The following is a 288358-nucleotide window of genomic DNA, read 5'->3' as shown; positions in this document are numbered from 1 at the left end:
CGCCCGGCTCTGCCGTGGCCTCCTGTCTGCTGCAGCCCGTGCCTGGGGGCACCAAGCCAGGTGGGTGCTGGGGCTCGCTGGGGCTGCAAGCTGGGGCTCTGCGATTGGCACCAGCCAGCCCCAGGATGCCCCCGGGGGCGACAGGAGCCCCGGGCACCGGGATCCTGCTCCAGGGCCCGTGGCACAGGCAGCCAGAGGCCGCTCAGCTCGCAGCAGCAAGTGCTGCTGCAGGGCAGGGACAGCTTTGGGCTGTCTGCAAGAGAGGTCCCAGCCCGGGGACACCGGCAGCATTTCTCAACCTCGCTGCTCTCCAGCTTCGCCCCTGCCTGCTGGGGGGTCCTTTGCTCTGCTCTCTGCTGCCAGCACCTACAGCTCTCCCTCTTCTCTCTCTCTGCTGGAGCCAGGTTCTTCTGCCTGCAGCCGGATGGGGGTGCCAGCAGAGCAGCAGGAAGCTCCGCAGCCCAGCCAGGCCTTTCCCAGAGCCACAGGACAGGTATGGACAGACCCGGACACCTGCTTTGTGCCCACACCTCTCACCGGCTCCTTCTGTGCTCGCACAGGCCTTCCTGGAGGCATCCCACACCAGCATGGCATCATCTCCCTTTGCTTGGTCCCTGCAGGCTCCGAGCGCTCTGGATGATGTGCTGCAGGCGATGCTGGTTGATTCGCACACCTCCAGCATCCGGGAGCTGCAGAATGCACTGCAGGTCTGCCTGCAGTACAGGGACTGCGCTTCCCATGGCTCTGTCTCTCACGCTGAAGGAACGGGACCCCTCCAAACTGAGCACCCCACACATTCCACTCCACCCTCGCCAGACCTGGCAACACAGAGCACGCTGCAGCACAGCGGCCAGCTCCCTCAGAGAGGCTTCTGCACCATGCCCCTCTTTCTGACCGCTCCCTGTCTCTTGGGTACGGGCACAGGCCAGCCCCCCTCCTCACAGGGCTTTGGTGCGGTGGCAAAGGGCTGCTCACCGCCCCTCCTCAGCAACAGCCTCTGCTCCTCCCAAACCTTGCCCTGGCACCAAAGCACTGTGAGGAGTTGCACCCTCCTCTGCTCTGCTCTCGAGGACCAGGGCATCAGCTGGGGGGCTGCGGATGCTCTGCACTACCTCTACAGATTGCTCGGCAGCGAGAGAGGAAGACGAAGTGCCATGGCTTGGGGCCCTCCGGGCACAGACAGGTGCCCAAGCAAAGCGCTGCGCTACCTTGCCACTCTCCTCAGCTCCAGGAAGCAGCAAGAAACCCTTCCAGGCTGCAGCACGGCAGCAGCTGTGCTGCATTCGCCCCAGGGCCCAGGCAGCCCAGCACCTCCGGGGCATGGGGGAAGCCTGACCCATGTAGCTCTCCCCTCTCAGGGCTCTGGTCCTACTGCAGATGGGAAAATGCCATTGAACTTACCGCCTGGTCTGGATCCCGGGAAGCAACTTCCCCTCTCCAACTTTGACAGCGCTTAGATCCTCCCAGCGAACTCTGCTGCTCCCCATATACTATTGACCTGCTCTGGTGCTGCCAGCCATGCGTTGCTCCCCACCCCTTTCTGGCTCCCATCTCATCATTTCTAGCATGACTGTCCTTGCCGGGAAAAAGCTGCTCCTTCTAACCAGTCCCATCCTCTCTTGCTTCTGCTCCCTCAGTGCTTTTCAGCATCCCACCACGCACCACTCTGAAAGGGTCTTTTTCCAGGGAGAGGCCTCTGCTCTCAGCGGTCGGACTGCCTGATCACAAATTTCTGTGGGCTGAAGGCATAACTGTAGTAACCTGTGGCAGCCTGTGTGTTCCTAATGTTCACTGAAAGGTATATTCCATGATTGCCTCCCTTTTCTCCTTGCTGCATCACTGCACAAAACTAACCCATTTTAACGGAACTACATACTATTTCCTAACCACGTCTCAACGGTGTCCGCTGCAAATATCCTGAGTTTGAAACTCAATGCATTATTCTAGCTAACTGGCCTGCAAACTCGCCTCTACTCACAGCCTGAGCCGGAGTCTGCCCATCTTCCACACCCCATTCCGGGCTAAAGGTGACAGAAAGCAAATTTTGCCTCTAGGGACACTTGGAACTCCCCGTTGCCTGGCGTTTAGGTCTTTCTGAAGGAAGAGAACAGACCATCTATACAGCAGCTAACAGGAGTAATAGCGGTGCCATGCAGCAGCCTGGTCTGTGAGCCATTGATTACGCGTAGAGATTATTCACGAGAAGATTCATGAGAGATTCAGCCTGGAAGTTCAAAGCGGGCTTGCAGAACTAATGCTCAGTACCCTTAATATACGTGGTGTCCGTATGCAGCCTCACATTGCTTTAGTCTTTCTCTACTGTGAGGTCCTTTCTTTTAAATTCTGACAGGACTCTGTGCAGGCCTCCTCCAGAGCTGTTCTCTGTTCTGATTGCATAACCCAAAAGAAAGAAGAAAGAGCAGCTTGTGTGCAGATTTCCCCTCCATACAGTTGTCCATAAAGAGTAAATTTCATTTTTAGATTAAAAAAGATGGTCTCAAAGGGAAACTGCAGCAAATATAAACCTCTACACCTCTGAGCACTTTTCTCATTAGGCAGTTCGCATATTCATTTTGGAGCAGTTGCTGCACTGGCAGTTTCCCCTCCCTAATCCAGAATTCTGTCTTCCTTATTAATTCTGTATCTCATCTTCCTTAGAGCTACACCAGTTATGTTTGCTCACAACTAGCTAGAGAGCGGGTTAGTAATCTGTGTTGATGTGCTTGTAATGGGCAAATGTAGCCGTGACGCTGACATCCTAGCCATCGCACGAGCAATGTGGCACCCAAGGACGGTGTGCTCTATGGAAAAGAGAATGTGCCACATCCTGAGCTGTATGTTGTAGCCTCTGCCTCCTCACAACTACCGAGTTGCTGAGCAGCTGTTCTGCAAGAACACACTGAGTAGCTACTTCAAATGGGAGTCCATTCACTGGCTGGTGTTACTACTGTTTAGCCATCCTGATCACCCAACCTGATCTGGTATAGAGAAACTCGGAGAGGGATAGGATCAGCATGGAATCAGCTGCAAGAGCCATCTTGCGCTGGGAAATGACATGGTCAGAACCAAAGGGGTAAATTCAGCTGTATGTTGAATTTTGATTCATAAAGTTTGGTCACTTCTGGATAAGGAAGGGAAGTGAGGACTCTGACTGGTGTTATGCGGAAACGAGCATGTCTACGGCATGCCGCTGTCCAGCATAATTCAGCTAAAGAACTCTGCTTTCCTCCAGGGCTGCTGATGCCTCAGGCACTTCAAACGTCCACGGATCTGATGGGACAGAGGAGAAGTGGAGTTCAAGCTGCAGAAAGCTGCTAACCAGCCCAAATACGAGAATTTCACTGGCTAGAAGAGGCAAAGTAAGCCACTCGTTTGTGGCCAGCTCAGGATTTGGGCTCCTAGAGTACAGGAGAGAAGTGAAGCGGCTGATGACAGCCTGCTCGGGTTTATTAGCCAAGAGAGTATGGCAGACTATTGCCAAGAATTCCCTGACAGTAAGGATGTTAATTTACTAGCTTGCTCGGATTTCTCTGGTGTCAGGAGCTTGGCAAATATGAGTGGAGGTAAATTGCTTGGCGTAACGAGACATCTACACAGTCACACACACTAGCCATTAGCACATCTAACCTCAATGATGGGCTGGCCTGGGAGGTCATGGTGCTATTGCTCTTGAGCTACCAAAGCGCAGGACCTTCTGCGGTGAGAGGCCTGGTGCTGGACAAAACCCAGTTAATTAGATACTCCTGCTCCTGGAGGGTCACAGTCTCCACAGTGGCAGGCTCCTGCAGTCTAGCTTGGCTTTGCTCTGCCCCACTCTCCACCTCCACATCTCATTCCTAGCTGCGAGAGTTCTGCTAGCCCAGGCCCTTTGTTTCCTGGGAAGGAAAATCCCGTTTTCTGGCCAGCGATTTGTGCCACAGGTGTTGGGGTAGGGTAGAGAAGGGGGCAGGGTAGGTAGCCACAGGAGGAAAGCACTTTGGGCTGGGAGTTTAATGGGTCCAGAGGACGGAAGCAGGTACTAGCCTCCCTCTTGCTGAAGCAAGGCTTAGCACTATCTCTATCTTGCACCAAAGCCACAGAGTAAACATCTTGAGATAAGGGACAAACAACTGTCTCTGCGAGAGAGGGAGGCGAAAGACAGCTCCTGAGAATCCCTCCCCAGAAGCTCCTGTAACACAGAGTCAGCTTAAATCCTCAGCTTGGACCATGGAACCGCCACCATAGCCCAGTGCTTACACGAATTTCAAGGCCACCCTCATGCTAACGCTTTGGCCAGGGTCACAGATCTCCACAGAATAAATCTTCCCCTAGACCTCTCGTGAGGTCCCAGGCACAGGCCTGGGAAGCTGGTACCCAGGTGCAGAAGAACGGGTCCGTGGCAGCAATCAGGCACCCACAACCCGTGCGGTGGAAATACCGACAGATTGATTGAATGCTACCTGGCGTCGGAAATGATATGTTGTGATTGCTAATCGTTGCCGCACGCCGAGACAGCTGTTGACGTACAACGCGCAGGGGCAATGGTGGTACAGGCATTAACCTTGTGGTTTGCAGTACTCCCCTGAGCAGTAACTACTCAGTCAGAGGAAGGGTCACACTTCAGAAATCATGACGTTCAGGTGTAACATGGGTCTTCCATCCAAGCCACAGGCCAGCAGCTCGCTGGAGCACGTGAGCATATTGTTGAAGGTGGAACCAAACACACGTAGGAAAGCAAGCTCTCCGCAATAACCCTGAGGCACCGTGTGACACTCAGCAACAGCCTCCTGGAACGACCGCAAGGGACCAATTGCAACTCACGCCCTGCCCGTTCCACACCCAGAGGATCCACTCATCATTCAACCCGAAGGAAGCTCTAAGCCCCTCACACTCTCTTGAGGCACCATGCTCCAAGCAGGCATTACCTCTTCCATCAGCCTCACACGACTCAGACTACGGCTGTGTTAGGGCAGAGGTTGTCCGAGGGACGATCGGTAAAGAGCTCTGCCACTTGGCTTGCAGTCTACACCGGGACAGCCTGGATTCCTGCCGTGGGCACAGGTGAAAGGAGCGGCAGGGGCAGACGGAGGCTTGGTCATGGCTTTTTCACACTGCGACACACACCCAGAGGTGCAGTGCTTATGCCAAAACTGCGTCCCCGAACGGGAGGCTGGAGCGGGTGAGGTTGCTTCTGGTCTGCCCCACCGAGGTGGCAGGAGGTTGCTCATGGGGGGCTGCCGCACAAAGTGCTGCTTGGCTGCGGTGGCCGGCAGAGGCTGCCCAGCAGCAGCAAGGCGGCGCTACCCGGAGGGCACCTGCCTGGGCGGCAGCAGGGCCCTTGTCCCCGCTCTTTGTGACAGCCGCAGAACTGCCGGGTGCCAGGGCGGCCGCAGCCCCGCCATGCCCAGCAGCACGGGGACGACACAGCGTGGCAGTGTGCGGAGCTGCAGCAGGAGCAGTTGCGGCTCGTCCGCGGCTTTTCCGGCAGCCGCAGGCCCTCGGCAGGGCCCAGGGCTTTCCCCGCAAGATCCCCTCACGGCAGCAGCAAGAGCGATGGTGCTGGGGCTTGGCAGCTCCGCAGGACCCTCGGCGGCCCCGCAGCAGCAGCAGCAGCATAGAGGTCCCCGGCAGAGCAGCTCTCTGCCGGAGTCCCACGAGGTTTGCACACCTGCGCTGCACCAGGCAGGTGAGTGAGCCGGCGCTGCGGGGCACCCCAGTTCGGGGGGTGCTGAGCCCGCCCGGCTCTGCCGTGGCCTCCTGTCTGCTGCAGCCCGTGCCTGGGGGCACCAAGCCAGGTGGGTGCTGGGGCTCGCTGGGGCTGCAAGCTGGGGCTCTGCGATTGGCACCAGCCAGCCCCAGGATGCCCCCGGGGGCGACAGGAGCCCCGGGCACCGGGATCCTGCTCCAGGGCCCGTGGCACAGGCAGCCAGAGGCCGCTCAGCTCGCAGCAGCAAGTGCTGCTGCAGGGCAGGGACAGCTTTGGGCTGTCTGCAAGAGAGGTCCCAGCCCGGGGACACCGGCAGCATTTCTCAACCTCGCTGCTCTCCAGCTTCGCCCCTGCCTGCTGGGGGGTCCTTTGCTCTGCTCTCTGCTGCCAGCACCTACAGCTCTCCCTCTTCTCTCTCTCTGCTGGAGCCAGGTTCTTCTGCCTGCAGCCGGATGGGGGTGCCAGCAGAGCAGCAGGAAGCTCCGCAGCCCAGCCAGGCCTTTCCCAGAGCCACAGGACAGGTATGGACAGACCCGGACACCTGCTTTGTGCCCACACCTCTCACCGGCTCCTTCTGTGCTCGCACAGGCCTTCCTGGAGGCATCCCACACCAGCATGGCATCATCTCCCTTTGCTTGGTCCCTGCAGGCTCCGAGCGCTCTGGATGATGTGCTGCAGGCGATGCTGGTTGATTCGCACACCTCCAGCATCCGGGAGCTGCAGAATGCACTGCAGGTCTGCCTGCAGTACAGGGACTGCGCTTCCCATGGCTCTGTCTCTCACGCTGAAGGAACGGGACCCCTCCAAACTGAGCACCCCACACATTCCACTCCACCCTCGCCAGACCTGGCAACACAGAGCACGCTGCAGCACAGCGGCCAGCTCCCTCAGAGAGGCTTCTGCACCATGCCCCTCTTTCTGACCGCTCCCTGTCTCTTGGGTACGGGCACAGGCCAGCCCCCCTCCTCACAGGGCTTTGGTGCGGTGGCAAAGGGCTGCTCACCGCCCCTCCTCAGCAACAGCCTCTGCTCCTCCCAAACCTTGCCCTGGCACCAAAGCACTGTGAGGAGTTGCACCCTCCTCTGCTCTGCTCTCGAGGACCAGGGCATCAGCTGGGGGGCTGCGGATGCTCTGCACTACCTCTACAGATTGCTCGGCAGCGAGAGAGGAAGACGAAGTGCCATGGCTTGGGGCCCTCCGGGCACAGACAGGTGCCCAAGCAAAGCGCTGCGCTACCTTGCCACTCTCCTCAGCTCCAGGAAGCAGCAAGAAACCCTTCCAGGCTGCAGCACGGCAGCAGCTGTGCTGCATTCGCCCCAGGGCCCAGGCAGCCCAGCACCTCCAGGGCATGGGGGAAGCCTGACCCATGTAGCTCTCCCCTCTCAGGGCTTTGGTCCTACTGCAGATGGGAAAATGCCATTGAACTTACCGCCTGGTCTGGATCCCGGGAAGCAACTTCCCCTCTCCAACTTTGACAGCGCTTAGATCCTCCCAGCGAACTCTGCTGCTCCCCATATACTATTGACCTGCTCTGGTGCTGCCAGCCATGCGTTGCTCCCCACCCCTTTCTGGCTCCCATCTCATCATTTCTAGCATGACTGTCCTTGCCGGGAAAAAGCTGCTCCTTCTAACCAGTCCCATCCTCTCTTGCTTCTGCTCCCTCAGTGCTTTTCAGCATCCCACCACGCACCACTCTGAAAGGGTCTTTTTCCAGGGAGGGGCCTCTGCTCTCAGCGGTCGGACTGCCTGATCACAAATTTCTGTGGGCTGAAGGCATAACTGTAGTAACCTGTGGCAGCCTGTGTTTAGGTCTTTCTGAAGGGAGAGAACAGACCATCTATACAGCAGCTAACAGGAGTAATAGCGGTGCCATGCAGCAGCCTGGTCTGTGAGCCATTGATTACGCGTAGAGATTATTCATGAGAAGATTCATGAGAGATTCAGCCTGGAAGTTCAAAGCGGGCTTGCAGAACTAATGCTCAGTACCCTTAATATACGTGGTGTCCGTATGCAGCCTCACATTGCTTTAGTCTTTCTCTACTGTGAGGTCCTTTCTTTTAAATTCTGACAGGACTCTGTGCAGGCCTCCTCCAGAGCTGTTCTCTGTTCTGATTGCATAACCCAAAAGAAAGAAGAAAGAGCAGCTTGTGTGCAGATTTCCCCTCCATACAGTTGTCCATAAAGAGTAAATTTCATTTTTAGATTAAAAAAGATGGTCTCAAAGGGAAACTGCAGCAAATATAAACCTCTACACCTCTGAGCACTTTTCTCATTAGGCAGTTCGCATATTCATTTTGGAGCAGTTGCTGCACTGGCAGTTTCCCCTCCCTAATCCAGAATTCTGTCTTCCTTATTAATTCTGTATCTCATCTTCCTTAGAGCTACACCAGTTATGTTTGCTCACAACTAGCTAGAGAGCGGGTTAGTAATCTGTGTTGATGTGCTTGTAATGGGCAAATGTAGCCGTGACGCTGACATCCTAGCCATCGCATGAGCAATGTGGCACCCAAGGACGGTGTGCTCTATGGAAAAGAGAATGTGCCACATCCTGAGCTGTATGTTGTAGCCTCTGCCTCCTCACAACTACCGAGTTGTTGAGCAGCTGTTCTGCAAGGACACACTGAGTAGCTACTTCAAATGGGAGTCCATTCACTGGCTGGTGTTACTACTGTTTAGCCATCCTGATCACCCAACCTGATCTGGTATAGAGAAACTCGGAGAGGGATAGGATCAGCATGGAATCAGCTGCAAGAGCCATCTTGCGCTGGGAAATGACATGGTCAGAACCAAAGGGGTAAATTCAGCTGTATGTTGAATTTTGATTCATAAAGTTTGGTCACTTCTGGATAAGGAAGGGAAGTGAGGACTCTGACTGGTGTTATGCGGAAACGAGCATGTCTACGGCATGCCGCTGTCCAGCATAATTCAGCTAAAGAACTCTGCTTTCCTCCAGGGCTGCTGATGCCTCAGGCACTTCAAACGTCCACGGATCTGATGGGACAGAGGAGAAGTGGAGTTCAAGCTGCAGAAAGCTGCTAACCAGCCCAAATACGAGAATTTCACTGGCTAGAAGAGGCAAAGTAAGCCACTCGTTTGTGGCCAGCTCAGGATTTGGGCTCCTAGAGTACAGGAGAGAAGTGAAGCGGCTGATGACAGCCTGCTCGGGTTTATTAGCCAAGAGAGTATGGCAGACTATTGCCAAGAATTCCCTGACAGTAAGGATGTTAATTTACTAGCTTGCTCGGATTTCTCTGGTGTCAGGAGCTTGGCAAATATGAGTGGAGGTAAATTGCTTGGCGTAACGAGACATCTACACAGTCACACACACTAGCCATTAGCACATCTAACCTCAATGATGGGCTGGCCTGGGAGGTCATGGTGCTATTGCTCTTGAGCTACCAAAGCGCAGGACCTTCTGCGGTGAGAGGCCTGGTGCTGGACAAAACCCAGTTAATTAGATACTCCTGCTCCTGGAGGGTCACAGTCTCCACAGTGGCAGGCTCCTGCAGTCTAGCTTGGCTTTGCTCTGCCCCACTCTCCACCTCCACATCTCATTCCTAGCTGCGAGAGTTCTGCTAGCCCAGGCCCTTTGTTTCCTGGGAAGGAAAATCCCGTTTTCTGGCCAGCGATTTGTGCCACAGGTGTTGGGGTAGGGTAGAGAAGGGGGCAGGGTAGGTAGCCACAGGAGGAAAGCACTTTGGGCTGGGAGTTTAATGGGTCCAGAGGACGGAAGCAAGGCTTAGCACTATCTCTATCTTGCACCAAAGCCACAGAGTAAACATCTTGAGATAAGGGACAAACAACTGTCTCTGCGAGAGAGGGAGGCGAAAGACAGCTCCTGAGAATCCCTCCCCAGAAGCTCCTGTAACACAGAGTCAGCTTAAATCCTCAGCTTGGACCATGGAACCGCCACCATAGCCCAGTGCTTACACGAATTTCAAGGCCACCCTCATGCTAACGCTTTGGCCAGGGTCACAGATCTCCACAGAATAAATCTTCCCCTAGACCTCTCGTGAGGTCCCAGGCACAGGCCTGGGAAGCTGGTACCCAGGTGCAGAAGAACGGGTCCGTGGCAGCAATCAGGCACCCACAACCCGTGCGGTGGAAATACCGACAGATTGATTGAATGCTACCTGGCGTCGGAAATGATATGTTGTGATTGCTAATCGTTGCCGCACGCCGAGACAGCTGTTGACGTACAACGCGCAGGGGCAATGGTGGTACAGGCATTAACCTTGTGGTTTGCAGTACTCCCCTGAGCAGTAACTACTCAGTCAGAGGAAGGGTCACACTTCAGAAATCATGACGTTCAGGTGTAACATGGGTCTTCCATCCAAGCCACAGGCCAGCAGCTCGCTGGAGCACGTGAGCATATTGTTGAAGGTGGAACCAAACACACGTAGGAAAGCAAGCTCTCCGCAATAACCCTGAGGCACCGTGTGACACTCAGCAACAGCCTCCTGGAACGACCGCAAGGGACCAATTGCAACTCACGCCCTGCCCGTTCCACACCCAGAGGATCCACTCATCATTCAACCCGAAGGAAGCTCTAAGCCCCTCACACTCTCTTGAGGCACCATGCTCCAAGCAGGCATTACCTCTTCCATCAGCCTCACACGACTCAGACTACGGCTGTGTTAGGGCAGAGGTTGTCCGAGGGACGATCGGTAAAGAGCTCTGCCACTTGGCTTGCAGTCTACACCGGGACAGCCTGGATTCCTGCCGTGGGCACAGGTGAAAGGAGCGGCAGGGGCAGACGGAGGCTTGGTCATGGCTTTTTCACACTGCGACACACACCCAGAGGTGCAGTGCTTATGCCAAAACTGCGTCCCCGAACGGGAGGCTGGAGCGGGTGAGGTTGCTTCTGGTCTGCCCCACCGAGGTGGCAGGAGGTTGCTCATGGGGGGCTGCCGCACAAAGTGCTGCTTGGCTGCGGTGGCCGGCAGAGGCTGCCCAGCAGCAGCAAGGCGGCGCTACCCGGAGGGCACCTGCCTGGGCGGCAGCAGGGCCCTTGTCCCCGCTCTTTGTGACAGCCGCAGAACTGCCGGGTGCCAGGGCGGCCGCAGCCCCGCCATGCCCAGCAGCACGGGGACGACACAGCGTGGCAGTGTGCGGAGCTGCAGCAGGAGCAGTTGCGGCTCGTCCGCGGCTTTTCCGGCAGCCGCAGGCCCTCGGCAGGGCCCAGGGCTTTCCCCGCAAGATCCCCTCACGGCAGCAGCAAGAGCGATGGTGCTGGGGCTTGGCAGCTCCGCAGGACCCTCGGCGGCCCCGCAGCAGCAGCAGCAGCATAGAGGTCCCCGGCAGAGCAGCTCTCTGCCGGAGTCCCACGAGGTTTGCACACCTGCGCTGCACCAGGCAGGTGAGTGAGCCGGCGCTGCGGGGCACCCCAGTTCGGGGGGTGCTGAGCCCGCCCGGCTCTGCCGTGGCCTCCTGTCTGCTGCAGCCCGTGCCTGGGGGCACCAAGCCAGGTGGGTGCTGGGGCTCGCTGGGGCTGCAAGCTGGGGCTCTGCGATTGGCACCAGCCAGCCCCAGGATGCCCCCGGGGGCGACAGGAGCCCCGGGCACCGGGATCCTGCTCCAGGGCCCGTGGCACAGGCAGCCAGAGGCCGCTCAGCTCGCAGCAGCAAGTGCTGCTGCAGGGCAGGGACAGCTTTGGGCTGTCTGCAAGAGAGGTCCCAGCCCGGGGACACCGGCAGCATTTCTCAACCTCGCTGCTCTCCAGCTTCGCCCCTGCCTGCTGGGGGGTCCTTTGCTCTGCTCTCTGCTGCCAGCACCTACAGCTCTCCCTCTTCTCTCTCTCTGCTGGAGCCAGGTTCTTCTGCCTGCAGCCGGATGGGGGTGCCAGCAGAGCAGCAGGAAGCTCCGCAGCCCAGCCAGGCCTTTCCCAGAGCCACAGGACAGGTATGGACAGACCCGGACACCTGCTTTGTGCCCACACCTCTCACCGGCTCCTTCTGTGCTCGCACAGGCCTTCCTGGAGGCATCCCACACCAGCATGGCATCATCTCCCTTTGCTTGGTCCCTGCAGGCTCCGAGCGCTCTGGATGATGTGCTGCAGGCGATGCTGGTTGATTCGCACACCTCCAGCATCCGGGAGCTGCAGAATGCACTGCAGGTCTGCCTGCAGTACAGGGACTGCGCTTCCCATGGCTCTGTCTCTCACGCTGAAGGAACGGGACCCCTCCAAACTGAGCACCCCACACATTCCACTCCACCCTCGCCAGACCTGGCAACACAGAGCACGCTGCAGCACAGCGGCCAGCTCCCTCAGAGAGGCTTCTGCACCATGCCCCTCTTTCTGACCGCTCCCTGTCTCTTGGGTACGGGCACAGGCCAGCCCCCCTCCTCACAGGGCTTTGGTGCGGTGGCAAAGGGCTGCTCACCGCCCCTCCTCAGCAACAGCCTCTGCTCCTCCCAAACCTTGCCCTGGCACCAAAGCACTGTGAGGAGTTGCACCCTCCTCTGCTCTGCTCTCGAGGACCAGGGCATCAGCTGGGGGGCTGCGGATGCTCTGCACTACCTCTACAGATTGCTCGGCAGCGAGAGAGGAAGACGAAGTGCCATGGCTTGGGGCCCTCCGGGCACAGACAGGTGCCCAAGCAAAGCGCTGCGCTACCTTGCCACTCTCCTCAGCTCCAGGAAGCAGCAAGAAACCCTTCCAGGCTGCAGCACGGCAGCAGCTGTGCTGCATTCGCCCCAGGGCCCAGGCAGCCCAGCACCTCCGGGGCATGGGGGAAGCCTGACCCATGTAGCTCTCCCCTCTCAGGGCTTTGGTCCTACTGCAGATGGGAAAATGCCATTGAACTTACCGCCTGGTCTGGATCCCGGGAAGCAACTTCCCCTCTCCAACTTTGACAGCGCTTAGATCCTCCCAGCGAACTCTGCTGCTCCCCATATACTATTGACCTGCTCTGGTGCTGCCAGCCATGCGTTGCTCCCCACCCCTTTCTGGCTCCCATCTCATCATTTCTAGCATGACTGTCCTTGCCGGGAAAAAGCTGCTCCTTCTAACCAGTCCCATCCTCTCTTGCTTCTGCTCCCTCAGTGCTTTTCAGCATCCCACCACGCACCACTCTGAAAGGGTCTTTTTCCAGGGAGGGGCCTCTGCTCTCAGCGGTCGGACTGCCTGATCACAAATTTCTGTGGGCTGAAGGCATAACTGTAGTAACCTGTGGCAGCCTGTGTTTAGGTCTTTCTGAAGGGAGAGAACAGACCATCTATACAGCAGCTAACAGGAGTAATAGCGGTGCCATGCAGCAGCCTGGTCTGTGAGCCATTGATTACGCGTAGAGATTATTCATGAGAAGATTCATGAGAGATTCAGCCTGGAAGTTCAAAGCGGGCTTGCAGAACTAATGCTCAGTACCCTTAATATACGTGGTGTCCGTATGCAGCCTCACATTGCTTTAGTCTTTCTCTACTGTGAGGTCCTTTCTTTTAAATTCTGACAGGACTCTGTGCAGGCCTCCTCCAGAGCTGTTCTCTGTTCTGATTGCATAACCCAAAAGAAAGAAGAAAGAGCAGCTTGTGTGCAGATTTCCCCTCCATACAGTTGTCCATAAAGAGTAAATTTCATTTTTAGATTAAAAAAGATGGTCTCAAAGGGAAACTGCAGCAAATATAAACCTCTACACCTCTGAGCACTTTTCTCATTAGGCAGTTCGCATATTCATTTTGGAGCAGTTGCTGCACTGGCAGTTTCCCCTCCCTAATCCAGAATTCTGTCTTCCTTATTAATTCTGTATCTCATCTTCCTTAGAGCTACACCAGTTATGTTTGCTCACAACTAGCTAGAGAGCGGGTTAGTAATCTGTGTTGATGTGCTTGTAATGGGCAAATGTAGCCGTGACGCTGACATCCTAGCCATCGCATGAGCAATGTGGCACCCAAGGACGGTGTGCTCTATGGAAAAGAGAATGTGCCACATCCTGAGCTGTATGTTGTAGCCTCTGCCTCCTCACAACTACCGAGTTGTTGAGCAGCTGTTCTGCAAGGACACACTGAGTAGCTACTTCAAATGGGAGTCCATTCACTGGCTGGTGTTACTACTGTTTAGCCATCCTGATCACCCAACCTGATCTGGTATAGAGAAACTCGGAGAGGGATAGGATCAGCATGGAATCAGCTGCAAGAGCCATCTTGCGCTGGGAAATGACATGGTCAGAACCAAAGGGGTAAATTCAGCTGTATGTTGAATTTTGATTCATAAAGTTTGGTCACTTCTGGATAAGGAAGGGAAGTGAGGACTCTGACTGGTGTTATGCGGAAACGAGCATGTCTACGGCATGCCGCTGTCCAGCATAATTCAGCTAAAGAACTCTGCTTTCCTCCAGGGCTGCTGATGCCTCAGGCACTTCAAACGTCCACGGATCTGATGGGACAGAGGAGAAGTGGAGTTCAAGCTGCAGAAAGCTGCTAACCAGCCCAAATACGAGAATTTCACTGGCTAGAAGAGGCAAAGTAAGCCACTCGTTTGTGGCCAGCTCAGGATTTGGGCTCCTAGAGTACAGGAGAGAAGTGAAGCGGCTGATGACAGCCTGCTCGGGTTTATTAGCCAAGAGAGTATGGCAGACTATTGCCAAGAATTCCCTGACAGTAAGGATGTTAATTTACTAGCTTGCTCGGATTTCTCTGGTGTCAGGAGCTTGGCAAATATGAGTGGAGGTAAATTGCTTGGCGTAACGAGACATCTACACAGTCACACACACTAGCCATTAGCACATCTAACCTCAATGATGGGCTGGCCTGGGAGGTCATGGTGCTATTGCTCTTGAGCTACCAAAGCGCAGGACCTTCTGCGGTGAGAGGCCTGGTGCTGGACAAAACCCAGTTAATTAGATACTCCTGCTCCTGGAGGGTCACAGTCTCCACAGTGGCAGGCTCCTGCAGTCTAGCTTGGCTTTGCTCTGCCCCACTCTCCACCTCCACATCTCATTCCTAGCTGCGAGAGTTCTGCTAGCCCAGGCCCTTTGTTTCCTGGGAAGGAAAATCCCGTTTTCTGGCCAGCGATTTGTGCCACAGGTGTTGGGGTAGGGTAGAGAAGGGGGCAGGGTAGGTAGCCACAGGAGGAAAGCACTTTGGGCTGGGAGTTTAATGGGTCCAGAGGACGGAAGCAAGGCTTAGCACTATCTCTATCTTGCACCAAAGCCACAGAGTAAACATCTTGAGATAAGGGACAAACAACTGTCTCTGCGAGAGAGGGAGGCGAAAGACAGCTCCTGAGAATCCCTCCCCAGAAGCTCCTGTAACACAGAGTCAGCTTAAATCCTCAGCTTGGACCATGGAACCGCCACCATAGCCCAGTGCTTACACGAATTTCAAGGCCACCCTCATGCTAACGCTTTGGCCAGGGTCACAGATCTCCACAGAATAAATCTTCCCCTAGACCTCTCGTGAGGTCCCAGGCACAGGCCTGGGAAGCTGGTACCCAGGTGCAGAAGAACGGGTCCGTGGCAGCAATCAGGCACCCACAACCCGTGCGGTGGAAATACCGACAGATTGATTGAATGCTACCTGGCGTCGGAAATGATATGTTGTGATTGCTAATCGTTGCCGCACGCCGAGACAGCTGTTGACGTACAACGCGCAGGGGCAATGGTGGTACAGGCATTAACCTTGTGGTTTGCAGTACTCCCCTGAGCAGTAACTACTCAGTCAGAGGAAGGGTCACACTTCAGAAATCATGACGTTCAGGTGTAACATGGGTCTTCCATCCAAGCCACAGGCCAGCAGCTCGCTGGAGCACGTGAGCATATTGTTGAAGGTGGAACCAAACACACGTAGGAAAGCAAGCTCTCCGCAATAACCCTGAGGCACCGTGTGACACTCAGCAACAGCCTCCTGGAACGACCGCAAGGGACCAATTGCAACTCACGCCCTGCCCGTTCCACACCCAGAGGATCCACTCATCATTCAACCCGAAGGAAGCTCTAAGCCCCTCACACTCTCTTGAGGCACCATGCTCCAAGCAGGCATTACCTCTTCCATCAGCCTCACACGACTCAGACTACGGCTGTGTTAGGGCAGAGGTTGTCCGAGGGACGATCGGTAAAGAGCTCTGCCACTTGGCTTGCAGTCTACACCGGGACAGCCTGGATTCCTGCCGTGGGCACAGGTGAAAGGAGCGGCAGGGGCAGACGGAGGCTTGGTCATGGCTTTTTCACACTGCGACACACACCCAGAGGTGCAGTGCTTATGCCAAAACTGCGTCCCCGAACGGGAGGCTGGAGCGGGTGAGGTTGCTTCTGGTCTGCCCCACCGAGGTGGCAGGAGGTTGCTCATGGGGGGCTGCCGCACAAAGTGCTGCTTGGCTGCGGTGGCCGGCAGAGGCTGCCCAGCAGCAGCAAGGCGGCGCTACCCGGAGGGCACCTGCCTGGGCGGCAGCAGGGCCCTTGTCCCCGCTCTTTGTGACAGCCGCAGAACTGCCGGGTGCCAGGGCGGCCGCAGCCCCGCCATGCCCAGCAGCACGGGGACGACACAGCGTGGCAGTGTGCGGAGCTGCAGCAGGAGCAGTTGCGGCTCGTCCGCGGCTTTTCCGGCAGCCGCAGGCCCTCGGCAGGGCCCAGGGCTTTCCCCGCAAGATCCCCTCACGGCAGCAGCAAGAGCGATGGTGCTGGGGCTTGGCAGCTCCGCAGGACCCTCGGCGGCCCCGCAGCAGCAGCAGCAGCATAGAGGTCCCCGGCAGAGCAGCTCTCTGCCGGAGTCCCACGAGGTTTGCACACCTGCGCTGCACCAGGCAGGTGAGTGAGCCGGCGCTGCGGGGCACCCCAGTTCGGGGGGTGCTGAGCCCGCCCGGCTCTGCCGTGGCCTCCTGTCTGCTGCAGCCCGTGCCTGGGGGCACCAAGCCAGGTGGGTGCTGGGGCTCGCTGGGGCTGCAAGCTGGGGCTCTGCGATTGGCACCAGCCAGCCCCAGGATGCCCCCGGGGGCGACAGGAGCCCCGGGCACCGGGATCCTGCTCCAGGGCCCGCGGCACAGGCAGCCAGAGGCCGCTCAGCTCGCAGCAGCAAGTGCTGCTGCAGGGCAGGGACAGCTTTGGGCTGTCTGCAAGAGAGGTCCCAGCCCGGGGACACCGGCAGCATTTCTCAACCTCGCTGCTCTCCAGCTTCGCCCCTGCCTGCTGGGGGGTCCTTTGCTCTGCTCTCTGCTGCCAGCACCTACAGCTCTCCCTCTTCTCTCTCTCTGCTGGAGCCAGGTTCTTCTGCCTGCAGCCGGATGGGGGTGCCAGCAGAGCAGCAGGAAGCTCCGCAGCCCAGCCAGGCCTTTCCCAGAGCCACAGGACAGGTATGGACAGACCCGGACACCTGCTTTGTGCCCACACCTCTCACCGGCTCCTTCTGTGCTCGCACAGGCCTTCCTGGAGGCATCCCACACCAGCATGGCATCATCTCCCTTTGCTTGGTCCCTGCAGGCTCCGAGCGCTCTGGATGATGTGCTGCAGGCGATGCTGGTTGATTCGCACACCTCCAGCATCCGGGAGCTGCAGAATGCACTGCAGGTCTGCCTGCAGTACAGGGACTGCGCTTCCCATGGCTCTGTCTCTCACGCTGAAGGAACGGGACCCCTCCAAACTGAGCACCCCACACATTCCACTCCACCCTCGCCAGACCTGGCAACACAGAGCACGCTGCAGCACAGCGGCCAGCTCCCTCAGAGAGGCTTCTGCACCATGCCCCTCTTTCTGACCGCTCCCTGTCTCTTGGGTACGGGCACAGGCCAGCCCCCCTCCTCACAAGGCTTTGGTGCGGTGGCAAAGGGCTGCTCACCGCCCCTCCTCAGCAACAGCCTCTGCTCCTCCCAAACCTTGCCCTGGCACCAAAGCACTGTGAGGAGTTGCACCCTCCTCTGCTCTGCTCTCGAGGACCAGGGCATCAGCTGGGGGGCTGCGGATGCTCTGCACTACCTCTACAGATTGCTCGGCAGCGAGAGAGGAAGACGAAGTGCCATGGCTTGGGGCCCTCCGGGCACAGACAGGTGCCCAAGCAAAGCGCTGCGCTACCTTGCCACTCTCCTCAGCTCCAGGAAGCAGCAAGAAACCCTTCCAGGCTGCAGCACGGCAGCAGCTGTGCTGCATTCGCCCCAGGGCCCAGGCAGCCCAGCACCTCCGGGGCATGGGGGAAGCCTGACCCATGTAGCTCTCCCCTCTCAGGGCTCTGGTCCTACTGCAGATGGGAAAATGCCATTGAACTTACCGCCTGGTCTGGATCCCGGGAAGCAACTTCCCCTCTCCAACTTTGACAGCGCTTAGATCCTCCCAGCGAACTCTGCTGCTCCCCATATACTATTGACCTGCTCTGGTGCTGCCAGCCATGCGTTGCTCCCCACCCCTTTCTGGCTCCCATCTCATCATTTCTAGCATGACTGTCCTTGCCGGGAAAAAGCTGCTCCTTCTAACCAGTCCCATCCTCTCTTGCTTCTGCTCCCTCAGTGCTTTTCAGCATCCCACCACGCACCACTCTGAAAGGGTCTTTTTCCAGGGAGAGGCCTCTGCTCTCAGCGGTCGGACTGCCTGATCACAAATTTCTGTGGGCTGAAGGCATAACTGTAGTAACCTGTGGCAGCCTGTGTGTTCCTAATGTTCACTGAAAGGTATATTCCATGATTGCCTCCCTTTTCTCCTTGCTGCATCACTGCACAAAACTAACCCATTTTAACGGAACTACATACTATTTCCTAACCACGTCTCAACGGTGTCCGCTGCAAATATCCTGAGTTTGAAACTCAATGCATTATTCTAGCTAACTGGCCTGCAAACTCGCCTCTACTCACAGCCTGAGCCGGAGTCTGCCCATCTTCCACACCCCATTCCGGGCTAAAGGTGACAGAAAGCAAATTTTGCCTCTAGGGACACTTGGAACTCCCCAGTGCCTGGCGTTTAGGTCTTTCTGAAGGAAGAGAACAGACCATCTATACAGCAGCTAACAGGAGTAATAGCGGTGCCATGCAGCAGCCTGGTCTGTGAGCCATTGATTACGCGTAGAGATTATTCACGAGAAGATTCATGAGAGATTCAGCCTGGAAGTTCAAAGCGGGCTTGCAGAACTAATGCTCAGTACCCTTAATATACGTGGTGTCCGTATGCAGCCTCACATTGCTTTAGTCTTTCTCTACTGTGAGGTCCTTTCTTTTAAATTCTGACAGGACTCTGTGCAGGCCTCCTCCAGAGCTGTTCTCTGTTCTGATTGCATAACCCAAAAGAAAGAAGAAAGAGCAGCTTGTGTGCAGATTTCCCCTCCATACAGTTGTCCATAAAGAGTAAATTTCATTTTTAGATTAAAAAAGATGGTCTCAAAGGGAAACTGCAGCAAATATAAACCTCTACACCTCTGAGCACTTTTCTCATTAGGCAGTTCGCATATTCATTTTGGAGCAGTTGCTGCACTGGCAGTTTCCCCTCCCTAATCCAGAATTCTGTCTTCCTTATTAATTCTGTATCTCATCTTCCTTAGAGCTACACCAGTTATGTTTGCTCACAACTAGCTAGAGAGCGGGTTAGTAATCTGTGTTGATGTGCTTGTAATGGGCAAATGTAGCCGTGACGCTGACATCCTAGCCATCGCACGAGCAATGTGGCACCCAAGGACGGTGTGCTCTATGGAAAAGAGAATGTGCCACATCCTGAGCTGTATGTTGTAGCCTCTGCCTCCTCACAACTACCGAGTTGCTGAGCAGCTGTTCTGCAAGGACACACTGAGTAGCTACTTCAAATGGGAGTCCATTCACTGGCTGGTGTTACTACTGTTTAGCCATCCTGATCACCCAACCTGATCTGGTATAGAGAAACACAGAGAGGGATAGGATCAGCACGGAATCAGCTGCAAGAGCCATCTTGCGCTGGAAAATGACATGGTCAGAACCAAAGGGGTAAATTCAGCTGTATGTTGAATTTTGATTCATAAAGTTTGGTCACTTCTGGATAAGGAAGGGAAGTGAGAACTCTGACTGGTGTTTTGCGGAAACGAGCATGTCTACGGCATGCCACTGTCCAGCATAATTCAGCTAAAGAACTCTGCTTTCCTCCAGGGCTGCTGATGCCTCAGGCACTTCAAACGTCCACGGATCTGATGGGACAGAGGAGAAGTGGAGTTCAAGCTGCAGAAAGCTGCTAACCAGCCCAAATACGAGAATTTCACTGGCTAGAAGAGGCAAAGTAAGCCACTCGTTTGTGGCCAGCTCAGGATTTGGGCTCCTAGAGTACAGGAGAGAAGTGAAGCGGCTGATGACAGCCTGCTCGGGTTTATTAGCCAAGAGAGAACGGCAGACTATTGCCAAGAATTCCCTGACAGTAAGGATGTTAATTTACTAGCTTGCTCGGATTTCTCTGGTGTCAGGAGCTTGGCAAATATGAGTGGAGGTAAATTGCTTGGCGTAACGAGACATCTACACAGTCACACACACTAGCCATTAGCACATCTAACCTCAATGATGGGCTGGCCTGGGAGGTCATGGTGCTATTGCTCTTGAGCTACCAAAGCGCAGGACCTTCTGCGGTGAGAGGCCTGGTGCTGGACAAAACCCAGTTAATTAGATACTCCTGCTCCTGGAGGGTCACAGTCTCCACAGTGGCAGGCTCCTGCAGTCTAGCTTGGCTTTGCTCTGCCCCACTCTCCACCTCCACATCTCATTCCTAGCTGCGAGAGTTCTGCTAGCCCAGGCCCTTTGTTTCCTGGGAAGGAAAATCCCGTTTTCTGGCCAGCGATTTGTGCCACAGGTGTTGGGGTAGGGTAGAGAAGGGGGCAGGGTAGGTAGCCACAGGAGGAAAGCACTTTGGGCTGGGAGTTTAATGGGTCCAGAGGACGGAAGCAGGTACTAGCCTCCCTCTTGCTGAAGCAAGGCTTAGCACTATCTCTATCTTGCACCAAAGCCACAGAGTAAACATCTTGAGATAAGGGACAAACAACTGTCTCTGCGAGAGAGGGAGGCGAAAGACAGCTCCTGAGAATCCCTCCCCAGAAGCTCCTGTAACACAGAGTCAGCTTAAATCCTCAGCTTGGACCATGGAACCGCCACCATAGCCCAGTGCTTACACGAATTTCAAGGCCACCCTCATGCTAACGCTTTGGCCAGGGTCACAGATCTCCACAGAATAAATCTTCCCCTAGACCTCTCGTGAGGTCCCAGGCACAGGCCTGGGAAGCTGGTACCCAGGTGCAGAAGAACGGGTCCGTGGCAGCAATCAGGCACCCACAACCCGTGCGGTGGAAATACCGACAGATTGATTGAATGCTACCTGGCGTCGGAAATGATATGTTGTGATTGCTAATCGTTGCCGCACGCCGAGACAGCTGTTGACGTACAACGCGCAGGGGCAATGGTGGTACAGGCATTAACCTTGTGGTTTGCAGTACTCCCCTGAGCAGTAACTACTCAGTCAGAGGAAGGGTCACACTTCAGAAATCATGACGTTCAGGTGTAACATGGGTCTTCCATCCAAGCCACAGGCCAGCAGCTCGCTGGAGCACGTGAGCATATTGTTGAAGGTGGAACCAAACACACGTAGGAAAGCAAGCTCTCCGCAATAACCCTGAGGCACCGTGTGACACTCAGCAACAGCCTCCTGGAACGACCGCAAGGGACCAATTGCAACTCACGCCCTGCCCGTTCCACACCCAGAGGATCCACTCATCATTCAACCCGAAGGAAGCTCTAAGCCCCTCACACTCTCTTGAGGCACCATGCTCCAAGCAGGCATTACCTCTTCCATCAGCCTCACACGACTCAGACTACGGCTGTGTTAGGGCAGAGGTTGTCCGAGGGACGATCGGTAAAGAGCTCTGCCACTTGGCTTGCAGTCTACACCGGGACAGCCTGGATTCCTGCCGTGGGCACAGGTGAAAGGAGCGGCAGGGGCAGACGGAGGCTTGGTCATGGCTTTTTCACACTGCGACACACACCCAGAGGTGCAGTGCTTATGCCAAAACTGCGTCCCCGAACGGGAGGCTGGAGCGGGTGAGGTTGCTTCTGGTCTGCCCCACCGAGGTGGCAGGAGGTTGCTCATGGGGGGCTGCCGCACAAAGTGCTGCTTGGCTGCGGTGGCCGGCGGAGGCTGCCCAGCAGCAGCAAGGCGGCGCTACCCGGAGGGCACCTGCCTGGGCGGCAGCAGGGCCCTTGTCCCCGCTCTTTGTGACAGCCGCAGAACTGCCGGGTGCCAGGGCGGCCGCAGCCCCGCCATGCCCAGCAGCACGGGGACGACACAGCGTGGCAGTGTGCGGAGCTGCAGCAGGAGCAGTTGCGGCTCGTCCGCGGCTTTTCCGGCAGCCGCAGGCCCTCGGCAGGGCCCAGGGCTTTCCCCGCAAGATCCCCTCACGGCAGCAGCAAGAGCGATGGTGCTGGGGCTTGGCAGCTCCGCAGGACCCTCGGCGGCCCCGCAGCAGCAGCAGCAGCATAGAGGTCCCCGGCAGAGCAGCTCTCTGCCGGAGCCCCACGAGGTTTGCACACCTGCGCTGCACCAGGCAGGTGAGTGAGCCGGCGCTGCGGGGCACCCCAGTTCGGGGGGTGCTGAGCCCGCCCGGCTCTGCCGTGGCCTCCTGTCTGCTGCAGCCCGTGCCTGGGGGCACCAAGCCAGGTGGGTGCTGGGGCTCGCTGGGGCTGCAAGCTGGGGCTCTGCGATTGGCACCAGCCAGCCCCAGGATGCCCCCGGGGGCGACAGGAGCCCCGGGCACCGGGATCCTGCTCCAGGGCCCGTGGCACAGGCAGCCAGAGGCCGCTCAGCTCGCAGCAGCAAGTGCTGCTGCAGGGCAGGGACAGCTTTGGGCTGTCTGCAAGAGAGGTCCCAGCCCGGGGACACCGGCAGCATTTCTCAACCTCGCTGCTCTCCAGCTTCGCCCCTGCCTGCTGGGGGGTCCTTTGCTCTGCTCTCTGCTGCCAGCACCTACAGCTCTCCCTCTTCTCTCTCTCTGCTGGAGCCAGGTTCTTCTGCCTGCAGCCGGATGGGGGTGCCAGCAGAGCAGCAGGAAGCTCCGCAGCCCAGCCAGGCCTTTCCCAGAGCCACAGGACAGGTATGGACAGACCCGGACACCTGCTTTGTGCCCACACCTCTCACCGGCTCCTTCTGTGCTCGCACAGGCCTTCCTGGAGGCATCCCACACCAGCATGGCATCATCTCCCTTTGCTTGGTCCCTGCAGGCTCCGAGTGCTCTGGATGATGTGCTGCAGGCGATGCTGGTTGATTCGCACACCTCCAGCATCCGGGAGCTGCAGAATGCACTGCAGGTCTGCCTGCAGTACAGGGACTGCGCTTCCCATGGCTCTGTCTCTCACGCTGAAGGAACGGGACCCCTCCAAACTGAGCACCCCACACATTCCACTCCACCCTCGCCAGACCTGGCAACACAGAGCACGCTGCAGCACAGCGGCCAGCTCCCTCAGAGAGGCTTCTGCACCATGCCCCTCTTTCTGACCGCTCCCTGTCTCTTGGGTACGGGCACAGGCCAGCCCCCCTCCTCACAAGGCTTTGGTGCGGTGGCAAAGGGCTGCTCACCGCCCCTCCTCAGCAACAGCCTCTGCTCCTCCCAAACCTTGCCCTGGCACCAAAGCACTGTGAGGAGTTGCACCCTCCTCTGCTCTGCTCTCGAGGACCAGGGCATCAGCTGGGGGGCTGCGGATGCTCTGCACTACCTCTACAGATTGCTCGGCAGCGAGAGAGGAAGACGAAGTGCCATGGCTTGGGGCCCTCCGGGCACAGACAGGTGCCCAAGCAAAGCGCTGCGCTACCTTGCCACTCTCCTCAGCTCCAGGAAGCAGCAAGAAACCCTTCCAGGCTGCAGCACGGCAGCAGCTGTGCTGCATTCGCCCCAGGGCCCAGGCAGCCCAGCACCTCCGGGGCATGGGGGAAGCCTGACCCATGTAGCTCTCCCCTCTCAGGGCTCTGGTCCTACTGCAGATGGGAAAATGCCATTGAACTTACCGCCTGGTCTGGATCCCGGGAAGCAACTTCCCCTCTCCAACTTTGACAGCGCTTAGATCCTCCCAGCGAACTCTGCTGCTCCCCATATACTATTGACCTGCTCTGGTGCTGCCAGCCATGCGTTGCTCCCCACCCCTTTCTGGCTCCCATCTCATCATTTCTAGCATGACTGTCCTTGCCGGGAAAAAGCTGCTCCTTCTAACCAGTCCCATCCTCTCTTGCTTCTGCTCCCTCAGTGCTTTTCAGCATCCCACCACGCACCACTCTGAAAGGGTCTTTTTCCAGGGAGAGGCCTCTGCTCTCAGCGGTCGGACTGCCTGATCACAAATTTCTGTGGGCTGAAGGCATAACTGTAGTAACCTGTGGCAGCCTGTGTGTTCCTAATGTTCACTGAAAGGTATATTCCATGATTGCCTCCCTTTTCTCCTTGCTGCATCACTGCACAAAACTAACCCATTTTAACGGAACTACATACTATTTCCTAACCACGTCTCAACGGTGTCCGCTGCAAATATCCTGAGTTTGAAACTCAATGCATTATTCTAGCTAACTGGCCTGCAAACTCGCCTCTACTCACAGCCTGAGCCGGAGTCTGCCCATCTTCCACACCCCATTCCGGGCTAAAGGTGACAGAAAGCAAATTTTGCCTCTAGGGACACTTGGAACTCCCCAGTGCCTGGCGTTTAGGTCTTTCTGAAGGAAGAGAACAGACCATCTATACAGCAGCTAACAGGAGTAATAGCGGTGCCATGCAGCAGCCTGGTCTGTGAGCCATTGATTACGCGTAGAGATTATTCACGAGAAGATTCATGAGAGATTCAGCCTGGAAGTTCAAAGCGGGCTTGCAGAACTAATGCTCAGTACCCTTAATATACGTGGTGTCCGTATGCAGCCTCACATTGCTTTAGTCTTTCTCTACTGTGAGGTCCTTTCTTTTAAATTCTGACAGGACTCTGTGCAGGCCTCCTCCAGAGCTGTTCTCTGTTCTGATTGCATAACCCAAAAGAAAGAAGAAAGAGCAGCTTGTGTGCAGATTTCCCCTCCATACAGTTGTCCATAAAGAGTAAATTTCATTTTTAGATTAAAAAAGATGGTCTCAAAGGGAAACTGCAGCAAATATAAACCTCTACACCTCTGAGCACTTTTCTCATTAGGCAGTTCGCATATTCATTTTGGAGCAGTTGCTGCACTGGCAGTTTCCCCTCCCTAATCCAGAATTCTGTCTTCCTTATTAATTCTGTATCTCATCTTCCTTAGAGCTACACCAGTTATGTTTGCTCACAACTAGCTAGAGAGCGGGTTAGTAATCTGTGTTGATGTGCTTGTAATGGGCAAATGTAGCCGTGACGCTGACATCCTAGCCATCGCACGAGCAATGTGGCACCCAAGGACGGTGTGCTCTATGGAAAAGAGAATGTGCCACATCCTGAGCTGTATGTTGTAGCCTCTGCCTCCTCACAACTACCGAGTTGCTGAGCAGCTGTTCTGCAAGAACACACTGAGTAGCTACTTCAAATGGGAGTCCATTCACTGGCTGGTGTTACTACTGTTTAGCCATCCTGATCACCCAACCTGATCTGGTATAGAGAAACTCGGAGAGGGATAGGATCAGCATGGAATCAGCTGCAAGAGCCATCTTGCGCTGGGAAATGACATGGTCAGAACCAAAGGGGTAAATTCAGCTGTATGTTGAATTTTGATTCATAAAGTTTGGTCACTTCTGGATAAGGAAGGGAAGTGAGGACTCTGACTGGTGTTATGCGGAAACGAGCATGTCTACGGCATGCCGCTGTCCAGCATAATTCAGCTAAAGAACTCTGCTTTCCTCCAGGGCTGCTGATGCCTCAGGCACTTCAAACGTCCACGGATCTGATGGGACAGAGGAGAAGTGGAGTTCAAGCTGCAGAAAGCTGCTAACCAGCCCAAATACGAGAATTTCACTGGCTAGAAGAGGCAAAGTAAGCCACTCGTTTGTGGCCAGCTCAGGATTTGGGCTCCTAGAGTACAGGAGAGAAGTGAAGCGGCTGATGACAGCCTGCTCGGGTTTATTAGCCAAGAGAGTATGGCAGACTATTGCCAAGAATTCCCTGACAGTAAGGATGTTAATTTACTAGCTTGCTCGGATTTCTCTGGTGTCAGGAGCTTGGCAAATATGAGTGGAGGTAAATTGCTTGGCGTAACGAGACATCTACACAGTCACACACACTAGCCATTAGCACATCTAACCTCAATGATGGGCTGGCCTGGGAGGTCATGGTGCTATTGCTCTTGAGCTACCAAAGCGCAGGACCTTCTGCGGTGAGAGGCCTGGTGCTGGACAAAACCCAGTTAATTAGATACTCCTGCTCCTGGAGGGTCACAGTCTCCACAGTGGCAGGCTCCTGCAGTCTAGCTTGGCTTTGCTCTGCCCCACTCTCCACCTCCACATCTCATTCCTAGCTGCGAGAGTTCTGCTAGCCCAGGCCCTTTGTTTCCTGGGAAGGAAAATCCCGTTTTCTGGCCAGCGATTTGTGCCACAGGTGTTGGGGTAGGGTAGAGAAGGGGGCAGGGTAGGTAGCCACAGGAGGAAAGCACTTTGGGCTGGGAGTTTAATGGGTCCAGAGGACGGAAGCAGGTACTAGCCTCCCTCTTGCTGAAGCAAGGCTTAGCACTATCTCTATCTTGCACCAAAGCCACAGAGTAAACATCTTGAGATAAGGGACAAACAACTGTCTCTGCGAGAGAGGGAGGCGAAAGACAGCTCCTGAGAATCCCTCCCCAGAAGCTCCTGTAACACAGAGTCAGCTTAAATCCTCAGCTTGGACCATGGAACCGCCACCATAGCCCAGTGCTTACACGAATTTCAAGGCCACCCTCATGCTAACGCTTTGGCCAGGGTCACAGATCTCCACAGAATAAATCTTCCCCTAGACCTCTCGTGAGGTCCCAGGCACAGGCCTGGGAAGCTGGTACCCAGGTGCAGAAGAACGGGTCCGTGGCAGCAATCAGGCACCCACAACCCGTGCGGTGGAAATACCGACAGATTGATTGAATGCTACCTGGCGTCGGAAATGATATGTTGTGATTGCTAATCGTTGCCGCACGCCGAGACAGCTGTTGACGTACAACGCGCAGGGGCAATGGTGGTACAGGCATTAACCTTGTGGTTTGCAGTACTCCCCTGAGCAGTAACTACTCAGTCAGAGGAAGGGTCACACTTCAGAAATCATGACGTTCAGGTGTAACATGGGTCTTCCATCCAAGCCACAGGCCAGCAGCTCGCTGGAGCACGTGAGCATATTGTTGAAGGTGGAACCAAACACACGTAGGAAAGCAAGCTCTCCGCAATAACCCTGAGGCACCGTGTGACACTCAGCAACAGCCTCCTGGAACGACCGCAAGGGACCAATTGCAACTCACGCCCTGCCCGTTCCACACCCAGAGGATCCACTCATCATTCAACCCGAAGGAAGCTCTAAGCCCCTCACACTCTCTTGAGGCACCATGCTCCAAGCAGGCATTACCTCTTCCATCAGCCTCACACGACTCAGACTACGGCTGTGTTAGGGCAGAGGTTGTCCGAGGGACGATCGGTAAAGAGCTCTGCCACTTGGCTTGCAGTCTACACCGGGACAGCCTGGATTCCTGCCGTGGGCACAGGTGAAAGGAGCGGCAGGGGCAGACGGAGGCTTGGTCATGGCTTTTTCACACTGCGACACACACCCAGAGGTGCAGTGCTTATGCCAAAACTGCGTCCCCGAACGGGAGGCTGGAGCGGGTGAGGTTGCTTCTGGTCTGCCCCACCGAGGTGGCAGGAGGTTGCTCATGGGGGGCTGCCGCACAAAGTGCTGCTTGGCTGCGGTGGCCGGCAGAGGCTGCCCAGCAGCAGCAAGGCGGCGCTACCCGGAGGGCACCTGCCTGGGCGGCAGCAGGGCCCTTGTCCCCGCTCTTTGTGACAGCCGCAGAACTGCCGGGTGCCAGGGCGGCCGCAGCCCCGCCATGCCCAGCAGCACGGGGACGACACAGCGTGGCAGTGTGCGGAGCTGCAGCAGGAGCAGTTGCGGCTCGTCCGCGGCTTTTCCGGCAGCCGCAGGCCCTCGGCAGGGCCCAGGGCTTTCCCCGCAAGATCCCCTCACGGCAGCAGCAAGAGCGATGGTGCTGGGGCTTGGCAGCTCCGCAGGACCCTCGGCGGCCCCGCAGCAGCAGCAGCAGCATAGAGGTCCCCGGCAGAGCAGCTCTCTGCCGGAGTCCCACGAGGTTTGCACACCTGCGCTGCACCAGGCAGGTGAGTGAGCCGGCGCTGCGGGGCACCCCAGTTCGGGGGGTGCTGAGCCCGCCCGGCTCTGCCGTGGCCTCCTGTCTGCTGCAGCCCGTGCCTGGGGGCACCAAGCCAGGTGGGTGCTGGGGCTCGCTGGGGCTGCAAGCTGGGGCTCTGCGATTGGCACCAGCCAGCCCCAGGATGCCCCCGGGGGCGACAGGAGCCCCGGGCACCGGGATCCTGCTCCAGGGCCCGTGGCACAGGCAGCCAGAGGCCGCTCAGCTCGCAGCAGCAAGTGCTGCTGCAGGGCAGGGACAGCTTTGGGCTGTCTGCAAGAGAGGTCCCAGCCCGGGGACACCGGCAGCATTTCTCAACCTCGCTGCTCTCCAGCTTCGCCCCTGCCTGCTGGGGGGTCCTTTGCTCTGCTCTCTGCTGCCAGCACCTACAGCTCTCCCTCTTCTCTCTCTCTGCTGGAGCCAGGTTCTTCTGCCTGCAGCCGGATGGGGGTGCCAGCAGAGCAGCAGGAAGCTCCGCAGCCCAGCCAGGCCTTTCCCAGAGCCACAGGACAGGTATGGACAGACCCGGACACCTGCTTTGTGCCCACACCTCTCACCGGCTCCTTCTGTGCTCGCACAGGCCTTCCTGGAGGCATCCCACACCAGCATGGCATCATCTCCCTTTGCTTGGTCCCTGCAGGCTCCGAGCGCTCTGGATGATGTGCTGCAGGCGATGCTGGTTGATTCGCACACCTCCAGCATCCGGGAGCTGCAGAATGCACTGCAGGTCTGCCTGCAGTACAGGGACTGCGCTTCCCATGGCTCTGTCTCTCACGCTGAAGGAACGGGACCCCTCCAAACTGAGCACCCCACACATTCCACTCCACCCTCGCCAGACCTGGCAACACAGAGCACGCTGCAGCACAGCGGCCAGCTCCCTCAGAGAGGCTTCTGCACCATGCCCCTCTTTCTGACCGCTCCCTGTCTCTTGGGTACGGGCACAGGCCAGCCCCCCTCCTCACAGGGCTTTGGTGCGGTGGCAAAGGGCTGCTCACCGCCCCTCCTCAGCAACAGCCTCTGCTCCTCCCAAACCTTGCCCTGGCACCAAAGCACTGTGAGGAGTTGCACCCTCCTCTGCTCTGCTCTCGAGGACCAGGGCATCAGCTGGGGGGCTGCGGATGCTCTGCACTACCTCTACAGATTGCTCGGCAGCGAGAGAGGAAGACGAAGTGCCATGGCTTGGGGCCCTCCGGGCACAGACAGGTGCCCAAGCAAAGCGCTGCGCTACCTTGCCACTCTCCTCAGCTCCAGGAAGCAGCAAGAAACCCTTCCAGGCTGCAGCACGGCAGCAGCTGTGCTGCATTCGCCCCAGGGCCCAGGCAGCCCAGCACCTCCGGGGCATGGGGGAAGCCTGACCCATGTAGCTCTCCCCTCTCAGGGCTTTGGTCCTACTGCAGATGGGAAAATGCCATTGAACTTACCGCCTGGTCTGGATCCCGGGAAGCAACTTCCCCTCTCCAACTTTGACAGCGCTTAGATCCTCCCAGCGAACTCTGCTGCTCCCCATATACTATTGACCTGCTCTGGTGCTGCCAGCCATGCGTTGCTCCCCACCCCTTTCTGGCTCCCATCTCATCATTTCTAGCATGACTGTCCTTGCCGGGAAAAAGCTGCTCCTTCTAACCAGTCCCATCCTCTCTTGCTTCTGCTCCCTCAGTGCTTTTCAGCATCCCACCACGCACCACTCTGAAAGGGTCTTTTTCCAGGGAGGGGCCTCTGCTCTCAGCGGTCGGACTGCCTGATCACAAATTTCTGTGGGCTGAAGGCATAACTGTAGTAACCTGTGGCAGCCTGTGTTTAGGTCTTTCTGAAGGGAGAGAACAGACCATCTATACAGCAGCTAACAGGAGTAATAGCGGTGCCATGCAGCAGCCTGGTCTGTGAGCCATTGATTACGCGTAGAGATTATTCATGAGAAGATTCATGAGAGATTCAGCCTGGAAGTTCAAAGCGGGCTTGCAGAACTAATGCTCAGTACCCTTAATATACGTGGTGTCCGTATGCAGCCTCACATTGCTTTAGTCTTTCTCTACTGTGAGGTCCTTTCTTTTAAATTCTGACAGGACTCTGTGCAGGCCTCCTCCAGAGCTGTTCTCTGTTCTGATTGCATAACCCAAAAGAAAGAAGAAAGAGCAGCTTGTGTGCAGATTTCCCCTCCATACAGTTGTCCATAAAGAGTAAATTTCATTTTTAGATTAAAAAAGATGGTCTCAAAGGGAAACTGCAGCAAATATAAACCTCTACACCTCTGAGCACTTTTCTCATTAGGCAGTTCGCATATTCATTTTGGAGCAGTTGCTGCACTGGCAGTTTCCCCTCCCTAATCCAGAATTCTGTCTTCCTTATTAATTCTGTATCTCATCTTCCTTAGAGCTACACCAGTTATGTTTGCTCACAACTAGCTAGAGAGCGGGTTAGTAATCTGTGTTGATGTGCTTGTAATGGGCAAATGTAGCCGTGACGCTGACATCCTAGCCATCGCATGAGCAATGTGGCACCCAAGGACGGTGTGCTCTATGGAAAAGAGAATGTGCCACATCCTGAGCTGTATGTTGTAGCCTCTGCCTCCTCACAACTACCGAGTTGTTGAGCAGCTGTTCTGCAAGGACACACTGAGTAGCTACTTCAAATGGGAGTCCATTCACTGGCTGGTGTTACTACTGTTTAGCCATCCTGATCACCCAACCTGATCTGGTATAGAGAAACTCGGAGAGGGATAGGATCAGCATGGAATCAGCTGCAAGAGCCATCTTGCGCTGGGAAATGACATGGTCAGAACCAAAGGGGTAAATTCAGCTGTATGTTGAATTTTGATTCATAAAGTTTGGTCACTTCTGGATAAGGAAGGGAAGTGAGGACTCTGACTGGTGTTATGCGGAAACGAGCATGTCTACGGCATGCCGCTGTCCAGCATAATTCAGCTAAAGAACTCTGCTTTCCTCCAGGGCTGCTGATGCCTCAGGCACTTCAAACGTCCACGGATCTGATGGGACAGAGGAGAAGTGGAGTTCAAGCTGCAGAAAGCTGCTAACCAGCCCAAATACGAGAATTTCACTGGCTAGAAGAGGCAAAGTAAGCCACTCGTTTGTGGCCAGCTCAGGATTTGGGCTCCTAGAGTACAGGAGAGAAGTGAAGCGGCTGATGACAGCCTGCTCGGGTTTATTAGCCAAGAGAGTATGGCAGACTATTGCCAAGAATTCCCTGACAGTAAGGATGTTAATTTACTAGCTTGCTCGGATTTCTCTGGTGTCAGGAGCTTGGCAAATATGAGTGGAGGTAAATTGCTTGGCGTAACGAGACATCTACACAGTCACACACACTAGCCATTAGCACATCTAACCTCAATGATGGGCTGGCCTGGGAGGTCATGGTGCTATTGCTCTTGAGCTACCAAAGCGCAGGACCTTCTGCGGTGAGAGGCCTGGTGCTGGACAAAACCCAGTTAATTAGATACTCCTGCTCCTGGAGGGTCACAGTCTCCACAGTGGCAGGCTCCTGCAGTCTAGCTTGGCTTTGCTCTGCCCCACTCTCCACCTCCACATCTCATTCCTAGCTGCGAGAGTTCTGCTAGCCCAGGCCCTTTGTTTCCTGGGAAGGAAAATCCCGTTTTCTGGCCAGCGATTTGTGCCACAGGTGTTGGGGTAGGGTAGAGAAGGGGGCAGGGTAGGTAGCCACAGGAGGAAAGCACTTTGGGCTGGGAGTTTAATGGGTCCAGAGGACGGAAGCAAGGCTTAGCACTATCTCTATCTTGCACCAAAGCCACAGAGTAAACATCTTGAGATAAGGGACAAACAACTGTCTCTGCGAGAGAGGGAGGCGAAAGACAGCTCCTGAGAATCCCTCCCCAGAAGCTCCTGTAACACAGAGTCAGCTTAAATCCTCAGCTTGGACCATGGAACCGCCACCATAGCCCAGTGCTTACACGAATTTCAAGGCCACCCTCATGCTAACGCTTTGGCCAGGGTCACAGATCTCCACAGAATAAATCTTCCCCTAGACCTCTCGTGAGGTCCCAGGCACAGGCCTGGGAAGCTGGTACCCAGGTGCAGAAGAACGGGTCCGTGGCAGCAATCAGGCACCCACAACCCGTGCGGTGGAAATACCGACAGATTGATTGAATGCTACCTGGCGTCGGAAATGATATGTTGTGATTGCTAATCGTTGCCGCACGCCGAGACAGCTGTTGACGTACAACGCGCAGGGGCAATGGTGGTACAGGCATTAACCTTGTGGTTTGCAGTACTCCCCTGAGCAGTAACTACTCAGTCAGAGGAAGGGTCACACTTCAGAAATCATGACGTTCAGGTGTAACATGGGTCTTCCATCCAAGCCACAGGCCAGCAGCTCGCTGGAGCACGTGAGCATATTGTTGAAGGTGGAACCAAACACACGTAGGAAAGCAAGCTCTCCGCAATAACCCTGAGGCACCGTGTGACACTCAGCAACAGCCTCCTGGAACGACCGCAAGGGACCAATTGCAACTCACGCCCTGCCCGTTCCACACCCAGAGGATCCACTCATCATTCAACCCGAAGGAAGCTCTAAGCCCCTCACACTCTCTTGAGGCACCATGCTCCAAGCAGGCATTACCTCTTCCATCAGCCTCACACGACTCAGACTACGGCTGTGTTAGGGCAGAGGTTGTCCGAGGGACGATCGGTAAAGAGCTCTGCCACTTGGCTTGCAGTCTACACCGGGACAGCCTGGATTCCTGCCGTGGGCACAGGTGAAAGGAGCGGCAGGGGCAGACGGAGGCTTGGTCATGGCTTTTTCACACTGCGACACACACCCAGAGGTGCAGTGCTTATGCCAAAACTGCGTCCCCGAACGGGAGGCTGGAGCGGGTGAGGTTGCTTCTGGTCTGCCCCACCGAGGTGGCAGGAGGTTGCTCATGGGGGGCTGCCGCACAAAGTGCTGCTTGGCTGCGGTGGCCGGCAGAGGCTGCCCAGCAGCAGCAAGGCGGCGCTACCCGGAGGGCACCTGCCTGGGCGGCAGCAGGGCCCTTGTCCCCGCTCTTTGTGACAGCCGCAGAACTGCCGGGTGCCAGGGCGGCCGCAGCCCCGCCATGCCCAGCAGCACGGGGACGACACAGCGTGGCAGTGTGCGGAGCTGCAGCAGGAGCAGTTGCGGCTCGTCCGCGGCTTTTCCGGCAGCCGCAGGCCCTCGGCAGGGCCCAGGGCTTTCCCCGCAAGATCCCCTCACGGCAGCAGCAAGAGCGATGGTGCTGGGGCTTGGCAGCTCCGCAGGACCCTCGGCGGCCCCGCAGCAGCAGCAGCAGCATAGAGGTCCCCGGCAGAGCAGCTCTCTGCCGGAGTCCCACGAGGTTTGCACACCTGCGCTGCACCAGGCAGGTGAGTGAGCCGGCGCTGCGGGGCACCCCAGTTCGGGGGGTGCTGAGCCCGCCCGGCTCTGCCGTGGCCTCCTGTCTGCTGCAGCCCGTGCCTGGGGGCACCAAGCCAGGTGGGTGCTGGGGCTCGCTGGGGCTGCAAGCTGGGGCTCTGCGATTGGCACCAGCCAGCCCCAGGATGCCCCCGGGGGCGACAGGAGCCCCGGGCACCGGGATCCTGCTCCAGGGCCCGCGGCACAGGCAGCCAGAGGCCGCTCAGCTCGCAGCAGCAAGTGCTGCTGCAGGGCAGGGACAGCTTTGGGCTGTCTGCAAGAGAGGTCCCAGCCCGGGGACACCGGCAGCATTTCTCAACCTCGCTGCTCTCCAGCTTCGCCCCTGCCTGCTGGGGGGTCCTTTGCTCTGCTCTCTGCTGCCAGCACCTACAGCTCTCCCTCTTCTCTCTCTCTGCTGGAGCCAGGTTCTTCTGCCTGCAGCCGGATGGGGGTGCCAGCAGAGCAGCAGGAAGCTCCGCAGCCCAGCCAGGCCTTTCCCAGAGCCACAGGACAGGTATGGACAGACCCGGACACCTGCTTTGTGCCCACACCTCTCACCGGCTCCTTCTGTGCTCGCACAGGCCTTCCTGGAGGCATCCCACACCAGCATGGCATCATCTCCCTTTGCTTGGTCCCTGCAGGCTCCGAGCGCTCTGGATGATGTGCTGCAGGCGATGCTGGTTGATTCGCACACCTCCAGCATCCGGGAGCTGCAGAATGCACTGCAGGTCTGCCTGCAGTACAGGGACTGCGCTTCCCATGGCTCTGTCTCTCACGCTGAAGGAACGGGACCCCTCCAAACTGAGCACCCCACACATTCCACTCCACCCTCGCCAGACCTGGCAACACAGAGCACGCTGCAGCACAGCGGCCAGCTCCCTCAGAGAGGCTTCTGCACCATGCCCCTCTTTCTGACCGCTCCCTGTCTCTTGGGTACGGGCACAGGCCAGCCCCCCTCCTCACAAGGCTTTGGTGCGGTGGCAAAGGGCTGCTCACCGCCCCTCCTCAGCAACAGCCTCTGCTCCTCCCAAACCTTGCCCTGGCACCAAAGCACTGTGAGGAGTTGCACCCTCCTCTGCTCTGCTCTCGAGGACCAGGGCATCAGCTGGGGGGCTGCGGATGCTCTGCACTACCTCTACAGATTGCTCGGCAGCGAGAGAGGAAGACGAAGTGCCATGGCTTGGGGCCCTCCGGGCACAGACAGGTGCCCAAGCAAAGCGCTGCGCTACCTTGCCACTCTCCTCAGCTCCAGGAAGCAGCAAGAAACCCTTCCAGGCTGCAGCACGGCAGCAGCTGTGCTGCATTCGCCCCAGGGCCCAGGCAGCCCAGCACCTCCGGGGCATGGGGGAAGCCTGACCCATGTAGCTCTCCCCTCTCAGGGCTTTGGTCCTACTGCAGATGGGAAAATGCCATTGAACTTACCGCCTGGTCTGGATCCCGGGAAGCAACTTCCCCTCTCCAACTTTGACAGCGCTTAGATCCTCCCAGCGAACTCTGCTGCTCCCCATATACTATTGACCTGCTCTGGTGCTGCCAGCCATGCGTTGCTCCCCACCCCTTTCTGGCTCCCATCTCATCATTTCTAGCATGACTGTCCTTGCCGGGAAAAAGCTGCTCCTTCTAACCAGTCCCATCCTCTCTTGCTTCTGCTCCCTCAGTGCTTTTCAGCATCCCACCACGCACCACTCTGAAAGGGTCTTTTTCCAGGGAGGGGCCTCTGCTCTCAGCGGTCGGACTGCCTGATCACAAATTTCTGTGGGCTGAAGGCATAACTGTAGTAACCTGTGGCAGCCTGTGTTTAGGTCTTTCTGAAGGGAGAGAACAGACCATCTATACAGCAGCTAACAGGAGTAATAGCGGTGCCATGCAGCAGCCTGGTCTGTGAGCCATTGATTACGCGTAGAGATTATTCATGAGAAGATTCATGAGAGATTCAGCCTGGAAGTTCAAAGCGGGCTTGCAGAACTAATGCTCAGTACCCTTAATATACGTGGTGTCCGTATGCAGCCTCACATTGCTTTAGTCTTTCTCTACTGTGAGGTCCTTTCTTTTAAATTCTGACAGGACTCTGTGCAGGCCTCCTCCAGAGCTGTTCTCTGTTCTGATTGCATAACCCAAAAGAAAGAAGAAAGAGCAGCTTGTGTGCAGATTTCCCCTCCATACAGTTGTCCATAAAGAGTAAATTTCATTTTTAGATTAAAAAAGATGGTCTCAAAGGGAAACTGCAGCAAATATAAACCTCTACACCTCTGAGCACTTTTCTCATTAGGCAGTTCGCATATTCATTTTGGAGCAGTTGCTGCACTGGCAGTTTCCCCTCCCTAATCCAGAATTCTGTCTTCCTTATTAATTCTGTATCTCATCTTCCTTAGAGCTACACCAGTTATGTTTGCTCACAACTAGCTAGAGAGCGGGTTAGTAATCTGTGTTGATGTGCTTGTAATGGGCAAATGTAGCCGTGACGCTGACATCCTAGCCATCGCACGAGCAATGTGGCACCCAAGGACGGTGTGCTCTATGGAAAAGAGAATGTGCCACATCCTGAGCTGTATGTTGTAGCCTCTGCCTCCTCACAACTACCGAGTTGTTGAGCAGCTGTTCTGCAAGGACACACTGAGTAGCTACTTCAAATGGGAGTCCATTCACTGGCTGGTGTTACTACTGTTTAGCCATCCTGATCACCCAACCTGATCTGGTATAGAGAAACTCGGAGAGGGATAGGATCAGCACGGAATCAGCTGCAAGAGCCATCTTGCGCTGGGAAATGACATGGTCAGAACCAAAGGGGTAAATTCAGCTGTATGTTGAATTTTGATTCATAAAGTTTGGTCACTTCTGGATAAGGAAGGGAAGTGAGGACTCTGACTGGTGTTTTGCGGAAACGAGCATGTCTACGGCATGCCGCTGTCCAGCATAATTCAGCTAAAGAACTCTGCTTTCCTCCAGGGCTGCTGATGCCTCAGGCACTTCAAACGTCCACGGATCTGATGGGACAGAGGAGAAGTGGAGTTCAAGCTGCAGAAAGCTGCTAACCAGCCCAAATACGAGAATTTCACTGGCTAGAAGAGGCAAAGTAAGCCACTCGTTTGTGGCCAGCTCAGGATTTGGGCTCCTAGAGTACAGGAGAGAAGTGAAGCGGCTGATGACAGCCTGCTCGGGTTTATTAGCCAAGAGAGTATGGCAGACTATTGCCAAGAATTCCCTGACAGTAAGGATGTTAATTTACTAGCTTGCTCGGATTTCTCTGGTGTCAGGAGCTTGGCAAATATGAGTGGAGGTAAATTGCTTGGCGTAACGAGACATCTACACAGTCACACACACTAGCCATTAGCACATCTAACCTCAATGATGGGCTGGCCTGGGAGGTCATGGTGCTATTGCTCTTGAGCTACCAAAGCGCAGGACCTTCTGCGGTGAGAGGCCTGGTGCTGGACAAAACCCAGTTAATTAGATACTCCTGCTCCTGGAGGGTCACAGTCTCCACAGTGGCAGGCTCCTGCAGTCTAGCTTGGCTTTGCTCTGCCCCACTCTCCACCTCCACATCTCATTCCTAGCTGCGAGAGTTCTGCTAGCCCAGGCCCTTTGTTTCCTGGGAAGGAAAATCCCGTTTTCTGGCCAGCGATTTGTGCCACAGGTGTTGGGGTAGGGTAGAGAAGGGGGCAGGGTAGGTAGCCACAGGAGGAAAGCACTTTGGGCTGGGAGTTTAATGGGTCCAGAGGACGGAAGCAGGTACTAGCCTCCCTCTTGCTGAAGCAAGGCTTAGCACTATCTCTATCTTGCACCAAAGCCACAGAGTAAACATCTTGAGATAAGGGACAAACAACTGTCTCTGCGAGAGAGGGAGGCGAAAGACAGCTCCTGAGAATCCCTCCCCAGAAGCTCCTGTAACACAGAGTCAGCTTCACAGAGTAAATACCAGCAGCAGTTAAGGTATACCGAAGATGTACCATAGATGCAGTACAAAATCCACAGGATGCACACGCTCTACAACCAGCATCTTTGCATTAGAGGTTTCTATTCTGATAGCTGGATCAGGCATTGGAAGCCAGCACTTCCAACTAGCTTTGCAGAAGCTTTTTCTTCTTTTGTAAAGAAGTTTGCGTTCTTTTAGCCAGCAAATATGTTTTGTGATACGGAGATCACTATGTACTCCTTGCTTTCTGCAAGGCTTCAAGGCACCCACTTTAGAGCAGGTCAAAAGCTCGTTAGTAGTCATTGCTTCTGCATGGCTCTCCACAGGCAAGTGTGTGTGTTATATTTAATGAAATGCAGAGTGACCCGTCTGCAGCACAGAGCTTTCAATATTCCTGTGGACTGATGCTTGAGGTCAATGAGGCCGGGAAGGGAAAAAGCTGCACAGTATCTCCTGCTTTTCTAGAGGTACAGTGGTGCTCCTCTAGGGAGACGAGAAGCACAAGGTCTCCACCAGCCATCTCCTTGTATTCTGCCTGTGGCAACTAGTTCAGAGTATCCTGTATTTTAAACCTGTAGTACTTACTTTGGGGTATCCTTCACTGTGTTGAAGATTTTGCGGCTTGAGAGATCTCCACTCTGGAAAGCAGGCATCTGTTGTATCTTTCCTAAAGACGCTCTGTTTCCTCCATCCCGATTTCCAAGCAGCCCTCCAACAAATCCAGGCTAGAAAAGAGGCTAGAGACTTTCAGCTTGCAGAGGGGAGCAGAACAGATGCCATCAGACTGCTTGGCTCCTTTACCAAGTAACAAAACTAGTACAGATAAGAACTTTCAGGGAAGTTCTGGAACTTTTCATTGTGTGTTCGAAAACCGGCATGGATTCAAAAACCAAACGAATAAATTCAGAGAAGAAAACCCTGCCAAGGGCTCTCTAAAGCAGCGATGCTACCTCTGAAGCTGCAAATCCCTGAAGGCTGTGTATGTTTGAGAAGTATTATGTACTCCTCTTTTCCAGTCAGGCAAAATTGCTCCCCAAAAGGGACAGGCTGCTGGGCTACCAAGATCTTTGCTTTGTGAAGAGCTCTCCAAAGTCTCTTGGCTCTTGAAAACAAAAAAGAAAAAAAAGAAGAAAAAAAAACCACGGAATTTTCTGAATCTAGACTGTGCAGTGAAGTATGTCGAAAAGGCTGGCACAGACAACATATCCCACCTTCTCTGTATTATCTGCTATTTGAACACACTGTGTTTCTGACTTGCTGTACGAAAGGAGCAATCTGCATCTGGTGAACTCATTTTCATGTGCAAGCAGGTGCATTTTCATGCCAGCTTATTTGAGCAAGTTAATTCTTGTTAAGGCTCAAAGGTTGTACTCAAAATGATACTATGCATGACTACTTTCATATTCACAAATCAAAGACTTCTGGCACTGAAGATACTGGCAGGAACCCAAAAGGGTACATGCTCTTCCCTACCTACTTTGCCAGGACCTCATACCTTACTTTCCTGATGTAGGCTATCCCTTCCCTCACATGCTTTCTTGCTTTACTCTGAGTCATCCACTGATCAGCAGGGTTAATGAGAACATACTATCTAAACTGTCTTGAGGCATGGCATGACTTAATGTATTGGACATTGTACTGACTGTATGATGTGACCCCTAGGCTGTGAAAAATCGGTAGAGTGATTCAAGCAGGCACCGGGCCTGCCTAAGCTAGTCTTGGGATCATCCTTCTACAGGCAGGTGTGCCTGAATATGTTATCTGAGTTTGAGCATGCTCCAAATATCTTGATTAATTGTTTAACCGTCTGCTACTACTGGAGCACCAAATGCTTGCCTTTTCTGGACAGAGAGATCCACATTATTATGATAGCAGACCCTCTGCAGTCCAACACTCCATGTTCTTCTTAGAGAGCAAGATTCACAGAGAAACTGAACCCATCACTTCACCGTCAGCTGTACCTTCCCACGAAAAGCCACACTATACTTAAGCCAATTGAGTCCTGCTTCCAGGTCTCTTTCTTTCTGTCCCTGCTGAAACATCTTCCATGATCTTCCACCTCATCTGAGAAGATGTGGTAGTCTACCTATGCAGGAGCATCTGGAGAAGCAGCCAGTGAAACACAGTGTGGGCCTCTTGCATTTTGTCTTTTCTGTTGCAGCTCAGTCTGTCACTGCGGTTTGAGCTGGAGAGGACAGTGGGGATTGGGGAAAAGTGAGTTCACTGAGATTTCACTAAAAGTTGCTTGTGTTAATTTACAAGCCATCTACTCGGCAGTGCAAAGCAGAGCAGAGCCACTTAATGAAATTCACATTTTTGGAGAGGAAGAGTGATTTCTTTATGCAGAAAGGAAGTGCTGCATAAAGTCAGCTGCATACAGACTACAGTATATGAGCAGTGTCTCTCAAAGGGTGATGCTGTGCTAAATGGGATGATCAAGAGTGTGATAGTGCAGTGTTGAGGAAAGCTGCAGTGCATCCTCCACAACACCCACTCATTATGACTGTTTATCTGTCTTTGCAACAAGAGTACCACTGGGTATATTGACTGAAAGGAGGAGGCGGCGTGCCAGCGTGAGGAAGAGGAGGAGGTATTTGGCCTGAAATGCAGGCATAGCCTCATCCTAATCTGACCCACCAACCTGTGTGTGGTCACCTTCAGGTGAGTCTTGAGGTCACAACAGCAGGCCATGGCATAGCAGGGCACTGTTCCTACTGTCCGGGCTCTGTGGGCTTGCTGGGGCTTGGTTCAGGTGGTGCAAAGGCCCCGCTTTGTTTTGCAGCCACGGTGAGTTGTTGAAGGAGAGCACAGGAACGCTGGACAAGGCAAAGACGCGTGCCTTCCCAGGAGGGAAGGGAAGCAAGCTCACTTGCAGGAGGGGCAGAGCTTACACAGTAGGCCAGGCTCTTCTCCCAGGTCTCAAGGAACCCCCCCACCCTCTGCCAAGCTCCGCTGGCTCCCTGGGAGGCGCTGCTCCTGGAAGAGAGCTTCCCTTGTAAACCCCTCACGCTGCAGCCCCCTTCACACAGCCCCTCGCCTGGGGGCTTACCCTTGGCAACTCTCTGCTCTTTTCCCTGCCTAACCACTCCAAGGGCTTTTACTTCCCTGCAGGGAGGCCAGGAGGGAAGAGCAGAGGACAGAAAGAGAATTGGGTCCTCTCCAAGGAGAGTAGAAGCCAGAACTTTGGGCGAGCCGCTGGGCTGCCCCCCAGGCCTTAGCCCCGTCCCTGGAGTGTGCCCACATTGGGAGAGCTGTTCTTGGGGCCCATGTGTGTCCAAAGGACGAGGAGCAGCCAGGTGCGAGGCTCTTTCTCCTGTTTGCAGGTCGCAGGAGCTGAAGGAGGTGTGGCTCAGCCTGATCCTCAGGTAATGCCCCGCTGGGGAATTCAGCCTGCAGAGTCAAGGCTGCAAGTGGAGGAGAGCTCTGTGGGGAGCTGCCCACAGCAATGCCGCCGTGGAGGTGGGGGAAGGGAGAGCCACTGTGCAGTGCAGCTCCTGGGCAGAGCCCTGTGAGTTGCTCAGCCTTGTGTTTGCAAAAGAACACTGGGGCTGTGGACCGGTCATCACAGCTCCTTGCTTGCATGGATTGGATCCCGAGCTGCCACTTTCTCTTTCTGGCTGGAAGAGGCCCAGTGGAAGAGCACTGCGGAAGGTCTCCTGCATCAGGGTCGTGTGGGAGTGCTGGGCTGGCTGCAGGGGAGAGATTAGAGAGGTCTGCATGTGACGGAGCTCTTCCTTTGTCCCTGCCCTGTGCCCAGGCAAAGCTGAGGAGCCCAGGAGACTGTGGTCACCCAACTGCCCTTGAGTGAGGGGGCTGCAATTCCCACAAGGAAGGAGGTGTGCTCGAATCCGGAGGCGCGGATTGCATTCCCGTTCAGGCTGCTGCACAGAGCAATGTGACTGAGGATGCTCTGTGATAGCATGGGGCACATATCCAGTGGTACCTTCATTGCTAGGCAGAGCTGCCACTGCAGCTGAGCTGCCTCTGCAAAGGGAGGTCATACATGGCCCCACTTCATCAGCTTCAACTGTGCAGGAGCACTGGTGGCTGTTGCACTCTCAGCCTCTTCCCTAGTTGCCTTTCACCATCTCTTCCTAGCTTTGTCTTTGGTTGAGCTGCTGCTGGCTGCCCCTCCTTTTGGCTGCCCTTTGTTTCCTGAGCTGCAGGTCCCGTTTTCACACTTCTGCTCCCATTCTGCTCAAGCGCAAAATGGGTGCAGGTGAAGCCTCTGCAGTTGAAGTGCCTGTGCAGCTTGCAGGTGACCGTGTCACCCCCTGCGAGGGAGCTGAGCGCACAGAAGCAGCTGTTGTTGCAGTCTCTGGCACACCAGCAGGAGAAGAGGCAATTCCTGCCTTGGACTCACCAGGCCAAGCGCAGGCTAAGGAAGTTTCTGGTGAGGCAGCTCAAGGCAGCAGTGCAAAGAAGAGCGAATCGCCAAGGAGCATGGCTGAAGAAGAGCCAGTGGGAGCAAAAGAAGAACTTGTAGCATCCCCAGAAGAGGGCAAGTGCCGAGGGAAGAAACGGAAGGGGAGCAGTTGGTGGAAAGAGCCCAAGGCGGAGGTGACGCTGGCGCACCAGAAGCTGTGAGCAGTGATGAATGTTCCTCACAGCTGTGCAGCAAGGGTTTTTACCTGTGCCAGCGGAAGGCCCTGGCTCAGACTCCGCTTGAGCTGGAAGTGGCGAGGCACCAAGAGTGCCTGTGCCAGTGCTAACTGCTGCCCTCGAAGATCCTGTCACAATCGAAACCGTGGCAGTCACTGATTCGGCAGCTGAAATATCAGAGCCCTCAGCAGCCGGGCATGGGCAAATGGCTCCTGAAGAAGTCCCAGTTGCTGCAACTGTTTATTGGGTCCTGTAATAAAAGGACCCTCTCCTCTCAATGCGCTCAAAGGAGCAGAGGGGGCAGTGACAGCAGGGGACAGAGAATCACCTCCCAGGGGAAAGGAGCACCCTCGTCCCCTCCCATCTTCTCATTAAACTCCATTCCTGACCATTTTCTGGCGTGAGGAGACTCTCTCTTCTCTGTGCATGTGTTTGCTGTGGTGTATGTGCCAGTGATGGGAGTGTCAGCAGGGCCCAGAGGGGCCTGTGTGTCTGCGGCCCTGCCCCTGGGGCATGTGAAGGTCTGTTTGTCAGTGTGCGATGGCTGGCAAATATCAAGGCGGACTGGGCAGCGAGTAGAAGAGGCTTGGAGATGGCATCGAGGTGGCTGTGAGCGTGGGCCGCAGCCTGGAGAGAGCGTGGGTCTGGCAGCCGGCTCCGGAGGGAGCAGGGCATCCAGGGCAAGTGTGTGTCAACGTGTGCGGCCAGCCGTGCGTGTATGTCTTGTATATGTGTGGGGGTGTTTTGTGTGTGGATTGGGAAAAGGTGCCAATGCAAAAGCATGCAAGGGGTTGAAGGAGGAAAGGTTGATTTGCAGATAGCAAGCAGCATTACTCTTTGGGGACTGGAAGGCACACAGATACCTTTTTTTGGAGGCTGTCACTTACACAGAATATAACTAACTTGTGGGGTTCATTGCAGCAGATACTGCTTCTTTTCAAGAAGCAGGGAAATGTAGAGTGTTTGGAAGAAGCTAAATGGATACATGTGAGTGTTAACTGCCTGGAATTACAACATCAGTTACCTATTAAAACATTTCTTGTATCGTTCTCTGAAGTGACTGGGTCTTGGCACTGCTGGAGACAAAGCTGTAGCCAATATAGTGCCATCGAGCTTTTCTGCGGTAAATTCCCATCCTGCATTCTCGCAGCTGGGCAGTACTGCAGTGCTATATTTTAAAGATTAATAATGGGATTTTGTGTGGTGAAAGCATCGCTAACTAACAAAGTGGAGAATAAATGATTTTATACATAAATTACTTATTTTTTTCCATTTAGACTACCCTATGCTATTTTGAGTCTAACGATAGCACAGTCCAAAGATGCATCAGAACTTGTACCCAGTCATTTTGACTTACTTCCGATTATTTCTTTTTTTGTGACTGCAGTAATCTCAGTGTGTTTGCAGACCTTACCTGTGGAGAGATATATTTTTTTCTAAAACTATCTTTCCATTTAATAAAAGCTTGTGTTTCCTTTTCAAGTCCAGCACACTTTGTGAGGCAAAGGAGGTAGTACTCTCCCTTACATGGCTCTGTAAGGCAGAGTGCAGCCTTAGGGGATGTGTGTTTGACCAGCCAAAATTCCCATGAGTGTATTCATAAAAGCCCCTTCCAATCCAGAAGCTGAACTAGCCGGAAAGAAGTGCACAACATTCTCCTTTGGTTGCTTGTTTTGGGGGGAAGAAGGTAGCACTGCACTCCAGTTTGTATTTTCCCTTTGAACACTTTATCTTGCTATTTTTGTTATCCTTTTGGACCTGTGCCTAAGAGATGGGGAAATAGCTTCATGTGCATCCTTTTCATTTTCTTTGCACGCAATCTGGCATCTGGGCATTTTGCATCCATGGAACTGGATTTGTGATTTAAAACGTCATGTAGAAGCCAAAAGGCAAACTGAAGTGTGCAAGGAAACGATGAAATACAGTACCTCCTAACAATGAGACTGGGCCTTTGGCAGAGTATCTCTCAGCAGGTATTCTTGGGCTTAGTACAGGCGTGCCATGGGCTGTTTCCCCTCCTGCTCTTGAGGTTTGACATCAAAACAGCAGCAATGTCTGCAATGCGGTATCACCACAGGGAAGTGTCATGTTACCTCTTCCCAGGGAGGTGAGAGGGGCAGTGTTTTGTTGGAGGCAGTGCTGAGGGAGTCCACCTTCATCAGTAATTTCCTCAGCACCAACTGTAGACAGGATCTTTTGCCTACTGGTCACTGGTCCTGATTTGTGTCCTTCCTCAGGATATGTGACTAGAACTGTAGTTGAAACATGACAGTATGCCAAACCACCAATTTCATCCTACTGAGGAACTCTTTTCCTCATATATACTCTCTAGCTTGTGTTGTAGCACTTTTCACATAGTTCCAGGATTCTATTTATTTTCTTACCCACCTTCCTAGTTCTTCAGTCAGCTACTCTTTTTCTTGCCTTAAAACAGTCCTCCAAGTCCAGCACTTACCTTAAATTTAAGAGACGTTGTTAGCTTTAAGATTCAAGCTAATACACTGCTGTGATACCGAATTGCCTTTCGTGATTAAAGATTTAATGACTTTCATCGTTTTGTCTCTGTAAATGTGAGGAACTTTTTGCTTTGTGTGAACACAGGCTGGTGCTTTACTTCAGTGACATATGCAATGTGGACCAGGTCTTAAGATAAGCTCCCTGAGCATTGCTGGAGGAGGGAGTTCTAGGAACTACCGTACCAAGCTTAGATTTACTAACACAGAGCAGTGAAATCGGTGAATGCGATCGGCAGGTACTTCTGCAGGTTTGCATTTTCTCTAGGAACTCAAGCTTTAAGCAGCAAAAATTGTTCTCTACACGGTGTTCAAGTCTTCTGACCAACACATTCATTCAGATCGTGAAAGAATCTTAATGAATGATGGGAAGACAACTAATGCATAACTCTAATGGGGCACTAAAGCTAGTAAAATCCTGCAATAGCCTAAGCGGTGCACACTGGGCTAGTGACCGCGTGAGAAGATTGCTCTGGCGTGCATAGAGGACAACAGTTCCTTGGGGAACGGTACTCTGTAGCAGCATTACCACGTCTCTGTTAACATTAGCCTCTCAGGTCTTTGTTCTGGTGTGTCCCAGTTCCTTGTGTCTTCTTTCCAGCGAAGGCCAGCCTTCTCTCAGACAGAGCAAGCTAAATAAAGATCCAAGGACTCAAGCTGCTTCCTTCCAAAAATCACTGGAGAGCACTTAATACTTCAACTTTCGCTTTTTCTACCTGTTTGTCAGCTTTCTTACATTTTTGGGGAGTGAGGTCTCAGAGCTGACCTTATCCTTACAATTTTCTCTTCCACCCCAAGAAAGATGTTTTGAAGAGTAGCTTTTCCACCTCTTTTATGCCTCTGGAAAAGAAAACTTTGCACCTAGGATCTCTGAAAACCTATCAGCACAAGCTGGTTTTTCATTCTCTCTGCAGAAAAGCAGAAACAGAGGGCAGGAGGTACCTGCCAAGCACTGTGAGTTAGGATAGACCATCTATAAAATCAAAGTATGCTCCTGTCCTATACTGTGTTTTAGGTTCTTTAAGAAGGAGGTAGCACAGGGGGACTCAATATAAACAAGTCATTGGTGATGATGTTTTTGTTCTCCAGCAAAAACAAGGAGAATAAAGACTAGGATGGGGGGAAAGAGAGGTTTTTGACTGAAGTTGAGCCTGGGAAAGGAGGAGGAAAGATGTTTCTTCCCCAAGTATTTTATTGCTTGTCTTTTTTAATCAATACCTAAATCAGTAATCAAAAGGTTGTGTTTATTGGCAATATGCTAAATTCATAAAGCTGCTGTTTATGTGCCATGAAACAAGGAGTAGGTAAAACGATACTCTGCAATGTCTGTATGAAGGCAGTCTGACTGAAAGTGCAGTGAGGGATTCCAGGTCTCACTTCTCATAACTACAAATAATGCTAAAGATTTGAGATCTGACTTTTTTTCTCTCATATGCAGAGCCATAGAGATACATTTTGTTGATAGTGGAGCTGGATTAAAAAAAATGGTGGCTCATTGTTTAATTAGTATAGCTATGGATGGTGATTACAGTTTGGTACAATCTTCTTTTCCTTAGTCTTGCACTTATATACGTGTTTGTAGCATGCTGTGCGTGCCGCAGTTGGCCGTGTCTCATCCTTCCCTTCAGATGTCTGCACAGTCAGCCCTGTATCAACGACCTACATTGAACCTTGTGCCTAACACTTGGAAGGAGGATGTGATACTCATTTAGGAATCCTAAACGTATTCAAGGTTTCTTTTGGAAACTCCTGTGGAAGGGAGGAAGTCCTTTAATTTCTGTCCAGACGGTGTCTTTCATTTTCAATGCCTCCTTTAGGCATTTCAACTGGTAGATGCTGCATCTTACTAGGTACTTTTGCCCCTTTCCACATCAGCAAAACCTACATCTCAATGGCACACAAAGAGGCAGTACTAGAATTTCATTTGTCTCCCCTGCAGAAGAGCAAGTGGGAGAGTGCACTACTATGCTCAGCAAACTTCTTCGTCCACAAATTCTTTCCACGTGACAAATGTTATCCCAGAAAGGAAGGCTCATGAGCCTTGAGTATAAGGATTCTGTCTTTTCCATTGGTTATTTAGCAGGCAAGGGAAAGGAGGACAAATTGCTTGCTGCACACACTTTGAAAAGGACTGGAAGAACCAGCTGCACTTGGTGGGTTCCCATACCTCTATCTGCAACTCTCAGCCAAGGATGAAATGGTTGAATTAAGGAACAGGAATGAGGTTTGACCATTAGTGAGAAATAAGTGAGCTTTTGCAGCAGTGTTAAACCATTCTAATCTTGACTGGCTAAAGATAATAAGCATTTTCAGGTCTGTAAAGAGGTGCAGTGGCTTTGGTAGTGCTTTTCCAGTGAAGTTGGAAAACTCTTTCGTTCTTTTCCCCCATGTTGTTGTGGCTATTACACACTGCATTTCCATTGCCCGGGAAGTTTTTAAAATGTAAAGATTTTCTTTCCTCTTTCAAATGGTCAACTATGGGAAGAAAAATAAAGTTTACAATTGCCCAGGACCTCAATAACAAAGTATCAAGAGAAGCAACATTCGCTTAAGAGGAGGATGCAGAGCTACTCTATTAGCCTGCTGCTATGAGAACTGATCCAGACAGTCAAGAGATACTGTTTCTAAAGAAGAAGCTGAGCAGTTTCAGTTCCTGTAGTGTTTGGGATCAGTGATAGCATTAGTTTTAGGGTGACTTCAGGAGAAAGTAGAGATATCAGAGTACTCCTAGCTAGGATTTTGCTCCTCAGAGTTTCACAGCATCTCTACACTTCACCTTAGGCAGTCACACTTGGCCTGAGTTCTCGGTGCACCCCAAACTGGCCTGCTCAGGTCCATGATGGACAGCGTCATTCAGCCCAAAGCACTGACAGCTGGGCAGTAGCCAACTCCTTGATCAGTGCAAGTTTCTGAAGCCAGCAATGACCAGATCTATGAGTTACCAAGGACCTGATTAGCTTGACCACCTAGGGAAAATCTGTCCCACTCAACAGTTACACATTGGGTTCTGAGGCAGTGTTCCTGTTTGCTCATGTATCTCTTGGTTGTATTTGTGTATTAGGCTCTGCCTCTACCTCCCCTTTCTTCTTTTGGTAACACTGCTTCATTATCCCTGTTTCCAGACTCTTTTCCTTATTTCTAGAATCATCTTCTAAATAGCCAGCCCTAGACACACGCCAATATTTTTCACGCTCTTGAGTTATAGAATCACAGAATCACAAAATGATGGTAGCTGGAAGGGACCTCTGGAGATCTAATCCGATCCTTCTGCTCAGAGTCCCTAGAGTACATTGCTGAGGGTTCTGTACAGATGATCTCCAGCTTTTGTTGTTGTTCTTTGCCTGCCTTCGTGACTTTTTTGAAGATCTTCTTGACTGTTTTTTGCTTCCTGATTTCACTGCTGGTTTGGCTTTAGATGCAGGTTTTGTGCTACTTGACAGTTGCATGCTCCGAGGGCCACAGTGAATGGTTCATTGTGTTAAGACCTCTGATCTGCTGCAAGTTGCAAGGAACTTGTCTGTGATGACTGTGTGTTGTAGGTAGTTGCTTTTGCAGATTGTGGACCAAGATCACACCACCTAGATCCTAGATCGATATCAAGAGCAAAACATGGCATTCACTTTTAGTTTTTGCCTGGAGAGCTGTGGCTAGCCCAAATCTTCTGACCCGTTTGTATGAGTCCCTCCACAGATTTGACTTTTGCATCCTGGATAGATTAGGCAAAGAGATAATATCTTTCTAGTAAGTTTTGAAGCTCATTCCCTCTGCTACAGAATGTGTTAGCATAAGAGCCTGTGCTCTAAAGCACATTTTGACACCCTGTAATGGTAAGAGTTTATGCTGCTATTAACAAGTTTTGCTCCTGTTGAGCTGTATAAATCAAATTAACAGCGAGTGGGCAAGGATATGCTGTTTCAGTTTTTCCTTCACAGTACAATCAAAGAGGAGGCTAAACACTAAAGACAGGCAAGTCCTGGGGAAACTGGAGGAGAGAAGTGGAGCAAGCAATCTTGGTTTCCTGCGTAGAAACCTGGCATTCCCTTGGTAACCTGAATGCACAAGTTTCATCAAAGACTTCTGAGTGTTGTGCTCAAGTAAAAGCTTGGCAGTGTTCCTGCTGCAGAGAGAGACATCCATTGAAAAAAAGACCTGCTATTGCACAGTTTTGAGGGTGTAGGATGCAAAAACCTGAGCCATAAGAAATCAAAGGGGTGTTAGTGGGTTGAGTTAGAATCATAGAATCACAGAATCGGTAAGGTTGGAAGGGACCTCTGGAGATCATTGAGTCCAACCCTCCTCCTCAAGCAGCGTCACCTAGAGCATGTTAGACAAGGTTGCATCCAGGTGGGCTTTGAATATCTCCAGAGAAGGAGACTCCACAACCTCTCTGGGCAACCTCCTCCAGTGCTCCGTCATTCTCACAGAGAAGAAATTCCCCCTCATGTTCAGGCATAAATTCCTGTGCTTCAGTTTCTGCCCATTGCCTCTTGTCCTGTCACACGGGACAACGGAAAATAGTTCGTCTCTGTCCCCTTGACACCCTTCAGGTACTTATACACATTGATAAGCTCCCTGCCTCAGTCTTCTCCAGGCTGAAGAGGCCCAGCTCTTAGAGCCGTTCTTCATAGGGCAGATGCTCCAGCCCTCTGATCATCTTCGTATGCTGGACTCTCTCTAGTAGCTCCAGGTCTGTCTTGTACGGGCGGGGGGGGGGACACAGGACTGGACGTAGTACTTGAGATGAGGCCTTCCCAGGGCTGAGGAGAAGGGCAGGATCACCTCCCTTGACCTGCTGGCAACACTCTTCCCAGTGCATCCCAGCATACCGTTGGCCTTCCTGGCCACAAGAGCACCTTGCTGGCTCATGGTCAACTTGTCATCCACCAGCACTTTGGTTCTGCTCTCCAGCAGGTCAGCCACCAGCTTGTCCTGGTGCATGGGATTATTTCTCCCTGGGTGCAGGACTCGGCACTTGCCCTTGTTGAACCTCAGGAGGTTCCTCTCTGTCCAGCTCTCCAGCCTCTCCAGGACTCTCTGGAAACACAGAGGAAAACTAGTAACCATTACTAGAGTTAACCTGGTAAAGGACCTGCATTTTAATGACCTACAAAACTATTCATGAGATGCATTTTGAGGCAACTATTCTCTGAAAAGTGATTAAACCACTCATCCAAGACCACAATGGTACAGGATTTGTCTCAAAAGGCACATCTGTATATGAGTTAACGTCTGAAACTTTTGCTTCTATAAAGCAAAAGGTGTAAAGCAAAAGATATTATTAGACATTATATATTAGATTATATATTAGATATTAGATATTCACAAACACATTGGAATAAGGAACGGGACTGAGCCTCATCTCCCTCTCCTTGGCTGCCTTATTGCCATTTTCATAGCTTTGGTGTGTTTTTCAGGATTCAAAGTGGACCTGCTGCATTCATTCAAACCAATTAATTGTTCTAACAGATTGCCTATTCGCTGAGGGTCTGCTGCCCAGAGAGGCTCCTTATTGGTTATTATGTGGCACCTTCAGACGGCTGGAGAAAATCAAACTTGGCTGAGAAGGAAAGAGAGAGGTAGAGAGCATAGCCACCAGTGGCAAATGTGAGTAAAGGATGAAGTATTTTGTTTGAATTAATAACAGAATAAAAGGTCTTAAAGAGAGATCAGTATCACAGAATCACAGAATCATGGAATGGGTGAGGTTGGAAGGGACCTCTGGAGATCACCTAGTTCACCCCCCCCCCCCCCCCCCCCGCTCAAGCAGGATCACCTAGAGCATGTTAGACGGGATTGCATGCACGTGGCTTTTGAATCTCTCCAAAGAAGGAGACTCCACAACCTCTCTGGGCAACCTCTTCCAGTGCTCCGGTATTTAATTTCAGTGAAACAGCTGAAAAGAGTTACAGATTACTTTTTTTTTTTTTTTTTTCCCAAATGGAAACTCTGAAATGTAAGTGATTTTCTTTCTTCTAATTTCTATATGAATAGACAGCCTGAAATTAAGCCTGTCATAGATTATATACACAATGTAAATATACGTGTCTCTCTTCATTTTCTGTGTATGAATGCCAAATCTAAACATTGCATAACTAATCTGCATCTAATTCCAACAAGCTGTAGTTAAAGTTGAAAGACAGTTTGGATCACTTATATAAACTAACATATTTGAAAATAAGATCTGATATCTATTTTGGATATCTCTAAGTAATAGCAATTTGTTATTGTGCTAGTTCAGGAAAAATCTGTGGCGTTTCAGTTGCCACAAACTGATGTTACAAATTTGTTATCATGGCATTCTAACATACTTTAGAATCAAATTATGAATAAACTGTCTCAACATGATCTAATCTCTGAAGCACAAATTTAGCTGGTAGTAAGGAAAGAAAGTATTTTCTCTGTAATGTTTTAAAGTATTAACAGGCCCAGACTAGGGTGAGAGAGATAGGGAAAACATGCTCTATATAATTTCTGCCTGTCCTTACAGCTCCACAGGACTTTATCTTGGTGGTTACCAATCTCATCATCATGCCTTTTTTATTGGCAGACAGCCCTACAGGTCAAAACCAGTCTGTTCAGCACAGCAATTTTCTTTCCTTGCTCTTCTGAAATGTTGCAGCAGCAGCTTAATTAGTCAAATTACATTCTAGAGCTAGCATCAAGTCAATCCCACCACTGGAGTCATGAAGTAGGTATTGACGCATAGTAACTGTTGCTGTGCATTTTTCTGATGTACGAAAATCTCTGAAAAGTGATTAAACCACTCAGGTTTAAACCCATTAGGTTAAACTCAGGATTAAACCAGTTCAGGTTAGAAATCCATTAGGTTAAACTCAGGATTAAACCAGCTCAGGTCAGAATTGATATAGATTCCAGTGCTGGGCTGCGAGACTCTGCTAGGAAGCAAGCATTGCTTCTCCAAAGCCGGTAGGCTTCTAAGAGATGTTAATAGCTCAGCAATATCTGGAAGTATCCAGTATCCAGGAACAGGTGCTCCATCAATTCCTAGGGATCAGGGTGAGGCTGAGGAACCTGTAGTTCACAAGACCCTCTTTCTTAAAGATGCAGATGACATCTGATTTCTTCCAGGCTTCAGAAACCTTTCCTGCTCACCACAACCTTTCAAAGGTAAGAGACAGTGGCCTCACAATGACATCAGCCAGCTCCATATAAATTCATGGGTGCATCCCATCAGGTCTAATATACTTGTATAAGTCTGATTTACTTAAATGTTTGCTATCTTGATGCTTCTCTCTTGATCCTTCTCTCACTGGTCTCAGGTTTGGGATTCCTGAGGGCCAGCCTTGCTGCTCTTTTACTTGTGGAAGCCCTTCTTGTTGCCCTTTATGGCCCTCACCAGGTGGAATTTTTTGGCTTTCTTAACATTGTCCCTTCAAGCTTGGAACGTGTCTTTATATTCCTGCTAGATGATTGGACCCTGCTTCCACCTCTTGCATGCCTCACATATGCTGCCTCGCCTGAGTTTAGTCCGGAGCATCTTGTTCATCTACGCAGTTCCTTGACCACCTGCATTACACGTGTGCTCTAGAAACCTCCCAGGTTGCTTGTGCCCTGCTGTCTTGCCCCCCAGCATATCTCGGGGAGGTTCAAGTCCCCTGTAATGACCAGGATCAATAAACGTGAAGCTTCTTCCAGCTGTCTGAAGAGGACTTCATCTACTCCTTCTCTCTGATCAGGTAGTCTGTAGCAGACATCTACCACAACGTCACCCATGCTGGTCTCTCTTCTAATCCTAACTGATTAGCTCTCACCCGGCTCCTTCATCATCCCTAGGCCGAGCTCTATGCACTCCCACTGCTTTCTCACATCAATGACAGCTGCTTATCCTCACCTTCCCTGACTGTCCTTCCTAAAGAGCTTCTACCTATCCACTGCAGACTGTCAGTTATGTGAGCTCTCCCACCACATCTCTGGGATCCCCAGGGAGATCGTAATAGCCCTGCAAGTGCACACAGACCTCTAATTCCTCCTATGTGGTCCTCAGGCTGCATAGATTAGTATCAGGCACTGCAGAGGGCACCCTGACTATAACGCAAGGAGGATAAGCAATACTCTTACAGCAAGAGTGCACTGTTGAGCCCTGGGGTAAAAATTTGGTGATGATCATCCAAAGGTCCTTGTTACCTCTTCACTTTCATCTTCTCCCACCAACATCTTCCAACATGTTGGTTTAGGCGACTTTTTCCCATAGGGACCATTTTACCAAATGTCCACTTCTGCTACCTTGAGTAACACTTGAGTTCAAAATCATGTTTGTAGTCTAAACTTCCTGGCAGCTCCTGGTATTGCCTTATGTTCATTAACCAGTCAATCACTTCTAGACTGCCTTGCACGTGACCCCGAATACTTACTGCAGTCATGTTTTGCTTATTTAGAAGTCTCCTATTGCATTTAAATGCCTTTAAACTTATTTCTGCACTCCCTGTAAGGATGAGCAGAGAATTATGGGGAAAAAAAAAAAAGGCCTCCTCGGTTTTACTCTTCTCACATATAGGAAGAGATATGTTTATCCTTTGAAGAGAATGTACTTCAGATTGAGGCTGAAACTCTGTGCCTCCAGAGAGAAATGCACTTGTCTCCAGAGCTAAAAGAAACATGTCCTCTCTTACCTGAAAAAGTGTTTAAGTTCTCATGTTGGAATGGAAGTCTTAAAAGTTAGTGACTGTTACCCTGAAACCAGACTTTGTCTAGGAAGGGCAAGGGCTAATCATATGGCTCTGTGATCATGGTTCACTTTATAGAGCTATGAAATACCCAAAAGTGCAGATTTTGGTCTGCATGTGCCTCATCTGACCTGCCTTTACTGCCCTTCTTTGAATTACTCTTCTGTCAACCTTCTAAAGGAGCCCTGCCGTTCTTGCTTGTGCTGCCATGTAAGATGGACACCAGCAGTATCATAGCTAGTGAGAGCCTTGATTCAGCTAGTGTTTCTAAATTACAGACTTAGATTTTTGTTATTCCTTAACTATATTGTTTTCATCCTTCAGTTTTGCTCCTTACTTATGTTCCGCAACATGCTTTTTAACTTTTTTTCACATATTTACTCATTTACCTTTTAGTAATTATCTTGTGTAACCGTTTTGTGCAGCAGGGTGCCCAACAGGATACCATCGATATCCTAGTGACAGGAGGCCTCAGGAGTGGGAAGGATTTTGGCTCGTGCTGCAGCTAAGAGGATGTGAGGATGTGAGTGGGGAAGGCCTGTTATAGTCACCATGAGGCAAATGAGTAGAGGTTATTGAATGGCATCCCAAGCAAGAGCAGAGCAAGTTCAGCCTTTGGAGCGCATTGGGAAGTGGAAAAATGTCTGTTTAACCTTGAACACACCTGTCCATATCTAAGAAGCTAGGTGAATGGCCTTGATTGCCTCAGAAGCTCTGGGAAGAGCCACATGGGGAGAAGAGGTGGAATTTCCATTTTTACACTCAACCATCAGGCCCCAAGAGGTTTTGGGTTTGCCTACAGGCCACACACAGCTATGAAAAGGAGAGTGGGTGTGGATGATTATTCCCTGCTCCTCTGAGAGGGCAGAAGTGATCTGTTTTGGAGCTTGTAGGTTTACAGGACAGTGCATCAGATTAACAGCATAGGTCATAGACGATAGTGGAGGTGCTCCTCAGGGTACAAGGACTAGGGGAAGTTTACTTCAGAGCCACTGGTCACCATACGATTCCTTAAGTATCATGGGAAGTTTGGTGTCTAAGTAAGATCATGCGGAGGATGTTGGAGTCCCCCAAGACTGCAGTTCCTCCAACTGTGTGTCCCTTAGGGAAGTCACAGGTGACTGTAGCTATGGAGAGGGTGAGGGAGATCCCACAAATCCACAGACCACAGCATAGCTAAAAGGAAGTGGTCCCTGGCAATGAAACTTGTTAATAACAGAAATATGACTGTCAGTATCGATGGGGCAGCGTAGCTGTAACTAGTCATTAAGGGTGACATCTATTTCCGGATCCAAAGATCACATCAGGTGGACGCTCCATGCCACAGCATAGAGATCAGTGCCCCGGGGCCAGTAATTGTACATCCAAAAGATCTGAATAACATGGGAGGAGGTAAGGGGCTGGAGGTTTTCTGCCCTCTGAGTTCCCCCTTTGAAGGAGCAGTGAGAGGAGCACCTGGGCCCTCATCTGTGGCCAAGGAGTGTGTGGCATGTAGGGAGTTGGTTGGCAAGAGCCAAGACCACTGCCACTGGGACCTGGTGACTTGCCTGTGACCCTGGGCTAAGCACACTTTCCAAGCTTCTAAGTGTTTTGTTTGAGAGCTCTTGCCCCTGGGTTTGGAGGGCTTTTTGCCTCTGGGACAGTAGCCAGAGCATGATTCTTTACTAGCCTGGCCATGCTTAGCTACATGTCTACAGGAGATGTCCAGCGAATAGCTAGTAAGCAGAGGTTTGCAATAACATCTGTCACAGCACTGTGTTTAGTTTTAAGCGCAGCGTGGATCCTTAAGCCTGCAGGGAGGCAAGCTAGGGGTTGGCCACTTTCAGGCAGTGCTCAGTAGCCTTGAGATGACAAGCTATGGAGCATAAATAAGGCAACATCCCTTTCCTCTTCTTGTCTTTCTGGTTTTCCCCAATCCAGGCAGCTAAGGAAAGAGAAGAGGCAGTCCCTGCAGCCAAGGAGTCTGAGCTCGGTGGGTGGCATAATCCTCCAGCAGTTATCACTGGGTCAGGGCTAGTCATGGTGTTCTGTATCGTGTCCTGCTCCTGACACCGAAAAAAAAAATGCACAGAAAGATTTAACTGCCATGTTGACTTGGGATGTGATAGCAGACATGACACCATGACTATCAGTTGAAGGCTAACTAGTTTACTGTGAAACTACCAAACAACAAGAAAGGCAGACAAATAATATGGTGATTCCAGCGAAACCTACAGCTGGCCCAGCCATCCCACAATGGTGAGGTCAGGTTAATATCTAGGCGCACAAGCCTTACAAGACCACGGCTATGAGGAAAGCTTGCAGGAACCAGTGTGAGGTTTCTTTGGGTGAACATCCCTGATCAGGCAAGGGGCTTGGGAATTTCCAGTTTCCGTAGCTGGCTCAGTCCCTTCTATTCGGGGAATTGTCAGAGCGCTCTCTGGACTCAGCAGCTCATTATCACCTTGTGAAGCACCTCCTTGGAGGTGCTTTTCCCTCCTGGGGCTGTGAAATTATCTGTGCCTGTGGCCCTTTGTCCCATGTCGTTATCAGCAGCATGCATGTTCTGGTGGGGTCCTTATCTGCGTGATGAGGGCATGAGGCAAAATGAGCCTAGAGCTTCACTGCACAGACTAAGATTGTATCCCCTGGCCCTTGACTCCAAAGTGGTTAAAGTTTGGCTGCAAACCTGTGTTTGTGATCACACCTTAATTTTGAGACCCTCTCTCACCAAAAGGTAAAGCTCTTTCCATCCCCTCGTGAAATTTCAAGTTACACGTTTCTCGTGTAACTCGAGTAATCACAAACACTGCTTTTAAAAACATAATTGTCCATGTGTCATACCAGCCGCATGGGAGTTTGAGATTGCGTCAGTCTGACACAGTCAGTGAGTTTATATTTAATTTTGGTCTGCATTTAAGGCTTACCATGAAGGAGTACTTCTCTGAGCTGATTCAGCAGAAATGGATGATATGTTGTCCATGGAGGCTGTGAAGGGTCAAGGTTTTGATGTGGAGCTGTCAGCGTGTGAGACGCTCCATAGATGTGATGCGGTTGTCGCAGCCTGTGCACTGCTTTCTGCAGCTCTAGAAACTGAAGAATTAGAAACTCCCATCAGAAGGTGACAGCAGGATGGACAAGGTATCCTCTGTTGTTTGGGCAAGCATCGGAGTGTATTAGAAAAAAGGCTGAAATACAGAACAGGAATCAGGATGCTATTCTACCTAGGGGAATCAGGAAATTTTTTGTGCATTGACTCTCAGAAACAGTATTTTGTGTCTTTTAATAATTTCTCCCTTCAGTTTCTTTTGTTGGGTGGAAGCAAGCAAATTCACTGTATGCGCATGCAGCCTTTTGCAGCTATTATCAATTTTTGCCAAGTGTGAGGCAAAATTAAGCAACCTTATTTATTATAAGCAACCTTCCTTTATTACCCCAAAGTCCTCTTTGCGTTGATTATTTATGCTGAGTTTGGTTACTGTTAAGAAGCACACAAAACAGTAACCCTGAGGCCTATGGTGGTGCCTGCCTTCAGTTCACGGAGGGCTCAAAGATGCCATGAAGGGATCTGAATCCATGGGCATGGCCCATGATCAGAAAACTTACCCTTTTGGTCTTCTGCACTTGCAGAAAGCCACCACGCAGCCTAGAAGTAATAAGGAAAAGACGAGAGTTATAGAGGACACAGCAAGCGTGACCTTTACTTTAAAATCGTCCTGACTGGTTTCTCGAGCTGCTTTCCTCTGAAGCAAATCAGCCTTGCCTGACACGGCAACAGTAAAGCACACCGCAGCGGCTGTATTCAAATAGGTAGCGTCTTAAAGATGCAGGCAGAAAAGGATTACACCTATGCAATTTGCCATTCCAGATTAGCACCTCCCAAGAAAAGGGCTCATTTTGCCAAAAGAGGAATTCATTTGTGTGCCCATAGATTAACTCAAAGGAAGCCTCTTCCAGCCTTTCTCTGCCTGATCTGTATCTATCGTAAGGGTTGTTCTCACAGAACTTGAGCAGGCTTCAAGGACTCCATTTGCAGTTCTGTTAGAACACGTTGTTTTCCCTAGGAGAGCGAAGGTGGTGGTCCTGTGTGTCCTTGGAAATATCAGTGTTATGCATTCCAAGTTTACTGTGTGTAAAACCCCCCCAGCTTGCTGTAATGTATTCTTCATTGGTGTTTCTTGGAAAAAGTACTTCACTTGGATGAAAACCAGTGTGGAGGAAATCAGGAATCTGATCATGTGTTCTTGTTGGATGAGCTGCATATTTCATTATGCAGTGCAAGAAGTCCACCTCTTTCTCCACCGGCTGTTTGAAACTCATTTTTTCCTGTCAGCAGAGACAAATGGTAATGTGTTAGTGACTATAATGAGGCAGCGTCAAAAGCCTTGCTGAAGTCAAGGGAGACAACATCCACTGCTCTTGCCTCGTTTCCCCAGCCAGTCGTTCCATGATAGAAGGCTCTCGGGTTGATTAAGCAGGATTTCCCCTTGCTAAATCTATGCTGACTACTTCTGATCACCCTCCTTTCCTCCACATGCTTGGAGATGACATTCAGAATGAGCCATTGAATCACTTTTCCAAGGATGGACGGGAGGTGGACTGGCCTGAGTTTCCTGGGTCCTCCTTCTTGCCTTTCTTGAAGACTAGAGCGACACTGGATCTCCTCCAGTTCTCCAGCACCTCTCCAGTTCTCCACAACCTTTCAAAGATGGTGGAGAATGGTCTAGGAAAAAAAATCCATCAGCTCTGTCAGCATTTGTGGGTGTATCCCGTTGTTACCAAAAACCAGAAAATAAAGCTCCTTAACACCAGTGAGGCATTTAGAAGCAGGCATTCCTTTTATAGGCAGCAGGGATGTGGGGGATCCTTCCACCTAATACTCCCCCCAGGACCAAGACTCATTGAGCTTCTATCTGATACCCTCCATACATATTCATTACAATTAAGTTGGGTATTTTTTACCTTTACTTTTCTGGGAATTCACTTATATGTTTGCATTTTATTACGTGTGCACATTGAGTCCATGAGGGGCTGTCTTTTGGGTCTCTGGTGGCTGGTAGGTGTCATACCAGGAATGCCAGGATGACCTTTAGTAGGATTCTTGGCTGGAACTTCCATGTAAGTCTCGACTTGGCTCTTCCTCTTGTTTGTCATGCTTATCAGTTTTACAGTTGGGGTCAAACTGGTCTCTCCTGTTCTGATAGCGAAACCCCTAGCTGTGCACCAGTTACATGCTATCTGAGAAACTTCAAGGCCTTGTTATCTATAACACCATCATGACCTGTAGCCATCAAGTTTGCCTAAAAGATCTCTAACCCGATCCTCCACATCACAGTAGGAGCTCTGTAAAATGCCCACATAGATGTGTCATCAGAGTGGCAGAGGTGAGATGATGAGATCCATGACAAAGCTGATCACAGCCCAGTGGTAGCCACTGAAACTGAGGAAGCTCGAGCTTAAATCCTCAGCTTGGACCATGGAACCGCCACCATAGCCCAGTGCTTACATGAATTTCAAGGCCACCCTCATGCTAACGCTTTGGCCAGGGTTACAGATCCCCTAGTCCTCTCGTGAGGCATTGCACAGGCCTGGGAAGCTGGTACCCAGGTGCAGAAGAATGGGTCCGTGGCAGCAATCAGGCACCCACAACCTGTGCTGTGGAAATACTGACAGATTGATTGAATGCTACCTGGCGTCAGAAATGATATGTTGTGATTGCTAATCGTTGCCGCACGCCGAGACAGCTGTTGACGTACAACGCGCAGGGGCAATGGTGGTACAGGCATTAACCTTGTGGTTTGCAGTACTCCCCTGAGCAGTAACTACTCAGTCAGAGGAAGGGTCACACTTCAGAAATCATGACGTTCAGGTGTAACATGGGTCTTCCATCCAAGCCACAGGCCAGCAGCTCGCTGGAGCACGTGAGCATATTGTTGAAGGTGGAACCAAACACACGTAGGAAAGCAAGCTCTCCGCAATAACCCTGAGGCACCGTGTGACACTCAGCAACAGCCTCCTGGAACGACCGCAAGGGACCAATTGCAAGTCTCATACAACTCACGCCCTGCCCGTTCCACACCCAGAGGATCCACTCATCATTCAACCCGAAGGAAGCTCTAAGCCCCTCACACACTCTTGAGGCACCATGCTCCAAGCAGGCATTACCTCTTCCATCAGCCTCACACGACTCAGACTACGGCTGTGTTAGGGCAGAGGTTGTCCGAGGGATGATCGGTAAAGAGCTCTGCTACTTGGCTTGCAGTCTACACCGGGACAGCCTGGATTCCTGCCGTGGGCACAGGTGAAAGGAGCGGCAGGGGCAGACGGAGGCTTGGTCATGGCTTTTTCACACTGCGACACACACCCAGAGGTGCAGTGCTTATGCCAAAACTGCGTCCCAGAACAGGGGGCTGGAGCGGGTGAGGTGGCTTCTGGTCTGCCCCACCGAGGTGGCAGGAGGTTGCTCATGGGGGGCTGCCGCACAAAGTGCTGCTTGGCTGCGGTGGCCGGCGGAGGCTGCTCAGCAGCAGCAAGGCTGCACTACCCCAATAAATCTTCCCTAAGAAGGAGATAGCACAGGGGGACTCAATATAAACAAGTCATCGGTGATGATGTTTTTGTTCTCCAGCAAAATCAAGGAGAATAAAGACTAGGATGGGGGGGAAAGAGAGGTTTTTGACTGAAGTTGAGCCTGGGAAAGGAGGAGGAAGGATGAGGCAGGAGTAGCGCTCAGGTGAGGCAGTTGGGGCCAGAGGCTGCTCGCAGCCGTGATCAATGGGCTACGCTTCTTCGCCAAGGAGCTAAGAAGGATGTTTCTTCCCCAAGTATTTTATTGCTTGTCTTTTTTCCTCAATACCTAAATCAGTAATCAAAAGGTTGTGTTTGTTGGCAATATGCTAAATTCATAAAGCTGCTGTTTATGTGCCATGAAACAAGGAGTAGGTAAAACGATACTCCGCCGGGAAAAAGCTGCTCCTTCTAACCAGTCTCATCCTCTCTTGCTTCTGCTCCCTCAGTGTTTTTCAGCATCCCACCATGCACCACTCTGAAAGGGTCTTTTTCCAGCCATTGCTGCCCTCCAGTCGTGCAAGAGGTCCACGGCCCCGCAACACACACACATCTCACACACACTGCAGGGATATTTTAGCTTTGGGACTGCAGGCAGAGCTCTATCTAGGTCCTTCCAGTTTCCCAGGCTGTGAGCACTGGGGGACCTGCATGTAAGGCGGGTGTCCTTTCAGCCACTTCCATCCCTCCTGAGCTCTCACTTTCATCACCCTCCACCCTGGGCTTTGCAGCCTTGTCCAGCCCTTCCACACTTGACTCTTGCTCGCAATCTCCCTAGCTCAGTCCCTCCAACTTCAAAGCCTTTTTCAGCAGGTGTGCCAGCCTCTTGCCCAAGCTGCTCTGTCCTACTGACTGTCCTGTGTTATCCCTCCTGCCCAGGCAAGAAGCTGGCAGGGGACAATCCAGAGCACCCACAGCTCCAAAAGGAAGGGCAAGCCGAGCACACTGGCTTCTGGCTAGCTTTCTCCAACAGCACCAGCCATATAACCTCGGTAAGGAGCTCCTCCCGTGCTGGCACTCTTGGCCATGGCATCAGCAGAACACCTGTGTGAGGAAATGGATTCAGAAGCAGTGGGGCTGCTGTGGCCTCACTGTCCCTGGTTAGAGGGCTCCCACTGCCCCTGCACAGGCAATGTCTGAAGGCTGCTCTCCAGGGTCACCATAGCCACTCTAGCCCTCCTGCGCACCAGGAAGCTTGGCTACACTGTAGAGCTAGTGCCCAGCGACCCTGACCCCCACTCTGCCCTTTCCTCCTCAAGCACCTCTGCTCTCCTCCTCCACAGGGCAGGCACTGCAGCCCCTCCTTCCAGCTGTCCCCCAGCCCGCGGCCAGCACTGCCCCTGCTCCAGAGCTGCTCTCCCTGCTTGGCTAAGCAGCACCGTCAGGGTGCTCACAGTCACTGTGTTTTCCATCCCCTCCTTCCTCCCCTAGATCTTTGGGAAATACCTCCTCCTGTCCTCGGAGAGGACGGACATCATCCTCATGGCCCTTGAGGGCATGAGAGACTCCAGCATCTTTGATCCACAGGCGGCTACCAGCATGCTGGATGTGGTCCTGATGGAGCCCACCTCCTGGCTGAAAAACGTAAGCAGCCGCTGGTGGGATTGCCCTGCACTTGAGCCCTTTGAGGGGCTCTGCCTCCCTCCCAGCTCAGCTCTCTCGGGCATGCACCACCATCTGAAGCCAGCAAAGCATGGCAGGAAGGGAAGCAGCAGCTCTCAGGGGCAGCCGAGGAAATGGCTGCCCTCCTTCCCAGCCGTGTGCCCTCCAGGTGCCCAAGGTTGTGAGGTGCATCTATGAAAACCTGAGGTGCATCAGCACGAGGTCAGCGCAGCACAGCACGGCTTACTCCTCCTGCTGACCTACCTGTACCCCAGTGAGGTGGTCATAAGCCTGCTGAACTGCTCCCTGCCATGTGACAGGTACAGGCCCCAAGAGCCTTGAGGGCTTCTTCCCTCACAGAGAGGGGAGGCTGCCCAAAGCTCTCTGCTTGCTGGACCCGAGGAAAACTGCAGGAAATGCCCAGAGGACAGGGGCCTCCCATCCCCACCATACTTCCCAGCCCCTTTCTGGCATCCACCCCTGCCTCCATGGCCACAGCTGACCAAGGCAGCTCCAGAGCCCCGCTGCGGGGCTGCCCTGTGGCCCACAGCGAACATGGCTCAGCCATCCCCTGCTTGCCCAGGCAGGGCCCTATGGGCACTCCACGCAAGGGTGCAATGGGTAGGGTGAGGGCTGCAGCCTGGCTCCGCTGGGGCTTGCTCAGGCCACGGAGCTGTGGCCGAGGCTGCCCTGCTGACTGGGCACCCTGGGCCTGCAGCATTGCCACGACCATGTGGGAGGTAATGGTCTGCCTGCCCACATCTTTGGACAAGGTGCTGAGGAAGCTGCTGAACATCCTGGAGGACCGGCTGCTTCTCAAGGGCCTCAGAGCTGTCACATAGGACACCTGCTTCCTCCCCCTGGCTGTGAGTTACCACACGAGGCCTCGCTGGCCCTCAGGGCTGGGCTTGCCTCAGGGCAGGGACCGCACTGGGATGGGGGCAGGGGTAGGGGCCGGGACCAGGGCCAGCGATGTGGCAGGGACGTGGCCACTGCACAGCCTCAGCAGGCTACACAGCCTGAGAGCGGACGCCCAGGCTGGTGTGCACGATACCTAAGGCGTGTCACGCTGACACAGGGGGGCTCCTGGTGCCCATGTTAGAAGTGGCAGCCAGAGCCCAGAGGGCTGCCCTGACATGGCCATGGCCTGGCAGCCAGGCTGCAGCCTCCAGCTGTGTCTCCTGTGGGCCGGGGCAGTGCTGGAGCCTCATGCCATGGACACCAAGGGCCCAGGCACTGCCACAGCAATGTCTTTGCAGTGAGAGCTCTCTCCGGGTGTTTCCTGTGGGCAAGCAAGGCACTGCATGAGATCCTTGGGCAACCTACTTGCCAACAGACTGTCACAGCGCTCTTCTCCCAGCTCTACATGGCGCTGCTCTTGCAGATCTCCTTTGCTGCAGCCTTCCTACCCCAGGAGAGTAGCGCCTGCTGGAGGAAATGCTGCCCAGGGGAAACGACTTCTCCAGCCAGCCCTGGGAGGTGCTGTGTCCTGCTTCTCCTGCCTTTCCTAGGTGCCCTCAGCCAGCTCAGAGCTCTCAGCTCTGAGCGTGACTGGCCTTTGCTCCACATGCAGGTCTGCGGTGCAGGCCATGAAAGCCTGCTCTGCTGCGCTGGATATGAGGAGCAGGTCCTCACCATCCAGAAGAGGGTCGGCTGGGACCTGCTTCTCAGAGTAGAGACACAGCACAGTGGAATCAGGATGCTGGCCAGGTGAGGGACCCTTTTGCTCAGCCCCGCCTCAGCCTTGCTTGGCTGGAGACAGGGCTTCTTTGTGGCCCAGCTTCAAAAGCTGCACTTAGAGGAGCCCATGTTATGGGCTGTGGGAGAGGAGAAGTGACAGCCCTGAAGACCTTTAATGCCCTGTCCTTGGGGACTAGACGCATGGCGCAGCCAGCACCACCAGCCTGTCTGCACACAGGCTCCCCAAAGGCTCACAGGGGCTGCCCCAGGGTGGTGTGCTAGAGCAGAGGAAAGATGTAGTGTGCCCAAGAGCACATGGGGAGATCCTGGGAAGAGGAGGCTCCAAAGAGGGCAAGTAACGCACCATCCTGCAAGAGCAGGGCTTTTGTGTAGCACGGGTGTTCTTCCAGTCATGCATCCAGGTGACCCTAACGGTGCTGGAGACAGACTTTCCAGTGGGGAGGTGTGTTGGCAAAAGACCCCTGCTCCAGGAGCAGAGGCTACACAAGCTGCAGCTGAGTCCTGGCCTGCACGATAATGGCTGGAGCGGGCCGTGCCATCCCAGAGGAGCTTTGCCTGCAGCTCCTCACCACTGCTGCTTTCTTCCCCCTGTCAGAGAGATGAGAAGAAACACAGCTCAGCAGCGTTCCTGCATCTTCTGCCAGGTGGAATGCCTTCTCAGCAGAGCGGACAAACTGCAGGAAGTCCCGGCCATGGCTTTCTTTGTGGAGGTAGGCCTGGTGGCAAGCAGTGCCCCTCTGAGATGCCTCTGAACCCTCCACTCCCTTGCAGGCATGGCCACGAGCTGAGAGGGCAGCCAATGGAGCTGGGCCAGCGAGTGCGCTGCTTGCAGTACGCCTGGCCTTGGCCCATTTCTGCAGGGGCCACCCTTGTAACCACCAACAGTTGGTGCCTGGGCCCACCCTATCTGTGCCAGCTCTTGATATTCAATTGCTCTGCCAAGGCAAGAGCAGAGGGGACAAGTGACCAGGAGAGCACAAGCGGCAGATGGTTCAGAGGAGAGAAGGAGCAAGCAAGGACTCTGTGCTGTGTGCCGTGCAGCACAGGGCATAGGGGGTGCCTGTGGGCCTTCGACAACCACTGCCACCTCCAGCACAGGCCTTGCGTGCACCTGGTGCCCTAACCACAGCTCTGAGTGGGAAGCATGAGCTTCATGGGATGCGGAGTCCTTCAGGCTCTGCCAGTCTTTCACTGCTCTGTGCATTTCAGCTGCTGAGCTGTGCAGACCTTAAAGCTGTGGACTGCTCTGTCCTCTACCTGCTCCAGAGGTACCTAAGGCATCAAGGTGTGGAGATGCACTCACTGGTGCTCAGAGGCCTCATGACACTTTCCAAGAGACCAGAGATGGTGAGTATGGCCATGAGTCAGGTGAAGGCATGAGTCAGGCAGCCTGGGGCTGCCAAGCAGGCAGGGGGTAATGGAGTGCTTGGCCTCTGCTGAGGATCAGGAAGCATAGAGCTCGCTCCAGTTTCCCTCACTGACCACTTTGCCTTCTCTTGCCAAGGGGTCACAGCCTGCTCCAAGTCAGCTTGGAGCTCTCAGCCTGGTCCTGCAGCCTGCAGTGCCCCAGCGGTGGGTGTGCACAGAGCCCTGGCAGTGGGACCCTGGGCTCTGTGGCAGAATGAGCCTGCCAGGGTGGGCACTGGCCACTGCCTGGGGAATTTCCAAGCGCAGAGGGCTTCTAACCAACCTGCCCCTTGCAGTGGGTCAGAAGAGGGGCAGCTGAAGTGGTGAGGCGGAGCCTTTGCTCTCCTGTCCTCCTTCCCTGCTGCCTGCTCTCCCACACCCTCAGCACTCACCAGGAACTGCTGCCTGCTAGGAGGTTACTGCAGTAATAGTTCCTGTGGTGCTGGTGACGAAGTAAGACAGGAGGCTGGTGTTTAAGATCCAGAGGTGTTTTGCCCGGCTGGGCCTCCATGCCTCACAGGCAGGACATTTGTTGTTCCCTACAGGCCAGAAAAATGCAAGAGCTGCTGCCAGACCTCATGGAGATGCTGCAGGATGCCAACACAGACATCCGGATGAAGGCCCTGGTTGTCTCCGGCAACGTGGTCCAGCATATGGATTGGGCAGTGGTGGGCCCCGTTGCTCTGCAGCTGGTGGAGAAACTGGTGCCACTCTTGGATGATGTGAGGCTGGGGGGGGAGCCGGAGCCCTGCAGATGGGCACTCTCTAATGACAGCCGCCCTTGAGCCCAGCCCTGGGCGCAGCACTCGGGTAGTGCCTTCCCTACTCTGGGATTCTCTGTGCTCTCCTGGCATGGCTTTTGGCCTCTGCAGTGCACCTGTACAACATCCCTCCGACAGGTTTATACCAACAGCTGCTCCAAGCCCCCCGTGCAGGGTGCAGGGCCTTTCAAAGCCCAGACAGCTCCTCCAGCGGCCACTGCCACATAGGACCACACACTCGCACTGCCTACCGTGGCTGGCAAGCTAAGCCTTGCGCAAGTGGTGTGTGCCCAGGAGTTGTGGTGCAGGGCCAGCCCAGCCTCCTCCTCAGCCCACACCCTGCAGCACCTCCTCACATGGCTGCCTGGCTACAAGCTGCTGCTGGTGCTCTGCCTGGGTGGGCAGCAGCCCTTGCTGAGCTCCCCTCCTCCTCCCTCCTCGCAGGACTCCAGCCAGCTGCGAGAGCTCTCCATCTGCTGCTTCAGAGAGCTGGTGGAGATTGTGGTGGGGAAGAACAAGAAGCAGATGCAGCAGAAAGTGCATAGGTGCCTGCTCCCGCTTTTCTTCCGCATGAATGACGAGACCCAGAGTGTGGCCAAGGTAGAGATTTCAAATCTAGCCAGTAATGAGGGGAGGAGCAACCCCGCACCCTTCCACGATGCCCCCAGCCATGGCTACAGCTCAGCAGTGCTGGGGGATGTCTCCTGGGCTGCTCAACAGCAAGAGGCAGCCAAGGTGCTGGTTGTGCCGTGTCTCTGCCCTGAGCATTGAACCCACTTGAGAGCACCTGAGGCACTGCTCCTGCTGCTGCCTCTTCCCACAATGGGCTGGGAAAGGGGCAGAGGTGAGCCAAGGGGAGGGGGACAGCAGGCCTCTTCCCGCAGGCTGTGGTGCCATCTCCCACTCTCTGCTGCTGCACAGGCCTCCCAGGAAGTCCTTGTCACTGCTGCCCAGTGCCTCAAGTGGAACAGCTTAGGGACTTGAGCAAGATTGAGCGGATGTGGAGGACTGGCAAGTGCTTGGTAAGGAGATCCCCAAAGGCCCAGGACCAGCCTAGGTAAGACCTGCCCACACACACACTGCTGTGCATGGGGGAGGCAGCTGTGCCTCTTCTGCACTGCTCCAGCCCCAAGCTCACCACCTGCACCTGTCAAGCGCATAGCCCTGGGGGGCTCTTTGGCTGGCCCCTCTCCGACCCCTCCCAGGTTGCAGAAGGAGACCCTGTCCCACAGGCCTTAGCAGCACACCAGGTTCTCCACACCTCGGGGCCACACTCTGCCTGCTGCTCTCTCCCAAGCTCAGCCCCACACAGCTCCTGCCTGGCAGATGCCATAGCCCTGATAGGGCAGGCAAAGGGAAGAGGGTGCTGGAAGGATGGCTTTGGATGGTCTTGTGTGCCAGCCCCATGCTCTTGTGCTCTCGGCAGCTGGCGAGAGGCAGGAGCTACGTGGAAGAAGACCTGTGCCAGAGGCTGCCCTACTAGGAGGACTCTCAGACATCCTTGCAAGATGTGGCCATGATGTTCCTTGGTGAGCCACAGCCCCAGGGCTCCCTTCCTCTCTGAGCAACTTGCTGGGCTGGGGCATCTAGGAGCCCAGGTGGGCTGCCTGGGAGCCTTGCTGGTTCCCACGCCACCTCAGCCACTGCACTGCCCTGGGCTCAGCCCTGCCAATGGGGAGGGGGCTATGTCGTGGAGCTGGCAGGGCCGGGGAGCAGCTGTGCTGGAGGGAGTGCACCGCGCAGTGCCAGGTGTGAACGCTGGTGTGTGTGGCCGGGCAGCACTTGAAGAGCCCAAGGGAGCAGAAGCTGCGGGACATCTGCAACAGTGAGTAAGGGCAGTGCTGCGCTGGCCGTGGTGGGTGTGAGAAGGGGGCAGAGAGAGTGCAGTGTGCTCCAGGGCCCTGCCCAGCTGCAGGGAAATATTTCTGGGACAGAGGAATATGTCAGAGGCATTTGGAGCCACTCCTGGGCAGCAACTTCCAGCTGATCCGTTTTCCCCAGCTGCTCCCTCCTCACCATGGGAAGAGCTATGCAGGGCTGCAGGCACTGCAGACACGTGGGTTTCATCGCTGCTCTCTTTCTTTCAGTCCCAGTCCTTTGACCCTTGCAGAATGACATCGAGCCCTCCATGCGGTCCCTGGCTACTCAGAACATCATCATCCTGGGAACTCCACGGAAGCAGCCAGCATCAGGATGGAAGCTGCCTTCTCTGCACTGCTGGCTCTGGAGAGCATGGAAGAGGTGGAACTGGCCTCTGGGAAATGGCTCTCCTGGGTAGAAAAAGGAGAACAATCCCAGGCCTGTGGTGCCCTTCCACTGGTGACCACCTGAGTGTATGGAGTAGTCTGGATCCTTCCGAGTGTCTGCTGCAGCTCATCCCTCAGGCCTGATGGCCAAAATGGAAGAGACCAAGGGGATTTCTGAATAGAAACTAGTTCATCAGTTACTATAAAATTCCTCATGCTACATTCTTTGTTCTTTTTAAAATTTTTCCTATGAAGTTATTTGGGAAAATCAGGTGAAGGGCTTACACAGGTGTGCCCATGAGCCAGGGGACAACACTCCCATGAGGGAAGGGAAGAGCTGTGCCACCGTCCCCTACATCCCCTCCCCTGGGCTGCTGGGTCTTGGCTTACCCTTGGGTGGGTGGGCTGCGCCAGCCTGCTCTCCAGCTCTGCCCGGCCTCTGCAGCTGCTGCAGGGACTGTGCTGAGCTGCTTTCAAGGAAGGAGCAATGTCCTCCTCTTTTCCCCTTTCACATATGCACCAACCTGGCCAGGGTTCAGCTTCCCAAGCAAGAAGGGAGCCCTGCATGCACCAGATATCTGAACACACAGGAAACTGGGAGCAAGGAGCCCTGAGAGTGTGAGCAGGCTCCTGCCGGCCTCTTGGGGCAATCTGGTTAGCCAGATCTCTAGCTGTCCAACAGTTCTTGTACTTGTGATGCCACATGCCCACGGGAAACAACATGAGATGGTGAATTCATTCTAAAGGTCTCTTTCTCCTCAGCCAGCCTGGGCTCTCAGGGCAGGAAAAACAAGTCCACACTGATAGCCACGGGGGTCGTCTCCTCAGAGCAGTACCATCGCACTCCCAGCCCACAGGACACTCCGCATCTCTGCAACCAACCTGAAAGCCTTCTATGATGGAATGAATGGCTGGGGAGATAAGGGGAGAACAGTGGATGTTGTGTACCTTGACTTCAGCAAGGTTTTCGACATTGTCTCCCATAACATCTTCTTAGACATCTCAGGAAGTGTTGGTTAGATGAGTGGCCACTGAGGTGAACTGAGAACTGGCTGAATAGCAGAGCTCAGAGGGTTGTACTCTGTGGTGCGGAATCTAGTTGGAGGCCCGTAGCTAGTGGAGTTCCCCAGGGCTCAGTCTTGTTCCACTTCTTCATCCATGACCTGGATGAAGGGACAGAGTGCCTCCCCAGCAAGTGTGCTGATGATACCAAGCTGGGAGGACTGGTGGATACACCAGAGGGCTGTGCTGCCATTCAGAGAGAGCTGGACAGGCTGGAAAGCTGGGTGGAGAGGAACATCATGAGGTTCAAAAGGGGCAAGTGCAGAGTCCTGCACCCAGGGAGAAATAACCCTAGGCACCAGTACAGGCTGGTGGGTGACCTGCTGGAGAGCAGCTCTGAAGAGAAGGACCTAGGAGAGCTGGTGGATGGCAAGTTGACTATGAGCCAGCAAGGTGCCCTTGTGTCCAGGAAGGCCAACAGTGTCCTGGGGTGCATTAGGGAGAGTGTTGCCAGCAGTTCAAGGGAAGTGATCCTGCCCCTCTATGCAGCCCTGGGGAGGCCACATCTCAAGTACTGCGTCTGGTTCTGGGCGCCCCAGTATAAGAAAGATATGAAGCTACTAGAGAGGGTCCATTGTAGGACTACAAAGACAATCAGATGACTGGAGCATCTGCCCTATGAGGAACGGCTGTGAGAGCTGGGCCTATACTAGCCTGGAGAAGAGAAGACTGAGAGGGGATCTTATCAATGCCTACAAATACCTTGGGGGGGGGGGAGTGTCAAGGGGATAGGGCTGACTCTTTTCAGTGGTTCGAAGCGACAAGAGGCAACTGGCTCAAAATGAAACACAGGAAGTTTTGCCTGAATAGAAGGAAAGACTTGTTTACTGTGAGTATAACAGAGCACTGGAACAGGTTGCCCAGAGAGGTTCTGGAGTCACCTTCTCTGGAGGTATTCAAAACCTGCCTGGATGCGATGCTGTCTACCATGTTCTAGGTGACCCTGCTTGAGCAGGGGTGTTGGACTAGATGATCTCCAGAGGTCCCTTCCAACCTCAACCATTCTCTGATTCTGTGATTCTGTGAATAACTGCATCATATTAAGTATCTGTCATCTTTATTTCCAGGGTTATTGGTGGTGTCTTCGCAGAAAGTAAAGTTTATGTTCTTCTCTGACTCACTCACTACAGCTTGACACGATGTTGATGTCACACTAATATGCCAGTAAAAAAATCATGCTCTGGCTACTGCCCAAGGGGCTGATGAAAACTCATGTGGATGCCAGATCTTGTCCAGCTCAGAGCTCCTCTGATATTTTCAGGTGCTAGACTTGCTCGTGCAGCCCCTTGCCCCATATGCTCTCAGTGATGCAAATGGCAATCTCAGCCACGCCATTCCTGTCATTCCTGTCTCCCTGAGGATGTCATTCTGGCTGGCAATCTTCCTCTTATATGTGGAACCAAAATGCCTTCCAAACCCAGGGGCAAAAGCCCTCACCCAAAACACTTAGAAGCTTCCACCTATGTTGTCGTCCATGGATTTGTAGGACCTCCCTCAACTCTCTCCCTAGCTGCAGTCACCTGTAACAGTTGGAGGAACTGCAGTCCTGGAGGACTCCAGCATCTTAGGCATGGTATTAATTAGACACCAAACTTTCCATGATGCTTAAGGGAACATATTGTGACCAGTGACTCTGACCTAAACCTCCCACTAGTCCTTGTACTCCGAGGAGCACCTCCACTACTCCCTATGACACACATTGCTGATCTCATACAATGCCCTGTAAACCTGCAAGCCCCAAAACAAATCACTTCTCCCTCTCTCAGAGGAGCAAGGAATAATTATCCACACCCACTCCCCTTTTCATAGTTTTATATGGCCTGTAGGCAAACCCAAAGCCTCTTGGTGCCTCACTGTTGACTACAAAAGTGTAAACTCTGCTTCTTCTTCTCCTGATCTGGCTCTTCCTAGAACTGCTGAGGTAACCGTGGCCATTCACCCAGCTTCTTAGATGTGGATGGTGGTGTTCAAGGTTAAACAGATGTTTTCCCACTTCCCAACATACTCCAGAGATTGAGCTTGTTCTGTTTTTACTTGGGATGTCATTCAATAACCTCTACTTATTTGCCTCGCAGCAACTCAATAACCTCTACTTATTTGCCTCGCGGCAACTGCAACAGGTCCACCACAACTCACAACCTCTTAGCTGCAGCACTAGCCAAAATTCCTACCACTCCTGAGGCCTCCTGTCACCAGGACATTGATGCCATTCTGTTGGGCATCCTGCTGCACAGAACTATTACACAAGAGAACACCTTGTCAATTTTAATCCTTTAAGAAATTAACAAATTTATTGGATATTATCCTCTCACACTTCAAATTCTTCATTCTAATCTCCATGAGGTCCTTTGCAATGCTCCCTTTCAAGATAAAAAAGCCCACCAGATTTCAACATCACAGCAACACAACCCATCACAGTTCAATGCTAGGTCCCTGATATCTCTGCCATCATTGACTAAGTTCTTCCTTTAGGTGCCACCTATTTTGCCCTCATTCTACTATGTTTTCCCATGCTATTTTAGCCAATGATCCCCCCAGACTCCCCTATTAAAGAAGCTCCTGCCATTCACTACCACCACTGAGAGTAAAACCAATGGCTCTGCAATGGTCCAGGTCGCTATGGATGACTGCCAAGGTAGTAATCAGACAGCCATCTCTAAGCCCTCCACTCAGCCATTTCTTTTTCCACTTGCACAGTAAGCATAGACTTAGGCTTATTCCCATGCTCTAACTATAGGCCTCGTTGATACTCACCCTACCCACTGCACAGCAGGAGCCTTGTGAAACACCCATGCAGATGCTGCGGAGGTGGGAGCAGATGATTAGATCCATGACACAGCTGATCACAGCTCAGTAATATCCACTGAAACTGAGGAACATCAGCTTAAATCCATAAGCCCAGTGCTTAAATGAATATCAAGGTTACCCTCACGCTAAAGCTTTGGTCAAGGCTATAGATCTCCACAGAAGACATTTTCCCCTAGAGCTCTCGTGAGGCATTGCGCAGGCCTGGAAAGTTGGTATCCTGGTGCAGAAGAACTGGTTTAGCTCAGCTGGTGCTGATAATGCCAAGATTGTGGGTTCGATCCCTGTTATGGGCCACTTGTTTGAGGGTTGGACTAGATGACCTCCAGAGGTCCCTCCCTTCCAACCTTACTGATTCTATGATTCTAACTGGTCTGCGGCAGCAATCAAGCACCCACAAACCACACTGCGGAAATACTGACAGATTGATTCAATGCTACCTGTCATCAGAAATGATACGTTGTGATTGCTAATCGTTACCCCAGACTGAGACAGCCATTGACATACAACAAACGTGGCAATGGTGGTGCAGGCATTAACCTTACAGTTTGCAGTATTCCCCTTAGCAGTAACTACTCAATCAGATGAAGGGTCACACTTCAGAAATCATGATGTTCAGATGTAAGACGGATCTTCCATACAAGACACAGGCCAACAGCCCACTGGAACAGATGAATGGATTGTTGAAGGAGGAACTAAACACACTTAGGAAAACAAGCTTTCATCAACAACCCTGGGGCACCGTGTGACCCTCAGCAACAGCCTCCTCGAATGACCAGAAGGGACCAACTACAAGTCTCATATAACTCATGCACTGGCCCATTCCACATCCAGAGAACTCATCATTCAAACCAAAAGGAAAGTCTAAAATCCTCACAAACTATCATATGCATCATAGTGCCACCACGTATTCGCTCTTCCAACATCAAGCAATTCAGCTTATAGGTGTGTTAGGATCAAATTTGTAAGAGGGAATCTTAAAGGAAGGACATCATTAACTGCACTTGCAACTTGGCTTGTAGTCAAGATGGAATGCAATTTATTTCCTCTTACACAGATTGTTTCCCCTACGGCCTTACTATTTTGAAGAACTGTATGGGGACAATATTTGTCCTTGTTACATGTTTGTTGCTGCAGGACCAACCATCAACCAACTCTTCCACTAACCATATGTTTCTCCACATGTTGGCATGTGGAGAATGTTATCCTTTCATGGGCTGCATTCACACTCAATTTTCTGTATTGTAAATCCATAAATCCCTAGTGTACATGGATGGAGATAGGAGACATCACACTTTGAAAGATCAGTGGGTCCTCAAACACATCTCTAGAGCCTCCTGGCTCTCAACTCCAGGCCTGCTGGGTAAATTAATTCCTTATTGAGGTGTACATCCCAAAAATCTTCATCTGTGCTCCCACTCAGCAATCTATACCTCTGGTGACTCCTGGTTTAATAAATTTTGGGAGAACTGGGAACCCTTGGCACATGGAATCTCACCACACTAATACAGGTAGAAGGTGAACCCTGTAGTTCCCCAATATAGGATCCTTAAGATAATAATACTATACCTCAAGACTCCAAGAACAGAATATCATTGTAAGTTGCAAGATTGCCAGTGATTTAATGGGAACAGCCACATACCAATCAAAATACCAGCTTCTGGGGGTTAGGCTTAGCTCAGCTGGTTGGAGCATGGTGCTAATAATGCCAAGGTTGTGGGTCTGATCCCCATACAGGTCACTTGGTTGAAGGTTGGATTAGATGCTATCCAGAGGTCCCTTCCAACCTTACCAATCCTATCATTCTATGATTCTAGTGCAGGTCTGCTTGTCAGCATGTCATTTGTTTACATCAACCCCTTTGTAGTGCAATTTTTACCCTTTCCAACACTGTTGAAATTGTCTGCCTTTGGGCAACAGATCCAGTAAGTCTCTCCTTCAGGTTTAAAATCAACCCCTTACTACCAAGTCCCTGTCTCACCCTCAGTCCTATAACCACAATGACTCCTACTCCTTCAACCACTTTGCCAACTCACACCCAAACTATCTCCCCCACCATCACAGAAGTAGGTCACTATGTGATCCAGAAAACTCATGTGTCAGATTTTTCCTAGATCCCAACTGTCCCTAAATGGATCAAGTTGACACTGTTGACTAACATATCAATACTAACTCCAGCATGTATCCCCTTTTCAGCCATCACTAATGAAAGGTGGTTAACTTGACTCCATAGCTATACTATATGCCAAAGGTGCACACACACATGTAGAGATGCTCTTACAAGCTATTTGGAGATGGGCATATGGTTATTTACCACTGTTGAAGTAGAAGTCCTAGCCAATAAACCAGACACAGTAACTACCACACTGCAAAACCTTCACATCCCCTTACAGTCATAATCTAAGTTAGGAATGGGATAGTAGTCCACCACCACCACCTTCTTTATGGAAATATCTGAATAATGACAGCCACATTCTATTACTAACTGCTTTTAAATTAAACTTTTATATTAAACATTACCCTCTCAGTATGTGTGTAGTGTCTAAAAAAAATGGTCAGAGAATACTCTTACACTCCAGTGACTGCATTGATGGCCTATACATACAGCTCACAAATAAACACATAAAGCTCAGCATACTACACAATACCCTGAGGACAAAAAAATACTTTTCAGTAAATAATGTTCATTGCCTTCAATGTCAAATTTGGCCATTTCTTCCCACCAGTTAGGACCTTTAAATCAGTTCTGTTAACTGTGTGGAAGGCAGGATTGTTACTTTCCCTGTAGATCCCAGCTTAGGTGTTACACCTCTGATCTGCATGATTCCCTTATGTGCTTCCTCCTTTCCCCTTAGTGCACACTGAGCACATGCAAACATCAGACCGCACCATCTCCCTGCATTACAGTGAAGTGACTAGAAGGCTTCACCCCCTTCCCCAAGCTGTCTTTCCTGCGAGTTGGGCCTCCCCTGCCAGGGCCGAGGGAAGGGCCGTGTGCCCCTCAGCGTTGCCTCGCTCCTGCCACAAATGCTCAGTGTCACTAGCACTGGAGAGGGACACAAACAACAGCACGCCACGACCGCCACCCCTCCCTCCCCTCAGCGCCGTGCGCCCCACCAGCGGCCAACGGCCGCCCCCCAACCCGACACCTGCCGCGCGCGGCCCCGTCCCTGCTCTCCCATTGGCCGGGCGGGGGGGGCGGGGCTGCGCGAGGCCTGCATAGCCCTGGTGCCGGGGGCCTGCGTGCCAGGACGGGTGTGGCGCTGCGGGCGGGAGGAGGAGCTGTCGCTTCCCTCGGGCGCTCAACGGCTCGCGGCAGGGGCGGGAGAGGGGATGCTCCGCCCCGCCGGCTACTTCCGCACCTTCCTCTGCCCCTTCGAGAGCGCCCCCGGCGGCGGCGGCGGCTGCTGGCGGCCGCACTGCCAGTACCGGCACAGGGAGGCGCGCAGGCTGGAGCCGCCAGCCGCGCCGCCGCCGCTGGCTGCGGGTGAGGACGGGGGGATGAGGCCGGCCCGTCCTCTTCGCGGGCCCCACCGGCCTCGCGGCGGCAGGCGGGCACTGGGCCCCGCGGGCGGCGGTGGGGAAGCCGCGCCGGCGGCGGAGCCGCCGTGCGGGGAGGCGGCTGGCGGGGCGCCTCGCGGGGCAGGCTCGGCCCGTTGGTGGACGGTCATGACTGCTCCTAGTTTAAATAAAAAAGCTGTAGCCTTGTGCGTGGGACCCAGAGAGTGGCGCTGTGAGAAGCGAAGTCGCTACAGCTTTGCTGTTTGCACTTAAAAAAAGCACCTTGCCTTGGCAGCAGTAGTGAAAATGCTTGGGTTGTGAGCTGGTGCTTGCAGCTAGCGTATGGCTGCAAGAAGCTGGGCTCTGCAGGTTTGTTTCAGCTGCTCTGTGACGGAACAGTATAAGCTGCTGACTGCTTACCTTTTTTGATAGGAGTATGTTGCTTTTACACTCCTGATCTATGAGCCCTAGTCCATGTAAGGAAGAAAAAAAAGTTGTTGCAAGTTCTTAATCTTTGTAAGGCACTAATTTCTTTACAAGAACAGCTGTCTGCAAAAGCCTGCTTACATTTCTGAATAAGTGGTATTTTCTACTGAAGCTTTTTTTTTAGCATGCCTCTTACCATGATACTCTTACTTCTTAGGAGTATAAGATTTGTGACTGGCTTTTCTGGTGTTTGTTTTGTTATTTCTTGTAGGAATTCTATTTTCAGGCAACTGTAAGCTAGGCCTAATTACTGAGGAAGAAACAGCTTGATGTGGGCAGAGTACTAAAATGACTTTAAAATGGGAATCAGAAAACCTAGTAACAGCAGTAGTCTGAAACCAAATAGAAACTTTCTGAACTGAATTTGAAGAACATATGAATATAGCTGGTTTGAAATGTTATTAGGTGTTTGCGGTAATGAGATTTGGGGTCACTAATCTATAAAACTTTTTTTTCATCAGCTGAGATTGGTATGACTGAGCTTTTTAAGGCATACTTCTTTCATTTACATTTGCAAAACTAGTAATAAAATCGCATTAGATTCAATTAAGATTGAAGTTGAAGAACAGAAGGAATACACACAAAAGACAGTACTGTGAGTACTGTCTTTGAGATGAGACGAGTACAATCATTTTGACCTGCAAAAATGGTCTTAAAGTAAGACACTTTCTCCTAATGAAGTCATTGTAGGGTTTTTTAGCATGTGTCATGTAGATTCAGTTTCCAAGTACTGGAATTATACTGGAAATACGTATTTTTTTTTAAAAAAAAACTTGAAAAATACATTGACCATAGACATCCAACAACTTCCTTGAATGTAACTTTCTAGTGAATTATTTTGCAGATCTGTTTGTCTCTTCAATAAAGAAAGAAGATGAAAATGCTAAGCAGAGCTCTAAGGCAGAAGTATTTCCATGTGAATATCAGGAGGAGAGTTCAAAGATGTCACTATTTAGGGGTAGATATGAATCCACAAAGAGATCAAGAAACTCTTCCACTGTAAAACTTGAAATAAAACTTCAAGAATCTGATGATGAATATGATCTTGTCATTGATGTGCCACCACTCACTGTTAATAAAAAGCCAAGAATAAGTAGGAACTACAAAAGCTGTAATAAGGAAGAAAAACTGGCTCCTGTAACATGTGCAGAAAAACTGCCTGCTAGTGATGGAGTAAACAGTCCTCCTAAGAGTACAATAGAAAAATCAGAGAAAATAGTCACTTTACAAAAGAATGGCAGAGATTTAAACAAGTCTAAAAAGCTAGATGATATTTTTCCAGAAACTAGTAAGACATATGATGTGAACATTGAAATAACAAAGGTTTTGGATAATCTTAAGGAGGAAAACTCCCTTGCTTATTCCAAGAAAAAAGTTGTATCTTCAGCTATTTGTGGTGAAGCAGATACGCAGAAAGAAATTCTGAAACAGGAGAATGCAGAAACTGATACGGTGTTTGAAGCATCTGTTCAGGGACATAGTACTAGTGAAAAGTGTCTGACTAGCAAACAAGCAGCCCAGTCTGTCTTGAACACTGGCTATTCATCAAAGGATGAAACTGTATTAGGAGGTGATTGTAAGGAAACAATAAATACAGAGAAAATTGAGAACATAGAAGAAAATAAAGGTAATGATATTCTAGAAGCTACATATCCTCATCGAACTAATTACTTAAACGTGGGCGAGGCTTGCCATAATACAGGTCTGACCAAAGTGAGCAATAAAAAAAGCTGTGTTGAAACAGCATGTGCAAACAAAGAAAGTGAAATGATTCTATTTAATTCATCTTCTGAAGAAATGGAATCCAGTGAGGGGGATACAGAGCTCTCGGAACCAGATGACCCTATAGAAGAATGTCGGAGAATTTTCTATGAGTTTGAAAGAGAAGCACTAAAGAAGGGTGATAAGCAGGTATTTTGTTTGCCTTTCTCAACTTGCTTTTTTGTAAGTGTATGAGGAAAGGAAACGATGTGTAATCAAGTTTGCATGGTCTGGAATCCGGAGTATGTGTTAGTAAGTGTTAAATACTTGATCTTAGAGAAAGTTACGACACTGTTCATTTTTTTTATACTAGCTTGATAACGGGGGATGTATACGTTTACTAAAGTAACGTAATTCAAGTAATTCAACTGCCCTGAATTGCTCACTGCTTTGGGGTGAGTGTTAGTCTTACTATAATAAGCTAAGTTTTAGAGGCAATTGCACATACACTAGTGGCCTATTCTTAAACAGATTTATGAAATTTGAATATCACTGCCTAAGCTTCAAAGCTCTATGGCTGAATTGTTCTCAGTGTAAAGTAATTGTCAAATATAGATAGGATTGTAATTCTCCTGGTGAGTTTTTTTGACTGAGTATCCTGACACAATGGAGTGACTGGGTCATGAAGTTATTACTAAAATTTAGACGTTAATAATGGTTGGTCTCAATAGCCTGTTCTTATTTTTAACAGACCCTTGGAGGAAATGTGGATCTAGATGTATTAGAAACAAAAGTAAATGTTCCTGGACTAAAGAAAAGAATTGCACACACTGCAAAATCTGATGTGAATTATGATCTTGTAATAGGCTAAGATTTGACATAGCTCCATTTTGTATAAGTACTCATGTTGACTTCAAGTTGGCTGAGGTTCTGTCTTGTAATCTAGTTGTAAAAATACTTTGAAATGAATGAAGATAAATTCCTTGTAACTGTTTCTACTAAAAGTTGTTGCAAATATGTAATCTTAAGAGATGGTTCTTGGCATAGGTGAAGTAAGCAGCTGTCTTAAGCTGCTGAGACTAATGAAGAGAACCTTGAAAAGTCTGTTTGGAGTACAGATTGTTAGTGGGCGAACCAAAAGTGTTTTACTCTGGTCGTACAGTACTTTAAGTGGCCATATTAATAGCAGTAATATATCTAAGCCTCTTACACTTCCCGGTGCCTTTACAGCTTTGTCCTTCTCAAGGCAGCATGCTGAGCTGATAACAGTATGTCTTAAAACTGAATCTGGTAACTTCAACACTATCTTGCTGTGAGATAGAACTACTTGAATGTTAATGCATCCATTTCTGTGTGTATGCATATCAGGTACCTGCTACAAAAGAAACTGTGTCAGACAGAGCATCTCCTCCACAACAGGGTGATAATACAAGAATCCAGCAAGAAGCAATGGAGTCCACAGCTGCTGGTAAAAATGAACAAGCTTTTGTTGCCACAACTTCTAAACAGAAGACAACTATGTCTGAGGTGTGGACTACTGAAGTTCAAAGCGTAGGACCAATGGGTATGACAATATTATCCGTAGGTTTGACGAACTAGTTTGTTTCATATCAGATAGGCATCTTTTGAATATATTTCCTTCGCTTTGTTATGGTGAATGTTAGCTGCGAGTCAAATGGTGTTAGGCAGTTAGCTTGTGCAGGTAACCTTGTGTTTGGATATGACAGCTATCTTTGAAGTATTTAAAAGCCCTAGTGGATTGAGGATGGGCACTTTGTGTTAAAATCTTTGAACATGTACAATTTGGGCAAAATCCTGAGAATACTTGCTATCCTGAAAATCTGAGGCATCAATATAAAGAGCGAAGAAAAAGACTTTTGTTTTTAGCATAGGTATCAGCTGTTAGGTTTTTAGTCTCAGGTGTTTGGACTGTCTGAAACAATGTGTCTATTATCTCTTAAACTCTTCTGTTTAAATTCAATTTCATATCTGAAAAATCTTGGAGTTAGAAGTTATTTTCTGTATCTGATATCAGTTAAAGAGTCATTCCCCTGTAACTGTTGTTCTTAAGTTTGCATTTGTAACTGCAGTGACTTACCTAGTAACTAAATTCCTGTAAATACTACTGCGTAGTTTTATTCATGAGTTTTTATACAGATGCTGTAAAACAGTCTTCAATTGAGTTATTCTGTTTCTGTATGTATTCTTTATGAATAAAAGTTAAAATGACTAATGCATCTCATGCTGTATAGCTGTCTTGCTGTATCATAGGTGCTCATGAAAGCTATGATACCCTGGCTCTAGAATCTTATGACAATGTTTCTGAGATCTGTACTTTTCCTTTCAAAAATCTAAACAGTACTTTAAAGCACTTACTGATTAAATTGGAAGGCAAAATTCTCAGAAGGTATTTTTCATGATTTTCTTTTCCTTTTGCTGTGGACTTATAATTGCTTAAAAATCGTAGCTATTACAGCTTATAGATGGTCTTTAACTTGCACAGCTGCTGTATTCTAATGTTTTTGAGCTGTTCTATAATCTCCAAAACGTTGGAGGACATTTGCAGAAAATCATTTGGCAGAAGTGAAATCTTACGTGTTTCCTAAGTTCAAGGTTTACTTCTGCAGTTTAGTTTAATTTTCTCTGCTTGACCAAAGCAGCTGTGAAGTACCCAAGTTCCAGATCAATGAAATTTGAATAGTTAAGTTTACTGCTAGGGGTTAGGTTTAATCTATATCTCTTTGTTTCAGCCTGTTTAAATTTGCTTGAAGTTCAGCCTATCAAGACCAGCAATGACCAACTGTATGTACTACTTGAAGGAAATGTTGTAACAGCAGTGCCCTGTAGACTTTCTAATAGTTCATTTAAAAGGATTGTTCCTGTGCCAGATAAGGTACTGTAGAGTTACTGCTGCAGAACTTGTAAATGTAGATGACATAGATGGGAGCAGAAGTGAGAAACTACTATTAATTTAAGATGCTGTTAGATAATATGGACTTTAATAGCATGATATACCAGTATAGCTTTTTAAAAGAATACTTAGTTATTGTGTACATTAAATGTTATTTTCAAGCGACAGCTACTTGTATGCTTTTCTAGCAAATCTAGCAGTAATACTCAAAACTTTATTGAGCTATTGGTAGAACTTCAGCTAGGGAGTTCTTCTTGTTATTGTTATTCTGTAATTGTTGCCTATTTACTAACAGCTGATGCGTTTTTTTAATGATGGAAATTATTTTCAGTTTTGTAATTCATGAGAATTCACTTAACTCTTCTAACTTTGTTTTATGCAGTGTTTCTCAGTAACTGATCATTGTACTGTCACACATTGTCATGACCCCTACTTCCAGGCATCTCAGCAAAAAGTATGTGTTTTTGTTTGCAGCAGTTTCTCCAAAAGAACTTATACCCAGATTCAAACTGTATCAGACAAATCAGCACTTACATATCAGAAACGAGAAGGAGAGGTGACATAATTAGGAAGGTGGTATGTTCAGGCTGTGACTGCTACAGTTTCCCAAATGCAAGGAAACTACTGTGTAAATTACAGTAGTGAGACAGTGCATTTGTATTCTGTGTTTGGTGGAGGGAGGGGGAAAAAATCTCATTAATTCTGTAATTTTGGATTACTACATTAGGAGATTCTCATCATTCTAATGGCAGCTAATAATGGTATTGTTTTTCTCTCTGACTAAATCAAGCTGCTATTCAAATTATGTTTTTATTTTCCTGTCTCTAGTAGCTACAGATACAATTAATTCTGTAGATAAATTATTAATCCAGGCAGTTGTAATAGGAAAATTAGGTACACCTTTTTTCAGGCAACTTGTGCTTGCATGTTGGTTAGTAGCAGCAGATAATGTTTGGATGAAAGACTCTTTTGGCTTTTAAAAAAATCCTTATAAATTAAAGCATTTTCAGTGAACTTTTTGAAAAAAGTTAGTGCTGTTTGTTTTGGTTTAGCACAAACTCTGCATTTTTTTGAGTGGCACAATATCTTATAGATTCTACTCATAAAAATGACTAATCTTGAGGCTTTTCATAAAGCAGAGGATACTGAAGGATTCTAGGGTAGAATAAGTTACAAGATTGGCTTTCTAATTAAAACTAGGAAGTTAGGACTTAACTCTGTTGTATAGATATTGTACCTTCTAAAATAGAAAGTCTGGATTACTTTATGATTTTTATTTCAAGTGTGAAACTTCTCATTTCCTGCATAGGTTATTACATGCTTTGAAACTAGTTGAAACTAGGTTGTGACAATAAGCATCACCCTATTTCCCTTTGTACACAAGGACATGTATGAACTGTTCAAATCTTAGGGTTGTTTGCTGCATGTTAACTAGATACGCCTTTCTTTTTTTAAGGTTTCAACTGGAAAAAGGCCTTCCATTCCAGAATCAGGATCCAAAGTGCCCCATGATATAAGGCAGCGATATTTCAATTTCTTTCTTGAAGAATACTTCAAAATTTGTAGCACAGTAAATGAAGCTGTTGACAAGGTTTGCAGTGTTTGGAAGTGTTATAGGTCTTTATAGTTCTTCCTCTTAATGAATTAAGACAGTAGGTAATATCTTCCACAGTGTAGTAGCATTTTTTTTTTAAAGGCAAAAATGTCAGCCTTTTCAGCAAACAGAATTTAAAATGTACTGGGTTTTATGCCTTTCCTGTTTTTATCAGAATTCTATTTTCCCCAAAATCTTCTGTCTTTAGCACTACTGATTATCTTCTAAAATGATATGAACCATAAGTAGGAAAATAGAAAGGCTTTCTTTTAAAATATGAAAATACAAAATTAAAACCTTCTGTGGAAGGTTTCCTGGAATGGAAAATACAGACTTTGAGGTCAGGGCAGGAAGATAACATTCTTGAAAAGCCACAAAACTGTCAATCATTTTGATCTTGTATTAACTATTTACACAGCATCAAGCTGTACTCAAAAGCAACAAATGCAGACTAATAGGCACATAACCTTCAGATGATCTGAATTTCTTACGTGATGGAAATCGAAAGATTTTGTGAAAGTGTCCTCATAAGATTGTACATATATATAATTACGGTTTGAATAAAAAGCTTGTAAAACATTAGATGTTACTACTCTACTATTTATTCTTCATTCCTTATATTACGCACCATATCTTGGTATGGTTGCCTTTTCATTCTAACAAAATGTTTCTTTTATCTTCCCTATAACTTTCGAGTATTTTTCTCTCAGCTTCCTGAGCTTTCCATCTTTTCCTCTGCTCTTTGGACTTGCAGAATGTAGCTGCTGCAGTTTGTGTTAGAAGGCACCGTTTATAGCTGAAATGGACTTATCTTCTGCTAACTATATAGTTTATAAAGAGTTAAATAACATCAAGAAAGAACCTTTTTTTTTCTTCCCCCAAAAGATTAATAGACTATACTCCTTATTTCCAAAGTGGTGCTTTCTTCATAGTTGCATAGCAGATGGAGCAGTTCATCTCTCAAACTCTGTGAAAAGAAAGTTATAGTATTTTTTTGATCAAGAAATGTAATAATGCGGGTGGGATTTAAATTCCAGTTGAAGCATTTGTCTTCCTTGCAAATCTGACTGTCCTTTCTAGGTGCTGAAGTTATTGTCCTAGGTTACTGATTCAGCTTGCTTTGTGCACTTTGGATTTAATATACTACTTAAACATGTCTCTACCTCTAGGTTCAAAATACCAGATTCTATATAGTGGGGTTGATAAAAACATGCAGTACTACACTAACAGTTTCTTTTTTTTAATATAGGCCTTGATGGAAGAAAAATCCATTTATAGTCGTTGTGGCAGTAAAAACATGTACCTGAACGTTGCTGTGAAGACCCTCAAAAAGCTGAGAGATCATGGTAGTCTCCTATGATCGTTTTTTAAATGGGTTGCATGTACAGAAATCAGAATGAGGGAGGAATGGTCTCATAAGAATTACTTAGTTTTGTTTTAGTAAAGATACTTCTACATATTTAAATTCTTCTGTAGAACTGTATCACTTAAAAGAAATATTTATGTTTTAATTCTATAATATCTGCTTAGAACTTCAATAAGAAGTCAGAGCTTGAGAAGATATGGTAAAAATAACATTTTCCTACATTCAGGGCAACTTAGTGACAGCATCTCTACAAGTGGAACTGGATCCATGAAGTCAGAGGAGAAGAATGGTAAAGAAGGGAGAAAGAAGATGTCAGTTCAGCATATAACTTGTTTTATCTTACCATGACAATATTACCCTGCTTTTGGTAAAGTATTATGTGTTAGCGATAGGTAATTAGCCAAGAGTGCAACACAATTTGCTGGTTATGTCTGAAGATTCATTTTTCTAACTCAGGGAAAAAATGTTGAACTTCTATTTGAAAAGTTTTTAGTATTACATGTGAAGCCTTTGCGGAATGACAAAGAATTGAACATTGTGCAGTTTCTTAGTTATGAGCAGTGCTTCACTTCTGATGGCTTCTAATTGTGCTCAAAGAGGAACATACAACTTTTGTAAACCATGGTTTACATGAAGACTTCAGTTTCATTTTATTTTGGAAGTACTAGGATATTTAAATGTTGCTTAAATTTGGTCTAATATTCATTAAGCATGGAAGTTTCTATTTATTTAGATCTTACAGGTGCTGCTCTATATGCAAATTTAAAAGACTATCTTCTGACTGAGGAACAATTGAATGAAAATAACTTCCCTCGACCAAATCCTGAAAAAAATGGTAGTGCTATATTTAATGGGATGATAAAAAAAGCTGTATGTGATGGTAAGTGAAACTGTACTGGATTACAGCAAACTTGAACTTACCTCAGTGATTACACAGGACAGTAACAAAGATAGTAAAATATACCTTGCATTAGTGTTCTATATTTAGTAGTTAGATTGCAAGTGAATTCTCAAGCTTTCATTACTAACCCATGAATTTTAATAGGTATTTTATTCACTGATTGTTTTTTTTTTCTCTCTCTCTCTTTTTTTTTTTTTTTTTTTTTTTTTTTTTTTTTTTTTTTTTAAGAATGATGGAAGAAACTGCAAATAAGCTTGACTTCTTTTCCCATACTTGTATACTAAGAGATCAAATTCTGTTACAGTTTCCCAAGACTAACCTTGCATATTGATGCTCCACTCTAGCAGATACATGTAACTTATAGGTGGAATAATGCTGTTTCACCTCTTCAGCATGTTGGAATTTTTTGACAAGCCAACTAAGAAATACACTTCATTATCTTTTCCAGCTTTCAGAAGAGTGTGCTGTAGGTGTGGCAAAGTTTTTACAGTTACTTTCTCAGGAAAACATGCACGTAAAGAAGAATGCAATTACCATTCTGGTAGAGTATTAGAACAAAAAGGCAAGTATGATTAGTATTTAGTCTTTGTTGAAGCCATTACACTTTTAACAGATGTTACAAATTATAACACAATGAGAGTATGAAACTTTTTTTTGCACAAGGCTCAACTAAGATAAATTCTGCTATTCTCTTGCGAACATTGCTATCTATGAAGCCTGTTTCTCGAAACTTGACCTTAATGAAACCCTGTGGGAAGAGTAGAGAAATACTCACTGTGTTGGCCTTACACGGACTTCTAAATGAGCTTCGTCAGCTTTTCTGAGAGACTCCTGAGATACTCAGAGCCTACACTAAGTAAATACATAAGGAGAACCTCCTTCTGTGTACTACACAGAATGGAATGGTGTACACAGAGGGAATGATGTACAATTTGTTATGGCTGAGACCAAACTGTATTCAAAATTGCCGTGTTCCATGCTGCCCTCAGGACAGAGCTGCTACTTGCTTTCCGTGTTGTTAGTTGATGTGAAAACTGCTCACTTTTCAACATCTCCTTTTTGGCAGTTCCAGGTGGCTTGGAAAAACGCTATAGCTGTTGTGAGGGAATAATTGGATCTGCTGGGTGTCAAGTTGCAAAGGTATGGTAATCCTCTCAGAGGACTTAATGCAATATTTTAGTTTTACTTTTTATGTCTGTTTGACTCAGAGCTGAGTAAACTTTCTTTAAGCACTTGGGTAAAATCCTTTCAGGTTCCTTCCTAGGGCTTAGTAAATTACATGGCAAATACTGATTAAGAAATGTTCTGTGTGTGCTTCTTAGTCTGTTAAAGAAACATTGTTTGGCAATTTGGGTAGGATATATTTGGCTAACTTGCTTTTTAATACTAATGGAAACTTTGCAGCTTCATGTTCATGATGGAAGAAGGGAGAACCTGGATGGCTTCATGAAAACATTTATTAAATCACCTCCTTTTGATGGCAACTATGGAGTATATGCTCTGGACTGTGAGATGGTATGTGTGCTTTAATTTGGTTAGTTAACTATATTGTCTCTCATTAGAGTTTGCTGGGTGCTGCAGTTTGTGGTACTCATGACTCTTCAGAGGTATACAGAGCTCTGACAAGTCATTAAGTGACTAGATTTCAGTGCTGAGTGTGTAGTGAGCAAAGTTACTTGGATTTGAGTTAGCAGTCAGTTCTGCTCTCTATACAACTTACACCAAAAGGAAAAAGCATTGCTGTGTTTACACTGTTAAATTTACTTTTTTCTCCTAGTGTTATACAACACAAGGCTTGGAGCTTACTAGAGTGACAGTAGTTGATTCTAAGCTGCAGGTTGTCTATGATTCCTTTGTTAAGCCAGATGGTGAAGTCATAGACTACAATATGAGGTATGTGTATTATTAATTAGTCTATAACACTTTAACAAGATTAGACTTATATAGTTACCAATTAAGTTAATAAGAAGGAACCTGCCTCTCTAAAATGTCTGTTTCTAGTAACATAAGATAGAGAGACCTTCAGTCAGGAATGAGGCTTTCATTCTGATAAATGCAATTAGGAAGGATTTTTCTTTTCAAAACAATTCATCTTTTCCAGACTTCTAGGCAGTTCAACTTTACTTTTTGTAAATAAAGCAGATAGTCTTGAACTTGCTAAATTTTCTTAAAAGTAAAAACAATTGCAAGTACTGTTTCTAAATGTACTCCCACTGAAAAGCAGAATAGTCATAAACCATGCATTGCGACCATCAGATTAATTTTTTGTTTGTACAGTTTAACAAGATTTGGTTGCATTTAATGCAGATCACTTGTGGACAGTATTCCTACTTGGTTTTTATCCTTGATCAGTTATTTAGAAGAAACACTTCCTACTTCTGTCAGTTTTTGAAGCGTTGCAATGGCTTAGATAACATCTTCTGAGCCTCACTCTAAAAATATAGAGGAGAAGCAATGTAATGCATACCTGCTTCTTCAGAGAGACTTGTTTGCTCACAGCTCTTTGGTCCATGCTTACAAAGACAAGTTCAATTGCTTGTAGTGATAGAAATAAGTTAATTTAAGGTCACCTAAGTTCATCTTAAATCATCTAGAAAAAGAAAAGAATAAAAACTTCTTGTGGTCTGATTAACTTCCACATGGATTTCAAAGCTGGCTAGGATCAACCTAGCTGTCAGGGAAATAACTGCTATAGATCTTGTTCTTCAGGATACTTCTTCACACTTCTCATTTGATGAAACTGTTTAAAATCTGTCCTTAGATTCTCTGGAGTAACCGAGGATGATTTGAAGAATACCACAACATCTCTTCGGGATGTACAGGCGGTACTTCTAAACTTGTTCAGTGCAGATACAATTTTAATTGGACACAGCTTAGAAAATGATTTATTTGCTCTCAAGGTAAAATATACAGGTTTTAATTGTTTGAAACAAATTCTGAGAGGTAGTTACTTGTAATATTACTCTCATAGAGCAAATCTTGATAGGGAATTTTGCATTTTAGTAAATGAACATGTAAAATATAGTTGACTTGTTATATGATAGGTATGTTAAAGGTAATGTCTCATTCAGTTCAGAGAAGGAGGATATGTGTATATGTAAACACAGTGCACTAAAGAGTTAAATTTGGCCTTTCTGCTTTGTTTTGTACTTCTAACCAGGTGACTATACATCACTTGGTAAAAGGCTTGGTAAAAGCCTGGAACTGCGTGCCTTTTGGTCTCGCTAAACTCAATACCACAAATGTTTAAGAGTCAGTGAAGATTCAAATAATGCTAATGTTCTAAGGATCTAGGTAGATAATTATACTACCAGTGAAGTATTCACCTTTGTGCCAGAAATTTGTGAATTATGCAACGAACTATCAATGGCAGCAGTATTCCATAAGAAATAGTCATATGCAAATTTTTTATATTCTTATTACTGATGAAGCAGGAATTTAGCCTCAACAAGATTCCTGTTAAGGTTGTAACAGGATGAATAGACTTATAGCCAGACAGCCTTAAAAGGATTAATTTTTCTTCCATAACTTCCGTAAAAACTGTATGCTATTAGCTATAGTTAATGTTCATTCTATATGACCACTGAATGAATCTTAATGGAGTGTACAAAAATCACTGCAGAACATAGCTTTTCTACAGTTTTTGCCCAGAGTTTGTCATTCTATAATTAATAGAAGAACACAGGATAGACAGCACAGTGTGTATGGCTTGGGGATAAATTTGAGAATATTCCTTGGAAAGGAAAGAGTTTAGATACTGAATGGGATTTCTCTAATAAATAGAAGGAGGTGAAAGACTGTGACTGCACATGTAATTGTTAATGTCGTCTCTGCTTTTTTCCAGCTGATTCATGACACGGTAGTGGACACGTCAGTAATGTTTCCTCATCGGCTAGGTTTGCCTCATAAAAGAGCGCTTAAAAGTCTAATGGCTGACTACCTCATGAGAATTAGTCAAGATGATGGTAAGAACCTAGGATCTTATTAAGCAATCAGTATATTGTATCATGGAAGATGGAAATAATGTAGAAAATTGCAGATGTAGTAATACAGTTGCTCATATTTAAGTCTTTGTCTTGGATATTAGACACCATCTAGAAGTGTTTTAGCTTCCTTCCTGTATAGGAGAGGTATTCTCAAAATTCTAAAGATAAAATGACAAGGCTAACTTTTATTTCAATTTCACTTGATAGCTAGTGCTGATACAAGAGCTCATCAAATCAAGTCTTGTTTTTTTCAATAGTAAAATCCTAGTAAATCTCTTGGTTGGCTTTTACAGAATCAGAGTGGTTGAGGTTGGAAGGGACCTCTGGAGATCTAGTCCAACCCCCCTGCTCAAGCAGGGGCACCTAGAGCATGGTGCACAGGAGCACATCCAGGCAGGTTTTGTGGAGTCTCCTTCCCTGGAGATACTCAACCTCTCTGGGCAACCTGTTTCAATACACAGTCACCCGCAAAGACAAATCAATGAATCTGTTATGCATTACATCTGTTAATAATAATAATAATAATTATTAAACTACATTTGACAGATGTATTTTGGATTGACTGTTTCATTCTAAACACCTGTTTTTAATCTAATCTCAGTCAGTTTAATTTACTGTAATAAACTGGCAGATGCACATTTGTTCTTAGCAAACAGATTGTCAGTGAAGCCTTCTGTAGAAAAATTAAGAATACTTCATTTATGCAATATTGAGCAAAAGTGGTTGGCATTTGATAGCCAGTGAAGTAGCTGGGTGCTGCACTTCGAAGCTCATAATATCCTCCGACTTCCCTTGCTGACAATCTGATACATAGAATGTCAGATATTTCTACAAGCTTTAAGATGGCTGTCTCAAATACAAGCTCTACTTTTAGCAGACTTTCCTGCTTTAGTTTATATTTAATCTTTGATTACTAATGAGCTACATCCCCAAATTGACATGGCAGCTACACAGCTCTACAGTTTTAGGGGAAAAAAAAAAAGGAAGAAACCTGATATGACTTCTACGCAATTGCATTGATCTGTGCTGCTGATTTGTGTTGTACAAGGGAAGGGTAATAACCTTGAAGTCTGGCTTTGCTTTATTCATAAACCTATGGTTAATAGAATGAAATATCCTTCATTGTCACATAGTGTTAGGTGATTTAACTTGTTCTGAATTTAATTAACTGCCAGTTTTTCTTGACTATCTGAAAGCAACAAAAATGAATGACTGAGAATGGATTTTAGTATCTCAACTCAAGAATATTTGATGTCCAAGATAAGAGCTGCAACTGTTAACGATATTTTGATTTACAGTATAAAGTAGCTTATTTTAATCAAAAACTAAATAATACATAAAGCAGCTTATTTTAATCAAAAACTAAATAATAAATAAAGCTGAAAACTAAGGTTTTAATAATTGAGCCTTGCAAGACTGCTTACTGCATGAAAAATCTAACTCATACAGGGACTGTTGTACTTCCTTGCACAGTTAAAATAGTAGCTAACAGGTTAAATGGCAAGATGGAGCACTATTCGCATGTAGTGAAGCAAATGAAAATTGCAGCCTTCTTTGAGGAGAGATAGCGATGGTAGGGAGGGAAAGGCAAAATCATCTTTGTTTTGTTATCCTAATGACAAGCAAAATAGTTTCTTAGTGGCAACTGTTCTGCTACAGTCCTTAAAGTACATTTAGGAGAGAAAAAAAAATGTAGAACCTGTAAGATTATCAACTACTTTCTGATTCTGGAAACAGGAGAATTTAGGAACTATTCCATTTCAACCATAAGCTGTGATACTCTTTGAAAAACTTCCAGTGGTGTGTGTTTTGTTTTACCTTTTTGGTGTTATTTTGGTGGGTGTGGGTTTTTTGAACCAGTCTAAATAGCTGTACTATACAGAATCTATGACAAAAGTAGTTTTTACAAAATCTGCCAGTGAAAGTATTTGTGTAATATTTTGTGCTATGCCAACCTGAATTGCAACGACTTGTCCTTAAATTCAGAAGCAAAGATCTTTGAATCTTTAGACTGCTATGTATGAAAAATGCTCTTGAATCACTAACATTTAAATTTACAAGCAAAATCTGAAAACTTGTACTTTTGTGATAGTGCTTAGATCCTTTGCTTCTTTGGAGAATGGAGCATAGCAACTTGTGCTACATGTTATTGTTTTAATTCTGTGGGGTTTTTTTGTTTGTTTTTTTTTTTTTTTCCTCTGAAGCTGTTGATGTTTACACTGGATGAGGAATCCATGTGGGCTTATAGTGCTAGGAAGCTTTTCCTTTTGCTTTTTGAGCCACTTGCTAAAATTATAAGATAGAGAGGGGATTTTGACACCTTCAGATGGAAATACTGAACTGGATTTTTCTTCTGCAACTATTTTGGCTTCTGAGTAACTAGTCTCTGTCCTAAAACCTGTTCATTTGAGATGTCCCTCTATTAAAACTTCTTCTGTCTCATGATACCCATAATGATATCTGAGTTAAACTAAGCCATATAGGATTTAGGTTTGTCTTGATTAGCTATTAACAAGAATGTTAGAATTTAGAATTTAACAGGATGTACAAATTCAAATATATTAATGCGAAACACTTGTGTTTATGAAGAAAGGGTCAGGTGAATACATTAAGACTGCTCTCCACCTATTCTAAATTTGTTAGGAGAGACACATCACACAGCTGTGGCTTTCAGTAGGGAGTGCTCAGAGCTTTTGGTAATTAACTACTGTTTTCCTGTCAGCCAGCACTTTCTTAGTTTGACTTACTGTTAGGAGGGATCTCCTGATGCTTATATTCACTGTCAGTTAATGAGAACTGTATGTATTTCTTACATGAATGACTGCCATTGTGTTCAAGAATATATATGTTAAAATCTTTCTATTGCTCTTCTAGTAATTACAGTAATTGTATAAAGCATATGTATGCTTTCCATTGTAAGTCACTGACTTACTAAGTTTTGGCTAAATCTATTATAAAAATGTATATCCATACATAATCTTCTAACTCCATTTTATTGGAATTTTGTGGAATATTTCTAAAGATCTGTGTCCTTACTGAGAAAGGTAGAAATTTATTATCTAGTTGCAGTATCAATTTGTCTTCAGTTATGCTTTCAAATTCTGATTTGAAAATACACCATTTGGATGAGGCTTGCTTTCTAAAGCCAGTTATTTTGGTTAGCCTAATCCAGGCTCTACTGCATATTAAAGCAGGATATAGTGGGAAGTACCGTACTACTAGACAATATTGGACTGTTAGAAGTATAATGCTATTATCTTGAATAATAGTAGCAAGAATTTGCACCAAAAACTGGCTGAAAACAGAATATTGTCTTAAGATGTGCAACAATTGTTGAACTTCTTAATGTAGAACACTGCATTTATTAAATATATATTAAATATAAAAATATCTGATATTTATTTAAAGAAATACCTAATCTGGTGTGTTTTGTTCTTCCTAGTTGGTGGTCATAATTCCAGTGAAGATGCAATCGCTTGTATGGAACTAACACTTCGGAAGATCAAGGAAGATAAAGGGAGAAAACGGTGACTGTTATGGCTTTGGAGGAGCAGGAGGGGAAAAACAATGTTTTGGCTCACTGTTCTTTAGTGCTTTAGTACCAATCATTTTTCTGATGTCCAGTGTTGACCACGGATGCTTTAATAGGAAACTCTGATTATATGTACTTCTGAAGCTTAAAAGGCACAAGAAGGAGAAAATATGAATGCACTAAATATGCACAAGTAAGCTATGTTGAATAAATTATTTTGTGTTAAATAGCAAGCCTGTGCTGTTTTGTTAAAATGTTTCTGTAATCATCCTTACTACTCTTTGTAGCTGAAAACTAGCAATTGCAAGAAGTGAAAGTACTAATTATTTTAACTTGTGGTTATAACTTTGGTTTTGTGTCAAGCTTGTTCAGCATCTGTGAAATAAAATTAAAGTAGCTCTACTTTTTGCTATGTGAAAGTAGGATTTAAGATGAATGTTTTTCCCTTTCCTCCCTTATTTCTTGCCACTTCTCCTTTTTCTGTTTCCAGAGTGGGGGGAGAGAGAGGAAACTGTCACTTTTAACAACCTGCTCTACTAATTGATATATAAAGGCCTAAAAGCATTTGTGACCTGTTCCAGAGGAGAATAAGCTTCTCTCTTAATTCATGCCTACAGAAGCTTTTAAATAATGAAGAACTGGGAGCTTTGCTGGCTTTTTCACTGTAATCAAAGATAAGGGCTCCCACAAAGTACAGTGTTTGAGGAAGAAAATGTGCTTACTGTTTAAACTGAACTTGACTGTTCTCCAGGATGTAATTCCCTGCTCCTTACAAAGGATATGCTGAAGTATATGCTACCTTTACAGCGAAGTAGGTCAAGAGTTTAAAAAGTCTTTTTTTGATTGCTTGCTTCTTTAGGAAGGGAATAGAGGCTCTGAGGTGAAATGACACTTTGCACTAATTCTTCAAAGGTATTTGAAGAGTAGTATGGAGGGAAAGAGCACAGAAGTGTTGCTAGAAAACATGATAGTAGCTTTGCTTGATTTGAGAGCTTTCACTTAACAGCTTGGAGCAGTTTGGCTTCTTGGTTGGAACTGCTGTTTAGTCAGAATTCCTCTGTGTTGAGCCAGTCACCTTTCATGTGCTAATGGATGATTAATATGTGGTGTGAGGAAAGAAATGGGGGTGTTAGGAACAGGGAATGCCATTTATACCAGAATAAGAACGAAGTTAATAGCAAGAGAGAACTTTTATTTGACCACAGTTGAACTGTGTGCTTGTAATTTAATTACTCGTGCTTTCTACTTTGACCTCTACTTTTTTTCTGTTTCACTTCACCTCATCTTCCAGAGATCACAATTGCCAAATTGCTGAGGCTGGCAGGCATCTCTGGAGATATCTAGCCCAACCTCTTGCTCAGAGGAGAGTCAACTAAGGCAAATTGCCCAGAATATATAGTCAGGTTTTGAGTATCTCCAAGGGTGGAGGCTCAACAGCCTATTGTAGTACTTAATATTTTTTTTTCTGTGAAGGTGGTTTTCATATGTTTAAATAGAATTTTCCCTATTTCAGTTTGTGCCTATTGCTGCTTCTCCTGTCACAGGGTACTATCTGGTCTAACTTTCTTACTCTCTTCAAGTATCTATACACAGTTCGAAAAGACATGTATAATGGTCAGTATTTTGTATTTTTTCAGCAAATGCGTGACCATTATATTTTGGGTGTTTCAGAGAGACTGTGTTTGACTTTAAGACAAGGACAGCAGAGATAAAGGAATCTAATGTCCACCATTTGAGGTGAAGTATGTGTTCCCTTTTGGGTCACTGGGGAGTGGGAGAAGTGCAGGCAGTAAGTGGATTAACTGAATTCAAATTGCCCGAAGGTAGTTGTCTCATTTCAGCCAGTCCATGAAAGTAAAGGTGCTTGTTTGACCTTTTATTACAGTTTCTCTCAAACTGGTGCCTAGTGACCTTGTGTTACAGTAGTGATACCTGTTCTTGTTTGGTGTCATAGCTTTCCTATCATGCATAAAATGTGACTCTAGCTCCTGAGGTTTACTTTAAGAATCTGTGTTTTATGTCATTATGCTCTGAGTTTTGAACAAAGTTGAGGATGGGGAAGGAGAAGGCTTGTGGGAGAAGTGTAGGGAGGGCTTTGGTTTTGCCTTTTTGCTCTTTAAAAGCTTCAGCTTTTTTCTTATCAAGTCTCTCATCATTTGTTTCTAAAGCACTATTAACACTCAACTGTAAGCAGTTAACTGTCTTTTTGGTAACACACACTCCTGAAAGTTTGGCCAGCTCTGCTTGTCTAAAACCACTTTCCTCGCTAAACATATCCTGGTCCTGAGCATGTGTTTTACAGCTGTATATGAGAGAATACAGCAAAAATTCTGACTATGGTATCAGAAAAGAGAGCATGGGATAGACTGACACTGTAAGCTTGTACATAGAAGTAGGTAGATGTAGAGAGGCAGAGGTGTTTGGAGACTTTAGGATAATGAAAAATGGCTGAGCACTGATAGCCCTTATGTTCTACAGCAGAAAAACGGGCAAGAGTCTTGGGGGAGGATAGGATATGGAATCTGATATATTGTACTGTGGAAGAGAGCATGTAACCTGCTAGTGATTAAGGTGAAAACCCTTACTTAAACCCTGCTCCCATGAATGATGCTTTCTTGTGCTAGACAACAGACAGTAAAATCTAATTATCAAACTTGAAAAACCCAGTACATATTCCAACTATAGAACTTTTGAATAGAGACATTTGGAGGTGTTTGGGATTATTCTGTGTATTTTTAAAATGGTGATTAAAGTTGATCTTGAAATTTTATTGCAACAGATTAGAAAATTAATGGATGCCACAATGTTAACTAGTGATACAAAGAACATTTTCAAGGACCTATCTAAATGACCTTCAGCTAAATTTACAGCGAGATTTGAGCACCTTATGCGGGCAGTGTCAAGGCCTATTGGACTGCTGAATGATCTTGATTTTCTGTTGTGGCCTGTTGATCAAAGTAAAAGCTTAACCACTGAAGAGTCACAAATCAAAGTAGCAGAATAGTCAATAGGGTTATCTCTTTGTTGGGGAATGAGATGATCCATGTTAGACCCCTCAGAAATTATTTATAAGAAGTGGAGCAATTCCTGCAGAAGTTGTTAGCTAATTTTGTGTAGCAGCATAACCAGCACAAGGAGGGGTCCTTTCCTGTTCATCTTTCTGACTTGTATGAGCCTATTCAGACAGTAGAACATAATTCCCATGCCTCAAGGAAGTGCCCTGCCAAGTAGTCTTTTATGAAAGTTATCATGGATTATTTTCTGTCACTTGAAGATATTTTACTAAGATTGTGTTGGTCCAGTCTGTCTGTACACTCTTTCTAAACTAAGATTGTAACAGTGGGACTTACAGTGCAAGCTCTGCCTGTTTCACAACCACACAAGTGATGTCAACATTCTTCTTTGACCCTTTCAGTATAACTTTTAGTGCTTTTCCTTTTTGAGTCAGAACTGATGTATGCCTGCACTATAACTTTATACTCTGCTGTGATATCCTTCCATTGTACCTACCCACATATGCATACACAAACCCAGCATCAGAAGGGAAACACTTCTCTCCATCCCTTTCCCTTTGCGCCCCAAAAACCTAGGGAGTAAGCCACACATCCAAACAGTCATTGTGATCTGATAGCCAGTTATGAGCTAGTGATGAGGGGAGTGTGTCTAAAGCATGAGGTAAGCTATATGTGAAATTTGAACAGGTAAATCTTGCAGAATCCCAAGTGATTGGTTTGATACCAGAAGCTCAGGGCAATCCTGCCTCTAATTGTCTGACCTGAGAACTTGAAGACATTTTTGGCAGGCCAGATGTCACTGTTTTAAAGCATTTTAGTTAAATATTTTTCAGAGGTCATATCATACAAAAGCCTGCACAAGGGGTAAAACAAGCAAAAAGCAAGTAAACCCTGTTTCTATAACAATCATGCAGTGAAATTATTAAATGAAACACATTCCAAAAACTTCATGTGTATTATCCAGGCTAATTGTAAAAATGTTTCACAATATGTAATATATTCTTTAATACCATACTTCATGATAATGGCTATATAGTTGTATCAGATGGCATCAAACACTTCAATATATACATGTATTTTTCAAATTATGCAGACTGATACTTTGTATAGAAACTGGCTGTTAAACTGCACAATGAAGAACAATAGCATTCGTTGTATTTTGCAAGTGTCAGAATTTTTGAAGAAATTCCTACTAGCTCACTTTTACATACAAATAGAAGAGGCCTATGTAATTATTCTTGATGAGGATACTGGACTGACATCTGACTGTAACTTGAATTTTTGTACAGAGCTTATAATTTTTGTTTGAATTGCAATGAAATTTATAACTTGCTGTAAGATAGTGATTTTGATAGTAGTTCTTGGAAGGTGTCAAAAATATCCAACAAGGCAACACATAATTCATTACTATAACTGTATGCATACATTATCTACATGTCTAGAAAACAAATTGTGCATGAAACAGCAGATTTTATGACTTTAGTCCATTCCTACTGAGAACAGTATGTACACTTGTGCAGCCTGTGGAGGCAGAGATTACTGTGTGATATACGCATAGATATCTGTAGTTAAACAATTTTATGCAGTTAGAGCTGTACAGAGTTCTACACATAACATTCTGGGCTCCAGAAGACTGAGTTTGGTTTTTTTTAATGTTATTGATGAATGAAGATTTTTCCCATCTTAAGCAGCTTCTTCAGCGGAGCAATCAATGCCTGCATAGGTAAACTTCTCATATAGGGTGGTATTCACGTATGTCTAGGGAGAAAATTTTTAAAAAGTATCATAAAAGCTGCATTGCCTCAAGAAACCTAACTAATTAAATTATTCATGGCCTTATTCTTGTCTAGAAATTCATTCTTACCTTTCTTTCTTCTAACATCCTGTTCAGTGATACCAGTATCTGAGCGAATGATGGTCTTTCGTATGGTTTCTCTCTCCAGCACTGTCTCATTAGGTCATACCTTTAAAATTCAAGCACCAACACATGATGGTTTAGACACAAGTTAAAGCTACAAGTTCATGTTTATGGAAAGATTGTATTAGGCATTCCATTTTTCAGATAAACTTCATAGCTGGATTTACATTTGCCACAGCTGTTTGCTGTCTGGAAAGAAACTTTTTTTTTCTTGAATAATTAAAATGTTCTCTTTGAGCTGAAGCCTAGCCATATTGTACAAGGGACTGGATATTTGGCAGAAACAGAGCCTGGGAAAGATAAGATTATTTGTGGCAGATAAGAGTGCATGCAGGGTAGAAAAGGCCTTAAATAATTATTTCCACTTCCATATCCTATTTAAAGTTAAAAGAAATTGTGACTTTTCTATTTTCCTGAAAAAAGATTTATTTTCTTACTTTCTTGTAGAGATCATATCTTGTATAGCAGATGTTATTTTGTGTTGTATTGTTTTGTTTGCGAAGGTAGTTACTTACACCTCATCATCACAATTGAGAGGCTTTTCCAGTCTGTACCCTTGAGGCAATTTTTCATAGAGTTCTGCACATGTCATTCCACAATAGGGTGTTCCACCTAAAACAGTTTAGCCATGGTCATGAACATACTCTTCAGAGGTTTTTGTAAATAAAAATCTAATTTTTGCAGATATGAAAAAAAGACTGACTCAAATATGTCCAACATTAAGTTGTTTGTTACAGCTACTCTTCTACTGTTAGTATTTCCATATTGACTAATGCACAGCAGTGTAGAGAAAAATAAAAGACAGTATACATTTTTATCACCTGCAAGACTGGCCCAAATTTCTCTACAGTTCCAAAGACCTGCATCTGATTTAATTTGAAATGATTTTGCAGTGCCCTCAGTGGTGGTAGGTGAGTCATTCCTTCATTAACATAGTATAAATAAGGTTAGATATGAATCTCTGCAGCTATTATTGTGTAAAATTTTGCACTATTTTGCAGATGTATAAATGCTTAGAACCTTGATTCTTCACACTGCAGTGTATTGGTTCACACCTATATTTAGCACAAATCCATTCTCTTAACAAGAAGAAATGGGCAAAAATTGTAAGAGTTTAAGGTTAGTCTCATGTACAGTGTGAACCTGAATTAATTTGCAGACACTCATGATTAGTGATAAAGAGCATGTAACACAGTCATTTGGAATGACTTGAGTCTGTACCACAAGTATCATGAATAGCACTGTTCGGAGAATTGAGCTCAAAGTTTTATTTGAAGATGAATCTTTTAAAATCTTTCTTCTACACTACCTGGAATAAAAGAAGTCTGGCAAAAAATACCCTTAAAATATAGGTCTTGGTTTAAAATTCAAGACATAAACCTGAAAGCATGTTGGATTAGGGCCTTAGATCATGTGACAGGCTGAATTTTTATGTTTAGATACTGTTTATGTTTTGTAGTACAATGAAAACATGGTAGCTTTGTTATTTTCATGTAGAATGGTACTGGAATTGAAAATGGAACAGTCATTTTTCCAATTACATTGAACCTAAATCATATTTAATAAAATATAAAGGGAAGAATGGAGTATGGTTGAAAGCAAGGTATGCTTTCAACTCAATAGGCAGAGTGAATGGAGCTACAGTGGCCCAGATTTGTTTATTTTTGTAGTATGAAATCCAGATACTTACCTAAACTAACAATTTCCCATAACAGGACACCATATGACCATCTGCAATAGAGGGATATAATTCAGAGTGCAACAAGAATGCAACAAGGTGTCATATTTCAAAATAGTAGATAGTTTTGCTAACATTCAGAGGACAGAGAAGTGTCATTCATTCTTTTCATTTTTTGTACTATTTTTGTATAACAATGGGGTACATGGAGTGAGATCCTCAGTAAAATTAATTCTTAAGTCTATCCTGTTCCAGTCTGTTCTCTCTTTGAAAAATAGTGCTATTACAGAATTGTCTTGCCAAATAATAACTCCAGTTGCTTGACTAAAATTCTGAATTCCTTTGAATCTTTGCAGAATTCCACAGAATTCTGTTTCAAATAAGAAAAACTGCCCCAAATTCAATTACCTGATGGACTTAGAAGAATGTTAGATATTGATGATGAAATAAAAATAATTTCTTGTTTTCTTTGTGTTTTTTTTCCTTGCCATTTGTTCACTCATATGCTGACAGAATTACTGATTTTTCTGAGTGAAATGAGTGGCTATCTCAATTGTCAAACTTTTTTTGATATTGATAAAGTTATGTATAAAAAAATTTGGAAAGCATACTTACACATCACTGTTTGTGGTGTAGACGCTGTAATTCAAAGACTCAATTGCCATCCATCGCACTGGAAGCCGTCCCTGGAAATCATTCATTCAGGTCAGTTTGTTAGTGGAATACTGCAAATTAGGCTTTTTTTTTTTTTTCTCAGAAGTTATATTAATTAAAAATTACAACATGCAAGTCAGTGTTAGCAGATAAACATACTGACTAGTATTCCACAACTTGAGTTGTACAGTTACTCTCCAGAGGTTCAGTTCCCACTAAGGGCAACAAAAATTTATCAAATAACAGTCAAGAGGTACTGGAAATAATTCTTGAGTGATGCCTTGCTATGCCTCTAAGCGTTCTTGTCCCTTTGACCATAAGATGTTATCTATGGTCTGTGACTTCATGAGGTTCGTTAGGCACCTTCTTCCAGAGCCCCCAGAGGATTAGCTCTGGACAGCTGCTTCTTTTTCCACATAGAGCCTCACATGCCTTTGGTTACCATCTTCATAACTTGGGCCTCATTCAATATAATTAGACCAACTTGTCAGCTGAAGATATTCTGATATTGACATTTAATTTTCATAGCTGTAGAGATATACACATATCCTATTCATTTAGCTAATATATATTGTATTTATTTCTATAACATAATTTGACTAAGTCTGATAACTAGCTTGCAAAATCAGATATTTTAGACCTATTTTAGTTACATTGTCAGTTACCCATATAATTCATTTTCAATTATATTGTACGTAATACAAATATTGTACACAATTGATCTGCAAGTAAGGTATGTATGTATAGTTACAAACATTTGATGTAAGTACTTATTCACTTTAATACATAATATAAATACAGTTAAATAGTAGGTATGAGTATGCATTTTTGTTTACATAAAAACACATGAAAAGAGACAAAAAAGGAAAACAGACTGTAGAAGCAGTTTGTTTTGATTCTTACCATGGTCTTCTTAACATAAACTTCTTGACCTCTTGATAAGCCAAAGTCAGCTATCTTTGCAACATAATTTTCTCCAACCAATATGTTTCTCGCTGCCAAATCTCGGTGAATAAACTAAAATTTGAAAAGTAGAATTCAGCATGGTATTTATGATCTTTGCACATACGATTTTAATGTTGCATTGAAAATTACAGGCATTCAAAATAAAAACCAAAACCAAATGAAACTACTTGATATGCCATTATCAAGACAATTATTAACTTTAGCTAGAGAAGAAAACAGTTAGTTACCCGGTCAATTCTGGTTTAAATTCTCTTCCATGATTCTCCATGATGGAGCTCAATAAACATAATAAAATATGGTCATCCAGCAGGTGTTAGGGAAACTAAAATCATAACCTTATTTTGATCTTATTAAAATGCATAGTCCATAATAAAAGAATTGTGTGTGTAGAGAGTTTAGGACTAACCTGTTTCTGGCTTAAGTAGTCCATTCCTCTAGCGACATCTGCTGCAAAATGCAGAAGTTGCTGAGAGGAAAGTGTAGATGCAGTACTGTTGGCAATAGCAAATGCTGGGTCTGTCTCTAGCACTCTGCTTTTCCGAAGGAAGTCCAGTAAATTTCCATGGGGTGCATATTCAATTGCAAGATAAAGATACCCTAAAGTAAAATCAGATAGTGCATCACAAGGTAAGAGATGACTAATAGTGTTTGGGCACTTACACTGCTGTGCGTAAGAAGGAAACAATAAAACAGACGAGGAGAAATATCAAACAATGTAATTTGTATGTGCAGAAAAGGCCTTACAGCTGCTGCTGAGTGTTATCATTTCTGGAGGATTTATGTGGTCTGTAGCTCCAAAAACAGGTTTATATAGTTTTTCAGTCATTAAATTACTTTTCTGTGGACTATATGGGCTATAGTGTTTCTTTTTTAAACTAACTTAACTTCCGTGTACTCAAAATTCTCTTACCCCGATGCTCACATGCTCCCAAAAGATTTATGATGTTGGGATGATGACCAAGTTTACAAAGAACTTCAAGTTCTCCAGCAAAGTCTCTGTGATCATCTTTTGAGGCATACTCTGAAAATCAAATCAACACACATTTATGTTTTCATTTGAACTGAATCTATGACCATATCATTGTTAGTTAGTATGAGTCTGGGACTACTGCCTCATCCCCAAAGGCAAGAGGGAAAAACTCTAAGACATAACAATTTTTACTGAAAAATGTATGATTTTTCACTTGAAAGAGAAAAAAAGCAACATTATGCATGTAGCAGCCATTTGCAGAAAAAGAAAGTATCTTAATATAGTCATTTATCTGAGAAAATAAAAAGTTTTAACAGATCATATGAATCTAGCTGCCTAGGAATCCTTCTTGTTTTGTGCTGTTGATTATTTCAGCCTGCTTACAGGCCTTGGCTCTTTTTTACTGATCATCATACTTAGAATGTCTCCTAATTTTCCTAGCAAATGATCTAGTGAATTACAGGAAAATATCTAAATTCTTGCGGTATTCTAGGTATTATATATTCTCTGAAACTGCAGTCAAGCCCAGTAAATACAAAGAGAGTTAAATGATCCTCACAATATATATATAAGGTATATAGATACAGTTCTCTCTGAACTACTGAGCTAAGGCAAGGTGAGCAAGGTTAGCTTTGTGCTATTATTTCTATGAAATACATCTCCTAGTAACTCGCACTTTGCAGATAAACTCAAAAATGAGCTTTGTACTACACTATGAATTGAAAAATAGGTAATACTATTAGCAACTATATTAGCAATAAATATTAGCTATTAAAGGTAAATACAGAGCTGCAACTTGGCACAGCAGAAATCATGGAATCATACAGAATCAAAGAATGGTGGAGGTTGGAAAGGACCTCTGGAGATCATCTAGTCCAAACCCCCTGCTCAAGCAGGGGCACCTAGAGCATGTTGCGCTGGCTTGTGTCCAAGTCGGTTTTCAGTATTTCTAGAAAAGGAGACTCCACAACCTTTCTAGGCAACCTGTTCCCGTGCTATGTCACTCTTACGGGAAACAAGCTTTTCTTCATGTTCAGATGGAATTTCCTGTGTTTCAGTTTGTGCCCATTGCCTCTTGTCCTGTCTCTTGGCACCACTGAAAAGAGTCTAGCACCATGCTCTTGATGAAATGCAGTCCTTGCCAGGACAAAGTCTTGGCCAGGTCACAGCTAATGTGATTTCATTAGTAACTTTGAATACTAAGTATTTAAATTTATTTTAGGGCTGGAAGAGGGCTATTTGCACTTTCTTATGGCAGGCAACACACGAACAAACAACCAACAGAAGTCTTTAGTCTCTGATCATTACTACCTTTCATTCTTTTAATTGCAGCATCCATGCGTAAGCCATCCTTCTTAATTCGTGCTTTCAGGACTTGTCCAAAGTTACCTTCCCCTATCACATCTTGAAATTTGATGTCATTCCACTCGAGAACTGGATAAATCGTGGGATCTGGGCTGTTTTTGGCTTTCCTGGTCAGGGTGAGAGTACCTGAGTTAAACTGTACAGCTGGTTCTTCCCTCTGTAAACAGAATTAAATCAATGGCATTAGTTCTGGTTTATACCTTTCCAATGCACTGATTATAGTACCTGAATACATAATCACTCAGGTACACATGCAGAGCATGGATCATTTTTTGCTTACACTAAATACAGTAGAAAATTATGCCTAGTGTAGAAACTGACTGCATCAAGCATGAAGCACTAGTGCCCAGACACACAAAATTATTCAGGCTCCTTATTTATACCCAAGTACCTTTGTAGATTTGGGCCTTCTGAACAATTTTATTGCAATCATTTTGAAGACTGAAGGAGATGGGCAATAATGGTCTGGTAAAAATGCTCTCAGTGCCAGTTTTAATTCTCGAGGTAAGATTTATCTCCTATTAGGACTTACTAAATCCTGTGCCAGTCAGACTCAATAAGAAGATGAGGAAAGAAGAAACAAGAAAAGAGAAAACAATCCTTTTTACTTGAAGAGACAGTTAGCTGCACATGCCCACAAAACACTTTTGTGCAAAAGGTCTCAAGACAAAGCAGGAGCTGTTCTGTATGCCCAGGGGACTGATCATTGTCTTGAATGGACATACCTGCAGTCCCCTTTATATGAAACAACCTATACAGATCCAGTCAGAGCAGCTCTTCAGCCCAGCTTCATTCTACTTCACAGGTAAGAGAAGGCACTGGAAGGCAGAGGAATGCAGAAACTCCAGCAGGATATATATATATAGCACAGATAATACCAGCAGTTCTTTCTCTGTCTCTATGCAGTATTAAAGCCTTCAGCAATTTCCACTCCTCCTCACAGCCAGGACTATGATGCTGCCATTAACTGATTCATGCCTGTTTTGCTGTTCCCAGGCTGAAAAGCCATGCAAAGCAGTTGCTGACACTCAAAAGCAACAGCAAAAATGTGCTACAGTTTTCAACATAGGGTGCAACTTTACAGAGGGAGGATATGCTGCTCTATTCTGTCTAGCTCATTAGTTTTCATACACAAGTGCAGCAAGACAGAGAAGGGAGATATTATAAAGCATGTACATTGTTTCTTCAAGTCTCTGTGCTTAGAAATATGATTGCCTCAACTCTAGATCACTGGCAAATAAGTTTTACTACAATATTGCTAACTGCATGAATGAAGACTGTATTTCAAAAGTCTGGAGAAAAGGAAGCAGATAAAACAGGAAAAGATGAGGCCAAAATGAACAACTGCCCTGAGTGGGGAAAGCTGAATACTTACCACCACATTTTGGAAAGCCTGAGCCATTCTGCGCTGGAAGTTGGCTCGCTTTAACTGTAGCATGATGAGAAAGGCCAGGAGAATTGTTACACAGGTCATTCCTGCTGAGCCAAGGATAGCAATAAGCAGCATTTTGCCTCCCTTTGATTCATATGGAGCTGTTGATGAAGCACAAAAAGAGTTCTTCATTACTTCCAGCTAACTCTGAAGGAGCTATGAACAATGCATAGCTAAATACTCCCATCTTGTAGACGAACAATATAAAGATGTAGAAATACATTTCTTTGTTCTCCAAAAGTGTCACAGATGCTGAATACTCTGATTTTTAGATGTCTAAGCAGCTGCAGCTCTGTTTGATTTCAGGCAGACGTGCAGCTTCACTGCGGCATGGCTAATCTCAAAATTCACTACAGAACACAAGTCAGAGGTTTTTTGTATTCAGTGATACAATAATCCTATACTCAGCTCATTTAATTTATGAGCTTTTGGGCTGTTTCTAGTGGATCACAGAATCACAGATATATTGGATATACACCAATATTGTATATTGCTAATTCACTATGGCCATGCAATGAGCTGAGAATCAAACTCTGATGCCACTGTGCTGAGTGTCAAAAATCAGAGCAAAAACAAAGTAATAAATTAATTTTTAAGGCTTCACTTCACTAACTAGTCTATACTACTAGCCTTCATTTGTGCAAATCCGGCATACTGACCAACCTTTAGTTTCTGGAAGAGTCTTCAATTCAAACGATGTGTTTGGGTTGCTTAAGCCAATGTTATTCTGAGCGTTAATCTGTACCTGGTATACTGTGTTTGGCTCAAGCCCCTTGAGATGATACTGAGTAATGGTGGTATTCTTTATGATAATATCAATGTGGTTGTACTCAGCCTTGCCATAAATTTTGTAGCTGATGATGATGGAGAAGATGGAATGACCCTCAGCAGTTGTCCAAGAGATGACAGAGGATGTGTCTGTGGTGTTAGAAAACCTGATGTTGTAGGGTGCAGGAGGGATTCCTGCAAATAAACACAAGCACACACAAAACATTCTGGTGTATATCCACATTCTTCTTCTTCCATCAGTGGGGCGAATATATTTTCCTCAGTGTTCTTGCTGTGCTAAACAAGCAGAATTTTGTTGACAAGCTATGCTAACTGAATCCAGTTGTTTTTGAACTTGATGTGCTATCACCAATACTGCATTACTTAGCACTTCCAGCAGGGTTTAGAATGGCATTCATCATGCCACTATCCTTGGAAAAAGATGTGAATGCTCTGGACAGTACTGCAAGACAACAATGATTACCTTCAGATTAACGCAGAAGGGGTTTGCTTACCGCTGTACTGACTTGCCATATCTGTGTGATTCCTAGGTCCCATGCTTTCCACTGCTGCAGAGAGCAAGCTCCTGTCAGGCTACAGACTGTTACAATGAGGGGAAATTTAGACCAACACTTGCATAAATTTCATCAGGAAACCATGAGCAGGGCTGAACCCTGGACCTATGTCTACAGTCATGGCTCCTAAGCTAAGTACCTCTTCCAGGAAAACAGTACCCTCTTATTTTTTTTAATACACATTGATGTCAGAGGTCAGGAAACTGGAGTGTCTGGTGACAGCCATTGATATTTCTGTTAATACACATAAGATCTCAGTGATGGAGACTCCTTACTGTACGGATTAAGAAGCTTGCCTTTCCAGTGAATTGTCTGGGCAGTGGTACTCATCAACTAGGCATACTTCAGATAAAGTATCTGTTGTGACATTATGAAGGGGAATACGCTATTCACTTCAAGAATTCAAGCACATTCATTGATTTTTATTGCGGCACATTTAACAACCTTCTGCTTTCAGGGTATTTGTCTTGTATTGCATCTCCTCTTCCTTCTTTAAAAGCTAACTCCTTCAATATTGACATAGCTGAATTGCAGGGTTTGAGTAGTTTTATCTTTTGGAATAACAAATGAGCTTGGGGTATGGAACTTTCTAAGTTCAATATTATAAGAATAAAAAAATGCTAATTGTGTTAGAAGCATCATTCACACTGAAACAGAAAACATGGCCTCCCAATATTTTTACTTATTTATTCAATTTTTGGAAAAATTATCAGTGCTTAGTACTTCCCAAAACAAGAATTTCTTTGGACATTGAGCTTATCTTCATAATAATAGAAATAGCAACAAGTTGTCTGCAGAATCTGAGTGTTACCAGAACAAAGGATTACATATAGTGGAGTCATTAGCTGATGACAACAGGAAGAATTAAACAGAAAAAAGTGAATTAGCTACTTACTGTCACTGAAAGTCCATGCATACAGATAGTTGCTCCATTCTCCTTGTGACCTGGTGTTCACCCGTACCCTGCACATGTATTGCTGTCTAGGCTCAAGGTCTTTAATGATCAGAGTGGACATATTTCCTGGCACTTGGGTGATAACACTGCTCTCGTCACCATTGTCATTCACACTCTTCCTTTCCACTTCAACATGAATGTCATCCTCTGTCCTCAGAGTTAAAGGATGCCATGACAAATTCAGCGATGTCATACTTTTTGGAAGGAGGGTGAGGCCTTCTGGTGGAGGAAGACCTTGGGGGAGCCACAGTGAGACAGGGAATAACATTTCATGTCTGGTATACAAACTAGAATAGGGGTATCAGTTATTCCCTTGTCCCAACCACAGGCCCATAGCCTACAGTGACAAAAGGCAATTCCCTCCTTCCCCGCAAATTTGACAGTAATTATATCTCAGGTGCTTATAGGCACAAAGTATCTTATCAACAGCTGTTGGCATACATTCTTCACTGAGGTGGTGATGCACTTTCTAGACATAAGAAGAAGCCAGCTCTTTTGTTATCTTATTAGATAATTTCTGATGGAATCTTCATTTATTTTGTTTGTCAACATTCAATTTTGGATGTATCCTCTATAATCTGGAAACTTTTCTGTGTGTTCAAACATCTTAATTGTAGAAGTAAATTGATCTAATAGAAAGAAATGATCCAGAGGAAGGACTGGCATGCAAAAGGAATGATTTCTGTTGCCAATTCTGCTGCATGCTCAGAAAAAATATGCAAACTTTCCATTCCCAAATTTCATACCTGTGAATCAGCGAGAATAATATGTCCCATATAAGATGCTTTTCTTCACTTCTTATTTTTCACTTTGCCTGAGATAGCTTCAAAAGGGTCTAAATAGACTTCTAGTCAAGCCTCTTCTTTGCTCAAATGAAAATGCTCTGGCAGAGTTTATGGAACAACCCACAGAAGAGAACAGCCAAAATATCCCTTTTGTGAAAAGACAAGCTCATGACATACCAAGCGCCGTTGTCGTGAAGCTGGCCTGTGGTCCAGGATGGCCTTCCCCACCTTCACCTTGCCGACTCAGCTGAACACAAAACTGATATTCTGTTTTTGGTTCCAGATTATCCAGTCTTTTGGTTGTGCCTTTCACTGAGAACAAAAGGAGAAAGGAACAGAAAATCTATAATCCATGATGAAAAATGCTAGATGTTAAAGAAGGTTTGGAAAATGTTCCTGAAGAAAATAGAAGGTGAGATACTCACTCATGCTCTTCTACTGCTCTTATGCACTAAGGCAAGCTATTGAGAAGTACAGAATACTTGTTATTAATGAATGTGGCATAAGCCAGTCATAGCCAGTTGGGCTCAGCTGAAGGAATATTTCTTTCTTGATTGATTGAGGTAGTGTGTATTATCTATGCACATTTTGTATGATCTTGAGTTAATGTAACAATTATTTGTTACTTATTAAAGTTCCTGTAATGTTTCCTGTAATATTTTAGGTCTTGCCTGGAGTCATGGTAAAACAGGGCTGGAAGATGACTGTCTGTCTCACAAGCAGGTTCAATTTTACTTGTACCATTCCTAATAAATAATATATCTATATGTAGATATATTTAGACAAATATATATAGATATGCACACACACACATACGTGTGTTTGTGTGTGTGTATATACATGCATACATATTTTTTGTCTAAATTATATATATATATATATATATATTGTCTAAATAAAAACTTACTTATCAAAATAGATGACATGATCCAGTAAAAGATTAAATGTTTATAGACTGTAGACTCTCTAAGCCTAGGTTAAGAGGAGGAACTACATTATAAATATGTTTCAGCATGCAGCTGAAGTTTGTTTGTGGTAGAATTAAGCACAGGACTCTTACCTTCCACAGACATCCATGACTGATAACGTTTTGCTGGCTTGTATAGGAGTTTTGTTGAAACAACAGGTCCATCTCCAAGATGTAACTCAGCATTGATATCAATAATGAGAAAATTATGTCCACTGTCTCTCAGTCTTGGGGCATACTGTGGCACAGGAGGAACTAAGCAAGAATTCAAGTATTAAACCAGCCTCTTTATTCCCTGTATCAGTAAAACCCTGGCACCTTCTTAGATTTACAGGAAAATGGGAGAGATTCTTCCAAACCATTACAAAATAAAAGTTTATATCCTAAAGCTGGTGGTTTAGATCTTTCCTAGAAAACCTGCATTTTCTTTTAGTCCTTACCATCACACTTACTTTTCAACACACATAATTAAGATGCTGCTTGTAACAGGCTTCTGTTTGTGTTCTGACTGTAGATATTTATTCAAACATTCTTCTGCAGTGCAGAGAATAGAAACCCTGCCATATTAGACTATAAAGCTGCCTTTAAAAAAAAGAGGCAAAGACATGGGAAGACATTGATACTCTTACCTTTAACTGTAACTTGAAATGGTCTCTCTGCCATTCCTGCCACTGTCTGCACACTGCAGACCCAGATTCCTGTATCACGGGGCTGGATTCGATTAATAGTAAACATAGCTTCAGAGCGATTACTAGTAACAGTTAGGGAAGGCTGAAATGACAAAACATGCAGGATCTGAAAAACTGAATAATTTTAAAAACTCTCCATATCATTTTTCTCACAGCTAAGGAACTCATCCAGAGATTAGTGAACTCAGTAGAGAGGCTCTGTCTCAATTCCATATGCTTTTGTATGTGCTGCAATTCACAAGTCCATCTGCTGTAGGTGAGGAACCGCATCTGGTGACTGCTAGGTTTTATCATACAACTCACTTCTTTCTGTTTAAATCAACAGCTTTTCTTTTTCAGTCTTTGTATAACAAATGTAACTTTGATCCACAGCCTGACTGAATATTCACAGAGTATTTCAGATAGTAATTAATTTCCACTCTATTTAATAACAAACATTACATTTTAACTAGTTTGCTGTATTGTTCTAGGTATTTCAATGGACATTTTGCTATTTTATCCAAAAATCAAGGCTTCTTTCTATTCTCATTTTTGAGAATGTTGCAATACTCTGACTTACTGGCTGAACAGTACTAAGTGTATGTGTTGCTTGTGAACTGATTATTATTTTGCTTGTTTTTTGGGTGACCCTTCAAGCCATGTCGTTTCCTGCTTTAAGTTTCTTTAGCAAGAATACAACAAATAAAGAACAGCAGTGAATACTGAATACTGAATTTCAGAATACTGAAATTTCACATTTTCCACTTGAAAGGCATAGGGTACGTTAACTACAAACAGAGTCAGTAAATATCAGAAATAATAGGAAATAATTGATCAGGAACCTACCTTAAGGACAGTTCCATCTTGTTTCAACAGTTTAAATTCTTCAGATTTAGGAAGTGGCATGCCTGTAGCTATACAAAAAGGCTTGAACTCTACACCAGAATTGAGTTCCACAGGATCTAGTAAGTTTTCTATCTGAGGTGAAAGATCTGCTGAACCTACAGAAGGTATACAGTATTTATACTATCGTCCTTCAAACGGAACTTGACAAAGGCAGCACCAGAACAGAGGTAAGCATAAATGAGCACACACACTGGACAGCATAGAGACCTTAGGTATTTGGTTTTCCCTTCATTTACATGGGTGTACACAAGAATGAAGTTTGCCAAAGTCAGCACTATTACCAATATAAAACTGGTATGGGAAGAAACGTAAGGCCTGTGTCCTTCCCCTCCCTTCCCTTCCCTTCCCTTCCCACTTCCCCCTTCCCCCTTCCCACTTCCCATCTCCCTCACAACAGTGTAGAATTGTCTGGTTGGATCATGGTTTATTTCTCTGCTTGGTTTTATGTTTAAAGCTTTTACAAATTAACAGTAGGTTTGTCAGTTTCTTTATCAAGCAGAAATAACAGATGCTGAGCGTATTTTATAAAATACTGCATGCCAACCTTGCCTGAATTCAAAAGATGGTATGAGACAGCAACCATTTGATTGCATTGTCTTCCATTGAGCTCTACAAGCCTAACTTATGTCTCAGACTCTGGCTTTGGCCTGCTGTTTTGGTCATTATACCACCATAAAGAGACAGATGCTTTAGGAGTGTACAGAGCTAAACAAGAGGTAGGCAAAGGTAAGGCACCATGAGCTTATATAAAAGTCACCACTGCCACCACAATGTGCAACTTGTGTCTGTAATTGATGCTAAGGTCAGTGTAAAAGCCTAGAGTTTTCAAATCTACCTCAAAGAAAAGCAATGTCAGATGCAGCTGTTGCATACTAAATGCACCTTATGATGCAGAGGCTCAAAAACACTGCATTGCAATAATGTTATGTGGATGTGTCTAGGCCCTGGGAGCATAATGGACAGTTTATAGATACCAGTCTGGATAGGAAGTGGTATACTGGCATGAAGAGCGGTTTCAGTCACACTGGGAAAAGCCATTTACTACCGTGTTACCTTGCTTTACCTTCTTTTTCACATTGCAGACCATGCCAGCCGAGGGAGCAGATGCATCCCTTATATCTGTCGCACGTCCCTCGATTGTGACAATTACATTTGAGTTTGCAATCAGATCCATAAAAGCCAGGTTTGCATTCTGCAAGTATGCATGTTCCCAGTTAGTATAAAGATACTAGAAAATGTTCTCCATTAGTTTTCAATTTCATGTGTCAGTTCTCTAATAGGATTTACTTCCCCCAGCTGAGCTGAAACTGCGCATACTAAAACTAAGTCATCTACAGGGGATCCTGAGAATCTACTAGCATCAAAAACTGGAGCATATTTATATCCATGACTGTCATTTTTAGGCTCGGTGCCATCGTGGAAGCATCTTCAATCCCAAAACTTGTTGTTTCACTTACACTGGAGTAGTGTCCAAAGGTTTCATCTGAGTTATGGCACCATTGAGCAAGATGGTACGTCCTCATAAACAAGGATTAATATATGTCCTAAAGTGATTGTCATCTGATTAAAATGAATGAGACTGATTATGCTCAGTATTGTGCAGCAGTGGACCTACGACAGGCACTAAATCTCTCAGTTCGACTTGTAGAAATACATCAGGACTGTAGCTGTTAAAAGATTTTTAGAATCTCAGCAGAACATCAGTACATTTTTACATTTTGCAGAATAAATGGAATAAACTGCAACTTTACTGTATCCCTCCTATGAGCATCTGAAATGCTCCTGTATTATCTTTTTTTTTTTTTTTTTTTTTGAATGTGAAAAATCCTGGCTTTAACCCCCTTCTGTTACTTTTCTTCTGTATTTTCTAAGTCCAACATATTATGGTCTCTTCAGCCTTCCCCATATTCTTGACTATACCTTTGTCACATTCCAGTCCCATCCATCCTGCAGCACAAGAACAACCATATGGATCTGGTAGACAGAACATATAATTTCTGCAGCCAGAATTTTCTTTGCAGCTCTCTTCACATGTTCTGCCAAATGTATTGGCTCCACAAGCTGTTGAAGGGAGAGAGGGAAAGAATATCCCAACAGCATTAAGTTTGGAAAAGAGCTAATGCTTCCAGTGATACAACTTTACTAAATACTAAACAATACTAAAGATGAAGTGAAATGAAAAATAGCATTTTTAACATACAAGTATTAGGTCTATTAGTATCCATAACATGTTAAACCACTGCTACACTAAGGGTAAATTCATACAGCAGAAACAAACATAGCTTTCTCTCATAAGAGGATCCAACAGCAAAGCACTCATTGCTTTGGATATTTTGAGATAGAGCTTCAGCAGTAAGCCCTCTTTCTATCCTTGTTTTAATACAGAGTGAATGAACAGTGCCATGAAAATCAATTTGCCTTCTCAGAGGTCAGCACATGTGAAACTGCCCAGTTCAAGGTTTTGTTTTTCTGATACGATCAGTATTACATTAGTGTGGTTCAAATGTCAGCTATTCCAATAGCTTAGCTCTATTATTTGCAATACTTCTGTTCAAAGTATTAAGATACATTCTTATCATCGAGACCCAGAACCTGCTTGAGAGTGCAATGTGATGTCTGTTCCAGTTATTTCAGAATCAAAATTAATTGTCACAGAGGTTGATATGCACTAACATAAATATATACTTAATGTCCCCTTGTGAACTTTGTGGAGACACATCACCCTATGAGGAGGTACCAACTTATTGAGAAGTAGCCTGAGGATCTCTGACACAGAAACACACTGCATTTCACAGTGCTGATGTATCCTTAAGATCTCGTATTCTATCATGCATTCAAGAATCAGTCAGTATCTTCAAGCAGACTAATTCTGGGGGGAACTGGGATCACTCATCCACTCTGACAGTGTAACATCTTTTGGGAGTGTAAAGGGAGGAATTAATTCATAACCATAAGAACAGCTACACTAGTTCACATCAGGAGTTAATCTCACCCAACATTATCCTTTCTCCAACACTGGCTCTAAATATGTATCTACAAAGAATAAAACAGGTAAAGCACATATGATACTTTCCCTAGTATTCTACCAACCTTCATTACTGTGTACAAATTAATAAGAAATCTGTAAAAAAATGTTTGCTTACCTTTCTCACATGTTTTTCCCATAAAACCAGGAGGACAGATGCATTCTCCCGTATCTTCATGACATATACCATTATTCATGCAAGCAGGGCAGTGGGAGCTACAGGAAGGGCCCCATTTCTGAGCTTCACACCCTTTTATGCAAAAGTACAATGGCATATTTGTTGCTTTCTTGTTCTGTAACTAGTCAACCAGTACAATTCTTTCTGATTAGGGCAAATAAAAAAATATAGAACAATAAGATCCGTATGAATCCCCAAAGCCCTGGCCAGCTGACCTAGTGTAAGGAGTCACTTTTTCCATTGTAGAAGTGCCCCCAATCTTGGAGTAGAACAGTTTCACAGTATACAGTAACATTATCTAACTTCAATAATCTTCATACATAATCTTCAAGGAAGGAACTGAAATAGTCTTCCTTTTTTGAAACTAGAAGTAGACTTTTTTAATTTGGAAAATTTACTTTGGAAGTTGGCAAAGATGTAATGTTTAATATTTTTGTTCTTAGAACACGGACCGAAGACCTGTAAAAGCTCCAGGGCACTAGAACTGGTTGTGCTAATACTACACTAGCAGGTCTGAGCTTGGCATTGTTGGCCTTGTGCTAACATCTGGCAAGCTATAACCTTCTGTGACAAGATTTTTATTTAAAGTACACTAGGTCAATTTGATCTCTGTTGTATCTTTCCTATTTTCACTGGATCCTCATATCAAGGATGAATCTACTGGTGTCCTGTTTCTGGAAAAATGGACCGAGAACAGTCAATATAAATGTCAGTTCTAATGCCTGTTAGTATTTCCTTTCACATTTTATAATTTAAAAGGATTACTACTAGCATTAATCCTGTCAGTGCAAGGTTTGACACCAATTTAATAGAATCTAAGCTCAGACTCTAAACTTCATTACAAGAACATATGATTCCATCATGCAAATGCTCCATCTGTCCCTGCAGAATGCAAAATTCTCTCATCTACTTTTGAAGTCAGTGGGAACTGAGACAAATCAATAATTTTCAGTATTTGATTTCTGACAATCTTTCTTACATCATAGAAAGGAATCTTCATTAATACCTCTAACTAGGAATGGAAAGGTGAAGAACTGGAAAGTCTTGAGGCAGCCTCACTTAAACTGGAGTAATCCAGACTTGCTACAGCATTTTCAGATTTCAGTGTGCATTCCAAGAGCCAACATGGCATTTAGAACTCCTTTTCTTCCTTCTCCCAAACAACTCTTAAATCTGAATACTTAGGGAAACAGCTTTGCTAAAAGCCTCAGGCTACATCTGTAATAGCAAATCAAAGAAAGCCAGGACACGTTTGAGCGGTAGCATGCAGTCATCCATTCTGTTTATTGTTAGCATGCTCTGTAGCACTCTCTATGTGTGCCTGAGAAGTGTTCCCAGTATGTGAGATGGACAGCTCCAGAGTGGGGCAAGGAGAGTTTATGGATATGTCATCTGTTGTGCAGCTTGATCTCAGAGCAGAGAACAGAATCTACACCATTTTATCTAGGAAAATAGCAAGAGCTTCAAAATCTAAACTTTGGGCATATGTTGGTCCATTTGTAATTCCTGGAAACGTCCTGTGGATGTTAGCAAATAAAATGTTTTACTGTCAAAAACATTTCATGAGCTTTGAAGAGATATTTATTTCACATTACTTATTTCATGTATCTGTTCAAGTTAAGAGAATATAATTTTGCTTACATCTAACGAAAATGGGCATAACAACATGAGCTATGATTGTGAGACGAAAATAGCTCAAGCTGAAGATGATTATCTGAGGATAAGTATGTTTTGGATTCAGCCCATTATAGAGAAAGGGGACAATAAAAATTCCTATTTTGTGCTTAGATCCACATCTGGTATTTATGGAAGCTTCTATCCCTTCTTCTTTGTTCGTACTTGCTTACTATTTGAAAAGTTGAGATGCTGGGAAAATAGTTGTTTCTCTTGGTTCTAGCTAAGATGATTTGACTAAATGTGATTTTTCCTCTCAGCTGCTTAAATCAGTATCAGCTTGTAGCAAAGACCCTTGCACAAAAATTTCTTTTGACATACTATGATGGCAGCTTATACCAAGAAAGAATTTGGCTCTTATTTGGTAGTTGGTAGTAGAAGTTTCATCTTAGATTCATTTCAACTTCAAATAATTAACCATCAACATGCATGAATGAAACTTACGTCTTACAATAAGCCTTGTGTAAGCAGAAGTAAAGAGGTTTCCTCCTATATATCTGGCTGAGTAAACCCCTGCATCCTGTGGCTGAACATGAGAACAGGACACTTCCAGCTCACCTGGCACTTCATGCCTGGGCACAGAGTGAATGAAGGAACCTGGGGAAAGATCACACAAGCACAAGAGGTCGTTCACCCTTTACAGCCAGAGAAGTTTTAATCAGTTACTGAGGAAAGGCAGTGGGGATGAACTGAGCAGCAAATTGTTTATTGGTTATGAATTTACTAACAGCTCCTTAGCTGTACTAGAGTTGTTGATTTTTGGAGAGGCGCAAGTAAAAGCAAAGCTAGTCTTGAGGAGGTTGTATATGTGAAAAAGACAAATAACTTTAAGTTAAACATTGTTTTGCAATTCTTTATTAAGAGTCTGTTGACAAAATGTGTACCAGTTTTGTTTCTTGGCCTTTCTGGAAGTGAGGGGTAACTGTAAAAATTTAGGGTTGCTGGATGGAATGAAATAACAAAGGCTAACCTATCCTATTTAATCTCAGTAGCACAGGGATTTACTAAGCAGACTGAAGCAGAAAGAGCACAATATGACTTTATTTTTTCTTCACTGAATTAACATGTTTCTGTCTCTGCGATTTTTTTGCCACGGGTGCTTACCAGTTTTATTCTAGCTTTGCTGAAGTCAGTCATATGTACTTGCTAGAGTAAGGCAATAGAATTCAATCATCCTCCGCCCCCCCAGAGCATTGAGTAACAAGATTTGAGCATTGTTTGCTGTCAAAGATAAACTGAATCTAGTGGACTTCAGAACTCACTGAAGTCTTCCCATCTCAGCCTGGTAGGGCAAGGCTGGTGCCAGGTCCAGCAGCAAGTCTGAGCAGGTATCACCAAAACACACATGTGCACATACATATGTACACACTCACTGTACATACACACTGTATGTATTGTACTGTACAAACAGAGCAACACATACAAGAGAACTATTCCTATTCAAGCATTACAAATGCATAGAGTACTCACATACACATGAACCTCAACACCCTTACACCTCCAATAACAAGTTTCTCCAACAGCTGGCCTGGACCTATGGTCTCTCCAATAGCTGGCTCTCAGACATCTTACCCTACTCACTCGCTGGCCTGGCTTGAATTTCACTTGTGGGGCTCTGTTGATCACTAGCATCTCTCTCCAGTTGCTAGGATTCAGACCTGTTGTCCTACCTACCTGTTAGTCTAGCATGAAGGTCATTAGTGGATCATGCACATGCACACAGGAGAGAGAGCATACTCACCAAGGAAAGTAGTTAAAAATTGAGTTTAACAAGGTAGGACTGGTCCACAGCTTACATTCTTTTGCAGTGTGCTGACACCTGTTTAGCTCATCCTGCTCTGCTTGGTCCCAGCCTGTTTTCTAGTAGCTCACTCTAAGCCAGACTATTAGGATGCAAAGATGAACAGGTATGTTGGACATACTTCCCCCTGCAGAAATCTCTTGGGGTTTAACATCTTGATTAAATATGAATGCACTGTGAATTTAACTAACTAATATTTTGCTACATTTCTGAGTGAGATCAACAGTAAGCTGTACTTATTTCGGAGTGTTGAACAGTAGCAACAGACAATTTACCATGATTTGCATGTGATTTAGGAGTTACATTGAATAGAAAAGTTGATGTCTTGAATTTTTACAGCCTAAATCTAACTTTTATAGTTGAATGAAGTTTAAATTTTCTTATCAGTTTTGCCTTTTTAATAGCAGATTACAAATGCCTTCCTTACCCTGAAGTGCATCATAAAATTTAAATGGCTTCTAAAAGTCCTATGAGGCATGAAAGGTATACACCTGAAAAGTAGTAGAAACACCAAGAAAGATGCAGCAAAGGTGTCTTCTGAGCAGCACAGCAAAAAGATATGCTAGCAAAAGATATGAAGGGATAGGGAAGGAAATGGAAGAATGAGAAGCAAAATCAAGGCACAAAAGGAGGATTTGGCATTCAGAGGAAGAACAAATAAATAGATCAGCTGTACACTTGAGTATGACAAATAGCTCCATTAAGGAGCATAAATTCATAAGAAATTATGCCTTTTCCATTTTCATAGTGTGGACATCATCAGCAATGATTTTAATGCAGTTATGTGACCACTTGGCTAAGAGGATGACAGCTGGAAAAGGAGAAGAAACAAGACAGAAGGAGAGATTACCATTTTTGTAGATCACTGCGTCTTCCTCTTTTGCTGCCATTCTGATGAAGGAAATATTCACATGCTCTCCCTTATTTGCTGTAACAGTTAAGGCCACTGGGTGGAATGAAGCTGAAATCAAAACAGAAAAGAGAAGTATGGGGTCAATAAGAACAGCTCTTGTCTCTGTGTAGTCCCTGTCCCAAAAGCTGAGAGTTTACGGCACACCTTCCTTCAGAGTTTCTGATACTTAAATTTCCAGGCATTGACTCTTTTAGCACCAGCAGCCTCAACCTTGCGTTTTGCCAGGGATGATGGAGTCACCTATGCCCTCTAATAGCACAGTACAACTAGAACCATAAAATTAAGAGAAATTTGGCTGAGTAATTGGAAACTCTTCCTAACTGGGAGTTCCAACTGGCTGTAAAATACTTTCCCCAAGCTTCCTCATCCCTTGGGACATTTTTAAAAGCAGACTAGATAAAGTACTGGAAAATGCATTGTAGTGAACAAGTTGTCATTGGCAGACAAGTAGCCTGAGTGACTCAGTTCTTTTGTGTGTAAGCTTTATGATGTAGAAGAGTCAAGACTTGGGTCAGCAGGGGATGCAGTTAAGACAGAGTAGGCCTGTGCTTGTGGTAGTTCACCATACATTCTACAAGTACTGACAGCATTAGTCTACACTAAGAAGAAAAGAGCAAAATATATTCACAACCAGTGGTATGTTTACCCCAAAAATGCTCTTGTCTAAAAATGTGGCTTAATTAAAATAAAAATATTCTGGGAGGAACTGTCTATATCTGTGGCATTTTTCAATTTTCCAACTGGAAAATTCAAATTAGTTTTACTACTCAAGTAGAAAAGTACTTTTATGGATTTATTAATAATTCTTGTTTTTTAAAAAAGAAAGTAGTAGATGGAGGGATTTCCACAAAATATTTGCATTTTCCCTATCATTACCAGTGGAAAAAAAATCAGAACAAAAATCAGGGAAGGGGAAGAAAAATCTTGAAAACAAGTATTGTTTTGGAGTCAATGAAATGGTAATTTTAATTGCAACACATCACTTTAAAATAAGTTAAGGACAATTCCTTTCATTTAACTGGAAAACTGCAGGAGAAAAATGTGAGAGTGGTGGGTTTAGAGGGGTTTTGAGGTTTTTTTTTTTTTTTTTCCTTTTTGAGAGAGAACGAATTTCAGGATGTTACAACCAGTTTTAGCTCACTGTTTTTGTGCTATATTGTAACTGATAAGCAGTATGGAAAAAAAATACAAAAAATTCTTCCAAAAATAGGTAATGTTTATTCTCCAAACTTCAGCTTCCCTTCTTACATCTTTGTATTTTTTATTTTAGATCATGCAGAGAAGTGGAGCACAGATATTTACCAGATCTTCTCCCCTTTTCATTTTTGAGCTTGTTGAGCCTCAGAGCTCCTCCTGCAGAAGTTCCTCTTGGGTGAGGAACTCATGCGTCTTGTTTTTATTCAGATCCCAGGGGCCCCCAGCATTGCTGCCACTGGCACTTCCTCAGCAAGATGAGCCGGACCTTTCAGACAGCAAGTCCCATCTGAACCTCAGCTGGAACAAATCTTTGAGAAGTCTATGCTCCTAGATTTGCTCAGGCTCCGCTTTTACAGGAATCATATTTATTTTACTTTTTGTTGTTGTTGTTGTTAAGCAGCACATGTATAAACTGCTATGAATTGTGGCATAATTTAAGCATTTTTTTCATTTATCTATAGTCATACCTCATTTTGGGGTTCAATTTCAGAAAATCGGCAAGGATGTGTACTTTGGTTCATAGTAGTGCTTACAGAAAACAAATTTGGGGGTCTGTAGCTGAAATCTAATTTTGAAGAAATTCACAGAAATAGGATCAGAAAGCAGGAAAAAAATAGGATCTAAATTTGTTATTTTAAGTATTCAGTAGAGCTACAAAAACAAGTGGGTAGATGTTACATTAAAGTTGAAACATCTGCATATGGAGCTGCAACTATGTTATTATTTCCACAATGCTATTTTGCAAAATCTGAGGAAAAATATGACACTATTACAGTATGAGAGGAAAGAACATTTTAATATTTCTATTTTGAATACCATTTTAGTTAAATATCAAGAAGAATTTGTGATGTAATATTAAATAAGGAAAATTTGAGGGAAAAAGACTTTTCAATTAATCCAAACAAATCTTTCTACCAGTATTTTCTTTCTTGAATAATTTTGACATTTTAAGGTTTCATTTCTAACTGGAAATAAGGCAACTAATGAGAACTCAAAATTTTTTGCAAACTGGAATTTTCATCATCTGTGTGGTTCTAGTGTTTATGTTCTGAGCATGTTTTCATGCTTTTGTTTGTAAGTGCTATTCAGTTGGTCTCAACAAGACTTTTCTTGCATGATGCTGAACACTGGGGGTCTCCTGACCACCTGCCACATTACTTAGGCACCAGTATATGGCCTTGCATAGAAAAATAAAGAATTCTAATACTGAATAATGAAATAAGCTCTTATCAGAAACAGGCAAAGAAAAACTGAGAGTAGTCCTAGCTTACCACCAACACCTGAATTGACAGGTTTTTATGAATAATAAATTCATGTAAAAATCATGGTCTATTTAAGGAAATGAAAATTGAATAGCTTTCCCCAAAATCAGTTGTTTATTAAAAATGATCCTAAGTGTTTTACTGGCAGTAGCTTTGGGTCCAGATTTAGCGATTTTTTTTTTAACAAGACAATAACTCCTGTCTTCCTATTCTATTTTCTTTATATGTTGTTTAGATTAGCCACAAGGCTTTTTCTTCACGCACTCCTTGGTGTGCTTAGTTCCAAAGTATTTTTAGATCACAGCTTATATTTCATGTTTCCACATCTTGAATGTGACACTTCCTTATAGAGACATAATGAACTAAGTTGCAAGGCAGGTGCCAAAATTCTGTTTCATTAATGTTTCTATTATTGTCCCTTTGCCTGCTGTAGAGAGTTTCTGTAAGGGAAACAGATTTATATCTATATCTATATCTATATCTCTCTCTATATACGTACATATACATATATGCATGTGTATGAAAATATGCATCTATTTTATAGAAAAATTTAATAAACTAGATTTGAGTAGATGCAGAATAGGCTATATAGTATTCTATTCTAGATATGTATGCTTTATACATTACTCTCAATATATGTATAAAAAGCATAGTCGTTATCTATTGCATGTATGAGTATTATATGCCTAATCACAATACTAAAATAGAACAGATATGGGATAATGGGCACCTTACTTGCAGAGTGGTGCATGTGTAGAGTCAAACAGGAAAATGCATCACTTATCTTTCCATGTTATACAGGAAAAAAAAATCTTCATTGTAGCTGCATATCTGATAGTTGATACAGAATTAGGCAGATGATAAATCCCACTAAAGCCAGTGAAGCTACCCAAATGCTTAATGCTTTTGAGTAATTCAGTAGCTTATTAGTAGCTATCTTCAGTATCCTGAGGCCATAAAACCATTACTAGAATTTTAGAAGTGCTTCTCCTTCCTGTGTCTCTTGTGTCTTGAATAGGAAACTGCACATTTCAACTCCTACTCAATTTTTTGTTTTGAAAACATGCTCTGCTTTAAAAATTGTTCAGATTACAACAGTAAAGGTGAACAAGGCCTGTTTTCCAACTTTGTTGGTTTGCCAAACCTCACAGTCCTTCACTGACCTCTTCTTCCTCTTTCTATGGACTTTAATAGCCTTGAGAATTTCTGTTACGCCTCTTTCTCACCCATCCAGCACAAATAGTTCCTGCACATTTACTAATGAATTGCTGGCTCAAATTGTGTCATCCAAACCTTTCTCAAAGAAAAGCTGAGAAACAAATTCAGGACCCAGAAATGACTCATAGAAACCTAACCTACTGCTGGCATTAATATTATGTTGTTTCTAGGTAGGACTTTTGCCACATAGAAAATTTGATTACATTAAATTCTCTGCTACTAGAGCCACACATACTGACCGCAAAAAAAAAAAAAAAAAAAAAAAAAAAAAAAAAAAAAGGCATGATTGATTCAGAAGTCCACCTTCCAACTTTGGAGATTATATGAGACCCAGAGATGTGCTCAGCTCCTTGGCACTCTATGCTAGAGTCAAACTGAAGCTGTTATTGCTTCCTCTGCAGCTTTCAATGGCCTGTTTTGTGAGTGGCCCTTCTCCTTGTTGCAGCCTCTCTTGAAACAATCGATTTGTTAATCCTGAGCATGAAAGGCATACACAGATTCTTCTTGGTGTCTGGCCTAACCCTCCAAAGACCATATTTGGTCAGAGAAACAAGCCAAAGGAAAATCTTATTTGTCCCGGCTACCTTGCTTGTAACATTCCCATACTAAAGGAAACAAATGGACACTAGTCATGGCTCAGACCAAAAGAAAGCCTCTTTTTCTAAGCTTTGTGCATGTTTTTAGGAGATACCAACAATAATAGTTTTTCATACTAAAGGCTTAAAACAACAGATAGAGAGACATGTCCTCATGGACTAGCTGTCATGGTGTAAAACATTAGTAATATAGTAGATTCTACTGAAGATTAGTTGAAGTTTGGAAATTTTGACTTGTTGCAGAATATTAGGCCAAATTTCTTCAACTTCTCTGGCGTTTTCAGTGATCATTTTGCTTTGGAATTCAGCCTGAAAGTCTAATAAGGGCTAGTGAGGAAAGTCCATCTTCTGATCTTACTATCCATCTCCCTGCTGGTTTCATTTTCCGACTGTGACTAGCCTTACAACCTAAAAAGCACTAAAATAATCATTAGTGAAATCTGTAGTGGATGATTATGGATAACCTTCTTGGATTCAGAGAAGCTTTTTTGAAATTTCTTTCAAGTCCTGTGCTGGATTTTTTATTCTTTCTTCACTGAGCCTTTGAGAAAGCATTTATTTTGAGGTGTGGGTTCATTGTTTAGCTATCTACCTTGCAGATCTGTCAAGAATTGAAAAGCAATTGTGTTTAGATCCAGTGGAGGAGTTGCCATATGTATTATTTCATTGCATCAGTGAGGCCAGAACAGCTGTACTTACCTTATCTACCACCTGATTTGTGTTCCTGGTGGTAGCCAGATACAGGCAGAACACCTACAGATGTCTGACTAACTTCCATAAGGAAATGACTAGCTATTAGTATCAACCAATTGTCTCTGCACTTTGAAAAAAACATGCCTTGAGTCAAGTCTATTTTTATTGACTTCGAACTGCCTTGCCCACTTTGTAGCCACTTTTGCACTCACTTCTCCTAAACAAGGAAAACTGCCAGGCTGCAAGGAGTGACATACACAATTCAGGTCTGACCACCACATAGTACCTCCCAGCGGCATCTTCATAGTATGTATCCTTGTCACTTCATCCTTGAGTTTCCCTTCACAGTAGTATGCTCCAATAGTTTCACTGGCCTGTTCCCTTTTCCACACGACTGTTTTGGCTGTTGCTCTCCTTGAATCTTCATTAACTTCCAGGGGCTCTCGGTGCTGGTTAGTCACATCTTCCTGGTCTCGATCTATCGTGATGGATTCACGGGAACGCCATTTGGAAGTGATACAGATAAGTGATGTTTCTGAGTTGCCCACCAGAGGAAATGAATTGATCAGTATCAGGTCCAGGGCTGCTTCCACTTTACCTAGGAAGAAAACCAGCAAATGAAAAAGTTTTCTGCAGAGTTTGAGTACGCTGTTGTGCAAATCACCAGAGAAGCTTTTTCACCCAGTATTTGGCATTTCCCTGGCTGGTGTCTTGCACAGCTTTTGAGACTGTAGATAAGCTATTTAAAAAGACTTTCAAAGCTTTTAAAAAGACTGTAGATAAGCTATTCTGCTATACTGTCTTTAGGATATATTCTGTTTGTCATAAACAGATGGGATTAATTCTTCATAGCTTTCTTATTCTCAGAAAAGGAAATAAGCCTTCTGAACATATGAAGCTTCTTTTAGTGCTGACACTGAAGCCCAAGGAAAACCTTGGTCTGCAGAAGTGGATAGCTTCTTGGATAGCTCAACAGATACGTACTTGACAGCATAGTGCTTTGCCATAAACAGGGTTGGTCAATCACAAGGTTGTCAATTTAATAGTGTTGTTTATTGTGTCTTTTATAAGGGTGTAACATGTTTCTTGAATAGAGATCGTAAACCAAGTGTACATTTATGTATGTATTATTACAGAGCAGGTATTTTTTTTTAGTTATAGAAATTAGTAATAAATATTTTGAACACTTGAAGTATTTTTTCAATTATCTTATGAATTTGGATTAATTTGAATTTTAAGATCAATATGTGTTAGGCCATTCACTGCTCTAATAGACAGGTGCAAGAACCGCAGCACAAAGAAATTCTTTTTCAAAGTAAAATAACAAGTCAGTGGCAGTAGTAGAACCACTTTTTTAATGAGGTTAGGCTTTAATCAAACAGTAAGGCTCCTTTTGATAAATAGAATCACCAGAAATACATGCACCAGAAATACATGGAGGTGAAACATCTCTGAAAATTATACATACAAGCCTATTTAAAACAGTCTCTTTTACTGGCTGTTAAACATTTTAGTGATTCAAAAGCACATAGCAGAATGGAAACACAGGTCTCCTATAATCAACTCTTTGCAAATAACAGACGTTTCCCTTTACTTCTGATGTTCAGGGTAAGGAGAAGGGAAACAGTAACATTCTTTCCAGACAAAACAGGAAGAATAGTTGATTTCTTTTATGCATCACATTTATTTTCCTGCTTTGGATTCAAATATATTTTGTAGGTACATAGAGTGACTTCGTATTTATTGCCATTCAACTTGCAAATGTTTTTTTGATTGGAAGAAATGGGAATAGTCTCAGACAGAGAAGTCAAAGAGTCTTAGTGCTTACTGCAGACTTTCCGTGTGTGTATTTAATGCTTAGGCTAAGGGAGGATGTCCTTCTCTGTATTCAATGCTAGCAACCACTCCGGGGACCAAAATATCTTGACAGCACACTGACACTTACCACACCCAGCCAGTCTGCTGCAGTTACCACCCTTTAATGCGCCAACCTAGATAATATGAAGTTACCTAATAGACAACGGAAACCTTCTGGAAAGGATGCAATAGCCATTGAAGTAAATACTGCATAGAAGTACAGGTCACCCTGTCAAATCACCCTACTGCATGTTACAAAAAAAGAATTCTATGAATAAAGTTAAAAAATTAAGAGACACAAATTTGGTGAGATTTGTGCATTCATTTTATAGGGACTAGTTTTAAAGTAAAGTGCTTATGTGAGGAACATTTTTGCTCTCACTACAAGTGTGACACATCAGTTGAAGGCAAATGTAATATAACAGCAGTCAACACTGAAAGAAAATAGATCAGCGAGGATGTGAGCCATACTCTTGCGTGCCAAATGGAGATATTCTCAAAGTCATAAATTGCAAGGCCCTGATTGCTGCAAACTTTGGTGAAGCTCAGAATCAAACTCCGTGACTTGGTGTGATTATCTGTAGTGAGTGCTGACAGGATGTTAATTCTGACAGAGTGTTGCAGATCAGAATTCAAATATTTTGACATTTCTGCCCAGCATTCACAGGGCACAGAGATGCAGCTGTGCTGTTCCAGTACAGAGCTGTGGTCTCAAATTGTTGGGGTCCTTCAGGAGATGAATGGTCATTCAGGGTTGCAGCTCCGTTTCACTGTCTATTCCTGTGACTTCTGAGGCAAATGTAAAAGTGAAAATAATATCTTTTCTTCCCCACATCTCAATATCATTTTGATATGTCAATTCTGAAGCCAGGCTTTAGTGTTACCTTGGATCCCTATGCAACATGTTGCAAAGAAATATCATATCAGATTCAGGTCATTTGCTACATAGCTTTCTCTTTTCTTTGCAGTTATATAAATCATGTAAATCAACATGTAAAACAGTTGTAAGTCATGCCTATTGCTTATTTACAGTGCTGGCTATCCAAGATGAATCAAAATTTAGACACTGGTTCATGGATGGTGTTCTGATTATCTGAACGGAGGTGTTTTGTTTCATATTAGATGCTGCAGAGTAGCCCAAAGATCATCATACCAAGAGGTATGAGGCTGATACCACATAGACGGAGAGGCATGTCCTTCAGGAGAAACACCAGGAGGTCCTTCAGTGTCTGAAAAGGAGTAATTATCTATGCATAAGTACCAAATTATTCCCAAGAATTATTTCGTAGCTAAGGTTTCACAGTTGGAATGTATTACAAGCAGAAATGAAGTCTGAATGAAGGCCCTTGGGATCTGTAGTCCAGGTGGAAGTTTAGCACTAAGGTGAGTTTTAAAAAAAATCACCCCAACAGCAGATGTACTTGAAGGCACTCAGTTCCGTCAACTCAGAATCTGGTAGGACTGACCTTTTAAAGTCACTCTAATGCTCATTGAAATGATGAGAAGGTCTTTGTCTCCTCTGGAAGTCACTGTCCTTACATTATGAAAAAGGAAAAGGCAGAACAGTGGAATATGTACTTTTGCTGCATGCTAAAGGATTCCCTATGGCATTTCTTTCTGGTAAAGCATGTTAGACTAATCCACTTGCTTGCTAAAAAGGAATTTGCACTACACAAGCTGGCAAAATTTAATCAAATCTTGCCCCGATGATAATGAGGACTTTGCAAGAAATTATTAAAGACAACAGGATTTAGCTCTCTGAGAAAAGCACAACAAATATAGACAGGAAACAGCCTGTCTCCGTAAAAGCGACAATCCTCTTTGTTTTCTTGAAAACGTCTTTTGACTCCTGCCCTAGTTCTTGAAGAAATGACCTTAGCAGGAAAGCAATTTGCTGTGTGTGCAAATGGATTTTGAGAAGAGAGTACTTGCAGAAGGCTAGTACTGAAAATGGGAGAAGCCATGCAAACATTCATTGTCCCTTGTTTATGACACACACTCATTTTCGCCCAGTGCTTTGTGCCCTTCTAGTACAGGAAAAATGGATGCAGAAAAGCAGAAAGTTTAAATAACATTTTCTGCCCACACCCAATCTTACAGCAAAATGAATGCAGGGAGCTCTTTCCAGTTCTCAGCTACAGGCTGGCACAGCCTGTTGTTGGGTGGTGCCTGGCAGTACTGGCCTAAGCACCACCAGAATGATCTTGTCTTTGCTCTTTCCTGGCTTCTCTAGTACATATTCATGTGGGAAAACCATGCCAGATAGAGGACAAGAGTGTATATATGTATATATAAACACATACATATATATATATACACACATATATATAATATGTATCTATAAACACTATGTCTGCAGCCCCTATGTGTTCCTTTCCCTACTAAATTCACAGAGGCACAGACTGTATGAATGACTCTGTACGGCACAGAGTCACCATGTTCTCTGTGCTCTGTTACTCCAGCAGAACTCCACAAGGACTAGCTTAGAAAAACATCTCTGAGAAATTCCCTGGAAAACATCCCAGACACAAGTCAGTTAATGGAGCAAGAAAGTCTGTCATAAAGTATAAAATATCACTTCCCTAGATCAGAATTGGTACTGGACACTAGCTCAGGAGTAAAACAATATGGAAATCTCAATTTGAGACAGCTCAATGCCGTAGATACAGCACGTGCATAACAAGAATAGAAAAGTGTTATTTGTTCTTTACTCTCTGAAGGTCCCTACTAAAATATTTCCAGATTTGCACTGTTAACCTTTGCTTGGGTCCCAGGAAATGTTCAAGTTAATTCCTAACATGTGTGAGGCTTTTGCAAAGTTGCCTATTATCTGTAAAGCTCTGCTCAATGTTATATGGTAAAGCTAACACTCCTGTACCATAGTGATCAGTCAAAATAGCAAGCTCCATCAAAAGAAAGTATTACTGTAGCCTAAACACAAATTTAATAACTAGGCAATATTTGCAGAGTGTATTGAGAATGAAAAGTGCTGAGTTTTAGCTATTTCTTAATTAATGAAAAAATAGTTTGGGGGGCTAGAAATCTAATGATATATTTGTTTCCCTTACCCTTCTTAAACTTTATTGTTAATTGCTTGATGTGACTATAAGCTGGAAGTCCTTTTCTTTTCATCTGGAGCGTAACAGAGAAAAAAAGAAGACCTGTAGTAAAAGGTGGGTGGAAAGGTTAAAATCTTTAAGATGGAAAGAGAATTTAGCTCATTCCAGCCAGGAACCAAGGACCAGGAATTTCCTTGCTGTTTTGAATAAACTATTATTCCTGTCACTTATTCATTCACATATCTAGGCACGAAACTCTTTTCCACATGGTTTGCTTAAACCCTATGATTCATACCCTGCCCCCCACCTCATGCCCGACCATGCTTTTTCACTTGTTTATCCTTGGGAGGAGTGTACATAGTCACAAAGCACTAACAGAGTTCACTTGGGACCTACAAATTACCCTGCTGGGTGCCTTCCAGACATACTCTATATTTAGTGAATCTTCATGTTTCTTCTGGCCTTCTCTCCTTTGAGTGAGATATCTGTATTGTTTTCATAAGAAGAGTTATCTCTGAATACTTTGTTCAGTAAAAAGCAAATAGATAGACAAGATTTCTCCAAACTTCAACTAGAATTTACTGTTATCCTCAGAGGAGAATTTCACTCAGAGGAAGGAAGTAGGAGGAGAGCATAATCTAGCAGAGACACACAGAGTCTGTTCTGCCCAGACAACTGCCGTAAATGTAAAGATTTAAGATTTGTCCAGGTACTCTACAGACACCTTGGCCTGACATCCATCTCCAGAGAAGTCACTGGCAAAATTCCTAGTCATTGACTAGACAAACTTGTTAGACTCCAAAGATGGAATTAACCAAGCCTCTTCATTAGATGACTATGAAACAATATAAATATGTCACAGAAGCAGTAGATGTTTTGATATTGTTCTATGCCTACACCTTCCTCCCTCCACTACACACCCATTAAGACTTCTTAGGCTTTTCTAAAAATCTGAATGAGGTATGTGTTTAGGAAACAGTATGGGCCAAACACATTCAAGTCTGTGTGACTGAGAACAGACTTCCACCTCAGATAATAGTTCTCATGTGGGCATATAAAGGACCAGATCTGCCTATCCCATATACTGAAGCTGCAGTCAATCCAAACACTAAAGCTCAGCTGCAGTCAATATCTCCCTGAGACTGAGTCTCTCTCTCTCTCTTTTTTGCTCCTTCCTCTCCACCTAAAGACTTTCAGATGGTACTTTTGTGGGGATCAGACCATCTCTGCAAAATGTTTCAGCTTCATCTTTTTTCCCCTAAAAGAAATTTCAACAACAAAATAAATCCATCCAACCATTTTAATTATGATGCAGTAGCCAAACATTCTAATATGTGTTTATATATATACATATATATATGTATCTAAAACAATAGCATATGTTAACACTTGTGAACATAGTGTGATTTCATTTTGTCCTTTTAGATTTGATTTCTTCGGATCTGACATAATGCCTTTTTCACTCTGACTATTCCCAGCTGCTGGAAAGGCCTTTGGGAACTAAGTCTTCCCCAGAGCTACTCTACCTTTCACAAGGGCTGAATCAGGCACAAACCAAAAGCAAAATCTAAGGCTAAAAAAGGAATGAGGGGGAATCAGTCCACTTCTGTAACTCCAATTAGAGTAGGTGCACAGTGCGGCCTGCACAGGCTGAAGCTAATGTTTTTGGCTGCTAGCTGCAGAGTCAGAGAGCAATTAATCAAGTCACATCTGGAACCTTTTTCTCTGTTAACGTATAGCCAGAAATACAATTAGAACAAAATAATTCTCTTTCATTCCAAATAGAAATCCATTGGTTTTGTAGTAATGATCATCTAAATGAATCTATGCAGAATGATTAGCATTCAGCAGATCACAGATGTTCAACCAGAGATTCCTGTGGCAGGCCTGTAATTGCTGGATTAGATGAAGGCTATATCTAAAGAAGAATCTAAATTCCATGTAAACTTAAGACTTACGAAGAAGACATTAGGACAATGCTCCTTGGGTCCAAATGTGTCAGGCAGATGCAATTGCTGGATCTCACAAATCACATACACTTCAGGAATAAGAATTGGAAATAATTTTTTAATTTCTCCTCCAGTTCTGATGAATAATTGTATGAAAATGAATGTCCTAAGGGTACTCTGCCAGTTTAATGTTTAGTCAAACTAGTTCTGAAATAGCCATCATAAACACAAATTTGGTTTTTGTCAGCTGCTTTAGCTGTCAAAGGCTCAAAGACTCAGAACTGTTGCCATTGGATAGACCAAGTCTGAAGTTCAGCTGCAATTTCAATCTGGCAACAGTATACTTGAAGATATTCACACAGTTCTACTCCCTGGAATTATGGGAAGAATGGCATTCATATTCACTGTCATAGGCATATATTAACCAGAGAAAGTATGTTTTCTTTATGTTAACATCAAGCTTCACCAAAGTAAAAAAAAAAAAGAAGCCTTGAAACAGAATTGTTAAGACTTTTCAGTCAGTAACGAAAAAGTACCACTGCTTTGTAATTTTGAAGAGTTTACAACATAATAGTGATGCTTACATGCATTTGGTCATGTATTTTGATTGAAGTTTTTAGCTTTATAAATATGGAAATAAATCACATTAATAATAATATTATAAATATATATAATTATATCTTTTTATCATGATATCACCTTATCTTAAAGCAAATTCAGCCATCTACAAGTATTATATGTAGTTATCACTGATTTCTACTGCATTGTTTTACTCTCATCTTTTCTTAAACAGCTCATGTAACCATATATGGATGCAACAGCAAAATCACCAAAAATATAATTTAAGTATTTTTAGAAACCCATTGGATCTAACATCATTAGTGCAGTGCAAAGCTATAACACAGAAGATTCTATCTATCTTTGAGAATGGCGACATATGAAATGTACTTGAAAATGGTTTCAACTGTGGATGGTTTCCACAGAACTCTGATGGTGGCTGTCTTGCTAAAACAAAGCTCACACATGAACATTTCTGAGTGTCAGCCCACTGTGAGAGCCTGCAGGCAAATTTCCAGACCATTTGAGGACATTGTTAAAAGCCAAAAGGCAAGTTGTTGACAGGTATTCCTTGTGGCCCCAGCCTTTAAGACAATAGATAGTATGGGAGACCTTGTTTTTCAAGACTTAACAGAGGCCATACCAACCTGCAACCTGAGTTTGAATTTTTAAATACCAGGATCATTTTCATTCTACAAAATGTTGACTGGAGCGGAGTGAACAAACTGAAAAAAATGATGATGCTCTGTTTGGCTTAAGCCTTCCACTGACATTAAATTCAGTTTTTTGTCAGTTTAATTGAACATGTGCTGTTGCAACAGTGATTGTATATATACTGTGAAAGTGAGTGTGGGCTATATTATGTACTGAACCCCTTTCAAAATCAAATCTTTAGCTAACAATGGAGTTCTGATATTAAAAAAAAACCCAAAAAACTAAAGGACATTTCTTGTAATAGCGGACAAGCCCAGGGTCTTACTTTGGAAAAGGGTGGAGCAGATTTTGTGCCTACCCAGCAACACACCCTCAAAAGCTCACTGTCACTGGGGACAAGGTTAATTCAGTTTACTGTCTGCCAATTGCATTGACTTTAATGCCACTCCTGCTCAGGGAATGTCAGTACTGCTTTCCTGAACTCCGCCTGTTGAATCCAGACGAAAGCAGGCTCTCATTGTCTTCCACTGGTGGCCCCAGGAAACATGATATCACACTCAAACAAAAGCGGGAAAGCTGACAGATCTATTGAGATGGGTGTGACTGCAATACACACCTAACTGGTCAGCCACTATGGAAAAGGCTGAGACTGGCAGCTCTTCAGTACTATATCTCCGCACTGTCCCTGTTTATAGCTATCTGTTCATACCTGGCTTTTGTTTCTCCCATGCTCATGATTTAATGAATATTCCTTGATTTCTATAGGAATTCAGTATATCTTATCGTATACAGAGACAACACACAGAAAAACTGTTGGAGTGTCTGGAATTTCTTTTCCTTTCCATTCATAATGCTTAGATCATCAGTGAAAAGCTGGACATGATCTAAAGGCTAGATAGGTTGAATGCAGCTTAACAACCAAGAAGCTTAAGCCACAAAAGAGGAATTGGTAAACAGTATACAGCCGGTTACAGCAATGGCTAGATACAAACACTTAAAAAACATGCGCTCATGGATTTTAAATACTTTTTTTTTGTTTACTTATATTAAACTCTAGCCTTTTCTGATGATAACAGTAATTAAAATCAGAAACATCTAACCTGTTTGTTCATAATTGCACTTAGCTTTTAATTTTGTGAATCATGAAGATCTGGAAATTGTAAAGAAAATTACACTACAATGAAGACTTCTATCTTTTCTTGCGATATTTGTTTTTTCATTGCAGCATATTCTGCAATTTTACAGCACATTACATTTTGTCTAGGGATGGACTGGAACAAACTAATTTTATCTCAATTAAATGTTTAGGACTGAGTAAGAGTAAGGTTACTGTATAAGTTGTAGGTTCTCCTTTGCAAACTTTACTTTCTATGTTACCCTGAAGAAACAGTCTAGAAAATTACAGTACGGTTCGTACTGGCAGTACTTAAACGCAGAGCAAGTGAGAATCCTGTGGGAAGAGAACATGCTTGCTCAGGATTCAGCTTATGATAGCTTTAGTAAAACATCTCTAGCATTAATCTTCTGAATTCTGTAAACTATATCTGCATTATTAAACTCTTAACTATATACCATTCTGCAGTTCTGTCTGCTGTGACTGACACTAGATTCTGACTTATTAAAAAATTTTCTTCAGTTGTATTTGAAGTGCTATGGATAGGCTGCATACAGTATGTGTTATTCTGTCTTTATGTCCACTGACTTATATCTAGATTCCACAATAGAGGGCTTATCTAAAATCAGGTATGTAAGGCCAACACTAGAAATGCCAATGTTTCCTATTGCATATGCCAGTTCACAAAGGAACAGAAAAAGTCAATATTTAGTCTGTATTCAGAATAGATTGAGAGGGGAAGGGGACAGAACAGATAGTTTTGAAGTAATCAGCTTTATGGAAAAGTTAACACCAATAAGACATCAGAGAAACCGTGTTAGAAAGTGCCTATGTGTTAATAAATGGCTTCTACTATTAAAAAGACTTGGCAGCAGATCCTAAATGTAACTAAATTCTCCCTGATAACTTAGTCACAGACTTGCTCCCCTCACTGTAAGAAAGCTTCAGAAAAATAAGTGGTCTTATCAAAGCCAGCACAAGTATTTAAATTAGCAAAGATAAGTCATAGAGGAGTCATAGTAAGGAGTAGGAATCATACATTTTATCTGCACATGAGAAGCAAGAAAGGCAGAACATGCTCACTGCAGAAATTAAAGCAAAGACTTACCTGAAATCATCAGGCTGAATCCATAGAGAACTAGAGGTGCTAAAAGGTCCATGCTTTCCAAAATACATCCATCCAATCCTTGCAGCTGCTCATGGAATATCCTTTGATTGGGGTGGAAGGTTTACCAGTTACTCTTCTCTTGCATGGTACACTGAATCTTGTTTACAAGTTACAGGCAAGAAATTGCAGCACGGGAGCAAGCTGGAACAGTCTCATGCTGTCTGAGTACAGGGAGTTTAAGTTCCTTTTCCTGTTTCCTATGTAGATTAGGATGGGAAAGGCAGGATCTTAAAGGCATTTTTGTATCAACAGGACTGTGGGGCAGTACAAATCCTGTCTGTCCGGCAATACATCAAAATAGTTATCTGGAGCTCCTGAAGAGGCAGAAGCTTGCTGTCGGTCACAGTCTGTGAAACAGGAAAAATAATGGCATCCTCCAATAGGCAAGAGAATGCAAGTAAAAATCCCTCTGTCTAGGTGTGGTAGGTGGAAAATGCCATCACTTGCTCACAGTGCAGATCTGCTAATTGCTCAGGATGCTGTTAGCTTTTTGATTACTTATTTAATCCATATTAAAGCTGCTGACTCCAAAGAATCCCATCACCCCATAATAAACATACAAAACAAACCCTAACAAAGCAACTGGTTGAACCCAGTATAGAACAAAGCCAGCCACAATCCAACAAACTATCTCGTTAGTTCTTATGATTTACTGGAAATAATTTTTCTCTCCATTTGACAATTGGAAACAGATTAAAAACTTGTTGCAATAATAAATTACATCCAGAGTTATTCTGAATTCAGTGGAAGAAAAATGCCATGTCACTCAAGAGGGCCTCAAAATGCAGAAGCACTAACAAAATATGAAAGAAAATTGTAAGGATACTTAGTATATTATAAGATACTCAGTATTACCCAAATTCCTATATAGAGGATAGCTCTACTCTGTTGCTTATTTAATCTGTTTCTAGCTTAGTCTATCCTCAGTTTCTCTCCAATGCCTATTGCTTTAATTTTCCCAGGATGCATTAACCCACTTTAGTCCGGACTTGGTTCTTCAGAAGGTTATTCTGAGTTTAGAGTGCTACCAAGAATTTCATTTAACTCTCATTCCACAGGATGTAAACAGATCACTGATGAGAAGGCCCTGTTATGGCTTATTTGCAGTGCATCTAAATATGAAGCAATGCCTATGGACTGATGCTGACACTGATTTTGCAGTATGCAAATTGGCTAGGTTAGCTATGGTGGAAATTCACTGTTCTTTGAAGAATGAAATTGTGCTGGCTGGTCATTTCATTTGCCATAAAAAGTAGCCGACTCCAAGATAAGAGTGCACAGCAAGACTCTGTAATATTTCTCAGGAACAAGAAAAATGTAAAGTCCTGCTGAAGCTGGAAGAGAAGAAATATGTAATTATACAAGTTAGTGTGATTAGGATATGTGTCTCGCAGGGTTATACTTCTGTTTCGTGTTTCATTGCTTCATTTTTAAGGAAACAAAAATAGCACAAAAATTCAGCAAACATTTAACTACTTGCTCATGTATAATTTTGAGCTTAAATCTGTTTCTATTCAGAAAACAGAAACAGTGGCACAGTGATTATTGTTCTCATTGAGGTCTAATCTAATCATGGACTGAACTAGATTTGCTAGATTGTGCAATTAAAGAATTTTCACTGTATCTAGGTCTTTCTTACTTATTTATACATCAGCCTCACTTTTCATATTTTGAGCCTTACTTTTCATGTTATCAGAATATGAATCTTCCTAAAAGTAGCTTATGTTAAGGTCTGATCATCTTCTGACTATTGAAAAACAGAGAAGTGTGGTAGAATCGCCCATCCTCTACCAACAACCAGCAGTAAGACCATGGCAGTATCCCATCTAATAGTCCAGTTCTTGGTATTCAGTCATCACCTTATGTTGTCTGATGCCACAAACAAGAGGATCACATATCTCAGCCTGTATTCACAATTACAGAGTACAAGAAGTGACCTTCTGTCAAAATCAGATCATCAGTAAAAAAAACCTTGGTGTCTAATTAGATGGCCTTCAGCTGACTGGTAAGATGAAAGTCTAGTACTCTTAGGAAAGTGCAAATGGAAATAAATATTTCAGAATTTGAAAATGCAAAATGGGGCAAAATGTGACACTGAAAGTCAGAATTAAAGGTACACTCACCTAGATATTAAAAAGCTATAAATGAGGACAGCAGTAAGAGGAAAGTAAGATATTGCTTAGGTTTTATTTGATGAGAGGCTAACAGAGGCCTGATGATAACTGATCTGGGCAATGGGCATGTCCTTGAGTGGGTTATTAGGTGGGTTACTTTGGGGACATTCTCATTGTCCTTCTTAAGAACTTCTTGGTGAGATTCAGAAAGGTTGTCATCTCATCTGGTTCCTAAAGTGTTCCCCTCTCAGGAACATCAGTTTTATAGGTGGGTTTTGCATTCAAATCTAATTTAACACCCATCAAAATAGCATATTTTTTTTTTTTAATTGGCTACAGCAGGAAAATAAATAGTCTTTCGACATGTAAATATAACCCTGGCATTGAATGTAACTTTCGATAACTCTGTTTATTGAAAACTAATTTTATGACATGTCAGGTGCCTTGAACTCCTGACATCAGGCTTTCCTCTTTAGATAAGCAGCATGCTCATCTCAAGGACAGTCCATTCATACATGCTGTAGCACATGGAAATATGTGAGGAGGAAAAAGAAACAATATGTGACTCTGCATTTCTTTAATCAGGTAGATACATTAGCAGAAAGCACATATCCTCTTCCAGTGTCTGGATATATTATACTTTTTTGGAAACAAGCCATTGCTTTGGCCTTGACATGATGATAATATACACGCTTTAGCAGCACACAGCAAAGCACTAGAAATTAGAAACAAAGCGCTAAAATTTAGGCATTGTTACCCACTGCAATCAGCCAGTGTGAAGCAGAGGCTCATGAATTACAGAGTTTAGGTTTGCTTCTAGCAGGTCCCATTTTGCACTATGCTGTGGAGCCTAACCACAGCCCTGAAAGACATTTATTTTAGCTCACCTATAAATAAGAAGTAGCAGCGTCCAGGCTAGTCTTTGGCTAATCAGTCAGAACAGGGTATCTTCTAGGTTGAGGACAGAGACTGTGTGTGTGGCAGCACAGAAATGGGAAGGAGATAAGGGTTTCTGTGATGAGGGATGCGGATAAGTTGTGAAAGAGATACCAGGACAGAGGACATTATGTGTGGAAGAGCTGTAATATTGCAATGGGTGGTTGTGGGAAATATTAAAGTGGACTCAAAAGTGTAAGAGAGTCTGTTTTTTATTTGAGAGCCAGTGCTAAGGATTTTCAGTTACTTCATGCTTTTTCTACTCCCTCTTCTGCATATACTTACTCAAAAGGCAACTCAGGATTGCTAAATACAGCTCTGATCAGCTTTTTATTCACCACTTCCCATCATTTCTTTGTCAAAATGCTGGCATTTTTCATCTTTCTGGAGACCATGGTGTGGAAAATGGCTGGGTATTGAGCAGTCTATAGGATAGTCTTAGCTAAAGGGAGCTTTTACTTTCTTGTTTTCCATGCTACTTTACCACAATAAGGCAATGGGCAGAAATTGAACCACAGGAAGTTCTGCCGGAATGTGAGGGGGAATTTCTTCCCTGTGAGAGTGACAGAGCACTGGAACAAGTTGCCCAGAGAGGTTGTGGAGTCTCCTTCTCTGGAGATATTCAAGGCCCACCTGGATGCAACCTCGTCTAACATACTCTGAGTGACCCTGCTTGAGCAGGGAGGTTGGACTAAACGATCTCCAGAGGTCCCTTCCAACCTTACTGATTCTATGATTCTGTGATGCTATGATCTTGCGCGAGTTTCTTTCAGAAGGGAAGTTCAACTGATGCAACAACACAGAAGTACATGTTGTACGCTGTACATCTGCACTGAGAGGCCTCTATTTCTGCAAAGTCTTTGAGAAAGACAGTGGTCTATTTCACTAAGGTCTAGTATAAATATTCTGGAAATACTTCGAGAGTGACCTATATTTTGCTGAAATAGATTTTATGTGGATTTTGTAGGTTTTAAAATGGCTAGTAGTCAGCTGAAGTAATGGAAGAATGAAATTATGAGGTTTGAAGCTAAAAGTCAGCAATGGTGATGGCTACTGATGATGTCAAACAAGTATATGAAGTCTAATAAGTGAGAAGTGAGCTAGTTTTATTTTAATGCGTTTGTATGAAGGGGACAAAATTGCATCCTTGATGTCATCTCTTTTTGTTCCCATTCTTTTCCTATTTTGGAGCATATATGCTTTGGTTTTTAAATAGTATGCTAAAAGAGGTGATTCTGAACACATGCTAAATTAACCCACGTTCAAGCTTTGGTTTCTCTGCCAAGACTAGATCGGATTCTTGGAGCACTAATCCAAGAGGTGTTAATTCATCTGCTGTCCTGAGGTCAGTACAAAGTCAGGAGATGAACGAGCCTGTCAAGCTGAAAGGAGAATCATCCAACATCAGGGGACCAAACCTGATACAGTAGCTACAGAGTTCATAATATTTTTCCTCTTTCTACCTTGTTATTGCTTTTCTACTTAGTATTACTTTGCTACAACACATTCTGAAAGACGAATGAGGCTGTGTGTTTAAATGCTAACAGCTCAAAGTCCAAATGTCTATAAAATGTTAACACTGAATTGGCTTTGTAATGCTGGACAGTAATACTAAGTTTGCTTAGAGTAGCCTGTCATTAGAAATGAAACTGAAGTGTGAATCTCCAATCTGATCACTTTGGAAAAATTAATTGTGTAAGTTGCTTTATATGTATTAAATTTGGAGGTTTGATTATTGCTTCCAAGGACCATTAGATAGATCATGCTAATAAGATCTCAAGGTTACTGTTCCTATCCATTCAGGTTATAAAACTTTATTCTTTAAATCCTGTGCACAAGGTCCTCTGTCTTCATCTCCTGGTGTTAATGTGATTCTAATGGTAACTTTGATTTGATGACTGCATTGTTTAACTTTACAGTGATTAGAATGTGAATAGATTTTTACTCATTTGTTCATTTGTCTTATAAATCTCGCAAAACACATGTAGGCATTTTTTCTTTCAAAATTAGAATATTGCTCACCAGGATTCAACAACAAATGTAAGTTAGCAATACATTTGCTATCTACTTAGCTCTACTTCCAAATTTACTTCACACGGAGATTGGCTAAAATCTTGTACTAATATAGGATAGTCACACACACTCTGTTGGTGAGCTGCAGTATACTAGTTTAAAAGTTTCATCTTTTGATTTGTCTTAACTCTGCATGAAAGCAGGAATTGTAAATGGTAATAATAACCTTGAAAAAAGGAAATAATCATCAAACTATTTTAAATATAGCAAAAAAAAAAAAAATGAACAGAAATGATACTGAAAAGTTTGAAGGCATTATTTTGAATTTTTTTGCTCATGCATGGCTGTTGGTATGTTTGATAATACTTTTTGATCATTTCTGTTATAAGCATTACAGTGCCCCTTATTTTCTTTCTACTTATAAAGTCTAATTTTCAGAGGTGCTGAGACCCTGTGACTGCACTTGAAATCGTCTCTGTGGACAAATTGTCTCACAGTCAAAGTTTTACACTTTTCTTATTCTTTACATCACAGCAGAAGTATTGGGCCTGATCCAAAGATACCTGTGATGAGGGGAACAAGTTCAGCCACTTCTAATGAATGTAGCTTCCAGTTAGTTTTGCAGAAAGAAAATGGGGCAGGTCATTTTTTTTTCCCTTTTTCTGTGGGAGGCTTCCTCCATTTTATGTGTTCAATACAGCATCAAGTTAGTCCTCCTTCCTGAAATGAGAACCTGCAGTCTAGACCATAAGTAAGGGCAAGGAACATTTCTTCCTGTGCTCCAAACTCCTGGCAGTCCCAACGAATGATAGATTAAAACTGAGATTTGAATTCAGATTGTCTCTGCAGTTGCAAAATTGCTTAAAGACTTACTTCCTTTTTACTGAAGAAGGAGGGAAAAAAAAGAGATACCAGTTTCAGAATAATTCAGTTCCCATTCCCAGTGGTTAACTTGGCAACATTGCCCTAGCTGGAGTTGCCACCTACTGTCTGGTGTTCAACTACCGTTAATTGCTTTTGTGGAAGTATTCAAGTCAACTCCAAGTCAAGTCAATGCCGAGCCCTTCCCCTGCCATTCCCCCTACTCCTGACAACGGCAACATCCACCCTTCCCAGATGGCTGCCTCAGATCTGTCTGAGGCTGATAGGTTTTCAAGAAGTTCACTCAAAGCAGATGCTTAGCAGGATGGTTATAAGGTGAGCATTTTAATAGCTTTATCCTCAGGATATAAGATATTACCTATATTGTTTCGTCATGAAATCTACATTATTTCACTTGTTTTACATTTGCAGCAGAAAAATGAGAATATGCTGAAAGACTGCAATTACTTCACTTTAGAAATGTATCCCTATGATTTTGAAATAGTTGGAAGTAACTAATAAGAAGTAACTAATATTAAGGAACTAGTAAGTAACTATGTTTTCAGACAGAAATAAATAAAAAGGAATCTGAATCTTCTGCTTGTCAAGAAATTGCTCACAGGACTCTGTGCTGCTTTCTCCCAAGCTCACTAACGCAAGCAAAGAAATCAACTGATTCGGAAAGAAAAAACACATTTTTAATCATAATGAGCAGCAGTGAAGATCAGATGAAGCAATAAAACCAACAAAGGGATCACTCCTGCCACAGATACACAGTTTGCTTGGAGATATTGTGATATTCTGGAGAATGGGAAGAAGATCAGTACACTGCAATCATATCGTGAGCTGGGAATAACGATCACTCCTATACTCATCCTCACACAAAGCACAAACACAGCATAGAAATAATGCATCTTCTGGCTAAAGATTTTGAAACTGAAATGCTTATTTCCATGCAGTGTGTCAATAAAGTGAGATGCAGGCTGGAGTTATAACAGCAGCCTAGTATTGGATAGTGGTACCTAGTGTTCCAGCTGATTTTCAGTGGCACATGTCATCAAACCCGGTATGCGCACGCCTCAGTGTGACGATTTTTTGCTCACTATATATGCTGCCCTCTCAGTTCATGCCCTCTCAGTTTGAAGACACTGCATAAAACAGAAAAAAAAAATGCCTGGGTACAAAGACCCAAATACAAAGACTGTTGAGTCATTGCCTTGATATATACACAGGACCTTCAGTAGAAAAACGTTTATTCCATGTGTGTGCTCAATACTTAAACTTGTCTAGAAAAGTTATGGATGAGGGTTAAATAAAGGATATTTGACTTCAGTTTTTGGGAACTGGATATGAATACAAATTACACAGCTCAAAACTGAGAGATGCCTGTAGTATGTGCAATAATCTCCTGAAAGGAGACTAAACACCAGCTTTGCAGCTCACCATTTAGATTCCATGAGGTTCTCTTCAGCCAAGAATAATACGACCATGTTCCAGGATGAACTGTTAAAAGAAGCAGTGACTGAAGACATGCTCAGGCAAAAGCAGGTAATCTGCAGACTATCAATAGAATAGGAATAAGAATAGAGAGCTGGAAAGAATGTTTTTCTAACAGACATCTGTCTGGAGAACACAACAAATCTTTACCATGCTATCTCACAGAATCAATGCCAAGGAACAAAGCCACTTCTTCCCCTGAATGAATTGGACTTTAAAGCAGTCTGTTTATTGAGTTTGCAGCTTCTTTCCATTGTTCATTAAAATATGATAGTGTAGCGTGAGTTGTATTCAAGAGACAATCTCACTGATTAATGAATGGTCCAAGTGATGAGAATATTAGACTTCAACTTTGTTTCAGCAAATGACGGTCTTCCTCTGGAATAACTAAAACTTTGAGAGGAAGGAAGGGACACTACTGGGAATTTACCCTAGATAACAGACTTAGGTTTATAGAAATCCTGTTTCATCATTTCTAAATATTATATGGACATAAATATAGAGAGCAATGGTATTTGCTGAGCTGAATTTGGAAACAGTGCTCCCTGTAAGAATATTTGATATATTTGTTGTACATATTTTTCTTACATACTCACAATGACAACCACGAATGTGGAGAAATTGAGAGATAAAAATACATAATTTATATTTTAACAAGCAACACATTTTCAAATTTTCTATCTTCTCAAATTTTATAAATTGAAACAGATAGTATGCTTTTTTGGAAAGACTTCTAAGATATTAGAGCAAGTATAAATGCAATCTCTACTGCTCGTTTCTTTTTTTTTCCCTTTTTTTTTTTTTTTTTTTAATAGAAGAATAGATTACTGTCTGGCTAGGATTCCCAGCTATAGTCTTCTACACTTTTTTTCTCACTGACCTGGACTAGGTTACAATATATAAGATTAAGGAAATTTCAATAGGCAGTTTGTAATTACATTACTGGCAGAATGTGAGGGAAATAAATATATAGAAAGTTTTGTTTTCTTTCAATGTTTTTTGACATTTCTTTATGATAAAGTGCACTGATACTTCTGTATCAATCCTGTTTTTTGTTTTATGTTGAATGCTCTATTCCATGCCTTTTTCTCAAAGTACAGGTCATATACAACACTGCAGCTTAAAACCTAGGGGAAAAAAAACTGCAGAAAATATAAATGATTTTTCTTTTTACTTTTTATTGGTGAATACAGTAAAACTAAAATGCAGTGCACAAAGTCAGTACTAGCTATGTGTTTCACTACATTTTATTGCAATTGTCCTTATAATCATATTAAAAACATATAAAATAAGACAATGCCCCAGAAATTAATCTCCCTTTCTCCAGAAATTTTTCCCTTAGAAATTGAAAATTCATTGATACATCCTTAACATGTTTATTTTTGCCTGAGATTTCATAATATGAAAGAGTTCTAATTTAAGAGGTGCTTGTTGTCCTTAGATGTTGTTCTTCATTGTTATAAATCGCTATTTAAACTAGAGAAGGTATCCTTATACATGCTAGCAGAAAAAACGCTTTCTTGTTTAAAAATTTCTTTCAAGATCAATGTGTATAATAGCCTGAACAGTCCTTTTCTAGGGAAGACTTCCATTCTGTTATGGAGTAACCGGGCTATAAGACAATTACACAAAGTCATTGTGTAAAGCAGACTGCACCCCAAAGACAAATCCAGCAATGGGCCTAAGTAAAATTTTCTTATGGTTTTACATATAATATGCAATATATATTCATTTCTAAATATTCTCATTTAACATTTCTAAAAGAAGGAATATTATTAAAACCTGTAATTTCTAAAAACATGGACATATACTTTTAAGAGCACCTATCACATTACTGGTGAGCGAATAAGCTTGGGGGACCAAATAAGCTTTCCATGCTATTTGTGCATATCTCTCATTGCTGGTCCACTCCAAAAGAAGGAGGTGCCTGGGCTCAGTTCTTGGGGTTCTGTAAAGATTCTATGAGAGCTCTGTTGTATTCTGTGATCAGCTTTCTCACGTTCTTCATGACTGGCTGGTAGTCACTCTCCTGACTTTTTGTTGCTATGACTGATAAAAAGAATTAAGGAAACAAACTGACAATATAACTGTTAGCATAATCAGAGATCACAAGGTAACTATACATATTACAATAAGTTTCCTTCTGTAAGAACTGTCAAGGGTTGAAAATAATGGAAAAACTCTAATTCAATCTAAAAGATTTCCACTAATCTACTAGTTGTGAAATCATGCCTTGCATGACAAAAAAAAGATAACGTATCGAGTAACTTTTGTTTTTATGTCTATTGGCTCTTCAGGTCGCTCAGAAAGACTCTGCCCACATAGAAAACAATACCATTTCCAAACACTCCAGCTATTTAAAGCTATTTGACTGTGCACCCAAGAACTCAGGCTACAAAAATCCCAGCCCAAGAAAACTGGATCATTTCTTTACATCAGCCCAAGCAGACATAAAACTGTGTAAGCATCTGCACTTGGGTAGATAGGAGAAGTTTTGGTATGGTGATTATCATTTTTTCCTCTTGTGTATTTTTAGAAGGTCCTTTTTTCCCCATTAGGAAAAGTAACATTCTTGAATTGATAAAATATTCCTGTAAAACCTTCTTCATGGTGTAGATGAATGCTAATTCTACATCTTTAATGCCAGCAGGCTCTTCTTGAACTTCCTAGTGAGTCCTAAGATCTATCAAGAAGTGATCTCAGTCATGTGGAGGTAAGCTGGAGTTTACCAGAAGGTTTCACATCAATAAAAGAAGAAGAACAGTAGAATGTCCAGAAGTCAAATATACATCATGTCAAAGAATAATCCAAACATGTATTGTTAATTCTGTTGAAGCAAAAAAGAGAATAGGTTATTTCACTTGAATTACTTTGTTCTATTGCACTTTAAACTATAATAGATAATTAATACCACATAATATTCTGAAAAAATTAGAAAAAATACATATATGTACACACAAATATAAAGAAACACACACACACAAAAATCAAAGATCACTTCTACTAAAGGAATACTCATTTGTCCAAGAATTTCATTATTTTTTTTTCTTTTCTTTTTAAGGATTAGAACATGAAACATGAAAACTGTGATATCTGGTATATGAAAAAATACTTTATGCAGATCCTATATTCAGCTTTTTTTCTGATGGCTAGGATATTATAGAATTGTCTGAAAGATATCCTTGTCTGAGGCACTGCCCATTATCTAACACACAGCATTAGACTAGGGTTGTGAATATGTGAATATGATCTAGATTTGCTGTTATTTTCCTAATTTGTGCTGTAATTATAAAAAGTGATTTTATGCATCTTTGATATTTTATTATTTTTGTCTCCTGGATCATCTTAAAGTGAGGAATTCACTGCAGTGAATTTATAGTCCTAGAAAATAAAATAATTGTACAACAATGTCCTACTCAGATCTCTACAGTAATTACAGTAAATAGTACAAGAAGAATCACTGACTCTAAAAATATCACTGCTTTTGTTAATTTAGAAAGCTATCTTATAAAAGTCATTTGCAGCAGGTAAGATTGTGCTGGTAATTTGTAAGGTCTTATATGGTTAGTGGAGGAGATAGTGGCAAGTACCTTTTCAATTAGCAGCATAGAATGAGAAAGCAGTATCACAGCTCCCCCATCCCAGTAGATTCTGCAGCTAAAGACTCTTGTTATATCTGACTAGATTTATCTCAATTTTTTCTAATGCACAATTCCTCTTTAATTAAGAAGAAATATGTAAAAATGCATAGAATATATTGTTTACTTTTTTATGGTTGGGTTTTAGTGTGTTTTCCAACTGCAAAATATCAGGCAATGTCACTATCTATATAAATTTTCACTCTTGCTGGAAGATTTGAGGTAAGAACAGACAGACATAAGGATGATCTTTCAACAGATATGAAACCCAAGGCCAAAATTGATTCAACAGTAAAAACTCTTCACTGCAAAGACAAATCCTATGCTTTAAGACTCCTTAAAATTGTTTCAGACTAAAGAAGCAGGTTTCATCACATATAATATCTACTAGGTTAAGTGGAGATTTGCACAGCATTGCTTTTTCCCCTCCTCTCCTGTCTCCAGCTCCCCATTCTGTCCTGTCTTATTCTGATGGAGGAAATAGACTTCTTCCTTAATTATTACAGTGTGAGAATTTTACTGTATTTCTTAAATAAAAGGATACATTCCTTCATCATAAAGTTATTTTGTTCATGGTGCTGCCACTTCCTCTCCAAATTTGTAAGCTGAAAAAACAAAAAGAGACTTTAGTAAGAGTTAAAAATGAAAATGATTATTACACACCTACATCAAACTTCCCAAACTCTTATACCAGAACTTTTCATTCTATTGCCTGGTAATGTCAAGGTTTTTCCACAAAAAAACTAGAAATCCTATATACTGAGAAAGCCATTTATAAAGCTGTCAACAATCAATTCACACATAACTTATCATTTCATGTAGCTACTTTTTGCAATGTATGTAAAAATACAGCAAGTAAAAATACTGCATGTAACTGCAATGGCACATGGAAACAAACAACAATTATTTGAGATTTTTGTCATGTAGGGAAACATGTAAGCACATCAAAAGTAAAAAAGATAAAACTGGAGGGAGATATGATTCTCATTATACTTATATCATTTAAGCAATCTCTTCTTAAAATCAGTAAGACTTAAAATCACCAAAGACACAATACTTCCTGACACTGGCTTGGGACTCAGCCATACAGAAGTAACTTCCTTACTGCCATAGTTAAGTTTCCTGTCTGATGCCAGAAGCTGTGATAAGAACAGAGCTGCAGTGAGAAGATTGTTGGAGTGTGGGTTAAGTGTTGGCATGTCTTCAATTTTTTCAGCATCAACAGGAAACTAATGTGGACATTATATCGATGGCTGCTTCCTCACAATACAATTTTATAACATTAAATTGTTCTTCTGATGCTACTGTTCAGGATTTTGCTTTTCAAGATATGTAGATGTTATTTTTAAATATAAAAGAAGAAAATTTTTCTGAAACTAAATTTGCAATGGAAACTACAGTAATATTTTAGAATATACTGTATTTTACTTAAAAGCTTATTCTTAAACTAGAAGATATGACAATACTTGCTGCTTTACACAAAATACATTTTGTAATGGAGAATCAGTTACCTAGTGTACTGGTTCATGGTAAATATGGCTGCCATTTATTTTCATGATAAGGTATTCTGATCAATTATGATTTTTACTGCATGCTTTGTGGATGTTGCTATGTGCAATACAGCTAGTAAAGGCACCTAGATTTAAAATAGTTCGTAATATAGGCCAAAGGAAATATTTAGTGCTTTTTTTATAGTAACTTCTTGAAGGCCACACCTTGTACAGTTAATGGCTTATAAAATCATTGTTTTCAGTCATTTAACACCTACCTCAGGATGTGCACTCTCTCTGCATTTCAAAATGCTTTGGGTATGTCAGCTAATCAGGATCATACTTTTATTCACACTAAGCCTTTAAAAGGATTTCATAAATAGCAAAGAAAAAAATCCTTTTTGCACACACTAATGTGTGATTGCCACAGCTTAATAAAATGAATAAATGTCATAGAGTTACCATTAAAAAGAAACTTTTAACATTATTTTGCAAATATCTTTTGCATAACCATTTTGCAAAAACTTATGGGCTGTTGGATTTACATAATTTCTGTTAATGAGAATCTGATCTTGCATGAAAAATATACAGTACTCTGAAGACTTGGCATGAGTCTTTGGAGATTTATATCATCATCTCACTTATTTCACAATAATCATATGCTGTGAGAAGTATGCACACATGCTCTTACTCTTCTACTCCATAAAGTTAAATTCAGAAGAAAGTTATCTTAACTAGGTACAAATGCCACCTTCACCTTGTAACTGAATTAGAAAAAGCAATCGTTCTAACATAAGGGACAAAATACTCAATAACCTCAAACAATGAAAGTGAAGAGAAAATAAATGAATCAGTTCCTACTCTCTGTTTCTAGTTTACAAGTTTATCCTGTTTCCCTCTGTACATACATACTTACATGGAAAGTTCTGTTGCAAAATATAGCACTTTAATATATTGGAAGAATCAATGCTGCTCTAGACTTATATCAATATCTACCCTCCTGATTCACTTCTAAAATATAAAGGTAAATATACTCATTTACCAAAGTTATGTGGATTTTAAAAGGCCAAAATGAACCTCTATAGGAAGAGAAAGGACTGAAAATGGAGAAAAGAAATTCTAACACAAGTAGCAAAGAAGGAACTTATCACCACAAAGTTAAAAGTGATCTTATCAATTAATTGTGAGCTTTTTTTTTTTGGTAGTTTTTTTCTTAGTTGGTCCTCAAAACTTCTGAAGCAATTTCAACACAACTGAAGAGGAAAAGGGGGACAGTTCTGAGCAAAATTAATGCAAACACTTAATGGAATTTTACATTTTTTAAGGCCTGCACTCAGTAATTTTGAAATCCAAAACTAGAAATAAATTGGCATGGCATTAACTTTTATTTAAATGTAGAAAATTTGTATATATATATGCACTTACATCACATAACTTTGAAAATTCACTCAGAGGGAATTGACTGATTACTGAATCCACACAGTCCTTCATGTATATATGTATATATGATATATGTATATAGGATATATGTATATAAAACCGTGACAGCAACAACTCAGGACATTATCTGTATCTTGAGCAATACCTGAGAATGAGTCTCATTCTCCTGCAGCTGTTTCTTTAGAGTCTCATACTCTGAATTCAAGCGTTCCATTATTTTCTTGAAAGCACGGCTACGTTTTGTCAAATTTTCTTTGTCATCCTGAAGTTTCTAGTTAGAAAAAAAAAGATTAATGGATGAGTTCATTTTCTGCAGGCTAAACATAAATTATTCTAATACCACTCTCAAGATGCTTCTGTTTCTTCCTCTTTGAACATTACCATATACCTAAGTAACCCAAAGAGCATTTCTCTAACAATGCATTCTCTAAAGATAATACCCAATAACTATGGCCAAGCTGTGGCCTAGACCTTAGTATACCACACAAGTGGAAATTCTGATTGTGTGAAATTTATCATGTGCCAAATAAGTACGCTAGATGGAGTTTGTCTTAAAGTAAATTAAGGACATGCATGATAGATTTTTCTTTTCATTTGGGTTCTGTGTTTAGACTACTAAATTCAAGCTTATAGGTAGTTTACAGCAGAAAAGGTCAGATGGGTCAGTAAAGCAAGTGAAAAATTTTGCAGAAGGAAATTATAGAAAAGTACCAACTGATAGCCTGGCAAATACACTCACGTATTGTCATATATACAAACAACATTTGGATTCACCTGCACTGCTGTGCAAGCCAGTTTTCAGCTATAATTCTCAGTCACAGACCCGGATTCCCCTATACTAAGTTCTGAAAAAACACACAAAAAGTACATCTTCTGCATAATTCTAGGTTTCATTCCTGTTACTACCTTTTTCTTCTCTTCTCCAGCTGCTTTCAGAGCTGGCAAATTATTATAAATCTCCAACTCCTTTTTAGTTTGTTCAATTTTGTCTTTAAGAGAAGCCAGTTCATCAACCATCTTGCCCTCCAAGAGTTCCATCTTCTGCAGATCCATTTGCAGTCTTTGACTCTCTAGATCACAAGATACACAGTCTCTAAATAACAATACTTTTTATTTTATGATACATTACTCAGTTTATAGAAGTTTATGTTTCACAAAAGCATTTGTGTGCAATATGTAATTATTCTGAGGAACACAGATTCCATAAGGTTACGACTTAAAGGGTCTTCATTTGTAAAGAGCATTTATATAGACACTACAAATTTCCATACCTGTAAAAGGAAGGATTTAAAATACAAGGTTTGGAACTGTATTACATACTTGTGATTCAATATTTAGGCTGCCTGTGTTTATAAACAGCTTAAGATGACACTTCCCTTGTGACCTGAGTATTTTGTAACCACCTATAATTTCACTCTGAAGTGGCTGGTATTGGCCAATGGCAGATCCTAAAACAAGACCGATTAGGCCAGTGATCTACTTATTTTGTTCCTACAGCATTACAGTTTCAAGAGCATGATCAAGAACCTTGATAAATTAGGTCTTCAGCATTAAAAAGAATTAATAATAAAATTCTAAAAAAAAAAAAAAGAAATAAATGGCTTCAAAAACAACTTTTAATTTTCATAAAGATTTATATCACAGCATTTTTGCTTTAATATTATTGTTATTCTAACATTATTATTATTAACATTATCATTATTTAAAAATAATACCTAAGCCAAAATGCTAGAAAAGATTTTTTGACTCTGCTATTCATATACTGATAAAAACTAGAGTGAGACAGAAAAAAGCAATTCCTACCTAGTCACACTTTCTAGAGAAAAGGGAAGAAACTGGAATTTTATCCTCACCCAGCAATATCCGCAATGAAAAATAAATAAATAAATAAATTCAAAACTTCTCTAGGGGAAGAGACAGGAAGAGGATGCAGCCCAGTTCCTTCTGATATGCCACGAAGTTGCAGCATATAGCTGACAGTGTGTACACAGTAGCAAACTCTGAGACCAAACTGCTATGACCTAGGGAAATGTTTTTGGGAAACTGTGCCATCAGCACTTTTGTTTACTCGTCATAGTTTCCTTTTCTTTCCTTTATTATTATTATTTTTTTAAGGCTGTGCTCATGCACTTTTCATACCATTATTATGGCAAGAAAATGTAAAAATCCAGATTTTAAAAGAATCGTGAAGATCAAGGGTTAGAAAGTACTTCAACTGTGGAAATTGAATATTTGTCGTATTTCTGAAAGAATCTGAAGTTGTTTATTACAGTACCTCTGTGACCCCTAGCTTTAATAATTTTTCTTATGAATCATTTAAAATATCTGCTGAAAATTATATACTGTAACTCCTCCTCTCCCCATGCTAAGAAAGAGCTACATCTTTCAATAATATCCCTTTATTGCAATATGCTTCAAGTAAGTTCTTACATTGTAAAATAGTAAGAATTAATGCTTACACAAAATAACAAATAATCATATTTGAACTTATAATGTATAATCTAGCTTTTTAAACTAAGTTACAACTGCAAAATGCACATTTGCAAACAACTAAATGAACATAAAACATTCAACTGCAAACAGAACGATTAATTTCAGTAGTATATTTTTGTATAATAACTGCTTATGTGTACATATATAAGTCACAATATAAGTTCCTATTTTGTAAGTTACTACCAAGTACAGACTATAATGGTCATCTAACAAAAAGTTTTATGATCCTTCATTCCTGCCAAACAAACAAGGAAAAGCTTGCTGAACCAATAATGCTACTGGCAAGGGTTTAGAAATTATGTGAATAATTCCATTACAAAAAGTGCAGGCAAAAAAATAAATAGATACCTATTACGGAAAGAAAAATATTGTCTGCTTTTTGGAATTACAGGCAAGATGTTAAAAATTCTTAGACTCAATTTTAAGTGAGCAGTCTCAAAATGAAGCTAATATGGATATTCACTTTGCAGAATCAAGACCAAGAATTTAATCCTTAGGACTATTTACACTATAGTTGTCAGTTACTGTCACGTGGTACAGACCCTTTTAGAGAAGCACAAACTGTAAGTGATACTAAGAACTGTATTTACAAAAAATGTATGGTTAGTAAATTCTGCAGCTCTCTAATTCTGTTTATTAAACATTATTTTAAAACTGTGAATAACTTCTATTTTGAAGGGAATATTTATAAAATCAAACTTCTAGCTCAGTGAACATTACACCACTGTGTTAAAATATATTTGTATAACATATATCTGTGCAAGCAAGCTAGTCACTTATTCATAATAGTAAGGGAAACACTTACGAGGAAAATATATAACTTGTTAATCATACTAGTTGCAAACGATCAACTTGCCACTGTATTTTAATGTTCTGAGATCACTAACTTTTTATGTGTTATTAGTGTAACAACTCAGGTAATTTTAATTTATTAAAGGAATTTGAATTTTTTAAAGGAACAAATTTGAAAATTCATTGCTTATCTCACCTGTACTCAGATTCTTAGCAGTGCTCTGTGATTTCTGCATTTCACTTGATTTGAAAGTGAGGTCTTCCTGCATAATCTTCAGCTCTTGATTGGTAACAGATGAAATTTGTTTCATACGATTCACATTCTGTATATTACCAATAACAATAATGAAATGTTTTGTACTTTTGAAACTATGAATGCAAACTGATACATAAGAAAGAAACTCTCTTAGTACATTATCTATTATTTGCCTCTTCTACTAAAAGATTGAAAATATTATCAATAGTCTGAAATGATTTAAATGTCATTGACACCTGATATACGAGGAGAGGCTGAGAGAGCTGTTCAGCTTGAAGAAGAAAAGAGCTCTGAGAGGATCTTATCAATGTTTATAAATGTCTGATAGGAGAGTATCAAGAAGATGGGGCCATAATCTTCTTGGTGGTGCCCAGTGGCAGGATGAGAGGCAACAGGCATGAATGGAATCACAGGAAATTCCATCTGAACATGAGAAAACATTTCTTTGCTGTGAAGGTGGTCAAACACTGGAAAATGTTCTCAGAGAGACTGCGGAGTCTCTACTCTGGGGATATTCGCAGACTGCCTGGACACAGTCTTGGGTAACCTGCTCTACCTGACCCTGCTTGTGCAGGGAGTCCAGATAATCTCCACAGGTGCCATACAACCTCAACTCTTCTTTATGATTCTGTATCATTACCTAAGATACAGTATATCATATTAAATTGGTGTAGGAGACCATTAAAATGATGAATCAGTCAAAACATTTTATGACAAAGTCTATGGGAACTAAAAATGTTAAAAGGGAAAATATTTTTAGGAGTAAAAAACGATAAAGACTGCATATCTAAACAACACTTTAAAGTGTTTATGTTAAATATAACACAGCAGGGTACTCCAGGCATAACTTGAATAGTGTCAGTGATCACAATATACCCATGAAATGAGATTTGCAAAATATTGCAAAAACAATAGTTTTATTTGTAGTATTCTGAAATGTTTTCGCATGAATATAATGCAGTTCATTATAACAATGATGAGTATAGCAATGATACAGACATTTCCTATATTGTTGTCATCTAATTTTCATGAAAGCAATTCTTTCCCTAGAAATAATGAGAAATTAAATAAATCATTTTTTTACAACTGTACATGTTATCTTTTTAATCTTCTTAAAGTTTATTATGTAAATATGTACTAGATAATACATAAACACCATCTTCTGCTTACCCCTTCTGTTCCCTGTTCTGTGTTTCTAAATTCCTAATTTACCACAGCAGGAAGGAAATGCACTTACCCTACTTGAGTGCTCCAAGAGTGCAATAATGTTGGTTTCTGTTTGGGCCTTTCGTTCTAATTCCTGGTTCTTTACTTCTTCAAAAGTCTCAAGAAAACCTAGAGATCAACAAACAAGATAAAGGTGGCTGTTGTTTATAAGGGTACAGCACAAATCCTAGAGGTTCTTAGCTAAAATTAGGTATTAAATTGATAAAAGTGCAAAATTTCAGGCAGACTACAAGATGAATAGTTTACTTAAAAGACTAGTGGTAGAGACCTTGAAACTTGTCAAGTTATGAGTTGGCATGACAGACATGAAAAAATTTTCAGGGATATGTATTTGACTGATTAATGGAATGAGGTGGTCACTGTCTTGGATATTACTGAGGAGCTGCATACAATGATGGAGCAAAGAGTTTCATCACTATCATCCTCATTTCTAATACCCCTTCTGAATGCTTGTCCCAGCAGCTGTTGGTCTTCATTTTTCTGAATGCTACTAAACTAGGATGGCAAATAAAGGAAACAGAGAACTTCATTATCTCTAATAGGTTGAATGAAATTGCAAACACTACTTGGGTTCTGGGACTGATAACCACCTAATATCACCTCTTTCTTACCATGTAATTTCTCTTCGCTATTTTTCTCCTGTCTTAACTCTTTATTTTTACATTCATTCTAGTAAGTATCTGACAAGATAGTTGCTTGGTGCTATGCACTCTTATTTGTGCCCTAAGCATACTGAATTGAATTATGATGACAGATATACTGAAGAAAGGTGCTGGACACATCACCAGTGTCAGAAGTCCAAGAAGATTCTACCCATGGCTATAAATTATGATCATCCCTCACCTGCTGGCTCTTCTGCTGGAATACGGTTCATATACATGGAAGCACTTTAGAGGTAACTTAAGAGGTTATACACTTCTTAAATGGATAAAAATAGGGAGAAGTACTTCTCTGAGGAATAAGTAAATTCCAGATAGATCATTTGAGAAGAAATAGATAAGACAGAAGAGACTATTTAATGGAAATATTGACAGATCCCTGATTCAAAGAAGAAATGAGTAAAAGGATGATCACACAGCTTCCTTATTTTTCAAAGATCCTCTGATTTTTAGATTTGTTTCTAGTAAAAATATCTATGGACAGGAAATCTATTGCAATAGCTGATTTATCATCTGGAAGCTGTCCATGAAAGGGTTAAGTGAGATGCTTTCATAAAGTACAGCTTCTTAGATTTCCAGAGGTGAAAGTGTGTATTATTGAAGTAAGGAGACAGTAATACTCAGAAGAGTATCTCTGAGGCAGACATTTCAGGATGAAAGAAACTTGGGATTATTAGAGATCAATGGCATTAGAAAACACATCTGCAATGTGCATAGCTGATCTGCTAAAAGCAATGACTAGTTCTGATGCAGATTAGATCTGATGCTCAGAAAGTCAAGATAAAGTTTTGGTCTACCTCATATCGACTGATGACTGTTAGAACAGTACTTGACAAATATGTAAAAAGGTCTTTCTTCTTCCAACATTGCTGTGAACTAGTAATCAGAAATATAGTTAAAATAAAGTTTAAGCAGCCTACGACTGATAAAAGCAAAACAAGTCTAAAGTGCTAGATAAGATCATTGCTGAATCTGATTTTCTCCAGCACTCAGGCTGCAAACAAAGCTGCCACTAGAAGCAGAAGTTTGTTTTCTCTCTGTGATGAAGAATTTCTCTCAATGAACTTGTCATACCATTTACTGCTGAGAAACATAGCCAGATAGGAATTTTCTTTACTAAGAGCATTGTTAATAAAATACAGTAGAACAGAAAGGCTGTATGGAAAATAAACACATTGAAATTCTTACTTAATAGTTTTTATTATAAATATTTGAACTGTTCTTTCCTTTTCTGTTTAAAAGAAAAATGAAGGTGTCATTTGTATAAGCTGAGTCACTCATAAACTAATATAAAGCTTTGAATCTCATTTAACTCTTCAGTATTCTAACAGTGAGCCAAGCCTTTATTAATCTCTCTCTTCAGGGTTGAGTCACTTCTTTTCAACACAACAGATAATATCATGGCCTTTGATGCATCTTATCAAGAGAAAATACATGCATGCATTTTGTTTTAAGTAGCTGACTGCAATCTCTCTTGATTGACCCACTTATACGCTTCCAAGGATGCTGTAGGCAGTTGGGATACTAATCTTACAAAGTATGTCCATAGGAAAGGCAGAGGAAAGAAAAAAAGCAGGGGAGGAAGGAAATGCTTTCACACACACACACACACACACATATATATATATATATATATATATATATATATTTAAAGTTGCAAACTTTATTAGGTAGTAATTCTTCAGTGAACAAAATTAAGTCATTTTGCATGCACAAATACATAATTTTATAAACCTGAGCTTAAAATTGTGGAATTAGGACCTCAGAACTGTATTTTTGTTGTATTTTATTCTCCTTGGATATTCTGGACTTTCTGAGATTTTTAACTTTCTCTGCATTTCTTTAAAAACACTAGGTAAGATATTTACATCTTATCTCACCATTTTTCTACAAGTGAATCTCCTTCCTATTTATTATACCTCTTTGAGAGACCTTGTCTCATCTGAGCAGTATATATTTCACAGAATCAGAACAATGGAATGGACGGTAGAGTCATCTAATTCATTCACCTGCTTCAAAACAAAAACAACTGCATATATGTTATTAATCCAGGGGTTACCTATACCCTTCTATTCCCTGTCTTGTAACAGACAGCTCATGATGAAGACTCATAACCTCCCCACATAATTAATTCAATCACTTGATCAGTAAGTGTCTGACAAATTACGCTTCTGTGTACAACTCTCACTGTGGTATTTTCTCTTCTCTTTTAGTGTGATACTGCTGAGCCATGTTCACTTTGTCTTTTCATAGAACTCTGAGAGCCCACTTTACAGAGCTGTGACTAATGAACTGTTCTCTATTCTTTATGTTTGGTGTTGACTGCCCCTGGTTAAGTGTACAATCTTAAACTTACTCTTTTTGAATTTCTTCTACATGCTTTCAGCTTTTCACATGCAGGGCGTTTTGTGCCATACTATATATTCACTCTATCTTCCATCATCCAACAGCTTAATAAAATACCTTACACAGATTGCAGCACTCCACTCCACACATCCTTCCATTTTGACAGTGTATCCTTTATAGTTACTATTTTTTCCATGAAGTGCTTAATATGGTTAATAATGGACTATGTTTCCATAGCTTGCTTCTAAGAACATCACATGGGACAGCAGTAGAAGAAATATTCATGTCAGCATACAAGTCATCTGCTGCTTCTCCTTATTCTATATTATTTTTCTGTCACAGAAGCTGATTGTTCTTGACAAATTAATGCCCATGTTCAACACCTTCATGTTTCTGCAAGGTTTACAACTTTTTTGGTTGATTATTTGTTCCAGAATCTTTCTGGAAATTGGTACTAAGTTGGCTGCCTTATAATTCTCTGGTTCTTCTTTTCCCATCTTCAAGATTCTTTCATGTTCTCCCAAACCTCTCAAGGATAACTTCAATGCTCTCTGAGCTTTCTCTTCACACTAGAAAGCTTCAATGCTCTCTAATGAAGTTCAAAAAATCACATATTTTGAAAACACATAAAGTCTCTAAATATTCTCATTTGTCTTTTGTTACTCTCAGCTATGATTTTGTTTTTGGTACTGTGTTAGCCATTAAATTACAGTCAACAGTTTTAGTGAACACTTACAAAAAGATGTTATACATTTGGGCCTTCTTGGCACTATTTCTTGATTATTTTCCCCTTTCGCTGAGTGACAGATCAATGCTTCTTATAAACTTTCTATTACAGTGTGCTAGTAATAAGATATATTTTAAAAATAGTTGAGTTTTCATCCTCTGTTAGCTGCTGCTGAGACCTCTTTGAAAATCTTCTAATATGGAAGACAGCTTAAGTAGCACTCATCTTTAATAAATAAATATAAGGAACCTTAATTTTAAAGGATTATGTGGTCTCCATGCTTGTTAATTTTAAAGTTTGGCTTTTATTAGACCTAATCAGCTGGTTTTATTGTTTATTTAAATTCACTCTAAAATTTATTTCAGTATTCCTTTCATAACATACAGCTATGTTCCTAGAACCCTTACTGTCTGGGAAAAGCCATAAAAGGTGCACTAAATACCTGTGAATATACAGTAAGTCCTAGTCAATTACCTTGTTCTAATATAGCCCTAAATAAGATCACAGAAACTTTACACAATGATCAACAGATCAGTTCTTTTCACCTCTAAACTAAGTTTTAAAGAAAGCCTTAGTGGCTTAATGGAATTAAGCTTAATTAATGTACATTAGACAACTTACTGTCCATGCTTTCTTCTCTCTTCTTCAGCTCATTGTATTTCCAATTTTCTTCTCCTGCAAGACATATAATATTGATTTGACTATCGACTCAGTCGTAGATGCCTTTTGGTAGGCAAATTGTCAGTTTTAAAAATTCTGCATAAATACAAACCACAGGATGCATTCCGTGCCATTTACCATAGTTATTTGAATTGACTATAGGCTATACACACTTTCATATAGGAAAGACAATTATTAATAAATCAACTTCAGTGTAATTTTAGAACCTTTAGAGGTTAGGTTTTTAATAAATAAACGGGGAATAAATACTCCTCTAATAGCATTCACATAAAGGATATCATTGGAATTTTACCATTTGGACAAAGAAAGTTGGTATAATTTTTCTGAAGTCAAGTAATTACAGTATAGAAAGAGTGTATTCATGTGTTCAGGTTCATGATTAGTTAAAACTTTCTGCAATTCTCTTTAACCATTTTGAGGGCTCTTTCCCATAGTTTAACATACTTTTATAAGGATATGCAGCCAGTAAGCAACAAAGTGCCATTCACATGGAAATAAGCTGGAAAACTGTACAAGCAATAGGAAAATAAAAGACCAAGAAATTTTTCTATAATTATGTTTAAGAGCAGCTCTCCAGCACATTCTTGGCAGTGGTATTAGGCGAAATGAATACCATACAGTATACAATTCAGTCTATCTTTAAATGCAATAATCTTAAGTTGTGAACATCTCTTTTTTAATTATTCAAGTCTTGGTCATTGACTAAACTTCAGCATGTGCTTCTAACTTTAAGAAACACAAATAAAAAGAATAAAGGGCATTTAACAGAGTAAGCATATTTTCTCCATGTCTTTTTATTTCCACATCCTCCTGCTTTCTTTTTTATCTAGTACATACAAACAATAAGAATGCCAAGAGGCCCTGAGGGGACTGTGATTTTGCTTCAGCTTCCTTGCAGCTGTAGCTCTATTCCTTGTCCCTTTCATTTTGCAAGGCAGGTCTTCAATACTTAAAACTCAAAATCTGTTTTACTCTTAAAAAGTTTAATTACATTGAGTTGTGAAATAGTGATCTGTCAAGTGTTTAAAGGAACAGTCAATTGAATTAAAGATTGCAAGCTTTAAAATATCTTTATAGAGAAGTATTCTTTGAAAACTGGCACTATTTTATTAATATTCTAACCACTCATGTAATTTATAAAGTGTTAACTCTATTTTGCTATGAGTTTATTTCCATTTTGACTAATCATTTAATCATTTCTCCATGAATCACTTAAAATAACTCGGTGAGTTACTTACTTGTTTAGATTTTTGTAACTGAAAAGAAATATTGAACTACTTTGAACTAAAAAAGAAGTTTCTATTTATGATGGTTATTTTTTATATTTTCTTGTGAATACTGTTCCTAGTACTGAAATATTCATATTGAAACATTCAAAAAATTTGTTAGCTGTAATTTTTTTTATAGGGTATTTTTACTTAAATCTATCTAAAAAAAATTAGGTGTTGAAATTTTGTGAATGTTTTGTGATACATAATTTAAATAGTGAGCCAGAAGTAAGTTGATGGTGGAGCAGAGAGGATAGTGGGAATCTCAAGGACTCCCTGAGATGCTCAGTTAAAGCAGAAGTATGACTGGCCCTCTTGGATTTTCTTTTTACTCACTAGAGAGGGAGATTTGGGAGATTAGCTTTCAGTAACAAAAGCTAATCTTTATAGATACCTTCTTTATTCTCTCTACATTATACCAATTGGTTGTCAGAAAGTAATTGAAAAATTCATTTCACATATTATTTGGAATACATTATTTCTCCTGTGTATCAGTATGAAAATCACTATGAATCAGTATGAAAAATCACTGCTCATTTTCATAATTTTCCAGGATAGCACTACTTCACCTATGCCGTTAGGACATTAAAATTCTGATGTAAGCAGCTCTTTAAAAGAAAAACATACACACAGAGAGAGAGAGAGAGAATAGATCTGACATGAATTTTGTATAACAGCCTTTAGATGACAATTACTGTATATATTACAGAGTATGAAGAAGCATTGGTTCACAAGCGAGAAATGACAGTAGCTCATCAGAACTCCTATTGTTCCACTGTGGGACAGGCAATCTGGTGAAGTCAAACTCTGCAGCCCTTGCTAATTTGCTTCCTTCCACAGACTGGCCATAGATTCCCACAGCACAGGCCCAACTGCTGACCATATTACGTAATCCAGCATAAAACCCATTTTTAACTCAGAAATATGGGTTGGCCACACTCTGCTGCTAAGAACTATACTGATTCAATAGATTTATAAACAAGTGCAGAGAGAATCAGAAGTGTTCCTGTGCATAGAAAAATTATTATTTCTGCTACTGATTTAAAGTCTTTATAAATGAGAAATGATAGAAAGCACTCATGCATACAATCAAGTTAGGCATGTTAATCAGATTCCATAAATATGTTAACTGTTGTAGCCACACATTCACTCTGCATAAACATAGGTAAAAGAAAATTTAAATAAATATAACTAATGCAGACTAGCCCAATGTCAGCAGCAGCAGGCAATCAGAGCATAGCATTATGCTTTCACTACAACATATTGCAACTTCTATGGGCATAAGAAAAGGCATTTGACTATGCCCTATCTCTTCTATTCCAAAAGTAAAAGGCCAGAGGTTTATGAGGATCCAGTTTATAAGCTGGATCTACCTGTAGTTCATAATTGATGTGCCCTAAAAATTATTTTTTCCTACAACACAGTGACAAACAAGTGCAGACTTCAAGGTAAGTTTACTGGGTGGCTTTTTCTGCATATCCTGATTGTTCCTCACTTGCTGACATAGAGTTTGTGCTGTTCTCCTGCATGCGCTTCAAACACGTCTTTTCAAAACAGATCTTCTTCTAAAATGGTGAAAGCAGCACAGATGTAAGGAAGAACCAGCAACAAATGATTGTGTGTCTAAACCTAAGTCTAAGCTACAAAAAGCAACTAATTTCTTACCTTCTGAATTTCTCCAAAGGTACAAAAAAAGTTGCAAAGCAGGTAAGAAGGAAAAATAAAAGCAAAACAGTAGAGTTGGAAATTATATTATCTGGAAACAAGAGACTAATAAGACAACTTTAATAAATTATTTACACAAAAAATAATGAAATAGCTGAAGAAATATGGAATTGTTTCCAATTAAAGAAACAAGAAGAGAAATAATAATATTAAGCATTTTTAAGGTCAATTTCAGAAATATTTGTCCACTTTGAGGAAATTCATAGTTATATTTTACACTGAGTCTCCCATGAAAAGGTAGAAAGTAAAATGATCACAAACATATTAATATATGGGTCATATAGAATTTAAATAATTTGTTACAAAGATTTCTAGAATATATGCATATTTATGTAACTCCTGTTTAAAGAGAATTTCCTATCATTAGAAGGTTTCTTTTGGGATTGACTTTCATTTCAGAATCTTCCACAACTGTTGAGGACCTATCCTTAATCTTATCTTTTTTCTCCGAAATAGTAACTTCCAGTCCTAGAACAAATCCAATCCTAACCTAGTCTAACATACTAAAGCAGGTATTTGCTGGAGATAAGTTTCCAAGCTAACTCCATTTCTAGGCTGCTCCCAAAATTTCCTTGGAAAGATCAATATAAGAAAATTCAAAGAAAGATAATAGAATTGAATTCTGTCTGCTTTAATTGTTATTATTATCAGTAAACATTCCCACTTCTACAGATTACAGATCATGTAAAAGGTAAAATAAATAAAACTTTTTCTAAAGTTGATCTGGTTTTACAATGCTGCCAGCAAGGACTTCTATTTCTCAAGGAGTGATGAAAATAAAATTGGGACGGAAAACTAGACAGCTGTACTATTTATACACTACTTTTGTTAATCAGCACAAATCTGATGAAGCCCAAATCTGAGAACGGGTACTTGCAATTTCTCACATTCAAAGAGAGTGCTTTTTTCTTATCTGCTTTATGTAGTATGCTCGAACTCTAGTGACATTACCTTGATGATCCTCCAGATCCATATCAAGGCGTTGAATGACTTTTCTAAAATGGTTTGTCTTTTCCTTTACTTCTGTTAGTCTAGTAATAGATAATGAAAACTGAAGTTAAAAAACACTGTAAAATACTTATATGTTTTGATAGCAATGAAGAGAAGGTTCAGAATAAAATAGCATGCCTAAGGTTATCAATTACAAAATAATATTAGGAAGATTACTGTTATTATAATAGGCATATGTAAATCACTAGTCACTTTAGTTCCTATACCCACTAAATACTGCTGCTCTTTTATTAAAAATATTTCCTTTACGAATCATCATTATGATCACATGAATCATCAGTATTTGCTCTTATCTTACTCAGTTAGTCCCTCTGCTGGTTCTTACGTAGCCTTGCAGAAGTACAACCTAATTGGAAAACTATTAACAAGAAACTTATTTTTAAGTAAAATTAACTATATAGTCACTAAAACTAGTTAAGAATTTTCCCAGAAGAACACTCTATTGGATAGTCAATTAAACTAGGAAATGAAATTACCTGCAAAATATTGTTCTGTAAACTCTCAAATACAATAGACTGTTACTGTTTCTTATAAAAAATTCTTCAAGCAACTTATTAGCCAGTCAAAGGATGTCAATGCAGTTAAAAATGAACAAATGATCATAGCTGTAAATATTGTTTAAAAGTGTGCCATTGTTCTTCTAGGAAATTTCAGGAATTACATTTTTGTGTGTGTGTGTGTGTGTGTGTAAAGAAAGAAAAATCAGAAGATCTAAAATCATACTGTATTACTTTATCCCCTCTGTAATATAGCACTATTTATTATGACAGTAACCAGAGCTTCTGGTTAATGAAGATGTGTTACCTATGAGTCAGGAAGGCATACTCAGTTGCTATTTAGAATTGTAAGCAACTTCATTAGACTTGGGTTGTGACAAGACAGAACAACTAAGCACTTCAAAATGTGCGTGCAGTGTAATGTAAGCTCAAGTTTATAGATGTCACAGATAAATAGCTCTTAAGTGTGAATGTGTTTTAATACCTTAAAAAAATTTATGTCAATACTATTAACAATTTATCTTCTTAAGGCATGTACATAAAAATAGGAAATATCTTGTTATGCAGATCTAAAGAATCCATCTGAACAATTAGTCATTTCTAGTGATCTTTTAAAACAAACAGCAGAGATGAAAGAACACTACCGTGCTTAAGTTTGGGGTTTGGGTATATATGACAGAAGGGTTTATTTTCCAAAGTTAGCAAAATGTTAAACTATGCCCATCAAAACATATATTAAGATAAGAAGACTCAGGCACTTTAATCTATGAAAAGATAATTTTTCCCAACTTGTCTGATCTTACAACCCTCATAACAATGAAGTGTGTTCTAATGCTTTACCAGGGTATTTTGCTTTCCTGCCAAAATAAAACAGAAATTATTGTTTAAGGAACATAGTGGTCTGGCTTAAAATGTATATACAGGGATAATAAAGGATAATAAAGATAAAAAAACTCAGAAGGAAACTACTTTCTTAATTTAGTTACCTGTCTTCTCACTGCTACTTTACTTGAAACTAGGTGTTACAGACCACTTTGACCTATGTATGTTCATCCAGATCCCGTCAGCTCAAAATTCCCTGAGAAAAATGCTACAGCAAATTAAGACACTATCACCTTCCAGTTGTTCGACAGTATTTTTCCAGTATTTTCCAGAGATTACAATCCCCACAGAAGTGTTGGCACAATGGAGTATGTGTACACAAAGTTCACACTTTTCCATTTTTGGTTGAGTATGAGGGTTGGTATGAATCTATTTACATCAGCAAGTAGGACTGATAAATCTTGGTTTGTGAATGGGTGTGGCTAAAATAGAAGGATATATTCTGTTCTCTGTGGAGGGTTAGCATCAGATGAAGCTACAAAATGTGATGATGTTTGAAAGGTCCATATAAATATTTGATGGAATTCACCTATCTGTCTTTAGGAGATGAACGTAATTTGTAGCAACAATACAATGACAGTACTCACTGTCTTTCCATGCTTGCTATTTCTTGATTATCTTCTTTAACCTACAAAAATGTATAATGACTTTCTTAACATAACAAACATAATTCACAAATTTATGATGAGAAATTCATCGTAGAAAATCACAAGCTTCCTTTCACATTGTTCCACAACTGTTCTTCACTGAAGTGATATTTAATAATGATATCTCTTCCAAATGCTCTCTTTCTTTCTCAATGTGTATTTAAAACTTGAACACAGTCATCAGTGTTTTCAGTCCAACAACCTGTACAGTGTATACAGACACAGTATGTACCGATATAAACAAACAAAATTACTCTTGAATTAGTACATCTGCTTACTACCCCAAAAGAATGCTGTCTGGGTTTATGTTCCAGAACTGTTAAATAGGATAAATTTAATTATCCTATTCCAGCAGACTGATAAATTGGATAGGTCACCTAATTGAAAAACTTACTGCCAATTTTGTCTTGGCTGAACCTGAAACAACTCTTCCAGCAAATCCATTTACTGTAGTCATTTTTAGTTGAATTGCACATCTGAGAGAAATAAGGGCAAGATTGAAAATCAAATATTTTCAAATCCTACCATCCCTTATAATACTGTAACAGAGAATGCTTTAAATGAAATCATTTCAGGTTCTTGCCTGCTTTAGTAATCTCTCTCTTTCCTCTTGTGGAGAACCCATGTTCTTGTCTTCGGTAATCATTTGATTTCGATGTTCCTCAAGATCATGGAGCTTTTCATACAACTTCACAGCCTCCTGCTTCACCTGCGAATGTGCAGTTTCCTTTTGAAAACAGCAAACACCTATTCAGCTGCAGTTTGCACTTGGCAAGAACACTGCAGAAACTAGGCTTTAGCTGAACAACATTTATCTATATATTGAAATAAAAGCTTGTTTGTTCCAAACAATACAAAGAAAACTGTGTAAAAAACCCCATCCTTACAACCTATAATCTCACCACTGCATTTTCTGGAATGGCATATCCCATTTAGCTATTTTTTGCTTTAGGAATTCATCTTCAGGTAAATTTTCTGAGTAAATTTTCTTCACCATTTCTAGATCATCAACTATATCCAGTATTTAAAAGCACTACAAAAAATGTCTACTAGCATTCAAAAATGATACTTCCTGAAGATGTACATAACTATGTTTTAGCTCATGGATCCATTTTTTCCATACGAGACCTAATGCAAGAAACTTTTCCTCATTTTAGAAAAGTGAGAGTATATTAAAAATGTGTGTTTATGTATGTCTGTGACAGAAAACATCTCAGTCAGTTACCACTTTGTTTTGAAAGATCAGTTCCTTTTGAAATGGAATGTGCAACAATAAAATCATTCTCACACATAGTAAAAATCAGGTCTCACAACTGAGAAATTAGGTCTCACAACTCCTTTAGAAGGTTGTGAATGATAATTTCTTATTTATCTTCAGAGAATAATTCCTAGTAAGTCAAATGTCAAAAAGAACATTTGACAATCACATGAGTAACTAAAACTAGGAAACCTCATTGCATCATTTGTACTTGACATCTGGCAAAAAACCTTTCTACCCACAACCAATTAATAGCTGTTGGCAGAAAATATAAGAAGCAGTAGTAGCTGAAAAGATCTTTTTCAACTATAAGTTTGATTGGTTTTGATACTAGAATAATTGGTATGATGACCAGTTGTTGTCATACATACAGCTCTTAGAGTCTCCTCCTTTATATTCAGCACATCTAGTTCCTGCTGTTGAATAACCAATTCCTAAAGAGAAAAATTGCAATATTTAGTTAAGAATTAGTACTTGGTAAAATTTACTTTCTTGTTCTACGACTTAGGATTTAAAACATCTCATTCATTTTTTTAAAAAAAATATAGAAGACTGGATTGTGTCCAGCTTCTTCTAATAGCTCAGGTAAAAAATCCACTTATTTTTAGCATTCAAACGAGTTATTGTTATTTGCAATTGGGTTTTAATAAATTGTTTGCACTTTTTGTACCTATTAAAGTATTGAGTGGAATTGATCATTTTTACTTTAGATCTTTGAAGTCAGTTTCTGACTTCAGAAATCTGAGCTAGTCTTCAAGTCTATTTATAGTCATTAAATAGACAGGTAGCCTGTGGCTAGTGATATAGCTCATCCTAAAACAGGTAGGAAGCACTCACCTTAGAAGATGCTTATGTCTTCATATTGACTATACAGGGAGTCTTACTAAAAATGTACATCTGAAGTTAAATGAGGTTATTCCTATCCTATTTCGGAAACATTTTAGGTAAGTACTATGAAACAAACCAACCTGGCAGAGTTTTTCGTTTGCAGCCTTCATCTCCATATATTTAGCCTGATTTTCGTGAGACATGTCTTTTATTATGTCGTCTGCTACTTTTTTTTGACGTTCAATATCTTCGTCCACAGCTTGAATTAACTTTTCTTTGCTGTAAAAATAGCATATGTTTGTAACTTTCACTAATTGTTGTTTATTTTAAGCATCCATTTCAAACTTCATTTTGAACTCTGGCTTCAATCCCCCTGAAATGATCCCCTAAAGGAAAACTCAGCAGACTCTCAGAAGAGGTCTCCTTGGACCTTATCTTCGTGGGGCTCTATTAGCTATACAAGCATTCTTACCACGGAGTACAGCAAATGAAGATTTCTTTGCTCTCATAGTACTCATAGTATACTTCTCAATATCCCCACCTTGTCTGCAAGCATAGTTCCCAGAACTGAGGAGGACTCCCCCTTTTCAGATGTTACCAGTCAGTGAATTCTTGCAGCCAGACTGGGCAGTTTGAAATAAAGAAGATAGAATATAATCTCTTAATACATATAAAGAAAACATATTATAAAGATACTACAACTCAATGGTGCCAGATAATGATGATTGAAAGACCTTTTTCTATCAATGAACTGTTGGATTCCTTAAGAACAGGAAGCAGTTTAGTAGTCTCAGGCAGTGTGGAGCTTCTCATCCATGAAGGAATTACTAATTCCTTACTTTCTTGATTCATGTTTGTAGTCCCTTTAGAAAATCAAGCGATTGTAACCATAAAAAATTCTCTACCAGTGCAGAGCTGTAGCATTCTAGAGGCAAATGTATTAGCAGAATTGAAGAATACATAAAAAGTTGCTTTTACGGCTTTTTGTAAAGCTTAATTTACCTGAATTTCTATGCAATTTCTAAATTTCCATTAAATTCTTATATATTTGTATGAAATTCCTGAAAGCTAGAGTCAAATAATTTGAAAACATAGCTGAAGATAAAGGAAATGAACAAAAGCTCAGCAGACTCTGAAGAGTATACCTTCTTCCTCAGAAAACCTTCCCTTTACATAGTTTAGGAAGGATTATTTAGACTGCTTGTCTGTTTTCTAAAGTTATTTTTATTATTAAAAATGACAAAATCAGATGGATACTTTCCTTCTAGATCTGTTCATTTTTCTTCCATTTTTCATTAACGTCTCCTGAGTTGCAAGTTGCCAGAAGTTGTAAAATAAATGACTGACACTATCAGATCAACAGTTACAAAAAAAAATGCCCTCAGGCTCACAAGATGGTGTAAAATAATGGAATTGCAAAAGAGTACTTTCAGGATAAGGGAATGATGAATATTTCATAGAAGCATAGTACAGCTGAGGTTGGAAGAGACCTGTGGAGGTCATCTACTCCAACCTCATTGCTCAAAGCAGGGTCAGACAGAGCAATTTTGCCAGGGCCTTGTCCAGGCAGCTTTTGAGCTTTTGAGTTTGGAGACTTCATAGCCCGTCTGGGCAAGCTGTTCCAATGTTTGACCACATTTACAATAACAAAAGTTCCTTCTTACACTTAAATGGAATTTTACTATATTTCGATTTGTGCCCATTGCCTCATTCTGTCAATCAGCACCACTGAGAACAGTCTGTTTCTTTTCTACTTACTCCCTTCCATCAAGTATTTATACACATTTACAAGATTACCCCCAAGAGTTCTTTTCTTCTACAGGCTAAGCAATTCCAGCTTTCACAGCCTCTCCTCTTAATTTCTATTACTTCTGGGGATGACTCACTACTGGAACAAACTTTTCAACCGTCTTCAATCCAATCTATAATCCCCAGGAATCTGAGATAGCTGAACAAAAATTCCACCATTATGGCCACCTGCATTGCAAAGATGCTGAGGCTTGGAAAACTTGCAGAATGTTATGTGATATTAGGCAAAAATCAAAGTGGCAAAAACATCACAGAGAGCTAGTGAAGTAAAAATCCTTCCTGCTCAGCCAAGTATATGAGAGCAATGGAGGACAGCAAGCTAAACCCTTCTGTAGTTTCCTGCTGTGCACTGGAGAAAATGAGGCTTAAGAAAAAAGTAATAATACAACACAAATTTCTTGGCCATACTGTATATACATCAACAAAATCCCTTTGGGAGTGTGCATATAGATATGCTCACAAATGAGAGTGTTATTTTCTTTCAGATTTTCTTCTAAAGTATCTACTATATAACAGATGTCCCTAAAAGCCTAAAATTCTTTGAAGATAATGAAATCTTATTCATTCAATTGTTGGATCACATTAAAAAAATATAAAAAAGACCTTTAGTTAATTGAACATAACTTAGCTTGCTTGTAAGTTCCCTATAGCATTTTACCTCCATGCTTCCTGAGTAACCTGGAACTTGACACCCAAGTATACTACTATTAGACTTCCCTATTGGTTGCAGATCCAATTAAATCTAAGACCATTATAAGAAATTGCTCAACCTAGTCAATCTTTTGCTAAAGATGTTCTAGTTTTACTTTTTTTTTTTTTTTTTTTTTTTTTAAGCTACCTGCTTATTCATCAGGTACAAAGGTTGAAAAAGAACAAGTGTTGTTGCACCATATTATTGTCACTGCATAGAAAAGCATACTCATGTACATATGCTGTCTTTAAGAAGCAACAGAAAGGTAAGACACTTAGCACAAGATCTTTTTCAAAATGTAGACAAAGATTTGCTAGTATAACTTGACTGCTAGATTGCAGAAAGATGTATCTTGAGATTCATTAAAAGTTTAAGAATTACTATGAACCTTGGGTATCACAGATTGTTAAGTAAATTATAGTTCAGTAGAAAGACAGAAAGCTGTTCGATTCTTTCTTGAAAAGCAGACTATCTGATTACATGAACTCCATGAACTCTCCAAGTCTGCCTTTTTCTTTACAAACATGAGAAAAACAGTAATAGTTACCAAATGAGCAAATCTTCAAAACCTACCTAAGGATTAACTTTCTAAGAAAACACTTTTGAGCTCAAGTTACAAAACAATGTCAAGATATCATCACTGTATTGCCAGCCTCAATTTCTTTCTTAAATAATTAACTTAAATGGCACTTCTTTTTTTTTAACATGGTTTAGTGAAAAGCTGCCCTGCAATTAATTATAGATGCTTTCCTGTTCTTCTGTTACTTATAAGGATTTCTTTCCACCCCTGCACAGCAAAGCAAACCAACTTTATAGAAAACAACCCTAACTTTTGAATAGACATTAAAGCAAAAATTTGGAAGTGTGTTTTTGACATAATCATATGTAGCACAAATTTTTAGAGAAAAAAAAAGATTTTTCAAGTTGATAGCATCCCTTTTACTCAGATTTTTGCTTATTTTTTTAAAAGACTTTTTGATTTACTTCATTTTTTAACTTGATTAACTGGTATAAAGAAACTTACAAATTGATTAATTTTAAATAAGCATGTACGCAGTTTCCCCACTTTATTAACTACAGTGTTTTTCTTTAAATCTGCAAACCAAAATGTTGTCGTTAATCTATTTCTAGACTGCCTTGCTAAGGTCTGCTCTGTTTCTGAATGGTTTGGAAGGGACTTCCAGTATGCCTCAAGTTCCAACTGTAAACATAATCTGCATCAGGAGTTCCAAAACGGTTATGTTTATCACTAGCAAAACATAAACGGGTTCTAAAAAGTATGCAGGTCCATAGTATCACAACTGCCAAGAACAGTACCTAATACCGCAGTGACTGCTGTTGCTAGTATTCCTTGTCCCTGCTGATGATGACACCTAGTGAAAAAAGTTTATGAACTAGTTAGGTATTTATTGTAAATTTCCAACAGTGGTAGATACAAACTATGGATCAGAGTAGTAAATGTGCCATTTATTTTCTTGCTCATTTAGAAAAGTAAAAAAAGTTATTACACTGATTCAGGTAAGTGAATGAGTACAGTCAGTCCTAGATCAGAGACACAAATGCATAGAGGCAATCAATTAGATTTGACCAGCTTGGCCTATGATCTCATCTATTACGATGTGGATTAGCAAAAACTTACTTCTTTTTAAGAAGTGATGGAGATATTTTGCTATTTGTCTGACTTCCTAGATTTAGCATTATTCTTTGTTGGTGCAACTGAGCTTCCCTATGCATTTCTTTTCCTTTTTTTTTCTGTTAAATTCAGTGAATACTCTCTACTGCTCGAGATATAATATGCATTTTAAACAATTATCGATACATTATCTTTTGGGCTTTTTTCTCTTTTTTTTTCTAATTTTTCTGCAAAGAGACTTCAGATGTTTTAAAAAAGTGCAAAAATATCACCAAAGTAATAATTTATCTTTTACATGACATACTAGTTCAAATCTGGCAAAAATAGAAATCTCTTTAATATTTGATGGAAAAGATTGAATTTTCCTGTTCAGAATGAATACTTGAAAAATAATGCCTGATACTAAGGAGAAAATGGATGTGTAACACTCTTTTTCTGAGGGAAATTAATCTCAGAAAAGCTTTCCTGACTTTCAGAAAATAAGGTATGTATCTCTTCAAAAAATCCAGCACAACAGATTGAGCCACGTTTTCTTAATTCTAAAGATCAAAGCAACTTTACACTTTCACACTGCAAAGGTGTATGTTTACATGACACGATATATGTTATACTATGTATCATAAATATCATAAAGAAGGTAAATCTACTCATCATAAATTTACAAATAATTGCTTAAGAACATACACTATAATATAAAAGAAGATGCTTGATTCAACAAACCAATACTCCATCCTGTACTTTACTCTGCCTCCATCACTGGCAGTAAGAGAAATTATCTGGAGAAAGCACACAAGCCTGGACACTTAATGCAGTTTATTCCTCTCATACTCTTCTTGTATCCATAATGGATTTGTTAGGGAAACTAATAAGTACACTGCTGCCTCTTTCTTTTATCCGTTTATGAACCTGTTGTTCACTAACTTGTCTAGTCTCTTTTTAATCTGATGATTCTGCCTATCACTCCATTTTAGGTTTTTCTCAATTTAGCGAAAGCTAAATGCATTAAGGTTGTTAACCTAAGATTTTTTTCTTCATTTTTCATTTGACAATATGCGTGTGGAATAAAATATATTATCATTGAAATAACTATACCTATTAATATGTTAAAGAATCAGTACAGAAGAAACTGAAATTTTGGTCTTAAGATAAGAAAATGTTCTTTTTTGCTAGATTCTGAACATGAAACTCTCTTGGCTCATGATCTGGGCTGAAATACTGTTTTTGAATCCAGTCACAGCTGACTGTAACATTACTTCTCAAACAGTAAGTTTTATATATATGTAAATTATCCCCTTTTTTGAAAGATATGCTAGAAACTAAAGGTTTTTTTTTCTTAAAAATGTTATGAACACTTAATATCTGAAGAAAGAAGCACCTGCAGAAAAACAAAAGACAGTAATTTTTCTGGAATGGGTAATTAGCTGCTGGTAATCTTTATGGGAGACAGCATAGCACTAAAACACACTTGAGATGGTTTTATTTATCAGTCAAATCTCACTGCAGATCACAGAAGTATATCTTTTGTCTTTCCACAGTTTGGAACAGACCTAAAAAGCAACATTCTTTGGAAAAGGCTAACTACTGCTAAAACTAGAGAGAAACAGCAGCCCAATAGATCGCAGCAGCCTAAGTCAAGTCTAAATTAATATAAGATACTTGTATTTTAAAGCATTCTTTCAAACATTAAATTGTTTGCATTTTTGAGGAACAGAAGGAAAGAAGGAAGTCTTGATTATAGTCAAGTGATAAAACTGATATTGCATTGTTTGCCCTGACTCATGGCTTACAGCACTGTACGTGCTCTTTATTTATCTTTGGGACAAACAGGAAGAACAAAAAAGGGATACAAAGGGTATATACAGTGTAGAACAGCTGCTCCACCTCTTTTTATTTTTTCAATATGCTATTTAGACTCTATCTGGCCACAGCATCAGCAAAGTGAGCATGGGCTACTTATATTGGAAGAGGGGTGACACAACCAAGATGTTTCCAGTACTTTGAAACTAATTTAAAGCCAGTTAAATTTTCTTGACACTTTCCTGTAGTCTGCAGCGATGCATACAGACACATAAAAGGAAATCCAATCTTTCCAGAAAATAGAAAAGGTTTCAAGCTAGAAATGTTTCAAGAGTAAATACTCTCTAGCCTAAAAAGACTGCAGCTATATTGAATTTTAATCCAGAAACCCCAAATAAATGCGCCTTTTTTATAATAACAATATGTATTCAATCTTTTTTGAAAGCCTGCTCCAAAGATGTCTCTAAAAGTAAACATCAATATTAAAAACAAACAAAAAATACACACTTAAATTAATTCTCATCTTTGAGTCTATTTCCATCTAATTTTTTGGTGATTTCCTGATTATGTGGAAAGCAATCTTTTTATCCCCAGTCAACCTATATATTCCAACTCTAAAACAGATAGTGCTACTAATTCCAAAATAGTAGGACAAACCGGTTATGTTTTGGCTGATAATCACATAAAAAGCTTTGCACCTCAAACAGAGATTTAGTTTATGTGCTTTGGAACTTCAGGTCTTTGATATACCAAAACAGCTAATCTCTGATACTGTGAGTTCAGAAGTAAATTAAGAAAAACAAACAGAATTGCAGGAAGACTAGTAGAACTTCTCTTTCAAAGAGCTGGCATGACCAAATACATCAAGAACATTTTGTTCCATTGACGGTCATCTTGGAATTACTTCATCGTCAGATTTTCCTACAGTATTTATTTTAATTCTCAATGTTCTCTTCTTTTCAACAGGTCATTTGTAAGGAGTCTGGAAAGAATCTCCATACTATCCCTGCTAATCTTTGCCAAAATGTTACAAAACTAAGCCTCAAAAATAACAAAATAACTTTAAATGATTCTGACAAAAAGGTTCTTCAAAGGCTTACTAACCTCACTGAACTCTACTTAAATGAAAATGTAATTACTGTACTGTATAATAACAGCTTCTGCAAGCTGACAAAACTCACAATTCTGGATATCAGCCATAATCATATTATCACAGTACATCAAGCAGCATTTGTAGGCTTAAATCAACTGACAAAGCTGAATCTATTCCATAACAATATTACTCAATTAGATTCGGATGTGTTTACATCGTTAAAGAGTCTGAAAGTTTTGAATCTACAGGATAACCTATTAAAATCTTTTCATATAAAATCCTCTTTTAAGTTGATTACAATCATCTTGGCTGGAAACCCATGGAACTGTTCCTGTGACCTTCTTGATTTACAGAAATGGCTAACTACCTCCAGCGTGACAATGGGTACGTTTCTGTAAAAGAAGCATTTCATAGCTGTTTATATCAAAGTCTTCTATTTTTTCTGATCTGAGTAATATTCATCATCAACTTGTCCATAAATCACACTTTGCAGTAATAAATTAGTTACCACAGATATATTTTAGCTCAGCCAACTAATTAATTAATTAATCTCATAGCACTTTCATGGTTCATGTTCACAGAAAATGAAAACAACACTTTATGTGCATTTCCAAACACCAAGAAAATAATTTCTATCAGGACTGCAGTTATCCAAACAACAGACTGTGATTTTAAAAAAGATTCTTTAGAAAACACTGTAACTTCCACTTCTGTCAATAAGCTTAGAAGTACTGCCTTTCTAACATCTCTGGCTTCTTCAAACAACACTATTGGAAACAATGGAACGCATGCAGGTAATATACTGATGCTTCACTTTACTGAGCATATACTATTCAATTTGCTGTCCCATGCTTTAATGTTGTTCTAAATTCTTGGTACATTGTAAATTTTCCATAAAATCTAGGACTATGAAGCCCTACCTTTTTCAGATTTTGTCAGACTGTTATTATATCAAAGAAAATGCTGAATTTTACTAAAAAGGCACTCAGAACAATTAAACAACACCTTAATGAACACACCTCTCAAATGAAATTATGAACTGATGATGTGAGAATTTCAAAGGATTAAAATTCAGACAACTGAACAGATCTGCCTAACAGAACGAGAAAAACACCTCACAGATCTGCCACCTCGTCTTCCAAACATTTTTCTACATATAGTTGTCCTCTTAATATATAAAAGAGCAAATCTATTAATTATCATTCTGCCCTCTACTGCAGTTCAATATAAAGGATATGCCTGTCCCACTTTCTTTAAAATCTTCAGTGACATCACTTTTCTTTCTCTCTTGATGCTAATTCCCTCATCACTCTGCAACACTCTTTGTCTTTCCTTCTGGTAAAAATCAATTCTTCTTTTCTTCCATTCAAATCAATGTTACATTTTGCTCTTCTGTATTGAAATGTTTCACTCCTTGCTTCCAGCTAAAGTAGAAATACTGATCTCCAGATATACAGAGATTGTAAGCCATCACAAACTCCAACTGCTGCTGCAGCTGAATGTATGCTAAAGCAGTAGTCAGCACATAAAAACAATCTGTTGAAATTTTATTACAAAAGAAATATAACTGAAGGAATATGCCAGACAAAAGAAGTAATATGTTTGGGTGCAGACATCCTCATCATAAATCTTTAAGCAAGGAAACTAGAATTTAAAGTCAATTACTGTTTCTTTTTTCTTTTTCTTTTTCTTTTTTTCCATTTTCAAAGCATAATTCTGGATTTACTTAAATTACGAAAAATGTTATTTTATCTTGTATATGTCCCCAACATTTCAGCTGATTTTCAAAAAGTTATTTAATTTTGATCAATACGCATGGTATGCCATTACAGTGCAAAGAAATATGAGACATATATGCATTTTTGTTCTAAGTGTCCTACAGGCTTTCTAGTAGTTTAGAAATAACATTTTATTAATCCTTTAGAGATACTAATTGCTCTGTCATCTTTATTGCGTGAGTTCAATCCAACTATGAAAAAAATCATATTAGAGTTTTTTTTAGGTATTACACATGAAGACTTTTTTTCTTGTCTGTTTTAAAGAGTTACCACTTGGCAAAAGTTGGACCTTCCTAGTGGGTGTCCTAGGATTTGTCCTAAGTACCACACTTCTGATTTTTACTGCTATAAAATGCCCAACATGGTATCGCTATTTGATCAGCTACAGTCACCGTCGTCTGGAAGAAAATGACCCAGAGATGTTTGAACAGGAGTTCTCAGCTGATATGAATTCTTTTTCTACTGTATCAGATACAAACAATGAGCATTCTATAGTAATATTTGAGAAAATCCATGCATTTGTGCCTGAGGAAGATGGATTTATTGAAGATAAATATATAGATACGCATGGAATATCTGAGGAGAACTAATTTTTTACATAATGGATGATCGGACTTTCAAAATTGTAGTAACCTTTTTCAATCTATTCAGCCTTGCATATTATGTTACTTAAGTACAGTATAAAATGAAGCTGAGCAGCCCACCTCTTTCTAGTTCATCTGGTCAAATCTGTAACAAGGTATTGCTGCATGAATTATAAAGCCAAACAATCAAGTAAAAAGCACGCATTACTGCCTGCCATAACAAATATTTCAAAATATTTTAGAATACAGATCATCTTACATAAAACTTATTTGATCATTTTTAAAGGGGGAAAAATATTGTACACTGCTTAAGATGACCATATCTTTACAAAGCAGTTTGTGAAGCTGACATTATTACTGATGCTTTAAAGGCAAGGAAGCCCAGGAAGGAAAAATCATTTACCTAAAGTGTTGAAGCAGACCACAGTCAGATTGTAGACTGAATCCAAAGTAACACAGCTCAACAGTCTGCTTGGTGAAACTAATATCCACCCACTAGAGAATGGTATTCTGATTTTTTTCACCAGAATTAGCAGAACAACAGACTAACTTTTCTGCTAGCTTAAATGTGTTCACATATGATACAACAATAAATTATCATTACTGCATACTTAATGCCTTTATGTCTTACTTTGCTATTGAAACCCAGCCTTTTCACTTAATGTTCTACTAACACTTGAAAACATATTCAACAGGACAAAATAGATACATTTGCAAGCTGTTGAAAACCAAAGTATTATTGAAAAATAGCTTATTATTAAACAGCAAATTGCTATTTTTTTTAAATACAGTACCAACCTTATTGAATTACCTACACTAAGCAACAAAAATGTTACTATCAATGTATTTTTTCTTTACAAAAGTGAATATAAATTAAGAGTGTAACAATGTTCTGCATCATTCAGTTTCATCAGAAGTAATTCTTTCAGTATGTGCAAGATGAAAAATAAGAATTTAAACATGATTTTAATTTATTCTTGCACAATCAGTACTATCATTTGAGTACATGTAGGCTCCTCACTAATAAGTTAAAAATATATCACATCAGGTGTACAGTGGAATATGCATGTATTTTGTTACTTAAAACTCCATAATTAATTTTCAACATCTGTATATCTCAGCTGTGAAGCTAAGATCACACCAAAATCAGCAGGCTGCTGAATCTAGAATTGTGACCTAAGAATACCTGGGACACCTAACCTATGCAGATTTACTGATTTTAAAATTTCCTGGCCAGCTAGATACAAATGTGCCTATGTGCACACACAGAATCATCCAGTGATGACAATGACGACAGTATCTGAAATGTAGGTATTCCTTTGTGTGTGTATCTAGAGGAATCCACTCCAACAACAGTTCAATGTAAATAGAGAAACAGCTCCAGAAAAAAGAAACAAATAACTACCTCTTCGATGTGAGTTTCTTAACTAGTAAGTTAAATGGTTATACACAGTCACATAGAATAAAACACTTCTGAGTGTTTCACCTAGTTAGAAACTGCTATCATTGTTAAAGCTCATTGGAAATTATTTTTAAACTTAGAAGCCTACTGGACATCTAAAAGTTGTCTGTACTATATACTATAGTCTATACTATAAACTATAGAAGTTGTATACAAAGTTGTTTAGCTGAATTTTTCTTTCTTTAAAGCATAAATCAGTCGCCATGGTACATAGATAATATGCTCTCAGTTATTAGATAATGTTTAACAGAGAAAGGTACATGTTAGTTAAATTTGGAATTCCCAATTTTAATTGGCTTGATTTTTCTATTGGCAGAAGGTAACCTTTAAGTATCAATGATAACCAGCTTTTACTCTGTTTCATTTCAAAGGGAAGCACAGGATGGGGCATGACATTCCCATCTTCATAAGGTAATAGTTTTTACCACTGATACAAATACAGAGTAGCAAAGGAAGCATTTGCAACCAAATTTATCTTGTGCTTCTTCCTGTCAAGTCTCCACTTCCTAACTTACATAGCACAGCACAACTTTCAAAAACTGTGACCTTAACACTAGGTCCCTAAAAGCCAAAGAATCTCCCACTGCCACCTAAACTCCTCCAGAACAGTTACTCAGAAGAGTTAAAAGTCTGACAGAAACTCCAGCTATAGCCTGTCACTGATTCTAAAATTGTTTGATACCACTTGTTGCATGCGTAACATCATTCAAAAATTTCTCAACCTCAATCTTCTCTATTTTACCAAGCTCAGACGCGATTTAATAACTTCTGAGAAGCATATATATAACATACTTACGCTTGTTTTTCTGTGAAAATTATATCCACACTCTGAGCTTCCCGGTCATTCTGAACCTTCAGCTAAAACAAACAAACAAACCAAACACAACAAAATTAATATGCTAAGAAAAATACAAATTATATGCACAAATTAAAATCTTTATTTAAATGAGCAAATGGCTCTTCAGAATGCAGTAGAATAAGGAGCACCAGAGGCCTCCTGCTCCAGAAGTCTTCTCAGGTGAAACTGATGAAACAGTTTCTACAATTGCAGTCTTCCACTGAAAATCAAGGGAAATAAGGTGGCATTCACTGTCGCTATACTTGAAAAAGAAATACAGCCAAGTTTGTAACAAATTATTAACTACTACTGTGGAAATCATTGCTCAGGAACTTTCTGGTAAAACACTGTTTAAGCCTACTGAATGTGACACTTGCAAAGCATTCTAGTTTTTATGATATGGATGTAGAGACTTTATTTTTCCATTACATATGAGGAAAAATATTCTGGCTAAAAAGTACTTAACTGTCCTCTTATTCTAAAAAATGATCCCTTCTAACATGAGTTCCTTTTGCTTATGGACAAAATGAACATGAAGAATGGAATAGGTTTAATGTCTCTTAATGCTTAGGATCACACTCTTAGTAACTTAGCAAATAAAGAAAGAAACTCAAAGAAGACCAAAGTTCACGGTTTCTGTTGTTGATCATACCATATTTAATAATTATTATATTGGAATAATTTAAAGTACAGGAAACAAACAAAAGAAAGTATTTAATAAAACTCCAAACGCTCAGGCAGCTTTACACGGCAGCACAGTTTAGCACTGGAACAGGTTGCCCAGAGAGATTGTGGAGTCTTCTCTGGAGATATTCAAAACCTGCCTAGATGCAACCCTGTCTAACATGCTCTAGGTGACCCTGCTTAAGCAAGGGGGTTGGACTAGGTGATCTCCAGAGGTCCCTTCCAACCTTACCCATTCTATGATTCAATGATTCTGTGAGTTTGCCTTTCAGAAGATTAGTATTCCTACTTCCTACTCAAATAAACAATACATTTTAACACTCGTAAATTGTTTCGGGAAGACAGCCTTCTCTTATGTAAAACACAGAAACACTATCACAGAGCTTCAAAGACAATGTTTCAGACAATTGTCTCGCCATGAGCATGTATTATGCTCAATTTAACTGTGGAAAAAAAATACTTAAGTTTTAAATTAGAACTATGCTTTTTATATATGTCATAGAATAGCATGTGTTCAAAATACCAATAATGTAACATGTAATAATGTAACTACCAATAATGTAATATATTTTGTATGTTGAAACATAGAAAAACCTCTAATTCTTACCATATTGAAATCACTAATCATTTCTGCTGTATCAGTATTGGTGTTAAGTTTATCCACGAGCTGAAACAAGACAGAATTCCAAGCTATTAGTACACTCTTTTAATTACGAAAGAGAAATATTGGACAAATAGGTATCAATGCACAAAGCACTCATGAAAACATAGCAGATTTCTATTATTGCAGATAGAAAAAAGGAAATAAAGGATGTGAGAATCTGAACAAACCAGTTTTCAGAATTAATCATCTTTATATGTAATAGCAAATAAGTAACTTAAATCTACATGCAGCTGCATCTCCTACATTTTCTTCTTTTATGTTTTCCCTAAACTCCATTTTTCTCCTTTCCTATAACTGAATAAAAGGCAGTATTAAACAGTAATTTTTTATGGAGACATTGAAATTAAACAAAGACTGTACAAAGCAAAGGGACAGCGTTGAGCACCAAAACCTGACAACAGCATACCATGTTGTAGTCTGCTAGCTGACCTTGAAATTCTTTGATTTCACCAGCTAGAGCCTCTGCCCTAAATACAAAACAGAAAAAAACCTTACAACAGGAAGCACTGTATATATATATAAAAAAATAAATAATATCCTAGAATATAGTCTTGTGACTGAAAAAATTAGCATTCCATTAGCTGGAATACATCTTACCTTTTCTCATATGACAGATAGACAGAATTTTCTTGCTTGTACATTTCCACTTCTTTTTGCAGCTTGTTAATTTCTGCCGTGAGGTCATTTATTTTGCTTCTACAAAAAAGCATTAAACAACAAAAAAAAAAAGAATTACTCAAGTTTAAATGTACAACTGAAACACAGATGAGACAGAAATGATATTTTATTATTAGTTATGTGCAATCAGTAGCCTTTTATCACACTGGACCATGTTTCAGATATTTGAAAGAAGGGCTGAATAAATGAGGAAAAAAAAGAAGACAAAATCTTGCAGAGTTAAAAGAAAGCTTGGATATGAAATAAAATGTTTTGCTTTCTGCCTTATCACTAAGAGAAATGTGAATTCTTCTCAAAGTGATTGGCAAAAAAAATACAAAATCTTTTCACAGAACGTTGCTATGATCCCTTTTTAAAAACAACATCTCTTAAGACTGATTATTCAATATTGCATTCCGATCAAGTGACAAAATAGTGTATGCAATACCACTCCACAACAATCTTGCCTTTGTTAGTATTAGCTCAGTGTGTAATTCAAGTACTGCCTGTAATCAAACACATGCATACACTAAGAAGTCCTTAATTTGAAATGCTGCTTTGTACAATGGGAGCTATCTGGCCTATCAGCTCATAAGCTCTAACATTCACATTACTAATACTAATGGAGAGTACATTTAACTTAACAAGCTTAGTAACAAAACAGTAAAAAAATTACTTGAATCTAGCCATGAACATAAAATTCCTCTCCCCTAAAAAGTATTCACAAAATCACCTCTGTAACTCTTATACAAGGGCAGATTTCATCATGAGTGAACACCACTTATCCCATGTTACCATTAAATACAATTTAACCTCATGTTGATGCCTTTCATTCCTTGGAGTAATTCAGAAAGGAAATGGAGCACAAAGCCTGTTAAACTGTTGTTAACACATACCTCAGTAGTCCAAGATAATAAGTTTTATCCATTATCTGTCTCTGAGGACCTGTCAAAGGAGAGGAAACATCATTCTCTTAGAAAGCTATTCATTCCAATGGTGTGTAAATTATGGGAGAAAACAAATAAAAAAAGAAAAATAAACAAAAAATCCCCCAAACAATCTGCAGTAGTTACATGGAGAAAACTGTTGAATTCTTAATATTCTCAAATGATTTTATCCAGTTAAAGCAAATGAGAGCAGAAATTCATTTTAAACTGTAGTGCAGATACACATTGCATAATCAGCTATATGAATATTTATTATATAACAAATTATTTTTTTTAATCATCCTGAGTACTGGAAGAAGATACAGTTTACACATTTCTCTTCTTTTGAAGGATTTTAATGAGTTGTGAACATCATAACGAAGTTTAGACACAGAAAAGTCCTTTTTCTGATGGCCAAACACAAAGAAAATAAAGGAGAAATGCATTAAACTTCCTTTTCTTTCTCATGCTACTGTTACTCATAGTTATGCACCCTGTAATTTGTACAACTGGTAGGAGAAAAATTTCCTTAAAATCTTTAAAATATTCCTTTAAAAGATTTCAGACACATTGATAACCATTTTCAGTAAAAAATACCTTTCATTCCAATTTTCATTCCACTTAATCCCTGTTGCGTAACTGGACGGTCTGCAACTTTAATCTGAGATGACAAAACTCCTCCAGTACTTGAAGAACCACCACGAGAACCAGGTCTTGATGTACTAGGAGGCAGCTAGATGAAAACAAATAAATCTCAACTCTGAGTCATGATTTTATTATCCTTATGCAATTGTCAAAGCAATCAAAAGGTTAAAAGGGAGATTCCTTCAAACTTTAGATTATTCACAGAATCCGAGAATGGTTGAAGTTGGAAGAGACCTCTGCAGATCACCTAGTCCAACCCCCCTGCTCAGGCAGGGTCACCTAGAGCATGTTAGGCAGGGTTGCATCCAGATGGGCCTTGATTATCTCCAGAGAAGGAGACTCCACAGCCTCTCTGGGCAACCTGTTCCATGCTCTGTCACTCTCACAGTGAAGAAATTCCCACTCACATTCAGACAGAACTTCCTGTGGTTCAATTTCTGCCCATTGCCTCTTGTCCTGTCACACGGGACAACTGAAGAGAGTTTGTCCCTATCCCCTTGACACTCTCCCTTCAGATATTATACACATGGATAAGATCCCTTCCCAGTTTGCTCTTCTCCAGGCTAAACAGGCCCAGCTCTCGCAGCCGTTCCTCATAGGGCAGATGCTCCAGTCCTCTGATCATCTCTGTAGCCCTATGCTGGATACTATCCAGTAGCTCCATATCTCTCTTGTCCTGGGGAGCCCAGAACTGGATGCAGTACTCGAGATGAGGCCTCCCCAGGGCTGAGTGGAGGGGCAGGATCACCTCCCTCCACCTGCTGGCAACACTCTTCCTAATGCACCCCAGGATACCATTGGCCTTCCTGGACACAAGGGCACATTGCTGGCTCATAGTCAACCTGTCGTCCCGGTGTGTACCAGGTCCTTCTCTGCAGAGCTGCCCTCCAGAAGGCCAGCCCTCAGCCTGTACCGGTGATGAAGTTATTCCTCCCTAGGTGCAGGACCCTGAACTTGCCCTTGTTGAACCTCATGTTGTTCCTCTCTGCCCAGCTCTCCAGCCTGTCCAGCTCTCTCTGATTGGCAGCACAGCCCTCTGGGGTATCAGCCACTCCTCCCAGCTTGGTAGCAGTAGCAAACTTGCTGAGGAGGCACTCTATCCCTTCATCCAAGTCACTGATGAAGAAGTTGTGCAGGATGGGAGCCAGTACTGAGCCCTGGGGAACTCCACTAGCTACAGCCCTCCAACTAGACTCTGCACCACAGAGCTCAACCCTCTGAGCTCTGCCTTTCAGCCACTTCTCAATTCACCTCACTGGCCACTTGTCTAACCAACACTTCCTCAGATGTCTAAGAAGATGTTATGGGAGACTGTCAAAAACCTTGCTGAAGTCAAGGCACACAACATCCACTACTCTTCTTTCATCTACCCAGCCAGTTATGCCATCATAGAAGGCTATCAGATTGGTTAAGTGGGATTTCCCTTTGGTAAATCCATGCTGGTTACTCCTGATCACCTTCTTTTCTTCTGTATGTCTGGAGATGACACTAGATGAGCTGTTCCATCCCCTTTCCAGGGATGGAGGTGAGGCTGACTGGCCTGGAGTTGCCTGGGTCCTCCTCCTTGCCCTTTTTGAAGACTGGAGTGACACTGGCTTTCTTCCATTCCTCAGGCCCCTCTCTATCTATCTATGACCTTTCAAAGACGATGGAGACATCCGCCAGCTCCCTCAGTACCCGCGGTGCATCCCATCATGGCCCATGGATTTGCGGACGTCAAGTTTGCCTAAAAGATTTCTAACCCTATTCTCCTTGACCAAAGGAAAGTGTTCCTTTCTCTAAGCATTCACCTAGGATTCATCCAGGAATCTCTCAGCATTTGTACATCTCTTGGTAAACAAGCCTTTGAAGCTGAGCAGCAAGTTCATTGCTATCTCAATCACTGACATTACTGCTTTTAAGATATACTAGGTGAACTGCTCATGCAGGACTTCCTTGGCTCCTTTCAGTCACAATTATAAAGCCTACAAAACAAGAAAACTTACAGTTCTTCCTGAGAATTTATCAATGCAGTCATAGCGTGCACGGCTTGTCTCATGACAAATTACAAAAACCACAGATAAAAATCTAAATATATCAAAGTTAACATTCAGTTTTTTTAACACACCCCTGTTCCTATTCTGGTTGTTGATGGAGTCCGTAACGAAGAGGTAGGCCTTGCTGTCAGCCCGATTCCTCCTCTTGAAGATGGACGTGCTGTTGGAGGCCTGTGGTTGCTGGCCATATCTGTTTCCCTCTGACCTTGCTCCTAAGAAGAAGCATAACAAGCCACTCTCTGACTTGCAGGGATTCTTACAAAGTACCAGAGGTAAACCGAGGGCAGCGGACCGCTAGCACCAGGCGCTGCCGCGCGGACAGCAACGGCACGTTTCCCTCACCGCGCTCCCGAGAGGCCGTTACGCCCGGGACGACTCCGGCGCCGGTATCCCGGAAACCGCCAGGCCAACGTCCGCAGCTCTCTGCTATCGCGAGACTCGCAATCTCGTCCCGGCCGCCGAGGGCTGGGCAAGCGGGGAGAACGTGCTTCTCGGCCACGTGCGGGGACTACGACTCCCAGAGTGCCCTGCGACGCCGACGCGTCCCGCCCCTCTGGAGCTCTGTGGCGCGGCACCTGCTGGGACATGGAGTTTACGCGCTTGCCGCCAGCTTGCCCGATGACGCCTCTTCCGGCGCGGTGGATAGCGGCTTCCGGAAGCGGCGGCGGCGGTTGAGTGGGTTGCTGTGTCAGGGCGCCTCGTCGGCCTGCTGCGTGCCGCCGCCATGGCTGGCGAGGGCGGTGTGTACCGGCTCCGCTGCTCCCTGGCGGGGCACGGGCAAGACGTGCGGGGCCTCACCAGCAGTCTTTTCCCTCAGGGCGGTTTCGTGTCCGTGTCCCGGGACCGAACCGCCCGGCTCTGGGCTCCTGGCGGGTGAGTGTCGCGCCACGCTACGCCGCCACCGTTGCCGCGAGGTCGCGCTTCGCCCGGCCGGGCCTACGAGGAGGGGAAAGGGGCCACGGTGCAGGTGCCCTCAGGGTCTTCTCACCCCCGGTCCTGCCCACCCCCCTTCGCTGTTCACCTGGCGGCGGCCGTTGCTTGTCGTGGCACCATTTAGAATGGTCGGTAGGAGCCTTTTCTCCCTTTGCTGAGCAGACTTCCAGAACGTTGAATTAAATAGGAATAAAAATCTACTCCCCCTCCAAATATGCAAGAGTATTGGAAAAGAAAGGAAATATGCTCTTTTCTGTCATGTTCTTGTTGCACAATGTGGTTACCAAGTGGCTCTGCCAGTTGTTCAGTGAATTTTCAGCATGGTAAAAAGACATGGTTAAAATATTGTCAAAATACTGCTGAGCAATGTAGATATGAGATGGTGAAGATACAGATTCCTGCTGGAAGCAACAAGACATACTTACTTGCTTGTGTATAGCTTCAAATTACAGACAGTATTGTGAAGTTGCCAGGCATGCATGTTCTTTCTACTGCCTTTCAGTGAAGCAGAAATAACTAGCAAATTTGCTTGAATGCTTAGATGTATTTTTATTAAGTGGATGTATGCTGCTCTAGCAAAGGTATCAATCTCCTTTCTGCTTTAAAGATTGTGGGAATACAGTAGACAGGGTTCAGTGGATAAGCAGACTGCTGTATATATTGTTTTTGTATTTCAAATTTTAGAGGAAGGTACGTTGTCATCACTTGTTCTGTGTACCTTTAGCAGAGATGTTGTAGAATTTAGAAGAGTATCACAGTTTCCCTGCCTTTTCTAGGTTTTGGAATGTGAATGTGAAAACATGAAATGATAAAAGTTCTTTTTGAAAGGAAGCCTTTATCGTGTGGGGATGATTACCACTTCATTTTTTTTTCTCCCCAGTGAATGCTCTGCCTTTTTAAATCAGATCAAGATGGATAAGTAAGGGTGCTGTATGAATCAGTTACAGTCCTAATGGATTATAAATCCTTTATAGTATCGATAACTGACAGCCAGGGAATAGGTTTTGCAGTCAGTAAGCTTGTTTCTCTGTTTACATACTCTGGTATTATTAAGGTGTACTGGAATATGTACTTAAGTCTTGAGACAGCCAAGAATTTCTTATAGGTATATCGTAGCTGCAAGTACTTCTGGTCACATTAGGCATAGTGTTTGCCAGTGAGCAGGAAAAATAAAATTGAGTCCTTCCAGACTGCCACCATTGATAAATAACTGGAAGACTGTATTGCTTATTGAGCTTGGTTTTTAGAATAAATGTTTCTCCTAAATTTTTGTCTTTCTAGGTCATCCATAGTTTGTTATTCAACCCACTATGAGGATAGGTATTAATTCAAAAGTTGGAATATCAAACACCTGTTATATTTCAGTGCCTCAAATAAGTACTTTCTGTCATGACTCTGAACTGATTATCATATATGTTTAGTCTTAACAGGGGTTTTACTGAAATGCACTGTATGAGTGGCCACTCAAATTTTGTATCTTGTGTGTGCATCGTACCTCCAAGTGACCTGTATCCTCGTGGGCTGATTGCGACTGGTGGCAATGATCATAATATTTGCATTTTCACAGTTGACAGCACAGCTCCTCTTTATGTCCTGAAGGGCCATAAAAACACAGGTATGTAGTAACTTTGTTTTAGACTTTGTTGTGTAAAAGTTAATGTGATATGCTAGAGAGGGAAATAAGTTGAAGTGGTAAAACTGAATTTTGAATTCTCTGGTATTTTAATATAGTCAACTGGTTAGTTATGGTCTGTACAGATAGGATTTTATAATCTCAGTTCATGCAGTGCTAATCAGTTGCAAGGACTTCGAAGTTTACAATGATGGATGTATGATGTTTTCCTGTATAAACCCTGTAGGTCGTATATCATATGCTAATTTACAGGCATAGTAAAATGATGTCAATTTTGTCAAGAGCTGCAAGTTTAAGAAGCAGGTAATTTAGTTCGCTGTACAAACTGTGTGTTTTGTTAAGCATGATTCTGTGTCCAAGTTGATGGAAGTGGAAAGAGTGAGCTTCCTAAACAGAAAAACAAACTTTCAATATTTGATTACTTAGATGTGGATCTAATATTAGTTCTTGCTCTAAATATGTAATGAAGGCTTAAAGTTCACTGCAGAAATTTTCCTGCTTTTCATTCTGGTCAATGCAGCATATATGTTAATCCAGTATTATATACCATTCTTTCAGCAATATAATAAAATATACAGCATTTTTCATTGTAGCTTACTAAATTCTCTTTTTCTGTGAGTTGATCTAGTATTTGATACACCTTTGAATGTTCTAATTTCATAATCATAGAATGTCAAAATTAATTATTTTAAGATTTGGACTCTCTTTCTACTTTAATAAAGAGAGTTATGGATACCAACATGAGAATATCCTGGGCTTCCAAGCAGCAGCAAAAATTTAAAAGGGAAATTATTTATATTTATTTTAAACCTCTTGGCTTGCTATGAGAAAGAAAGAAAATAACATCATTATGTAGGAAGGCAAGGAATAGCTTATATGCTTGGGTGGGAAGCTGGGATGGGTGAGCTGATAATAGAACATGTGCTGGGCTCCCTCCAGAGTTGTAAAAAGGGAGAGGATGTTCTAGAGAGGTTATATACCACCCCCACAATCTAAGACTGAAATGTGTAGAAATACATATTTTTTAAAATCCCTTTTTATGGTAATACACAAATACTGAAAAATATCAAGCTCAGATTCATCATAAAATCTGCTTTAGAAATGGGAAAAACTAGGGCATGAACAATTGTTTTGCTTAGAGCTAAGGCTGGAATACTATTCAGTTCTCACTGTTGCATCACAGAAGCAAGATATAGAACACCAAACTTCTCTTTTATGAAAATCAGATGGATCATGTACTCTATTCATGACTTAATTGCTTCGTAAACTTATTAGTTATTACAACTGTATTAGCACTATGTGTCTTCTGTTTTATAGCAGCCTATTACTGGAACATTTTCAGATTATTGTTTGTTAAATATATCTTTTAATTTAAGCACAATTTCTTCATAACAATATTTTGCTTTCCAAGAAGATAAGTTGAATATTTTGTTATGAAATTTTGTTTCTTGAGAGGACATAAATTAACACAATTTGACAAAATCTTGGCTTTCTGTTAATTCTACAAATAAATTGTTATGTTAATTCTTTGTCTTGACTGATTATCTGCCCTGCTTGTCAACATATTCTAATTGTAGGAGAAAAGAATGAGAAATTTAAGAAATTTTTTTTAAAAATATAGATTACAAAAAGATTTGAAATTCTGTGATTTAATGTGAATACGTTTTTAAGCAGTGCCTTTCTAGGTTGTGGTGTGACTATAGTTTTAATTCTTCCCCAAAATCTTCAACACTATAAATATGCTGCTAATAGAAGTTAATCTGCTTAAATGAATCTGTTTAAATCACTGGCACAAGTTTGGTGACAATGCAGGAAACATGTGAGTATTTATTTGAACCTTCATTCCAGTTTGCAGCCTTTCCTCTGGGAAATTTGGCACGTTACTAAGTGGATCATGGGATACAACAGCCAAAGTGTGGTTGAATGACAGATGTATGATGACATTACAGGTATGAAGTTCTGCATGAGTATTAAATAAATGCTCTCATTTTTGTCAAAAAAAACAACAATGTTGGGTTTTTTGCAGGGTCACACAGCTGCTATATGGGCAGTGAAAATATTGCCTGAACAGGGATTAATGTTGACTGGCTCAGCAGACAAAACTATTAAACTGTGGAAGGCAGGCAGATGTGAAAGAACGTTCACTGGTAAATACTTTTGCAGTTGATAATTTCACAGAGGGGGTCACATGCTCTTTTTAAAAACAAAAAATTTAAAAAATCCTTAAGCCTCTGGTAAATTTTTTCAGTTGTTTTTCTTTCTTTTGCGAAGGACATGAAGATTGTGTGAGAGGTTTAGCTATTCTCAGTGAAATGGAATTCCTTTCCTGTGCTAATGATGCTAGTGTCCGAAGATGGCAGATTTCCGGCGAGTGCCTGCAGGTGTATTATGGACATACGAATTATATATACAGCATATCTGTCTTCCCTCAGTGTGAAGGTAGGGTTGTTTTTGTGACTATGACCCAACATTCTTCCAAAATAAAACAGCAAGGTTGATATTCAGTAGTTCTGCAGTTCTTCTGTGAAGCCGCCATAACAAAAGAACTTGGATGGCATTTCATTTACTTCATTTACTTTTGTTTTCCTTCACTTTTTGCTTCTTCCTTTTACGTAAGTAATAAAAATGTTTGTGATTGAATCCAAATCCTGTCTCTGACAGAATTGAACTGACAGTAGATGAGATAAAAGGTCCTGAGTCAGGCCTAATTATAAAGCTCTAGCTTTAATTAGAAGTAAAACTTTTGCTTTCTTGAAGCAACAGGGAAAACTATTGTCTATGTTGTCATCTGCATATTGGCAGTGTAGCAGAGTAATGGGATGGTACACATGACATTTTGAGATAATGTAAATTCAGGTATTTCCACAGAAAGTTTTCAAAATACATAATGAATCATAGAATCGGTAAGGTTGGAAAGTACCTCTGGAGATCATCTAGTCCAACCCCCCCTGTTCAGCAGGGTCGCCTAGAGCATGTTAGACAGGGTTGCATCCAGGTGGGCTTTGAATATCTCCAGAGGAGGGGACTCTGCAACCTCTCTGGGCAATCTGTTCCAGTGCTAGTTTGGATTAAAGGTTTTATGTATATGGGTTTATTTTCATTTTTCATTTTAGCATACTAAATTCTCTTTTTCTGTGAGTTGATCTAGTATTTGATACACCAATGAATGGTCTAATCTCATAATCATAGAATGTCAAAATTAATTATTTTAAGTTTCGGACTCTCTAATAAAGAGAGTTATGGATACCAACATGAGAATATCCTGGGCTTCCAAGGAGCATCAAAGCATCTGAAGTTCTGAGATTTAGAGCTTCAAAACTAACTGTTACAGATTGCAGAAGATGTGTGCCACAAAGATCACTGACTTGGCACGAGACACTTGCGTATTCGTTCATTAAGTGAATGGATGTATATTAATGGATGTGAAGGTCACAAATTCTTCTATCTTAAAGCTGTCAAAGAGGAGATGCTAGAAGTTAGACTTTTGAGTGCTTTATGTATACTTCCTGAAAAAGCAGAAGATAATCTGCTCAGAGATTTAAAAGAACTGTGAAACTCTGGAAATACAGGGTAAGATAAAACTGTGATAGTCTCAAAATTACTCTTAAGTTTTTTGTTTACATCCTTGAAAGGAGGACAGAATCTTTTGTCTGCCATGAGAATAATTTCATTCCCTCTCTGGCTGATCAGTCCACAATTTGTGCACCTGATTTCTTTGGTGAAGAGAAATATGCATGAAATTTGCTTTCTTCTAACTCTCTTTTTGTGACGGAGAGATCTATTAAAATATAAAAAGCTTCCTTTTACTCTTAATTGTTAAATACACTGTTGTAGGAATCCATCTTGTATCACAGTATACTAAATATACATATAGCTTTAAACTCTTCTGTTTTTTCTTCCTTTTTAGATTTTGTAACTACTGGTGAGGATAGATCTCTTAGAATCTGGAAGCAAGGGGAATGTGCTCAAACAATCAGACTCCCAGCTCAGTCTGTTTGGTGCTGCTGTGTGTTAGACAATGGTGACATCGTAGTTGGTGCAAGGTATCCTGGTGTTACTCTATCACTGTATTTGTAGATCTAAAATTGAAGAACCCTTGTTGAAGTTGTTTTCGTTGTTTTGGATGTCAGAATTAATTCTATATTAAAAAATAAGCCATCAAGGTGGGAGAAGGTTAATTTAAGTATGTTCTTCTGTACTTTAGAAAATTCAGATTATTTTTTTCCATGTAGATTGCAGCAGTAAAGAGTGTGTGCTTTGGGTATGTGCCTAACAATTGAATGCAATGCTATGGATAGGTTTATAGGTACTGTAACAACCTATTTGATAAGTGTAGCCTACTATGTAAAATTATACTGCAGATACAGCTTCAAGTTAAGCAGTTAATTCCTCTTATAGGCTGATTTCAGCATGAGAGCTGGATTCTATGTATAAAATAATTTGGAGGTTTATTAGAAATAAAGACATTTTCTTATGACATAGGAGACATTATTAGAATGCTTGTAAAATTTTTGATACTTGAATGTTTTCTATCTGCTCAGTGATGGAATCATAAGAGTGTTTACAGAGTCTTTGGAACGTACAGCAAGTGCTGAGGAGATTGAAGCTTTTGAAAATGAGCTTTCTCAAGCATCAATTGACCCTAAAACTGGTGATTTAGGAGATATTAACGCTGATGACCTTCCAGGAAGAGAACATCTTAAGGATCCTGGTAAGTTATTTCACTTCTGTTATATTATAAATATCTCCAAATATTGGTTCTGAGGCATTGAAACTTTTAGCATCATCTAAAATTAAGAAGACTCTGATCTATTTTTCTAGTGTTGCTGAAGAAAACAGCTTAATTTTGCTCTGCTGTTATTTCAATGATTCTTTTGGAAACTATACTAGTTTAACTACATACCAGTAGTAGACTTATATAGTGAAAAATACTTCTCTTACGAGATATATATAAAAAAAAAATAGTTTAAGATGCTACAATATGTTGAGGATGTGTTTTGGATCTGTCATGCCAACGATACAAGAGAAATTCATATGATTTGTGAATGACTATTAAATGTGGAAATTTTTTCCTAAAAAAAGACAATTATATGTGGTGATTTTTTTTTCCCCCATTTCTACTTTAACTTTCATCTATAAAAACAGTTTGTCTTGATTGGCTGAATGTACTTCTTACAAGTATTCAGGACATTACTAAGAATACAGAAGAAGCAGTGTTAGCTAAGATTATTCCTAGTCACTAGTTAGAAAAAATATATATTTTTTCTATTTAGAAAAATATTTTTTCCCAGGGTAACCAGTGACCTCAGCCCTTGACTCTGATCACCAAGTGCTGTAAATTGCCAGTCATCTTTCTAACAGTTGAATGAAGTTTCTCATCTCATTAGACCATAGGAGATTATCACCTGTCGTAATGAATGAACTTTTAAAACGATGAACTTTTCGAATACTTGACTTGAGGATTAGTTTTACATCATAGTCTGGTGGCAGATGCCAGTATAGTAATTGTAGAATGGTATTTTCAGGATTTCTGTTACTTTTATGGCAACATAGTATATTTTTTTCTGTGCTGTTACTTTGAATCTTCTTGAACTATATTTTCATCTTTAAATCTGAGTGCTACTTGAAGACATTTTTCCCCCTAAAATAAATTTTATTCTTAAATTTCTTAACACTTTCAAACACTTCTGTCTACAGGAACAAGAGATGGACAGACACGTCTCATTAAAGATAATGGAAAAGTTGAAGCCTATCAGTGGAGTGTTAGTGAAGGAAGATGGATAAAGATTGGTGATGTTGTTGGTTCCTCTGGAGCCACACAGCAAACATCTGGAAAGGTTTTATTTGAAGGAAAGGTAGGCAAACTTTCGTGTATTTTACTCTCTTGAAGTAAAATGCGGAATTGCACATTCAAAATTTGTTGTTCCAGCTTTTGTGTACATAAAATATAAAGTAGAAAACAGAGATTTGTTAGTAATCTTTTTGTATATCTTTGGGCTGCTAAAACTGAGATCGCTAGCTTCTGCACTACATGAGAAATGTGTTTTGTAAAACCAGCTAGACAACATAGACAAATTATTTTGCAGAAAGGTAAACTATTAGCTAGCAGAGGAAGGACCAAGTTCTCTAATATTTATTGCTAATACCTTGAAAAATTACCTTTAACTTCTTTTCCAAAGAGAATGAGTCTTATATTAGTTATATAAATGATGTATTAGTTACCAGATTTCTCCTTAGCTTTTGAACTGAAAGACAGATAATAACTTTAAAGATAGCCATGTCCTTTACTGAAATTTACATAAAGAAAAGTGTGTATCGAGTGCCACCGCTAAAAGAAAGGTGTTCAGGTCATAATGGTATTTTATTTAGTATGCTTCAACAAAACCTCAGTGCTTCGTTCTTTTTTAGTATTAGAAGCATACTTCTAAGCCTGAATTTTTTTGAGGCATCCGGCTAGCCTTGTACCAAGAGAGCTATATCCAATGCCCGAATTATTTTTTTAATATATTTCCATATGTAGATTAGCAGAATCTGTTGTCATAGTCTACTCCTCCTTGAGATTCTAGAAAACGCATGATGTGGTTTAAGTATTTTAGACTTGCAGTCCACAAATGAGAATATTATTGATACAAGCTGCAAATGACAGTATAAAAGCCCCAGGGCTGAGATTACGAACTTCAGCCTACACTGTATACATCTGTATACAAAATGTAGTTACAAGTTTCTCATTTGCTTGTATATTTATTCTGCTCAAAGGAATATGACTATGTTTTCACTATTGATGTAAATGAAAGTGGGCCGTCCTACAAACTGCCATATAACATCACTGATGATCCTTGGCTGACCGCATACAACTTCCTGCAAAAGAATGATCTAAATCCTATGTTTCTGGATCAGGTGGCAAAATTTATTGTGGACAACACTAAAGGGCAAACACTGGTGAATACAACCACTCAGTTTTCAGATCCTTTCACAGGTAAAAATTTAAACATCCTTGTGCACAACTAAAGACGTTAACTACCAAGGAGATAAAGATGTGTATTTTAAATATTCGTGTTTTGCTCTAATATAATAATTACACTTAATTTTTTTCTATAAATATATTTCTTCAAAGGTATGTGATGCAAACTTATCAGAATAATGTAAAGTGTTTTTACACTATAGTGCCATTATAAGCCTATTATTTATATATTAACCTAGCAGAGGAGGTCACTTCACAAGGAGACTTGGATGTCCTTGCGTCTGTACTTCATTATAGTACTTTTTATTTCATGTCCTCAAATTGTTCAGGAAAGGCATGGGTAGATTTCACAAGAAAAATGTGGAAGCTTGTTAAGTCTTAAAGTATTTGTCAGAACAAATCTTCAACAAAATATTAATCAAGCCTGTTGTATCTTTCAGTGTATTCTTTCTTTTCTGATTGGTAGTATTGGGAGAAAACCCCGTCTTGTATTAGTCTCCTAGTGGCCAGAGGCTGTTATGGGGATGAATAAAATACAAAAATTTAACTAGAGAATGGACTGAAATTAAGCTGAGTGAAATACATAAGTGACCTTTCTGTAGGCAGGAAAGGGAAATTGTAATCATGTTAATTACTCAGAAACTGAAGCATGTTAATCAATTAAACATTACGTTACAAAATAAACCACTCTTACTACAACCATTTTCACAGCATTTAAATTTAGAGTGAACTCTCCATGAAAATGATTCTGAGCTAAATGGTTTTCTTGCAAGGACTAGAAATGAACAAACAGACTGTTATCAGGTTGAGATATAACTGTGGTCAAATGAACTTATGCACATACAGAATTACACAGAATCACAGAATAGTTGAGGTTGGAAAAGACCTCCAGAGACCATCTAGTCCAATTCCTCTACTCTACCAGGGTCAGCAGCAGCAGGTCCCTCAGGATCATGTCAGTCAGTTTTTGAATATCTGCAAGGATGGAGACTGCACAACCTCTCTGGAAAACCTATTGCAGTGCTCTGTCACCCTCACAATGAAGATTTTCCTCGTGTTCAGATGGAACTTGCTTTGTTTCAGTTTGTGCCCATTGCTGCTCATCCTGTCACTGGGCACCACTGAAAAAAGTCTGGCCCCATCCCCTTGCATTTACCCTTCAGATATTTATACGCATTGATAAGATCCTTCCTCAGTCTTCTCCAGACTAAACAGACCCAACTCTCTCTGCCTTTCCCCATAAGAGAAATACACTAGTCCGTTAATCATCTTAATCACCCTTTGCTGAACTTTCTGTAGTAGCTCCACCTCTCTTTTCCTGTGGAGCCCAGAATTGCACACAGTACTTCAGATGTGGCCTCACCAGGGCTGATTAGAGAGAAGGGATGCAATCACTCAACCTGCTGGCAATGCTCTTCCTGGTGCAGCCCACTGGTATGTGGCTTTCTTGGCTACAAGGGCAAATTGCTAGCGCTGATCCTAATCTTCTGAGCTCTGCCGTTCAGCCAGTTCTTGGTCCACCTCAGTGTCTGGTCGTCTAGTACATACATCCTCAGCTTGCCTATGTGGATATTATGGGAGACATTGTCAAAAGCCTTACTAAAGTCAAGATGGACAACATCCATTTCTCTCCCCTCATCTCTCCAACCAGGTACTCCATTATAGATGGCTCTCAGGCTATACCTCTGATTTAGCTGTGACTAAACATAACATTTATGCTTCAAAAAACAAAGATCTTATCCCAGAGTAAATAGGAAGAATTTTGTTTCGGGGTCAAGGGAGAGGATCAGCTATGTCATAACCCAACAGTACACCATGAGACATATTTGATGTCTTGCTTTGTTTTGAGTTATTTCCGCTTGAAAAGCGATGATATAGTACTAACACATAGCTACAGTAGTCATTGCTTTTCTTACTGTTTTTCTAGGTGCTGGACGTTATGTTCCAGGCTCTTCATCTGGACCAAATGCAGTACCTGCAGCAGATCCATTTACAGGTATTGCATAATTTTTACTCTTTATTCCAGTATATCTTTCAGGAATTTAAAGGTGTATATTTCATGTTCAGTTCCAATCAGTGTTCAGCTCCAGACTGATCCTTTCTGTCCTCCATTTGGGGCAGCACTGTCACACAGACTGACTAGGTGGACTCCACAGCTGTGACACTTAAATGTAAAAAGTGACAAGGCATGTCTGGATTTTATGTAGAAGAGGAGGGCTTCTCTGCTGCCTGGTCTAACTCACATCATTCTGTTTGTTTTCTACACTGTACTAATGCTCCAACAACACAAGAAGGTGATTTTAAACCTCATGCTTACCAAACTCTCCCATACATGACTAACTCAGGATTGGATATTTTCACAGAACTACTCGCTTTTTTTTTCTTATGACCTGATCTTTATTGTAGTAAATTAACACTTTAAAATATGATAAATTGTGCAGTGATTTCACTTAGGAGGATGATGAACCAATTACAAGTATGAGGATAAAGTAATCAGGTGTTTGAGGAAGAAAGTGATTTGCATTTTCTTTAAGCTTATGCCTGAGAGAAACCTGGATGTATTTATCATGCCATGATCATAGAAATATAAAATAATTTAGATTGGAAGGTACCTCCAAAAGCCATTTAGTCCAACCCCCTGCTCAAAGCAGGTCTAAATAGATCAAGTTGCTCAGGGAGTTGTCCATTCTAGTCTTCAACACTTCTAAGGGTGGAGATCTCTCAACCTGCCTGGGCAACTTTTTCTAGTATTTTACCTCCTCATTTTGTATTTGTGTGTGTGTGCCTTTTTTTTTAACTTCTCATATCTAGTTGAAATTTTGGATATTTCAACTTGCACCTATTGCCTCTCTTTCTATCACTGCACTCTGAGAAGAGTTTTCACTGTATCCCATGATCAGGTAGTTGGAGACATCAGTGTCTACAGTTTACCTTCTTCAGGCTAAACAAACTCCATTGTCTTAACATCTCCCTGTACTTCCTGTGCCTCAGCCCTTTGACCATCTTGGTGGCAACCTCTGAGTTTACTCCAGTACATCAATTTGTGTCCTGTATTGGAGAATGCAAAACTGCACTCCATGTGTAGTCTCACCAGTGGCAAGCAGCAGGGCAGGATCGCTTCTTCAGACCTGCAGGCTGCACTTATGCTAATGTGGCCCAGGATGTGAAACATCTTTGCTGCCTCCCATCAGCCCATTTCTCCAGCATGTCCATGTCCCTCTGAAGAGCTGCTCAGTCCTGGTGCACTGACTGCTCCCACTGATCTGCTGGCCCCCACTAAATTGCTGGGAATGTATTCTGTGCTGCCATGCAGATTGTTAAGGAGGACATTAAAGAATATTAATCCCAGTACTGATCCCTGAGGTATGCGTTAGCTATTGGCTCAGAGGGGAGTTTCTTAGGGGTGACCTTCTGCTGGGAGCATAGTTCTTCTTGGGACTGTTAACTTTGTGACGTGCTAAAAGGACAGAGGCATCTAATAAGATCTACTTTGAGCAGAGGGTAGGAGTAGATGACTTCTAGAGGTCCCTTTCACCTTAATTTTATGATTCTAACCTGTCCCTGGTATAACAAGTTTAAAGTCTTCCTCACTAGGTTAGCAAGCTTGTTTGCAGACATTTCTGCCCTGCTTTTTCAGACTTAACCCATCATTGCTCAGTAGCCCTTGCTTCTCAAAGACGGTTCTGTAGTCAAAGGAGCCAAAGTCCTACCTGTGAAACCAGTCATGTGCTGACCTGGTTGATAAGTTCACTTCTACCCAAATACTTCCACTTCCTTGGCAGGATCAAGAAAACACCACCTGGGCCCTTCACCCTTGTCCCTAGAGCTCTCTAGTTATTCTTGATGCTTTCTTCACTGCTCCTATCATTGGTGTCCAAGGGGAAGATCTGCAGCAGGTAATGGTCTGAGGGCCAGACATACCTCAGCAGTCTCTCTGCAAGATCTTGAATCCAGACAAACAACAAAGCTCTCAAGATGTCAGGTCAGAGGAAGGGTGCCTCCATATGTTTCAGGAAGGAGCAACCTTTCCCCTTCGTGCACCTCAGCAGGCTGTGATGCATCCTCTTGATTTGATGGGTCTTGTTTGCACTCACCTGTTCTTAGGGGATGCTGTGCCTATCCTAACATTTCTGATCTACAGGTGGAGCAGGAAACTTCCTCTGTTGCCAGAAAGAGTTCCCTATCTGTACCTTTTTGATCATGGTCTACTTGTCCCTCCTTCCTCGATTTCTGTGGCATTGTCTCTGTTTTCCACGGATTTTCTACAAAGACTCTGTCGATCCTCTCATCATCCCTCCTGATGGTGCACAAACCGCTCACCTCTCCCAGCGGCTCTTTCACCTGCCAGCTTGGCCTGTGGAAGAGGCCACTGATGCTCCAGGTGTAGGAAGAGCCCAGACCCTTTTCCTACCCTCGGGCCTCTGCCCCTGGAGCTTTGCTTGGGTCAAGGCCTCTGCTGTGCAATGCTAGAATGCCTCCCAACCATGATTTGCTTGTTTTGTGAATGCTATGACCATCACCTGCATGACCCTTACAGATACATGTAGATATAATCCTTACATTTCAGAAAGTGTTGAAGACTTCTTTATAATTCTATTAATGAAAAGCAACACCTTTAATATTTACTAGTTTTGAAACAAAACTAAATTTATTTATAAAGGATTTATTTGCTTACCTGTGGTGGCATTTAAAAAGCCTAATCTCCATTCAGGTGCTGGTCGTTATGTTCCTGGTTCTACATCAAATGCGGTAGCTTCAGTGGATAAAGCTGATCTGTATACAGGTAAGCGATGTGGCCTGCAAACAAAAAAAATACTTTTTTTTTTTTTTTTGCTTTGACACGGATTATTTTTCTTTAGATATAGCTTTTATATTGGTAGAATTTAATAATTAAAATAATAAGTGAATTGTTAATCCTCTGGAAATTATTTAGAAAATACAGGGAAGGAAGCCTTTTTACAAGCGAGAATATTGCACTACGTGTATGCACTTTAGGTAGAATCTTGCTCTTTGAAATATATGACGGTAGTCTGCTTTTGAAAGATTTTTCAGTTTGCTACCAGTGATGTTATTGTTTAGAGAAATTAACGTATGCAGTGTAAGCGGAAAGTACAAAGTGTGAGACTAAATCATCTGTGACTCTGGAAGATCATAGTTCATGAATCAAAACTCTTCCATTATTACTCTCTTCTGAAGAGATCTTAAGCTAATATTGCATGTGATGTAAGCATTCACATACATTTGGTGGTATCTGTAGATCTTCCAGTATATGAAAACTGCTGATCAAAAGATAAGATTTTGCGGAGATAAGATTTTTCTGAATGATAGCCAGTAAGATGGACTTATTGGTACTGTTCTGTGTTTTGGTACACTGTTGAACTTGTCATGTTTCCTTTATGTAGGAATGGGTGCCTACCAATCAGCTGCAGCTAAAACAGAAAATATTTATTTTCCTAAAAAGGAGGCTGTCACCTTTGATCAAGCAAATCCTACACAGATACTGGGTCAGTGTTTTAACTTTGAGGTTGGCTTTATTTTTGATCTGCTTGAAATGATAACTTCATTTTTAATCTTTCCAAAAGGCTAACTGATGTCTCATAACTTTCCTACTCTTTCTCAGTTTTGCACTTTAAAATCAGATTCATCATTTTGATGGTTGATGTAGTTGAAGGCATAGGAGTAAATTTGACAGGACCTTTAGAGACTATATAATGTACTCCATCTTGCCCACACTTACACCTGCTTTTGTTTGGCATTTTACTTACAAAGCTAGTACGTAAACTTACCAGTTTAAGACTACTTTTTTCTCCAGGCTGCTGGATATGCAGGTTTTGAGCAATCCCTTTCTGGTTGCTGCTGAAAATTTCAGTTCAGCAGATAGGCATACAATGTAATCTATGACATGTTAAAGTGTTCGCAGTTTCATAGCTTGTTCCTTCTAGATCTAGAAATTTTTTCAGAGTAAGGAAAAGAAAACTCTCTGCCTTATTTACTAATAATTTGCAGTAGATAAACATTCAGTATTTCCTGATTCTGTTTCATTTTTCTTCCTGTGATATATTATTTTGGTGACTATTACTGTTGGTTTGTTTTCCCTTTCTTTCTCATGGCTCATTTCTATCTCTTCCTCTGTATTTTCTTTAAATCTTCCACAGAATCCCTATTTATCTTCAGTTTATTTCAGTCTGTTTTTGTGGCGTGCCATAGTATATTTGAGTTCTGTAAAAACTAGTTCATATTCATACTATAGAAAAGATATTACCTCTTTTAAAAATACCAGTTGGAGTCTTCAGTCAGCTCCTTTTTATTGCCCTGCATTCTTTTTACACACTAATGTTTGTTCATGGAGACTACAAGGGATTTACAGACTAGACTCTTTTATGGAGGTTATAGCTAGTAAATAGCTCTAGCTTCCTCCTACTTTTCCGTGGGTTTTTAGAGCAAACTATTGTCTAAAACTTCCTAAGGGGAAGAACTGCAAGACTGGTTGGCTTTCATTCTGCTATGTTACAGCAAAGCAGAGACCTTTACTTCTAAAAATGCACTGCATTTAGTGTTTTTTTTGTCCAGTATTCTTGAATGATAACCTTACTAGACACAAGAACATAATGGTTTTCTCTTTGGTTTTGAAACCTAGAATCTGAAAACTAGGTTTACTATGTTTCATACAGTCTTGTAACAGTGCATGGTTAAATACATTTGTAAATACTATGGCTGGACTGGACTAGATTTATTAGCTATTTCTTTCAAGGTTTTTTCATAATAAGCCCTCTGTTATTTTTTATTTATACTATAAATCTCATAAGGGCATACTAGTATGAATAATACTGTCTGGTGATGTTTTTATTGATATGGTTGTCATCAGTTCTGGAAGAACGATGAATGGCAGGTGCTAATCCTAGATCTTTTCTGAGTATAATACAACATTAATGCTTGGAAACTTTTCTTTTTAAGCTGCATTCAAATTTGAATGCCGGACACTGAGCAATCATAGTTTGTTTATGATATTTCAATCAAAATAAGAACAGTTTGACTCTTGAGTTACATAATCTCTTTTTTATTTTGTTTCACTAATAATAGACAAGAATAAAAGGGAATCACAGTTCAGTTATACACGCCTAATGCTCCTGTGATTCTTTTTTGCATCTTTGCATGCATGTCAGCTTAGAAATGAATTCTGAATCCTTATTTTATAGTGGCAATCATTTTGATGATTAAAATTTTAGAAACAGGATGAAGGAGGGAAAAATAGTATTTTAATATTTAAAATAAAAAAATACAAAATACAATTACAGCAGTTATGACTTATTCATAAAATGCTTTGTAGTACATTTAAAATTATTTCAGGTGTAAAATTAAAATGTCAGAGAACTTTGCCTTTTCTGCTGTCAAACTAATATAGGCAAACTAAAGGAACTTAATGGAAGTGCATCTGAAGAACGAAAGCTTACAGAAGATGACTTGATAATCCTCGAAAAGATACTGTTTGCAATATGTAATGCCTCCGGGGAAACACCTACAGCACAACAACTTCAGACTTTATGGAAAGCAGTAAACTGGCCAGAAGGTAAACATTTGCAATTATTATTATTATTTTTTTTGTTTTGTATGGTCATGTCATCAACACTTCACAAACTAGATCTCTGTTATGCTGGGCATTAAACAGTCTTGCCATGAAGAGTTTAAAACCCAAATAGAAGCCAGAAAATGACACATAGGCCCTAATACCACTACACAAGGAGACAGTGCTGGTCATCAGAAGGGGCAGTGGCATAAACTGCAGAATCAGAAATAGGCAGTCAGATTTTGTTGCTGGAGCAACAGTAGAAATGAAGGAGGAACTTGATATAAAAAAGTCATAGTCTTCCAAAAAGAACCGTGAGACTTGTTTAGAAGTAGAACAAAAGTGTGAGACTGGTGTCCATAAGTTGTTACCAAATGAAAGATGAGAATATGGAGATATGTTATGAAAGCTATTGAAGAAAGATAACTCATGTTTTATATGGTAGAAGAGGATTGGTTATTGAAAGGGTTGGTTATTATGCAGCCAGAACTGCTTTGGTGAAATGATACTTTCAATGGAGGTAAGTAGAGGTAATGTGATTTCATTTGATAAACGTGTCAAACCCCAAAAGGTTGTTGCTCATACGTTGTTGTAACACATAATATATGTTGCTCATAAGATGTTCCTGTAAGTATATAGACCAGAAAGACTTTATCTTGGCTGTTACTTGCACATTCTGAAAAAACTGGATACACTGCAAATGTAGATATGTTAATTTGCAGTTTAGAACAAACTGTTTTCTTAAATTTGTGGCTAAAAGCTTACAAACAGGAAGTTTTTCTTTAATTAGAAAATGCTGTCCATTGCATAAAATCACTTAAAATTACTCTGTGGAGCTAGCAGCTGATCATGGCTAATGTCTTTGGAGTTTTTCTATTGTACATTGTTTATTTTGAAGATGCTGTATATCTGTGGAAAAACTGCTCAGTGAGTAGCTGAGCAGATTCAGATTTTCTGATTTGATTATAAACTTGAGATACTGATGAAAGACTCAACAAGCAGATATATTTGAAACTAAGCAAGTCTTAAAGTGAGATTTCCAATTAAGAATATCCTTTTTTTTCCCTAGAGATCATATCTCAGAGAGTTGAAGCTCTTTAACAAAAAAAAAAAAAAAAAAAAAAAAAAAAAAAAAAAAAAAAAAGACAAAAACCAGTTTATTTATTGTCTAGGTCTTCTAGACCTAGAATGAGGGGAAAGATAGTGCTGATTGTAGGGGTATTCTGTCACTGAAAAGCTTTAAGAAGCCTTTTTGGATTAGTTACCTTGAATATTTTGTCTTACCTTCAGCTTTATTAACCAGAGCTTTTCGAAAAGATTTTTGAAAAGCACTGTATCTGTCTTAGGTTAAGGAGCATATTTGCGTGATTAACTGAAGTGTTTATAGAACAGATTTTGTCAAAATTTATCTTTGGGAATTTCCAACATCTTAGTGGTATGTCTGAAACTCTTTCTGTATAAAACTGTTAATGCCTGTTTTCCAAAATTTACAAAAGCTTACAAATCTATATATCTGAAAGAAACTTGCCAGCGTGTTTGCACGTAATTCAATAGTAATACTAAAACATTTTTTTTTATTCTTTAGATATTGTCTTTCCAGCTCTAGACATTCTTAGATTGTCTATCAGGCATCCCACTGTGAATGAGAACTTCTGCGGTGAAAAGGATCATGTACAATTTATCGTCCTTCTCCTTAAATTTTTGAACCCTAAAGGAAAGCAAGCAAATCAGCTGTTGGCACTTAGAGCTCTTTGCAATTGCTTTGTCAGCCAGGCAGGCCAGAAGCTCATGATGCAGCAGAGGGATGAAATAATGACACAAGCAATAGAACTGAAATCAGGCAGTAATAAGAACATTCATATTGCACTTGCCACACTAACGTTGAACTATGCTGTTTGTTTACATAAAGTCAACAACATCGAGGGCAAAGCTCAATGTTTATCAGTAATCAGCACAGTTATGGAAGTTGTTCAAGATCTTGAAGCCATTTTTAGACTGCTTGTGGCTCTTGGGACACTGATCAGTGATGATACAAATGCTGTGCAATTAGCCAAGTCTCTGGGAGTTGACTCTCAAATAAAAAAGTATGCCTCTGTATCAGAACCAACTAAAGTAAGTGAATGCTGTAGGTTTGTTCTTAATCTGCTGTAATTGTTTTGTTAGCATTTGGGGGAGACAGTGTATGCAGGAAAAAAGATGTTTTTGAGTATTTGATGTGACACTATAATTAAGAAAATACTGTGGGTGAACTAAAAACTTGATAATTTGTCAGGAGCAGCTCAGCAAATAAAACTTTTTACACCGATTGTCATGTGACTGCTTCTCTGAAGTCTACAGTGCATAGGATCTTTGCAAGAGATCCTTCTGGAATAGCTCAGAAGATCAAAATAAATAGAAGTCTAGCCATCTGAATGCTTAAAGGTAATGTGGATGAAAACCTAGGAAATGGCTGTGATTCAGTGACTGCCAACCAAATAAAAAAGAATAGGATGCAAAACAGAAGCTTCAGCAGAATGACTGCTTCTAAACTGTGCTGTTTGTCTGCAGAGAAGGCCCCTGAGAGCTTTTAAATTCAATAGCATTCTTTAGAAGTTTGTTAATCTTGGTTAATGTTAACTGTTGTCAAATATACTAGTAAAGACATCAAATTTACTTAATTTTCCATCAGGTTTTTTCCCATTTTTTTTCTTAATTGTTTTGCTGCTGTCAGTTTGTGCAGTTTGTACTGCAGCAATTTCTAATTTCAGGCTTGGTGAATTACTAAAAGGCAGGCTCTTTACCGTATACTTGTGGTGCTTCAGTGATAAGTTAGTGTCTTGTAGTTTGTAAAATGGCTTAAACATCCACTTCTAGAACAACTTCTACATGATCTTAACTTAATGCACAGGAGTAGTGTATTAGTTACTTTAGAATAAGACTTCCGCTGTTATGTTGTAAAATACTGGATTGTATTTCCAGAGTACAGGAATTTTTTAAAAAATGATCTTGGAGAGTGTGAGAGAAAAACTCTAGATGCAGAGGATGGATCAAACAGCACAAAGTGCAGAAATGCAAAGTCAAATTTTAAGAAGTAGCTTTAACATAATGCCTGTAGTGATTTTGAAAAGGGAAAATAATGTTTTGCAGCTAGTCCCGCAGATCCAATATGCTAAACTCAAAGGGGAGGTATTGCTTCCTACTAGTCATTTTAGCTAAAACTGCTTACAAATTTAGGAAGGCTCCTGTGTGCTGTTTGACTTTCCCATAAGTAAGTGGCTTGTGAAGCTCTTTGCAAGTGTTACTCTCTTGCTTTGAATTAAAGTGAGAAAGTACAAGCTAAGGATGAACATTTCCATGGTCAGCGTGTCTAAGAGAAAGTTTTTTTAAAAAAATTTTCAAATTTTCACTGGACTGATATAATGGAAAGCATGGAAAAATGGGCAAGCTTTTTTCACACATGAGCTTTTTCTTAATTTTGATATCTGTATCTGCTGCCTCATCTGTGCCAGGCACAGACTTGGTAACAAAGTGTGCTAACCTTTTTTTTTTTTTTTTCTTTTTTTCTCTAATATCAACTGAGATAGTTTATATAAATTATTACATTACTTCCGGCAAACCTTGTTCTCAAATCCATACACATACAGCACTGGTGCTGTTACACTTTTGATGAATTTTCAGATTATACTATCAAGAACAGGCTTGATCATGGCCCTAGTTGCCTTTCATGTTTGATCCATTGTGGATTATAGTATGAGGCAGTCAAAGAGATTGTCCAGGATTTACAATACTTTGTGATAAGTGAACCCCTTTCTGAGAAAACATCTTGAGAAACTACCTTCAGAAAATAGATTCAAGAAATAACATACCTGTCTGTCGAATTTTTGTGTCCTACTGCACAGTTGCTCTTGAAACTCCAGCTTTTAAATGTTGTGCTATCTTAAGTGTGTACATGTACTAATTTAAGAAACCTATATACATCTAACATTGTTTTTGTTGTTGTGGGATGGCTATGTTACAGACTACCTGTGTAGAAGATGCACTGCCATAAATTTCCCAGACTAAAAAAAAGTTTGTTAATAAACACACTCTGGCACTCCAAGAAATGGTATATAAGAAGAGATACTATAAAATGTGCTAAAACTGGATTTACAGGGAAACGGTTTGGCAAACAATCCTCCATCTGAAGATGGCAGCAGTACATGCAAAGGCAAGATACACCAAGCAGGAAAAGAATAGTTGGATGAGAGGGTACACAGTTTCTACTATGGGGTACAGTGTTATCTGATCACTTTAGTGTTGTTCCATAGAGTAGAGGAAGCAGGGACACTGGGGCTCCTCTCCTTTAGAATCTTCCTTGGATGTTCTATCTCAGCAAGTGATAGCACAGGCAATGGAAGTAATATATTCAGGAAGTAATATGTAACAAATTAAATATAGATAACAGCCTTTTATGCATTCGTGCATTTGTATAGTAGCTTTCAGTGAGGATTTCCACAAGCTTGCAAAACTTGAGTATGTGTTACCTCGGATGCACATGGGGAAAAAGTCGCATCTTTTACAAAACGCGCATTTTTTTTCTGTTTTCCAATGCATAAAAGTATCCTCTTTTTGTTAGTAGTATCTTGCAAATGAATAACCTATATTTTCTTGGTTTAGATTATACTGTTCTCCAAAACATCTGTTGTGATACACTATGTATGTGTATACATAAACACACAAATGTGCATGTGCACATGCATACACACACATATATGCAGGTCTATTACAAAATGTGCTTTCGAGACCGTGAGCAGCCAAAAAGCGTTAAAAGATGTCATGGGATTGAAGGTTCCACATCAGTGAAAGGATGTTAAGTCTATACCTAGTGAAACGGGCAGACAGGAAGTGTACAATCCTGCAATCTGTGGAGGCATGTGTCTGGCACAAAACTTACACTCGGTGCTTCCTCTAAAAGAATAAACTTACCTGGAGTTGATCTGTGTGTTAGCTGCTTCTGATCTGAGCTTGGTTTATCTCAAGTTCAACAGGGTAAAAGTATGCTTGAGATTAAAGCATGCTTGAGACCTTTGAAAAGAGGTCTTTGTCCTCTGCTGACAATTTATAGCTTCTCATTAGTGGAAATCATTGTTCCATTGACATTTTTCCTGAGCTATAATGAAAGCTCTTAGAAGAACAAAGTGTTACACTTCACATTAAATCTTTGATGTTAGGCCTGCCTATGGTTTTGTTTAGTGGAGGTGCTCAGTTCCTAGATGAGATGTCAGCATAGGAATATAAAATGTCCTAGTACAGAATGGAATGAGGAGTCAAAAACTGTCAGGTCAGCACCAGTAGCCTTTCTCTCTAGTTGTACTTGCTAAGATAAATGGAGACTGTAATCACAGAACTTGAGGCGTGTATGTGAAAAGACCTTTATGTAATTTTTATTATTATTATAAGCTTTCCCTCATCTAGGCCTAATCTTAACCAGACTTAAAAAAAAAAAAAAAAGGCTAATATTTAGGTTGCAGAGAGAAAAAGACTAACCTTGAGTCTGAAGATCTATTAAATGAATGTAGAACTACATGTTCATGATTTTCAGGATGCAATATCTCAGAAGAGTACTGAAAAGCTAATTGTAAATACTTTGGGAAAATTTATAGTGTACTGATTCCAACTGTGTGATGTTTTTCACAAAAATATTTAACTAATCTGTCTTTGCTGAATTATATGATTAGTTGCTATGTATTCTGATCTCTTGCTTTCATTTTCTTTTTTCCCTATCAACAAATTCAAAATCTAGGTATGGTACATGTTTCCCATAGTTTTTCAAAATGTGTTCTGAATAGACTGTGAAATGTAAATGTTCAGCAATGAGATATCATATAGGATTGTCAGTAGTTCTAGCTCAGTTGGTTAGAGTGTGGTGCTAATAATGCCAGGGTCGCAGGTTTGATCCCCATATGGGGCCACTTGCTTGAGGGTTGGACTAGATGATCTCCAGAGGTCCCTTCCAACCTTACCAATTCTATGATTCTAACCTAAAGGAATTTGTGGGCATTTTCAGAACTCATATTATTCCAATATATTTTGGATAAACATTCACTGCAGAGATTAAGCTTTCCACTTAGGTGGGAAATTTTTTCCAGCTTTTCTGGTTACAAAGATGTAACCAGATGTAACCAGTTTGCAAGTGTGGACCAAGTCACTGTTGATCTGTATCAAAGAGATGGAAACAATAGTGTGAAATATGAACTACTCCTTTTTTTTTGCTGGTTAATTCTGAAACCTAATCATGACCAATTAAACGTCAGTATTGTTAACAATAGGTTCCTTGCTCTTTGTGGCTAGATACCATATTCATTGAAATCATATTCCACACAAATAAAGGTGCAGATTTTGTGTATAATAGCAGCTCAGATAGTTATTACATATTTGATTATTTCTGAAGTTCAACACTTTCCCTTGTTTGGATGCCTAAACATCTAAGAGAAAAAGGAAGAAGCTGGACAACCCAGTGATACAGAGGAAGGTGGATTAGGTCTCAGTGAATCACTCAAACCAGTCGATTTTTACATCACAGACCAAAAAACAAAACAAAACACTTCAAACAAACAAAACACACACAAAAAATCGTAACCTTTTATTTTCCATATAGATGTTGAAAAATGCCATTTTTATTTCAAACTGGTATCTCCATCTTCTGTAGCTTCGGGTTACCTGACTGAAGTCTCCACTTCCACTATTTTCAGAGTATGTTAAGGCTGGCATTTTATGATAATCAGTACCAAGATCTATGCCCAACCAGATTACCCTATCAGTACAGACTAACCTGTCTGAAACCGAAGTCTCAGCAGAAGATAGCAAAACAGTCAGTGAGGAATTTCTGGGGCAGATGATTCTGAGAGGACTCAGGAGCTCTGAAGATAACACGTTAACAGAAACGTGCCACGTATCGCTTAAAACTTAACGCCAGAGGCGTGGAACAGCAAGCTGTAACACCAATGTCTGAAGAGGCCTGCAGGTTGGATCTGAGGAGTAACAGCTGAATCTGATGCTCTGTTGGACAGACAGTGTGGACTATAGAAAAGACCGGAGACATTGAACATGAAGTATATGAAAATTGGTCTTTTGTAGACACGCACCTTACAAACATTTGGATTATTTTTGTAGGAGAAACGAGTACACAGACCAGGTGATTTGGCAGCCTGGATTTACTTTGCAGCTGATCACAACTCCCAAGATTTCTAAAAGACTTCCCACAGGCCCCTCAGTTTCTAAAAACAGCCAAAGAAAAAAAGTCTTCATGCCGATTAGTAACAGGTTAAAAGCCAGGGAAAAACAGGACTAAGCAATTGTGAAGAAATCGAGACATACAGGTTTGTCTACAGATAGAAATCAATTCTATTTTCACCCAGTCAGCTGAAAAAAATCACCTAATGAACGAGAAGGTGCCTCACCGCCTCCTTCCCGCCGCGCCACCAGCGACCCCCACTGCCACTCCCGCGCGCTCCGCCCCAGGGGCGCAGAGGCCCTCGGGGGCGGGGCCAGCTGCCCGGGGAGCCCCGCCCACCCCGGCCCCCTCCGCTCTCCGGAAGGTCGCTGACGTCATGAGCAGACGGCCCTATCGGGCGCGTGCCGGAAGCGCGCTCGCGCTGCTGCGGGCTTGCATGTGACCGTTGGGGTGGGCGGCGCGGCGCCAACGGCCGCGGCCGTGCGGGCGCCTGTGTCTTGGCAGGGCGATGCCGGGCCGAAAGTCCTCAAAGGAGAAGAAGCGGCGCCGCTCGCGTTCCGCTTGCCCGGAGGGAGCCTCGGGGCCAGCTGGCAGCGAGAGGAAGCGGCGGAGCACGGAGTCCAGCCATGGTGCGCCGGAGGTAACTCCGGAAGGGCGGGCGGGCTGGTGTCTTACCGCTACCGTGTCGGGGCTGGGGCGATGGGGCCGTGAGGTGCTTCACGCGGCGCGGCTACCCAGGCTTTACCCCGCCTTCCGCGGCGCCCCGGTGAAGGCCGGCTTGCAGGCGCCCGCACCCTCTTCTCGACTGCTTCGTTGCCTTTGCTGTCTTTTCGGACCCGCGCTAACTGTTTTTTACGCTGCTATTTTAGTGGCGGCAGCAACACAGGACTGGTTATATCTGGTCAAAACTTATTTGTATGAAACTAGATAGACGAGATAGTCCTGTCTTGCTGGGGGCATGTATATAGCAAAGGCAGGCACAGAGCTATTTCAAGGAAGAGAAGCAGTAGTGAGAAACATATGCTTAGAGATGGCTGGAATCATGATGCTCATTTTTTTCAGAACTATGGGTGTATTCCAGGGCGTCTTGTCTCTCAAGTATGCAGCACGCTACATGATTCCTATTCCTGTGTGAATCTCAGCACCTTCACAGTGTATTCCTGTCTGTTAACCCTACGTGTATTTTCCACTCAAAGAACTTTCTGATAGGAAGCTGATGTTTTTGTTTCAGAAGACTGTCCCCCGCGGGGTATTGTTTGCTAATCTGTAATCTAGCAAGATAATTTTAAATTAGCAGATGCTTTAACTGTGCAGTAAAACCCTAGAGAAATAAATTTCTGCTGCTGTAAAGCATAAATAGTTATTTCAACTAAGTGGATCAGTTTCATTTGCAGATAATACTTTTCCATTGATAGGGAAAAACACTTCTTCCACCTTAAAGGGTTATGAGAGTTTCTCTTGCATGGATTTGATTTCACTTTATAACTTCCCCAGTGCCGTTACCTTACAAACTGAAACAGTTTTTGGAAGCCTCTAAGTGATTTACAGTTGTAAAAAGTTCTGAAGGAAGAACTGTTGCTAACACAAATGAAGCTGTAAGTTTTCTTCTTTTCTAGTTCACTGGAAAACATGGAAATTGTATTTTCCCACTCAATTTTAGGAAGCAAAATGCAAGGTACCATCTGGAGATAAAGAGGAAGAAACTGAACAACCCAGTGATATAGAGGAAGGTGGATTAGATCTCAGTGTCTCACTCAAACCAGTCAGTTTCTACATCACAGACAAAAAAGAGATGCTTCAACAGTGTTTCTGTGTCATAGGAGAGAAGAAACTACAGAAGATGCTGCCTGATATTTTAAAGGTGCTGGTATACATTTTCTTTTTATACTGGTTTTACAAGCTTGAATGATTTTGTAAGAAATTCTGTTTTTTTATTTCACATCCAGTGGACTTCCAACTAAAAACCTGCCCGTGTAGTTCTAAAATCAAGGTTATGTAAAGTTTGAAGGAGACATTTTTGAAGTTTGGTGTAGTTCTATCTTACTACTTTTTCTGTTGTTCAGCTGTTGCTGAATTGCAGGCTGTTTATTTTTATACTTTATGGAAAAACATCTGGATCTTTCTGTCTGTTAGTCTTATGCAAAAGGAGCTTCATAACTGCCTAAATAGTGAATTCAGTAATAAATGTGCTAATTTGTTAATAAAAATTTGACTTATATATGTGTCAACTGAATTTAGGCTGTTAAATTAGTATGAGGCAAAGGAATAAAAGCCCTCCTGGGTAAATAGTTTGTGGAAGCTGTATATTCTGTGGACTTTATTAATAACCATCTCTAGAGTTTTACTAGGTTAGAACATACACTTTGAGTCTTGTGAACTAGAAAACTCGCTAAGAAATCAAGTTAGCAACCTATACAGAAAATATTTTTTACCTATGCAGGTAAAAAATATTTGATCTGCTTGTTACTTGTTTTTCAATTTTTGTCTTGATCTGAGAGAGTCACATTGTTAATGTAACTGAAGCAATACTTACTCATTATAAGCTCTTAATGAATTGCATACAATCTCATTCATTTTTCATCTTTGGGATCATAGAATCATAGAATCAGTAAGGTTGGAAGGGACCTCTGGAGATCATCTAGTCCAACCTCCCTGCTCAGCAGGGTCACCTAGAGCATGTTAGAGAGGGTTGTATCCAGGTGGGCCTTGAATATATCCAGAGAAGGAAACTCCGCAACCTGAAAAGAGATCTGAAGTGGCTGGAGGCAGAAGGATTACTGAATTGGAAGCTAAGAGCTTTGTCAAACCTACAGTAGCATCAATGTTATAATATGCTCAGCACTTACAAATTTTGGTATGTATACGTGGTATCTATAGTTCACTTCAAAGTGTGAAACAATCACTTCATTAAGAGGGCTCTAGCTAGACTTTGGCAGACCTGAATGATGTTCAAAAAGATTAAAAAAAATACAAGGTTAACTGGAAAACCTATAGTGTTGTACACATCAATTATGATGCTTATATGTTCTATATAAAGCATGAGAAAGTTATACATGAAGCCTGAGAAATGGATCACAGTTTACATGTCTCATGTTTCCTGTTGGTTTTTTGTCAATACCAGTGCTCGCTTCAGTTTCTGAATATGGTTTCAGCAATAAGCCGTGGTATCTGCAGAATTGATGGTATAATCCCTAGTGACAGAAAATTAGGAATAATCTTGGCTACAAGTGGCTTGCTGTTTCATGCTTCGCTACTATGCCTCAGTATTTCTACTGCTCAGCATTACAGCCACAATTAAAATTCTTAGCCATAGGTCAAGTAACTGATACTATTTATTGCTTAATTTTTCAATAGCGTTATTTTTGGTGGTTGTTATAATTGAAACACCTATGTGGTAATTTCAGTAATTGCATCAATGGGAGTCAGAACAGAGAAGGGGCTTACAATCTATATTAGCTTTTCCTTTACTGGGATTGTATTGGATTATCACTCATATGAAATTTTTAGTAGCTGGTGATCTGTTTTATCTCTCTTCTTAGAACTGTTCCATGGAAGAGATTAAACGGCTTTGCTTGGAACAGTTGGAGCTGTTATCTGAAAAAAAACTGTTGAAGATTCTTGAAGGTATGAAACTTTCTTCTCTGGTATACGGTGATGCCTTAAAAAAAAAAAAAAAAAAAAAGTAAGACTGCCTTTGTGTACCTTGTTTAGGATATGGCATTCCAACTTTTGAATATCTTACTGAAGTTAGAGCTGGTATTTAAGGATTAATTTCTGTAATAATATTGCCATCTGGTCAGTTAAGTGGAATTGGAATTTTGATTTGGCAGGACATCTATTAGTTTTTCTGTGTCTTCTGTGCTTTATTTTAGTGACTGTAGTATTGTACTAGCAGTACTAGTTCTCTGTTCTTAAGTAATTTAATGTAACAGAAAAATTTTATAAAGATGTCTTACTTGTGGCAGGCAGCTATTTCAGAAATTGCTTTTTGTGTCTGGTAAGTTGGGTTTTAGTACATCTCTTTCATACCGAAAAAAATTCTGATCTTGAGTGGAATTAATCATCGAAAATAAGACTGACTATATAGTGTTAAGTTTACTACCTGGTTAAATATTCATATGTTTGAAATTGTATATATTTAGGCAAGAATGGAGCTGATTCTGATACTGATGAGGATGCAGATGGAGACAAGACTGGAGGTGAATCAGTCAGTCAGTGAGTAAAAGAAAATGCTTTGAAATTTCCATTTCTAAATACTGAATGATACTGGAATTTCTCATGAGAAACAATCAAATGTAATGTTAAAATACATCATCAGTGTATCCTTAATTATGTGATTAATCCAGTAGAATGACAATGATCTGTTATTGCTGGCAAGCATTAAACTTAAAAACACAACTGTGTCACTCCAACATCAGATTTATCTTATGCACATAAATGAGTTTTGTAGTGGCATTATTGCATATCAGTTGACCTACAGTACAAACCAAACATACGCACCCTCTTAGCCTGCAGCAGGCGTATTGTAATATGATAATCTAACCTTCTTTCACTGGGCTCATGTAGGCTGAATAATCCCTTTGTAGGGGTTAAGTCAATGAACAATGCCAAGAGTACTCTCAGTTTGACTGAGATCTCTTCGTTTCCCTACATCTATGTGGTCCTTGGTTCCTGTCCTATTTGGAGCAGCACTGTCCCTCAACTGATCCCATGATCTCTGCTGTGGTCCTTATGTGAGGCTTAGGATTTCAAATAGAGGTTTCTAGTTGCTTATTCTTAGGCTGGCATTGGTCAGTTTTAAAAAACGCCAGCACTTCTTAACATAGTTGTATTTTAGTTCTGTCTTTTAAAGACAGAAATCTTGTGTAATATGTTACTGAATCAGTTCATTAAAGAAGGGGTGAACCCTGTCTGGCAGTTTCTAGGAAAGTAGTTCAGGGGAAAAATAAAGTTAATAGTCATCAGTTACAATATTTCAATTATTTTGAGTCCTGTCCTGTTCTTACAAAGTAACAAGCATGTATGAAAGCCATAATTTTGCTTTCTTGGATACTGACTCAGTTACAGCTGATCACCAGGTTTGGACTGATGAAGATGCCTTTTAGTTGCTAGCTTGATTAGTTCATCTAGTTCTCTATATTGAAATATAGAGATAGAAAGGATAATGACAGTAATCCAAATTTCACATTCTGGTCAATATTTTTATTCAAAAGGTGTAGTTTCTGAGCTAATGAAGTTATTAAAGTTTTTTTTTATCTCATCGTATGTCAGGTACTTGAAAGCTCAAAAGAGTCTATGAATTGTGCAGATACTAAGATGTGCAATGTTTCAGTTTTTCACGTGTGGTGTAATTTTAGTACCCTCTGATGCTATTTCTGCTAGATTTTGCCTTCCCCCCCCCCCCGGCCTTCCCCCGCTCTTTTTCCTTTTTCATTAAGATCTCGTTCAAACAATCTTTATCCCAGACAGGAGTGGCTGATTCAGTACTGCCAGATTTCTGGAAGGTAGATCCATGGCCCCAAGAGGTTTCAAAACCACTGTTCAGAACACTTAGTTATAACCTTCAGCTACAGGAGATTGAGTAAAACTTTATTTATATGCAAATAAAATAACAACTGGATATGGGGAAAAAAAAACTGAAAGATGGAGTTTATCATCTCTTAATGAATAACAATAAGTAAATAAGTAGAATTATAATATTTAATTAGTGGATATCTGAAGGATTGCCACTTGCCCATGGCAAGTAGGAAGCTTTCAGGAAAAATAATACGTAGGATCTAAATTGTAATTTGAATTTACTATCCTTACTACTGTACAGAAAGCCTTCTAGGCATATACAATAACCGAAGTGATTTGGCATTATTTACTCTCTCTCATAGCTATGTAGAAGTGCAGCAGAATTAAAACTGATCAACTTCTTTAATCTTTGCTGGTTAGCAGAAGCTGAAATAGCTAGGTCACTAATGAGGAAAAAAAGTGAGCAGTGATAATAGCAAAATCAAGAAGAAAGTGTTAAAGAAGAAAAAGATGCTGAGAGTGTCTTAATGAAAGTACAGAGAACAGATTACTTAGAGAACAAATTTTTCTTAAAGAATAAAGAGTGATTGAGCTGCTACTTGCAGCTCCATCTCGATACTGTTAGAAGACTTTGATATTTCAGATGCCTCCAAATTGCTGAGGCAGGATATTTTGTTGTAGGAATTGTAATACATTTATCTTTCTCCTTTAATGGAATGAGGCTAAAATAGTATGTTTCACACAGTGTTATCCCTGAACAGAGTTTCTTGACACCTAGGTTCAACCTTGTGTTAGCCTTAACAAGAACTGATAAGGAAAAACTGTTTGAAAGGTAGAGACATAGAGCAAAAAAATAAGTAAAATGAGAAAAGTTAAGGTTGTTTTAGGTTATTTTTATTTATGAATAAGCTCTTGTTCAATAAGTAGATCAACATGTCACAAGTCGTATTTTACTAAATAGCTATAATTCTTAGAAATTTAGATTTTTTTGCAACCTATATGTGAATATGTAAATGTAACTTTGAAAAACTTTGGAAAAGTATGTGTCAGCCAGAGTAGCAAGAAATCAGTGGCAAAGAGGTTGAAGATGCAACAGTGAAGAAATAGCAAAACCATTTTCAGTCGAGCAAACTTATGTTGGTTATGATCATTAATATTTTTTTAATTGTAATTGAATTGAAATGGGCAAATTTTTTCTTTCTGAAAAGCCTTTTTCTTCCCAGAATTCCTTTGTTTATACTCTCACTGAAGATTCAGTATAGTTTATGTCAGTGTTTTCTTTCTTGTGAAGTGCTACATTTTTTCTGGATTATATCGATGATCCAGCACTGGCTGATATACCTGAGGGCTGTGCTGCCATTCAGAGAGACCTGAACAGGCTGGAGAGTTGGGCGGAGAAAAACCTCATGAAGTTCAACAAGGACAAGTGAAGGGTCATGCACAGGGGGAAGAATAACCCCATACCCCAGTACAAGCTGGGGGGTGACCTGCTGGAAAACAGCTCTGCGGAGAGGGACCTGAGAGTGCTGGTGGACAACATGTTGACCATGAGCCAGCAGTGTGCCCTTGTAGCCAGAAGGGCCAATGGTATCTTGTGAAGCATTAGGAAGAGTGTTACCAGCAGGTTGAGGGAGGTGATCCTGCTGCTGTGCTCAGCCCTGGGGAGGCCACATCTGGAGTATTGTGTCCAGTTCCATTCTCCAAACTCTCTCTTTGAATATCCTCTTATAGAAGGGGTCAAAGTATGTTGTTGGCTATAGTGATGCCAAAAATATAGTAAAAGAACAAACATACCAGGTGCAGTTTATGGTGATCATGCATTTAGTATGTGTGTAATGTGAGTAAGTTATCTTTTGCTCTGAAATTGTATATGCTTATGATTTCAGAATAGGAAAGCTTTCAGTTTAATATTCACAGTTTTAAGAGTTTTAAAGGCTTTTTGCCACTTTGCTGTTTTAAGTGCAATTTTTGCTTGATCTGCTTCAGAAAGACTATCAGTGTAGATGTTTTCCTTGTTTTAACATATTTTGCTCCCAGATACTGAACTGATCTCAAGCATGCAATTACCATCTGATGTTTAACCACTCTAGGACAGTTTGAATCACTGGAAGAATAAGACATGTGAATCCCTGAATAGATATGTTAGCGTTTGGCATCTGTTCACTGTCTTCTGTTCTCGTAGTAGTCTTGCACTGCACTTGAAATGGAACCGAAGGACTTTTTATAGCACATTAAACTATTTGATTAGCATCTGTCATTGGGAATACTTTTTCCTGAGGGGCAGTATTTCATAAGGCTTTTCTGCTCCCTGCCATGTCCCCCCAACCTTGCTTGCCATTGTCATTAATCCTTTTAGTACTCATTTGTCTTGGAAGCCTACCCTTTAAAAGAAGCAAAAAGCTGCAAGGAGCTTATGAGGATTTAGAATTTAGGAGGATTTTATAGAATTGGAGCTGCAAAAGCAGGTTTTACCTTAGGAGAGTGCATCATCTTTATGTCAGAGGAGCTGAAACACGGATCTTGGGCCTCACTCCAGAGTTCAGGTGGATATTTTTTAATGACCATGTAAAGTCCTATAAGGAAGATGTCTGGCCTTGATGAGTGGCTTACGTTTTAAGATTAATTCATTAAGCCTTGATAAGGCTTGATCTACTGGTTGGAATTTCCCTAAAACAGATAGCTTTCGGGCTGGATGGAGTCCATTTTTCTAGTCCAGTGGTTTGTGATTGTATCTCATACTGTCAGACTGTCTTCTAGTTCAGTAATTCATAACTCTTGTTTCTGCCACAAATCTCTTCCTTCTGATTTAGTCTTCAAACTCAGCTACTCCTGCAGCTTAGAATTTCAGTCTGAACCTGTCCACGTCTCTGGCCATTACTCTCTTTTCCGACCCTGTGATGATACTGTATTGAACTGTGCATATTCTACTAGAACTGTGGTACTGTCTCACCCTTGACCCCTGACTGCCTCCATAACTTTGCTGAAAAGAACATGCTGGGCAAATCTGTTGAGGGGAGATTTCTTGACTCTCTTCTATATTTAAAAAAAAACACATAATTTTTCTCTTTGAAGATTGGAAAATACTTGCCTATTGACTTTAGACTTAGCTGTCATTCTAAAGGAGAAATCATCTTTAGTAACGTAAAGGGGGAGCTCCAAGTTAATGTGGTCAGTTATTAAGCAACGTTGACATGAAAGAGGATATTAGATTGCACGCTGTCATTACCTTAGTTTTAGATTAGCATATCTTCTGCTCCCATTGTAGATATCATTTATACTCCCCTTTCTTAAATATATATCTCAAATTTGAAAAACTCTTGCTTACTCAGAAGATTTAACAAAGCTGAACTGTAAACTGTACTACCTATGGTTGGCCACAAGATGGTGGAAAATACTTGCCTATTGAGTAGAGAAGATTGACCATCAATCCAAACCAACCTAACCAATTATGATAAAGTAAAATGTCCTGGAAAAGATTACTTTGGGGATTCAAAAATTGTTCTGACAGCAGGTAGTCTTTATGGAAACCTGTTTTTACTGGAGCCATTGATACCGACTATGCAACGAGGATAGACTTTTACAAGTTTTGAGATATGATTTTTATTTATTTATTTTTTTGCTAGTTGTTAAAAGGGATGTAGCTATTTTCACTGTCTGTGTTTGAAGAAAGCTGTATAGATGAGATTCTGAAGCTTGTCACATGGGATGATTATAACTTTTCAGGGGAATTTGGCTTCAGGACTCTGGGTAGTAAGAACTGTATTATCTGAGAGTTAGTTTTGTGACTTCTTTCTTAAAAAAAAATATTTGATCAAATAAAATCGTTTCCCAAGTGACACATTGCTGTCAAGCACTGAGATGACCATTCAGTTCAAAAGGATGAAAAGTGTGTGTGTGTGTACTCCTGCTTGTAGACCCTGCACTTTTTGCTCTTAGTGATGAGGAGGCATTATGGGGGGTATCATGATATTATCTTGGTCAAGAGTCGAGTGACAGTATACTGAATGTGTGGTAGAAGCTGACAGTGGTAGGAGTTACTAAACTTGTTAGAAATAGCACTTGCACAGATGTTAACAGTGTGAATGGGTTCATCCTGTTCCTTCTCTCCAGATGATTTAATATGAAGACAGGACAGACTCAAGTGATCAGGTGAAGGGTTCAGCCAGAAGAATGTACTGTCAAGCAACCTATTTATGCTGAATTGGCTCCTATTATCACCTTTTCCTGCCATTGGTCTTTTCTCTAAACATTCCATAATGTCTCTACAGTCCTCTTAAAAACATCCACTAGTAAGATTTACACAGTCCCCAGATGTTGTTGCAGCATCCCATAGGGAGACCCTTGCCCTTCTAGGCAGGAACTGTAAGCTTTTTCAGTCTATAGGGAGGTCTGGGGAGCCTCTGCAATTCGCTGGCCTCGTGAGATTTCAGATCTGGACAGTGTGCTGGTTGTTGTTCTTCAGCAGCCCTAGTAGCCGCTCTGTCAAAGTGCTGTCTTTGCACTGACGAGGTTACTGGGGTTATTCTGCCTGTCATTGTTTTTCTGCTCCTCACTGGACCTTTGTGTTGATGGTGATTAGCTCATAATCACATAAGCTAATGGAAAGGACAGTGCAAACAAGAACTAAGCATGATGAGTCTATAGTCTATGGCTATAGCTTTTCAGGTGACAGTAGAACAAAATCTGAAAATCCTGGAAAGGTGTATTGTGCTGTTGTGGACTGGCTTGATTGATAATCTGTCTGTTCTGGGATCTGACATAATCCCACCCAGTAATAGAGATTAGTGGAGAAATGTTGCTACCCAGATATCTGACACTGCCTTAAAGCAGAGCATCAGTTAGGCTTGCTTCCAAGTTGCTGCTTGGAGCAAAACGCTGAGGAGTGGGAGGGAGTGTTGCATTTTACCCAGGCGAGAATGTGCAGGCTCACTGGAGTGGTAATTGGAATGGGATTTAGTTAACTGTAATTGTGTGTGCATATATATGAATGCAGACCATTTCCTGATTGCCTTTCCTTTGCTTGAACCACTTAATGCACTGAGCGTAGTAGTGCTGTATTGTCTGGTGTTCCTTTTTCCCCATGAGAACAGGGAAGCTTGAGACCCTGATTAACATGTCTAAATCATCAGATATAGTAGACCCAATTTATTGGTACAGTTCTTGGGCTTATTTTATATCTGGCAGGCACAAGCTGTAATCCAGTTTGCAATACATCTGGGGTTTTTGGTGCAACACTAAGAACTGAAATAGGAAAGAAATGAGTAAACTCTTTGTATGTGAAGAGGCATGGTTTAAGTGATTTTTATAATGGGATTAGCCTATATGCATAGCCTGCTGTTCAATATATTTATTTGTACATCTGTTTGTGTCTGCTCCTTCTCTTTCAGCCCTGTCTGGGACATTCCATTGAATGTCTAACAGAAATTATACAGAACTGCACTTGAGAGAATATTTTTTGACATGACTAGGTAGGGAAGTAGACTTAAAGGAAAACACAGCACTGAGATGTTTCAAGAAAAATGTATAATTGTAAATAATCTATTCCTGGTTTAGTATAACAACAGTGGGTGGTAGATTTTTTTTTGAGGTTTCTCTGCTTAAAGTGAGCATTTTCTACTGATGCAACACAATTTTTGTTTTTTTTTTTTGAATGCTGTATTCATATGAAAACATCAACACTTTCTCATTATCATTTGTGGCACATCTACATAAGCATTTATGTTGCGATGGGTACAAAACATGTAGGAGAAACAGTCAATTTATTTTTAACCTTTGCTATTATAGAAAAAGAAATAACCATCAAAATAACTCTTTGAACCAGTCTCGATAGAAATAATGCAGTGTTCTTCCTGTCATGGTCATTGGACTTCTGAAACAAAAATACATCTTTAACAGCCTTGGGAAAATAGATCTATATTCAACTTTAGGAAAAGGTTTCGAGGCATTATTGGAAAACAAGTTGTTGAAGTCATTATGTTTACATCTGTGATATCAGAATATCTCTATCTTTTTTATGGTACTGTTTAGCTGCTACCAGTAGGTTGGTAGCATTGATTCTGTATTAACGTAGTATGCATTAAAACAATACTACACAGATATCTAAGGTAGGAAATTGGCGATTCTGCTGTCAAAATGCTAATTAAATATGACATATGGACTTCTGTGATTCTGGGGCCTTTGTGAATGCTGTCCCTCTTTCCTATATATTTTCACGTTTTTTTCATTTATATTTTCACAGCTTGTATAAATAAATAGTGCATGCAAAATGTGGGAGGGAGATGAACATTTCACAGAATTCTCTTCCTTACATGCTATATAAAACATATGACCTACCATAAACATCGGGTATAAAAATTCTTAAACTGAAGAAAAAATTGCATATTTTAAAATGGAGAAACACAAATACTGAACAGAATATAACCTAATAGTTTACAAATACTTGCTTTTAAAAAGTTTGTTGTTTTTGTGGAAAGATGTGAGTTTTTTTTTTAATACAGGTAAGGTAGATGGTGGTAGGAATTGTTCTTTCATGAAAAATAGCTACTTCATTCCGAAATAAAAGAATAAATAATATTTGAATACAACAAACTAGTTTTTCAAGTTATTTAGTTGTGTGACAGTTTATCCTTGAGCCTTGGAGATGAGCCACTCATATTAGGGAAGTGGTGCCATTGAGGAGGATTATTCTGAAAGACTAGTGTGGTGAGAAAAGTTACTTGTATATTACTAGGGAAAGCAAAGTGAAAAAGCTTTCTCAAGTGATTAGAATAGCAGCATGTGAATTCCTTTAATCTTTTTTCATGTGGTAGCTTGTCTTTCAGCTTACTATCATATAGTTTCTTTAATGTGAAACCAATGTTCCTTTGAAAAGTCCTCTTTATATTGTAAAATACATAGATGAAAATGTCATCTTATTTGATTCCAGACAGGATAACAGTATAGACTCTACTTCGTCTCTGAGAGAAGACAACAAGCTGGAAGGTCAGGAATCAAAACAAGGTATGCAGTAAAGGAAATGGAAGTTTTGTACTCCTGATGCTGGGCAGTGACTAGTTCAAAATAGCTAGTATCCCTCTCAAACAGTAGCTGTAATCCTGTAATGAGAAGCATCCTCAGAGGAATCAGCTGGCACAAGGTTACAGCCTTTCCATCAGGCCCAATTGTAAAAGAGGGCAAGGGAGCACTGAAAAAGTTAATTGTAGGAACTTTGGCTCCTCAGAAGAATCAATTCACAGCTCTTCTAGCTCTTCTTGCTAGTTTAACATCAGGAGTAGAGCATATACTGGAGAGGGACATGACTGAAGGCTTGCAAGTCTTATTTGGTTTCTCATATCTTTCAGCTAAAGAGGAGCTTTAGTAATTTCGGGTACCTAGTTTATAGGTGATTGCTCCTGCTGCCATTATTGCTATTTGGGTTCCTAGCAGTTTTACATTGTGCTGAGATGATCATACAGGACTGCAGTAGTCTATTTTGATATTTCCATTATAATAATTATATAGGAAAACACTGTTTATAATTTAATCACTCTGTTACATCTTGCTTTTTTTTTTTTTTTTTTTTTTTTTTTTTTTTTTTTTTTTTTTTTTTTGCTTTGTTTGACTGTACAAAGGACCTTCTGAGTGGTGCTTGACACTGACCACATGACTGGCTCAGTTTAGTTACACACAAATCCGTGGATCTCTGAGGGGGAAAGTTTTGTACTGCATATTTTCTCCTTTTAACTGCAAAACTAGGGTAAATACATATTCAGGTACTACAGTGACTGGCAGAATGGGAAATGCAAAGGCAGATAAATGAGTAATAGACATACGAATACCTGCTGTATAAGTAAACCACTTTCTTAATCTGCATCAATATCTCAATTGCTATCCTTACATGAGCACTGTGTAGCAACTGCCAGTATTATTTTGTATGTAAAACTCTCGAATTTTTGCTATTTCTGTCTTTTTTTTTTCATTTGGACGAGTTGTATGCAGTAACATCAGAAATAGCTTTTCCAATCAGAGAATGTTGCAAATTCTTACTGTGTTGTATGGTCTTATAATATATTCCTATATATCCTATATTATAGAATATATTCTTATATATGCTTATATTTTTCTTCTGTGAAGATCTGATATTATTTGCTTTCTGTGACTCCTGTTTCACAGTTCAGAACACAGTGTTAGAGGTATGTTTTGGAACAACTTTGTGAAGCCTGTTTTTTTTCTGAAGTAGTTAGTGAGGGGAGATTAAATGGAGAAAGAAGAAATCATAATAAAAGCAATAAAACTATTTAGGAATAGGTTGCTATGACTTTGTAAGGAAGCGTTAAATATTGTAGTATAGAGCAACACTAGAATTGGCAGATTCTCTGTAGATCTTTTCAGTATTAACAAATTGGTAATTGTTCCAGGTGGTTGCTTCTTTGTCCTTTTTTATGACTTTGTCAACCTTGGTATCATGAGGGCTTTGGGCTATAACAGCAGTTTCTCTCAAGATGGCCTTAAAAAGATTTTGAGAATATCAGTATAACTTAGGAAATACAACTCTGTTATCATTCTTTTTTTGAGCTGGAGCCTGTTATACTAAACTTAAAGGGGTAGAGAGGAGCAGGTAAGCAAAAGGGGATTTCATGTTCATGAATTTCACAAGTGTAGCTGAGGGAAAAGTACACATTGTCAAAATGAAAGGGATAGTGAGAACCTAACCAAGACTTTCATTACTGTGTAAAATTACAGCTGCAAAAGACAAAAATGAAGTCCATCAGCTAATTAAATAACCTTTAAATGCCAGAGGGGTTTTATGAGTACTGTACCTTACACTGTTTTGGGGGCTTCAAATTCTGACTGGAACCTGTGCAGTTTTGCACAGCTTCTTGGCCCATACAGATTCTCAGATAGGGTTGAATGATTTAAGATCTATTAATATTTTTGTATCTCCTTAATTTTTTACCAATATCAAGTGGAATTCAGTTTATTTTTGGTAGTGGGTTAGGATTATATACTCAGAAGTTAAATTCTGAAGTTTGAACCACAACCTGTTGACACACTTTCTTTATGGTCTGGGGAAACACTGTTCTGCTGAGCATTGTGTTAGGTACATACTGATGCCAGGCAGCAAGGCAGAAGAATTTCCATTCTTTAATCCTATTGCATCTCATTTCTTTTGATATTTCACCTACTTTCCTTCTTACAAGTTACATGATATATGCTGTATATTCCAATATGAAAATTAATTTTTGCTGTCAAATTCTTTAACCATTGTTACTTGATGTTGGAGAATCATGAGATTTCATGTCTAAGATCCTGAATCATGAAAGCTGCCTTAGTCAGGGTAACATGCAGTATTCTTGAATAGGGACTTGCTGTCCTGAATCACAGCCTGTGATCAGGAATGAAGATCTGAATGAAAACACAGTGAGAAAGGTTTTAATTCTGAATAAATAAAACCACAGAGGCAGTGTTTAAAAATACTATTGTTATTTCTGAAAAGCAGTCTGATCTTTCTGTGGACCAGGTAGTCTGGTAAAGCAATAACTTTTCTTTTTTGGCGGAGAGGAGTAGGCAGGGGCTAAAAAATTACATTTGTCTTATCTTCATATTCGGTATTGATTTCTTTTTTCCATCCCATAATTAGTTTTGTCATAAAAACAAAGAAAATTGTTTTTCTAAAGATTCATCTTCTCTGCCTGTGAATAAAAAGCAAACATATACTTGCACCAAAACCAGTTCTGTTTGGAGGTTTAGAAAGATCTGGATTTTTTTCTAAAGCCATTTTGTTTTTCTCTTAACAATAAAATTGATTTCTTTTAAAGTTTGTTGCTTAAACTAATTTTCAGCAAGTAAGAAGATTTTTATGGTCTCTCTTCTGCTGCTGATCTTTACACAGAAATTTCAGTGGATGAGAGGAGTTTGCAGAAGGATCATGAAGAAAATCATGAAACGCTGTGTGCATGCAGAGTTTTTCAGTTCTTATGTTTTCAAGAAATGCCTCTTGATATTTTAGCTGCATTTTTGAAGAGGTCCTTTATAATCAAAGGCACTGAAACATTAATAGCTTAAAACAAAAATTTCTAAAAATGTAGTTCCAAAAACGCTCTACGCTTTATGAAAAAGGATTTACTCATACTGGATTGAAACCCAATAACATTCTTATTTAGAAGAATAGTAATAAAATTATTTCTGGAAGTTTTACAAGAATAAAACACTAAATGTAGCATCTTAAGAGAAAAAGGCCAGTAATAGGAAAATAATTATGAAAATACTCATATGACAGGTGTCTGCTATGTTAGACTGCATTATTAATGTCTTTTTTTTATAGCCTAAGCATAAAGAAAACTCTTATTGCCTGATTGTCAAAACCAGCAATTCAGAGGAAGTAGTGCATTGGTTTCCAGGGTTATCAGGGTTTTGGTGGTTGTTGATGAGTGATACTCACAAATCAATAATACTTCTAGCCCTGGAGATGTGAAACTCAGAACTAGGGTATGGATGGAGAAAACTAATAATTCCTAAAAACAGCTATGTGGAAGAGAACATTTTAAAACAAGAGGTCAAAAGATTAACTTTATAGAATGTTTTTGGTTTTAAAATTAAATTTTAAAGGAGAGGAAGTTTGCAATATAGTCTAATAACGTATTAAATACAGACTGTCTTTGCTATATAGGATCATTATGGAGATAAGTAACTCGCATAAGAATGTAAACCTTATTTGAACCTTCATGGTAAAAAAAAAATTGCATGTATTTCAAAAACACAGGTGTGTAGCTCTAAATGGTTATTATTAATGAACTGGAGACACAGCCTTAACTATTGCATAGTGGTGCTACCAAGAACCATTATAAAACTTTTAGAGTTGATAGCTTTACTGTCCTCTGTTTATGAATTAATTGTTCATTTGAAGCACAAACCACTGTTAGTGGTAACTCTCCAGAGATAAAAAGGTTGGCCAAGCACTACTAATTTCCAAGGCTAGGGTGTCAAAAACAGTAGTCTTTCTGTAGTCAAATTATGGTATCAGTTATGAAGGATTGTTAAGAATTTTGCTTTTGTTATTGCACTACCTTTTCTAATTTTTTCATAAAGCCAAATCAATGCCAGAACTTTCTATATTTTTTTACGTCTGAACTAAATATATCTGAAATACTTGTGTGATAAGGTTCTGAATAACTGCACTGTAAAGGGAGTTACTTATTAGTCTTCAGTATCCTGTTCAGCTACAGTGTCCTCCTACTTTTAAAATACATAAGATAGTTTTAAAGTATCTTTTTTGAATTGCATTTTGAAAATTGTTTACTTTAAAAATAATACACCAAGATTAACCTGAGAGGTTCCCCACATCAGTTCTTAGTTTACACAGCAGGGGTTTCATTGTGATATAAAAGCTTATGACCTTTTAATTAGGAAAATAAATCCTGTAACTCCATAACATAGTGGAATAAATTTTACAGATGTTGCTGCTCTGCTGTGCTGCATGTTCTTCTAAACTGGAATAAAAATGCATTAAAACTTGCCTAAATTAAATCAACCTTAAAAATTGGAGGAGAAGAAAAGGAGGAAATAGTTGTCTTTATTGATTTTTGTCACTCTCTAAATCTATAAAAAACCAATTTAAGCAGAAGCAATTTTTAAAGTGAAAGGGAAATCTTTGTTAGACTTCCTACACTGATTGTTACATTTGCGTTACAGGCAAAGGAGAAGATAGCGATGTCCTCAGCATAAATGCAGATGCGTATGATAGTGACATAGAAGGCCCATGCAATGAAGAGGAGTGTCCAGAAGTGCCAGAAAATACTGTCAGAAGTGGAGCTGGTCAGATAGATGACCTTCAGAAGGACATTGAGAAAAGTGTAAATGAGATACTGGGATTGGCAGAATCCAGCCCAAAGGAGCCCAAAGCAACAGCCTTATCTGTTCCTCCATCAGAAGATGTTCAGCCATCAGCACAGCAGCTGGAGCTCCTGGAACTTGAGATGAGGGCCAGAGCTATTAAGGCTTTAATGAAAGCTGGTGATGTAAAAAAACAGCCCTAATGTTGTTTTTAAATTTTCACTGTTTGTTTTGAGGGGTGTGATGTCAGTTCTCTTCAGAGCTAAAGTATATTTGGACTGAATATGACATTCCTCATTCAAACACATATTGTGTATCCTGACCTGTGACTTAAACCATTGATAGTTGATTTTGTTGACTTTGTGCTGCTTCTATGACTTGCACAAACGGATTGGTTTGACGCTGCACTTAGGTCAGTGTCTCTTTGTTCTGTGTTATCTCTTCATATGAATCACAAAGTCACAGATTGTATAGAATTATGCCAGGAGCCTGGTGCCTTTAAGAAAGGTTAACACAAGAACAAAGTTCTTAATAACCTCCTGGTAAGAAATTAACCAGCTATTTTATTTAAGTGCAACTTGTTAACTATTTGAGAAGTTTATTTTATATATGCTTCCTTAAAAATACAATTTTGAAGAGGTCTTTTACGGTGTGACTGCCTTTACCATTCTGTGATGTGATGTGAGATGCTTATTTCTCCCTGGGGCCCAGCTTATAGTAATGTAAATGTACAAGTTAAAATAAATGATGGTTCACTTTCGACAAGTTAAAAGGATGATTTATTTTTAGAAATTTAAATTGCTTAGGAGAAGGTCTTTTATTCTCTGTTAAGTAAACAATTGAACTATATTAATGTTAGAGTTGAAAGAGTGCCTGAAAGTGACACATCCTATGCTGTTAGTTAATTAATTCTGTTGCTGTCCTACACTGTTATCATGTGTATCATAATTGAAATCAAGAAAACAGTCTTTTCCGTGACTGTGAAGCTTTTTTGAATATTTACCATAATATTTAGGCCAGTACAACAAATTAGAGACTGCTGAGAAGACACTGAGTTTTTGATACTTAACAGATAGTCATTTCATGTCTGCTGTAAATAGGAAAATCTGCCAAATTGCAATATAAATGCTTTTTAGAAAAGACATTTTATTTATTTCTATTATATAGGATTTTAAAAACACAAATTTACACTTTCCATTTCAATTATACTTCCTTATAAGTAACTTGTATTATATAGTTCATTTTCCTGCTATGATTACTTTTAATAATTAAAAGGATTCTGATTTTGTTGGAAGTAGTGCTATTTTTTACATGACTGCTAATCAACTGTGTATAAAAAGCTTGGGGGGGGGTATATGTATACCCACGCACATACAGAAACAGACATCCTTCCCTCCCTTTTCTCTCATTCCTTGATTTTCATTAAGGTCTGAATTTTGTGTGTGGTCCTTGCTAAGTAATATGATTTGTTCCATAGTGTTATACTACGTATTCCTCTGTTTTCTTTTTCAGAAAGCAAATAAGATATTTAGCAGTAGTAGCATAGAATAATTTTTACATGCGGTTTTGAGATACTGCTGTAGAAATTGTTCTAGTCATACGCTATATCTTAAATGTTCTTATAACATTTTCTTCCTCCTTTTTGCTTTTAACCTTTTTCCTTTTTTTAACTTTTACATTTTAACACTCTTTAATTTTTCCTTTTATCTCCCTTTTCTTTGTAGATATATCTTACAGGTTTCTTAAAAGTAAAGTAGATTCATTTCTCCAGCAGAGACAGCGCTCTGAATAGAATGGGATCTAAGGAGTGTAGTGTAAATTTGATTACAAACTAAAAACTTCATTAAACACAGATGAAAGATTTCTTACAGTGAGCATCCTCTAATGATGGCAGTGACTTGAGTGAATTACAGCTGACTTCAGTCACTGTATCCACAACAACTTTTTTCCATTATTTTTAGCAGTTGGAGGATGTATGTTAAAACAGATTCATCCACTTCAATAGATAATTTTCTCAGTCTCTGTGTTGTTTTTAGTTAATTTTATTCAGCTTCTTGGGGATCCTGTGATTTATTTGAGGATGAACATAGGAAAAAAAAACATGTTAAAGGAGAAAGATGTTTGGCAAAACCTAGATCTGCTGTCGTGTTCTTTACTGTAAGGCCATAGGCTAGTGGAACTATGTCAAACTATAAAAATTAGTTTTTCTGCTTCTATACTCACATAGCCTCTATCCTTAAGGTATTGAATACCTCACTTTACCTGCTTATGGGAACTGAAAATCTTACCACAAGGACATTTGCCTCCTAATCATATTAGTGCAACCACATGTATTATAAACAGTAGGAAAACTTTGCTTTTTATTATTTGCCACTGTTCATTCATTTCTAAGTCCATTTACCAGTTCTCCCCACAATCCATAATAGCATTAATGAAGCTTATAAAATCTTAAGCAATATGAATAACAAAAATTGATTCTTAATATTAAAGAGAAATATACGATCGTGTAATATTTGATTGCTAAGACAAATGTTTATGGATTTGTATCTCCTTTTCAGCTGAAACTTTCTGCCGTCTGTGGTTTCACCAGCAATTTATCCTCCCACCAGGATAGGTGATTTCTTGCTAACTGCAGTCCTGTGTGGCTCTAATGTGTTTCTGCCAGCCATTGAGTAGTAAACTCTTATTTTGTGCACAGTCATGTTTTCGTAAGGCATAATGTGGCACTCCACATTATTAGCAAAACTAAATGGAAATTGAGTTTAATTTAGAAATGTTCCATATGCTGTTAGAAAAACTGGGACAGTCAACTATACAGTCTTTTGATGTCGTAGAATTACACATTTACAGTTTGGAAGTTAAGAAGTGCTACTTTGATTTTTAAATTAGTACTTCTGGCTAGTTTTGGAAGCATTTAGCATTTATTTTTGAGCTGGGCTCCATGTTCATACTGTTTTTCAGGTCACCTTTAAGAGTTCATTTTATAGTCTATACTGTCAAAGGTTGTTATTTCAAGGTTTATAGCTTATGCTAAGCTTTTCTTAATATGTAGTGTGAAAAAGAGGAAAAAAAGCTTACTATGCTTGTGACAAAGTATGCAATTACTGTCCAGTTAAATTTGAAATTAAAAGAAAGGGATCCCAAGAAAATTAAACTCTTTACAGAACTTCCTTTTTTGCATAAGAGAGGCCTCATGTGACTGATTACACAAATGCTAATTCATTTTTTAGATTTTGGACAATTGTTCAGATTAAAAGCAGATCAGCTGATTATATATTCTTGCTTTGGTTCCTACCACTCAACCATTTAAAAAATCCAGTATATTTAAAATATTTAGACTCCTGTTTTATTGTCCACTTTTAAAAATCACCGTGATTTTTTCCATTAAAAATAAATTCAGTATTTCACCTGGAAAAGAGGCAATTTGTATGTAAAATGCAGTCATGAATTATTTGTGAAATACCAAAATCTTACTGTTTTTGATTGACCACTTGGGAAAAAATGCACACAGGCTGTTGCTCAGCAGATTATATTCTTGACTGTAATATTTTTTTTTTTTCAAGTTTTGACTTTCCTGAGTAAGTGCAGCATGGTGCTTTTTGGGGGAGGAGGAAGAGATTGCATTACTTTTTTTTTTTTTTTTTTTTTTATTATACAAATAAAAAGGTATGACTCCCCAGAGAGCCAAAACAGAGAGCAAAAAGTACCAGTTATTCCTGGTGAGAGGCTATAATGTAATTTTTATGGTGATTTGATAGGATACAATAATTAGATTTGAAGATGTCATTTTCAAATTGTAGGCATTTCTTCAGAACAATTTAGATTTGTTTGTAATAATTATGTCATATTCGTTTAATTACGAATATTAATCATAATGAAAGTTTTGGTCACTGACATCAGTTTGCTTCAAAGTAGACAAAGTAAATACATAAGCTATCAAATCACCTATGTAGATGATTCGATTAAACTGTTTCTGTTCTAACTTGATGCCGGTAAAATGCCATATTTAGTATGAGTATTGTGCTGCGTTCTGAGTCTCAGAGCTAGCTAACTGGAAACCTGGCTTCAGCAGCCTTGTCTGCATCCTTGAGTATGGTTCCATGAAGTGCAGCTGTTGTGTGGTCACAGCCTGTGAAGGGAGAAAATGTCTCTTTGCCCATGCTCTCTTCAAATGTTCAGGGCAATAAAGATTTTATGAGGTTGCTTGGTTATTACTATAACTGTAAAGTATACTAAGGGTTTTCTGAAAAAACAGATCAACTGAGTAAGTTGTGCACACACAAACTTATAAGTTGTCACATAGTATTTTATATACACATCTTAGATTTATAAGCCCTGATTTAGCTTTATGAGATAATTTAAATAGGTAAACATGCTGATTTCACAGAAAATAGTTGAAGATGAGTTATGAAATAGATTCTTTAGTAAGGAAGAGAGATGAGGGGTTAATTCATGCAGGGGGTTAATCCTCAACGTGAGGATAAGGAACATGTTTAGGAGCAGGGATACCAAATTAAAAACTGATTCTGAAGTCCTGCAGTTTAGTCACAGTAATATAAACCTTTGTGCTTATTGCTAAGTCAGTCTGCAATACCTGTACAGAAAAAAGGTTTACCTTATTTATGGCCAAATTTAAATATTAAATACTGCAATTTTGTTCAAGTCTCATGTTTTATGAGCCCCTCTTGGCATTAATATTAAAATATGTAAACAGGATAAATAAAAGGTAAAGCAGAATCTGAAGCTTACAAAAAGGTTTTAGCCATGTAGCAGTTAATCAAACTGATATATTGGCACTGCTACTAGAAAACTAAATATAAAACTATGGCCTTCAGATTTGAGGGTTGAACAGCGGTTCTACTTAGGTGAAGCTCTAACTGTTGAAAATGACACTTGATCTCACTAAAGTAGTACAAGTAGTAAAAGTTACTCCAGTCCTTGAAATCTGAGGTGTCAGAATATGGCCCATGACTTAATTCTGTTCTGTTGAAGTGGTACAGGTCAGTACTCAGATACAGTAGTAGACTTGCTCCAAATTTTAGCTAAGTATTAAGTTTGCCAATCTACGTACCTCTTATAAGATTTTTAAGCAAAGTAACTGTGAACTTTAAATTGCAAATTGTAAATAAAAAAGCGTATGCAGTCTGGTTGAAGTTAGACTGGTAACTGTCCTAATAGCATAGAAATTAAACATTATAACCTCATCCGCACTAGAGGGCTATATTGCTTTAAGTATATCAGTTTTGAAGAGCTATACGCTTACAAGTACTACCAAATCTGTGCAAGCGAATTCTGAGTACTATTTTTCCCTACTTAAGAAAAGGGGATGGGAGCATAATAGGAATGGAGAATGACTTGCAATTTAGAAAAATATAAGGAAGGAGCAAGGAGATCTTGTTATACGCTTTGTTTAGTTGAAATATTAAAGTTTAGGTTTTAAGTGTTTCTCTTAGCTCCTTGACTTGAGTGGCAAGACTGACACAAGAACCTTGGTCCTTCAGTCCTAAAGTGAGAACTCAGACCAAGGATACACAACTCTGGTAGAACTAGGGGAAGTAAAGTTTGTTGTACAGGGACATTTGGCCACCTTAGTGTTTTACCCTCCTCACAGTATTTCTAGACCCTGTATATCACGGTGCTTTTTTTGGTGTCCTATTTCTTTGGCTGACATGCCCTAGTTCTGATAACATCCCAGAGTTTTGGAACTGCTGTTACAAATACAGGCACTCCTTTATCTTTTAAGGAAGCTCTCTGCTGCATCTCCCTTAAAAAATAAAGATTAGTTGTTTAATTATACCTCCTCCAACTTACTTTCCAGGCCTCATCAGGATGTTGATGCAGAAATATATTGAAACTAGAGTGGAAGTGGTATTGGAAAATGAACTGATGGGATTTCCTGCCGTTGTAAAGGCAGGTAATGCCTTTTTTTCCTTTTTCTACTAATAATGAAATATTTGGTAAATATAAGCAACTGCATTAGGGGATAGACTTCTACGTCACCTTGTTTTACTGTACAAAAAAAAAAAAAAATTAAGAAATTGGGCCATAGTAGGGTGATATTTAGGCAACTTAAACCCTTTACCCTAAACCCTTAAATTCTTGAGCCTATTGTTTCATGTTGTTCAGATACCTCTGAAGACCTAGAACCAGTTAATTAGAAAAGTTAGGTATTAAGATTTAGATAGAATTTATGCCACTTACATATGTCTCTTCTTGCTGAAATGTCAGATCATACAACATTAAAGCTTCATCAGTTGTTTCATTGGCTGACCTGCAATTTCCTTTCAAAAATGTATTAGTTTTATATGCTCTACAGGAAACATTTAAAAAAGAATTGAAACAAATATTATTTTAAGAGTATGCCTCTGTGTTTATTGTCATGATGCTTATCATCAGTAAATTACTCATCTGGCAAAATAAGTTCACATAGGAACTGGTAGATCATGGTTTTACCTAATCTCCCTTTGGTAAATTTTGACCCTGTAATAAGAATACTGAAGCTCTGTATGCATCCATCTTTCAGTCTACAACTTAGAAGCTTTCTAGTGTAGTGAGTCCTATTCTTTGGTTGTTTACTAAGTTGAGTCGTTTAAATAGTGTTTGTCTGAGGAATTGAAAAATCAAGTTTACTAAGATTTTTATTATTTCATGAAATGCCTGATGTGTCAATGATGTGAATAAATGATTTTTTTTTTTTTTTTTTTTTAGTGGACTGGTTTTTGAAAGTGTCATTACTATTGCCCTGAATTAATATTGGAAGTTGTGTCAGGAAGCCAAGCTGTAAAAAACAAAGGAGAACAACAGTGAGAGACTGGGCCACAGGATACACTTCTGTTTGCTGCAGAAGAAGGTGATGTTGTCAGTATTGTTCATCAAATATCAATAGATCAAAGTGAATTAACTTGCTGAAGTGAGATGTGTGGTCAATAAAGAATGACAGGTCTCATAAAGCTGCAGGAGTGTAGCATATGCTTGTCACTGAAACCTGTAATCGGTCCCAAGAATCAGTGAGCAGTGTGTAACGCAGTAGAGATGTAAAGCTAGTAATAAATGCTATTCAGACTAGCACTTTCAAGCCAGAAAAATGGTTTGGATAAAGTAGCTTTAATTTATTGTTACTTTAGCAATTGTATAGATAAGCAAATATCTTCTCCAAATGTCAAATTTTCTATGGACCAGTAAGACTTACATTTAGCCTAAAGAAGGCTTTTCATGTTAGTTACACTGTTAGGGAAGCAAACAGTGAATCGTCTCATGATGAATATAAATTCTGAGATATACTCTCATCATGCTTTAAACAAAGGATGCAGAGATGAGAGAGAAGGCAGAAATGCACGTATGTGATTTTTCTGTGCGCTTGTGAATATGCTGTGAGAAGGCAGATTTACTATGAACTTTGTACTTGAAACAGATGCCTATATATAAAAGCTAGGCATTTTCATTCTCTGCTCCATTATATGCAAAAGGAAGGGAATGTTGGCAGTTCGTAGTTTCTGGTATTTTTATTGATAAAATGAAATCAGCACTTTCCTTTTAATTTTTCTTTCTGTGTGCATCTCATGGGGAACTCTAAACTGTATTTTTATGATGTCCTCTCTCCCTGCTAACTTGTTTTTTTAGCTAGTGAAAAAGATTAATAATCCCCAATCTTTAGCTGCAGAAGTTTTATTAAACAAAATTTAATTAAAACAAGGGAAGGATAGTAAACCCAAGGGATTTTGCATTAGCACTGCAGATCCATGTAATTTTTCATGTTTCTTGTGTGCTTTTTTTAAAAAAGGTGTGGGGGGAGAGCTGGAAGAGAACTTCAGGTTTTTCTATTTAACAACGTGCTGACATGTAATAAATAAGAGCAACACAGAGTGTCTGAATAAACTGGTTTCCTCAAGCAATGATTCATTTGCTGTCTTTCATTGCCATCAGGTTAAGAGACAGCTTCTTTCTGTCAGCCTACAGCAGAAATACTTAATCTTGTAACAACCTTCTTTCTGTTCCAGCCACAGCAGCCCTTTTAAATACATTGAATTAGTACAGAGATGCAACAATTCAGCAAAATTTGAGCCACTCATTGACTTATGAAAAACTAAGCAGAGTAAGTTACCTAGAAAGCATCTTGCAGTCATGCAGTACACTTTAGAAGATGGAAATTGCAGAATCACAGAATGGCTGATGTTGGAAGGGACCTCTGGGGATCATCTAGTCCATGCCCCCTACTCAAGCAGGGTCACCTAGAGCATGTGAGATGGGAACATACTCAGGCGAGTTTTGAATATCTCCAGAGAACAAGACTCCACAACACCTTTGGGCAACCTGTTCCAGTGCTCTGTCACTCTAACAGGAAAGAAATTCCTCCTCATGTTCAGGTAGAACTTCCTGTTCAGTTTGTGCCCATTGCCTCTTGTCTTGTCGCTGGGCACACTGTAAAGAGTCTGGCCCAATCCCCTTGACACCCTCCCTTAAGGTAAGACTTTGATAAGATCCCTTCTCAGTTGTCTTTTCTCCAGGCTAAAGAGGCCCAGCTCTCGCAGCCTTTCTTCACAGGAAAGATGCTCCAGTCCTCTGATCACCTTCGTAGCCCTGCTCTCGACACTCTCCAGTAGTGTCATGTCTCTTGTACTGGGGAGCCCAGAACTGGATGCAGTACTCGAGATAAGGCCTCACCAAGGCTGAGTAGAGCAGCAGTATCACCTGCCTCGACCTGCTGGCAACACTCTTCCTAATGCATCCCAGGATAGAAATACTGCTGATATATAAGGAGGTTCTACTTATTCAGAAAAACAGTTCTTAGTATTGAATAATAGATAATGTCCCTGACCTCAGAAGGCTTCTACAAAACTTTCTTCATTCAAGTGTAAATGTAGATGGTGTTCTCGCAAAAATTCTGTGCTGGCTGATCTATGTCAACTTATGAAACTGATTAGTAGTAAGTCTCTTTCTGGTTTTATTTGTGAGGGGAGAGAGACTAACAGACAAGGCATTACAAGGGATTTGGTGGACATTTTAATTTCCCAGTTTGGAAGTGGAAAAACCATGTAAGGGCAAGAATCAAGTTTGTTTATGCATTTTTTGGTGGTGCTTTAGTAGGAAAGTTATTTAAACTGCACAAATTCCTGCCTAACTTTTTAAGAGCTAGTGGAAAATTAAATAGTGGTGAAGCCTTTTAGAGAAGATGAATTTCTCCTTTGGAGCAGAGATGTAGGTTAGTATATTCTTGGGACAGAGCTCATCTCCCGGGGTGCAGTGATGCTCGAGGCCTTTCTGCTGCTCTAAAACATCCCCCTACATGAAGACTCAGAATCAGTACATTACTGCTGGTATGTTAAACGGATCAGTGAATTAAGAAGGTTCTGAGGCATATATTATCTTCTGTTTTTGAGTAGGGTTTTCTTTAGCCTGGACTTTGCTTATTGTACAGTCTTACAGGATGATTGTGTCAGAATCACTGAAGGATTGATCTGAGAACCAACATTTAAGGCAGGAAACCCTTAAGCTGATATTTTCCCTGGGGAAAAAAAAAACATGAGACTGTATCCTAGTATCTGGAAAGCACTGACAATATATTTGTACGTATGCTTATACCTCTCAATTCATGAAAATTTTTAATGGCATAATTTAAAGGATAATTCTTGATCATAGATGGTTTTGTAACAAACTAAGTTGCTAAATAAAAGTTCCTCAAGTAATTATATACTAAAGTGACCTAAGTAGTAAAGCCTCAAGTCACGTTTTGTAAAATTGGACTTAGCCTCTAAGATTACAGAGGCCTGTGAAAAATTATACTTCTGGATGTACACTGACCAGACCACGTATGTGTAATGTTTGCATGTAAGCTTGAAGCTGTGTCGTGAAAGAACTGATTGAGCTCTCATATGATAAAAATGACAGTTGAAACGAAATTAACAATGACAAGAGAAAAATGTGGAGAAAAGCGGGTGGATGATTGAGAGGCAACATCAAAACTTACTGATAGTCTCATGGCTGGGGCATCAAAACACATAGCATGGTACTGGGTGTTTTTAAAAAATAAGGATTTCAGTCAGTTTTGTTGTAGGGCAGAAGAGCTTTGAAAACTCTGAAATATAAGCTGCATTGTTGCTGTCATGCTTTTTCTCTTAAGCTATCCAGAGCTCCCTGACAGTAAAAGATGGTTAGCACAAGTCAGTTGTGAGCATGACATATGAGTTAGGCAGCTCTGAGTTCCTTTTGGGAAGAGCAATGGAACATAGGACCTAAGCAATTCATGACGTACTTGCACGTAGCAAACTTATGAATACTTTGACTGGGAGGCTCTCATGGATTGTAACTCTCTAAAGTCTCTACTGTATCGTTGCTGCCTGCGCTGTATGACTATACAGGTTCTAGTTATAGAGATGCTAGTTAAGTATTAACAGCAAAAACAGAGTAAGTTGTATTTATAGCAAAAGTATTACAAAAATTATCATATAAGCAAATGCAGGCAGGGGACAAAATCAGTAAAAGCTGTTTTGCTTTTAAAATCATTTCCTCAAATGCAATAACTTCAAATATTAGGAATCTTTAGCTAAAACGATTGTGGAATGAGGTGTGTTGTCAGAGCCCTAAGGGCACCCACAGGCTTTACAGTCCCTGACCCCACTCCTCTGGGCCCCACACTCTTGCCCATGGCCCAGGACCCTATTTCAGCTCAGCATGGGTCTGCCCTGGCTGCCCTGCTCCCTAGTGAGACAGGCCCTGGCTGTGAAATCCTGCTTCCCGTGGCAGCCCCTGCCATGGCTGGTGCCTGACACCCATGGTGCCAGGACAGAAGTTAATTTTTGTGAATGTGTTTTAGTTTTCTGTTCAGTGACTTCTCTCTTGATTGTAAGACACTATGGCATTTAAACACATCTACATGAAGAAAGATACTGGCTTCAGGGAAAAGCAAATAATTATGTTGTAACATGAATAATAATTAATAAAATGTTCAGTGCATGTTACAGCTGTTAGAGAAGTGGCTGGCTTCTTCTTCCTATCATCTCATATACTGAGAGAAAATAATTGTTTAGAGTGGTATCTTAAACCCACAAAAGTCGATGTTTTCTTCCTACCAATGAGTATTAGATTACTACATATAATGGTAACCTCTAAGATCACTCTTTTCTTTGGAAAATCAGTACAGTGATTTTTAGCTTTTCTGTCCAAGTTGCTTGTTGAGGAAAAAATAAAACTGAGCTCAAATATGATGAATCAGTCTTTCCAAAACCATGAGACTGACACGACAAGGTTGAAAAATAGAACATGAAGGTTTTAAGCATGAAAAGGATTTTTTTAATTATTTGTTTGCTTTCTGCTCTTTTAGCATGTGACTGATATCTAGTTTTCCTCCACAGGTGGCAAGGTGAAAAGCTTACCTGTAAAATATGAACAAAACCCAAGAACTTCCCTGTGTCACATAACTCCAGGAGCAGAACCTATATGAGTAATGTATTTTGCAACATCCATGATAAAATCACAGATATTCCAGTAAGCTCGTCAATTAATTCCCTTGATGTCTAGAATTGTGTATCAATAATCGTAGGCTCTTAGCCTATGCTGAAAATCATATGGGCAGATAAGATCAGTGCAGATTCAAGATAGTGGCATTTTATGATTATGGTTTGTCCTAATGATTCTTAGCACTACAGTGAGGGGTATGTCTGTCTCTTTTTTCCTTCCTTTTCAAAGTTTTCTTCGTTTCTGCTTACTGTGGTACATTTTAAAAGGCAGTGAGTATTTCTACTACTTTTACATCTGGACTAGTTAGACTGTGCATTTGTACAAAGGTAAACCTGTGAGCTTTACACTCTACATGGTAGTCCCACAATAACACTATATCCTGTTCAAATTTCAGACTCTCTTTATTGCTATGAACTCCATCACTATACACAATCCTTGTGTTTGTTTTGTTCTTCATGCTTTTTCTTGCAAACTTCAGCTAAATCTTCAGTGGCTCTGGATTGTTCATCTATATGCAGGTTTTTCTTTCTCTTTTGAACTTCAGGGTCTCTATGGCTCTTTTATTGGCTGCGCTTTTCCCCCTTTATTTTGGAATTATTCTTTTTCAGAGAAGCTAGAGTCTGCTGAGTTTTAATTGTAGAGCCTCTTAGGATACTTCAAATTGCCTTCTGCACTCCTAGCTCCTTTCTACTTCCTGCCTTCTGCAGTAGTCTGCTCTTTACATAATCAGCCTCCTGGTGTAATAGTTGATGGTTGTTTATGTGCATATGCTAGACTCTAATGCATACAGAATGCATAAATGAAGTCTTGAGGTAACAACTTACAACTTTTAGCTCAAAATATAGGCCTCCAGCTGACGGTGATCAAGAGGGCCAAGGAGACTGAGAGAGCTAAGCCTATTCAGCCTGGAGAAGAGAAGGCTGAGGGAGCATCTTATCAATGTGTGTAAGTAGTTCATAGCAGAGTGTCAAGAGGCTGGGGCCAGCCTTTTCCCTAAGGTGCCCCTTACTGAAAGGGAACAAAGCGAAACACAGGAAATTTTACTTGAACATTCAAAAAAAAAAAAAAAAAGAAGAAAGAAAAATAAAAAAATTCCTGTGAAGGCAGTTAAGCACAGGAACAGATTGCCCAGAGAGGCTGTGGAGTCTTGGAGATATTCAAAACCTGACTGACAAGGTCCGGGGCAACCTCTTCTAGCTGACCCTGGTTGAGCAGGGGAGTTGGACTTGAAGATTTCCAGATGTTCCTGCCAGCCTCAAGTACTCTGTATGATTTTGTGTTTCTGTAACGTATCTAAGCATCTTCACAGCGGGATCTATCATGCTTTCAATTTACCACAATGATATCATCAAGGAGTTTTTTCTTAAGGTGGCTGCAGATTATTATTATTATCTCTGCATGGTGACCTCAGATGAAGTTCCCTTTAGCCTGCTCCCCTGATCTGCTATTCAGATTTTCTCTAAGTGATTCCTGCCTATCTCTCCAGGGAATCCTGAATCTGTACCCAGAGCAGCTTTGTGGTTAAAACAAGAGGAGATCTACAGAGATCTTACATAAATATATGAGTGCCAGTAGCCTGCTTTTGAAAGCTGCTAAAATTCTTGGCTGGCCGGCCAAGCATTTATTTTTATTCAGCCCTATTACTGATAATATTCTATGTGGTGATAACTTCACCCAGAGATACTTAATGAACTTTAAAAAAGTTTTGAATATAAAGGTTATATTGTCAACAAACAGTGGTTTGAAAAGAACTAAATAGGATTATTAAGATGATCCTTCTTTAACATTTCCTTAAATTTTTATCTCCTTATCCCTTTCTCATTGCTTTCTCTCTCAAGACATTTTGGTTTATTGCATCACCACTAGATACCTTGCATATGATTTACACTCTGAATGTCTCTGCTTTCGGAGCAAGGTAATGATATAATATCCCCATTTATATTCAGAGCAGTCAACACTTTCTAGCTCTCTGAATAATAAAACCACCTGCATTTAATATACATAGAGAAATGTGAAGGCAAATAGCAGATATGGCACAATCAGATAAGTGTAATCAGATAAAATATCACAATATTATAGCAGATCAGCATCTGATAATGACTTGAATTTTAAAAGACTGACAAACAACATGGCCTAAAGCAATCAGGCATGCCTCATTTGGAGCTACTTATCCCAGATTTGATTGCTCTTCTCATATGTTTCTGGCAGATTAAACATCCAGACTTTCTTTAACTCTTTTGGTGCTGTGTTTCTTTAAGTGGAAAAACACCAGCTTTTTACCTTTTCTCCCAGAGTGAGAATACAATAGCAAATTATGTAACAGAGGAATGAGCCTAGCTGCCCTCAAATGTAGAGCAAAGGAGCTCTTCTGCAATGAGCAGCATGTATCTTCTGTCTTTGCAGTTACAACCAGGGCTTTTGTATCTGTCTTTGTTACAGGGAAATTAGTGGAAACTCATTTTTTTTTTTTTTTTTTTTTTTTTTTTTTTTTTTTTTTTTTTGGTATCTGGCAATCTGTAGACCTGCTACTGAACTCAGTGGGACCCTTGTCCTCTTTGAGATGACCTAGAGTTATGGTAATACAAATAATACTATCCAAGCAACACCACTTTAGAGGTGGTGTTACATGTAGGTAGGACATTGACAGTCCTGTAGTTATTTCTATGCCTCTGTCAAAAGCAAGTTTCAGTAGTTAATGAAGGCACTGAAATATCACCCAAAAATGATTTTAGGACAATATTCCTTTCTCTTCTCTTCTCCCTTTAGTGTATGTTTTCCTCTTCTTTGGATAAAATGCTTTTAATCCTATCAAGACTGCTGATTATGTATGTAAAGGATCATTGCTGCAAACTCCCTGTACAGCTTGGTTAATGCAAGCAGTGGTGGTGAGGAGCTGCTCTACTGTCTCTCTTTCTGATTTATTTTTCCAAATAATGCTTCTCCCTGAAAGAATTTACCTTGCTTAACACCTTGGGTTTAGGGAGTTCATTAACTCCTAATTACTAAGCTTGCTACTGAACTTTGCATGCTGAAAACTGAAATGCTGCATTTCCGGAGTACCTTGGGAGCTACATGCTTATTCTTAAACTAAGCAAGCAGGTGGGTGTTTTTGTTTTATTTTATTTTTTTTTATATCACAGTACTTGTGTGCATTCACTCTGTGCTTTCTGGAGTATCAGAAAACTTTTTCTATAGCTAAAAATGTACTTATAGCACCCAGTGAAGGAAGCAAATACTCTTTAGAAGTAGCAAGTAGTGAATATGCTTTAGGATTTTGCTCATTCCTTCATTTTTTCACCATTCGATCACATCTGTGATTCTAAATGTAGATCAAGGACAACATACCCTATAAATAAGTTACAGGTTTTATTTGAAGAGATCTTTCAAAATTAAAGAATTCTTTTACCAGTACATTTTTTATCAAAGCTGTTATTGAATTTAACTGAAGTGACAATCACAAGTCCAGCAGGGTGGAGCTACTAACTAATCAATAAGTGAAGGAAATGAAAACAGAATATTCAAAAGAGCCTTAAGTACTTTTTGTTATTTGAAAGTCAGTGCTTATCATAGGGGACAGTAGGCTTTTGCTGACTGTTCTGTATGCATTTGATCATTAAATAATATTTCATGTATTTTGCATAGAGGTTTGATTGTGCAGTTGGATGATATCAGCATGCCTAATAAATGTAAAATCTCTGAGAAGAATGGAGCCATTAGGTTGCATGTACAAGGGTAATGCAGTACTCTACCAGTCCTGGAAGATATACTTTCCAAAAGGGGAATGAAGAGACCAACAGAAGATATTATCCTGATGAAGACAAGACTCATTTTAATATTAATGCAGGTTAAGGGCTCTTTGTACCTCACTAGTCCTCGATGAGTAGTGACAAGTGTTACTATTACATAATGTTTTCTTTTCCATTAGACACTGCCTTGGCTTCATTTTGGCTATTGTAACTGGGATATTGTGAGTTAAGAACACATGATCTTTCCTACTAAGGATGGAACTAGAAAACATCACATTCTATCACATTCTTTCCTTTTTTTTTTTTTTTTTTTCTGTCCTACTTTTCTGGTCTTGAGAATAGAAAAACCAGATTTTAGAAAGCACTTATAACTTACCCCCCCACCTTTACACCTTTCTGTAAATTCCTGCCCCTGTAGTTCCTACACTTCTTTGAAAGACTATGTTCTGTTCTCTGATGTCTAACTCCTTTAAGTGAATAAGGAAATAGTAAAGGAGTATAATGTTCTGTCCCCTCTTTCCTCCAGTTAGCAGTATACTCACAGGGTATGAACTGTAGAGGAGGCACTAACAAAACTATGCACATGATCCAGGCAGCTCAAGGAACTGGTACTCCCAGAGACTGGGATATGCTATGCGAACCCGTTTCATCCATGGGTAAAAAAAAGGCATAGAAAGCATGAGGAAAATGTGACAGGAAATCAGGAGTAAAACATGGAAAAATGGTTAAAATCTGCAAGTGTTTCTTCCTGTCACACGATTGAACTTTGTGAGTAAGAAATATATGCTAGATTTTCTCTTTTTTTTTTTTTCAATAATACAGATCTTGTGAATTAATAAAAGGAGAATCAAAGTATTCCTGCCACTGTATTCTTTCTTGTGATTGTATATTCTTGCACTGCTCTTACTGCAAGAGATCAGTGAGAAAATATATTAGGTGTTTGTTCTGTACAACGAAAATAAATGAGGAATGATTTGTCATGAGTTCTTTTTTTTGTAACAACAAAAGAGATTATGATTTGTGTTTTCTTTTGTCTTCCATCCCTTAATGATTGTGATTTCAGTTGCTTTGTCCTCATGACAAAGCATGTTAATAGGCTCCTTCAGTTTGTAATGTTCTGTTATAATGACCTTATATTTCACAGATCAGTGCTGTTTATGGCATTACAGCTGGCCTGGATTGTAGTTAAATCATTTTTGGGGGACCCAATATAATGTCACTGATGTTACTAACAACTGCTCATTCTTTGGCATGAGTATTATCGCTTAAAAATTGATTAAGCATGTACCAGCCAGAACATTAAATGTTCTGGCAACAGTGACAAACCTCTCACTTTTTCCCTAGAGATAGGATTTTGTGCAAGATGTCTGTCTGTCGTTATAATGTGGCTTTGGAGTAGTAACCAAAGATGTATTCCAGTGACCTGCTTTTTGTGTTATTTCAGGCCTGATTCTGTAGGGAGGAACGAACCGTTTTAGTCTCTGAGAGGTGAGAAGTTCTGATTTATACTCTTTTTTTTCATGAATGAAAAGGGAGATCTCAGTCAAACTCCAGCAACATTTTTCCATTTCTAAGACTTATATAAAAGTTTTTCTCCCCTCTCTCAAGATTTTTACCTCCTTTTAACAAGGAGATTGGGAAAAGTGTTTTATACACAACTTAGAGCTCCCTTTGAGCATTTTCAGGTGTTAGGGTGGATTCCTAGGTCCAGCAGGAGAATCACAGAATGGCTGAGATTGGAAGGGACCTCTCGAGATCATCTGCTCCAACCTCCCTGCTCAAGCTGGCTCACCTAGAGCAAGTTAGAAAGGATCACATCCAGGTGGGTTTTGAATATCTCTAGAGAATGAGACTCCACAACCTCTCTGGGCAACCTGTTCCAGTGCTCTGTCACTCTCACACGAAGGAAATTTCTCCTCATACTCAGGCAGAACTTCCTGTGGTTCAGTTTGTGCCTGTTGCCTCCTGTCCTGTTGCTGGGCACCACTGAAAAGAGCCTGGCCCCATCCCCTTGACACCCTCCCTTAAGAAGGAGAAGGCCTGGAGAAGACCCTCAGTCTTCTCTTCTCCAGGCTAAACAGCACCAGCTCTTGCAGCCTTTTCTCATGGGGCAGACGCTCCAGTCCTTTGATCATCTTCATAGCTCTGCTCTCGACACTCTCCAATAGTGTCATGTCTTTCTTGTACTGGGGAGCCCAGAACTGGATGCAGTACTCCAGATGAGGCCTCATTGGGGATGAATAGAGGGGGAGGATCACTTCCCTTGACCTACTGGCAGCGCTCTTCCTAATACACCCCAGGCCTTCTTGGCCACAAGGGCACATAGGAAAAACTCATAGCGGAAGGGCTTTAAAAAAGCATGGGATGTGGGACACCTTCATGCAGGTGAGTTCCTTCAGCATCTGATACAAACCTTATCCTCTACTGCTGTTTGGAGATCACCAGAGAGTTCAGAGCCAGAAAGTCCGCTGGAAATCCTTTCTGAGTTTTCCACTTGAGTATGAGCAGCTTGACACTTCTCAGCAGGACCCAAAGAGCAATTTAAGCCCAGTTTCCGATCAGCTTTATGAGAACTTCTTAAAAAAATATTTTCCAAGCTAGAGATAACAATTAGTAATCCACATAAGCATAATAAAGCTGTTTAGATATAAGTAACCAACCTAACAAGTTGGATTTGAAAGTGCCTGAAGGGGCTGTAGGCTTGAATCCATTGCTGTTCAGCAATTGTAAATTCATAAGCTCTGGCTGTCACATGCTGGAACTGAATTGCCTGAGTTTGCAGAGGTTGCTGCCAAACTAAGACCTTCTCAGGTAAATTGTCTGATTCTCTCTTTATTTCCTTCCTCTCAGGAGTAACTTCTTTCACAGCAATACCATATAAAGCTGTGAATTGTATATGCATTTTCTATCTCTGTTAAAAATAATGTGCTTCTTGGGTTATTTTTGCAGACATACTGAATGTCCCATTTCTCTGAAATAACATCAAGAGATGCTGAGTATCTTTTGAATATCTTAGCTGCAACTTGGTAAGGTTTGAATGCCAGATCACCTTAGGCTTCTTTGAAAATCTCAGCCTAGATGCTTAAGTCAAGAAGAAATTCTAGGTCATTGATGCTGGCTTCTTTTGAGAACAATATGCAGGAGCAAAATTATTCCCTATTGTAATTCTGAATCCACATCTTCCTTTTCTGTTTCTTGTTTAGATTATGATTTCTTTTTCTTTAGCTTCTGATCTGGAGTATTAAGTATATTAATATGTGTGAAATTAGAGTGCTTTGGAGTGAAGCTAGGAAGTAAAATTTATGTGTACTTGAATAAATCATTTCTCCTGGTGTCAGAGAAGGCCAAGGCAGAGAAACTTTGTGGGGAGAAGCAGCAAAGAAGTAATACTCCACAGGATGTTGGTCACTCATTTTAAAAAGAATTCAATTAGGGAAAATGAACAGTGCTCTTCCTCCACATACACACACACCTTAGCCCTTTTCTTGCTTCTGTTCACCATACTTGATTTATTACTTGAAAGGCTATCATCTCTATTCAACACTTGAAAGGGAACTTTTTTTTCTTTCCTTTTTTTTTTTTTTTTTTTTTTTTTTTTTTTTAATTTGTGTAAATAAGACCTCAGGCAGCAAAAAGATATTTCAGCTTAAGAGTGAAATATCAGAATGCGGAGCTTGACATCTGAATGACAAAACAGCTGTTCTTTCATACATATCCTTCCTACCCTCAACCTCCTCCCCAAAAGCTAAAATGGAACTGGACCATTCAGTGTTCCAAGTTTCCAAAAAGGGACTGGAAGATGATGCATTAAACCACAGTTGATAGTATATTTCCTCATACACATCAGTATGCTGAATCTGTGAATTTGTAAACTGAGGGAAATATAGTCATTGCTGCACAGAAATGCTTACATTAGCATTAGTAGGAATTAGTCTTTCTGAAAAGAAAAATATATTCCTGTGCTTACTCTGACTTTTAGAATTATCAAAGATGTTTTTGTAAAAGAACTGTGATTGAGTTGTTGGCAGGTGTTCTGAACACACTGCGTAAATTTCTAGTACTGAAAGCTAGTTAGCACTTCTGCTAAGCTCAGATGGCTAGCTTTTATTAGAAATAATGGCTGCAAGGCAGCCTATACTGTGTACCCAGTGTTTATTAATGTCCATCTCTGCTGATTTCTCTGCAAAAATCCTCATGAAACCTATTTTTTTTTTCAATTAGTAGAAAAGCTCTGGCATTTCAAAGAGCTCGGGTATGATTTCTAAAATTTTAAAATATATCTCATGACTTATATTTAGGAAAGTAGTATTAGAAAGTAGCTAAGTGGGCTGAATAATGAGAAAGGCAATTAACGTATTTACAAATGTGTTATAGATTGACGTGTCCTTGTTCCTGTTTAAAATTAGTAATGACAGATGCTGAGATTCTATTAATTTCTTAATAGGCTGATAAACAGAGAGGAGCATGCAACAAAGAATAATATAAATTATAGTCATGTTTGTAAACCTGCAAATCTTATTGTGGATTATAAGGAGAGAACACATTGTATAGAAAAATAAGGCACGGGTTGAAGTCAAAGCCCTGCAATGTAATTATTCTCTTTTTTCCAGATCCTGTGGGGCACTAGGATCAACTTCCAAAATATCTCCGTACCTTTACTTAACAAAGAATGCTGAACCAAATCCAAATCACGTGTTGCAAGACAATAAAACAACATTTCCTTCTCTTTTTTCTGTGATTGGACCTTGGGAGATGTTGCAAATTTAAAAGTTACTGAGTATTTTTGTATTCCTCATTCAAGAGATGTATTACGATATCAAGGTATGAAAGTATGTGCTGAAGGGAGAAAAACATTCACATACTTTATAAAAATTATGAACATGTTTATTTTTGCTTTCATACTGCCTAAGTGAGTTTGCCTTCTCCAAACTATTCCCTTCAAAACTTAGCAAGAATGTTGAGAGACATGAATGAATTTTAGTTAATTATGGAAATTTGTTGTAACAGGTAAAGAAAATGAAGTCTAAATTCTTGTGTGTGAAGATAAGGAAGAACATAATTGCCTTAACCTAAATTTCTACAATTTTTTTTCTGTAATAATTAAAATATTGTAGATAATTCTTTCTTTCAGAACTCCTGACTATTTTTGAAATAAATATATTTTGGGAGGAGAAGATAAATTTTTTTTTTTTTTTTTTTTTTTTTTTTTTTTTTTTTTACAGAAAGGAGTGGAGGAATAAAAATTAAAACTATGCATCAAATATTCCTGGGTTCTAGTGGGATCCTGCTGGACAAGTCACGCAAGTCAACAGCGCATCCTTCAGGCAAAGAAGTCCAAAATCCAACAAAGCTACGTTAGACCAGCAGATTGAAGGGCGTGATCTTTCCCCTCTACTCAGCCCTGGTGAGGCCTCACCTGGAGTACTGTGTCCCATGCTGGGCTCCCCAGCACAAGGACCAAGTCCAGCAAAAGGTCACAAAGGTGACCTAATGGACAGGAACAGTTCCTGCATGAAGAAAGACTGACAGAGCTGGGCCTGTTCACCTTGGAGAAGAGAAGGCTGAGGGAACATCTCATCAGTGTGTATAAATAGCTGATGGCAGGGTGTCAAGAGGCTCGGGCCAGCTTCTTTTCGAAGGTGCACCATGATGAGAGGCAGCAGGTACCAAGTGAAATTTCCTGTTTCACTTTAATATTAAAAAAAAAAAAAATCACTGTGAGGGTAGTTGAGCAAAGGAATAGGTTGTCCAGGGAGGCTGTGGAGTCTCCAGCCTTGGAGATATTCAAAACCTGACTGACAAGGTCCTGAGCAACCTGTTCTAGCTGACCCTTGTTGAGCAGGGGAGCTGAACTAGATGATATCCAGATGTCCCTCTCAGTCGCAACAACTCTGTGATTCTGTTAGTCTAGACAGTGTCATTCATTACTTACGTAATCTTAATGTTTTGTATCAAAAAGTTTACATACAGCTAAAAAATCCCTTAAATACACTATTAAAAATACTTTTGGATCTGAGATGTAATCTCTTAACTGAAAAAATAAAAACAACGTGTAAAAACATGATTTGTCTTGAAAATTTCAAAATAAATAAAGATCAACCACATATGTAAATAAATTGCGTCCCGGAGTGGGTTCAAAGCAGGGTCTGTTTCTAACTATAGGTAAAGTGCTTGTATGCTTTGCAACTTGAGTTTTGAGAGAGCACCTGAAGCTCAAGCTGGGTTTACCATTCGTTCTGGTGTGAAGAACCCTGAATGATATGAAGTATTTTTTAGTTTTTCTGTATTATTTCAGAAAGAAAATTTAAACACTCATTATTTAGCAGTTATGTCTTGTTTATTGCTGTATGATTGCCTAACACTTAGCATTCTTTGAAATGTTGGTTCAAGGTAGGACTCAACCCTGACACGTGCTTCAGACATTTTCAATGGACACATTGAACATGAATGGACACCTCTGAAAATATTCTTAAGTTATGATTTTATTTATTCCTATTTTCCATACTATTGAACTTAGAATTGGCTCAACTAGACAAATTTTATGTGTGTTTTTGAAAAGTGATTTGGAGTTTATGGTTTTGCCTCTGAATCTGACAGAAAATGATTCCAGACGTAACACACAAATCATGCTTTATCCACTGGGGTATATTCCCTTTTCAAACTGTTGTAATGCCTTTCTTTTTGCAGCAAGATCTTCCTTGTGTATTTGTTTTTGTGGCAACTAGCACAAAGGGAGCCAAGTATTCTTTATGCAGAATGTGAAATATAGCCACTGAACAAGCAATGAATTGAACTCACCATCACTATAATTGAGCTAATATACAAGCTAATTCTGCTCATTTCTGATTTAGTACCTCTCAGTACTGCTCTCCAAAAGTCTTCTCCCTCCTTTCAGTGCTTCCTTTCATGTCTTTAATTCTATGGTATCTGCTCCCAGAAGAATATTAGAAGTCACAGTATTTTCCGTCATCTCAAGGTTCCCCATTCTCTCTTCTGAGGGTCTTTTTTCTCCTTTTCACCCCCTTTCTCGGTAGTGTAAGAGCTGGATAAACTCTAGGCCATATTCTTCCACTTAATGTTGTATTGACAAAAGTGTCTTATTTCAAGGGGAAGTTTGCTCCTGGTCCGAAGTGCTACATAAGGAGGTTTGTCATGGGAATATTCTTAATAATTGTGTTACAGTATTAGGTATGTAGTGAGAACACCTGTGGAAGACACAGTGAGGAATGAGGGACTGGCAGAGTGTGGGACAGCAGTCCCAGCATGTGAGATTACACACTGACCAAGTTCCCATCAGGGCGAGGCATACCTATCTCATTGTGTCAACAACATCTAGCTGTTTCCTGCACAGCAGCTGCTCAAGGTTAGCACAGCTGAGCTGAGGAAAGAGTTCTAACTTGGAGCCTAAGTCCTTTATTAATCCTGTCCTGTTTAACTTCCTATGAACCTTGTGTGTCCCTCTCTGCCGATATCCAGCCCTCTCTTCCACATTTTGCAGTCACAAGATATTTACATGACATAGCTTGTGTATGTGCCCCTTTTCCAACTCCTAAGAGATTCAGATTCATAGTGAAACACTGATTTCTCTCAGGAGTTATGTACCTTAATCCAGCAAAATGCAAACCTGTTACTTCATGAAGCTCCGGGGAGCTAAAGGCGTTACTAATTATGGTGATGATCAGCAATCATACGAGAGTCAGTGCTTTATTTCAGCGATGGTGAAACAGGAGGGTTATTAGGAGTTTAATCATTAAACACAACTACTCTGATCCTATTTCCCCCCCTCCCCCGCCCCATTATTTGTATCTTCTCATTCCAGGTGACAGAATCGTTGTTTAAAAGTACATACCATGTAAGTTAGTTGAGTGGAGAACTGTGAAAGACTTTATTAAATACTTTTAAAACTTTTTCTTCTGAGATCCTCTAAACTACCAATGTCCTGCTCAAAAAAAAATTTGGAAGATACCAGTTCTGAGAGAAAAATGGATAAAGCTTATATCTCCTCTGTAAAATATCTCTCATGCTGAACATTAGTGCTGCACTTTACTGGCAGTGGTGAATAGACCTGTGTGCTTTCCTTACTGGATATAATGGGTATAATATGATTTTTTTTTCTTTACATTAATTTATGTACAGGAATGACTATAAGACACATTAAACTGTTAAATACAGGCAATTTCCGGTTGCTTATATGCAAAACAGAATGTGCATGCGCGCGCGCGCACACACACACACACATATATGTATGTATATATAAAATCCACATGGCATGGATGTTAGTAGTATGCACAATGATGTAATTATGCTAATGAGCCCTGCCAGTGGGTTTTTGCAGGACTCTGCAAATGTTTGCAGGGCTTTTTTTTTGTTTTGAGGAAACAACAATGTGATAGTGACACAATTACAGAAGTACCAGGAAATGAAAGCACATACCCACACACAGCTTATTTAAATTGTGTTGGGGGATATAATACATAATATTTTGGATCTAGTTTGTATTTGTACTTAGTCTTGTTTAAAAAGTAGAAGTAAAGCATTTTGACGCACATTGAGTCCGTGAATGATGGTACACATTCAAAAAATGGTATTGGTTTCATTTTATTCTGAATTCCCAACAATAAGTGTGCAATCTGACCCCACCAGACACCCTATTTCCTTCAGAATATTAAACTAAGTTGACTTTGAGTTTTTCACTGCAGCAAATGGAAACTCTGTGATCAAACCAGACTCAGCTGCATTTTAGAGTAGATTATTTTAAGGACAAATAGTTGTAGCTCTACTAGATATCAGTATTCTGATTTATACCCACCTTTTTCTTTCAGCGTAAAATGCCAGAATTACCTTTTTTATTAAAGAAATGTCATAGTTATTCAACTAACTCCAGAAATGAGTATAAACAGATGTCTTCTTTAATTAACGAGTTTTGCCTTAACATGATCATTACAGGTGCATGTCTTTCTCCTAGAAGCTGTTGCTTAATCTAATAAGACCAGGAACAATAAGCTGGCATGACATTTTTCTTTTATGACTGGAGTATACCTATAGGGCAATCTTTTACCTTTTCCTTTTAAAAATAATAGAATATAACACTTCAGAATGAGAGATGCTCATACTTTTCTTGAAATAAAATAATTTTTACCCTCTGTTGAATAGTGAGTATTTGTTTCTGAAGCAGCACAAAGTGATTTTTAAAATTATTTTATTACTTATTGCTGCATCTGCTTAGATATTAGCAAATATATGTTTCTGAATGATAAATATTTGGTTGAAATCCTCTGGATAATGTGGAAAGAAGATGTGTTATTTGCATTATATTTTGACTGTTGATGTTATCCTCATCCATTTCAGTTGTTATCAGTCCTGGATTGCAAACTTTGTAGTTTGAACTTGGTTACAGCTTGAGGTTGAGATGTGGAAGAACTGAATTTAATTTCTAATTCTTCTTCACCTCAAGTGGTTGTTTGGAGCATGGTTCCTCTTCCATTGCATCTAATGACTCTTGTTAACTTCTAGGTGGTAAAATGAAGCCTGTAGGACCCCTTCTTTCTGTATACTGAGTGCTCCAAATGCCTACTGAGCAGCCTTAGTCTCCATTAAAGTCAGTCAGAGTTAAAGATTAGCCTTTGTTCAATATAGTAGTGATTTAATTGAGACCTATCATAATGATTTAAACGATACCTAGACCTTTTTCTGCTATCCTGCTTGGCAGTAAATATCACCCTTACTGCATTGTAGTGTGAGAGGAAAATACAGTGTTTTATACTGCTATGAATTACGGTAACACGTAAGTACAGACCCTGTTTTGCACCTTGGTGTAGATTTGAACTAACAACAAATCATCATTATTAGTGTTACCAGAGTGTCTTATCAGCAAAGCTGAGAGCTGTGCTCGCTATGTTAGGTGTTGTACTGACTCAGAATTCACATCTACAGAAAATATTCACCGAAAATAAGAAAAAAAGGCCAGGCAGAATGTTGATGATTAGCAACCTGCTATTAATCTCTTTCTGAATCCTCTTTCTTGAAATTCATTCATTTTATCCCTTCTTGACATTATAAATGCTTTAAGAAATGTGCACAGAGTGCATGTTGCACTTGTTACTGCTTTGAATTAGAGGCGGTGGAACCTGAACATTTTTGGAAAAGAGAATATTTAACCAAATTTCCAGAATATTTCTCTTAATTTTCTGGAAATGTAAAAGCTTTTGGCTGTGAAATGAGGCTTTGAATGCAATGAATGGTAATCACAACAGTTTTTACCATGTGGAATGCCAATGCCTGCCTCATTAGTTTGTTTAAGTCTGTTCCAAAGCGAAGGTGTCCATTAATCACGTTTATTGTAAGGCGTTGGTAATCTGCTTTACTGGAACTTGCAATATGTTGGTGTGGCTTTTGGCAGATGATGCACTCTCTGCGACTGCGTGGGTAGCCAACTAATGGGAACAAACACCAATTTGAAAGGTATGTCACTTCATTAGCATGACATGGTGGTCTTGGCAAGGCTTTCTGCATCACCTTAAACACAGTGTTTTCAGGGCCCAACAGTGCTGGAGCATAACAAGTGCATATTTGTCTGCAAAAAGCTGCAAGTGCAGGTTTGTCTGAAAAGGCTATGCAAGCATACTTGATGTAGACTGAAAGTAGGAAAACTTATCTGTTTAGTATGCAGTAATATTTTCAGATTTTAAACTTGAAATGGAAGGCAAATGCAGGACTGTAACCCTTACATGAAGGCAACTGTAATTGGAGCAAATGTAGTTTTTACAACTTTCTGTATTATTATTTGTTTTACAGTACCAACGGTCAAGCAGTGACCTACTCTCTAAGGCAGTTCACTGTTGTCCTACCATCAAGAGAGAGTCTCATCACCTAAGAAGAGAAAGGTGTCTTTCTGAAAAGCAGTCTCAGCTCTGCTCTAATATGACTCCACAGCTGGATCTGAATGTATACAAACAGGGGAAATTCTAGATTCGAAGCTAATCTTAAAATTCCTGAGTTCAAGCTATGAATTTCAGTGCTCACTGGAAAAATCATAATGTTGTATTGCTATAGTAGGGTCAGGATTCAGTCCATCCGACTGTGGTATACTTCATTTATTCTGTTGCAGAGGCTTGAAGTTTGTTTGGTCATGTCCAAGGCTCTTGGCTAGGAGAATTGGAAATGTTTTCTGTCGTGCTTTAATTATAGTTGTCACTATATTTAATTCTAGTGTCAACAACCAGCAAAGAGTGCTCACTAATCAAATCTTGCCCTCTTTTTCTCCATGTGCTAAGTTGCAGAATCTGGTTATGGGTTCTTGAGACTGTTCAGTTAAACTGAAATAAGGATAAAATTATTTGATTGGTTGGTATGTACAGAAATGTTGAAAGGAATAATGCTATGCCTATGTTCAACTCACTCTTCCTCACTGAAGTTGCATAAACTTTTCCTCAAATAGACATGGAAAAGGTTCTTTGCTTAAGACATGCATGCTCTCTTAAATATCTGTGGAGAGACCATCTGTTAATTAGGGAACCTAAGGATCAGGATGTTCAGCTGTTAGGATATTTGTGGATCCAAATTTTACTTATGACATCTGATTTTGATGCATTCACTTGTTCATGATCTCTACCTACGCTTGTATGCATCTGTTTGAATTGCATATTGCCCTCTTGCAAGCAGAACAAGTTCATGCCATAAGACATAACTGCCAAGGAAATATGTTTTTGGTGTATAATTATAACTACATCAGGAACCACATCTTTAGAAATAACCTCTTTTGTGATGCAACTGCCAGATAGTTTTAAAATGCTTTCTCATACTTGGGTGCATCTGTTGACATTCAAAATACCATCTCAACAGGCAAAACAGTTGCATGCAGAAGTTATGCTAGAAATACTTGTTGTAATCAAAAAACATCTTGGAAAATGATATGGCTCACTGGAGATTTAAAGTGGATGTTTGATGCTGATTCTGTCTATAGGCAATTGATAATGCATGCTAAAGTAGCTCCTCTGCCAGCCACAATAGCAGAAATGCTTCTAATGACTGTTGACATTAGCTGTCTTGTAAAAGATGTGCGTCTGTACATGTGCATAACACATTATGAGAATGTCACTGAAAATGCCATGAATGAAGTGAACAGAGCTAAAAGAAGAGATCTGCATCAAGGAAAAATAGGACTTGTAATTCACTAACTTTGCTTATTGCAGTTTACAGTGTTGGATAGAGAATGCACAGGTGTATTTGTTATCTTACTCAGAGGCAGGCTTGTACAGGCATTTCTTTGACAGCATTGGTAGGCACTGGAGTTAAATCATGATTTTTGCATTTTGCTAGCATGAAAAGACTGGTAGAGCCATTAGTTTTGAAAGCAGAATGAGAGAGGGTCAACTTTGAAAAGTTCTTAGACTTTGTCAACAGAAGTCTGTTTCAGGCAGCTTTACCATTTGTTTTCTTTCTACACCAGACAAATTTCTACACTAGTCAAATTAGCCAAAAGCTAAGATTCTCAAAAGCTTTCAAACATCTAAAATTTTTCCAAAATGTCTATTTTTTGAGGGGGAGGCTTGAACAATTGAAAGTCAATATGTCTAAGATACATCCTAGGAAACTTGGTTCAGATCACTTTTCTGTCTGCTTTGGAACAGAGCTTTTGGTTTCAGATGTCTCCACACAAAAACAAAGCAGAAATATGTAAGTACCTTTCCATGCCGCCAAAATCTGATCCTCTGTGTAATAAAAACCTGGTCCAAATAAATACATTGCCACAAAGTGTTTAGGCTTCCATGAATTCTCATGTCTTGAGCAGATGTCTTGAACAATTTCACTCAACACCGCAGCTAGATCCAGCTTCTCTGAGGAATCAGCAAGAGCACAGCCAGAGGTGCAGAGGTGGCTGCATGTTTGCGACAGCTTTGCTCACTTAACCTCAATGTGTGTGTGGTCTTAAGCACGGGCTTAGGATGTTTGTAATCTCTAACCCAGGCCTCAACTTCCCTACAGATGCACAGATTCACAACTTCACAAGAAAACTGAAAAGTCTTGTGGGTAGAATGCAATCCTATTTCACCTGCTCAAGCCTTTTTTCTAAGCCTGGCATATTTTCAGCAGTGGACAGTTCAAATGACTTATTAGATGCAATGCCTCTTTTTTCTAGATTATTAATTTGATATGACCTTTGGTGCCATGGCATATGTGCAATACTTTTACAATCTTCATGATAATTAAATTTCTTTTATTTCCTAAAATTATTTCCCCGTAATGATGTACTTACTCTCTTTATTGTGGGAACAAGTTTGTTATCTCTTTCATAATTAAGTTCAAGTAGTGTTATCAAAGTTACATTATGAAATCCTATTTAACTGTTAACTATTAAAATATTCTACTAAAACTACTTGATAAGTAGGAGGCTGCCAACAAACTGGTTGCCTGCCAGTCAGCTAGCTTGGTTTTCACACATACAATCCCCCCCTACATCGTTTGGGCGGTAAAAAGTTCAGTTAAAATAGAGCCTTAAAAGTTTGTGGTTGTGTGAGTAGATATCAGTTATCTGGTATTGATTTTTCAGAAAGATTGACCTAAGATCTTTTTAAGTAGAAATTCATAGTATAGAAATTTAGAGAAGATTGCTGACAAAAAAATAATTTCAACCGTCTCACTAATGTCTCAAACTGACCTTGTTTGTTTAAAGTATTAATGCATGTGTTTAAAGTATTTCTTTTTAAAGTACACACCTTGGCCTGAGCTGATGAACTACTCTCTTCCTGAATGAGAGCAGAATCTGAAATTAGAGTGTTTGTCAAGAATATGAACTTTGTCCAATTTCCTTGGATTGGATGTTGACCCTGAAATCTAATGATTATTCTTTGAATGTTAAGGTTGTTATATCATCCTTGGGGATTACTTTATAGAAGACACATCTAGATAATATATTTCTCCCATTACGTTACACAACTGCTGTTACCTGCCTGAGTGCCTGCCACTTACTCTGCAGCTGTCAAAACCTTCAGCTTGTGTCCAAGAGCTTCTGAGCTGTAAGCAGAGCAAAGCTGTTCTGGCTTGTGGTGTAGCTGCTGTCAAGGGTAGGGGCAGCATATAGCAGTTGAGCACTACTGGCTCATTTGTCAGCTCTGGTTTATTTCTTCCCTTTGCTTCTTACCGCTTTAGCAACATTTAAATGGATAACATCTTTCTTTTCTATGATTATGGTGCAGTTACAGGGCAATTTTTGGGTTTCAGATACTGCAGTTGGAGGAACATTTGTTAGGTACCCTCTAGACAGCAGAACGTGGTGACTATGTTTTGCTGTTTTCTTGGAAATATGATCTCATCTCTCCAAACTTCAACCCAACGCATACCTTAATGTTCCACAAAATAAATAAAAAAGAATAAGTAGTTTGAACTATTTATATTTTTTTGGGGGGAAGGGAGTAGGGAAGGAAGAAGATTTTCACAGGCCTAGGAGCTCTGTGATTTTCACATGCCCCAGCTCTGTGCTCTCCCGCCATCTCTCTATGCTTTTGTTTTCCCTGCTGTAACACAAGTGGAGTCTCGAGGAATACCTCTCAAAACTGTAAGTCACTCTTAACATTTTTATTGTATGGAGGAAAAAAGTAGTAAAGAGATCACTTTCTAGAAAAAGGTGGCTTTTCAATTAGTTATATTCTGAGGTGGCTAAGTTTTAAAGAGTCAGAAAGTCCATCCGTACAAGTGTGTGACAAAGAATCAGTTCATATTTCAGAGGCTTTACAAAGAAGATAGTTATTTAGGGAATGAGTTCACACAAAATCCAATTTACACAAACTATCACACACAATTTGGCACAATTGAACTTCATCTTTAACCTTTTACTATGATTTATGAGATTAGGTCACCAGAGGTTTTGGAAAGCATGATTAAACACTTTAAGGAATTAATAAGGAATTAATAAGGAATTAATTTCTGTCTTCATTCACACTGTGTAACTGCATTTTTCAAGTGTTTGCTCTTTCTCATCAGCTCGGTTGCATCAAAATGTAGAAATACATCCTTTGAAATGCTTAGTCTTTTTTAAAAAATAAATGGGAAAAACTGGGAACAAATGGGAGCAAATGGGAACAACTGAAGCTGCTAATAATTGACATCATTCTGATACTGAATTTATTTTATTTTTTTTATTCCATTAATTTCACTTGCATAGTACACTGCTACTTACTGTGAGAATAACACAATAAATACAATTTCTGTGCAGTTTACCTGCTGCAACCCACCATTAACTAGTATCTGGAATTAGTATCTGGAATAGCTGATGCCTGAAGAAACATTTAAAAGATATAGAGACTTGACTCCTAATTAAAGTTCAAGAATATAAGAATTTCAACGTGTTCATTGCCTTTGGAAATAACCAGAGAGGAGAAGTGGGCTGCTTATCACCAGAAATCTTTATCACAGAATGCCCTATCCAGCACTTCTCCATTTCACATCTTCACCATGATGACTGTTCATCCACAGAGACAGACACAAGCCACAAAAGATGGGCATGAAGTGGGAATACAGAATTTTCAATGGGTCACTGAGGCTTGTTTCCATCTGGTATTTGGAAACATCCCATACAAGTGTCATTAAATTGGGGATTCAGAAATGACAAGACTTCAAAAAAATGTATTTTATGTCAGTCTCTCACAAGAATTGATACCGAACATTAAAGTTTCTTCTTAAACACCCATATTTAAGGCACCGAGTCCAGCTCCATCACTCATTCATTTTTTTCAAAGAGGATTATGACTAAATAATTGCTTTTTGAGTATATGATCCTGAAGGTTAATAACTAATTGGGTACAGCAGAGGAAGGCTTGTTATTCAATTAAGTATAGGATTCCAGGCTCCCAGAAATGATCATCAGTAGTAGTGGTGGGTCAAGTTGTTTTGTTTAAGAACAACAAATCTGTACATATATCTTTTGATACTACTTACACAGTTCTCAAGTGAGAGTTAGAGAGTTAACTGTACTGACATGGTTTTTGCTCGATCACCAACAGAATTATGGGCAACAACTGTCCATCCTAAACCTGTGCTTGAGGTCTGCCTGTTGGGCTATCTTGCCTTCAAGAGATGCTAGAGTTTTATCTTCTTGAAATCAGATTAAAAAAAAATCACCAACCCCCCGTGCATGCTTTGAAGCTGAAGTCGTTGATTTAACTACAACACAAACTCAGCACATTGTGAGCTCTCCTTTGAACTGAAGGAATCATTGCTGGACATGATGTAGTAATTCATCCTCCCTGGCCTTGTCAGCTTGTCTGGTGAGATTGAAACCAACTGCCAAATGTAGTCAGTTCTGAGAATAACATCTTTCTTATATGAGTGGATGGAGGTCACCAATTCATTTTTACATAGTCTTTCTATTCTGTACTACACATCTCCGTGGTAACTGAGTACCATGAAGAGGATCACATCTATCAGGTGGCAGTTAAATTTTCATTGCCTCTTACTTGAGTTCAGTGTTAAAGGGAGGTGAACTTCTTGACATATTTGGTGCATACTTAAAACAACCTGGTTACTCACATGAGCAACAGCTTCATCATCACTTCCTCTGTTTCTCTTACAGGAGAAGGGTTCAGTTAGTACATACTTATTCTGTAGAAAGAAGATAAGAAAGGTCTAGACAATTCAAAGGTCCTTAACGAGATGTAGCCTGCTCACCTCCCATATTTCTCCTCTAATAATACTCCACTGCTAGCACTTGCCTATACATCCTGGTTGCCGCGGTATGTGGGCATTTGATAAGGAGACTTCATGTTTATAAACATTGTAATGTCCTCTGTGATCCCATCATTCCCGTAGTTAGCAAGAACTTATAAAAAAGACTGTGTTAAGATTTTGCTAGCATTAGCCGAACAGACCTAGAGGCTGAGTGACAGCCCTCCAAACTTGCCTGCTGTCCTGCAGGTTCCAAGGACATTTGGGCAATTCTCATGACATAAAGAGCACTCTTATTAGACCATGCAGACCAGTGATGCCAGTGGTTTATAAATTAATTCTATCAGACAGTGATGTAAGAAGAAGGTGATGTAATGAAGAAACTTTATAGGCAACTGATCTTAGATCCTAGCTTTAGGACATGAAGTATCTTATAGCACACAGAACTTCTGCACCATTAAAAATTAAATCTCATAAGTGTAATTACTTAAACATCAAGCCATGACAGTATCTGCCTAATGATGAACTACTATATGTTAAAAAAACAATTCAGTAGGCAATGCTGCAATAATTTCACTATTAGACTGAGTTTAATGGGAGAAAGAATTTATTTCAAGTGTTTTCAAGTGTTTGGCATAAGAAAGAAGAAGCAGATTTAATAAACATATGTGGATTTTTCATATATTTTGTAGTCCTTAGATGTGCAGTGGTGTCAAATATGTGCAGCATGAAAAAAATCATCATTATTATTAAATTAGGACGTTATTTTCAGTGCAGCATAAGAAGCGAATGTAGATAGCTGCTGTTTGGGGTTAATAAAACTATTTTTCTGGGGCAACGTGTGTACCACCTCCTGAATCTAAGAGTCATAAAATGCCTATGTTTGTATTAAATTCATGCTTCCCAATCCTTGCCAGTAGGTATTTGCATAAAAATAATGTATGATACATCGTTTTTTGCTTATGCATGTGTTAAAATACTTCCCCATAGATCTAGCTTAGTTAAAACTTCCCCCTTGATACTTAAGCCCTCAGACTTGGAATAGCTGTCCAAAAACCAAATGACTTCAGTACCTCCAGCTTCAGGAGAAGCTTGCTGAGCTTCCATAAGCACGTCTCAAAGGGCTAAGTTTACAGAACAGTGAAATGTTTCTGGAGACGGAGATGGGATCTAACTTTTCTCCTGCTCTTGGATTCTGACCAAGGTAACTTGGCCCATCTACAGAAATGATTTTGCAGAAAACAGGATGCATCCCCTTGAGGCCTAATAAAATCAGCCACCATCAGAACATGTCCAAATGAATTCTCCTTTTAGTTAAAAGTACTACCAGTTTTATAGAGTGAAATCTCTTCTCAGATGTCTTGAACTAGTTCTACCAAAGCCTCTTTGGCGAAGGAGACCTTGCTTAGGTTTGACTGGTCCATTAGTGGGGAATGAAAAAGCTAGCCCTTCACTTTCTTTGCAACATCATTTTTACTGAATTTTGCATTTGTAAGTGTGAAACATGAACAGAAAAAAGGGAGAAATAAAGCTCTTGAAACAACAATTACTTGTTAACTATAAAAAAAGGAGAAAATAATTGAGACAGATGACTGGATTTAGTAAAAAAAAAAAAAAACCTCACAATTAAAAACTAACTAAACATTGGAATTTCAGCATTAAATTTATGCTTCAAAGTTTGGAAAACAACAGACTGATAGTGAAGATTATTGACTGTGATTTGCTGAAGTTTTCTAACTAAATTAGTTATATGCAATGTACAGAGATTTTACTCAGCCCTGCATAGATGCTTTATTCCTTTAAAGTGAGCCATTTATAACTATTCGCAAAGATCTTTTATCAGCCACATATCTCTTTCAGCTAGGCTTGTGATGTAGAAGGACAAAATGAATTGCTGGCAATATTGTAAGAATTAATCAGACGGGAACAGCAGGAGAATAATGACTCACTTACAGTTAAATATTTTGCATCTGGCAGCAAGACTACCACACAAAATATAAGGAAATTAACCTTTATGAGTATTGTATCTGAACACTGAAAAATATCAGTAACACAATGAACTACAGGGTATTTGCTTCATTTTGCTATTTCGATTGTCATTAACTAACCTGTTTATTTTAGTGAAGAAAGTTTCTGGTTGCCATCCATTTCTCCCTCACAGATCTCCTGTGATATCTTCAAATCTTTCAACCACCAGACTAGGCTATTTTCTTCAGAAAATGGTCATGATCATGACTTCTTTTGGTCTTCTTTGAACTCTCTGCAGCTGTACTTAAACCCAGAGAGACAACAAATTTTTCTCCAAAGTGTGATAATAGGTAAGTAGTCATGAAGGTGCTTGAAAATCTAAAGCTGTATTTACCTCGTTCATCTGTCGACAGACTGAGAAAAGATGCACGTAGAGTTTTAAGGATGTATCTGGTAGCCATATTAGAAGAAACTGTTTCTTAATCTATTTTAGGTGAACAGTGAATAATTCCTGTCACTATAGCTCGTCTCAGCTGCACAAAATGTCTAAACTGTTGTTAAAGAATATTGGACTGAGGCTGTCTAGAATTAGTCATTTAGCTCTTAGCACGACTCGCTTAGCATTACTAAGTTTGCAGAAGCCTTAGGCCACAAGCTGTGAATTTTTCACCTATTTAAGGAAAAGAAGGCCCCAAATCTGGTCCAAGCTGGAAAGATGAGGAAGCCTAATTGTCCAGCAGCAGAAGCTGCAGCTGCAGAGATAAGAGAAGAATTTCTTTACAGCCTGCCTAGAGGCAATGAAGGGACCAAATGAAACATGAGAAGACTCCACATCTAAATTTTACAATTGGTCCAAACCATCCTGTGAGGGGCAGGGAAATTTAGATTGTAAGGGTATAGTTGCCCAGGAATTCTTTTGTTTGAGGCCCTTCAGAGGCACCAAATTTCTGAGCATATGCCATTAAAACTTATTTCACTCTAACTTCAGTTCAAATGTCTGCCTCAGCAAGAACCTAGGGTTGGACTCTGTTATGGAGGCCGCAAACCCAATTTTCCATAACAACTGTGATTCTTGTGTCTTCGATCTGTATTAAGGCAGCCCACAATCAAATTTAACAGAAGTTTTGTATGAAATATGTATTGGATTAGAGCCTGATTTTTTTTAAACTGTGTAATATAAAGACATTTATATTATTAGTTATTTGTTATTATTTAGTGTATATATATATACACACATATATAAAATCTTATAAATATATAACATATTATATAAATATATATTTTATATATACAATAATTAGTTATTATTGATGATAGCTTTCAAAATCCATAATACACTCTTATGTGTTCACAGCATTCAGCAGAATGTGGTAAGACCTCATATTGTGCTTAGATTAAAAAAATTCCTAGACTTGACATGACTATTATGATGTAAACTAAGATTACTAGAAGCAACTGCTAATTCTGTTGGCCTTTGACTAAGGTCATGTGTTTTTGTAATATGAAAATCCAGCTATGCTATGAACAAATCAGCATAATTTACTTTGAATTATAAAGGAAAGGAAAATGGAAACATTTTTCTTATTTTTTCTCATTTACTTCTGCTCTTTGTTTAAATATTTGTTTCCTTTTTGAGTTTCAGAAAAGCCTTTATTTTGGACTTTCCATAATCATGGTGTGATAAGATTCTCGCATTTCCACAGAGAAAGGCTGCAACAACAGAGGAACTGAAAACGAAAACATTTTCCTGACTGAAAATGTTTCTTGCAAAATCTGCAGAAGATAATATATCAGTCCAGAAAAATATCTCACTACCAGGTTACAGTACATAGAACTTACTACATATTTTTGTAGATACAGATGAGAAGGCTTTCATTGTACAGCAGTATCCACAGGCAATTTGCTTCTCCTAAATAGTTTTGTTGAGAGAGGATGGCTTAGGAGACCAGCAATGAGAAAACCCTATAGTGATGAGATGAAGAAATTTTTTGCTTTTGGGTTGTTAGTTTGAATCTAGTCTTCTCAGAATCATTTAAAAATCATTAACATTCAAAAGCTGGACAGTAACCCAGGACTTGGGAAAACAAAATTCAGCTCTTCCTCGCTGTAAATTTCTTGTGTTGCCTTGGGAAAGTTACTTAAGGTCAGATTTACAAAGAAAATCCCTTGAGTACCTCCGCAGAGCTGATTCTTCACTCCTTCGCTTTTCAGTCTCTGTCTGTTTCACATACACAAGCACAGCCCATTCTCCCAATTCACCCTTTATTCTTTATAAATGGAGACTGACAGGTATGCCTGGACATCCTGCTTTAACACACGGTTGTTGTTAGATATAGCAGCAAAGAGCTGAGGTAAAGAATAGCTCTTTCAGAAGAAGTGCTGCTTCTAAAACCCCTTCCAAATTGAAAGAAGGGAAAGATTTTTGCCTTATCTTTAAAGCAGGGCAAGAAGCAAGTAAGTTAATAAATAAATAGGAAGAAACAATCAAACCAATGCATTTACTTCAGTGAGAACTGTTGAACCTAATGCTTCAGAAGTGTTCGTTAAGACCTTAACGGCAGATGTTAGCACCAAACTGTGCCAAAAAGCACTGCCACTGCCAGTTTCAACATGGGACATAAGGTTACACAGCAAATATTATTCAATCATAATCAACAGAAATTTGAATTTTTGTACAAATCTGTTTACATGTAGCACAACCCACTTGAAAGTTGATGTTCATTTTGAAAGCATCATTATTCAGACAGAGATTATCTTTTACCTCTAAGAGTAGAGCAGTGCACAGCTAGCCAATGAAGTTCAGCTTCTGTCTTAGGCCTCAGTACTGAGCCATAACTCTACTCAGCAGTATGGATACCCCAGAAATCAACAGTTGACACTTTCTACTCATCACCTGTCAAATAAGGTATTATAGCTCCTGATTTCATCTTCTGAATATCACACAAGAAGTCTGACTTCACAAAGTCAAACTACTCACCTGTGCTAGAAGCTAATTGTATTTCAAGGGCCAAGGTAAGGGCAATGCCTGAAGTTCAGGCTCTATGATGGAGATTCCTGTGTCATCCTGTGACGACACTTCATCATTCAGGATGCGTTACAAGCATAATCTGCCCTGAAGGGATCTACTTTGTGTGAATTTTCAAATAACTCACACGTAACAACATAGGAATGTTGATCAGGTAATATTACAGAGGTCATCGTAAGAAGAAAGGAAAATATAACTTTATATTTTATGATGTAAGAATGTCTATAAAAGTAAATGATTTCTGCCTTTAAAAAAGGGAAATAACACAGTGCATCTGACTGACAACAGTACTGCTGTTATTTATTTTTATTATTACAATTGTAGTCATGCTCATTATGCCTAAACTACTGTATAGGCAGCAGAAGGATGGACCTTGTCCTGGGGAACCCATAGAGTGAGTAGAAAACAAAGGCAAGAGAGAGGTATTCTACAACAGTTTATTTCCATGGAAACAATGTTACATGTCAGTTTGCAGAGCAGATAGTTGCAGCTTTGAGTGGTTTATTAGCCTAACTGCTGTAACCTGTTGTTCTGAGATCATTAACAGTTCTTCATCAGCAGTTCTTGAAGAATACATGAGAAATCTGTTGTTTCCTGCTTTAAAAGTTGGAAAATATTAATTGGCTTTCTGCAGGACCCATAAAGCAAATGCTGTGATCCCTATATATCACAATGTAATAACGGGAAATATTTTTGCTGAGCAAGGTGGTACTCATCTTACATACAAGATCAGAAAGTATTACTGAGTGATTACTGATGGTCTACATACATTAAATTAAATTTATAACTTGTCCCCAGGTCCCAACCTTTAATTTAATCTCAAGATTTTTACTTGTCTTTAAGTCAAATGCATTAAAGATTGTCGTTTTGTTTGCATCAGTTGTGGTTAAACTGTGAAACTTTTAACCCTTTAAATCTTTTTCTCTTTGAACTTTGAAAGTACATTTTTCTCTAGATTCAAAGCCAACTCTAGTGATTCCTTTGCATGTGGACTGTTGAAAAGCAAAGAAATATGTTAAGTGTTTTTTAATGCCCAAGATTTTGGAGTTTCAGAATACCTGTTTTGAACAAACTATTCTGTGACTGGAACTTACAGTGTCTGAATGCATTAATAGCTTATTTAATGAAAATACAACAATGCTTTAACAAAATCAGCTAATGAATAATTTATTATATTATTAATGTTATTCATATTTAGTATGGAACTAGAGTACTGGAGGGGGAAAAAAGTTTAAATTTCTTGAGGATTTTATTCATTTGAAAAACTCCAAGAGGGAAGGCTGGATCCCACTGTCTCCTCCAGTCTGCAGAGCAACGGAGAAAGAATGTCAAGTGTGAGTCATTCCACACTGAGAGTTCCTTATTTCTCCCCACCAGTAATTCTGGATCAGCGTTTGTTGCAGCCTCTGGATAGTTTACATTATTTGTCCTTCAGCTGGAAGGGAAAGTTTCCAAATAAATGGAGCAAACAGGAAAGAAGCTGGAGAAGAAATAATGAACAGAAGAAGAGGAAACAAATAGGAGTCACAAATGACCAGGCTGAACATCCTTCAATGAGTAAAATATTTCTGAAACTGATAAAAAAGTAGATGATCTGGTTGGTGGGTCTGCAGATGTTTGTTTCATTTTACATGAACCACAATGAAAACAAGAGGGAACAAAAACTTCCTGGATGCCCAGTGTTGGCTACATTTTAAGACTCTGCAGGGCGTTATCGTTCTGCTAAATCAGCTAAAACTTTATCTTTTGATAAAACTCTCTCCTTTATTAAATGAGATGATGAAGTAGTATTGTTCTTTTGTGTCCTTCAAGAGACTCTCATCCTAAATACAAAGATATCTTTTTAAGTATTCTGGACTACATTCATTTAATTTTAGATGCAGTTATAGGATAGACTTTATAAAATGCTAAACCAAAAATCTGGATCTGCCTAATTCCAGGTTCTGGATCATCTAAAACTAAATTCAGATTTTTCAGTCTAAGTTGCCCTGTAGCCAGAATTAACCGCATAGTAGTTTGTAGCCAGAAGGACAAGAAAAACAATGAAAGACACATCATATTTTTAGTCCTGAACATTTTTTGGATATATTGGCTGTTCTTCTGAGGTTAGGGAGCTATATTCAGCAATACTGATTTTTTTTTTGTTTTAGTTTGTTTTTTGAATTGTGTTGTGGTTGGGAAGGAAATAGCAGAATCTTTTTCACTCTTTCTTGCTGATGCCAGCCTTAATGTAAGGAGCAAGAAGCTAGGACTGAATTCTCCCTGTCCATAGAATTAGAAAGGATCATTGCTATTAAATCATGAGAAGTTGAAGACAGTGCATTTTCTTCTGTGATGTATATGTCACTTTTCATTAATTCTGAGACCTGCTAGTTTAGAAATGAGAGTAAATAGTCATGTATTGAATTAGGTCTCCACCACTAATAAATGGATTTACTGGAATGTGTGAAGAAAATGAGTAAGGTCAAAACCCTTCCGAGCAGAAAATGTTACAATGATTGCTAATACATTACTGTGAAGAGAAATGCCAAATAAAGCCTCTAGTAGGACGTCCTGCCTGCTTACTACTAAATTCTCTAGAAAGTTTATTTGATTTATCTAAGGTAGCTGTCAAAGTCTTAGTGATAAGAGGCCTGAATATGTCAGGATGGAATGACTAAACTGTAGGGATTCATAGGTCTCTGCTTTTAATAATTAATTTAACTCTTTGTAGAATGGGTACATCTTGAAAACTATTTTTGTCTTTACATAGGGCATTTTGTCCTTGTGCTGCCTTTGAAAAATAAACTATTTAGGTGAATGGCCATTCTCGTTTTCATTCTATTCAGCCCGGAGCTTTCTTCCTTATTTTCCTCTCTGCTCTACCTTTTGCATTGCAGTTGCTGTGCTGACATGGCTCTGTGCTTGGCTGAAAATAAAATGTGAGACTGTGTTATTTTCCACCAAATAGAATACGTATACCTTGTCAGCACTGACTCCGTGGCATTCCACAAAGATACTCTAGCCATTCAGCACTGGCTTTTTCTACCTCCCCCCAGGATTCTGATTATACCCAAGGAATGATAGTTTCACACTAAATCAGCAAAAGAAATAAGCAGCTAATGGTACGCCTAGGGAATACAACTGATTTGGCGGATGGGAATTCAGATACAACCTCCTGTGCTTTCAGGGAGAAACTATGACTGCACTGAAGTTAATGACAACGCTCTGCTAATTTCTGTGAGACTGGGATTGCACATTTGAATCAGTCAGAACCTCTTGTCCCTTGTCCCTAGTAACAATTGCTGAGAATAATGCTCGGTTTACCATATGAGTGCATGATTAAACTGGTTCTCAATCTGCTTCCTAGTGTATTATATGTTTACACTGCAGGCAATTTGCCAAACACTGCGTTTGGCAATTTCAGCATGAGAGTTAATGTATGGAGGCCAAGCAATATTTTCAATCAATAGTCTTTACTTCTTAAAAAAAAAAATTGTCTGTAAATAACAAACTGTGGTGTCCAGCCTCTGGATAAACAGGTTTCCTTGATCATGCTTTGGGGAAAAGGACAGTATTGCATGACGTCCTGACCTCTTCCAGCCATACTTCCTTTGACTGTGTAATGTGACCTGTCGTTTCAGCTGCAGAGCACTGGATGTAGGCTGCGGGTGCTTTGATCTCCTTGTGGCTTGAGATGAGGAGGAGCTTCAGCACTTGGGAGTAGAACTGACTAGTGCAATAACATTAAAGAGTAATGTTTGCAGAAAAGTGTTTATCCTCTTCCAGTCAGAACAGTAGTGCATGCATCTAGGAGGTGCGCTGTGATCTCTGCTCAGATTGATTTTTTTCTGAAATGGTGGAGTATCTCAGAGTATTTTGTACTGTCTGTGCTGGCAGACTATCACAGTGCTAGTTCTGTGCTATATATTTTTGGAAAGCACCCTTGGTCCTGACAGACATCAGTGACATCATAGATAGGAACAAATCAGTCTCTGAGGCTGGGATGGTGTACCTAGGAAATGCTAGATGTGTGCTTGTCATTCTAAATGCCTCCTAAACTCTGTATTTTCCATACATTCTTTGCAATTTAACAGGCATCTTTCTTTGCCACCCAAGTAATGACATTTGCAGGTTAAGGCATGTGGTCCTCAACAGCTGTTTGTATACAAAGCAATACAGATATTCTGCTCTAGCTGAGCTTCAGATGAAAAGAGGCAAGGGATGTACAAAGATATCTTTAAAAGGCTTTTATGTTGTCTGTGCTGGGCTTCACCTTCAATAATTGTATTTTAAAATTTGCTGAAAAATACATTAGCTTGTATTGCAAGCCAGGGTTTACTGCAACTGGTCCAGGTTATATGTAAAACTAAAATAGAGTCTATATAGCCTGGACCAGAATTCCCACAATAGATAAAGTAAGGAAGCAAAATTTGCAGTGCCTCCCTTAAATCTACATGTAACCAGGATCCCCTCTCCTACCCTCCTCATGTAGAATTTAGTCCAGAAAGCAGTTTGTTTTATGAGTAAGAGTGAGCTTTTAACCAAGCACATCTACAGGAGCCTGTCTTTGCAATACAAGCATTGCACATTGTTCCTGGTATGGTAGGGAATTTACCCCCTGGTCAAAATGTCCCTGCCATGACATTTGTTTCTCTAATATCTCTATTGGGTTGTAATTAATTCTGCATTGTATTTAATACCAGTTACAGATTTGTTTTTTAAAAGGGAAAGTAGTTAAAATTTGCAAAGTGACTATAGGGCAAGTTATCTGTCAAAAATGTTGCTTTCAGGGACCATTGTTAAAAAAAGCTGGACCAGTATTCTTTGGCTATTCGATGTTGCTGTGGATTGAAATGCAGTTTTGCAACTGAAAGTATGTGAAGTGTATCCATATATCTGACCCTTCCTATGGAAATCTCTTTGTTTTGCATCAAGCTGCTGAAAATGAATGTATTTAAGAAATCTTTATGTGGAAGAATTCTGTTCCTCTTCCAGTCTCAGGAAATCCCTTAGCTGTAGATCAGTGATACTGAGAAAGCACACCAGAAAAACATCACTCTTATACTTGCTGCTTTTAAACAGGATCTTACATTCTTACCTTATTTCCTGCTGCTGGCCAAAGTCTATTGAAAATACTAATTCAAACTGATTCTTTGTTTGACATGATATGGGATAACATTATATAATATGCCTGCTTTATAAAACCCAAATCTTTGAAAATGTTTTCTGGATCAGAACACAGAAATCACATGTAAAAATTTCACATCATTGAAATTGCTGAGTATTTGTTTTTTATTATTGTTTTTTTCAATCACAATTTACTTCTCTGTGGAACCAAAGCATTCAGTATGTTTTTTATCATAGCCTATACTATTAAATAGACATGAAAAGTAGCTTTGAACAGATAATTTGAAAAAATTCACCTCAGACATATCAAAACCTTATTCCTGACCTTTCCAAAGCAACCTATTTTCTATGTTGATGAGCTGTTGCAGAAAGCTTTGATTTTTTCCCCACTTCAAAAATATTTCATCAAAAAATTCATCCTGGTTTAATGGAAAGTGATCAGAAATTCCTGATAAATGACATCATAGCAGTGTGAAATTTTGAAGATTGGTGACATACCAAAAAAAAAAAAAAAAAAAAAAAAAAAAAAAGAGAGAGAGAGAGAGAGAGAAAGCTGAAATAAGAGTTCTGCTTTATTAGGACAGGGTTTAATTTTAGAACCACTGACTTCTATATTAATTTTTCCATATATGTGGTCTTGAACTTGTGGCTGAGCCACACTTCTAGGAATACAGCACTGATTTTTCAAATGAGGTGTAATTGTCATGTTCTGAGACTCTGTAATCAACAATAAGTTTCAAACAAAATAATTGTGTAGTAACTAGATATGTTTTTGTGCTTAGTTTAAGAACTTTCTTAGATTTATTGCTAGAAAAGAAATTCAGATTAGTATAATTTTTGTTAAATTGCTTAATTACTTTTAATTACTTTTACTTTAATTATTTTAATTATTTTATTATTATTTTTTAAATACTTTGTCTTTTCAACACATGGACGTAGGCTAAGCTTCTCTGTTGTCAACCTGTATTTTGGTTGGATCACAAGAAATAAAAGAGCACACTGCAAAGAGAGATAAGATGCTTGAAATGAGGTTGTAGAGATAAATGCTTTTTTTTCCAAGGAACCCTTCATTTATAGTAAAACGGTAGAGGGCAGATTTTTTTGAAGAGTTTTCACTTAGCTAGGTGATTAAGTGTTTAGGAGATTATATAATTGGTAGTATACTTTTTATATTCTTGTGTAAATAATTGCTTTTTAAAAAATTCACAGTGTATTGTACAGTGAAAAAATTCACAGTGACTTGCACACCTGTCAGCCAATAACTAATGGAAGACAAAAAAAAATGTATAAAAGACAAAGATTAAAGAAGTTGTTGTGGGCAAAGATTGATTACAATGACTTTCTTCCATCAGCAGTTTTAGCACAAGGGTATAATTTATGAAGCAAAAGAACAAGGCCAGAGGAAGTTCATGGACACCATCAATGGAATGACTCAGGTAGGAAACCAGAATAATGTTTTATCTAACCTACTTTTCTTTACCTGAAAGCATAGTCAAAAATCAAGTGGGAGGATAAATGGCTCCACTCCACTTTGAGTGATCCTGTTTGAGAGCACATGACAACTAGGAAGTTTGTTGCTAGTGCATGTTTGATGGGTCTTGCTCGATTGTGGGTTATCACCATGGACTTCAGTGGAGCAAATGTGGCACTGCTTATCGGGTCTCTATTACTCCTGTACTGTACATGAAAGAGTAAGGAGGTTTTGATTACTTGTATCACTAAGTAATCACTGGTACAGCTTGATTTTTGTCTGTTTCACATTGTCACCTATAGCAATACATATTTGTGTAATTTCAGAATACCACTCCATTGGCTTAATTTGGTGCTTTGTTACCCTTGCTTTGCACTAGCATAAGTAATTATACAAGTGAAAAGATAATAGTGAATAAAACTTTACATGGATTGAGCATAGAAAATGAGCCAAAAATTACTGACTGGAATTTTCTGGTAAATTATAAAGTCATTGGGGAAGAAATATTGATGAAACTGATCATTAAGTGTTTTTGCAAAATTTTCCTATTTACTGTGGGGAGGGGAAAGAGAGTGAGAAAAAAAGAAAAGAAAAGAAAACAAAACAAAACAAATTAGCCTACTTTTTCTCCTCTCCTTTTCTTCCCTTCCTTTCTATTCCATTTGCCCTTCACCTACTATTGACGACTGAAAGAACATTAGTTGTTGAAAAGGAAGCATATCTGAGGTGGATGTTTTCTTTTTTACTAAAAAGAAAACAAACTCTGAAGTGCTTCAATTAAATTGAACTTCTCCGATTCATAACAGAATTGATTTCCATGCCAAGAAAAGAAAAATCCAGCTTTAAACATATTTTAGCCAACTCCAGTAGCTAAAATTCTAGTGGAATTCTTTGTGATTTCCACTAGAACGATACCAGATTGAGTATCTTCTAAGCAGATACTATGAATGTTCTCAAGGTAGCTCAAGCTACCTGAATTATCCCTAAAACTTTGGCTTTGTACTCCAAAACTCAAAGCAGTATGTATTGTAAAAGGGTAAAGGAATTTCAGCTGGTTTCCGCAGAAAGTTGTATATTATTCTATCAAGAGTAAGCCACAGATTGCTCAGGTGTTTTTACCTTAGCAACTCTTTTGAAGGATCAAGGCTTTTGTGGGAAATCAGTGCTTTTGACAAATTCTGAAGCTCCAGAAGTTTTGTATGACAACTAATTTTTTTGCAAGTATCTTTAAATATCTCCAGATTGCAAGCCTTTTATTATTCTGTTCCTGGACCACCAGAGCAACTAGGCTAATTTAGTATGCTATATAGCTGTCTTACCAGAAGGAAGATGGCTTTAGGTTCAGGCAAGTATGAAGGAAGCTTAGAGATTGTACTTTTTGGTTGTAAGAGTCTTTGCTCTGAAGACGAGTTATAAAAAGGATTTATTTTTTCTGACTGGACAAAGCAGCTCTTTGCACTAGCTTTAGAAGTGCTTGAAAATTGTTGAGGATTGGAAAAGGTTGAAAGGAGGAGCACTCAGAATACTGAGGAATAACATTTAAGAAGCTGGAAACAGAGATTCAGATGGAGATGCTGCACGTACTGCAGCCATCAGATGACATGTGAACCAACCAAACAAAACAGGTTAGATGCAGACTTTACAATTGTCATTCATGCTGTTTTTTTGCCTTGAGGTCAGACTACAGCAGTGAGCTCTACATGGAGCTACATCTTAAATCTGTTCAGAAATTGCAGCTTGTGTAAAATATGTTGGCTGACTGACTACTGCTGTTTTCTTGAGCACCACAAAGCTGAATGCTGCAAAAGGCCTGAGTCCTACCTCCTTAAGAGAAAGCCTTTTTCCTTACAGTGCTCAGCTGTGCACCAGTTTGAGCAGCTGCCTTTTTATAGGCAAAAGAGCTTGTAGGTTCACAAAGCCTTTGGGATGTGCTCTCTTACCAGGTCCTCTCTTTCCTGATGTGTCAGTGCCACAGAAAGGCTTTGAAGTCACCATCTTCATATTGTCTCCCCTTCAGCCTGTGGCTCCAACTTTGTCTGTGAGAAGTGAAAGGAGCCTCTTACTGGGGACAATCACAGGGAGGAAACTGGTGTGGTGATCTGCTACCTGCATGGGCAAGAATGAACTTCCTATCTTTTATTTTCACTGTCATGAGAAATATGGATTTCAGTCTGAGGAAACTGCTAAACTGACTGGTTTTCCATGAAAAGTTTTCCTAGGATGTCCCAGTTACTGTCCATGTTTGTTTTAGAATATAGAAGTAAGTAAACAGATGCCTTGTAAAGGTTTGAAGCATTTTCTGAAAGAGCGGAGGATAGAACAAAATAAACTTAGAGAGACTAAGCAGGCTAGATAGCCACGAGAAAGTAGTTTTCTCTGTTTGAAAGCCTCTTTCTTCTTCTAATCATCTTCCTTTCTTTTTGTTTCTTTAACCTACCCCATATCTTGATTTTTCTTTCTCTGCAAGAAATAAAGAATATTGAAATTTTATTTATGGTAGCGTTTGATTTCAGAACAAACCACAAACCCCTACTGTTAGTTTTTTGTAGTCAAGAGCATTGAAAATAAAATGGATTGAAATGCCTTAATTTCAGAGAGTATCGCCTGCCCCGTGAAATACTATTTTTTTGTATTGTTTGAGAGCTGGCAGTACTTATCCTCTTGTCATCTTGCTAGTTTGAATTGATCTGCAAAAAATAAACCTTAATCTATCTAAGAGAAGGAAAAGGCTTCCATTCTGTAGTTTATTGTATGCCTAAAAGGATATGTCTGAAGATCAATGGCTCTCACCTCTAAAATAAGCACTGCATATAATTGCATGGTGTGTCCTACTAAGCTGTAACTAATTTTACAGTATATTTAACTGCATATCACAGTTCTCTTGAGCATATTGCCGTTTCAGATACAGAGTAAATTTTAATTTTAGTTTGTAGTAAAAGTGTTATTAACTAAAAAAAGAAGAGGAAAACAAGAAAGACAAACAAGATCAGACACTTCTATAGTTCAGTCGTGGCCTTTTATAAGATTTTCTAGAAGAAAAACCTGAGAATGTAAGGAATGGTGTCAGACTGGATAGTGTGGGGAAGCTATCCATTCTCCTTTTTATTGCTGACTGCAAGTGCTTATGAAGAGGGCTATATTTAGCTATGAATTCATATTGGTTTGAGTCACAAAATAGATGGCTTACACAAAATAGATGTTAGAAACTTAAGGAATTGGGTATAACTTGCATGAACTTGATGTTTGCTATGTATGCAGTATAAGGCTTCTTGCCAAGAAGTGGCTAATCTGAAAAGGAAGAGAAACTGATCCATATGGAAAGAGAAATATAAGGTTCAGTACTGTGGGATGCTTTCTGACCGTACACTAGTAACCTTCCTCTGTTACCGTAACACCTGCTTTGCATCTCATAAAGATATGAAGACCAAGTTAATTACATCATCTTTTTACTCTTCTGTGTGCACTTGTCACCAAGTAAGGGTTTAATGGGAAATTTATGGGTCCTGTAACCTTCTTCCTGTCTCTCTGCTCCCAGATTAGAACCATCTCACTGGCCTGCATATTCTCTTGAAGCTATGAAGCCTCCATTGCTGAGACTGCATCTAGCAGGCTTTTTATACTGGCTTTTTATCAGGGTTGAATTTGTCTTGGAGATTTCTTTGGAGGGCACGTTATCAAATTTGCAGCTGGTTTAAGTAGCAGAACTCACCAGAAATCTTCAGCGTTGTATGGATATAGCTGAGAACAGGAGCTGTTCTGTGATGAAGGCATCAGTGAGTTACTACTCATAGCAGTAACTCTCCACAGAACAGGTTGCCTTGCTTTGAAAATTGTGTGCACTTCTGATAGCATTGTCTAGCTGACTGTACTCCAGCAATTTAGGCTGGGAGTGTATCATCAGTACCGCAAAAGGTGGAGCACAGGATGGATTGCAAAACTAACAGCAATATGGGTGAATACCAGAGTGGCTACCTCTTGCCAAGGTTCATGCTGCACCCTACCTTGCCTTTTAAAGGATACTATAGCTACGACTACATGGCAGTCATTCTTCTGGCTACACTGGAGACATGCACTTCTTTTCAAAGGAGAAAAAATCCCCAAGACACAAAGGCTTTGGTTAGAGATATACAATATAAAGCCCCATGCAGCCCTCCTCCTGTCTCAGCAAATTCAAGTCTCCAACTGCAATACTGATATTGATGACTACCCTTTACTGCAGAATCTGTCTTGACCAGTTGGGATAGTATCATCCTTACTGCAAAAAGATCATGTAATAACAATAGATTCCTGACATTGCCTTCTACAGTAATCCTCAAAGTAGTATACAATTTGCTGTTCTACGTGCTAGTTGTTCTGATCAGGAAAGTACCAACAAACTGAAGATATCAGAGATTTTAGCTAAAAATGTGATAGAAAAAAATAGCTATGTTCTCCAAGCTACTGGTCTGGAGAGGAAACTATTCCAGATATATACCTTAAACATTTTACTGTTGAAGAACCTGAAGTCCAGATGATATGAATAGGTAGGTAATATTAAGGCAATTCAATCAGCTCAGTGTCTTTTTTTCTGATGTCGGTGAACACTCGTGAGCTTTAATGTACTTGAATTTATTGCAGGACTACTGAGTGAGTTTGCACTAGTGCAGAGCATGTTATTCACAGATTTAAACTTTTTTTTTTTTTTTTTTTTCACAAATGATTTATTATCTCTCTATTATCATAGTGTTGGGATTTGGAAAGATGTGTAAGAACTGCTAGTTAAATTCCAATTCAGTCTGCAGGATGTCGTCTACAGGGTACATCATGCAATTTTTACAAAATTATTCAAATAATAGGACTTCCAGCTTTATTCTGCTAATCCAGAATATTATTTCTTTGCAGGTTCTGCCAAGAAGGAGGCTCATCTTACTATTGTTAGTCTTGAGCCTCTTCCCTAAAAAAACCCTTCTTCCATGTTATTTAAATCCTCTTTAAGTCTTTTGACTAATTTTTATTTTGCATTTTTTAGTGCTCATTTTAGTGCTCATTCTTCTGGAACAAAGGGTCAAGGAGTAAATCAAATATCTTAGCATTATGCTTGTTTTTCACATACTGAGTGATTATGATCTAAGTAATGAAGTATCTTTCAGGTGTTACAGAAGTAGAGAGAATTGATGTACGAGTCTGTGTGTTTGTAAAGTACTTTGTAAAGAATCTGCCTCCTAGAGAACAATCTTCTGGTGTCAGAATTGGATAGCCCTTGCATCTCAATCTGGTCTATTATTGTGGTTGCTGATCTTGTCAAATGGTCACTTGTCAACTGGCACTGTTGCTCTAATTTTCTCAAGACAGAAATCTCCTCCCATATGTATCCAGGAACCTAATGCAGCTTTGGTGGGCTTCTCTGTACAGGGAATTTATCATACGGCAAGAAGGATTGTCTGTATCTAGAACCATGCTGTAGAATTCATCAGCTGGAATTAGGAGTGGCTACTGTGCTGTACACTCTTCTTGTGGATAACCCAGATCAACTTCTTCAGGTTTTTGTTTTAATATATATATTTTTTACTCTTTCATTGACCATATTAAATACCTGTTTTTCTTTCTTTCCTTGCAATTCACTCAGGGTTGTGCTGGAAAAACCCCCAGTCCAGAACATTTTTAAACTCTCCATTACAAGTGCCCCCCCCCTTTTTTTTTTGTCTATCTTCATGCTAGAGAGCTGTAGATCCATGCATCTTGCAGACTTGGTCTCATGACCCTAACTAACAAGACATTGCAATAATAGCATTAGATGTCTGGAGGTAGCTCCTATCAGACATGCTTCTAATGAAGCTTCAATACAGGTTTCCTTTACTGCAGTAAACTTCTCAAAGGTATTTGGGGAAAATGTTTTTGTTATGGCGGAGATTCTTTTTTTATAAAACAAATCCTACCTGCATGGTAATATATTATCATGAGTGTGGAGAGGCTAGTATGTTTTATGCTTGTTTGCATTAATGCAAGTAAACTGAAGACACAAACTTTATTCCTCTTCTCTTTCTTTTTTAAAGGAGGCTTGTCGTCAGTGGCCTGATTTTTTTTTTAAAGCAATATTACTTTTACATTATCTAGCTAATTTTTGTGTGTGAAGGTGTTTTTGGATTCACATGCATACTGAATTCCAAAGTCACCTCTCCTTTGCTTATGGCTCTTTTCCAGTTACACAGGGGGAGGAGTTAGAAAAGATTTCTAGATTAAAATACAGTTATTACCTCTTTGATGTAATGTCACAGATTAAAAACACTTGAATGTAGCTGAGTTGCAATAGATACAATTGAAAAACTTCATCACTCTTGTGCTGTCTTTATATGAAATGATTAATGTACCACTGCAGGATGATATATATGTCCATAGATTACTATTTGTATTATTGTGCTTGCTTTATGACTTGTTGTTTGCCAGACATATCTGAACCTTTTATTTAAAGTTCAGAGCAGGATTAAAGCATTTTCTTTTTCTTTTCAGCTAGCCTTAAAAAAGTAAAAATAAAAGGAGGGGAATGAGGGGAGAAAGATGACTTATTCTGATCTGAAATTAAGTCCCTAGAATCAAATCAATCACTTGTCACTTTCAAAGACTTGAACACATGATTACTGGAATAAAAAATCAAGGAATAGATACAAGATGGAAAGTTCTTATAGTTACTGGACACAGGGCTTTATTTTTTTTCTAGATTTGCATGCATATCTTCCCATATACTAGAGATAAGTATTGACACAATTAGAAAGAATAAAATGTGTATAAGGTAATTTTTTTGAATACTAATGGATGTTCTGGTTTTTATTACCCTGAGGCTGATGATAGAACAACAGAGATTCATGCTTTCTAGAACCTGCTCTCTTGGAGAATACAAATGTCTCCTCTACTGCAACTGCCGAAAATGACCCAGCCAGGGTAAAATGCCCTTCCAGAGCAGAGGGCATTTTAAGCCTTGGGATTGGTAGTCTGCTTTGGTGGAACTGGCTGATAAGCCTGTCAGTTACATGAAGATGCAGAGATACGGTGTACTTTTTTGACATTTGTTTCTGAGGTGTTTTGTTCTGATTGAGTTTTCTTTTCTATTGCAGGGTGTGGAAGAGAAGAAAAGTACTGACCTTTAAAATGAATGACTTTAAAGTCCATGAAACTCCATACCAGCTTGTGAATTCTGTTTCTGATGGATATTTTACTAGAAGTGTTTCTAATGTATTCTGGGAGAGCTGAAGGATAAGACAGAAATCCTGTGTGAACCAAAGGAATCTGGTTATACAGTTGTAGTAAGTTTAAGAGCCATAATGGCCAACCATTAATGCTCACATTCTAGAAGGTATTGCTGGTGGTATGTTACAGGCTGGGCAGATGTTCAGATTTTTACTGCAGCCCTTCCTGAAGGCAGTCTGTTCCCCAAATCATGGCAGGAAAGTGAGGGATAAGAGTGTAGCCTCTTTGAGTCCTATATTGGATTTGAACCAGAGGTACTCATAGGCTGGCTCACTGACAGAAATAAATCACAGTAACTCCACTGATTTCGAGAGGACAAGGATACCTGACACAAGTAGATTTCATTCCCAGGTGGTTTAGGGGCATGTGAGCAATCTCCCTCCCAAAGACTATTTACAAAAAAACTTTGGAACTGAACAGTAGAGGTATAGCAAGCTTTCATATTTTATTTTAAAAATGTTTTTATTGAGCTAAATAAATAAAAGGAACATTAAAGAACACTTCACTAAGACAAATATGAGAAGTGTAAAAAATATTCTGTAATATTTCTCAAAATTAAAGAGGAAAAATTTATTCAACTTATTCATCCCAGAAATAAGTGACAGGTTTTACAACAAAAGTAATGAAGAAAATTTTAGAAAGTATTTATAGAGGAGTAATTTTGAATATGTGGACATGATTGTAAGATGTTTGTGTATACAATTAGGGTGTAAAAAGCACATTGCATAATATTTTTGACCAATGAAAACTAACTCTTGTTAACCTGAATTCTGAGAAGTTAGAGTCCTTCATGGACAATATTATATATTAAAAAATAACTACAGAAGTATTTTCCATTTTCAAAAATCTTTCCTGATTAAAGCTGGTTTGGAAATAGAGTCTTCTTACCTGCAGTACATTATAGCAACTCAGAAACACTTATAATTATCAACTGGGCCAATGAAATAGTAGGAACAGAACACAGATAGCAAAAATAGTGGAATAGGAGTGATTTTAATGAAATATCTAATTTTGTATATTTTTGTTTTGGTAACATTAAGTCACTTTAATGTAGAGCTAATGACTTTTTAATAAGACATATTAAACTAGAATGTTGCAATAAAACAACATGTAAATTGCATGAGAAATAAACTGTAAAATGCTCTGTTTTGAATTAATTTTAATATTTTCTTTCAAACTTGATGAAATCAACATATTTCTATGGCAAAATAAAATTTTGATAGTGTACCATTTTCTGATGAGAAAACATTGTTTTGAAAATTCTCTACTGAATTTGGTCTTTTACCTGGTAAAGTAGCTACTCAGCTAATGGGTTCAATGTTTTACCTACTTGTTCACAAGTACTCAGCATAATTTGCATCTCTATCATAATACCTGTTACTTGTTATTCCTCAGATCCTGTCATTTGTAGGTTATTTTCTCTATGTGGTTAGGCACATGATGTGGTGCATCCACAACAGGATCCATCAAGAACTAACCAAGAACCTCTGCCTAACGAATGTTCTCAATTGATTATTTAGTAGACTAAAAAACACGGCTAGGCTGTTAGAGCAAAAAGGGAAATTGTCTAGACCAAATTTCTCTACTTCTTTTTCTGGCTTATATAATGTTTGCTATTATTTTTCCCTCTTCCTTGCAAGAGATCAGGAAAATCCTCAGTAACCCTTTCTGAAATCACTCACTTGTAAACTTTCTTCAGTAATTCCTCCAAAATATAATGAGTTGATTGTACCATCTATTCTTATGACTCTTCTTTCGCTTTTCTCTCTCTTGCTGCTCCTTTTTACTTCCTTGCGGAGAAACTATAGAGCTAACTGCATCATGTAGAGCTGACTCTGCTACAGGTTACGATCTTAATATATATATATGACTTGGAGGACATCTTGTCAGATAAATCTGTTGAGTTGTTCACATTTGAGGTGTCATAATCATCCAGCTTTTCTGTCTCCACATATGGAAAGAGCTGCTGCTGGATGGTTGGTGCTTATCAGACAAGCTGGCCCCCAATCACTGGCTTTATTTACTATGATATTTTAGTGAATACATCATGAATGAGAATATATATTGTCATACAAGAGACAAAAAGGACCTTTCAAATGCAAAGGAGTTGTACTCATGTTTTATTATAAAGCTGAATTCTTCTTCTTCTTCTTCAAAAAAAAGACAATAATCATGATGCATTCTTCTTTATAACTAGGTATATGTAAATACATTATTCTATGTGTTTATTGTTTTTAAACTGTGTTTGCCCTGTGTTACTGAGGTAAAGTTACTCCTGGGGCCAGGAAGGCCAATGGTATCCTGGGCTGCATTAGGAAGAGTGTTGCCAGCAGGTCAAGGAAGGTGATCCTGCCCCTCTCCTCAGCCCTGGGGAGGCCTTATCTCGAGTACTGCATCCAGTTCTGGGCTCCCCAGGACAAGAGAGACATGGAGCTACTGGAGAGAGTCCAGCGTAGGGCTATGAAGATGATCAGAGGGCTGGAGCATCTGCCCTGTGAGGAACGGCTGCGAGAGCTGGACCTCTTTAGCCTGGGGAAGAGAAGACTGAGGGGGGATCTTATCAGTGTGTATAGGTACCTGAAGGGGGGGTGTCAAGGGGACGGGGACAAACTCTTTTCAGTTGTCCTGTGTGACAGGACAAGAGGCAATAGGCCGAAATTGAAGCACAGGAAGTTCTATCTGAACGTGAGGGGGAATTTCTTCACTATGAGAGTGACAGAGCACTGGAAGAGGTTGCCCAGAGAGGTTGTGGAGTCTCCTTCTCTAGAGATCTTCAAGGCCCGCCTGGGTGCAGCCCTGTCTAACATGCTCTAGGTGACCCTGCTTGAGCAGGGAGGTTGGACTGGATGATCTCCAGAGGTCCCTTCCAATCTCAACAATTCTATGATTCTATGATTCTATGATCCTCAAAATTATATTTACTACTGTCCTCCAGTGTGATGCTTATGTACAACTCTATTGAGAGCAATGCTAAGCCTCTGTAAAGTGAGAGTGTATTCCTCCTATAAGGTATATACTCATTCAAACCACTGCATAGACAATTTTTCGTTGAGAAGAGGCAATAATTTTCTTTTCCAATTCCTAGTACTTGTTTTAACTAGAATTGGAAAGCTTTGTATCACATCCATAAGTAATATCAGGTGTAAGTGTCAGTCTAGGTTTTTTGATTAAGTCTTTGGTTTTGTGTCCTTTTATTTTCCCTTATTCGTTTACCTCATCTCTTAGTTTCCAGTGTGGCTGATAGAAGAAAATACTAACTGTATGGCAAGCTTTTTCTCTTGCTTTCTCTTCCTGTTTGACCTGAATTTTCAATTTTTCTTTGAAGCTCAAAATGGCTATACAAATATAAGAGTGCCCAGACACAAATACAAACACAGAAACAAACACATCCACCCTCCAAAATGGAAGGAGAAAAGTGGTTTAACTTTGCTGATGATAGTACATGTGTGGATCATTGGATAGGCAGATCACAGAAGAAAGCCTTTCTGCTTAGCTCTAATTTTGTCAGTCAGGATCATTTACCTTCTGAAAGATAGGAAAGAATGAATTGAAGATCAGTATCGTCCCCCTTATTTGACTTCATGCAAGATTTATGAAAGCTGCTTTAAAGGGCTACTAAATACAGGCAAAGAATTCACATTTCTTTCTTTTCTCTCAATATTTTATAAATGTTACAGGGAAAGTCAGCCTCTCGGGATATTAAAATTGAAGATTTTTGTTCTTGTTTCCCTGAAGATTTAGTGAGTTCTTGTGTTGATAATAACTGTGTTGAACAGCTTCCTTGGTATTAATCCCTTCATTCTTCCTCCTTTGCTGCAGTCTTAATGTTTTACATATAGTTTTCTGTCTGTTTGTCAAACACAGTTATGATGCTCTTGTCTTCCGATTGCTTGAAACTGGAAAACATTTAGTTTTGATTGTTTAGATTTGATTGTTAGTAAAATAGTATCCATTCCTATTGACTTTTGACCCACATTAATTTTTTAAACAAATATTTTTGTTAGATCAGTCAGTCAGATTATATGAAGTAACGTGTTGTAGTTAATTTAAACAATATGACATGGAGCACTGAAATATCTCAAGTATTCTTTGTATGCATAGGTAAGAAAAGACCTTTTCTGTGATCTCACTGTAAATAAGTACAATTCTTTGCTTTCTTTTAGATCTTTTGATTACATTTGATAACAAGAAATATGTCTCACATCCATATGACGAGGAATGACAGCACATGTGGAACTGATATGATAATTTTCAAGTTATCCTGAAGGTCAAGAACAGTAAACAAAAAATGATAAAGCAAATTAGCTTTATATTTGCAGGTTGATCCAACCTTTTTCTTTTATATACAATAGTTACTCTGAAATTCCAGGGGTTAGGCAACTTTTTTGGGATAATCTTTACTAACTCTGCAACAATGACATGATGTTTACATATTTAATAGTATTTAGAAGTCCTTGGAATTAGCTGAATGAAAAGTATGTGACCAGAACAAGTAGCAATTTTATCAACGTCTTTGCTCTGTTAGGGAATTAAGTTATGTATGATCCATAGCACATTGCAGTATGGTGTAATTCAACCTCCAGTGTGCATTCATTGTCTTAGATCTTGAATGTCCATCTTTTATAACCTCTCTTGAATCGATGTTTAGAAATGTTTTTCACTGCCTTGCTCAATGCCAGATAGCTTTCTTGGCTGGCATTAGCCAATGGGAGATGATTTTTATCTCAGATCTTTGAGTTTTCAGATTTCATATGAGCCCATAAGTCTTAAACAGACAGAAAATACTTTGCTTTGAATTCTTAGAAGGGCTTGGGCCTGTCCATTACGTTGACAGTGCATGGTCTATTATACCAGTTGGAAGTATCACCATGCTTGTAAGAATGGAAAGTCTTTGATTTTCCTGAGTTAGCTGCATCTTAAAGCAAAATATAAAGATAAGAATAGGTTGCTTAATGAGTTCAAGATCAGATAAAAGATAAAATTAAAATGCACTATTTAGCTCATATTTAGGGAAATCCTTATTAGTGAGATGTTAGGGCGATCAACTAAATGACTTAGTCATCCCTACAGTTTACTCCTTGTAGATGGTGCAAATGTAGCTGTAATTTTACACTTACCAGTTTAAGCTTGTGCCTTACTGGGAATAACCATTCTTGAAGATGCACTCCCTGCCAACACCATTGAGGCACATCTCTTCAGAATCATTAGGGCTTGGTGTGCTACCTGCAAACTAGCCACACCTCAAAATAGAAAAACTTCAGTCACAGAATTTTTCTCATCGGAGGAAAACTTTTTATTTTCCTCTTCTCCTGCACAAAACTCTCTTTTACCAGGTCTGGTGTCGTCCTGTGTTGCTAAAAGGAAATTCATCTTGTTACTTTTGTGGTAATATACTAAGTAAAACTTTTTAACATTAATTTATACAGTATGACATACAGCTTTAAAATACCTTCACTTCATATAATATAGCATGTGGGGACTGAGAGCTGGTCATTCCAAGACTTACTTTTAGGTTTTCCAACTCAAAAGAATGGAATTACTTACTCTTCAGAGTTATTCTGGAAATAGTCTTAATATAAGCCAGACAAAGCTGAAAGCAAGGACAGTTTTGTACTTGTAAAAGTATTGTCTATCTTAGAGTTTGTGAAGTCCACAAAAATAGGTAAATGGAAAAGAAAGGAAAAATCCCAACCCTGTTCATATCTAATTCTGCTATTTAATATCCTCTGTCATTATTTATAGTTCTATTAGGAAGCTAGCAGATACTTTACAACATTCACAGATGACAAATCTTCTGCTCTCAGAGTCTGAATATGGGAGAGCTCTTCTTTTCTCTATAGTCCAAACCCCTTCGGGGTCATTTAGATTCTTCTCTTTCCTTTTTGATTTAGTTAATGTTAATAAACCATTCAGTAGTTTGAGTGGTAGGAGGAATCTTCTCTGTATCAAACTGGGGTCAGACTCTTTTTAGTGGTGTCAAGTGATAGGAGAAGAGGCAACGGGTGCAGACTGAAACACTGGAAGCCCCACATAAACATAAGGAAGAGCTTCTTTCCTGTGAGAACACTGGAACAGGTTGCCCAGAGAGGTTGTGGAGTCTCCTTCTCTGGAGATACTCAGAACCTGCCCAGATGTGATCCTGTCTAACATGCTAGGTGACCCTGCTTGAGCAGGGGGGGTTGGACTAGATGCTCTCCAGAGGTCCTTTTCCTTCAACCATTCTGCTGTGATGCTGTGAAACCAGTTTTCTATCTCCCTTCTTGGAGGTGACCACTTCCAGCAACAAGAAGAAAACTTTTCCTCTACCCACAAATGTGCAAAGGCCCTGGCAACAGATGAGGAGGAACAAATTCTTATATTTACCCTGTGAAATGGGCATGGCTGCAGGTCCATCTCAAATGCCTGCACAAAGGCACATATTGGCCACAAGACAGTAACATACCCAGGCAAAAGTGAGAGCTAGCTGCTTACTGAGCTGTATTAGACAAGGTGTAGTGGCAAGCCAAGGAGTAAAAGAGTCACAGTTTCAGAGCACCAGTGTTGAGCTCCCCAGTACTGGAAGGACAATGATAAACTAGAATGACCACCAAAATGTTTTGAAAGCTGGACATGATGAGGCTTAGAGAGCTGGATTTGTTCTCAAAGAAAGACCTTATTTCTGTTTATAACTATCTAACGGATAATTATAGAGAAGTCAACCATACTCTTCTCAGGGGTGTTCAGTGACAGGATAAGAAGCAACAGAACCAAGTTACATTAAGAGAAATCCCAGTTAAATACATGGATTTATTTTTATTTATTTATTTATTTATTTTCAGTGAGAGTGATCAAGGACTGAAACGGAGTCCAGGGAGGCTGTTGTATATCCATCCTTGAACATTTTTGTGGCCTAGATAGACAGAACCCTGAGCACCTGGTCTGAGTTCAAAGTCATCCCTGCTTTGAGCCTGCGGTTGAACCAGAGCACTTCCAGAAGCCTCTTCCAGCCTAAATTATTCTGTGATTCTAAAAGCCCTAATGACTCTCCACCACCCCCACACACAGCTAATGACTGCTTTCATTCTTGGTTAAGCTTGTAAGATTTTTAACATGTTATAAAACAAAGAATTCCTTCCTATTTGAGCTGTGATATGCTCAAAATCACAGAATAATTTTTTTAATATATAGACTTCTCTCCAAATATGCATATAATATACTGACCATAGTTTTTCACTTGAACAACTAAGATCGGTACAATGTAACGGTTACTGACTTTCACCTGAAAGATGATTTTCTCCTTCTCTAGGCTGGATCTTTTGAAATACGCTACCACAAAGTTTGACACATGTTAAAGGTGGAGTTCACAACCAACTTTAAGGAAGTTCAGTACTTGGTAGCAGATTAAATTGTACATAAGCATATTAGATGGGCAAAGTGTTCTTTGGCTATTTGACCTTCTTGGTTTGAGGCACTGAGTGAACTAAAAACTTTAGGTACTTATTCTCTGTCCTTACACTCTAAATTTGTAAAGTTTTGCATGTAAATGCAGAAATGAGATGTATTTAAATGTCTCATCTGTTTCAGTTTTCATGCTAAAATCTCACTTGGATAAGCAGTTCTGAATAGAATTTGTGCAACACTAGTACCAGTGGTAAAGTCGTAGCTGCCTTATGGTAGCATAAGCAGATGTACTGTAGTAAGCTTTTGGAAAGATGTGTTAATCTGAATGACACAAATATTAACGCTTGCAGATATTTGGAGGTGGAGAACTAGAACCTTAGGTAGGACTGAAAATACGTTGGTGAAAGTGTTTTAAATGTTCGTGTGAAAAGCCGAGAGTATGGTAAGAACATAAAATATTGTGCTGTAAATGCATGTAGGTGAATGGCGAATGTATGTTTATGTTTAAGCTGAAATGGACTGCTATTTTCTTAGGACAGACAAAGAAAGACAATGCTCTACCTTCTCTATCTTTCTTGATTCTTGTGTTAAGGCAACAAATCCTTCCCCTTCTTACAGGAGCTGACACACGCATTTCTGTGCTACAGTTAGAATTTCAAAAGCAACGTTTACCAGCAGATTATAGAAACACCATTGGTAGAAACTGATAAAACACAAAATTTGCTTGGGGAAGTATTTGAAAACTGAACTCAGATCAAATTATCTGGGGAGATGAGCAAGAGAGAAAAATAAAGAGACCAAAAGAGAAGATTAAAAAAAAATAAAGAAAAAGAAAAAAATATGATAGCTTAAAGTGGTGATTCAGTGGAGAAGAAGAAACTGAGATTCAGAAAAAATTGCAGATAGTAGAAATTAACTAGAATGTTCAAGACTTTAGGTACTATAACTGTGAAAAACATTTTCTCGGGTTTTCTGATCTTCTATTAATGTAATTTTACAAGTTATTGTGCATCATTTGGAGCTTTAAGTTGATAAGAATCTACTACTGATCTCAAGTACATTATCTAATCCTACAGTGTCCAATTTCTGTAATATTTTTCAAGTTAAATTTCTTTACAAAGCCACACATACACATCAGATCTGGAGAATAAGGAGAACAAGGGAGAAATAAATGAAGGGAAGACTAGGTAGCAAAAAGCAGTATATGAGCAGAAGACAGTCAGAGCAGAATAACAGAAAAGAGGTGAGGAATACAAGGAAAGGAAAAATAGATGTAAGGAATAAAAAGCTGATGTACAACTACTCTGCCAGAACCAGGACCTAAGCAGAACTGCTAACAACATATAATTAGAAGAGTTTGACTTTCTGCATCTCTCTCTCAGTCTTGTTTTTTTTTTTTTTTTTTTTTTTTTTTTTTTTTTTGGATAAGAGATAGCTTTTTGATAAAATACACTTACATTTTTATTTGCTTTAATAGGAAATGTTAGTGTTAACAGAAGTCTTGTTTTTGCTAGTTGAAAGGGAAAATCTTTCATTTTTGGTAGCTAAAGAACAAAAATCACAGGACCAAATAGTAAGTTTTAAAAATGATAAACTAAAAAAAATGACAGAGTACAAAAGACAAAGTAAAATATCTGTGTCTCATTCAAATTACTTTCCTTTTGAATCTTCTGCTGATTGTGATAGGGTTTTCTTCTCAGATGTTGCTTCTGAGGGGAGAGTTAAACTTCATTTTTTACCCCCTGGTACTTATGTTACAGAGCTATCTGAAAACTGACCTAGTTCCTGCTGATTATCTATGTGCAAGAAAAATTGCCTGGTAAGCAAAAATACAACCAATGCATTAAAATCCTCTGATCATGGGAAAATGCCCCTTAATTCTTACTATACTGGCTTCTTGAGATAAGAATTGCATCTTTCTAATCTATCGATTAGCAAAGCAGATCAAGCACAGGATTAATTGCTCTCAGTTCTCAAAACTAACAAGTAAATTCAGAGTACTTTGAATTTGTGGATGCTTAGTGTGATATCCCCAGGATGGACTTGTTTTTCAGAAAGTGTTGAACATCTATATAGAGATGTTTTTCTCTATTATTCAAATTTCTGTAGATAAACTTGTAGTTACTAATCTGTAAAATAATTTCTTCACAACCTTGTCTGGGATGTTGTGTAAATGGTGTTTTTAATAAAATGAGCTAAATACTCAGATGATTAACAGAGAAACAAACTACTGTATGAAAAGGAGAGAAAGGATTAAAAAGGAAATGACCAGGAAAATGTGATTTCAGGAAAATGTCCCTGAATAAAAATAACCAAAGATAACCAGAGAGGTCACTGACCAGATGGTCAGACTCTCCAGATGGAGGTAGGAGATACCTTCACCAACCAGTTTAGGTCTGAAAAGCTCAACATAAGAATGCAATGGAGATAAACCATCACTGTTGCTTGGTTTTAATGAGTAAGATCCAGCTTCACAAATATTAAGTATCCTAAAAGGAGTACAGATGGGGAGGTTGCATGTGGTTTTAGGAAGGAGTGCTCCAGCTTCTTTTCTTTACGTGAACTCCATAGGAGCTTGCAAAAGGATGCTGTGGTCCTGTAGGATGGATAGCATACAACACTACAAACTCCTTTGGTAGTCCTAAAACAAGGCTAAATTCACTTTATCTGCATTTCCATCAGTGTCCTGTTTGCTATCTTAGAATGAATTATCTACAGGGATGTTGAATAGAACACAAAATTTGGAGTACATGTTGGAAACTATTCCTGGAAAGCAAACTTTGAAGCTGGAATGTTAACATGGATAACTGCATTTGGAAAGATATAGTCTTCCTACAAAAATATTAAATGTTCACAAAATATTCATGACTGGTCTTTAAACTAAGAATCATTTGCAGTATTTTTTGGTAAAATAACTTGAGATAACGAATGAATGACAAAAGAATTATCATTAGCTATTCACAGAGATTTCCAGAAACAAAAGGAGGTCAGATTTATTGAATGAAATAAATCTGTACGGATACTCTACTTTGCCTTACTGGTCAGTTTTGTATTGTCTCTCCTAGCTGTATAACAGGTTAAGAGAAAGTGGGAGAAGAATACAATTCAGAGAATTCTTTGCAGCAATCAGAACAAAAGAAATAGGAAATTGCATATAAATTTTATATTAACTGCACAGGGCTGTTAAAACATGAACACGAGTGTGGCTAGAAAACGCATCCTAGAAGCATCAGCTGGCACAGCAGTTCATGAAGAAGGGTGTACAGATGGGGCCAGCATTGCTGCTTAGGCGAGCACATGTCCTCAGCTATGGTGGTGATGCCCCAGAGGCACAATTCCCAAAGGCGTGGAACCAATTGTCTTGCAAAATTGAAGGGTTTGACCCAGGTGGAGGACACAGTTCTCCACGTCTCTGGCTGCAGAGAGAACTTAAACCTCTTACTAAGACTAGGGCAGATGGTATTCTAGCCCACAGGAGATATGCAGTAGTTGAGCAGCTGAGCCACCAAGTGAAGGAACTGTGGGAGGAGGTCACAAAGCTGAGAAGCATCAGAGATGAGAAAGAGAATTAGCAGATCTCCTTTGCGACTCTGCAGTTTCAAGTCCCCCAAATCCTAGGATGGTGAAGGCTGGAAGCTGGTGACTTCTGGCACCAGGAAGAATGCTCCTGCTCCATGCGAGGACTTCCAACCAGGGAATAGATTTCCTGCCCTTGTAGTTGATAAGCAGCAGGGAGCACTCTCAGATGAAATTTTGGTGCTGGCTAAACCTAGGCGTGCAGGAGCATCAGGAAGAAGAGGCAAATGGGAGTAGTAATAGACTTTCAGTTGAGATGATGAAGACCCTATCTGCTAATCAAACCTGTCATCTAGGGAGGTTTGCTGCTTGCTGGAGGCTTAGGTCTGGAATATTGTTTCAAGAATACTGAGCCTTTTCTGGCCCTTGGACTATTTCCAACTGGGAGGAGTGGCTTATACATGAAAGGGCTGTGATGCCATTCAGAGGGATGTTGCCTGGCTGGAGAAATAGGCAGAGAGGAACCTCATGAAGCTTGACAGCTGGAGAAAAATAATGCCATGCACCAGTGCAGGTGGGGCCAAGTAGCTGGAAAGTAGCTTTGCAGGAAAGGACCTGAAGGTCCTGGTGAACAAGGTGAAAATGAGCCAGCAGCACACTCTCATGGCAAAGAAGGCCAACAGTGTCCAAAGTTACATTAGGCAGAACTTCTACAGCAGGTTGAGGGAGGTGATTCTACCCCTCTACTCAGCCCTGGTGAGGCCACATCTGGACCATGTCCGGTTCTGGCCTCCTTGATGCATGAAAGATACAGATTTGCTAGAAATAGTCCAGTAAATGTCTGTGCAGATGACTAAGGGCCTGGAACATCTCTTTTACAAGGAGACCCAGAGAGAGTTGGGACTCTTCAGCCTGGAAAGAGAAGAATCATGGAGATCTTAATGTGTACAAGTATCTGATGTGAACCAGTTAAGAAGAAGGAGCCAGACTCTTTTCAGTGGAAAGAGTCCTACCCACAAGTAGGACAAGAGACAACAGGCACAAATGGAAATACAAGAACACAGGAAAGAATATTTTCACTGTGGGGGCTGTCAAACACTGGAGTAAGTTGCCCAGCGAAGTAGTGGTGTCTTGATCTGCGGAGATATCTGAAACCTGACTGACACAGTCCTGGGCAATCTGTTCTAGCTGATCCAGGATGAGCAATGGAGCTGGCCACTAGAGGTGCCTGCTAGTCTCAACCAGTCCATGATTCTGTGATCCCCTAAACAAGTATTTGCTTTCAATTTTCAGCCTGTGGTATCTAAGGTTCTAGTTTTGCTCATCTGTAACTTTCATGTTGATACTTCGCAGCACACTGTAGTAAGCATAAACAGTCATACAAGAAGTTTGGACATTTGTAAAAGCAGCATATTTTATGAATGATGACTCATTCCATTTTTATAAATAAAGAATAGATTATGTCTTCTAGCTTTGATAAACTCCAAAGAAAAAGGGATAAATAGTTCAATATCACACAAAGAACTAAATTCAGGGTGATCTATGCAGAAAACATTAATCTTCTGTTATCATATGAATACTCAACAAATCTGCTTTTAGAATCTATGATGCCACTCAATAAAATTTATTATTTCTGATAGGAAACCATTAATTTAGTACAGTCACATTCAGTGTTTGGTTCTGTGGTATAAGCTCACCTTTGATATACCTATACTTCCTGACTGAACAGGATCACATTATTGATCTCTCCCCTCCTCCACCTTTAGAAATACATTTCATTATCTGAAATACACAGTTTCCTTTAGTCTAAGAAATAGCTTTTATGCAGAAGGCATATCAAGCAGGGATGAAAAGTTTTCTTTGTTGGAAATTTTCTCCTTGCTCTTTCAGAAACTGTCCCTATTCTCTAAACGTCTTTCCTTTTAGGAAAACATCTTAAGTATATTTGTTATACTCCATTCATCAGGTTAGGTGCTCAGATACCATTTATGACAAAAACAGTAAAAGATAGACAACATAATGAATGAAATTGCACTATTGTGGCATCCCCTGTATTTAAGAATCTGTCAGGGTTCCTACAGGCACTCTGTGGTATATCCGCTTACACCCTGATGTCCACCAGGAAAACACATTTCCTCAGGATGCTGAAATCACCTTGTAGTTCCACTGTACTTGAGTACAGTGCACAGTTTAAGAAATTGAGCCAGTATGTTCAGCCAGCAACACTGCTGTAGTATAGGCTGTTGGATACCACAGTAGAATTTATCTTGGGAAGACATAATCTGTGATCACACTTTTGATAGCATGAAAGTGGTATTCACTCACTGTGCCAACGGGAGATGTGATATAAAAAGGTATAACTTTTAAAATGTGGATTGCTTTGCTCTCACTTAACAATGGTTTGGCTTCTGCTTACTAAGTTAAATTAAATGCATAATCTCCAACTGTTGCTTTTAAGTCCTCCATAAATAACCCAAAGAAAGACAGCACAAACAGTTTTGTTAAATCTTGACTATAGCATCATGTTTAAATGCATCGAAGTCAAGAAATAAGAGGTTAAGCATCTCAAAGAGTGCATGTGGCTGGAAAGAATAATCAAAATCTAGCAGTTACCCCACAAATAAACATAGCTAGATGATTTCAGTGAGAATTTCATCTCTCTAAAGATCTAAAGGGTAGATTTCTCTTCCATAAATATATGGTTAGAAGGCATATTGCTTCTACCTATGCTACCCAAAGGAAGCATAAGATAATCTTTATGTAAAATACCTTTTTAGATTTTGTGTAATAATATTATATAAATTATTCCTAAATAGTTCAAAGCTATTACCTTTCCTCAATGCAGATGTGAAAATAGATACCTAAGAAGGTTAAGTGTCTCAGTGAGGGTTACTCAGAACAGGTAGAACAGAATAAAATTGAGGTCTCCACAGGGCTAGTTTAGTGCTCTAACCATAAGCTCAAAAGAGTGGTTCTTGTATTACTATTAAGACATATTTCTTCCACCAAGTTCTCATGGACTAAATTGTATTATTATTGTTATGACCACAGTAATTTGGCAGGAGTGTGTCAGCAAAATTAAAATTTTTATCTTTTTTTTTTGGTCTTTTTAACCAGATACTGCATGCTTTTATTGATATTCAAACTAAACTGGCAACACTATTTGCTTTTGTCTTTGACAGTGTTCAATAATGACACTTCGGGTACAGGAGAATCAAAATGCCTTTTTCCCAAACAAAATTTATGACTGCATCTTTTGATCACAACTTCCCCGGATCCAATGGGATACATTTTGTGACTTTTTTTAGAGTGACTTATTGAAAACTGCCAGCAGCTCATATACACAATTTACAAGCACAATTTAAAAGTGAATGGCTTTCAGGTAACGAGTTGCACAGGGCAATACACAGGGCAAATAACATTGAGGAAAGAACACTGAAAAAAACTTATAAAGGATTTTTCCAGAGCTTTCTGACCTTCAAATAATGGCCAGTCTTAGAGGAAATGGTTTCTTTGACTAGTAATCAGGTTTCTCTTTAGAGGGTTAAAAATGCAGCTGAGAATTTCTTCGAGAGAGAGGTTAATTCCATTTACCAGGTGATTGAATTCACAGTCCTTGCAGAGAGATTGCTTCTTTTCACTGCTTACCATCACTGTGAGCTAGACTCAGTGAATCAAAAAGAAACTTCTCACAGTAATTCTATTCAGAGAGATGGATGAGATCACAACTTTGTTTTCTGCTGTGCTTATCAGTTCCAGTTCATATTTCTTTCTCATGCAGGTGGCCTTTTTTTGGATTTATGTTAAGCTGAGTAAGCAGTTCAGGCAAAATTAATCGACAGATAAGTAGTAGTTTTAGACAGCTCTGTATTGGCCCTGAACTCTGTTAGCATTTTTCTGCTGTTGCTTTAGCAGTATTTCTCAGTATTTGTTTTTCCAGAGTTTACATAGAACAGATGTGCCAGCTGAGTATACATACTGCGTAGCTTGGTGAGAAAAAGAGGCTGAGCTCAGTTCTGGAAGTTTAAATGCCATTTAACTCTGAAAGAACTTGAGTGAATGAAGGTGGATGTAACCTGTAAATGGAACTTCAAAATGAGCAAACCTTTTACTCAAAATCTGCAGTATCCACGCCCATTCCACTTCATGGATACTGCAGCGACTGCAGTTGTACATGTTGCTGTAGATTACTGCAACTGTATTTTTCCAATAGCAAGCAGAAACGAAGGGAGGATAATCATTTAATTTGGCCATGATTCAGGAGAACTTACTTCAAGCTTCCTCTCCTGAAAAATGGTGCATGCAGACCAAACAATCTACAAGCTGTAAGATCTGGAGCCTTCTGATGACTTTCTTGTATATAGAATTGCCAGGTTTCTCATTTTCTTGAAATTCATATGAGGGTCATTTTGTTGCACAATGGTAGTGTTATATGTAGTAATATATATGTTATATATCTTGTGCTTTCCATGACATATACACATCATTGCTTGCTATTACAAAGCCACAATAGGCTGCAAAATAATAATAATAAAAACATGATAAACTGAGTTTTAAGTAATTTTTACCTTGTATTTTAGATATTTTTTAAAAATCAGAATATCATAAGGCTGTTTACTTAGTTTTCTGCACAGTGGCTGATATATTTTGAACAGCAATAAGCTGGCACTGTAAGGCCTCGAAGTCAACAGTGATAAATATCCATGCGAATGTCATTAGGATGGGGCTCTACAATTTGAACGTGCATACCCCAACCGTCTTCACAACATCCATATAAAATAGGAAAAAAAAATGCTAACTTTTCATGTGGGGAGCTCAGGGGTAGTGGAAAGCTTGCTTCATTCTCGCAGAGTTTGTTCAAGAACCCAGTTCTGATCTCTAAACTCTTAGTGTCAACCTCTGCCATTCCCTATCTTTTCCCTTTTATCCAGTGAGCACTCCTATACCAGTGTTCTTTTTCCCTTTCTCTCCTTCTCAACCTTTCTGAAGTCCTGATT

At 40.7% G+C, this 288358-nt stretch overlaps 6 protein-coding genes across 15 annotated transcripts; 4 read left to right on the top strand and 2 right to left on the bottom strand.

Annotated features, from left to right (window-relative positions):
- Positions 1 to 82939: 82939 nt before the first annotated feature.
- On the top strand, positions 82940 to 91256 carry LOC134153628 (RNA exonuclease 1 homolog). Its single transcript, XM_062599959.1, has 9 exons — positions 82940 to 82973; positions 83396 to 83542; positions 84012 to 84125; positions 84630 to 84703; positions 84968 to 85078; positions 85341 to 85456; positions 86325 to 86463; positions 87408 to 87528; positions 90992 to 91256. Exons 1-9 carry the CDS (start codon positions 82949 to 82951, stop codon positions 91078 to 91080), a joined length of 936 nt encoding a protein of 311 aa, XP_062455943.1. The 5' UTR covers positions 82940 to 82948; the 3' UTR covers positions 91081 to 91256.
- A 3829-nt stretch (positions 91257 to 95085) lies between these two features.
- On the bottom strand, positions 95086 to 131778 carry TEK (TEK receptor tyrosine kinase). Of its 5 annotated transcripts, XM_062599157.1 has the most exons (23): positions 131559 to 131778; positions 121546 to 121857; positions 116231 to 116341; positions 114024 to 114176; positions 111846 to 111977; positions 110623 to 110763; positions 109766 to 109894; positions 108643 to 108797; positions 107758 to 107899; positions 107222 to 107383; positions 106339 to 106473; positions 105317 to 105610; positions 103742 to 104041; positions 103022 to 103179; positions 101593 to 101803; positions 100222 to 100332; positions 99718 to 99908; positions 99249 to 99362; positions 98307 to 98377; positions 97704 to 97744; positions 96529 to 96625; positions 95960 to 96059; positions 95086 to 95853 (listed from the first exon to the last, which is right to left on the bottom strand). In XM_062599157.1, exons 1-23 carry the CDS (start codon positions 131608 to 131610, stop codon positions 95779 to 95781), a joined length of 3387 nt encoding a protein of 1128 aa, XP_062455141.1. In that variant the 5' UTR covers positions 131611 to 131778; the 3' UTR covers positions 95086 to 95778. The 5 variants fall into 5 exon arrangements, with proteins under 5 accessions (XP_062455141.1, XP_062455143.1, XP_062455142.1 ...); XM_062599159.1 differs by lacking the exon at positions 103742 to 104041; XM_062599158.1 differs by lacking the exon at positions 105317 to 105610.
- Positions 131779 to 140200: 8422 nt separating this feature from the next.
- IFT74 (intraflagellar transport 74) lies at positions 140201 to 180631 on the bottom strand. 4 transcript variants are annotated; one of them, XM_062599948.1, is made up of 20 exons: positions 180544 to 180631; positions 180273 to 180413; positions 178118 to 178253; positions 177491 to 177539; positions 176535 to 176633; positions 176344 to 176404; positions 175881 to 175940; positions 174548 to 174609; positions 163045 to 163183; positions 162448 to 162510; positions 161402 to 161545; positions 160759 to 160799; positions 158733 to 158812; positions 154729 to 154782; positions 150386 to 150483; positions 149089 to 149215; positions 146514 to 146677; positions 145753 to 145878; positions 143222 to 143282; positions 140201 to 141088 (listed from the first exon to the last, which is right to left on the bottom strand). In XM_062599948.1, the coding sequence occupies exons 2-20, from the start codon at positions 180387 to 180389 to the stop codon at positions 140973 to 140975; spliced, it is 1797 nt and encodes a 598-aa protein (XP_062455932.1). In that variant the 5' UTR covers positions 180390 to 180413; positions 180544 to 180631; the 3' UTR covers positions 140201 to 140972. The 4 variants fall into 4 exon arrangements, with proteins under 4 accessions (XP_062455932.1, XP_062455931.1, XP_062455933.1 ...); XM_062599947.1 differs by having other exon boundaries at positions 180273 to 180620; XM_062599949.1 differs by having other exon boundaries at positions 161402 to 161527; positions 180273 to 180620.
- On the top strand, positions 165643 to 172295 carry LRRC19 (leucine rich repeat containing 19). The gene is made up of 5 exons (XM_062600212.1): positions 165643 to 165669; positions 168208 to 168300; positions 169801 to 170311; positions 170509 to 170721; positions 171970 to 172295. The coding sequence occupies exons 1-5, from the start codon at positions 165643 to 165645 to the stop codon at positions 172293 to 172295; spliced, it is 1170 nt and encodes a 389-aa protein (XP_062456196.1).
- Positions 180632 to 180865: 234 nt separating the features above from the next.
- On the top strand, positions 180866 to 199598 carry PLAA (phospholipase A2 activating protein). Its single transcript, XM_062599245.1, has 14 exons — positions 180866 to 181074; positions 182556 to 182749; positions 184616 to 184716; positions 184794 to 184914; positions 185039 to 185206; positions 186675 to 186810; positions 187309 to 187478; positions 188465 to 188622; positions 189524 to 189743; positions 191656 to 191724; positions 194440 to 194511; positions 195131 to 195232; positions 197131 to 197295; positions 198878 to 199598. The coding sequence occupies exons 1-14, from the start codon at positions 180926 to 180928 to the stop codon at positions 199441 to 199443; spliced, it is 2391 nt and encodes a 796-aa protein (XP_062455229.1). The 5' UTR covers positions 180866 to 180925; the 3' UTR covers positions 199444 to 199598.
- Positions 199599 to 204919: 5321 nt separating this feature from the next.
- CAAP1 (caspase activity and apoptosis inhibitor 1) lies at positions 204920 to 223106 on the top strand. Of its 3 annotated transcripts, none has more exons than XM_062599508.1 (6): positions 204920 to 205113; positions 206305 to 206345; positions 208024 to 208108; positions 208627 to 208699; positions 216927 to 217000; positions 221672 to 223106. In XM_062599508.1, the coding sequence occupies exons 1-6, from the start codon at positions 204993 to 204995 to the stop codon at positions 222013 to 222015; spliced, it is 738 nt and encodes a 245-aa protein (XP_062455492.1). In that variant the 5' UTR covers positions 204920 to 204992; the 3' UTR covers positions 222016 to 223106. The 3 variants fall into 3 exon arrangements, with proteins under 3 accessions (XP_062455492.1, XP_062455490.1, XP_062455491.1); XM_062599506.1 differs by having other exon boundaries at positions 204920 to 205124; positions 206145 to 206345; XM_062599507.1 differs by having other exon boundaries at positions 205036 to 205113; positions 206145 to 206345.
- Positions 223107 to 288358: the final 65252 nt, after the last annotated feature.

Source organism: Rhea pennata, chromosome Z (assembly GCF_028389875.1).
Source record: "Rhea pennata isolate bPtePen1 chromosome Z, bPtePen1.pri, whole genome shotgun sequence".
In the NCBI taxonomy this organism is placed as follows: Eukaryota; Metazoa; Chordata; class Aves; order Rheiformes; family Rheidae; genus Rhea; species Rhea pennata.
Note: the sequence above shows the minus strand (reverse complement) of the source record. Positions and strands in the feature narration are given on the sequence as shown.

What these genes read in the sequence shown, in the direction of transcription:
- LOC134153628 (XM_062599959.1), top strand. Translation starts at nt 82,949, where the DNA reads ATGGTAAAGAAGGGAGAAAGAAGAT. An exon ending in CTGGGTGTCAAGTTGCAAAG is followed by an intron (nt 84,704 to 84,967) that starts GTATGGTAATCC and finishes GAAACTTTGCAG; the next exon opens with CTTCATGTTCATGATGGAAG. An exon ending in ATGCTCTGGACTGTGAGATG is followed by an intron (nt 85,079 to 85,340) that starts GTATGTGTGCTT and finishes TTTTTCTCCTAG; the next exon opens with TGTTATACAACACAAGGCTT.
- TEK (XM_062599157.1), bottom strand. Translation starts at nt 131,610, where the DNA reads ATGGACCTTTTAGCACCTCTAGTTCTCTATGGATTCAGCCTGATGATT. An exon ending in GGGAAAAACATGTGAGAAAG is followed by an intron (nt 110,764 to 111,845) that starts GTAAGCAAACAT and finishes TCCCTTCAACAG; the next exon opens with CTTGTGGAGCCAATACATTT. An exon ending in ACTACTTAAGCCAGAAACAG is followed by an intron (nt 99,363 to 99,717) that starts GTTAGTCCTAAA and finishes TTCAAATTTTAG; the next exon opens with TTTATTCACCGAGATTTGGC.
- LRRC19 (XM_062600212.1), top strand. Translation starts at nt 165,643, where the DNA reads ATGCTGTCTTTAAGAAGCAACAGAAAG. An exon ending in CTTTAAGAAGCAACAGAAAG is followed by an intron (nt 165,670 to 168,207) that starts GTAAGACACTTA and finishes CTTTTTTGCTAG; the next exon opens with ATTCTGAACATGAAACTCTC. An exon ending in AAACAATGGAACGCATGCAG is followed by an intron (nt 170,722 to 171,969) that starts GTAATATACTGA and finishes TCTGTTTTAAAG; the next exon opens with AGTTACCACTTGGCAAAAGT.
- IFT74 (XM_062599948.1), bottom strand. Translation starts at nt 180,389, where the DNA reads ATGGCCAGCAACCACAGGCCTCCAACAGCACGTCCATCTTCAAGAGGA. An exon ending in CAAACGAAAAACTCTGCCAG is followed by an intron (nt 162,511 to 163,044) that starts GTTGGTTTGTTT and finishes TTTTCTCTTTAG; the next exon opens with GAATTGGTTATTCAACAGCA. An exon ending in AGGAGGAGACTCTAAGAGCT is followed by an intron (nt 161,546 to 162,447) that starts GTATGTATGACA and finishes TGTTTTCAAAAG; the next exon opens with GAAACTGCACATTCGCAGGT.
- PLAA (XM_062599245.1), top strand. Translation starts at nt 180,926, where the DNA reads ATGGCTGGCGAGGGCGGTGTGTACCGGCTCCGCTGCTCCCTGGCGGGG. An exon ending in GACATCGTAGTTGGTGCAAG is followed by an intron (nt 186,811 to 187,308) that starts GTATCCTGGTGT and finishes CTATCTGCTCAG; the next exon opens with TGATGGAATCATAAGAGTGT. An exon ending in AGGTTTTATTTGAAGGAAAG is followed by an intron (nt 188,623 to 189,523) that starts GTAGGCAAACTT and finishes TTCTGCTCAAAG; the next exon opens with GAATATGACTATGTTTTCAC.
- CAAP1 (XM_062599506.1), top strand. Translation starts at nt 204,993, where the DNA reads ATGCCGGGCCGAAAGTCCTCAAAGGAGAAGAAGCGGCGCCGCTCGCGT. An exon ending in GGAGGTGAATCAGTCAGTCA is followed by an intron (nt 208,700 to 216,926) that starts GTGAGTAAAAGA and finishes ATTTGATTCCAG; the next exon opens with ACAGGATAACAGTATAGACT. An exon ending in AGGTCAGGAATCAAAACAAG is followed by an intron (nt 217,001 to 221,671) that starts GTATGCAGTAAA and finishes TTTGCGTTACAG; the next exon opens with GCAAAGGAGAAGATAGCGAT.